At 38.9% G+C, this 202006-nt stretch overlaps 5 protein-coding genes across 6 annotated transcripts; 1 reads left to right on the forward strand and 4 right to left on the reverse strand.

Annotated features, from left to right (window-relative positions):
* Positions 1–6695: 6695 nt before the first annotated feature.
* Positions 6696–18657, reverse strand: rgmb (repulsive guidance molecule BMP co-receptor b). Its single transcript, XM_053481717.1, has 3 exons — positions 18219–18657; positions 12204–12745; positions 6696–9208 (listed from the first exon to the last, which is right to left on the reverse strand). The coding sequence occupies exons 1-3, from the start codon at positions 18316–18318 to the stop codon at positions 8555–8557; spliced, it is 1296 nt and encodes a 431-aa protein (XP_053337692.1). The 5' UTR covers positions 18319–18657; the 3' UTR covers positions 6696–8554.
* A 49701-nt stretch (positions 18658–68358) lies between these two features.
* Positions 68359–134407, reverse strand: LOC128509516 (uncharacterized). The gene is made up of 12 exons (XM_053481284.1): positions 134318–134407; positions 123700–123810; positions 122745–122794; positions 122520–122619; positions 121093–121181; positions 118507–118621; positions 102965–103087; positions 95928–96158; positions 83228–83386; positions 82207–82354; positions 78698–78832; positions 68359–69324 (listed from the first exon to the last, which is right to left on the reverse strand). The coding sequence occupies exons 2-12, from the start codon at positions 123808–123810 to the stop codon at positions 68849–68851; spliced, it is 1737 nt and encodes a 578-aa protein (XP_053337259.1). The 5' UTR covers positions 134318–134407; the 3' UTR covers positions 68359–68848.
* An 11560-nt stretch (positions 134408–145967) lies between these two features.
* Positions 145968–149111, forward strand: LOC128509573 (pantothenate kinase 3-like). The gene is made up of 7 exons (XM_053481349.1): positions 145968–146229; positions 146830–147182; positions 147283–147536; positions 147882–148058; positions 148147–148270; positions 148496–148621; positions 148715–149111. Exons 1-7 carry the CDS (start codon positions 146013–146015, stop codon positions 148763–148765), a joined length of 1302 nt encoding a protein of 433 aa, XP_053337324.1. The 5' UTR covers positions 145968–146012; the 3' UTR covers positions 148766–149111.
* Positions 149112–153287: 4176 nt separating this feature from the next.
* On the reverse strand, positions 153288–160904 carry si:ch211-117c19.1 (myogenesis-regulating glycosidase). The gene is made up of 3 exons (XM_053481597.1): positions 160806–160904; positions 156359–156761; positions 153288–156178 (listed from the first exon to the last, which is right to left on the reverse strand). Exons 2-3 carry the CDS (start codon positions 156628–156630, stop codon positions 154387–154389), a joined length of 2064 nt encoding a protein of 687 aa, XP_053337572.1. The 5' UTR covers positions 156631–156761; positions 160806–160904; the 3' UTR covers positions 153288–154386.
* A 1704-nt stretch (positions 160905–162608) lies between these two features.
* On the reverse strand, positions 162609–193045 carry mamdc2a (MAM domain containing 2a). Of its 2 annotated transcripts, XM_053481237.1 has the most exons (14): positions 192908–193045; positions 192173–192292; positions 186343–186593; positions 184993–185077; positions 184755–184892; positions 181844–182100; positions 179427–179520; positions 178786–178932; positions 175969–176234; positions 174434–174530; positions 167107–167262; positions 166606–166865; positions 165089–165173; positions 162609–163430 (listed from the first exon to the last, which is right to left on the reverse strand). In XM_053481237.1, exons 1-14 carry the CDS (start codon positions 192945–192947, stop codon positions 163369–163371), a joined length of 2058 nt encoding a protein of 685 aa, XP_053337212.1. In that variant the 5' UTR covers positions 192948–193045; the 3' UTR covers positions 162609–163368. The 2 variants fall into 2 exon arrangements, with proteins under 2 accessions (XP_053337212.1, XP_053337213.1); XM_053481238.1 differs by lacking the exons at positions 162609–163430; positions 165089–165173 and having other exon boundaries at positions 166673–166865; positions 167111–167262.
* Between the last annotated feature and the right edge of the window lie 8961 nt (positions 193046–202006).

Genomic DNA, 202006 nt, shown 5'->3' on the forward strand with positions numbered 1-202006 from the left:
AACGACCCATCACTATTAGTGCAGACCAGGAACATCCCACAAGAGCTGCAGTTTTGGAGTTGCTCTGACCCAGTCCTTTAGCCATCACAATTTGGCCGTTGTCAAAGTCACGCAGTTCCTTACACTTGCCCTTATTTTATGCTTCCAACACATTACCTTCAGGAAAAAAGGTTCACTTGCTCCCTAATATATCCCACCCACTTCCAGCCTCCATTGTAATGAGATATTGTTAATGTAGCTACTGTGAGAAGGGACAAATTGTGATGGTCAGAGCAACTCCAAAACTGCAGCTCTTTAGGATGTTCCTATTCTTAGTGATCCAAGGAAGAGGCAGCCAAATACACACATTTAGCCCGCATTTAAAGATAAAGTGACATAATAATAATAATAATAATAATAATAATAATAAATGTGTGAATGTTTGCATGTGTGTGTGTGCATGTCTGTGTGTGTCGTAGAACATGATGTGGTCACTCACTGCCCCTCACTAGGATGCATGTGTCTACTGCGCTGCTAGTGTGCACTCTCTCTGTGCTCCCCAGTAGGTAGGGCAGTTTGTCAGGATCTGAGAAGCAGTTAAAGTTGGGGATAAATTTATTGAATTTGGTGAAGAACTCATACTTTCATACTCACACATTGTCTCAAAAACACACTATTATGTTGGGAGAGAGCCACTACTGTGTGAGGGTTGAGGTGTGGCCTAAAACAGTTCTCTTGGATATACTGTAACTGTTGCCAAGCAGGGGTGGCACCAAAGTGTTGATTGACTTTTCAGCAAGGGTGCTCTGAAATTTAAGATGATAGGCATTAAACAACAGTTACTTTTTTCTTCTTCATTTATTTACAGATTTTTTTTTTAATTGATAGTCTGTTGAACTGTTGAACAACAGTTATTTTCAACTGAGCAATCCAGAAGACTTTCCATGAGTGGTGAAAATAGACATGTGATGTATGAGTGTTTTTGTGCATGTGTGTGTGTGTGTGTGTGTGTGTGTGTGTGTGTGTGATAGAGATATGAAAGTGTGAGTATAAACATTTGTGATGTCTGAGGGTGTAGAATAGGGAACCTTTATGTTAAGACTTCCCAAAAGCTGGCAGATGCCGGAAAGAAAGCATAACACTATGATGTTTCTCAATGTGATATGACTCAATGTGATGTCACTTAATATAATATCATGTCACACAGAAAGTTATTAACCAATTTTTTAGCAAAAGTTTAAGGCATCGTCACAACTGACTTGTTTGAGATATCAAAAATTCCTCCCCCCTCAATTTTTAATCCTCAATGATCATTGAGATTACATGGGCCAGGTTTGTTGGTGACTGTTTAAATTCCCTAGGAAGAGTGCAAGGCAATATGAAAGTTGTTCAGCTCAATGCCATGTGCCACGACCGGGCCCTGACTCTTGGTGTGCCACGTCTCAGGTGTCCTAATGGCAGCATATTCCAACCTATCTGACGATTTTCATGTCTTTTTGATCATGTTAAGACCCTGGATGCTAAAAATTATCCTTAGAAGAACAAGAGGGCCCTCACACACTATGACAACATAGGGCTGATTTCATAGTGCTTGGGCCCTAATATGAAATCCTTAGAAGAACAATTACATGTGACTGACAGGAAATAGTGTAGTTATAATTTCAGTGCAACACAACTGTTAATAGAATTGCTATGTAGTGAACACAGATAAGCAGAGAAAGAGCCAAAAATCAAACAGTGAAATCGTCGTAATGAATATAAAATTTCTTGGAACACCGCTCGTCTAATTAGATTAGTGTACCAGAACTAACTGCTGTACCATTAAATCATATTGCACAAGCAGGAGTGCGGTTATACAGTAGAACTGCAAATGCAATATTTATCTACTACAATACAATATGATTTAAGTTTAATAAGTAATTATATAATATTTAATGATACTACTGGATCTGTTATAATAAGTACAGTAACAGTCTAATGTAGCAGCCCCTGATTATTTTTCTCTCTGATACTAATTTTCGCCTCTAATACTTTTTGTTACATCAAAAAGTGTAACTTAAAATAGACTGTCCTATAGTCATGTAAATTGGTAAAAGGTGAGCCTTTTTGCTCCTATAAAAATAAAATCAGTATGGTAAATAAATGTTAAAAGTGAAATATAGTAATTACTGTGTGGAAATTGGTTGCTTCTAAAGTATTTCAACATTTTCAACATTTGGCTGTTCTAATTTAATATCTCTTTAAGATGTTTATCCCATAACAGAAACTTTGCATAAAGTAGCCTGTAGTCATGATTATACAATTTCTTTATATACAAACATTATGATTTAACTGTCTATTCTATTTTTACAACGAGCGCATTTTAAGACCTTTACAGAGGTCAGAGGTTATTATTATCAACCAATCACAGTCCTTAAATTATTGCATCATCCCTAACAACGGGGTCAACCACACCTCCGTACTAAGACGAAGGTTTTTGTACTTTCCTTACTCAGAGTTGCTTTAAAAGTTTTCTAAATCAGTTTTAGTCTAAGAGAGCACTAAGAGAATTCTAAGAAGCTTTGTGAATACGGGCCCTGGTGTGTAAAAAGGTTAAAATTAAAATTTTAACCAACAAGTAAATAGACTAGCAGGCTAGCAAAAGTTATGGAGACTAGTGATTTCCCCAAACCTTTCATACACTATATGAACAAAAATATTTGGCCAAACCTGTAATGACATTGTGTCCAAATGCATATACTTTAATATGGAGTTGGTTCTCCTTTTGCAGATATAACAGCTTCCACACTTCTTGAAGTTCTGTCCACAAAATTTAGGAGTGTTCCTGTGTGCAGAACCATGGCAGCATGTCCATACATTTTGTAGAGAATTTATGAGGTCAAGCACTGATGTTGGACGAGATGGCAAATCTCCATACCAGTTCATCCCAAAGATGCTCAATGGGGTTGAGGTCAGGGCTCTGTGCTGGGGCCAGTCAAGTTCTTCCACAACCAACTGATCAAACCATGTCTTTATAGTCCTTGCTTTGCGTACTGGGGCAGAGTTATGTTGGAATAGAAAAGGGTCTTTCCAAAACTGTTGCCACAAACTTGGAAGCATACCATTGTCCAAGATGTCTCGGTATGCTGAAGCATTAAGATTGCCCTTAAGTGGAAATAAGTGGCCTGATTGAAACTAATTGATTCAATAATTAACAGGTTTGCCAAAATACTTTTTGTCCATATAGTCTGCTTAAAATAGTCTACTTAAATCATCATCGTTCATGAATAAACATGAATAAACATGTGAACCCTCAACTCTAACCATATTTGGTCACATACGTAGCTAACAATCCAAAGAGAGATGGTAGGAAGTAAAACAACAAGAAAACCAAACTGGACAGAAGGGCAGTGTTTACTTTTAGCTTTATGTTCAATGTTTGGAGAATATTTTTTTCTTTCCTGCCATTTTGTCCTCTTCTATAGAAACTCTTTAACCTCTTAAAAGTCCTCCTCTCTTAACAATTTTTACCTTAGGAGCTGTTTTTAGGGCTAAGATGTTTCGTAAAACATTTTTACTTTACTAAGATTTAATCCTAAATTTAAGGGGAAACTCTAAGAACATGTCATAAGTCTAAAAATGTTCTTAGAATTTTGTCACTAGGACCAACCTTTAGGCCCAGTTGTCTATCTTTGATTTTATAATGAATCAAAATGTACTCCAGAAACAGGCCACACACTGAATATATATTTAAATATATTTGTAGTAATTTCTGAGTGGTCATGTTTAGTAAATGCATAAGTATGTTAACATAAAAGAACTATTGTTTCTTGCCAATAATCATGTGACCTGTCAGTCAAATTTGCTTGTGGATGCATTCACCTTAGACTGCTTCTTTGTTTAGACGGGTGCTTCCAAAAACTACTTTGACCCAAAATGCAAAGGTTTTAATCAATCTAGACACAAATAGTGCAATGAAATACTAGTAACAGGTGCTCAAGTGAAATGTAGATGAATTAGACAAAATAAACAAACCTTTTTCTCTTCTGCAATATATAATATTATTCTGTCTCAGCCAACACTTAAACATTCTTTGAAAGCAAACGTTAGGCTACATATGATGAGTAACAGTTCAGGCATGAAGAAGCAGATGTAGAAAATTCGTTAGTTTCTTTGTCAAAACTTGTCATTGTTATTGGTTGACCACAAACCCAAAACAGGTGTGATCCACAGACCTGCAGAAAGACAGTGAATCAGTCCCATTTATACACACATCTATACACATGTAAGTGTTCTGGCATGTTGGAAAATGTTTTTTAGCTTGTGGTTTTTACTGTTAGATCAATAAATAATAGGCAGTTATGAGGTGGGGTTTTGTATATACGGACTCAACCCATTTATTATTTTTTCCTTTGATTGTGTGTGTATACGGTATGGTCGTATGGTTGTGTGTATGGCTGTAGTTAATGCAGTTGCAGTTATAATTCCAAACAGGATTTGGGAGGAATATAACCTGAAGTAAAGAAGACCACAGGTACCTCCAATTCTTTAGCCAAAGTATGCTCAGAGAGGAAAATGCGGGGAAAAAATAACCCTGGTGGGTGTGGTCATGTGACTGAAAGTTAATAACCCTCTGTGAGCTCAGAGAAATACTGAATCAGTTAGCATCATGCTCTGCAGCTTACTTATCTTGCTCCTTACAAGTAAGTAAAAGACATTTATGTGCAACCTGATATTATTATATTATCTATTATTTTAGTCGTGGGTTGTCTAAAGTCTAAAACCATATAAATGAATGAGTGTTTATTGTTTTTATGATATCTATGTCACAGCGGATAACATGGTGGATGTAGGGGCTGCCCCCTTTTCCACATCCCCCTTTTTCCACATCCCGCTGGACCACGGAGGGTTGACCATCCTGGTCTGTGTGGTCAACGACGTCCTAAACAGGGATGGAGGGATGGTCTGGCTCTCCAAAGGAACCAGAAGATCAAATCCTGCCCTATATAACGTAATCGGGAAAGAAGATGCTCAGAGCATAGAGTCTGTTCGATCGCTTGTTTCTATGGAATGGGACACATACACTTGCTTTATCAGTCACAGAAGCATGATTCCCTTTAAGGCCAGACACTACTATGGAATGCAAAGGAGAAAAATAGGTAAATTTTGAACAACACTTTACTGTATATTTTTTAATTGTGTTGACTATATGAGGGTATGTTGCATTTATCTGGGTCACTCATTCATTTGGAGAATTGACATTTGGAAAACTAACTTAAAGCGCTGCTAAAGTACAGTACTATATTTTAAGCAATTACTTTATGGATTACTTGTTTTGTATTCCCTTTTAGATTTTGATAATGACAACATGGAGCATACATGTTCGGACTATGAAAGTCCTTCTATTGGTTAGTCATATATTTGCACTCGTACTGTATGTTTTGTATTTTCATATGAGCCAGTATTAAATGTTTTTCTTTCATTCCATAAGCTATCCAGACACACACTGTCCTTCTAATCATCCAGTTTTTAAGGATTATCCTTGTAAAGATCACAATCTTTAATGTCTTGATGACAGCACAAGCTGTAATTAAATGGTACGTATCCTAATATGATCTACAACTCCACTGTGATTGAGATGTAATTGCTTTATTCTTACATTCTTATTCTTCTTTGTGTCATTTTTTTTTTTGTCCTATTCAGAATGTCATGCAGCGAACTCCTTAAAAAAGATTGTTGGACACACATACTCTATTCTACTTGGATGCAGCTCAATTCGGGCAAAATACAGCCATGAATGTGTAGGAGCTGAATGTATTTTTTAAATGTAGGGCTTTTCCTCAGGCTCTGCGATTAGATAATGAAAGCGAGCTGTCTGATGCAAACGCAGGTGCTACATTTTGAAGTGTGAGAACAAGGTGTTATCTGATCATGAATGAACCTCAAGCTATAAAGAACAGGTGAAGTGCACTAAACAGCATTGAATGGCAGTCTGTACGGTTACCTCTTGCTCAAGGAAATGTCAATTTCATATTCTGACTAATGTTTTAAGAGCATGTTTCATTTTGTACGGTTAATAAGGGCTCTCTGGGATCACTTGTAATATAACGAGTGCGCTGTTAGACATGACTGTATGATTAATAATGCAGGATTTAATAATAAATATGAGTTTTGGAAAACCAATGATCCATCAATTATCTATCAATCAATTTTAATAGGTAGAAGATGTAAAAATGGTTTTATTTAGATTAACCTTATGACGTCATGGAGACTGAGACTGATGTGGATGATGCCAGCAGTGAGTGAGAATTGGCTATATATTGTACTGTATAGGAAATGTCATATTTTTCTTAAAATTATAATCTTTATCTATAATCTTATTTTTTTCTCAAAGTAGTTAAAAAATATAAAGGTAATGAGGCATTTTGGTTTAAGTGGAATGAAAACTTTTATTATTGATCATTTTTTAATGTAATTTTTTAATTTGGGGAACGTAAATCTGTTTTAAAAGTAAAAAAATCCTCTTTTCTTTTAAAAAGGTTTAAACTTTACTGAATGTGCTATGTTTAAAAGAGAAATATTCAGACCTGCACTTTTGTTAACGACACAGTATAATAGAAAAGATTAAAATATGACCATGTGAATTGTATCTCCTGGTCAATACGCAAAAAACAAAGTATTTCTTTGTTAGATGTGTCATTACCAAGATTTAATAATCACTCAAAGTCTACAATGTATTTTTTTTCTTTTAATGTTTTTAAATAAAACACATTTTTCCTCCTCGCTTTCAGTCGCCGCATCCAGAACATTACTAAAACACTGATGTAACAACGGTGGTCCACTAGGTGGCAGTACAATCACGTCTGAAATGTTTTTTTTTTGTCTCCAAACAGCAAGAATATGAACCTTCTCTAACAATACACTATATTTTATAAATAATTTAAGTATAAACATCGAGCAGTCACTCTCCACAAAAAAAAACACAACAATTTCACTCAAACTCAAAAAAAAAAAAAAATCACAAGATCAAACGCAACAAAGCAACACAGGATGAAGGCTTATCTTTGCAGGTAATTGCACTCAGATGCTTTGCTCTGGTCTTTTCTATTACACGGCGAAACAAAGCCTATTTAGGATTCAACAATCGCTCAACAATCATCAAGGATTTGGCCAATCACAGAAAATCCCAGTGTTCCAAATAAAATCTAGTCACAGTATGTTAGCAGCTCTTCAGCACTGGCAGTAGTTGCAAACAAATGAACGTACAAATGTGAGTCTACAGTAGCAAGTCTTTTTAGGATAGGACTGTTGATTTACGTTTGGGCAGTCAGCGTAAAAAAAAAAAGAAGATCTGTTGCTGGCTTAATCGATTAAATGGAAATGCTAAGCACGGGCAGCTTTATTATAGAAAGATGTTAAGCATTGTTAAGAAGAGACCAAAAAGCATTTTCTGGGGAGAAAAAAAAAAAAAAGGAAGGGGTACTGTAATGTCACGGGGTTCACATGCTCATCAGGAAATGCCAAACGTGTCCGTGATCACGGCAAAATGAATTCTCTCTTTGGCTGGAGGACGTTATTCTGAACGACACAACAGATATGCTGTGATTGATGGTCTACCTCCGTTTGGCAATAATGAGACTTATTAATAATGGCCATCGTGAGCTAAGAGTGGGCTGAAACACAGTTTCTTCGGTGTGTCTAATTCCTAACCGTCGCTGGGCCGAGAGGAAAATGTTCATCGAATCAGACTTAATTTATGAAACGTCCATCTAAAAAAAAAAAAAAAAGTTTGGCCATCTGCGCTTAATCGTACCGGATACGAAGACATTCTGACTGTTACTGATGAAATGCAGGACTGAATTAAATGCAAATAAAATTTGGTCTGCAGGATGGATCCCAGACCACCGAACAGTTCCTCCTCCTCCTCATAAGATCCCTGTTTCACTTCAACCCATGTCTGCTGTGTTGGTTCGAATTCTTCATATTTTACTCAACACTTACACAAAAGTCCAACAACAATATCGAGCTCTAGACTACAAACGAGGAATGATTCCTAGACAGATACTGCTGTTATCCTTACAACTGTGAGGATTCATTGGAAATCTAGCCACGTTATACAAGTCGCTACTGTACTAATAACTGCACTTTTAAAATAACCGACTGTCACTTGTTCTGCGGAGAACCACGGTGAGGCGTGTTCTATCTACATACAGACAAAAGTCAAGGGTTTGGGGAAAAAAAACAAAAACACACACACACCTGCGGATATGAAAAAGACTAGCTATCCCAGACTATTGAGCTCTGCGGTTCTGTGGAACACTGTTCTGTAGTCGCAAGAAAATTCAAAAATAAAGTGCTTCCATTCAGACTTCTTCTCGCAAGTATGAAACCGAAAAGAAAAAGTCACCAAACATTTCACACATCGAAAAATTCACTGAGCACCCCAGCTCTCCTGAAAATGGCATGTACACAAATTTACAGTCGTACAAATGAACGTCTCCTCCGTCTACACAATATATACAGGTGATGCTCTGATTGTTTACAAAGTCTCCTTTGAATTTTATTAGGAAAGTCGAGTCGGTCACGGCCATGCTGTTTACAAAAGTGCAGCGGCGAATAAGCAAAGGAGAAGTGCGTTCAGGGCTGCTGTGAGTCTTAACCCCGCCGCGGAACGAGGGAAAATGTGCCAACGCCCCCTCTCGGGGTGCAGCGCTTCCACGTCCTTCAGGGCGCTATGGGCGGCGGCGGTGAAGTTGGCGTCGCCGGTGGTGAGCAGGTCAAAGACACAGGAGTGGAAATAGATGTCCTGGACCTGCAGCTGCTCGCTGCACTTCCTGGAGGCGCTCTCCAGGCTGAAGGCCTGCTGAGGTGACGAGAGAGAAGGGAGAGCGGGAGCGCCGCCGTGCTGCAGGTTGAGCGCAGGCAGCTCGATGCGCTCGGAGGCGGGGCAGCCGTTCACACACAGCTGCAGGTCCTGAGTGTCATCGTAGGACATGGCGAGCTCGTGGGGCATGCGCACTGCCAGCGTAAGGTAGCGGCCCAGCTGGCGCACCACCACCGTTACGCCGATGTAGGCGGCGTGCAGCTCCACGTGGCGCCCTGCCAGCTTCTCCAGCACCACGAGGCTGCGTGTCTCGCTAGTGCCGCCTAGAACGGTGCCGTCCACGAACGCCGCCGGGAGGTCATCCGTCACCGCCTGGTACACCTTCTGCTCTGTGCACTCCTGATACGGTTTGAAGATAACAGTGATCTGGGAAGAGAGAGGAGGACATGGTCAGCTGTGCTGTTTTCAGAATTTAGAACACAATGCTCATACATTTCCGACCAAAAGGAAATCTGCGACTTCTGACGTCGAAAATGCCACCTATATGTGCCATGCATGTGGAATTACCGACTGAAAATTCATTCTGCATGCAAAAACAGATCCAAACAAGTCCTTCTTTGACCAAGAAAGAAGGCTTTAAGTGTATTAATGATGCATTTCTTGTCCTAAAAGTAAATATGATTACATTATTCTGCTGAGCAGTGTCTTTTTCTTTTCTTTTCTTTTCTTTTTTTTACAGGCAAATAAGACACATTCAACTGACACATGGGCTGTTGCTTGGAAGGATGTTGAGGAAGAAGAGGACGATGATGAGGAGGATGAAAAGGAGGAGGAGGGTGGTTAAAGGAATTTCATTATGAGAATTTACTTCTTTAATATTTATTCTTATAGTTTGCCCCTAGGTTTGAGTATCTGCTTTCACGGCACTTGGTCAATCCTTGGATTTAACCTTACAACCATCTGGTACCTAAGATCTTCAACTGAGGTCAATATGCAACATTTATTAATTCATTTTATTCATAGTCCATACCGCTTTTAGTGTATACAGGGTCGCGGGGGGCTTGGAGCCTATGGGCCCGAGGTGGGGTACACCCTGGACGGGGTGCCAATCTATCGTAGGGCACACACACACAAAACAGGCAATTCGGAAACGCCAGTTAACCAAATCTGCTTGTCTTTGGACTGTGGGAGGAAACCAGAGTACACAGAGGAAACCCACCAAACACATGCAAACTCCACACACTCGATCCAGGGCAGGAATCGAACCCTCGACCCTGGAAGTGCAAGGCCACAGAGCTAACCACTACGCCACTGTGACGCCAGCGACATTTATTATCACCTTAAAATTAGAATAATACTGAGAATATGCATTGATATGTAAAGAAACCAAAGAAGATTATAAACCATAAACATAAAACGATATATCCTAAATTAGTCAGTGATTGATATTGGTTATATTTGCCTGTTATTATGCACTTGCCCTGCGAAACATGCTAACATATAGTCCAGATTTAAAGTCACGGTGTTCTATAAGACAGAAAAAAGAGGGACGGCTGCTGACTGACACGATGTGTGGCTTTACATTAGTGCGAGATGAATACCAGCTTTGTTCCCATGACATGGATGAAAAATGACCACTAGCTAGCCATTAGGTGAGGCAGCTGAAAGGGCCTCAGTCGAGCAGTGTGTGCTAATAATTACAGCCGAGCGTTAATAACGGGCCCCACCTCCAAAGTCACGAGGTCACGGCGCTAGGAGACGCTAGTTAGACCCCTCGCGCGGCCCAGCGTTACACCCCTCACTCGACCTCGGATGAGCGAAGGGAACAGACAACTTGTGTACAACGCGTATCTCTAAACTCTCCTAGCTTGCTAGTTTGACAAATATTTACCAATACTGAAAGATAGAATGATGTGTTATCATGCAGCAGCCAACATACTGTCTTGGTGTGTGTGTGTGTGTGTGTGTGTGTGTGTGTGTGTGTGTGTGTGAGGTCTTACAGCCATACAACTTGGGGAAAAAATGGAGACAGAGCCTTCTTTCAAAGCCACCTTATTAGGGGTCACGCCTGAGCCCAGGCTATATCCAGTCATTAACGACATTAGCGTTTCACAGACGTGTTAGTCACAAGACCTGAGCACTGTGCTTTGTTCAGCTAACACCTGTGGACACTCAGTCAAAGCTGTCATGCCTCGGAGACTTCTCAGCCATCTACGGCTTGAACTGATTTATTTTGTTTTCTTAGTCTGCTCCTCATAATATGCTACGTTAGATTGGTTTGGTGAGAAAATGCCAGGATGAACAGGATACGGACTAGGAATAGCTTGACATCTTCAAACTGCATGATATATTACCTAATCAAATATTTAGCTTAATGCACTATACCAATACTATAATGAGAACAGGCATATTGAAGCAATACAACTCAACTACTAATTGCACATTAAAAGCACTGTATACTGTCCCTACAAACCACACTTACAGTATACTCTACTGCATGTACACATACAGGTGCAACCTGTAGGTAAACTAATAAAACTGCAGCCTATTTGGGCGAAATTTGTTAGGTGTTCTTCCTCCTTATATACAATGGGAACATCTGTATACAGAACATCTGTATCTTCCGAAGTATATAACATATAGTATGTCTACTGTAGAAAAAATCCTTTTCAGGCCATTTTTTAATTGACTAGGTTACATTTAAAGTTGCAGAAGACTCCCAAAGCAGGCTAGTCCCTGTGATCGCTTACATTACAGCAGCTATAAAATAAATAATTGTTTTCTCAATTATCCTTTTTTCTTTTCTCTTTTAAATGAAAAAACAGAGCTCTGTCTTTTAATGAAAAACCTGCAAACCGTTACATCGAATAAAGCACCGATGCTGGAGAATCACGTCATAAATGTTAAATAAATGTCTCCTTCCTTCATTATTCATGTATATTCATGTATGTGTTTTTATAGCATTCATCGTAATGATTAACAATGATGGTGTTTTGTTTGGTTGTATATCAGCATGTGTTATTATCATCTTGACTGTACTGTATATAAAGCATCTGTTACCATGGAAACAAAATGTAAAATAAAATGTAAAACTGTTGGTGGAACTAGTAAACAAAATTGATCAAAACTGTCTGTCCAATCATATACAAGACATCAGCAGCACTGCAGGATGAATTGCTATAAACAGCATTAAACATTAATATCTACACTTTAGCTGTTATTTGGTGAAGGTCAGCAAACTTTAGGGCACAAGGAGAGCCGCAACCCTGGAGGTGCATGGTGACAGTGCTCACAACTAAGCCGCCTTATCACCAGCAAACTAAACAAAAAACTCTTAATTTATTCTGAGTTATATTTAATTAGTAAAGAAAAGTGTTCGTTCTTGTACAGTTCCATAACGCATAACAGCATGGCAGCTCACCTTGTTTGTTGCTGTGGCACTTGACCCCTGCACCACTGGCACATTCGTTACCTGCACAGACAGGTAATTATTATCGATAAGAGGCCACGCCCCCTCCACCTTACACGTCTGAAACTGGTCCTTAAAAGTCCGAAGGTGCGGGTCTCCAAACAGACCACAGAACAGGAAGTTGGGTCGCGCGTGCTCCGGCGAGCCGGGAACCCCTGTGCCAGTGGCGGTCGGTGCAGCCTGGTGATGATGGAAGCGGCTGTGGTAGTTGCAGGGCTCGATAGAAACGGCCGGGTGCGTGGAGGACGTGGGTCCGTCTTTGGAGCAGTTCCGCTGGCTCATGAGGTCACTGATGCCCAGCATGGCCGAGTGAAAAACCAGGTTTCCTCTGCAGCTTTTGGCGGTGCGGAGCGTGCAGCCCGAGTAGGCCCGCAGCGCCTTGCAGAACTCAGTGTCGAAGCCATCCAGAGACGGGTTCAGATGAGAAGTGAGCGAGACGAAGTCTGTGGTGCACTTCTGGATACGGCACTGCGGAGTATGGACCTGACTTTCACCTGGAAGAGGACGAGAAAGTGAAATGACAAAACGCTCCTCTGACAATATGATGTTTGACAATTCTCCAGGACGTGCTGCTATAGGAAACATTTTATTTAATTATTTTGCAAGCATTTTCGCTTCGTAAATGTCTAACAGTTACATTTATTTAATACAATTTTACATCCAACTTAAATAAAAAAAGGGAGCAAGTTTTGATGTTTAAGTGACTGATAAAAACTGTGCACAATATGATTGGAAACTGAATCTAAGAAGGCAAAAGCACCAGTAATGAGTTTAGGCTTTAAAAAAAAAAAAAAAAACCTTTCCAACTGATATGATGTATTTCATCAGTGAATTTCAAAATGACTTCATATTATAATTATAAAACAAATTTCTTTTTTCATGTCAGTCTACCGAGAGTCGTCCCATTTCATTTGCACAAAAGAAAGACGAGGTATTCAAATACGCTTCCACAAAGTTGCAAATTTGTCTCTAATATGTAGTTCTGTATAATAACAGACAATTATGTTGTTATTATAGCGACTGATTTTTGCTTACAAATTGCTCATCTTCACACTATGAAACATGATTGCAGTCTAATGATTGTTAAGGAGTAGTATGTGTTACTCTGTGCACATGTGCAAATATTTCCCAGATCTGTCTTAAGGGTGTGCCGAGTGTTTCTTCAAGGTCAGATTCCGAGACTTGTTTTACACTGCAGCGTGAAGGCAGAGAGAGAGAGCGAGAGAAAGAGGGAGAGGGAGAGAGACAGCCGACTAAACAAGCTTGTAAAATCTCTCCTTATCGCCAGAAGAGGCCTTTTATTGCACCAATAAGATCAAATAAAACGGCACCTCAAAGGCTAAAACAGAGGAGGCCTTTCTACGAGGAAAGCAATACGTACCACCTAGCACCCTGGCCTAGAAATACAACAGAGCCATAAGGAGCTTGTTTGACACTTATTGGCTAATATTCAAACTCACTTCAGATCTAACCTTGATGTTTTCATTAATATGTCATATGAAAACATATACAAAAGTTTTTATTAACATGCTTCACAATGTAATGTACTTCCTCGACTTTTTGGACACTTCAAAGTGCACGTGTCCAGCACATACATATGCCACAATGTCTTTGTTTAAAAACACTAAAAGACTCGGTTCGGTTATTGATTATGCAATTTTCACACGCAAAGCACTTCACTCCATTATCCGGCGATGACATAGCACAAAATAAAACGCCTAAGAGAGCGAGAAAAGAACATTCATACACCATTAGCTTGCGACTTGCTTTAAAGTGTGCTCCAAGTGCATTACCTCAGAGAGTGAGAGAATGTAAGAAAGAAAGAATAAGAGAGAGAGAGAGAGAGAGAGAGAAAGTGAGAGTGGTTTAGAGAGGCCTTTCATAATCTGATATCGGCTGCAGCCTCTCCATTAACACGCCTGTAATGACTCAATCTCGCACACTAAGCGGCCTCCCACTGTAGCCTGCAAAAGCAGCCCATTCAAATCCGCCTGATTTGATTATCAGATGATGGCGTAGTGCAGCCAGCGGCCCGAAGATCAGCCCAGCGTCCTCCACTGCAGCCGGCATGACAAAGCATGGGCAGATTGGGTTTCACTGACAAGCTGTAAAACAATATGGAGGACCAGCTGAAGCCATGTTGTGGCGGTACAAAAGCGAAGGCTTTAAAAACCCCGGAAGAAAGTCTGGGTTATTAACTGTCCATAGGACAATATGTTTTTATTTTTATTGCATCCTGTCTGGTTAAATCTAGAAACTGGGAACAGAAGCAGGTCTCAGTGATACTGAAGAACATCTCGCCTACAAACATCTCGCCTACAAACAGAAAGGCTTTTCACAGAGGCCCCACATGACCCCGTCACCCGGCAAGCTCGTGTGCCTCCAGCATTTCACCCAGCTGCTCAGATGGGGCAATGGCAAGATGTTGCCCTCCGACACTCATCTAAGATGTCTGAGCTCAGAGTGGGAGAACATGCCTGTTTAAATGTAGTTTGTTCGCCACATTTGCTGTTCCTGCACTAGCTGGCAATTTATATACAACCAAGCAGTTGAGGGTCAAGGGTCATACTCAAGAGCCCAACGCTGGCAGCATGGTGCTGCTGCAATTTGAGCTCTCAATCTTCCAAAGTTTAGTAGCTCAAAGTCTTAGTCACAACTACAGTATGCGATGTCTATCATAAGGACGCTTTGAAAACAACATGGTTGACCAAATCTTTACAGACACGTGCAAAAAGGTTGAGCTGAGGCTTACGGTCACGGTTGATCCTAATCCAATTCTCGACAGTCACAGACACGGTCTGTTTTTTTTTTTTTTGGTTTTTTTGTGACTAGGTAGCTGAAACACAATTAGCGTGTCACCTGACACTGCCACTTCAAAAACGTTGTCATGAGGGGAGCCATGCAATTGGATCCACAGTCATACCAATAACAACAATGACACTGGGACACTTGATAAGAAAAGAAATGGTGGGGGGGGGGAGTAAAAAAAAAAAAAAAAGTAGGCCAGTACTTTTCGTTCCCTAAAGCTGTTTGTAATTTTAGAGTGAGTGAGAAATGGAATGTCTCTGGGGTCCCCCAGGTGGGGGCAGCAGATCATAAAGTATTACTAGCAGTGTGGCGTGTACAAATCAAACGCTAACAGTTTGTGTTAGAATGTCTCGGTGAACTGCCAAATAGTGATGCCGAGCCCAACCGTCAATAAGTCCTTGAAATCAAACGACTTATAACCTGAAATGATTCCAAAAAACAAAATGCATATATACTGTACATGCCATACACCTTGTCATAATTCTCACATCATGCATCTGAATTTATGGTTTCTTTTTTTTTTTTTCCTAAAGAACCGTGTAATCTCACAGTTTCAGTGCCTCAGCTGTGAAAAGAACAAAGTCCTTGGTGTTCTTTTCTGGTTCAGGCGAGATCATAAAACCAAGCTCGTAATAAACCACAGACGGAGAGCGAGCAAAGAGAGAGTAACGGAGAGAAAAAAACAAGGTGTTTGTTTCACAGGCTGAGTTAATTTGCAGGGCTGAAGTGTGTCGTTTCGGAGCACAGAGCACACCCTTGTTGCAATTAAAGCCACTGGAAATATTTTCTCAGGGTGGCCAGGCGCTTTGCGAGGCGCTTCTCAGCTGCAGAGGGGCCCTCGCCGGTGTGTGAAGCGAGTGAAATTTCAAGATGTGGAATTTGGCCAGGGCAGAGAGGTCAACTGCACCCCCACGTAACCACCCCACCCTCTCTCACCAACCCACTACCACCAATCCCGTTCTCCTTCTCCTAAAGGAGTGAACTTCAACAACTGCTTACACTGGGGGGGCTTTACAACCCAGCATGGCCCAATGACATCTCCAGCGCCGAAGCTGTCCTGAAATATTTCACATTAACCTTTAGTGTTGAAAAATAGGTTTGGACTTTTCCACACATGTTTAATAGGAGCATGTCTGGGCCAGGTGATAACAAAAGATTAATTTTCCATCATCTTGTCTAGCCATGTGCTTTTAGAGATGAGAAAAGAGCAAACGGAAAGAGACAGCACAACTTTCTGCTCAGTCAAATGTAATCATCCCTCCCTGCATATTTGGAAGTCCACCAAACTCAAGCCGTGATACATGGCTGAAAAGAGAAATAAAGCATATTTTGTCAGCCCACTTAAGAGATGGCTTAAATTCCAGCTGGTTAAAGCACTCTTGACAACTAATACACACAGTGTCATATGGTAACACTGGGAATTTGTGACAAATAATATCCACTTAAAAAGAGCTTTCTGGATAAGTTGTAGCTCTTAAATATGTTCAAGATATTTAAAAAAATGCAAATAAAAGGTGCTATTCACCAAGAGGCTAGAGCTGCATGGTCACAATAAAATATTATAGTATTGTATAATATTTATACTAATTAACTATAATTAACTTATAGTTAAATATTGTACTGTGACTATATGAGTATGGAGTGTGGTGTTGTGAACCCTGATTTGGCACGGTTAAATATTAATCTGGGTTATTTTATTAAGAACTGGTTAAGTAATACATGTGAATGCCACAATTTATCAAAACCCTGCATAAACTGTCTAGAACAGCTGAGTCTCATCAGGATCTTCACATCACACAATAAAACATTAGGGAACAGTTTTGGCTAATGCCACGATAATGATTAACAAATGATTCGACATATTGCAGCCCTTTACAGGAACCAGGTGAAATGAACTATAAAGATCTGAGTGCACAGTCGACATTGTGCAGGAATACTGTATTAAATCTGCTTTTAACTCCGAATGGCTGACAGACAAGACCAAAAGGAAACCAGGACACCAAATGGGTTCACACTCTCCTCTGCGCAAACAACCCAAGCTCTCGCAAACCATACGCACTTCAAATGAGAATAAGACATCCACATGGGTTCTTTTAAACAAACACGACTAATATGCATGGAGACCATAGGTATTTGACATGGATCAAATGCTCCGTGAAAGAGCTTTCTGAGAAAGACAATAACCCTGCAATCACTGTTAAATGAGGAAAAACAGATCTTCATACAGAGATGTAGGCAGGGTAAGAGATGAGTTAGACAAAAACAGATCTTTGTTTGATTATCATCTTTTGTTTACAGATCAAGAACTGAAATAAGCATGATTTCCTGATTACTAACGATAACGTTAAAATCAGCACAAAATCACTAAACAGGATCTTCTTCCTTACGAAATTTCAATTTCTTTATACATTTTTATAGAAGCTATATTTCTATAGTTCGTCCAGAGCAAAAAGCATTTAGACAGGATTTACTGTATATGCTGTACAAAAGTAAAAGCGCCCACAATCAGTTAGAGGTGTAGCATTGATAAGCTGTAGGCCGGCGCTTATAAATATATTGAACCTGACACTTTTAGAGGCTCAGAAACATCACAAACCCATCAACAATAAAACAATTACAAGGCGAAGAAACACTCAGAGTTTTACAGGTTTGGTCTAAATCAATATGAACCGGCATCAGTTATTAGAGGTACAAATTAGACCAAGAACAAGACTATTTCTCTCAGTGCAAATGATTGTGTTTGGGGCTAAGGGAAAGTAAAAATCTGCTTCAACAAGCACAAAATATTATTTAACATTATTAGGATCACCACGCAACATAATAGACAAGACAATACAGAAGCAGAAGTACAGCGCGTGCTGTACTATAGTACAATAGTGTAAAATAGTGCACTGCAGTGTCAGTGTGTCCTAAAACTTGCAGTATATAAGGAGAAATTAAAATGATTAGGCAATTGCATGAGAGAAAGAGACGACTCCGTGTTTGTATATGTATGTTTACAAAGAAACTGCTACAATGTAGCACAATGTAGAGGATGTTTTGCAAACAATGTTGCATTTTGATACTTTCAAAAAAAAAAAAACTGCTGTTTTATCTATGCAGACTCCAGGAACTAGTGATTTATAAGAGTGTTAGTGAAAAAAACCAAGAAGTAATCACCAGTGTGGAGCAGGAGTGAGAGGGTGATGAGAAGGAGCAGGCAGGCGGTGAGAAGGCGCTCAGCCCCGCGGTAGTAAGATCCCGTTTGCCCCATGCCCATCCATCCAGCGCGCGCGCGACGGGGAGCGACCCGGAGAGCCCCGCTTTCCTCCGCGTCCTCCTCGAACTTCACTCCCTAATGCGCGCTCGCGCTCAGTCCCGGTCGCGCACCATCCGCGCTCCCGACAAACACCTCGAGACGCGATCTGAGCGAGTACAGTCCCGATCAGATGTGCACACACACACACACACACAGATTCAACACATGGATTTAGAGTTATTCTACAAAACGAACAGTCCGATAGAGAGGGAGATCAATCCGTGCTCGACCACACCATAGAGACACACACACACACACACATACACACACACGCACTTCGAGATCGTCCTCCGTACGGAAATCTATCCTTCCCCCCTCCGCCCTCCAGACTTTTTTTTTTCTTTCCCCGAGTGATCGATAGTGAATCAGCCTACCGCTGGGTTTAGCGGAAAGCCCGCCCCCGAAAAGCTCCCTGTAGTGTGAAAAGCTTTACCGACTCAAAGAATCGATTCTCAAGAACAAACCCGGTCAAGAGATTCGAACCGATGTTATTCGCTTGATTCGGAGTTTCAGACAGCAGCACTGCGCTCTACTCTAAAACATGCATTATGCTCTATACAGGTTTTTAAAAAAAATTATACCTCCTCTCTCTGTATACAGGATTGTGAAGGGCTGGGGCCTATCCTAGGAGACTTAGGACATGAGGAGGTGTACACCCTGGACACTCAGCCTCTTTAAACTGGGAGGAAAACCAGTGTACCTGGAGGAAACCTAACAAGCACAGAGAGAACATGCAAACGCTATGCACCCAGACCCCGAGACGGGAATCTAACTCGGACCCTGGGGGTGCAAGGCGACAGTGCTAACCACTAAGCCACAGTCCTGCCTTCATTATCTATAATTTCAGTAGATTAATAATGTCGGATTGTTGGCTCAGCGGTAGGTTTCTCACCTGTCATGCGGTAGGCCCGGGTTCGATTGCCACCAATGCCCTAACCCCTTGTTTGGTTTGAGTGGGTTTGCGTCAGAAAGGGCAACCCCTTGCCAAAATACTAACAATCATGTCAGATTGTAAATGTGTTCGTACAATTTGTCAAAAAAGAAAATGTTATCAAGCAACATTGCACTTCCATGGTTTAAGGTTTGAATCTCATCTCCAGTGTGTGTGTGTGTGTGTGTGTGTGTGTGGAATTTGCATGTTCTCCTCATGCTTGGTGGATTTCCTAAGGATACTCCAGTTTCCCACAATAGTCCAAACACAAGCATTGTCTGTGTGGGTGTGTCTCCTCTGATGGGTTGTGACCTCATCTAGGGGGTCTTGTGCCTTCAGTTTCATGGTATAGGCTCCAGGCCCCCTGCCCCAGGCCTACAAGGAATAAGTGGTATGGGAAATGAAGTTTTGTGCATAATCAGCTGTGGTCTAGTAATGGTCTTATCAGTTTTAGAATATTGTACAAAACTATCCTTTCAGTTATGGAGCAAAGTTGAAGACAAGTCAGGTTTATATCATGTTTATTTATTTATTATTCAGTTCCTGGTGGATCCTGAGTACTGTGGTGAGGTGGGAATACACCCTGAATGGAACCTACTGCAGGGCAACATTCACACCTTGAAAGTGTTCAATCAACATCCTGGCATTAAACTGGAAATGGAGTGGAAGGAATACCATAGACCATTCAGACACAGGAAGAACACAGAAACTACACACAGACATGTGTGTCGAGATAGGAATCAAACCTATGACTCTGGAGTTGTAAGGAGTCAACATTTCACACACCGTCTAGATAAATGTTATCCAATTGTTGGGAATCTAGCTTAATTGCCAAGGGAACTGTTAAACTGAACACTGACATTTAGGGCCGGTTAATGTCCAGACTCATTTAAAGATGAATGAGAAGTCCCCAGAAACCATAGTTAATGTCTAACACTGGACAGAATTGTGTATTTGGCAAGGTGGTACATGCTTTTGGTTTTATATGCAGACGCCCCATGTGGTTGTGAATCGATTCATCCGTCTTAAAAGAGTCGTTTAAAGAATCGAGTCGTGGTGAATTGAGGAAATCCCGGAGAGATGTGCACAAAGGGGGCTGAGTTTCCCTTTATGCATTTTTGGAGAAAGGATTTGCATGTTAAATAAATCCCTTCAGCCACAAGAAGGATCATAATGTTAATTACAGTCAGGGTTTATTTTATCATGACAAATGGCATGAACAATGTCGAGCATAAAATAATATTTATAATAAAATTACATTCCCATTAATAAAATTAAAGTTTAACAAAAATGTAAGATTTATTGTGGTATAATGCTGTAAAATGTATATTTTGTTTAGTAAAATATCTGCTGATGTTGATCACAGCTGCAAGATATCATCATCATTATTATCATCATCATAGTCATCATCGTTATCAACAACAACAGCAGCAGAATCTGCAGCAACTACAACAACAATGAACATGCGCACGCACACACACACAAACACACACACACACAAATCAGGGTTATGGTAGCATCGTGCAGAAGAATAGATTTAAAATCCAAACAGAAAGACAAAAGACTGAAAATATAACTTTCAGAGCATTTAGTAAACTAAAAATGTAAAGGTTTTTTTTTTTTTAGATGTTGACTTTGCTTTTTTTCCTCCTATAACCCTCTTACTAACTGAAGAGCCATGACTTGTTTTGTGCTACTTAAACTGAATTGACACTTTTCCCACACAGAATAACAGGCAAAGGAAAGCGCAGAGCTTCGAGTTGTTTATTCCTCTAATCCGCTCTGCCCCAATGGCTTTAAGGGACCTGGCCGGAATCAACCGTGGTGCAGAGAATCCTCTCATAAGACCCAAAATACAGTCTTGGGTCAAATAAACATTGGCTCTTACTCTAGTCGGACATGGCTTGCAAAGTGGATTATACTTTTATGCATAATACCTCTCCATAACCACTTTTTTTAACCACAGTGTGAAACTTTGAGAACTAGTGGGTTATGGTGGATTTTTTTATAGCTTCTGTGGACAATAAAATATGAGATGTGGGTATTATAGTAAACTGGTTGGTTTTAAACCTTTTGGGTTTGAAGCAAGACAAAAATAACACTGTGTGCATTCTGTGATAATTGCTTATTGATCGGTCATATTGAGCATGCTGAGTCTTCTATCACTGGCTTTGTCCTGCTTTGAATAAAGGTCAGTCTTTTGACCTTTCACGACCTGGGAAACCACAGGGTAATTTCAGGAATACACACATTTATTACCAAATTATTAGTCTGTAGCAAAGTAAGATTGTATCCCAATGCTGCACACTTTTGTATTCAGTTATTAAGTTTAAAATATATGATCAGGTGTTTAGTAAATATAAAGAAATTAATAGGAAAGGAGATTATGGAGTTAAAGTCTCTAAATGTCTAGGGACTAATAGTGGTACATTTGGAGCAGATTTCATTATTACCATTTGGGTAAGTAAATCAAATCCATTCGACCATCCGGCACGTTACTAATCTGCGAGACAAAATAAATATGGTGATTGTGTTTATACATTAGGGTGCGATTTGTATATTGTATCTCCAATCAGTACAGCATCCAATCTCATGCATTTTCTATTTTTGTCTGCAGGGTTCATGTAATATCACTTACAGTGCATTGCCTCTGCAGCTGGCTGGTTTCCTCTGTACTAGACATCCACTCTTACCCAAATTGTGGTTTGACTGCAACAGCTTCAGAGAAAGCGCAAGATCTGAAGTGCACATTTAAAAAAAATCCTGTGCCACATGCCTACTTTATTTTGTACTCCAGACGTTGAGAAATCATAACCTTAGGAAACCCATGGACACTACAGTGTCATCATAGGTGTGTTGTCTCTATATTAAAAACACATAATAATTACAATTGTGCAATGTTTTGATAAGGCAAATAATAGTACGTATAAAGTGTGATAGCATGAACCTGTGTTGCTGCAAATGGATCAGATGTCTTAATAAATTATGTTATTTTTAACATGAAAAATACAGCAATGAAATAAAGAGCCAAATCAATCACCCAACCTAAACTTTATACAAGAAGGTAATGTCTGAACTGAACCTGGACCCTGGCGGTGCAAGGCAGCAGTACTAACCACTACGCCACCATGCTGTCATACTGTAATTGTTCCTACTATGATAATTACTAATCACCAGTAGACTACACAGTATAAACCAGAGACAATACCTGAGCAGCCCAGCAGAAACAGGACTGCAAAATGTAGGTGAGGTCCTGCTTTCTGCTTTTTCTTGTGATTTAGACTTTAACTAGCAGGATTTATTTAGGGATAAATCATAACAATAGATTGTTGTTGGTCTTTCAGCTGCCCTAGGCAAGGGGTCGCCACAGCGGAATATCCAGTCCACACTACAACTTGGCACAGGTTTTATGCCAGATGCCCTTCCTGATGCAACCCTCCCATTTTATCCAGGCTTGGGACCGGCACTGCATCCAGTGGCTGGGATTTGGGCACCGGCTGGGACTCGAACCCGGGCCTTTCGCATGGCAGGCGAAACATTAATCATGAATAATAGGATGAATGTAGTTTTTAGACTTTCTTAGGTTATGATGTAAACTTGTCTTTAAATTATTGGTTTAGGTCTGACCAAGAGTTAGTAATAAATACTTATTATTAATGCAATACATGAATAAATGAAACCAGCTAGGTGTGCTGGGTCTCAAAAGGAAACTGCTGACTTTTGGTATTTAAAAATGATTAATGCATCAACATGCTTAAATTAAGGACAGAATGTCCACTTAAATAAAATGAGTACATGACTAGTCATAATTTTGAAAACGCCATGGTTTTTCCAGACTTTTCTTTCCTTCTACATTATAAAACAATGCTGAAGGCGTCCAAAATATACAAAAATCTCCTTTGAACAGTTGATACTGAGATGTGCTCTGATTATGCTCTATAAAGACTTCAGCGCTCTGATCTGAGGTGTTGTTGATTGGTGATGTTTGATGCTGGTGACTCTAAATGAACTTCTCATTTAGAGTCATTCCTGGGATGGTCTTTATCAGAGCCAGTTTCATCATGGTGCTTCTTGGGTTTCGCAAATGAACTTGACAATACTGTTCTTGCAAGAACTATTTCAGAACAGCTGAGCTTCATGTCTTAAAATAACAACTGACTGTGCTGTTATTAATATTATTAATTACCTAATGTAATTACCCTTATGTATTAATTATACATTTGAAACATACAGTTTCATTTCATAGTTTTGAAAAAAAAAAATCCAGTATTGTTCTAGAATGTAAAAAATAAATAAAAACTTGTGTATAAAATAAATAAGGGTAAATTATGGTTTAATTAATAAACCTTTTAAATAGAACTAAGTAGGTTCGCAAATTAATTTTTTTTTATTGACTGTAGTAAAATATAGAGTTTTGACTCAAACTTGCCACCTGTTTTGTGACTCTGACAACATGTCCAGCATAGTGTGTTTGTGATGAATAAATAAAATAAATTGTATTAATTAAGTTTTTTCCTTTTAAATCAGCAGGCTTATAAGTAACTTTATACAGTAAAGTATACATAAAACTTTGCTGTTTAGCGGGGACCTGTGACTGATCCCACTTGGTAATGAAACGTCAGCGGCGCAAAAAGGCAAGAACTGGAAAGGATTAATAAATAATAAAATAAAGAGCTTAAAAATGATTGTTAATGTTAATCTGAGCTATAAACAGTTTTAAAACTGAGAAATCAAGAGGTTTAACAAATGCATTAATGCAAAGAGGGAATGTGTCATGGATGAGTATGCCACTTTCAGTGCTAGCTCTTACATATTTAAAATAAATGTCTATTATCTTTTATTACATTGTAATTAAATGAAATAACTATAATTGCATTTATAACTGCAACATGCAATTAAAAAAACTAAGTCAAATGATTTTTTTTGACAAGAGAATAATGACCAACAAAGGAATCACACCCTGGAACTGAATTTAACAGTCTAGTGGTGAACAAGAGAGGGTTTTTTTTTTAAGAGGCTAATGTGTTTAGTGTTTAGTGTTCTAGTCGAGCCATTTGCAGCATGACTGACTGGTACTGTGTGAGCATCACGCAACATCTGACACAGGCCAAGGAGGCATCGGATAACGGCAGATTAGGCCACAAAAACACGGAAAGAGCCTGGGACTGCATTGTGGCAGTGTGAATGTGGCAGAGACCACCCGAGGTCGTGTTACCATAAGTTATCAACTCCCATGTAGATACATGTCTTCTAAACATTGTCGTGACTGTTATCAATCGAGCCTGGGTTATCTTCGACTGCTCGCACTCCGAGCGACCGACACAGTAGCTCTTTTCATCCCGACGGGGCCGCACAAAGCCGCTGTGTAGCTTTACTTCTCCCCTAAGCACCTTCCAGGGAAAACAAGCGAGCTCTTATTCCATACCATCCATTTTAATTAAAAAGAAAGGCGGACATCAGATGATGCTCCGCCGTATCAAATGCGGTGAGGCCAAAGGAGGGGCGAGAGTTGTGTTCGCTGTCCTCTGACCTTGTTTCTCCATTCCCAGCCATCTGTTTTGGCCCATCGTCAAAAGCTTCTTTGGTGGCAGGCTGGCATGGTCTCACCCCTTCTCTCCACTTCCTCCATGCTTAAGGGGCATTCAATCTTGTGTCTGATACATACTGCTCCATGACACCTTAAGACAAGGCTGCCTTTGTGCTCCTCATGCAGGGTTTCCCTGGAAGGGAATGCAAACCTGGTTACGCATGCAGGCAAGCACACACACACACACACACACACACACACACACAAATATACTGTATATGAGTATATGTATGCAGAACCACACCCGGGGGCACACTCATAATTAACACACAGACATGCACAATTGGTACAGATTATGTTAAGACACACATATGCATGTGCGTGCGCGCGGGCACACACACACAGACACACACACACACACACACACACACAAACTAGCCTTTAAGGTCCTATGTCTATTTTTTAACTTCTTCTCTTTCTCTCTCACACACACACACACACACACACACACACACACACACACACACACACACACACACACACATAATAATAATAATAATAATAATAATAAAAATAATAATAATAATAATATTAATTATTATTATTATTATAACTAAGCAGTTTTCCCTATAGGGACAAGCCAGATGTTTAATTCTTGTGAGAACATTTGTCTCCCCCCATCTACACACACAAAATAAGTTTAAAACGAGCACAATGACATTCTCCTTATATGTATCATTGCTTTTTTATTACAAGAAACAGATTTTTTTTTGTCTCCAGATGTTGTTTGTCCTCATGATCTTGGTGTGTGAACAGGATCCTGTCTTCATAGAGCGATAAATACCCATCATCATCAACCCCCCCCCCCCCCAGCCCCTCCACACACATGCACGCACGCACGCACACACACACACACACACACACACACACACACACACACACACACACACACACACACACACACACACATTTCCTCTCTGTCTTTTAATAATACTGCTGACAAAAATCCAATGAAGCACATGGAGATCATAAGATCTCTGGCTGGTCCATTTTATCTGTCTGGCTCACACACCAGTAGCCAAAATCCCACCAGAGTGTCTTTAACATGTGCTCAATAGCTGCTCTACAGATAAGCTGCTGGATACACAGCATCAGTCAAAAGGTCAGACACAAGTTTGGATTTATTTTCTAAATTCTAGAACAATACTGGATTTTTTGAAAACTATGAAATAACACATAAGTTAATGAAGTAACAACAACAGTCAGTTTGTTATTTCAACACATGAAGGTCAGCTGTTCTGTAACCGTTCTTGCAAGAACAGGATCGTCAAGTGCATCTGCAAAACCCATCAAGCACCATGATGAAACCGGTTCTCATGAAGACCATTCCAGGAAAGCAAGACCAAAACATACTTATTTAGAGTTTCCAGCCTTAAAAATCCCCAATTAATAAATAGCACCTTGGATTAGAGCCATTATTAATGTTTTACAGAGCATAACCAGCAGACACATCTCAATATCAACTGTTCATAGGAGATTATTGTTTTGCAATGTAGAAAAAAACATGAATTTATATATAAAAATAAAGAATTAGAAAAATATATCTATATACCAAAGCTCAGATCATTTCTCAGCATTGGATGGCTTTAACAAAGACAAGCAAATACAGTACAAGTAATATGCAGTACATCTTGTGCTGGGTCTTATGATCTGCGTCATATTTTATGTTGAGCATGTGATGTTTCCAGTGGGAATCTTACAGACTTTTAAAGTAGATCACTGTTGAAGGGTTTGCATATGCTGACTATTAAAATGCCTACTATGCTTACTATATATATATATATATATATATACTGTATATGCATTAGTAATGTATGTAATAAAATGGTGATAGCAATAATAATAATAATTATAGCGATATTATTTATAACCCTCTTTGGCAACCATCCTAGTACAAACTATGTGCTTTTCAGCTCTCAGCAAGTCTGTAAGCTGTCTACATGCATAACTAGATCAGGTAGGTGATGTGCCCACGACCTCCACCACCTGCTTTTGCTGAAGCGTGCAAGAACCCATGTGATTATCCTGTAAGAGGTCCTGCTAGTTCACATTGACACTGGGTCAGCCACCTGGCTTCATCTCTCTCGTTCTCCCTCTCTACTAAGAAATTAAACATCAGCCCTTTTATGAACCCAAATGATAGAAACATCAGTGTTATCAACATTCCTGGATATAGATTCCGTAACCCGGCAGTTCAATAAACCTGGAGCTGAACACGAAATAAAATTTCAGCTCTTCTGAGTGCATGACCTCATTTTAAATGCTCAAGATCCGGTCACTATTAAATGTGCATTGATTGTGAAATGTTAGAAATGATACTTTATTGAAAGAACTAAGAGCTAATCTAATTTAATTAAAAAATAATCATTTAAATTAGGAACTGGGAGCACAGCACAGATTAATATTCTACAGTTAATACTATCACTGGATATGTGTTTTTTTTTTCTATTTGTAGGTTTAATGGATTTACGCTCCATATCTGCCTGTCATTTAAAAAGCACTCATTTAGCGTCTCATTATGATCTGAATGCAAGGCGTGTGATTTTTCCACTGGGGATCTAATAGACTTAAGACGTAAATCATTGTGAGACAGGATTTATGTGATTTGTATTGTAGTTCCTCCTATACCGAAATCGAAAATCATCCTCAGAGTAGCCCATATGAACATGGGCTTTTAATTCTTGTTTTTATGTTTCATACACATTAAGGGAAATCCTGGTATTCTACCAGACACTTCAGCATGGTCTCTCAAGAGAATGCAGCTTTCATATCGATGAGCTCTGAGCTTCATGTTTAATGCATAACCATAGCACTAAGAGGCAAGCCCCCAGTCCTTTAAGCCCCACACAGAGGTTCATGCTCATCCTTGTGTAGTAATTATAAAATTTAATGGCTCTTTTGGAGGGGTGCAGCGGATTGCTTTCTCTTGAAGTGCAGGAGCCAAATGTGTGCGTGCCGTTTCATTATCCGAAGGTGTCTCCTGGGTGGCAGAGGTGGCAGAGAGACCACAAGAAGCCCCTCCCTGATGATCATACTGAGGGATGATGTTCATAATTCCTATCTGACTGAAGAGAGAAAGGCTTTATGTTATTCAGAAGCATTACTGTTGTGTTGGTATACAACATGTTGAAGGCAAGTTAATTTCATGCAGAAGTTACCAAAAAAACATAAAAAAAATCAAAAACATTTCGAATGCTAGAGTTACACCAAAGATTTAAACATTTGCATTTCGATTTTACAGAGAATTTAGATAATGATAACTAATAAACTGTTATAATAAAAATTATAACATAATGCAGGTTTATATGGACTATTGGTTGCAAAACAATTAGTTTCTACTAGTCAGCAGTAATTTGAAAAAGGGTCTTAGTAGTTAGCGCACTGTCGCCTTGCACCACCAGGGTCTGGGATCGATTCCCAGCCAGGTTCAAATCCCATCCTTTATGTGCATGGAGTTTGCATGTTCTCCCCGTGCTTGGTGGGTTTCCTCCCACAGATTAGGGTAATTAGTGTTCCCAAATCTCCCATAGTGAGTGTGTGGATGTGTGTGTGTGTGCCATGCAAAGGATTGGCACCCTCTCCAGGGTGTATCCCGTCTCGAGTCTTCTGGGATAGGCTCCAGGAGGATAAAGCGGCACAGACAAACAGTGAGTCACATTTAGAGTAAAAACTGATTCATGAAATTGTTACTGTAGACAATTTTATAGTAATACATAATAACAAATAATGTGGCAAACCATTAACCATGGATATAATTACATTAAGAACAAAGAGAAATAGATTCATGCAATAAATGTGCAAACAAATAAATATGTGTTTAATATTATACTATTTAAGGATGTGTTAATTCTTAAAATGTATTCATGTGAAGACATCACATGTCAGCTGAACTCTGAATTGAGACATCACACAGCATGGAAGCTCATGCCTGTCAACAGACAAGTCTTTCACAAGGGAAGATGCTGAATGCAGATGCGCGTAGAAGACGTTTATGCCATGTTTGACTCCTGCCTCGGTGCAGCTTCAAAATGAGTCAGGAACAGTTTCTGTGAGCTGTCAAGACCAGCAGGATTTAAACTAGCTGAGTGGGATTGAATAGCATTGTGCAGCCTGGATCACTGAGTGTACAATTTCACATGTTTCTGGTCTCACCAAAGTTCACTGTGCTACAGTACAGCGTAAGCGTTTAATATTTGTATTCAGCTTTAAAAAAGATGAAAAATTTTTTTCACAACACCTTGTACCCTTCATCCAGAATGATATAAAAGTGATAACATTCCGCCCATACATCTAACCGAGAAGTTTACCTGTACTTTCTGCGATTCTACATAGTCTGTGATGAACATTTAAAAAACATTAAATAAATATAGTTTTTTAACGTTCACATTTCTGGACATAATGTACTGTTTATAAGTCTTGAGCCAGCCCTCATTTCTTCATATAAAAATACATTAAATGATGTTAAAACATATATATATATATATATATATATATATATATATATATATAAAATTTTTTTTTTTTTTTTTACCTTGACAGCCTTTCAAGTGTCTAAAGATTTCATTTAAAAATTGATTGTTTATGTAACAACCTCTGCAGCAATCTCATTTCCCCTCTCGTCTGTTCCAACCACTCAGCATTCAGCACTAGTATACTAATCACCGGCCTGATCATCTGCACCTGTTTCTCACTGGGTCAAACCTTACGTTAGATGTTTTTTATTCTTGAATAAATTACAGGACATGGTGTAAAAACATTTCTCTAAAAATGTTCAGGTAGAGGGATTGGACTGAAAATGAACGCCAAAAACAAGATCTGAGGAGACTTAGGGCACGAGGCGAGGTACACCTTGGACAGGGTGCCAGGGGTAGCTCAGTGGTTAAGGTATTGCACTACAGTTCGAAAGTACTCAGGTTCAAACCCCACAACCACCAAGTTGCCACTGTTGGGCCCTTGAGCAAGGCCCTTAACCCTCAACTGCTCAGATGTGTAATGAGATAAAAAAAAAAGTAAGTTGCTCTGGATAAAATCGTCTGCTAAATGTAAATGTGCCAATCCATTGCAGGGCAGACACACACACACACTCACACACTCTTTCACACACTACGGACAATTTGGGAACGCCAGATCTTTGGACTGTGGGAGGAAACCGGAGTACCCGGAGAAAACCCACCAAGGACAGGGAGAACATACAAACTCCATGCACACAGAGATGGGAATCGACCCTGGCCGAAAATCAAACCCGGACTCTTATCATTTTAGTATAATACTAAATATAAACATAACAAAATAACTACATAGACAAATGATAAAAATCAACACTCTCAATATTGTACAGTATTAAGATATTAGATGCCAGTGCCAAATATTAACTTTACACACTCCACCTACTACCAGTTCTTAGTCATACTAGCAGTAATATGAAAAAAATCCAATTACTTGTTAACTTTTGTAGACTCAGGATTTCCATTTATCAGATTACCAAGGTGCTAGTATATAAAAGTGCTGATCAGACTATTAAGAAAAAAAATCAACTTTTTTGCAGTAGGATTTTATTTTGCACTGAAGTTTATACCGTACGTGATCATGAAGCAGCATGCACGGTATTCGCTTGTCATTAATGCACATGACGCTTTTCTCAGCCTCATCAATCCTCCTCAGCCTCTGGCACGGATTCAGTTTTCATACAGTGAATTCATCACGTCCATTACTCACGCTCCTTCCAGCGGATATAATGCAATAGCTCGCAGCCCTCCCAGGCAGACACTCAGGACTTGTTGTTAACATCATTCAATAGCTCGGCGTGAGTCAAACTCTGTGCATTTTGAAATGTTCTCAGTTTTCTGGCTATTAGCTTGAGCATTCTTGCACAATCCTACCTGAATCGGTTGTGTAAATTCAAATGCATGTGATGTTAAATGTTGATGTGTTTTATTAAAGATAGTATGTGGATGGTGTATTTTTACTGAAAACAAAAGATACAAGCATGACAAGGATTGAGTTAAGGTTAAGCTTATAACTCTGCATTATAAGAAAAATAATATTCACTTTAAACCTGTGAGTGGATTTTTTTAGACATAGTAATGATAAAATATAACTTATAACACATTTCTCTTAAACCTGAACATAGTCTCTTGAAACAAGTTTATTATCTTCAATCATGAACAGCAAGTATCCTCAGTATCTGCAAAAGGCAGGAAATCAGGGATTTGTACTTTTTTATTCTCTCTCTCTCTCTCTCTCTCTCTCTCTCTCTCTCTCTCTCTCTCTCTCTCTCACTCTTTCTCCTTTCCTCTCCTTTTTTTTTTTTCAAAGTTCTGCGCACATCTGTGTTCCCATGTGTGCCGGGGCAGATGTCAAAATTCCTTAGACCTTATGGGAACGGCGCAGAGCCTGATGAAAATAACCGGTTTGCATGAGCTTCAGTTACAAAAGTGAGCTTTTTAAAAAAAATAATAATAATTTTTACTTCCTATTGTTCGGTTTGAATGTGCTGTGTAAGATCCATTGCCATTCATACGCATGTGAATACATAAGCATGTGTCTATAAAATAAGACCGCCATGCTGCTGTGACTTGAGGAAAGCTAACAGCTGAAACAGTGTGGGATTGAGACAGTGTGAGGGTGTGGGTGCCAAGGGGACTAGTGGTGAGACAAGTGTTCCTACCATCTGGCCTGCTGAGGGATGAGAGCCAGAGATGGACACTCACTTCCTCAACATTCGCCACATTGTCAGCACCTTCCATGAAGCACAGCCGCTGTGAACAAATGACTCTTCCAGTCTTGCTACAGCTGTCCCCCGGAGAGACCTCCAAACTCCAAACGCCATGCTGAGACCAGTTGTGCATGGCATTTGCACTTTCTCATGGAATTTCACACTGTGCCGAAGGCTGTATTTCGGCCTCAGTACTTCCAGAGTTCTCCTAATGACCCCTATTTAATTTTTTTTTTAATGATTGTTTAATGACATGATGATGGTAGAGATCACTATCAACTGCTATCAGATGCATGTGTTACAGTGCAGGTCACACTTCCTCATGTAAATCTTTAATCTTAAGTCAACTGGAGTAAAAAAAAAGAGAATTATTTAATGCAGTGTATGTTTAAATGTCCCATGAATATGAACATAATGAATGTTGTTTGCTTGGGGAAAGGATCATCAATGAAATAATTTACTGCCAGATATCTGCCTAATATTTTGATATAAAATTAATCTATCTTGCATTCCTACTGTAGGCAAGTTGGGGTTTTTTTGTCGTTGAAATGACGGAGAAGGTTTGTTCACCTTATTTTAGCTTCATTGATTTTTTTTTTTTCCGTTTCATTATTTTACTCCATAGTGAAAACAAACTAGGTTGTTTGGCTGCTTGCTGGTTTGTAATGCTATGTTTAATGCAGCACCATGATGTGACTGATTCCCGGTGGGAGGCACGTCTGTCATTCTATCCTCAGGGATTTCCTCCCAGGAAATTTGTAAGCAAATCAGCATAATAAGTGCATGATGAATGTTTTTCCTTTATATGTCCAGCACGCATGAGTGCACATGCATTAACAAAAAAAAGTAAGTCAGACTATTTAATTGTGAAAGATCTTACTTAAGATGTAAAAAAAAAAAAAAAATTTTTTATTTTTAGCAACTATTAAGACTACAGTGTGAGCTAACAGATGAAGTCTGAGTAGCTGAATTAGTTGATTCAGCTCCACAGGCATTTGATAATATAATTAAGGCACACACACACACACACACACACACACACACACACACACACACACACACATATATATATATATATATATATATATATATATATATATATATATATATATATAAATTATTTTTTGCAAAAGTATCTATACCTAAATTTTTTAATGTTATTTTTATGTTATGTTTTTTTAATGTTATGTTATAATTTTATGTGATAAGAAAAAAAAGGCCCATTTGCAGTTCCAACAATCCATGTGAAATTGCATGGACATCTTTTAGCTTTCTTTCTACAATGGCATTCCTCTTGCCTTTCCTCGATAAAGGCCAGATTTGTGGAGTGCACAGAGTCTCTCACAACTTTACAGGTCAGGAATAAGGGCTTGATAATTATAGGTCTTGTGCTTCCTGATTCACTAATGTTTTCTAACAAAACTCTGAGAGCTCCACATAACAGCTGTATTTATACTGAGATTGCATTACACACAGGTGGACTCTATTTACTAATTAGGTGACTTTTGAAGGCAATTGGTTCCACTGGATTTTTTAGTTAGGGGTATCAGAGTAAAGGAGACTGAATGCAAATACACGTCCCACTTTTCAGATTTTTATTTGTAAAAACAAAAAAAAATTAAAAACTATTTATTGTTACCTCACAATTATGTGCCACTTTGATATACAATAAAATACATTTGCTATTGTGGTTGTAACATGACAAAATGTGGAAAAGTTCAAGGGGTGCGATTACTTTTGCAAGGCACTGTATGCAAGATATAAAAATTAGTAAAAACAACCAGTGTTTTTATTGTCAGTTAGTGATTAATATTCAATATCAGCTTAATCCATCAAGTTATATTGCTCTGTTCTGCTTTGCCCATAGCCCTGAATAGCAAGACTACTATTAAATTCTTATTGATAGTTACATACTCAAGAGACCTCTTGGCTATGTCTACTCTTGAAATCTATATCGTTATATAATACATAACAATGGTTACTAAAGTCTGACTACATTGCTATGATTTTCAATTACAACCATTTATTCCATTATTATTATAATTTTCCAAAATATAGGGAGATGTTTCATTCCATTCAGGAAAGTATAATTTCTTTTATGGTTATTCCTTTTCTTTTTTCTTCTTCTTTTTTTTAAACCTTTTAAACTGAATCTACCATCTTAAACACACAACACTCTGAACGTTTCAGCTTGGTCTAAAGCCTATTTGTTGTGAACATGTGCTTATCGTTGCTTGTTGGCTTCAGGGTGAATCGAAAGGCCTTCAGAGGCTACATCGTAGCGTAGCACCTCATGACTGCCAAGTATCATATAAAAGTGTATGTTAAAATCTGTATAAAACTGCACTTATTATTATTGCTTTTGAAAAAAAAAAACATTATAGCATGGACATCCATTCATCTTTATATATTACTTTGGCAAAGAGTCTAGAAAAGACAAATAAAACAGCAGTCATGTTAAGAAAAGCAGATGATCCAGGCTGGCAAAGAGAGAGAGAAGTTGGAAAGTTGGCGAGCATCTCTGAAATGAAAGATTGCTTGATTTATAGTTCTGTACTTTTGAGCTTAGCGCTGTAATATGTGCCTTGGCATTGTGCCGTTCCTCAGGCTTTCACTGGAGCTTCTTTTGTTGTTTCAGTTCTAGGCGGAGGTTTTCCAGCAGAGCTTCAGTAGACCCCATGCTTTCAAGGGTAACACCTGAACCCAAACAACCAATTCATCTCTTTCACGGACCTATTCAAGCTTCATGACAGAGCAATCATAACAGACTACAGCATTGGTTTCAAACACACAATCCTGATGTCCACCGTCAGTTCCTGACTTTCGAAACAGGCCGTCTGATCAGATACTGTCATGACGGTGTCAAAACAAATAGCAGAGCAATGAACACAATGTGAATGCGCTGCTGGAATTTGGACAGCCACACCCTCAGGGATCTGTAGTGAAAGTCAAACCCAGTATGCACTTTAGATCGTTTTTTTTAATGACCTTGAACACCTATATAAACCAGGTTACATTTGATTAAGACAGCAGCTCCTTTTGCGGGGGAATTTGCACTTTAGTGGTGCAGGTGCCAAAGTACAATAAAACTAAATCAGTACCAATAGAACTAATGGGAGCTGTTCAAATGATTTCACACTTATGATTCCATTTTTTTATTAAATAGTCATGTATGAGGGGTTATCAAAAAGTTTTGAGATTTTGCATGGCACAGATTCGGTCGCTTTTGAAAAAATTCCTTTATCATATGCCGCAAAACCAGGCAGTAGAATTCGTTATAGACGGCCTGGTGCTTGAGGATGAATTCTCAATTCACAGTGCCGCGAATGTTGAAAAAAAAATGGAGATGATGTGCTCTTCCACTGTGAAAAGGTCCATCACCGGTAATTATCCTCGACATAAAGAACGGGTCGTCTACAGGACAACACACTGACGGAGTTCTTGGCAGCAACACAACGCATGTTCAAATCATACGTGAGGATTTCCTGGACTGTTCTGTATGACACACCAACAATGTCATAGCTGTCAACACCTGCACCTGTTTCTCACTGGTTCATAACTTAAGTTAGATATTTTTTTACGCTTTAATGGTTCATAGGTCACTATGTGGAACTATCCACACTATCTGAAACATTGTCAGGTACAGGCACTGGACTGAAAATAAAAGACAAAAAAATGACAAAAAAACGGAGCTAAAAACTCCTTCAGGAACCCTGACAGCTACATTAATAATACAAAAATGTATGGTTCATGGGAAGCAAAATAGGAAATGGCTTAAAACTCTTGCACAGTACTGTACACTCATTTAACAAGAAACACATACACACAACAAAATGTTTTTTCTTTTCAAAATATGGCCACCCATTTTACCAATTACAAAAAATTAACCATCCAATAAAAAATTAAAGACAGAATGTGAGCACAGTAAGCCAGGAAGATTGATTTTTCAACTTCATAATAATCTCCATGATAAAAACTATGAGTTCTTTTGTTGATATCTGGCACATATTAACAATATTTACCCCACAGCAGCCTTTAGCACCTTGCCAGATAAATGATCGCCCATTTACAGCTCCACTCCCTGATGAAATGCAAATTAGAGAAGGCTTCATCCGTCCATCTTGTCCTCCAAATGGCACGATGTCGGATGCCTGATTGAACTGTAATTACAGCTATTTGGCTTAAGAGCCATGCCTGGCTTTGGGACAAGTAATTAAAATGAAGGTAGGAGTGCAGAGTCTTTGCCAGGCCCATCTGTGGACACATGTTCCTATCACAATACGTCAAGCTGGACGCCAAACTATTGGTTTTATCAATGCATGTTTGGTGTAATTCTGAAAAGCAAATGCAATTCAGTAAAGGTAAAAGCAAACACAGCTGTGAACAGAAATGGGTTTAAATTCCAAAATTCAGGAATCCCCATGAAAGGTAGATTTTATTGTTTGTGAGATGTCCAGAGTCTTAATATCCCAGCTATAGACAAGACAAAGGCATATGATGATAACCAGGAGGTTGGCAGAAGAATCATCACCTCAGCAAGGGCTGCAGGCTTTTGTGTGGAACTGATGAAGCTGAGCAGAAGCCCCGGAGCCACTTTCAGCACTCCATTAATCAGGGCTTAAACAGCTGTGGCCTGCCTAGCTTCTTCCACAGCCTAATTGGTGAAGATCATGCTTTTACTGCTGACCTCACACCAGTTTGTTGCCATGCTTCTCATCTTCTGGTGAGCAATTTCCTTATTGGTTGGTAAATGGAAGAACATAATTATGCATGATGACAGACTCTCGTTTACAAACGTCTGTAATAATTTTGTGGACTTTTCAGACTAAAGTTGAGGCAGAAAACCACATTGCAGTCAAAAGCTCGTTTCATACTAATTGAGTATTTCATATCAAGTGCGACTCAAGCACAGTGTCAAGCACACGGTAGTTTCACATTAACTAGGATTACAGGATTTTCTGGTTTCCTTGTTGAGAGAGTAACGGCAGGGCTGTGTTCTAAACCTCTCACGGATCATTAATTACTTCTTTTAGGGCTTTGGTTTATTTGTCAGGCGTTATTGCTCCGTGTGGATGGATAGCTCCTGTGCCGTCAGTTTCGTAAAAGCCCATTCTTGAAGTGTTGGAGCTACCCAAATATTTATTCTGCCTGGACCAAGCTGAACATCCCAGTGTGTCTTACTTCCTTTGCCAAACACTCAGAAGGCCCCTTATGTTTAAAAAGGTTAGCTCCTCTCATTCTGTTTATAATAGTGCAGCCGAGAACCAACCATGTCTAAGAAAAAAAACATCAAGACTGTTTGAATCAGGCATGAATCAAAATCTTGATTAACTGTTACAAGTTTCAGTTTGAGATGTCTGAATGGGTGTATGGACTTGATTTTAAGGTATAATTAGTGAAGAATATAGTAATAGTAATGATAATAATATTAATATAAAAATATTGAGGTCTTAGTGTGTTGTTGTTGACAAAAGTCTCCAGTACGATTTTATTGTAACAATAATAGAAGCGTGTTTATAACAGTGTAGTGCGGAGTCAGTTTCCGAGAAATCGCTTCGCACGTTTTGTTCCAGCATGTTTCCACAACACACTTCAAAGCATTTTTGCCACTGCTTCTCAGCACTGTGACTTCGCGAATGTATCTCCAGCGCTGATCGTCATCACAGGGGCTGCACAGCCATTTCACGCATCATCGAGCGAGCAAACAAACAGAGGTGCGACCAGGCCCGCTTAACGTAACAACCAAACAGCAGTTCAACACATCCATGAAGAGACGAACATGGAATGTTTTTGCTGTTGATCCCTCCCCCAAGCAGTGAAGAGGGAAAGCCAAGCTGAGATTCCTCGGTGTCAGACGTGTGTATTAGATTGCGTCCTGAGGCAGTGCACCTGGGTGCTGCTGTTGACACAACCCGGCATCCTCGCTGACAATATTTATGGTCACTTCAGGGTGACCACAGATGTGTCAATGTCTTCTGCGTTCATCTGTGATGTTTAGATCATCCGATTATGGAGTTGTCAGGACTTTCTATTGTTTGCCTATAACAATCCAATTCTTCTAAGAGACACAGACAAAAATGTGTACAGCCTTATTACACTGTAATAAAAAAATACTATAGGGAATTTTATATACTATACCCTAGCACTACTAAGTAAGCTAATTTTAGGTTAACTATCATGTGGTGTAAACGAATAGTTAAGTTCATTAACAAATATCTCTCGGCCTATAGATGAGATATAGTTCTCTATAGTATAGATATAGATACAGTTCTATAGAAAAAGGCCAAAAATGGTGGCTTAGAGAACTGCATTGTCGCCTTGCACCTCCAGGGTCCTGGTTAAATTCCAACCTTTGTTCTTCTCGTGCTTGGTGGGTTTCCTCCAGGTACTTTGGTTTCCTCCAATACTACAAAGACATGCTTAGGCTGATTGGCATTGTCACATTGCCCACATTGTGTAAGGGTGTGTGTATGTGTGTGCCCTGCAATCAAGTGGCACCTTGTCAAGGGTTGACTTTGTGCCCTAAGTCGCCTGTGATAGGCTCCAGGCCCCCCATGACCCTGCATACAGGATAAATCGATATAGACGATGAATAAGTGAATGAGAAAAAGGTCAAGGTGCATTACAGCCACTTTTACACTTTAATATTACAGCAAGCTCAGCGTGGCCCTTCTTATCACACAGCACAAAATAAGCGTGAGCAAAATCTGTTTAAGAAAAAAACAATTTATGATATTTTGTTCCTCATGTCAGATTCTACAATAAAGATCATCGACAATCTACCTGCAATTAAAGTAAATGATGCTCTGCTTATGCCATCAGTCAGTGTGATTCAGACTTGTGTTGAAAACTGAGTCGCATAAACAGAAAAATAGCCCCCAGTAAAAAAGTGGTAATGTACCATCTAGAGAAAACATTTAAAAAGGCAAAGAAGGGAATTTGTAGTCATTATCCTTTGTGAAACAATTCAACGAACCTTTAAATCCAACATTTTATCTCCATTAATTTCTCACCATATTTGGAGCTAGCCCTCAAGCTGGTATCAACTTGGAACCGAAAAAAATTATATTGGGTATTTTTTTCTGTGAGTAAAATCTGGCCAAGAAAAAAAAATTTATATGATTATAAACTCATCTTCAAATGATGTGGCAGTAAAGTAGTCATTTACCCTTATCATTCAAGATCGCAAGTTCAATTCCTGGGTGATGCTGCAGCCGCCCGTAGCTGGAAGTTTATAGAGGAGATTGGCCATGCTCTCTCAGGGGGCGGGGGAGGGGTGGTGTTGTTGTGCTCTCACATCACTCATAGCAACGCTAGTCAATCATGGGCGTCTGAGAGCTCACACAAGTGAAAGGGGCAGATAGATCTTCAGTGTTACGTGAGAAGCGGTCGGCTGGCATCACGCATCTTGGAGGAAGCACGTTATAGAGTTCACCCTCTCTGGTCAGTAGATGTCGCCTTGATTGGGGATTGTCTTGATACAGACAGGTGTAAATCAGCTATCACTATATAAATCCACAAAAAAAGGATGCAAACAGTACATATTGTTATCTGGTCCTAATTGCTTATGCTTTCTTCAGTAATTACAGCTGTGACAGGGTTCTTCTCTAGGGTTAAACCATTCCCTAAAACCACAGTTAAAGATGCTTTACTTCATAGAAAAATAAGAATCCTCCTCTTGTATCTAATCACAGCAATAACTTCACAGCTCACCAAATTTAGATTAGAAATTGTGTAAACATACTGTATCATAAAAATGTCAGTATTGATCTGGGCCTCTGCTACAAAGTCAATACTGTAAATTACAATTGTGTGATTAACACTTGACTTAAAGAAAGTCATTTGATAGCAAGAATTGTTTTCGTAACCACTGACCTTTTTTTATTATTATTTACTTTTTCTAGGTTATGTAGTGGAGAACGTGAACAGTTTTTTTTTTTCATTTTCTGAATGCAGTTGTGTCTTCTTGATTGGAGTTCATATAGGAAGGTCAGTGGATGCTGCCTTGGGGTCCTGGGACTCCTTTAGGTGCTATATATCAACCCTGAGCAATAAAAGCCACTGGCTGTATTTCTCTGAACAAAGGCAGGTGTCTCTTTGTCTCTGGTAATGATATGGTTCATGTGTGGTCAAGGTGAGTCTCAAAATCAATAAAAAAGGGGGAGAAATAGAAGAACACTGTATGTACTACACATATTGTATACAGTATATCCCTTAAAGAGGTATAGTATGTTTGACTGTTTTACCTAAGATGAGATTCAATGATGCATAACATTTTTTTTTCTCAAAAGTGTAAACGTGAGTGTATTTCTGCTATAAAAATGATTGCAGTCCAAATTGTTGGGACTATTTTCATAGCATTTAAAAAAAATCATTTTAAATGATCATCCATGGGGTGTGCAGTTATATGACATTACCACATATCACACCAAACACCTTACAGCTTGTTAAAGAATGACATCATACTTTTCAAAAATTGCTGATTAGTTCCATTTAGTGTTGTAGAATGTTCTTGAGACAAGTTATTTCCTGTTATCACTTACATTATCTCATCAGCTTGTCTAATTTCTCTCTCTCGAAGATAAAAGCCAGTTTGTCTTGTTACTGAGAAACTGCAAGGCACAAAGTCCTCTGACCTAAAGGCTTTTACATGTTGAAAAACTTTAAAGGAACAGCTGACCAGAAATCAGAATCTACTGTAGAATTCACTAGGGCTGTAAAATTATAGCTGATGATTAAGGCTCTTTTTCATAGCACTATTTTGCTTCTATGTAAAAAGATCATATCATCAAACAGTCAAAACTTAGTAAGATTCAACCGAGACAATTTTGTCCAAGTCATACAGTTATACTCTAGGTTCACTACAGTTCTTCAGTGTAATATAATGCAGGCAATAAAGATAATTATGCAAAGTGCATAAAAGGCTCAACCTCCTGTGTCCAGGTTTTAAATTGGGACTACATTTTTCAGACTGAGCATACTGTTTAAGACAGCTCTTTTGTTCTCGTCAATATGTCTGGCAAAGCAATTTCCCCTTTGCTTTTATGCAGGGATGTTAGGATGACCCCGAGACGACGTTCCTGGTCTTCTCATAAGCACCAGAAGCAGTGAGGGGATCTGGTGAGCTGATCTGCTTCCTCAGGCCTTTGTCCTCGATTTCACCCAGACGAAATGGCTTGGAAATTAGATTCATGTCACAGACGTTGCATTCTAAAGAAGCCTGTCTGCGACAAGCCATCCCAGAGTGCACTGCTTCATTATTCACTAGCCAATGAGCTCTCCAGGATCATATCACTGTGTGTTTGTGTGTGTGTGTGTTTATGTGTGTGTGTGTTTGTGTGTCCATGCACTGCAGGAAACAGATTATTCACAGTTTTAACTTTTCATTTATGCACCGACTCAGGAGTGGTGCTTGATACAGGGTGCTCTAATTTCTGTCGCTCTCTTTAGTACAATGAGCTGTCATAAGACATTCCTAGATATATTTTTATTCCTATGTCATAGCAAAGTCAGGAACTTTTTTTAAAAATTCAAGTCTCTCTCATCTTATTAAAATTTTCTCCTAGAAAGCCAACATATCGAGAGCCAAAAGCTCTCAACCAAACAGATTTGCAAATGGATTAGCATAAAGTCAAAGCTTTAAAGAATCAAGCTTCACTTTAATTAAGCTCCATTTAAACTTGGCTTATTCCACTCAAGTTTTTTTTTTCTTGGTAAGGAAGATTTGTTCTGCTGTTGGACGAGAGTGACTAATAAGTGGAATACATCTGCATGCATTTCTCCCCGAGTTTAAACACAGGATTTGCATTAATAGAGAGGACGATTCCATCTGATTTCTCTCAGCTTTGATTCTGAGCTTTCTTTCACTTTTAGACCCTATTGGTAACATCCTACTGAAGCACAACCACCTAAATTAGACGTGTTAGGGGCCAACACCTGGGTAGCACCTGCCTATTGAACTAATTGGTCTTCGGAGTATAACATGAGCCTCTCTTACCGCTCTTGGGGATAAAGGAACCAATAAAAAGCCTTTCCTCTTGGCAATGTGCAGATATCAAAGACGGCACTTTATATCTCCCTTTCTACACATTCGGCAGCAATTACACTAAAATGGGACCTCTGGCTAGCAGAGTGTAAGTTTAGATGGCATCAGCCTTGATGTTGGCCTTTCACTGGTAATTATTTTTATGTATTACATCTAAACCAGGACAGTCTCTATGACATGTGTAATATTGTCTGGTCAAAAAGAATTCACGATGTACTAAAAACACATAATGCACATTTCAAAACCATAATATGATTTTTCGTACAACTGAAATGGACCTATAATTGAACCCAACTGAAAAATTTGCACAATGTGTGAACAAGCTGTCCTGATCTCACTGAGTCGATTTACATGCTGGGAAGACATTTGCATGCCTATTAAACAAACGGCTCAGTAAATCGCCGTAATCCTTTCTCACACCCATGCCAAATGGCACCATAAGGGTTGTTCAAGCAAAATATTTGCAGAAGCCGCTTGGGTAGAGAGTCAAATCGGCACATTTTGGGCTGTTTCTCCAAGTTGTTTCTCTTGGGGGAGGCGAGGAGTTTGGAAAGGGTGAAGGTGGTGTTCATCCATCTGTGGCCCTACATAAACCAGTCCAAGTTTCCAGAAAGCAGCTCATCGCCTGTTCCATATACAGCACACCAGCAGGTATGAGCTGTTATATAAAATATCACCATATTTGTAGCAGATTGTCAAAAGGTCAATGGCCATCAGGTAAAATGATTATTACTTTACAACTCATATTTCATTCTTTAAACAAAGCTAGATTTATTCAGGCTTTTGACTTTAACAGCGCTGTTCGTGCTGTGAGGTGGTGTATAACGCTACATATGTTCAGAATGGTTGGATGCATGAGCTGCGGGAAATGACTGTCCACATGTTGTTGGTTTTGGATGTTCAGCCTGATGTGTTGTCATGTCTGAATCCCTGTGTGCTTTATTAGTACAGACTAAGCAAATACTCAACCATAAATTTACTACAATATGTATATACACTTTTTAAACTCACAACTGAAGGGGAGAACAATTTACATTTACTACAAGCCTATCACTATGTAATGTAAATAATTAACCTTTTGGCTTTTGGTGGTTTACATTTAACATTTGGGCTGCACTTGTAAATTTTAATTAACTGTTTTGTTTTCATTTGTTTGTTGTGTTTTATTTGTTTTTATATTCGGTAACATAGATGAAAGTATAGGTAAAACGCATAGGTAAAACTCTGAAATTTGTAAAAGTCAAAATTCAGATGGTACAAAAACAACATTAACTGTATTCCATATTATATTATATCATCCTTTTTATATTATACTGTAGTGATCCATATTGTCAGTCAGGACAATGGTGTCTGGTAATAACCTGGCTTAGACAAACACAGGGTACACCCGTCAGGTTAAGTGTGTTTTGAGAGTCCTCTAATTTGTAATCAGGTAAGTATGAATATATCAGTGCCTGTTATTGCTGCGAGTTGTAGTCAATAGAGACCATGTTTATAGACAATGCTGTATTTTGGGAAAGAATCTGCTCCCCATAGATGCTACCTCAAAAAGATCAGTTCCTTCTATCTTTCCACCTAATAATCGGATCTGGTAAGTTTGGGTAGCAAGTATACAGTAAAACTCCAGACACAGCAGTGGGCCAGGCCTGTCATGGGCTGATACTCAGCATTTTTTCTCTGGTCCATACCAATGAGATAGTGAAGCTTCCTCTCTCTATAGCAGGATCATTTTATTATGTTGTTGGGTTGCCCTTCTATCTGCAGTGGTGTTATAGAGGCAAACGGTAACTGTTTTGAGATAGGAAATGTAGTGTGATAGATAAAGGCAGCTGTAACTTGAAACTTGGTCCAACCTACAGTATAGGTTACCTTATTAATGTGTTGGAGAATGTTGAATTGGCCCATGTAGTCATAAGCAAATTTCCTGCAACCCCATTAGGGTCCCCCGTAAGAAAGCCAGACCCATTTGCTCAGCTCATAAACTGAGTTTTCTCCAAAATGTTAAAAGGTAAACCTCTTGTTTCATTGGGAGTATGCCTAAGATATTCATGTGTTTGCTCCCAGAACAGTTTGGTTCTCTTGAACCAGCTGTTGATGGCAGTTGAGTCTATGGGGATGGCATTCCATGGAAACAGTGGTGGTTGGCACCCCAGAATGCAAACCTGGGGGCAGGGTTGCTGTGATGTAGGTTCTTACCGGCAGAAGGGGTTCTCTGTAATTTGGCTTGGACATAGGCTGAACAGGAAAAGTAAAGATTGCTATCCACCTATATTGGACCATGAGTATTTCCTCTGGACAAGTTGCAAGGTTTGGTGATTGTCTGGATGGCCTGTGGCTGGAGAAGTATGAGTCTTCTCCAGCCACAGGTATTATGCTTGAATGTTGATTAAGCCGTGGTGAGGTGGCACAAACCTTATATACAGTGAGGTCAATAAGTATTTAATCACCCTGTATTTTTGCAAGTTCTCTTACTTAGAAATCATGGAGGGGTCTACAATTTTTAGCATAGGTGCATTTCTACTGTGAGAGACAGAATCTAAAAAGAAAAATCCCAGAAATCACATTGTATGATTTTTTTTAAACAATTTATTTGTGGATTACTGTGTCCAATAAGTATTTGATCACTTGCTTATCAGCCAGATTTCTGACCCTCAAAGACCTGTTATTTTGCTTTTAAATAGTCCAGCTACATTCTGCTCATGATTCTAAATTAGTAGCACCTGTTTGAGGTTGTTAGCGGTCAAAAAGACACCTGTGGACCCCACAATCAGCCTAAGTCTAAGTAGATACATGGGGTATCAATGATGCTGAGATGCAGAGACACTGGAGGAGCTGGCCAATGACGTTAAGAGAGCTGGGACCATCGTTTCCAAGGCTACTATCAGTAATACACTAAGACGTCATGGTTTAAAATCTTGCATCGCACTGAAGGTTCCCCTGCTTAAGTCAGCCCATGTCCAGGCCTGTCTGAAGTTTGCCAGGGACCGTGTGCCACTGGTGTGCAGTTAATCAGGATGTTGGGGACCGGTGGCAAAATCGAAGAGTATTTCATGATTAACTGGTTCCAACCATAGTAATATACTGTATGCAGGGCCTCCCTTTTTCTTTTCTACAAAGAAGAACCCTTTAGTGGCTGAAGATATGGTGAGGCAGATCTAATCCTATTGTAGAGCTTTAGCAATATACCCCTCCATGGGTTGGTTCTCTTTTTGTGACAGATGTACATTCTGTTAGCAGCTAGATGTCATATGGTCTGTAAAAGAGGCTGGCATGGTCTTGGTATGTTGAACAACACTTGGAAAGAATTGTACTCTGGGGTCTTGAGGCTCTCGAAAGCCAAGGACATTGGGGGTTAGAATTTTTCATGCACAGAAACCCCATGGTTCCAGAATGGAGTCCCCCTACCTCAACGGTAACACGCTCTGTGCGGTGAGTGACAAAGATACCACTGATTGTCCAGGGCTTGAACTTGCAGTGGGTGTTGTAGCAGTTGCAGCACCAGCTGAACTCTTCAGTGGTGTGTTCAATGAGTCAATCAAATAAAAATCCTTGAGCCCATAAATCCTTTAAAATTATAGTTTGTAACCTCATGATCTATACTCACAATGTTAAATTAAAGGGTAAAAGCAGCTTTTATTTCTTTGGCTGTTGCACTGTACAGTGAGATGACATGATGGGGGCTAATGAAGTAAAGGGACCAATATTTGCAGTATTGATGCAAGTGCTCACTTTTGTACAGTATGTCTTTATCTGCTGCATCCTTGATTGTTTGGAAAACTAAACTTTTGGAACTAGGGTGGGGCAGGTATGAACTAGTTATATATGGACTGGACCAGATTTGTCAGTTCTTGCTGTAAGATGTTACCCCACTCTTCCACCAAGGCTCCTGCAAGTTCCTGGCCATTTATGGGGGGAATGGCCCTAGCCATCACCCTTCGATCCAACAGGTTCCAGACCTGCTCAATGGGATTGAGACCCGGTCTCTTTGCTGGCCATGGCAGAACACTGACATTGCTGTCATGCAAAAACTCACGCACAGAACGAGCAGTATAGCTGGTGGCATTGTCCTGCTGGAGGATGTGGTAAGGACCTGCCTTACAACAGGCCTACAAGCCCTCAGTCCAGCCTCTTGGACAGTCTGAGCACTGATTGCGGACAGTCTGAGCACTGATGGAGGGATTGTGTGTTCCTGGTGTGACTCGGGCAGTTGTTGTGGCCATCCTGTTCCTGTCACGCAGGCGTGATATTCGGATGTACCGATCCTGTGCAGGTGTTGTTACACGTGGTCTTCCACTGCGAGGATGATCAGCTGTCCTTCCTGTCTCCCTGTAGCGCTGTCTTAGGCGTCTCACAGTGCGGACATGGCAATTTATTGCCCTAGCCACATCAGCAGTCCTCATGCCTCCCTGCAGCATGCCTAATGCACGTTCACGCAGATAAGCAGGGACCCTGGGCATCTTTCTTTGGGTGTTTTTCACAGTCGGTAGACCAGTCTCTTTAGTGTCCTGCGTTTTTAGAACTGTGACCTTAAATGCCTACTTTCTGTAAAGTTAAGGTCTTAACGACCATTCCACAGGTGCATGTTAATTAATTGATTATGGTTAATTGAACATGCATAGAAAACATTGTTTAAACCCTTTACAATGAAGATCTGTAAAGTTATTTGGATTTTTACATTTCGACGTTTCTTTTTGTATATATATATATATACACACACATACCAAACCATCAACCTCACATGTTTATTAACTCATCGAAGGAGACTTGGCCATCTCAACATGCCAGTTCTCTTAACAAAGCCATGCTCAGTCTCAAAGACACAGCTTTAAGTGCCTGCTGGTTGCCAGGGTGCAGCAGCTCAACATATACTTTGCCACACACTTGTCCCCTTGATTGAGGGGAAGTCCATTTTTTTAAATTGGAGGGACAATTTGCATTTATTTACCACCATAACGTGTTTGCTTTTTATACAAAAAGTGGCTATTTTTAAGCATCTTAAAGAAATTTTACCAGCGCAAAAGATTATTAAAAAATTAATACTGTAGTCCCTCTGTTTGTTTTCATACACACCTATTAGCGGACATGGGAGGACACCTCCCTGTTTCCTTCAGCCCTAGGGGTGTAGAACTGACATTGAGGTTTTAACAAGCATCCATGATAATGGCATGTGAGCATTACAGGTCGGTCAAATGATTTACTTTTAAAAAGTGTATTAATAATTCACATAAAATCTAACAGGATTGTGCTTTCAGAATTACATTATTAGTCAGTTCCATAATGTTACATATATAAAAAACTTTTCTCCTTCCTATGATCTTCAGGAAATTTGGATGAAGAATTTCTATCAAACAAGTGACTTATTTATGTTAAATTCTTCCAAGTAAATCCTGCTCCAACATATTTTTCATTGTAACAGGAATATGGTAGGGTGAATGTGCACAGTTACTGTATACTAAAACAGATTTCGAGCAAAAAAGCAAATTATTAAAATGACTTAAAAGCCCAAACTTCTGTTTTTAATAAAGTCATGCAAATGTGTGATTAATAAAGACAGTAGACAAAAAAGTGTATATTTTACTTACACTACTGGGTTAATAATAATTATTATAAATATATTTAGGTGGCACAGTTGCGTCGTGGTAAACAATGTGGGCTTGCACCAAAAGGTTTGATTGTTTGATTCCCGCCTTTAGTCTGTGTGTGTGGAGTTTGCGTACAGACTCTGGGGACTCCACTTTCCTTCCAAAGACATGCAAAGTAGGCTAACTGGCATTTCCTACTTGCCTGTTGTGTGTGAGTGTTTATTTGTGCTTCTGCCCCGTGATGGCTTGGCACCCTGTCCAGGGTGTACTCAAGTCCCCTGGGTTAGGCCCCAGACCTCCCATAACCCTAAACAGAGTCAAGTGTATAGAAAATGATTGAGTGAATACATTTAATATTAGTATATCATGACATACAGTAGTCTATAGTGTCATGTTCAGCCTCAGTTTATAACATGTCATGTTATTGTTATAACGATTTATTGGCAGAAAATTAGAAACATAGAAATGATATTTACTTAAACCAACTTGATACTAAAATGGTGGCAAAACTTTTGAACTTGATCAAGACTGATGCAAATGCATTTATCTGTTGGAGTGGTACGACTGCTTGGAACCATTTAGGACGGTAGTGTCCATTAAGTAGTAATGGTAAATTTTAGATGTGCACTTTGAGCTCTCTTCCATAAAGAGAAGAGACATAAACACATCTTATGTTAAATTTTTCCAAGTAAATCCTGCTCCAACATATTTTTCATTATAACAGGATTAAACGAATGTTGTTAGACTATACATTTTTATAACCTTTAATAGATCCATCAAAATATATATTTTTTACATTTTTAAAATAATGTACATTTTCACATTGTTTTGTTGTGCTGTAGAGGTCCTGTTATGTTATGTTTTGGGTGATTTATGTGAAGTGTGCACTTCTGCTTATAAAATAAGGATGAGGCCCTTCATCTTTACTTTACATACTCATTTGTAAATAGACTATCAGTGGGATGCAAATGGCAGAATATTCTATTAGATGCAATGCAAATTACCCTTGATTCGTCTACTTCTCACCAATAAAGAATCAGTGTAGGAAAAAAATAAATGAATCACTTTAATTTCAGGCATGTTAATTAAACGGCGTGAGCTGTTTTGTAAAGAGACTCATCTGTAAAGAACCCACCCCCCTTCAGTCCATTTCGTTTGTCTCAGGGCTTTTGATAGACCACGGCCCCAGATTACAATAGCTCATTTATTACCCATGGATGGGGCTTTTTAGGCCAGTGATAGCTTTGATGAGCTCACTGCCGCGGTTACGGGGACTTGGTCTGCATACTAACTTGGAATCCAGCTGATGCGCTCCCACATTAATCCTCACCAAGATGAACACGGAATGATCAGCAAACATAATCGTTCCATTTCGCTTGTGTGTAGACCCAATGCATAAGCAATCAGCCTTTTCAGCATCTTCACTGTGTAAAGAGTGTTGGCTCCAGTGGCCTTCGCCAGACTGTCTGCAAGCATACAGAATGTACCGATGAGTCTGAGAGTGCCACGTGGAGTCACTTTGTTGTTTACCTTTCCCAAATATGTTTGGATGAAAATTATCTCTCTGTTGAACAAACCGTTTAGCGTCAGCCCATCATTTTACGGATGAATTCTTTCCCATTTTAGAGGAGGGGGCCAGAGGGAATGACAAAAGCAATCATGTAATATCAAGCCTTATGTCCATTAAACAAGCTGTTTCTCCTCCTGTAGACTTTTCTACATGTAAAACGCTTCTACATGTAAAACGCTTGCTCTTGTTTCATATTTAAATGAAGCTCGCACTAGAGCCCACTTTACACTACACCAGCTGTCCACTTCAGTGTCTCTCAGAGGGTTCATTGACCTTAGACCTCTACCAACAGCACTGGAGAACATCTTCATCCCCGTAAATGGGGAGCACAAAGAAAAGCCTGTGCAGATTAATTTGGGAATTCCAGATTTTTTTTTTCACACTACTCAAGAATCACCTCAACATGCAAATATAGCAGCACCATTCACACTAGCGTGGCAAGTCACCGATTTGAAATTGCATGTAATTACCATCAGAGAGAGCTTTCTATACAGTAATTACAGCTGTGGATGAAATAATGTTTGTTGATACTGAAAGGTTAATAAAGATTGGTCTTTCACATCTGATAATTTCACATTTACAGCAAACTACCAGAAAATAGGTAAATATTGCTTGATTTAGTGATGGAAAAGTGCATACATATATTGAACAAGGAATATTAAGTTACCTAATAATGTGTCTGTGTGTGCTTTTTTAGGTAACCAGTAAAAAAAAAAAAAAATACAGTCAAGCATGGAAAAATGTTTAAATACAGTGCCACATCAAAACTCTTTGATCTTTGGGATATTTGAAACAAGCAGGAACATGTGTTTTACTGTGACAGATGGCAAAATGCCTGAAGATACAATTTACAAATTGGTTGTTTATGTAACAACCTCAGCAGCATCCTCATTTCCCCTCTCATCTGTTCCAACCATTAAGTATTCAGCGTCACCAGTATACTAATCACTGGCTTGATTATCTACCATCATCTGCCCTTTTTTCTCACTGGTTTGCACTTTAAGTTAGATGGATTTTATGCTTAAATAATTCCTAGGTCACTGTGTGGCTAAACAAAAACATCTCTCTAAAAGTGATCAGGTAGAGAGACTGTATTGAAAATAAAAGCCAAAAAAAAAAAGAGAGCTGGGCCCCTGAGTGATGGTGGGAGCAGGCTCATGAGAAGTAGCCTTAATGTAGCATTAATGTGGGAGCCACCTAGTGACGCGTGGAAATTGGTTACAACTAAATTAGGAAAGGTGGCAAGGTGGTTTAGTGGTCATCACTATCGTCTTGCACCTCCAGGGTCTGGGTTCAAATCCCAGCCAGGCTCAATTCCCGTCTCTGTGTGCATGGAGTTTGCATGTTCTCCCCGTGCTTGGTGGGTTTCCTCTGGGTACTCCGGTTTCCTCCCACAGTCCAAAGATATGTAGGTTAGGCCAATTGGCATTCCCAAATTGCCCGTAGTGTGTGAATGTGTATGTGTGTGCCCTGCAATGGATTGGAACCCTGTCCAAGGTGTACCCTGCCTCATGCCCTAAGTATCCTGGGATAGGCTCCAGGCCCCCGCGACACTGAATACAGGATAAAGCGGTATAGAAGATGAGTAGATAGGTTATTTAAATTATTATATTAAAACATGCTGACATTCAAATATCACATACACACGTCTATGATGTATATAATCATATTGAAAGAAGGAGCATATTGCTATTTTTTTTTTGTGTCCAAGCATCAATTCAGCATGGCACTTAGTTACAGTACATTCACTCCCTTGCAAAATATTAAAGTGGAGGATTATAAATTTGTCATATAGTACTGTAAGTTGCTTTATGCACACTGTAACACACCATCCCTGTTCCTCCTTTACTTGGCTTGGTTTTCAAAAGACTACAAGTGAATTAACTTCTGACTAGGTCCACTGGCCTAATATGGTTAACAAAACAAACCAGCATTCTCAAATCCCTGTGTGTGCCTGACTGGAGCTTCTGGAATATTAGTGATGACAACTTAATCCAGGCCTGACAGGAGATAAAGTCCATGAAGTCACTGCTGGAAAGATAGCCACAATAGGTAGGACAAAAGCTCCCAACCTGCACACCAACAACAGGGCAGAACGGCATTTTTTTGCTTATCTGAATAAACTGTTCGGAATGTCCCATGTTCAGTCAGATATGCTGATTCGTCAGTTAGACAATCAGTAACAGATGTGTGATTTGGCTAACACATCTGGCCTGAAAAGAGACTCACATGTGCCAATCTTTATTTTCTGTTGATCATGCACAGTGTGGATTATTTGAAGGCTTTTATTGGGCGATTCCAGCAATATGGATTTGGCATTTGGACTTTTATTGATAAATGAAAATCCACAGACCATAGACAAGTATGACTCACTTACTCACTCATCGTCTATAGCGCCTTATCCTGTATACAGAGCCACGGGGCGGACACAAGGCGGGGTACACCATGGACGGTGTGCCAATACATAGCAGGGCACACACAAACACTCACATGATTATTCACACACAACACGCAATTTGGGAACACCAATTAGCCTAATTTGCATGTCTTTGGACTGTGGGAGGAAACTGGAGGACCCGGAGGAAATAACAGTAGGCAACGGTGCTACCACCAAGCCACCCAGCTGCCAGCTTTGTATCTATAAATAGTAAATTAATTTGAATAATTTTTTATGTAATCTCTTTAGCTAAAACTAAAAAGTCAATTCGTATAATTACTTACAGCCTTAAAGCATTTGGCATTTTATTAGTGTTAGGGATGTGAAATTAAACTTTTATCAGAGAGTATAAACTCTGTGAATATAAAAGACAATTACAATAAACACAAAAAATGCATATTTGAAAAGCTTTGTCATTTTAAGAGTAAATTATTTAGTTTCTTATTAAATGTATTATTATTAAACATTTGAAATAGTAATTATGAGGAAGAAAAAGCCTCTTTGTGCCTTTAGACTTGCAGCATTAGACTTTACTGTGGTTTGGTAGGAACCCTATGAATTAGCCTACGACAGTATTTTGTTCTATGGTGAAGTTGATCTTTACATGGATTTGCCTAATTCCAAAGGAACTACCTGAAATAAAGTCCATCATTATGTATCAGATCATAAACTACTGCTTGAGGTAGCCATAACTTAACAAAATTGTACTACAATCTAAATAAATGACATTAAATTAAACTGCTAAAGTAATACAGCAATGTTTTTTTCCAGCATGCTCACCACTTTTCAATTACAGCGTTAATGTGATTACCACGAAGATTAATTTCATTTTCATGTACTGAGACTCAATATATATGTATATCAAAAACCCATATACAAAAACCACAAGTATGACACTCTTTTAAATCCTGGAACAATACAGTATGAGGTCATTCCATTTCTTCACATTTTCCACAATATTCTTTCAGCATCAGGCAGAAACTGACATGCTTCCATGTTTAACTTTAAACTACAGTACATTGCTAGCTCCTAACCACAAATTCCTGCCACTGGAAAAAGCAGTCACGTCTCAAAAAGCTCAAATTACAAATAAGTTTGAGTAAAGGATTCAGACGACTAGTGTGGTTTGTATGTATGGAATAAAACATCTGGGTGTGTACTGTTGAAAAATCATTAATGATGTGGAGGTGTGATGTGGCCTGACGTGAAGCATCTGCAGTTCTACTGATGCCACCCCAAAGTTGAATATTTTCCATGTATTCCACTTTATTATTCCACTTATTCCATAGCAGTATGCCAAGGATTACATTTTGTATTTATTAATGAACAGCACACATTTGTATCCAGTTATAGCCACGGTGACTTAGAATCGGCTCTGATGTACTGATCAGCAGGCTGGTGTTCCATCTGTGACCATCTTTGTTTCATGGGTGTTGTATCATGGCCTGAACTCTGACCCTAACTTCCTGACAAGCTGGAATATGTGAAGAGACAAATTTCACTGTGTTGCAAAGGAAATGCGACAAATAAAAGCTTCCCCTCATTTAGGGTTGTGGAATGTCTGCAAAACAAGTTTGCCATCTAGAAAATGTTGTTGCATCACCAGCCTCTCTTTGTTTTCTTACATGCTTTCATGCACATGTTGTGTTTGTGAGAAACCACATTTCTGTCACAGCTTTTTTGTGGCAGAAAACCAAAAGCAACTAAATGAACTTTTAAGAAAATTCAATGAATACATGCATAAAGATTTGGTTTTATGAAAAATATGGTATGGTATAAAATGAAATATTTGTTTCACGTGATGCGATTGTTGCTATAGAAACAATAATGTATTTGCATGTCTGCATCAATATACACTAATCATCCACAACACCTAAAACAACCGCCAGATTGATTATAAATTATATAACAGAAAAACTGATGACAGGATCATGGACACACAGGGCTCATTTAAGGCCAGTTTGTCTGGTCCGATTCCAAAGAAAAGCCAATGCCGCACAAATAGCTAAACAAAGTTAATGTTGTCCTTAATAGAAATGTATCAGAACAACCAGTGCATCATAGCCAGCTGTGCATGTCAATCCGATCGAGTATTCATGGAGTACTCTGGACAAATAAGTCAGAACCATGGAGCCTCCACCCCATAACCCATAGCACCCAAAGGATCTGCCGCTGACGTCCAGGTGCCAGACTCCACAGCACACCTCCAGATTTCTTAATATGGAAAATTGTTCAAGTACTCCTTCAATTATCAGCCATTTTTTAGCTTCTTGTCAGAGATCATGCAGATCATTTCTCTTAAAGACCTTTAAAATTACACTATTAAAACCGATCTGAATGGTGTGAGAATTAATAGAGCCATAAGTCAGGGGGGGAATAAGGGAAATCTGCATGCCATGTGAGATATATGTCTTCCAGCAAGTTAGTGTGCCACAGAGGGGTCATTTAAGCAGTTTAAAAATGATTCTAGGAAGCTAATCAGGAGCTCGCCTGTGCTACATGACTGGTGACTTTCCAATTAAATTAAAGAAGACGAGTCTATGTCTTTCAATTAAGCTGAAGGCTGTCCTGGAGCAGATTTTCCCAGTATTACCGTGACCTCGCTGTCTCAATCTGACCTGGACAGGCAGCAGGCGACCAATCATACCAGCAAACATTCCTAATGCTAACTCCAGCGACTCCAATGCTCTAGATGATATCTAAAATAGCTCTATGAAACATGATGAGGCCGCAGTGTGTCAGAGGATTCCTCATCCACGCATTATAAATCCTGACAAGCCCAGAGCAGCATATCTGCAGATATAATACTCCCATAATGACACTCTCACCTTGACTCATTCCTTACTCATGACAGGATAATAGAAGGCTCCGTATGAAGCTGAAAACGCGGCACATCGCAGTGAAAAAATGGTGTCATAGGAAAAAGCTAATGATACCCTAAATACAGTTTTTTCTATTTCTAAGTGTCAACAAAGGATAGAGAAACACATCATTTAAATATAACATTTAGATCTAACAATTGAAATTGAAATATGATTTTATTGAGCGTAAATGCCTTGGGGGAAAAAAGGATTGTTTTGTCAGTAACAGAATTCAAACTCCAAGCCAAAAATAACAGCTCGGTAGAGGTAAGCACACACAGAAGTACCACACCAATACACACATCTGAACCAGCATCTACAGACCTCACCCACATGATACAACACTAATACTGAGCACACAGAGCAGCACTGGAGCATGTTTGATGGATGTGAGCTTTACTTGAAAAGCTTCACCAAGCGAAACACACATATTGTTCAGGCCTATTTGACCTTGACAACCACCCATGTTTTTTTTTTTTTTTTCTCTGCCCATCATGTGAGCTATAGATCAATACAACTCCACTGAAATAAAAATCATCTCGACTCAAGAAATCTTTTTGAAATGTCCAGGTATGTCAAATGTATTATATCAGGACGAAAGCAAAGCAAATCTATTCAAGGGATTTATCGAAGCAAAAATTGGTTGCCATGCTGCACTGCTTGCTTTGTTCTCGGCTTCAGGTCTACACACCGGTCGAGATGTGTCGAGAAAAAAGAAAGAGAAAAAAAAAAAAAAAAACATTACGGATTGGTGTGATTGTCAATTGAGATATGACAAAAGCATAACGCGGTGAAGAGCAGACTCAAGGCTTTTTTTAAATCCCTTTTTTGGTTCGCTGTGCAACAACAAAGAGGACGGCACTTCCTAGGATACGAGGCAGCGCTGAACCTTTGTATGAGATGTCACCGTACAAAAGAAGCTGTCTGTACTGAACGCATTTCAGATGAGGCTGGATGAACAGCGCTCACAATAATGCAATGTTTTTTTTTTGGGCGGGTGAAAAAAAAAAAAGTCAGCAAAAAAAATGATAAAAGTCTATCATTTATAAAAGGTCACCAGAACAAGGTCAGGACAGGCAATAAACGTAGGTGACAGATGCCCTAAAAGAGAAAAGGTGCCATCATTAATTTGAACCCGAGTCCTCAGCGCACTTTTAATTGTGTCTCTGCACTGACAGGTTGACAGATCCAGTGTGAGCCAGATGCCTGTGTCTGGCACTATGACAGGAAGTAGGGGGATGCGCAACATCTAAAAGAGAGAGAGAGAGAGAGAGAGAGAGAGAGAGAGAACAGCATGCCAATCACCATCTATCAAGTGGCTTTAGTTCAAAATTTTCAAAATTCAATCTTTTGCTTATTAAGGCATGCTCCACTTCCCCCACTGTCTAATTTACACTTTGCTGCATGAGGAGACAGGTGACAGGGTATATCTCTGGTATGCAGCACCGGTAGCAATGCACGTGTGGGTAAGCTTGTGTATCGCACACTCAGAGGTTTACAGTTGAAATCCTAGCACGGCTGAACCCTTCAGGTAGGAATTGCTGACACGAATGACTCCTTTCATTAGTAAGCTGCAGGCAGAAGCAAACAAAATTGTCAGACTTGAATAAATTTGAAAATAATTGCTTAGAAGAATAAAATACGAAGATCAGCTGGTTATCTGTGTGTTTTATTTTTTGTTTTTCACAAAAGAGATGGGAATCCACCGTTACATCAGCATTTTTCAAACCTAATCCTTATACAAATAAAATACATGTTATAGCTTCCCAGCAGACCATTTTAGTAGTCTTGGCGTTACAACAACATTAAGTGCCAACATTGGTGGGCCACTGGTATGTCTCTGTGTGTGTATGTCAGAATGACGTCAACATACTGACGTTGTTTAAGTGTCGTTGGAGCAACGCCAGTCACCCACATCGGATAACCGCTGGCATTTGGTTGTGTAAGTAAGTCAGAACAACAACATAATAGCAATGCCATTTCAGAACGTTGGATGAGCGTTGGTATTTGGTTGTGTGTGTAAGTCTGAACAATGTCTGCATACCAATGTGACTGAAGTGACACTGTAGCATTGACGCTTTGTAACCATTCGGCAACATTAAAACAACACTTCTGCTTTTGAAATCAAATTAAAGACAAAACAATGTAGAACTATTGGACGATAAAGATTTTTTATTTAGACATTTTTACCAACAGTGATGCCCAGCTGTCTATTATCGAGTAGGTTCCCTCATGTGTTCTGACAGCTTTCTATTGAAACCAGCATGACCTTTTCCTTAATTTGAACTACAGTAGCTTTTCTATTGGATCAAAATACACGAGCCATCCTTTACTCCCCATGTGCATCAGTGAGCCTTGGACACCCTTGACCCTGTTGCCCGGTTTTCTTTTAATGGATCACTTTCGGTATCTCTTGACCACTGCAGACCAGGACCATGCCACAAGTGCTGCAGGTTTGAGGTTGCTCTGATTTAGTTGTGGTGGCCGGGACTCACTAATGCAGTGAGGAGTGGAGGCAGGCCCGTGTAGTCCAATCCAATGAAAGTGCTAGTGTAGATCAAATTGATAAAAAGGTTAATGTTTTTCCTGTTATGTTGCATCCCTGTTATGATGGCCTGTTAAAGTGGGAACCTGCTTATTATTGGGCAGTGATCAATGTATTTTGACTTGTGCCCAGCCCAAACTAAAACATGCTGGTTAGTTTTAGTTTAGTTCTAAAACATTCATGAAAAGTAAAGTGCCAAACTAAACTATGATCAAATATATGCTTATTGTTTGTTTAAAAAATAATTCCAAAAATCACCTTCTAGTGATGACACAGTGATGGCAACCACAGATCAATCACATGCCGACTTCTGGCAGTTAACCCACTGCTTGAAGAACAGAAGATATTGTACCCTGTCGCCAACGTAAGCAACCTACTCAGTTCATTATTACTGCCAAAGCTTGTTTCAATGAACCTGCTGAAACTTGTATCATTAGTTCGTTGTATTCATGGTTTGTTTTAACCAACACCCTTCTCACGAGTTGGTCTATGGAAGAAGATATATGTAAATGAGCTCATAACATTTACGTAAAATATATATTTATAATAAAGAAAAAACATCAATCATCTATTTAAGTGGGCGGGAGAAATTAAAACATGGCTCTAGATTCACTGAGATTGTTCCACATTCATGATTGATCTATAAATCCACAGTACCCTTGCCAGCAACATTTTCTTTCATTTTTATTAAATTATGTACATGACTTATCCCTAATAAGAGATAGCTTGCCTAAATTACGCCCACATGGAAAAAGAATCCACAACAATCCTCCATGTGTGGTCGGGAGGATGGCACAAGTATAAAAATTGATTTGTACATTATGGTATGATGAGGAGGTTTTCTTTAAAATGGTTCAGTTGGTACTGGAGCTGTATAACATGGCATTTGGTTGGCTTTAAAATAACGCCTAATGTGAATGTGTTCACTGTAAAGTAATCACTGGGAATAGAAAATGCAACATTAGTGAAATTCGGGATGTGCAAACCACTTGTATCCCTGTGTTCACAGAAATCCTAGACACAACTGAACCCTTCAGGTAAGAATTGCTGACACAAATTACTTCTTGCATTAGCAAGCTGCAGGAGGAAGCAAACTAAATTGTCAGACTTGAATAAATTTGGAATAATTGCTCAGAAGAATGAGATGTAATGATCAGTAGTTTGTCTGTGGGACTTTAAATTTTCCAGGGCTATAATCTTGAGAGGTGGAAATCCACAGTTTCATCAGCATTATTTAAATGTAAATAACAGAGTTGCTTGTAGCGGTAAATGGGGTCATTGTCGGTCAGGTTGCCCCACTGACTGACCCTTAAATTTGATCTGAAATGGGGACTGGAGGCACTCGATAGACCCTATATTTGGTGTGAGGCCAAAGTGTTAACCGCTATACCGCTTTCTTGTTTTTTTCCAAACAATAAAAATCAATTCTTTAAAAATGTGAAACATGGGTAATGTTGTTCTTGAATATGTGATCATTTTGTACAATACAGATATACAGACGGATATTTGTCAGGAGAAATCTTCTCTAAGCTAAGTTAGCTAACACTAACTTTCAGTGACGGTTTTAGCTAGCAAGCTTTCGTGAAACTCGGTTTCTTCTGAGGTTAATCGTTTCTTGTGGGTTTATTTTTGATAAGCTAACTTATTTAGCATAAGTCTTCTCAGGCAATTCTCAGGAAACACCCAGCGACACATTCAGGAGTTATCAGTCAGGTGTTAATGAAATAAAAACTTACCTGAGTTTGTTTATGTTCAGGAAAAATGTCAGATTTTCATAATAAGTTGACTAATAAATTATATTATATAGACTTTTGTAATCTGATAACAGGTAGAAGATGGGTTTATAATAAATAGATTTGGTTTAATGGTGATAACATGATGGTTTATATTAGGTTAATCATTTTACATAGAAACTTGTTAGTTGGTATGTATAGACAAGGATCAAGTTATGTGATGTATTTCTTATACTTTTCTTATCGGTTGGAAGGAGAACTAACTTCTGTTTACTGGGGAAATGTTAAAAACACTTGATGTTACTTGATAGTTGACTACAAACATTATATATGCTGTGAATAAAGATTCCACAAGTAACTTTGCCTATGTGCATAAACACACAAGTAAACTTTTTTTCAGCTGCTCCTGGTGATCCATAGGTTTTTTGCTGGATGCCCTTCCTGACACAACCCTCCCATTTTATCCAGTCTTGGGACTGCATGCAGTGGCCAGGTTTTAATGGGATGTGACAACCTAGCAACAGCAGGTCTCAAACCCGGATGCTCAGATCCCCAAAGCAACAAACTTGAGCTTTAGTCAAGTGAGCCACCACACCTTAATAAGCTCATGAGTAAACAGGTGAATGTAAATACATACATACAGTAAGAAGGTAAGTTACTTTGTAACTGGGCATGTAGGTATCGTGCAAGAGTCTTGGGGCTTTTGCACAGTACTGTTTGGCTTATTCCTTAAAATGAAATGAAATGAAATGATGTAGATTAAACAAAGAGATACAATGAGACAACACATCAATGTAAGGTTAAATGCAAGAACAGTTTTAACTGTGACACGCTACAAAGTGCCTAAAGTTACCATTTAAAAATCGGTTGTTATGTAACAACCTCAGCAGCAGCCTCATTTCCCCTCTCATCTGTTCCAACCACTCAGCCTTCAGCGTCACCAGTATACTAATCACCAGCCTGATCATCTCTCATCATCTGCCCCTGTTTCTCACTGTTGGATGTTTTTATGCTTAACTAATTCATAGGTTACTGTGTGGCTTAATAAACAAAAATATCTCTCTGAAACTGCTCAGGTAGAGGGACTGGACTGAAAACGATAGCCAAAACATTGCCAGAAACGAGAGCCAAAAAAGTCCTTCAGGAAGCCGGGAGAATTACAGTATTCTGTAAAATTGCATTAGAAAGTCTGGCAAGCAAAGTACAAAGAAATAAGGGGGGCATATACACTGATCAGACATGACATCATGTCCACTGACTCAAGTAAAGTGAATAACATTGATTATCTTGTTTCAATGGCACCTGTAAGTTGTGGGATATACAGCCAGCACATGAGCATTTTCTTCCAAAAGTTGATGTGTTGAAAGCAGAAAAAAGGGCAACCAAAAGGAGTTAAGCAACTTTGGCAAAGGCCAAATTGTTATGTCAAGAAAATAGGTAAATTATGACATAAGGAAGTGCATACATGGTAGAGGTAAGTGAAGTAGGTAAATAAACAAATATAAAATTGGTGTAACTTTATGTGGCACAGTTACAACACCATGAGTCACGGCTATCTGGAAAAACTGGTCTTAAAAATAATAAGAAGGAAAAGTAAGAATTTGAAGAGTTTGAGCCTACAGATATTTCCATCAAACCAATCCAAGGAAATCCCCTGAAGGATGTGTTCAACTGGTGTGTTGCAGAAACACACACACATACTGTACACTTTCTCACATTTACACACAAGCTCACATTTTTACACACACACGCACACACACACACGCACACACTCACACACACACACACACACACCATTCTCACAGGCCTACACTTGTATGCACACACACACACACACACACACACACTCCCTCTCTCTCTCTCTCACACACACACACACACAGCTGCACAGCTGCAGGGTTCATATGTTGCCAGATTAAGTGATTTTCCTCGCTGGGTCTGCATTAGACAGGCCTTGTCCATTAGCCCGAGCCGGTGTGGAGCAGCAGGTTACGAGCTGAGACAAAGCAGCAGGAACATGGCGCTTTGCTTTTCAGCTCACTCTTGTTTGATTAGGATTTGTATGTGGTTTGGAAGCAGATCAAATTCTTCCCAGAGCTGAAACATTTTCCTCCTCTGCTTTCAATGTCACATTGGCCTGTATTACTCACAACTCAGACTGCAGAGATTAGCTCATGCCAGTCTGAGGAACAACAACAGGCTTTATGCGTCGAGCGCATACACATAATTACTCAGATGTGCTTTTTGGATGTGTATGCAACATAAATGTAATAGAAAATGACATCCTGAGAACGCGAGAGCGGGTCAGCTGAGGTAGCTCATCCATGTTTTGAGTCAGTATCTCCTGGAAAAACACTTTTAGCTTATTAAAGTGCTTGTATTTTAGTTATTTATTCGATTTCTTTTCGATTGAGCAACACCACCTAAAACCAAACACCTGCGTATTGTCTTCATTCCGGTAACTAACTTGCTCACAATCCAATCTGAGTGCCAGTTTCTATGGAAATCCGTCTTGTATAGTGAACTAAAGCGCTACACACTTTTAAGACCAGGGGGAATTAAAAACGCCTTGCACGTAAAATGTTCCCGAAAGGTTCCCCAGACAGGGCTAAGAATAGCCCAGACGCTTTCCAATCCAAACAAACTGCTACACATTTCTGCCTCGCTCAGGGGACGCCTCGGGTTTAAACACCTGCAAGGTGTCGAAAGCTCAGTATATTATTTGGGGAAGAAAGGAGAAAAAAAAATCACCTCATAATGTAAGATATAAGGCCTTTCCCCTGCTCCCTTAATGCGCATATTATACCCACTAAATTACTAAACGTCTCTCAAGCTAATTTACGGTGTCCTGAGGAAAGGTATATATGAGGTGAAAGCCTGAGGCTGGAGAAAAGATTTACACAGAAATGTCACTCCTGACAGGATTGTGACGTCTAATGATTTTCTCTGATTGTTGTGTTCGCTCGATGTTGACGTGATGGTATAATGCAGCGATCGCTCAAATGATAGCCATCAGACTGACGGCTTTCTTGATAATGTCAGAATCCCCACGAGCTCGAAACTCTGCCGTTGTATCTATGTAATTAGAAATTGTTATCTGAAAATGTTATCTGAACACGAGCGTCTATTCTCGATAAATACTTCCTGTCAGTGAGCTCGTGTTCCCGTATCTATATTCATCCGTTCATCTGTCAGCTGCGGTTCAATAACAGTCTGGACTCTCTGTGCAGGCCTGAACGGCCGCTGGTGCTCAAATCAGATATGTTCAAAACCACACACACAAACACACACACACACACACACACACACACTGACACGAGTCAGACTGCAGCAGGTGCTGAGTTCAGAGAATCTAATTTTATCCAGCTCTAATCACAGCTAATAAAACTGAACTATGGTTAAAGCAAAGCAGCTGCATCACATTTGGGTTGTATTTATTTGCCTCTATTTGTTGTATGTGTTTGTGAGCAGAACTCAATTTTAAGGGAAAAGGTTTGTGTAAGCTGCTTTTATACTGTACACTTCAGCAGTGATGGACTGTACAGTGCTGGACATTTTTGACCCTTTTCTCCAGGGTTCGAGTCCCACTTCGGGTCTGTGTGCTTGGAGTTTGCATGTTCCACCCCATGTTTGGTGAGTTTCCTCCATGGACTCCAGTGTCCTCCCACAGTCCAAAAACATGCAGAGTAGGTTGATTAGCATTTCCTAATGGCCCGTACTGTGTGTTTCTGTCTTGCGATGGCTTGGCAGCCTGTCCAGGATGTACTCTGCCTTGTGCCCCAAGTCCCCTGGGCTTCAATGAGCCTGAACAGAATAAAGTGTATTTAGAGAGTGTGTGTGTGTGCTCTCTAATGGACAGGCATATTGTCTAGGCTACGCCCCATATCATGCCAGGATAAGGGGCATAGAGGATGAGTGAGTGAGTGAGTGAGTTTCTTTATTGTCTTGTCTATCATAAACAATATAAATAAATGCAGTCATTTACACTTCTATAGTGTGATATTGGCTGATATATGGTCACTAGGGATGGGAAACATGACAATATCAATGATATTGTGAGAAATTATATCTCAAACTTTTCTAAGATATTGCAATACCTTATTTTTAATGTGAAAAACCCCCCAATAACAATTACATCAGTAGCAGCTGATCTGATTTGTATTGAATCTTTAAAAAGTGACATAAAAATTAGATTTTTTCTTCTTTTCAATCAAAGTATCAAGAAATTCCATCATTTATCTTTAAAGAGTATTTTAAATAAAGTAAAGGAGTTATTTAACATCATACTTAAGGCAAATGATGTTAAACATGTCCATGCATCAGTGTTTTATATATATATATATATACAGTATTTTTGTCAGTTCACACCATCCACACACACATATACGCACTCACACACTCATTTGCAAGGTACGGACAATTTTTTTTTTAAATGCCATTTAGCCTAATCTACATGTTTTTGAACTGTGAGAGGAAACCAAAGCACCAGGAGGAAACCCAACAAGAATAGGGAGAACATGCAAACTCCATCCTTACTGACTGGAATCAAACCCATATACGATATAACATGATATGATATTTTTTGGTTCTATCAGTTCAGTTCTATAAATTGCATGTGATGTGTCCAGGTACATATTCATCTTAGCATGTGACATTATTATTTAACAGACATCTTATCTGATGGACATCAAGTTTAAGACGTCTCTTCTGTTAAGAGTCTATAGTGCTGGTCAAACACTTTAATGCGATGTGCTGCTACAAAACACAACACGATCACTTCAATTTGTCTCAACTGTACTAATTGTACTAATGGTTAAGTAATAAATGGGTAGTCATTTTTAGACATTCATGATGGGTCTCCAGTGTGTGTATAAGGAAAAACAATTAATAAAAAAAAGCCAATTAAATTGTACCCCTATTGGGACCTCATATAAGGAGATCCCCCTCCCCCTGCTTGTTACTCAGCTCTGTTGTTCTATGTTGGGACATGGCTCAGCACATTTGGATCTCTGAAGTGTGTTAATTTGTTAAAGAAATAGCAGAACATGGGACCTTTAAAGGTAACTGGGTTTCAGGGTTCCGATCATATTAGCTTCTTATTTGGACTTGTGTAAGCAAGACATTTTACGCAATTAGACCTTCCTAAATTTTACTCAAAAAACTTCAGGACTGTACTTTTTAGTTACGTTTTTTCTTAACATTAGTAAATTTATATAAAAATTAATTTCCCAAATCCATCACCATTGACATCAACACTGCAATTATCATATGTGCAGAATACTCCGTTTTCTCAAGAACTATTATCTTAAGGCAAGACATTTCTGCTCACTGTTCACTTGACATAAAGCTGAATAATTAATCCTGCACATTTCCTAACCCTTGAGCACACATTTGTAAATGGGCTGTGAATAGACCGCCGGTTCTCTCTAATTACACTCCTCCGTTATTAAAATAGCACGATAAAAATCTTACAGAGTTTGTAATGTATATAATCATTACACCCATTTTAGCTCTATAATTGGCTGTTCCTAAAGCGTGGCATACAGGAGAGTAGAGCCCTGGAGTTGAGCTTGTTTATGAAATGAAAATAAAAACTCTCTGCATAACTTTCTTCAGCTCTCTTCCTCTGCCACTTTCTGAATCTCTTGATTTATAATGCATAAGCTTCCATTTTTTGGGCCTGTTTTAGTCCCTCCGGATAGGGTTCAGAAACAATAGAACCAGCTTTGTGTTTGTATTTATGCAGCGGATGTGGCATGCACACACGCACACGCGCACACACACACTGCATTAACCTCTCCTTGTTGCTCTCTCTCTCTCTCGACTTGCTTCATTAGAGTGCAAATCCACTCCCATCACCCTGGAGATGCCACAGGGCCAGGTCGATCTGCAGGCCCGTGCACTTATCTCTGGCATTCTTATAAACCCCTGGCATGCTTCACATCCTCTGTCCAATCTACTCTGGATTTCTGAGCATGAACGCAGTCTTAGAGGGATGCTACACTTGAAGGCACCGATAAAGATAATTCCCTAAGCACCACGCTGGCAGAAACAATGAGTGATGTAATTGGGTTTTAGGCACAGTGTATATTTCTGACTGGTGTCTTTGATATGAAACTAAATGGAATTTTTAAAAGGGTTATTAGATACATTTATGTTCATGCATATGCAGGATATTTCTTGTATATTGAGCATTCCAGCTTGGTCAGACAACAGCATAAATGTATGAACTTAAGTGTGGAATAGCATGCTAGAAGAGAACAGGAAAAAGGAATACTCCAGTATATTTCATTTTAGCCAGTACAACTAGAGCATGTAAATAATTACCAAGTGCTAGAACAAAAACAAAAAAATATATAGCAGGCTGACATTAAATGCCATATACAAACCAATATAAACCATATGCTGCTGAAAGAGGCCACTACCTTTAAGGAATACTGTTGCCATGAAGGGGTGGACTTGTAATGTCTGGGTAGGTGGCACGTGTCAAAATAACATTCATACGAATGCCAAGGTTTCTCTGCAGAGCGTCACACCAGTTCGCATGTTGGAGTCAGGAGCGCTGAGGAATGATCGGAGAGAGACGGAGGTGTGGGGGAGGTTCAGCCTTATATGTATCCTTTATTCCTACAGACCTAGTCAAGTGTGTTCTTGCCCCTGGTTGGTATGAAAACATGTTGATGGAATTTAGTGCCGTTTTGAGATTGTGGTGGTTAAAAATCTGTGTGGCATCATGGAACAGCCTTAACACATTTTCAGCAACCATGGTGAGGGTTGTTTTTATGTACAGTATATATATATATATATATATATTCTGCAATAAATGATGGCCAACGTTAGTGGAGTCTGCACACCAGTCTTCGTTCATTTTACACATAACCCTCCAGCTCTGTTCATATTGGATCATTGTGTTCTGTCTACTGGATAGCAGTATAGCTCAACTATCTGTCACAATAAGTCTGGAAATGTAGTAGGTCTCTGTTGAATGCAGCAATTCCACATCTTCTAGTGAACCAACAGTCTGACTCTAAGCAGCTCCATTTTATCCACTGAGCGGATATTAGCCAGGACTGTTAAGGTTGCCATTATTCTAGTGGAAGAGACTTTTATCCAAGACTTAGCCATGCTACACTTGCCATAAACCACCGTATCACCATTATCTTATTAGGAACACCTGTACAATTGAACATTCATGCAATGATATAACAAGTCAATATCGTGGCAAGGAAAATTACAACCAGTAAGCAGACAATGTAGAAAAAAAACTTTTATTAGTCCTTTAACTGCAAAATCTTGCAAATGTTAGAGGGATTCATACTTCCCGTTTTTTTTTCAATGCACTTAAAAGCACATCCACACACACACAAGTCCAGCCATCATCCTTGGGTTCTAACCAATAATAGACAGAACCGAAATCTTATATAATAATGATGGCAGGACTCCTTAACCTAAAACACGATTGCCAAACAAAGCTGGCTATCAGTTTTGCAATGATCTTAAAAAAAATGTTTATATTATTATTATCTACAAATCACTTATACATGAATGTAGATTAGACTGATACTGAGATTTAATAATTACCAAGCATTGTGCTAAACTGGGCTAAAAACACAATGATTTAAGTGCCTGCTTTGTGTTGTAAATGTCTAACAATTCATGTGACCAAATTTTTATAACTACAGGCACATGATCGACTGATGAAAAGAGATCAAAATGTCTGTTTATGTTAATCGCACATTCATTATAAATGCAACACTTAGAGATTAGGCTGCAAAAATCTGAAATACTTTAATAGGAATTACTGTATGTAAAAAAAATACCCATTAAACATATCCAACCAAAGTGAAGTTCATCAATGCGTAGAACCCTAAGCATCTCTTAGAACTCATTTGAAATCCATTATTAAGTTCTAAAAGCTCCAAATCACTGGCCGCATTTACTGTATGTGGCTGAATTAGTCACATTAAACATTTTTGTTTTTAATCCTGCAACTGTGTAATTAAAGAAATGCACTGAGGCTGATGATGCTCTTGGGCTTTTCTATAGATGGCCGATTGGAGATTTTTATTAAATGAATTTCTGTTGTGACAAATGTGTGTGCACTGCAACAAGGCATAAGGGAGGGATAAAAAAAAAAGGATGGAGAACAAATGCAGAATAATCAAGTTAGAGCTCAGAGAGGAAATAGCTCATCCTGAGCCAATTTATGGAGGATGGAAGGACAGTTAGACAGTTGAGAAGAGAGCGAGAGAGAGCAGTGAATACAGATAGATAGAAAGAGATTGAATGAGTGAGTGTGAGAAAGAGAGAGAGAGAGAGAGAGAGGGAAAGAGCGATGCGCGTGGTAAGAGTGTAAAAGTAAAAGTAGGCCTTGAAGTGTTTGTGTGCGAGAGCGGGAGCCTGATGCATAATGCATGACAGTGAAATTTAGGAAAGAAAGACTTAAGTGAAAGCACTTTTCCCATCTAAAAGCTACAGGGCTAAGAAAGAAGAATGACTCCATTCGTATTTGCCTCATCTTATCTCATCTTCTCGCTCTGTCTTTCTGCCTTTTGTTTTCACATCGAAGCCGTCAGAGAGGAAGACAGATGCATGGAGGTGACTAATGCGTCCCATGACTACCTTTGTCTGGAGAAGAGAAGCAGCAAAAGAAAAGAGGAGGAGAGAAAAAGGGGACAACGACGCCGCTGTCTAATGGCAGAGATGTCATACTGTATCGCACAATAAGCACGAGATGGAGGACTATGGGGAGGAGGGGCGTCTTTTATGACCTGCTGTGGGTGGAGGGCCCTAATCTGGAAGAAATATGCTAATGGTGTCAGTAACAAACATTCAAGCATCATGAATATTCAATTAATCCTGTGGCCTAAAGGCAACAAGCAACAAAACTGCGCAATAAACAAATCGAACAGCTCGGAGAATGCACGGTTGTACAAACAGAATGTGTAAAAGGCTCACTGCGCTGGAATCAGCAAGGGCAAATAGAAATAAGTTATTTTTTCATTTTAAAGACGATTTGAATCTTGAAAATCATAGTGCGGTTTTTATTTGTGAAGTGACGCAGTTCTGAGTGAAACCGGTGATTATGGCAGGAAAACATTGTGTGGCTGGAATTTGGCTTCATCCACTGGGAATGTAGTGTAGAGCTGTGAGTTTAAGGTAGACCAAGGATTCAATTCAATTTGATTTTCGATTCACTTCAATCAACTTTTACTGTCTGATTTGTCTAAAACAGCTATATTTTTTACAGTGTGCAAAACTACAGTACTAAAACAAGTTTTTTGTAAATATTATGTCTCATACATACTAATTCTCGTGCTCATATTCTGCACATATCAGTTCAGTAAGTGGCTGTATTTTCTAATTGCCCATAAACATTAAAGCAGTAGTGGTAATCTAGCAAAAACGTGGAAAATGTAAGGGTTTGCAATTTTCTGCAGTGACTAAAATAGTTTGTCCATTTTGGAGAATTTAACATTTAAAAGCTGACGCATCGATTCAATTAACTAAATCAATTGACAAAAGTTAAGTTAAATCGCATAATCGATTAAATCTCACAGCTTTAAATTTCCACAATAAGCAACTTTACACTCAGTGGCGCTTATTAGGCTGGATACAAACAAACATGTTTGTGAATTATTCATAAGGAGCGTTTCCATAAAGAATTTCTTAAAGAAGATTCTTGAAAAATCTTTTGTTTCCTTAAAAAAAGAAAGCTCCTCACTTATTGTACGAGCAGAATGATTAACCATGATGTACTGCACATATAAGCTTCAGATAGTATCTCTGCCCTTAAGTTCCATATTTTTACGTGGATTGTGTTGTAGGCTGGCGATGTGAGCGTAGCATAAATCAGAATGATCTTATTACTCAAAAATCAGAATGATCTTATTACTCATTATGTTTTTAATCTTGATGTAGACTAAAAATATATTTTCAAAATACTTAACGACGACAGAAGTCATTGCATTTTGATTGAAAAGACAAAACTTTATTCATTTAATAATTTTGTGATTTGAGACATGAGCTAATAACGAAGTTTTGGGGGATTGGTTTCCTGTTGCCTGTAGAGCATGTTACAAAAATGTTCATTTAAATAAACACAGAAGAAACTACTGATCCAAACACAGAACTAGGGTTTAGAATAAGAGCAGCACTTGTATACCTTTAAATAAAACCCTGGCCTTGATGGATTTTTTGAAAAAAGGGAATGAAAACAGAGTGTTATTGTGTGATCCTGTAAAGCTCCCCCGGCTTGTAGTACTCTCACCTCGACTGAGACCCTGAAAGCTGAAAGAAATAGATGTGGACTTTGCTTGACATCTACAGAACAAGGCTCTTTAAGTTCTTTCATTTCCACTAGGTCTGTTCAGCCGGAGAGGCTTTTCTAACGGGCTTTAAAAAACCCGTCCCTCCCTAAACCCCCAACTCCTTTATTCAAGAGATCGAAGGACAGGCAAGTAGTTTCTCTTTTTCTCAGCATGTCTATGTCTGCCACTCAGGTCTATCTACTGTCTTCCTACTCTTGCTTCTGAAAGAACTCCTCCTCTTCAGCACATCCTCCTCTCGGCCTGGCTTCTGGTTGACCCCCCTCTCTTGAGACAAGCTCTTTCTGGAGACATGGACTGACGGATCTCTTAGGATCGCTCGGTTTCTTTGCTCGGACGGCATGGCAGATGACGGTTTCGGAGGATTTTTGGGTTTTCCCGCACCTCCAGAGAGAGCATCAGAACTCTCACACTGAGCGTTCTCAGGACATGCAGACTGGAGCTGGGCCTTTTCTGTGCTCACTTCCTTCCTCTGGGCTCGCAGAACGTGCAGGGTCTGAACTGCCTGCTGCTGCTCATGCTGGAGGGAGTGCAGCTGACTTGCTGCTTTCTCTCTCTTTTCAGTGCACTCTTTCAGGAGCTTTTCCACAGTGTGCAGGAAATCATGGCCGTACTGCTCCAGAGCTTCATCTCCTATACACACAGAAACATAGGAGTATGAGACACAACATTGTGTTTGCTTCTTAAAAAAAAAAACCTATAAGCATCCATATTAGCGGTGTAATGTGATGGCACTATCGCTACGTCTTTGTACTGCTACAAATCTCAGTAAATGTAAGTGTATTTCTAGCAGGATTTAAACCAGAAGTGGGCATGTTCCAAATGAGATTTTTTTTTATTAAATACGAATCCCACTATTAAGCTCCTAGAAACCTAAAAACACTGGAAAAGACCCAAAGGTAAAAGTGAATTCTGTCTCTGATCGTTCCTCAACTTCAGCTAAATCACTTGAGTTCATATTTATTCTCATACACAGAGAACTCAATTCAAGATTTCAGCGAATCCCAACCTTATTACCACCTCATCAACATCATCACTGTTCCGAAATATTATTCCTGTACTAATTAAATTTTTACTGTAACCAAAAAAAAGTTATACAGTACAGCTTTATTACTGTAACTTTACTCTCAAACTAAACACTCGCTCACGCCAAACAAACCTGCTATGCAGCACCGTAATAAATGAGCCTCGCTGGACCTTTAGCTCTCTGCATGCATGAAAGCCTTAATCTAGAGTTTACATTGAATTTACATTACACTCTTCCTCACACAGAGTCAGGGCATGAGGCTAAAAAGGTGGGAGGGTAAAATGAAGGGGAAGATAAATGAAGAGTTTGTTCAGATGGGAAGAGGAATGCGTCAGGAGGGTTGTAAATCTCAGTCAGGCTTCGGAAAAGTCACCTGACTAACAGAGGAAATATTTTCACTAAGGGCTGCAGCTGCTGCATGGAAAACCCCTTAACTCGCTCACGTTCATGCCACACTGGGTCTCGTATGGAATACGACTTACAGGTGTGAGGTGAGATAATGGTATGTGTTTCTTGGGAAATGAATGCAGTGGCATCTCACATGTTCGTTCAGAATATGCAAAGTCCCAAAAGAGTACAATAATCCCAAGCACAAAAACTTCCAGAAGAGTTAAGGTCATATCAGCTATTTCTTTATGGACTTTTTAGGGACAGTCATGTGGAACCACAATCAAAGCCGTCCTCATTCATCACTTTCATATGCCTTATGTGTTTATATGTGTGAACTACTCATCACCTCTTCTGGGAGACAAAGACAGGACTATTGGTTTAAACAGCCAGTGCATGGAGTTCACTTTTCAAACATCTTGTTCTTTTCTGGTATCTCGACTGTACGTTTCAATATGAGGGTACAATATTATTTAACTAAGCAAATACTAGCAAGCTACGCCACACCAGAATGACTGATTTTAGCCATCTCTGTTGGCTTTTACACTATTACTGTGTTTTTGTTACTACCCATTATTCAGCATGCATTAATGTGAACTAGTAGCCAACTCCAAGGGGCGGTTCAAGTCAAACCAAGACTTGTGGTGAAATTTTGTCATTGAAAGTATAAAACCAATTTACAGAAGACTTTAAGTAGTTCAATGATGATGGTTCCAGACAAGGTTGCTCGGAGTCCACAGCAATTGCTCCCATGAACATTTAGCCAGTGGAAAGCCTGATCCTTGAAATCAACAGATAGCTTGACACCAACTTGCAGAAGAAACGCATCTGTCTGTGAGAACTGTACTCACAGACATACACCAACACCACTTGCACATTACAAGAAACTGGTTGGGAGTACAGTCCTGACCCCGCTCCCACATGTTTGGGCCATTAAAGGAGTTCCTGGGAGGCCAGTGTTTCAGAAATGAACCAGGCAGTTCCATCATGACGTATTGAAACATTAGAATAACTGCATTAGTGTAGCAGGGGATTACACAGAGAGATAAAGGTAGTTTTTACTTATATAACTCTGTTTTGGTTTGACTTGAACGCCCCTCGTAGTTAGTAAACCCGAACTTGTAGTTCTCAGATATTTGAATATCCACAGTATATAATGTAAATAAATCCTGGACTAAAGCATTAGATTTAATTTACATCGTTACCATTCTTTCCCTTAGAAAAGGTTAAGTATTAAATAAATTAATTTTCACTGCACTTCATCTTTCCAGCATTAATTCAAGCCTTCGTTTAACCAAGGTTCTTTGCAGGAGAATGGAATAAAATCATTTCCACCATGAGAGAAATACAGACTCATACTGATGGTGTTAAAGGACGGAAACACTATGAACTTGACAGGTCTCTTAAGCCCTGTATGAATTCTATGAAGTCTATATCTATATCAGCTCACTGGGTATTAAGTGCCCTAACACCTCACCTTTACAGTATAGAGCTACCGTCTGAGATAAGCAGGTTCAGGGCCCAGGTGCTTGGACTGGCTGACACACACACACAGATATGGTGATAACAAGTGAAAGACAAAGGAAAAGCACTAGCTGATAACTGAGCCACTGCCGTCAACCATGGCACAATGTATTCTATAGAAATGTTACACAGCCTGATAACAGACACTTGTAACAGGGAAATGAAAAGCTCGAGACCAAGCACTATCTTGTTTGGAAGTAAATTGTGTTTTGCCAAGGTGCTTTCATATCTCTGAAACAGTCGAGGCAGATAAATGAAAGTTTGAACAGTCCTCAAACCTGACATTTCAAAGGTCAGAAAAGACACCTTATCTTTCTTTGCTTTCATTTCCTAGTGATTCATATCCACGATTTTTTTTCCTGTTGTGATCATCATATTGGGAACAGTGTTTTAAGCTTCAGTGCACAACGCGACTGTAACTAAAGGTGAAAGATGGCAAACATTACTCATTCCGCTGCAGAAGACAATAAACAGCACTTCAACAAAGCCAATGAAATGGAATTTGTTAGGAATACCTCTACCCCTGTTTATTCATGCTGTTGTTCAATCAGCTAATCATGTGACAACGCAGATACACTTCAACAGCTTTAGTCAGTGTTCTTGTCAAGCATCATGTAATCTCGGTAATCTTTTAGCATGGCATGCTTGTTGGTAACAGAAAGGTTTGTGTATTTCATAAAAACACATGCATCTGTTAGTAGTTGCTAAAATTGACATTTGAAAATAGAGTCAAATGTGTACTAAATGCACAGTATTAGGTACCAAGTCAGTAGGACTGCAGAAGCATCATGAGTCTCAGCTGAACCTCAGAATGCATTTTTGGACAGAACGAGAGTTTTGGAATTTGTCCCCAATTACTTACATTGTACTCACGTCCTAGGTGACAAACTTCACGTTGATGCGCAGAGCAGGAAAGCTCATACCAACCAAAACCTATGGTAGAATACTAGAAAAATTAGTTCTGTGCTCCATTAACACAGTGCTGAAGAGAGGAGTTGAAGCTAAAGGAATCAATGGATGAACTGGTTAGAGCTGACATGAAATCTACAGTACCTCTAACTGTAACCATGGTAAGCAGAAAAGCATTCTAGAATCTTAGTGGTGCTATGGATTTGAGTTTTTTCGGCCCGCTCAAATATAACACCTTATAGCAGCAGTAGCATTTTAGCAACATCTTGTTTTTGATTATGGGTCAAATTTTAAAAGAGGCAGAAAAATATAACTTTGCAATTCCTTTTATTACATGTAGAAGTTCAAGAGCACTGGAACTAAAGAACTGTTGCGCATAAAGCATACTTGTGAAAGAGAGAGAGTTTGACTGAATAAAATTACTATCAATTGGCGCACACATGAGGGAGAATGAGAGAGTGAAAATATCATTTGTCTGGGACCGGGTTGCCAGATTACACAAACACCAACAAAATCCCCCTATGCAGTGCTGAAAACTTTAGAGACATTAAAGCAGCTGATAAGCATGTATGATAAATCTAGTTTAAAAAAAAAATTGAGTGTGGTTCATTAGAAGAAAGAAACACTCATACAGACGGGTAAAGAAATATTAGCTATTCAATGAGCTTTTAAAACTGAGCTAGCACAGCTACAAGGCAGCATGACAGGGAGGAGCTGCTGCACTACTGCTTGTTAAAGATCTATCATACATAGTATTAGCAGAGAAAATTATTGGTATGAATAAAAATGAGTCTTTGTAATAAAGCACAGAACACAGTAACAGGAGCTTACATATAGTGACACTGTGCTAAACGAAACTCCACCAGGTTGTATCACACTTTATTTCCAATCCATAAAAGTGACCAATGTAAAAGCCAGCATATTTCCATTTCAATTATTTCCCCAGGCAAAAGCTTCAAGTTCTTTCTGGTGCAATTGATGTGCTCCTCCATAAGACCATAAATATAAATATCTCTGAGAGGCAACATTATACGGATGATCGAATGCAATGATGCACCCCTTCTGCAGAGCCACGTCAGGCCATGAAAAGCCGGCATTCCACCAGCTCATTGTGTAAATATTTGCCGTCGGTGTCTCCAGTCAGAGCAGTACTGCAAAGAGCGAGTGCTTGGCACCAGGGGTGAGAAAGAGAGCAATAGATAGATTTACAGAGAGAGAGAGAGGGGGTAAGAGAGAGGTGTAAGGGAGAAGCAGCACAGGAAAAGCTCGGGGCGGTTAGCGGCTGCCTCGCTGAAGACCACACACACACACACACACACACACACACACACATACACACACGAGAGAGAGCCCTGAGGAACTAGAGCCACCTAAGGAAAACCTGGAACGGTGCAGAGAGAGAAGCAGAGGTGTTTGAGTTGGAAAGCTGATGAAGGACGCTCATTCGTGTGTTTGGGAAGGAAGAAAGCGAGGCTGAGCAATGGCTTGTGTTTCAGATGGCTTTTGCATGGCTACAGTGGAAATATAACACTAGTAATAATAATCTTTATTTTTGTAGCACCTTTCATAGAAAGAAACAGGAGAGGAATAAAAGAAAATATTAATCACAAAGCTGTAAAAGTGATCTGGTTCAAAAATAAAAAACAATGAAGTATTAATATAAATTTTCCCTAAAACAAAAACTTAAAAAAAATATATAGACTGTTGTGTTAAAAGCTAAGGCACATAAATGGCAAAAAAAAAAAATTATTTTAAATTTTTTCAATTATTTTAGCAATTTTTTTAAACAATGTCTAATGTTTTTTTTACATGTCTGAAACGGCTTAATTTATTAAAAGTATATGAGAACATAAATATCGCAAAATCTTCAACAAATTATTACTTTTTTCGCCTTTTGAGTTTATGGGCCACTGGTGCATTACCGCCACCTACAGAACTGGAGTTTGGAGAAGAAAAAAAAAAAAAGTTGATCATTTCTACCAGACATGACATTTAAACAATCAACAACACAAGTTATAGAGTGTTTTAGTGCTTATGAAAATACAAAGTAGTTTTAAGTACTTCAAAACCTATAAAAATATACCAGCTTGAGACAAATCTGACTTTAGTGCTATTGAATCAAATCAAATTAAAAATTGCAATGCACAAAACTCAAATGGACAGTCTACCTATAATTCACAGCTCCAACATTTGCACATACAGCATGGCTTAAAAGTCTGAACTCACAGGCATTCTTCCTTATATGGAATTAGATTTTTTTTTTTACTTTAGAACTAAGAAGTGTGAACTTTAGAGAGCGCAGCCTACAGTGTGGGACACTGGTGACAGGTGCAGCCACAACCAGCGTCACACAGCCCTCGGTGTCACATTTATTATCCAAGAGTATGCAGTAATGGTATGTGTGTGTCTGTGTGTGTGTGTGGTTATTAAGGGTTGATGTCAACACTCAAGTCTGCTGAGTGGAGTCTAATCAGGCCTGTGCTGCCACGGGCTCCTACACGGGGGAGGTCTGGGCTGCAGTCCATGTCTGTCACACGCCCATAACCACACACCAACACCAAGCACGGATAAGTGACTCACACACTCGCAGAACCACACACCAGGGCCAACTGCGGTGTGCCCACACACCCACACAGCTCGTTAACCTTATAAGTACCGTCCACTAGTGGAGTCATTAATGCAGCTAATTAATGATATGCTACACCTAAAGTTAATCCTTACCATAACTGTAGTGACCAAAATGAAACCTTTTAATTCAGTATAAATATTATACCCATGATGAAAATTCATGTACTTGTGGGGACATTTGAGTCTCCATCAAAATCTACAAACATGTCAACACACACAAACAACAGCAAACAATAAAAGCCTACTTGACCTGACATACACATAGAGGATCAAAACTTTCCTTTCTATTTCTCTCTCTCTCTCACACACACACACACACACACACATACCTTTATCATACCATACCAAGCTCATACTTATCACTGCACACTTTTACATAATCACACACTAACATAAGGTACCTGTTTATGTTCACACCACGTCACTCTCTTTCACACACTCATGCTAGTTTTTGTCGAGTCATTCCATTACACCAGCGTTGCTGCCTTACTTTCTCCTTCACTGTCTCACTTTGTCCAAGAGTCCTGTACTCACTCACCCATTCTCTCACTCACTGACTCATTCACTCACTGACTCATTCACTCCCACAATCCATCTCTCACTTGCTCGCTCTTTCACTCTCACTCACTACCTCACTCTTCCTCCCAGGTGTATACTCATTCACTCTATCCCACAAGCCCCCCCCCCACTCCCTCACTCATTGTCACACTTACTCACTCACTCACTAACTCACTCATTGCCTCAGCCTCTTACTCACTGCATCACTCACTCACTCACTCACTAACTTTTTCACTAACTCAATCTCACTCTCTCACTCATTCATTCTCACTGCCTCACTCACCCTCACTGGCTCTCACTCATTGCCTCGTTCTCTCTCACTTTTACCTACTTCCTTACTCGCAGAAGAATACTGCAGTATGCACTCACTGACTGCCTCACTCTCACCCACTATCTTACTCTATCACTCTTACTCATTGCCTCACTCACTGCATCAATCGCTCACTGCCTCACTCTCACTCACTTTCTTTCACCCTCTCACTTACTGACCGCCTCACTCTCACTCACTGTATCAATTGCTCACTGCCTCACTCTCACTCATTGCCTCAATCATTGCCTCACTGTGTTACTTCCTCACTCATTGCCTCAATCATTGTCTCACTGTCTTACTTCCTCACTCATTGCCTCATGTACTCACCGCCTCATTTACTGACCATCTCACTCTCTTACTGTCTTACTTCCTCACTCATTGCCTCACTGACTCACCGCCTCACTCATTGCCTCACTCCCTGACCACCTCACTCTCTCACTGTCGTACTTCCTTACTCATTGCCTCACTGACTCACCGCCTCACTCATTGCCTCACTCACTGACCACCTCACTCTCTCACTGTCTTACTTCCTCACTCATTGCCTCAATCATTGCCTTACTAACTCACTGCCTCATTCACTGACCACCTCACTCTCTCACTGTCTTACTTCCTTACTTATTGCCGCAATCATTGCCTCACTAACTCACCGCCTCACTCATTGCCTCAGTCACTGACCACCTTACTCTCTCACTGTTTTACTTCCTCACTCATTGCCTCACTGACTCACCGCCTCACTCACTGACCACCTCACTCTCTTACTGTCTTACTTTCTCACTCACTAGATCTCTCTCACACACTTATTCACTCTCTCTCTCTCTCTCTCTCTCTCACTTTTACTCACTGTCTCGCTCTCCCACTCTCTTACTCCCACATTCCCATATTCACACGAGGATAGTACATTTTGCGCTCTAGTGTAACACTGTAATCTGGGCCACATACCAATCTGGGGCCCTCAGATGCAGCACACAGTAATCACCAGAAATCATTCAGAGAATAGCAGAAGCGGTGCATTTCTATCTTACCGAGTTCTCTACTTTCATAATTTTACTGATGATTCAAAGCTTAATCAGAGACAGTGGATAATGATGATGAGGAATATGTATCATAATCAACTGTTCAGATAATGTGAGTTGTCTCAGTATGTCTGTAAAACTGATAAGATTTAAAGAAGGCAGCGTGTGATACCTGACAAAGTTGAACAGAGATACCAGGGTTACTTGTAATAATGCATGGATACCATTTGCAAATATGAAAGTTTTTTAATTATATATTTGGCAAAAGCAAAATTATTTGTTTTCTTTGGTGTAAAGTATGCTACGATTGCAGTCAGAGATGTATTTTTGTCTCAGTTATTTTCTTTTCCCTCATTTTCCATGCTAAATATTTTCCATGGTAGACATTAAGTAAAGGAGTCATTAAACTCATTTCTTTTTCCTCTAGCGTTATGTGGGGGGGAGAAAAAAAAAAGGCCTAAATATTTTACATTTCTATTCAGTAAGATTTATTTTCTCCTACATTACCTACCTTTAAAAATAATAAACTTCAAAATTAAACGCTGATATTCCAACACTGGATTAAAGAATCCATCGTGCAAACAGAAACTGAATCAACTAAATTAGTGAAAGTGTTGGCGGGTTTTTCGGGTAGAAGATGAGGGGAAGAAAGCGACAGCTTTCAGTATTGTGCCGAAATGTCGCTGCCTGCCGGAATCTTTTTCCTTTCTGCGTGAAAGCATGTACGATTCCTTCAACAGCTGCCGTCTGTGTTTTGTGACGGAAAAATACATGGTTTTGTCTCAGGGCAGGAAGATTCTGGCAGGGAGGCGTAGCAGGACAGACATGATCGAGAAGAAGCAGACGGCACGGTATTAAACATTCGGGTTACACACTTTTAAATAAATACACAGACTCAAAGGCACACCTCGGCTGTAGGCTTTTCTTCCATCTGCTCGTTTTTGCAGGGAAACAGGTTTAGGTAAAGCAATTCTGTTGGTGTATTCTTGTCCTGCTTAGTAGGTAGGACATTAAAATGTACAAAAGTTGTGCATGAGGAATCAAATATTTATTATTTTTGTCTTAAACTCATTTTAGGTCGCCTGTAGACGCTGGGGAAAAAGTAAACAAGTCAAATCTGAAAAGCTTATTAGGAGGATCGTAGCCTGCTATCTGATCAAGGGAATGTGACTTTAGTTAATTAAAGCTCCCTTATAAAAGTTTGCATGTCTCAATTTCTGCGTAAAAAAAAGTTCTATTCATTAAAACTTCTTGCTCATTTAATAATAGTGGTTTTGTACCTGTTACATCATACAGCCTGAACATTACACAATGTCAAAGTCTTTCATTATTAACAATCTTAATTTTTTTTTTCTTAAAGCTGAAGAAAAACCTTGACAAGACAATGTGGGAAAAATTATTATTGTTTAATCATTTCTAAGTATTTTTATGCAAACTATTGCCCTCAAAGTAATAATGCTCAGCTTACTTAATTTTTGGCAGAAGCTTCAAGATTGGGTTAACTGTGGGAAATTTCTAGGATGTTACCAATAACTCAAAAGCTTAACAGCAGTAGGATCACGAGCTGATTCAGGCTTAGAACGTTTTACAGCGAAAAAAACACAGTGAAGAGAGAGAGAGAGACAGAGGCTGAGACAGGCATTGATCCACCTTCACTCTTTGAAGGGCCGAAGGCATCCACTGCCTCTCGTATCTGTGCCAAGTTGCTCTTAAAAGCTGACAGGAAGCGGTGAAGTGCAGCTTCTGACGTTGTGCTCCTCAGATCCTCATAACATGAAAGGACATCTGGGGTGGGAAAAAATGAAAAGAAGAATTGAGTAATGAAGGGAGAAAGAGGCTGCTGTATCAAAATGGCTCAGCTGTTCATCGCTAATTTGTCTCAAAACACAGGCAAGTTTGTACTTTATGTTTGCACTTGGAGGTAAAGAGTGTTAGGCGAAATAAAAACAAAATTCTCGGACGCCAGTGCAAAAATTTTCAACAGAAACGTCCTGCTTTACTAGATCTTTTATCCCCTGGAATAGGAACGGACAGTGTCAATAGAGAAACATTATGCTTTTTGGACTCTTTTCTGGCAACTAGCTTTAAAATCCTGAATGCTACAATCTGATTGACTCTACAAAATCCTGTTTTTACATCTCCGTGTACTGCATATGCACTAATAATAATTATGATACAATAATTATATATACAATAATAATAATACAATATTATAACGTACCTGGACAATTTGTGCAATATCTACAAATGCTCTTGGGTCATACCATTTTCAAGTGCAATCTCTGACTTACCCATACTGTATAACTTGTGCAATACCTTTTTCTTTTTTCCTCACATGTGCAATATCTGTATATAGAATTACATATAGTGTGCAACTTAAGGATTTACATTTTTTTGGGAGGGGGGTTTGTCTAATTTATAATTTTTTTCCTTTTCTCCTGGAAAATGACCGTAAGCAACTGTAACCAAGTATAAGCAATTTCCCTCTGGGATTAATAAAGTTCTTTGAATCTTGAATCTTGATGTGTCAGTTGTGTTTTGCATGCCTTAATCGTGCATGTTTATCAATGTGCTATGTAAAAAAAAAGTCAGTGTTTGGTCTCTCTTGGCCACGTTTAGTGATTCTCTAGTGAATGTTAGATGTCTGTCTTTTAAGACTGGAGTTAATATGCTCTTCTGCTTTCACCGATATGTAAGATGTTAAAATCTATAGACCCTCCACCCATTGTACTAACGATGTTCCAGAGCTCTGGTATGCACAAATCACAGCAACAGCAAATCTGTGGTGACCTCACAAGTCTCGTACAGCTGTGTTTCCCCAAGCCAAGCCCCAGGAAATCCACACAGTCCACATGTTTTGCTCGGTGTTGGTTCCTGAATGGCCTCACTAAAGGGATCTGATATAACGGATGGCAAAATGCTGACAGTCCAACTGCTTGGACATTAACTTTGTTTTTTTTAAAAAGGCCGTAATTAGGTAAGAAGCTATACAAAAACATTAGATTATAGACTGTGATTTGTTTATGAACGTGAAAAGGAAAAGAAGGTTTGGGCTAAATGTTTGCAGAATGGCAAAATAAAATTTACCTTATTTGTTTAATAAAAATGGCATTTTTTCCTTACATCTCTCTCTCTCTCTCTCTCTCTCTCTCTCTCTCTATATATATATATATATATATATATATATATATATATATATATATATATATATATATATATATATATGCATTGAGCACTGTTAGCAACAATAATAGAAGAGACACACAAACACCCTGATATTCAGTTCGATTGCTTTTACCAGGTGTGATGCAATCTGTAACACAGCAGAACAGTTGACCATCTGGAGGACTGAATTGGTGAAAATGCTCTGCATTATGCAGCAGCAAAGCAGGAGGGCGAGCATTAGGCTTTTAATGAGGAGGTATGCATGCCAGTGAAATGGAATGGAGTAGGACTAGGCTTTATATGCTTTATTCCAAAAAAACAAAAAAAAACAAATGCATTTTCTGCATCAGTTTCAGCTTACTTACCACACATATGTGTACTGTATCTCCATACATACACACACAAACATATGCACACGCACGTACATACACACGTTCATACATACATACATACATACATACATACATACATACATACATACATACATATATGTACAATCATGCACATACACTTTGGTATGCATGTCTGCCACTCCCCGCCAGCACTTTGTTTTCATCACCTCCTGAATGGTTTCGTTAAGTAGCTCTTCTCATGTACTGCTGCAAACACTCACACATGCCAAAAGACAAACTCATGCAAAACACTCCACAAGCACCACTATGCCATGGAAAACAGAGACACTACTGTATACTTTCAAATATAGTATATGGGTGTATTATTTATTTATTTTATTTATGTGTCAAAAAAAAACATCTTTTCCTATTACCACAGCCAGGAAGATCAATAATACCAAACAGCAGTGTCCTGATTATGTGGTTTTATTCCAAGCAGAAATAGCTGATGTCTGGAATTGCATATAGTCACTATTCCTCTTTTCAGAAAATCAGGTCAAGATCACGATGATGCACAATGCAATATTCTTCATCTGACCATTTCCTTGCTGCACAATGCTGCTTTTGTTAATTTTCATGCCGCATCCATATAGATAAGCAGTGCTATTGCCTCAAATGGTGCATTTGATGAGCAAAATGCCCAATAATATTGCACCAACTGTTAAGTATTTGATGCCAGAGTATGCCTTTTAAACCTGCGTGCTGTGTAAAAACAACAAATTGTTGAAGAATGTGCTAGTTCTCAATGTGCTAGTCACCCTGTTCCATCCTTCAGAAACCTGTGAGCTAACCCATGTCTTGTCGTGTTGATTAGAATCTAAAAGCAGCTTACTCTGAAGTTTTCCAACATTCAACAGATAACAAACTACAAGATTTTTTTCGACTGGTTAAAAATGTGATACACTAACTGTATTTTTTACCCATCAAAAAGACAAATTATTATTTACTATGATAATATAATAATATGCTATAAAAGTCATCAAAAGCTACAATAATGCATCTGTAAACAGTCGCTCGCATTAACTTAATTAATTATATTAATGAAAAGGAAATATGGAGAGCATAAACTCTTCTGTTCTGAAGACTCTTCAGTCCTGACTGCTACAAAGCGCTGACACTGGAGACTCCTTCCATGGAAATTAAATTAACACATACTACAAAAAGCATATATCACTAATGACATGGTTTCCTTTGTTAAATAGAAAATTTTTAAAATATGTTTATTATTTGCTTGAGCAAATGTGGATTCATGTGGATCATCTGCCATACAAGTCCCTGTGAATAAGCTGTTACTTTAAAAATAATAATAATGTATTAGGTAGAACATGTGATAATGAACGCCTATAAGTCGAAAAGGTAAATTTCGATTAAAGATCGTAAAGCAGATTGTGAGGGCGCAGGAGCTGTGTTTATACAGCGACATGGCTAAACTTCTTCGTATTTCATGGAGGTCTGACTTGTTACATTAATGAATTTGCTATCTGAAGCTTCAAACAGAAAACCCAGTGAGATGACCCAGTGAGTTATTTCCATTGCAAACTAAAAAAACAGGACTTCCTTTGGATCACGTGGACCTGTTCGAACTGTTATGGAACTATTTACCTTGCAGTGGGACACACAAGCTCTGAGAGATGTTCTCCTGGAAGGCTTGATAAGCCTGGCGGATTCCCTGGACGAGCTCCTCTATGGTCCGGACCTGCAGGCTGTACAAGCTTCTATGGAAGTCCAATTCAGCCTCAAGAGCTTCCACCTACATCAGAACAGTTGACAAAAATACACATCTTCAACAACAAGCCAAAAGGCCAGATGGTGTTTTGAGGAAGACGGCTTTTACTGGAAAAGCAGATGCTATTTTGAAGTTCAGGATTCTAGCAAGGGACGTCTTGAGGGACATTCAAAAGGTAGAGACCTTAACCTATCATGACCTCACCATGAACAACGGCAATCAAAACCTCACATGAACAGACTATCTAACAGTACTGTACATGCAGATGAAGTAAAATGGCCTTCATATAGGCGTGTATTCCCTTACTCTTTCTCACTTTCTCTCTCATTCTCTCTAAAGTCCAGGTCTTTAAAAATGCATAATGGGCTTTGGAGTCAGAAGGCGCCTGGGCAATGCTGCTCCTGACTGTACAGAGGCGTCACAACAAGTGTTGCATTAATCATTGTGTTTCTCCTGGTCAGGCAGAGTGTATCATGAATGATTCATGCGTTAGCCCCTCTGTGCTACAATATGAAGGTACAATCAAGACTCTTTTTCTGAAATAGCAGTGCTGATGACCCCTGAGGTTGAAGCGGGAGGCTTAGACAGGAATGCCCCGGTCAGATTATTTTAGTATGGAATATTGATTGGCATTGACACTCTGTTAGCATACAGAACAGCAAAGGTTACCACAAAGAAAAAGGCATGAGCCTGGACTTGGTGTGAGAACAGGATACAGAAGATGTGAAAAAAAGAAGAAAGATGGAAAATTAACAAGGATAATTGACACAAAAGCATGACCACAGCCACCCTGCTGGCTGCACAGGACAGTGAAAGCGCCAGACAAACAAAGACGAGCCAATACAGCTGTGAGTCAGTCTCCCTCCTTCTCTCTTTTCTTTCTCTCAGCACACCCACCTGCTGTTGGGCCATCAGTACAGAGTAATTGGCGGCTCGGCTTAGGGCCTGGGCGGCGCGTCTCGCTCGCTGAAGGGGTGCTCCTCGGGGAAATGCTGGCAACACTGCCAGGATGTTCTCCACCTCCAGCTCCTGAATTACCTGCTGCTCTGGGCTTGCCTGCAAACACACAGTCACAGTGTGCTATAGATTGTAAGCCAGGACATTTCTTGCTAAAGGGGCTGATTGAGCAGCTATGCTGTTGGGAGATTATAAAACAATGCAGTAAAACATAATTGCACTCCAAAGTCTGCACCCTGGTTGACTGGTTTCCATCACAAAATGGGACCCATGAAGGCGGAGGATTCTTTGTTGGTTGGGAAGTTGTAACATCGTTTTCCAAGCAACAATAGCACAAATGGAGGTTGGAATTAGCTTTTAATCTCCATTTTGTTTTGTTTAAATTGTCATAAAACAAGTAATCACGCAGAACTCTAAAGCTGGTTTCCCATTGTGTTTGATGGGAATGTTAACGTGCATTGTTTTTGTCGAAGCAGGTCAGGGTGAAAAGCTCACAACTAACGCAACATGACTGTGATTTGTGGTGCCAGATTTACACCCAGACTTCTAATCCTACGTTTTTTTGTCTACTGGTGATCCATCAGGGTACATTTAATGCACTCTAACAATAAACTCGATACACTCCAACACACACAAGATATTAGCAGGACTTTTAATATAATTCTGTAATCAAGTTCTTTTCAAATTTGTAATTTTCTTCTAAGCATAAAACCACTAAACTGTGCCTGCTGACAGCATTCTGTCTACTTTACCTCCTGATCACAAAGCATCAGGAAACACTATATCTTTGGGCAAGTCAAGTGAATCTGCTTAGTCCTTGGAAAAACGAGACAGTGGGCCGTTTCAGGTCCTCATCTGACACATTTACTTTGATGAATTATTCAATAATGAAGAGAGTTGTGCCGCGAGAGATCTTATCAGCTCTTGCTCATGGACACCACTGAATGCATCAAAACAGAGAGCCAACAGGAGCCTCCGAAGCATATTATGGTATTTTATTCTTGGATGTGATTCATGCATGTGTTGTTTTTATATAACATAACCTGACACTGCTGTTGCAGAAAACCACACCCTGATCATAAAACACTGGATTAACTTGAATTCAAATGCCATTAACACAAACTTTGAATACGGTGGTGTGTTCATGCATGGGCAAATCAATTCCTTTCGCTTTTGCTATTAAAACAACTACTTGGCACAGTGAATACACATAGTTGAATTGTACAGTTGCTCTGCTTCTCATGGAAAGGTCGTCACTCTGACTTTAAATCAGGTTCTATGAGGGTTAGCCATGTGAGGAATTTGTCAGTGAAATGCCTCAGCAGTTTGATCATTTGTCTGGATGAATGTAGCAGAGGTGAGGGTTAAAAGCCTGTTCCTTCACTGTTTACAGTAACAGAGCGCTACAGGGCCTCAGGCTGTTTAGCGGGGTATGAATAAACACTAACCATTGCTATGACAAGGCTTAGCCGTACATTTACATTGCACACGGCGTGAACGTCTCCCTGGGATCCTTTCACCGTTACCTTGCCACCTGATGGCAGTGCCAGTCAACAACACTGCATGCAAATGAACCAACAGGTATCAATCAGTTTACGGCTTACTTTTATCCCCCATGTTCAATGTACAAATATAATTTCAAAAATGTTAAATAATTTAATGCGGGCGTGCCCTTTAAAAGGCAAATTTATGACATTGGATAGAATTTAAGCAAATTCTCTCTGAGATAAATTAGGTTCCTTGAATCTTGAATTGTAATTAATTTACAGAATAAAGGTGGGCTGACAAACTATTAGAAAAATATTTTGCAGCCTTAGAAATGTCAATACAAACATTTTAATTAAAATAATACTGACAAAAATAATACTTCTTATATAAAATAGTCCATGGTCTTTTTTTTTTTAAAACTTAATTATGTTAGCTGACCAGCTACAAAGGATAAGAAGGAGAATTCATTTAATTAATAATTTTTCTGTTTATTCTTGTAAATCTAGCTAATACAAATTATTTTAAAGATACATTTTATTATTCAATAGATATTTTTATCCATGTGCTGTATTTTCCGCTTGGTATTTTGCTACTATTAAGGGTGTATTTCTCGATCGATAGATAGATAGATGGATGGATGCCCTTTGTACTCAGGGGTCAATAGGCAACAATGCTGTTTTTGCACCCGGAGTGGAATAGTCCATGTGGTTATTTACACCCATGTGTATGTAAATAAGCCTAACCCTAACCCATTTTGCACAAGTTTGAATTCTACAAACAGCAAGAAAGTATATCATTGTTGGTTAGATATTGTAACCTTTTGTGTTTAATTTACCCTACCTGTTATGTTTGTATCCCCATTTGGAATTAGGGCACATGGCTACAGCATTCTATCCTGCTTTTGCACCTGTCTAGATTCTATGAGGCACACAGAATCGATTTACGTCATGACCTGAATTTTAGCAGGAGTGTGGTTATTTTTAACAGAGTACAAATATAAGAGGGTTAAATGGAGGGTGTTTTTGTAAAAAGACAATAGAAATTGATAAAAGGAGGAATATCCATTAACACTAATGGAAATAGTGCCCATGCATACAAAATAAATGATACAAGATTCAAGATTCAAAGAACATAAATATATGCACAGTACAGTGCACTATATTTATGGCACTAGTTAAAAGATGTACATTAAATGCACAAATAATGTTCTCTTGATGGTACCATGCCAGTTACTGGAAATAAAATAAATTAATAAATAAATTAATTTAAAAATCCTTCTTCACAATGCATTCTGCATTTAGCAATGGAAAATAGGACAATTAGTTTTTATTTTGGCAGGTCCTTTTTTTTTTTTTTGCTGTGCCTAAGCTGTACTTTATGGGAGAATCATTAACTTTCTTTGAAATGATCCTAAGAGACTGACTTCTAAGATAAGTTAACCATCACACGTGGCAAATGTTTAAAAATAAAAATAAAAAAACCCAGACTATCATGAATAATAGATTTAAGCACCACAGCATCCCTTTGGATTTAATAATGTACTGTCTAGAATAGCACGCTATAAACTGCAGACTATTAACTCCGTCGTTCATGTACCTCCGGCTCCTGAATCATGCGGAAGCCACTGCTGAATACTCAGGTTTGCATCTCTAAGTCTATTAATGTGATAAGCTGCAGCATCAGCTTTCATGAACAAAAAAAATCATTGATATGACAATAACAGGACCTGTCACAGGTATCCCAGTGCTCATGTCGGGTCTCGTGGCTAAGTGAACTGCTGGAGGAGCCTGGAGAAATGAGATTCCAACAGCCTTTCAGAATTCATTCCTTGTTTTTGCTATTTATGCATTCATTACCATAATTTAATCACTCTACCCATAATAATAGCTTCTTTTTCCTTCCCTTAGAGATAGCCGTGTAGGTGGATGGACTGTACACCAGCTTGTTTACACCTGCACAGCAGGTCCATTTACCCATGAGCCAATTAGAACCTAATTAGATGCTGGGTGCACCAGTAGAGCTCGCTTAGTTCTGATCCGATGAGCTACTTTGATCTCCTTTGACAGATAAGGTGTCGGCTCCATGGTCTAACAGTCCACTTGGAGAAACTTCAGTTCATTAAAACAAGGGATTTTTCGAGCAGGGGGTGGGGATATTTATGGCTAAAGAAGCTCAAGTGTTTGGGATTTATAATGATCGTCTCATGTGAGTTCAGGGTTTTTTTGGCTCAGCCAGTGAGGTTGGCAGCAAGAGGATACAGCTGCTGCAGGATTACACATCCAAATCAATCAGCCTATTGTTCTGCTCAACACTAGCTGATTTCATCTCACTAAAACACCAAGTGACGTAATTACACTATTTTTAAACAATTTCCAGCATTTTGTAACTTCAAAACTGCCCTTTATTATACATTAGTTGCTGACGTGCCCAAGCACCAGACAGAGAGTAATCATTTCTATAAAAGAGTTTATATTCAGTTGTGATTTTATCATTACATTCAAAGAGAAGCATTTATTTCAATGCAGTTTGCCCTCCAGTGGTTAATAGTTAGATTAGATAGCCAACATCATGAACAGTCTTATAGTAAAATTCAGGTTTGGTAAAGTATACAGCGAATATTTAAATGATCTATTTTAACAGCAACCTATAATTTGCATTCTTACAGTAGCTAAACTGCCTTATATTGCATACTCTATCAAAACAGGTTTACTTTCAGATTTTTTTTCTCCATGTCAGTTGGGTAACCATGGCAACTATGAGTATCTATAAACTCATGTATGCAGAAAAGAGTAGAAAGCACTTTCCTATAGTAAGTTCATCAGTTACTCTAAGCTGTAATGGAGCCTGTGCAATAGCTTGAAAGTATGTTGTGGATTTTTAGAACAAGTACACACCACTCGGCTGTAACATTCAAATCACCTACTGTAGGTTTTCGGTTCCTCCTGTGTCACTAGGGACGTGACTATGCAGGGCCTCTGGGACCCAGACACTCCTGCACTCCCAGACGTGATAGTGGATCCTTTGGGTGCTGTGGGTTGTGGGATGGGGCCTCTATAGATTGGATTTGTTTGTCCGGTGCATCCCGAGGTGCTCAATCAGAGTGAGATAAAGGGAGTTTGGAGGGTGGGTCAGTGGCCTTGGACCCTCAGGCTTGCACAGGCCTTTTTTCAGCGATTTGGACTGCACTGGCTTTTCTGTGGAACCAGACAGGACTAGCTTGCCTTTGTTCCCCGCAGGCATGGATGAGAGTTGGGTAACCATGACCATGTCACCAGTTCACTGGTATATAATTGGTAATTAATATTGTTAAGTTCTCCTATCAGTGGTCATAATGTTATGTCTGATCAGTGTACATTACATTGGTGTCAAATAGGAAATCTGGCTATAAGTTGGAATTGGCTGTTTACCCAAATCAGAAGAAAATCAAAATAATCAAAACGTGAAAATCAGAGGTGTTATTTTGATTAATTGCAAGTCACATCGCATTTAAAGACATGATTAAGTTTGCACACATTTTACACACCCATAATTGTGTATAAATCAGGACCATACTGCCCTTGTGACAGGAAGATGGTGAAAACTGAAATTAGCGTGGCATTGCAATTGAAAAAACAAGACAGTTTCAACAGAAAAATGAAAAGTGTGTGTGTGTATATACCTCCTGTCAGAATGCACATCAAACTCTATTCTACCTTCCCCCCACCTTAAAGCTCCCAACGAGCTCGAAGAACACCTGCTGGGAGTCAATCACAATTCTCCCCCAACTCTCATCTTCCTTCTCAGCTCCATTTTCTTTCCGTCACAGCTCAGTGGTAACTACACGAACAATAACGACAGAGCAGGGCAGAAGTTCACTTGAAACACTTTGTTGACTTGGAACAAAAATGCCGATGACACACATTTCTTGGTTTATTCTAATTCTCATCATGGCTTCCCACAGTTTTAACAGAGATAGGGATGGCTCATTTAAAATGCTTGCAGTGGGAGCAGGTGTTTTGGCTTCAGGCTAGCTTAACATCAGCGCTGCACCTCAAAACCTTTACTAGCTAAACCAAAATAATATTTAAAAAATACCTACCACTTACTTCTAAAAGCAATGTAACATGATAGGCTTATTTAAACAAAAATATTTATTAGGTGCGGTTAATGAACTGTGCAGCTAATTTAACACTATCACTGTTCTAATACAAAAATATACATACAGCCTGAAATGTGTGTGTGTGTGGGGGGGGGGGTCTAGGGTAAATGTCTATTTCCTGTTTCCTCACACCTACAGCGTATTCCTCTATGCTTTCCCTTGAAGTATTAAAGAATTTAAAGAGCATGGTGTGAATAAGACATCAAAGCTACACATACAGGGTCTTTCAAATTAAAATTGAGGTTAGAGAACCAAGTTTGTGAATCCATTGAAGATCAAACTGACGTGCTCACGCAAGGTTAAGGTCATGAAGAAAAAAAGACAAAAGAGCTTCAATTAGCACCTGGAAACTCAGTGTAAACAGAGCTGTCAGTAACGCCCGAAACCTAGCAACCATTGTTACTCAAGGCTAAAGCTGCAACAATGGTTGCTAAAAAAATCTAGTATATCTATAGTTTTATTTAGCATGAACTGGATAGACATCTAAAAGTTTCTAAAACAGATGAATTAGGATATTTATTGATATTTATTAATTACCTGGATGAATATCTTGAAGTATTGAAGTACATATTTACGCTTTCCAAGTTAACCTGACTAAATGCACATACTAGAAAAAGATCAGTATTCTCAACCGTCTGGTACGCTTTCCTTAGAGGACACTTAATCAGCACAGTTGCACCACAAAACACATTAACAACAGAAAATAATACAAGCAAAACAAACACAAAAAACTAATTAAAAATCAATTTAAAAATCAATAACTCAAAAAAAAAAAAATAAAAATCAGCTAAATAGAACACTTAACAGCAAAGCAAATCAGGCAGAGGCTAAACAAATCAGGCAAATCGAAAGAGGAAAGCAACCGGGGCAACAGCAAATCAGAAAACAAAACTAAAAAACCAAAAACACAAGAGCAAAGCAAATCAGGCAACAGCAAATCAGAAAACACAAGAGCAAAGCAAATCAGGCAACAGCAAATCAGAAAACACAAGAGCAAAGCAAATCAGGCAACAGCAAATCAGAAAACACAAGAGCAAAGCAAATCAGAAAACACAAGAGCAAAGCAAATCAGGCAACAGCAAATCAGAAAACACAACAGCAGAAGCAAATCAGGTAGCAACAGTCAGGTAGCAATCAGGTAGCGGCCAGGGGTAGCTCAGTGGTTAAGGCATTGGACTACGGTTCGGAAGATCCCAGGTTCAAACCCCACAACCACCAAGTTGCCACTGTTGGGCTCTTGAGCAAGGCCCCTAACCCTCAACTGCTCAGATGTATAATGAGATAAAATTGTAAGTCGCTCTGGATAAGAGCGTCTGCTAAATGTTAATGTGTGTCAGTTAGAAACCACAACAGCAAATCAAATCAGGCAACAGCAAATCAGAAAACACAAGAGCAAAGCAAATCAAGCAACAGCAAATCAGAAAACACAACAGCAAAGCAAATCAGGTAGCAACAGTTAGAAACCACAACCACAAATCAAATCAGGCAACAGCAAATCAGAACGAGTGAAAATAAAATCACAGCCACAAATCAAAAACTCAACTTTAACTGAAAGTAAAAAGAATCCTTATTAAACAACCTCACAACCATTGCTGTTTGAATGTGCCATGTAATTATCACAAAGAAACAACATGCACTTTTTCAGTCAGACTAGCGAGATTTATTCATAAGTTACTTATACTGTAATAGTGAGGAGCAAACTCCTTTTGCTTAGTAACTCAGCTTTCTTCATGCAGGTTCTCAGCATCCACCTACGAGAGGGTGATGTTCAATAACTTCCTTTTGTCAATTTTACTATTAGGTTTTTAAATTTGCTGTCAAGTTTTGCTGTTGTTAACGTAAGTAGTATCTCAAATAATAATCTGTACAATTCCAGACCCCCTCAGACAACAGTCATTCCCAATCCGTTTTTTTTTTGTGTGTGTGCGTGTGTGTGTATATGTAAGACGTCCTACAAATCCCGCCCTCGATAACCCGCCCCCCTCTGTTATTCCTGCTCTTATACCCCTATCTCACCTGTGCGGTTTGACTATGCGAGGACCGACGTGCGGAAAGATGGAAACCTAATCACAGCGCAAAACCACATAGATGAGATAGGGGTATTAGTAGTTAACAGATTATGGGCCAAACTTCGCTGAGTGATAATGGTAGAATAATTATAAAGGTCTTGACTAAAACAACATGCATGAGGAATCGCAAAGGAGTTTTCATTTTCTGCAATGAAACAGTACTCAAACTAGTTACTTTTATCAGAAAGTAACGCTGTAACGTAACCGATTACTTTTTATTGGTAATGTAATTAGTTACTTTAAAAAGTAACGTCTCCTAACACTGTAAATGACTAACAACATTCTGCGTACGCGCAGGTGTATTTATCAGAGGGAAATATCCGAGAATGATTATCAAACACGTCTGACACTTGAACAAAAGCACCCACACAGTCCTTATCACATATCACCAGCGTCATGCTAAAGGAGCTTTGTAGCAAAGTCCTACCCACTGTTTCCTGACACCATACGATAAACCTAGCCCCTTATACCAACATTCCGTGCTTTTAGCATTCGGAAGGAAAATTTTAACAATAGCACTAGTCTTTACTTTGAAAGTGGTTGAGGAATGGTGACTAGCCACGAGTAGGTGTGAAATCAGAAATCAACTGCTGAAGTCAATCACTGTAGAGCATTGACTAAAAAATTGCATGAGGGGGAAACAAGTAATGTTGAAACAGCTGAAGAGTTAAAAGGGAAGTAGTTGAAATTTTGCGATAATTAGTGCGCCTAGAGAATACGGCGTGTCTGTGGTGTAAATCACTGCTAATAGGAGAGACACAGATCAATCAGAGGCCTCTGAGAGAGAGAGAGAGAGGAAAAAGCCACCAGCAGTGTTGAGGCACCAGCTGTTCTGCCTTTAGATCTATTTTAATGGCAGGTACTTCAGTTATTCCTATGGATCTCTTCTCTCCTGGATACAAAGCTCATCGTTTTCTTCCTGAGAGCTCAGTGGAACCTACAACAAAGACATTTCCACCCCTTGCTGTGCCATCTGTAAGGCTGGGGTTTCCGTTTTTATCCCTCCGGGTCCTGCTGTGGAAATAGGCTACCCCATGAAATCACTTCCCTGAAAAAGAACCATTTATCTTCTAGGTTTTTTGCTAGTTCTTGGTTAGCACATGATATCCTCTCTATTTGTTCTCCCTTAATGGCTAAAATTCCACAATTAAAAGCCAACAGATGTAATCATGGTAATCAGGCACCCTCCGATGCCAGCTAAATTCCCCGTACATTTTTATGTAAATCTGTTCGCCTGCAATTACATGATTACTGAGGTTGTGGTTTGCGTTAGTGCCATGAAATCCATCAGTGCATGTAAAGGTTTACTACCAATTACATACAACAACGAGAGGGCACACCTTCTAAATGATCAGTATTGGGTGTAACGCGTTACAAAGTAGAGTAATCTAAAGTGTTATGTACGGTGGCCCTGAAGTGCAAAACAAATTAACAAAACTGAAAACAAAATAACAAAACCCAAAACAAAAAAACAAATTCAAAACCAAATTAACAAAACGGAAAACAAAAAAACTAATATCTGACTGGCCGAGATGTGCAATACAAATTAACAAAATGGAAAACAAATTAAAAACCAAATAACAAAACCCAAAACTATTTTTTTGGGAGGGAGGGGGGAGTTTTGTTGTTTTGTTTTTGGTTTTGTTATTTTGTTTTCGGATTTGTTAATTTGGTTTTAAATTTGTTAATTTGTTTTCTGTTTTGTTAATTTGTATTGCACTTCTCGGCCAGTCAGATATTCGTTTTTTTTGTTTTCCGTTTTGTTAATTTGGTTTTTAATTTGTTATTTTGTTAATTTTGTCATTTTTGTTAATTTGTTTTGCACTTCACGGCCACCATAGTTATGTCTGCCATCTAAGTACTTAGTTATTTTGTTAATTTTTTTCAAATGTAATCTATTATTCTGACAATTTATGCAATCCATGAGCCAGAATTCAGTCATTCCCAATCCATTATTGTGTGTGTGTGTGTGTGTGTGTGTGTGTGTGTGAGAGAGAGTGTGTGAGAAAGTCATCCTACAAGCCCCGCCCCCGATAACCCACCCCCCTCTGTTATTCCTGCTGTTATACCCCTATTGGTAGCGGTTTGACTATGCGAAGGCCGACACGCAGAAAGATGGAAACCTAATCAAAGCGCCAAAACTGGCGGTGAATCATGAGGAACCGTACTTATGACCACTGCGCGAAACCGAGTAGGTGAGATAGGGGTATTAGTAGCTAACAGATTATGGGCCAAACTTCGCTGAGTGATGACGGTAGAATAATTATAAAGGTCTTGACTAAAACATCATGCATGAGGAATCACAAAGGTGTTTTTATTTTCTGCATTGGAAAAGTACTCTAATTAGTTACTCTTATCAGAGTGTAATGCTGTAATGTAACTGATTACTTTTTAATAACAGTAATTTTGTAATGCAATTAGTTATTTAAAAAGGAACGTCCCCCAACAGTGTAATTGACTAACAACATCCTGCGTACGCGCAGGCGAAATTGAAATAAATCACACCGCCTTGTACTAATATAGCACAGATGGGTCCCTGACTGCACTCAGTTGAGGTTCCACTGTACAAACCGGCCACATTTATCTTGTGTGTTTCATGAGGGCGCTCCAAGTTTAGAGCTGGGTTGTTTGTCACAGGGCTTGGGGGAGTGATGGATATCCTCCACTGATGATGAAGATCTTGATACATGCATCTCCGTTCAGGCAGAAACAGGTTAACCCTCTGTGAAGATGGCCTCAAAAACACCCTCACCCACTTTTATTTTCAGTTCCTCCTGAACATGACTGAAGGCACAAATGGGTTTCTGACAGCCTGGAACTTGTTGTGACCTTAGTATTAAAATATCTACAGGGAAAACTTGTTTTTTTCAAAACAGGCAGTTCAGCATGTAAACCTTTCATTATAAGCCAAAAAGTGACTTACACAAATATATTAAAATCCCAAATCATTTGGATTTGGATTATAGGATCAGGTTGAATTTTGGATGATTTTGCAAAACACTATAAATCCACCTCCAACAGTTTTGACCAACCAAAAAAAATCAGCCTGCAGTTGTGTTTATAGTTATATAAATATAAAATTTAAAGTGATGAGATTTGTTGAACACACAACCTGCTCAATTACAAAGTCTGTAAAAGATCTGGAACAACTCATAATAATACAAATAATACGAAAAAACAATATATGAAAAGTATATAAAAACTGAAAAAAAAACCTCAGTTTATAACTCCTTATTATAGTACAGAGAGGTATGGACGGCACAATGGGACGAAAGGAACATTGCTTTTGTATGTGGGTCTTGATACTGGCGTCCAATAAGTACAGTAGTCACGGAAGCACTTTCAGCAAGAAAACACATCTAATTCTGAACAAGGAGGGTTAGGGTTAGACTTAGATGGTTATTAGCTTACATTAATTTAAGTATTTATTTTAAACCGGTATCAACAGTTATTTGATACCGGTTTAAGCCTCCGATCCCATCAGACATTCCAATTAATGACATAAGATGTATGCATTAAGGACGTAACGCAATGCCATTATTCGTGTTAGTGCTCTCGATATACTCTGAGCGATATTCTCTTTTATCGATACTGTTATATAATGTTTAAATCCAAAGTGGGAATGGCCTAAACTTCATTTTTTTATTAACATAATTATGCTAACCAAAAAAAAAAAGGAAATTAAACTGTTGTTATGACAGATACTATAATAAGGATAAAGGTGTGAGTTGTAAGTGAATCATGTTCAGGTAAGCAAAATATCATCTTTCTTTGTTCAGTAAGCAATCCTTTGCATTTTCATAAAAAAAAAAAAAATACAAACCTCCCATGCATTTCAACCAAAAAAACAGTACTCCTCCTATCTGTATCTGTTTAAAACACATTATCTGCTCATTGAGAATAATGTGTCCATATTCAGTTGCCTCTGTTATTTGTAGCTTCCAAGGACAAATCCAATCAGAAAGGGATTTTCAGTATTTGTGCTACTGATTTCAAGCCATTAGTATAAACCTACATGAAGCGCTTTTTTTTCACATAACTAAATTATGAATTCGACTCCACATCTAAATCTGAATTGCGATATTCACATGAAAAATCTTCGATTCTCTCAAGCTGCGTCTGCTCTTGGCTACTGCTGAGGCAAGTCAGAATTCTAAACAGCGTCAGGTTTCATTATGCTCAGTCACGAGTGGATAGCATGTCATTTGAATGGGGAATGAATAATGCACGTTTTTTTAAAGCCCCTGGGTGTGGAGAAGGGTTGGAGATGGGCAAGACAGGGGTTAATGTGGGTCTGGCTGCTTCATCTTTAGAGCCAAAGATGAGCTTGTCCATGGGGAGTAAGTGGAGGAACAATAGCCTGAATGTTTCCTCCTTTTCTCTCTAAATCACCCCGAGTATAGTCAATATGAGGAGAGCCAGACACGTGAAGTGACAGGCTCAGAGACGCAGCATGACCCAGATCAGGTAGGAAGATGACGCAAATCAGTGGCAATGACAGGAAGTACTGTAAGCTCAGTTATTATTTGAGAGCTACTGATGTTTCCTGTATTACATTATTTTCAGTATTTTAAATGCTTGTGTATAATTTAGCTTGAATGAATTATTAAATAGCACACACTTCTTAGGATGGTACATGACCTTAATGATTTGTTAGCTACTAATGAAAGGGCTAAATTACGATCGACGCTTCAACATCAGCAGCTACATTTCACTGTTTTGCATTCTTCTCTTTGTTTTTCCACTGTGCACATTCCTGTGCCGAGCTCCTGAATCCCTCATGCAGGCTAATTGTCAAGTGCAAATGTATCAGTTTCCAAAACAAGGACAACCTTCATGTCACCCCGGATACCTAAAACATGCTGAAGCTTTGAGCTAACAATGGGACAACAAATGATGGATATCAGGAAAGCCGAAGAGGGCTGCAGGGAGGCGATCCTCTTACCCAGGGTGCCGAGGGCACGATGAGAGACAGGGTCAGGAGGTCGAGGCAACAGCGGTCCAGGATTGCGCAGCAGCGGTGCGACTGGTTCAGCATCCGAGCGTAGATGGCCGTAGGAGTCCTGTGTACGACGGAATTGTCAGGTTCTTTGTGAGGAGCCAGGAGGAGGTTGAGGGTCTGTCTCATCCCGTGCAGGTGTTTGAACAGCTGGCTGAGCTTGGACTCCAGGGCGCTCTGCAGGAAAAAGGCGAGGGAGAAAGCAATGTCAACAGTCGTCAAAAAAAGGAGAGAGAGAGCTGGACACAGGTGACTGGCTGCAGGGGGCCTTGCACCTGTCTGAGACAGAGCAGTCCTGCTGGTCCAGGCTTGTTGGACACCAGTCAAAGCCGTCAGCAGAATGAGGGGCCTCTGTTTGTGGAATGCCACAAAGTAGCTCAAGGTGATAGGAATAATAACAAGACCAAAGAACGGCCAAGGCATAGCTTTTACATGAGCTGTGGGAATGAAGATCAAACACCAATTACAAAAAGGGATACGGGCAATACCTCATTAACAAAACAAAACAAAAAAAAGTTTCTCAAGGGTTATGTTATCTTCTAAAGACAACCCATTCTGAAAGAGAAATACTAGCCTGTTAAAGCATCGTCTTTAAGGCTTCTAAATGTAACCAATTTGTTATCAAATAACAACAAATAATAAAATATTAATTGTGCCACAGGAACACCAAATGGGTTAATCTGTAATGATCGATTTGTCTTTTACAGTTTTGTGTTACATTACGAACAATAACGGGTGCTTGTAATATTATATTGATGCAAGGTTTAAATTTAATACTGATAAATAGCTTGACATCATATCATGAAGTCTTATGGATATGTAAGCATACACACACTCATACACATTGTTTCCTCCAAATACAATAATCCCCCCCACCCCAAAAAAAAGTACCTTACCATTCCCGCAAAAAAAAAACATCATTCCTGCCAACACGCAAAAAAAAGGAAAAGAATATTTTTTAGATCACAAACAAGAAAGCAATGTCCAAACATATTAAATGCTTGGCATTCCTGAGGCATAAATCGGTCATTTTTCCAGTTGTCCTACTGATGCAAACCATTTTGGTTTCCATTCGTTCTGTAGTCTCTTCCCTGTGTGCTTTTGGCAGACTTAATAAACAAAACAACAACAAAAAGCCTGTCAGGACAAAGTGTCTCCAGGCATCAGATGCTCTTCATTAGAGTGGACTTATGACCAATTTGTCGCCTGGGCAGGAGCAGCCTTGATTTAGTGGACACACATGGTGCTTCGGTATGGCCAGAATAAATTTAAGTGTGAAATTATTCCAGATGAGATATGTGACTGTTATACTCACCATGTCTAACTGTCCCCTAAATGCCAGCAGCTTTATGCATGACACTGAGAACTAGCACTGAAGCCGGGTAAACCAGATAAACAAACTTATTTTTGTTGTTGTTTCCTTTTTTTTTCTTTTTTTAACTTTTAGAGGATTTACAATAGGATATAAGGAAGTTAAATATGATGCTGTAATCCTGTACCTAAATCCGGCATCATCCAACATCCAAAACACAAGACATAAATGTAATTCAACTTCTCACCCCGTCTCATGTTCCAGATGTAGACTCGCATATAAACTCTGTGCTACTGAACTCGTCCAACATTCCAGCCACATGACGAAATGTTACACTGTCGCTGAGTGTAACGCCGCCAATTGCTTACATATTTCCGAGTCTTATACCACGTTATTGCATATTCCAGACTTGCTAATTATAAAATGCTAATTCAAACAGGAATGTGCAGTCGCGTTTCCTGTGTGCACGCATAATTTAAGTTCTTACCGAAATTCAATCAAAACAAATTTATTGCATTTTCGACAACAGCAACATACGTGGGCTGCCAAAATGAAAATGCATCTGGTTTGCATAAACTCTTTGTGCTTATAACGCCCCAAAAATTGACTAGGATAGCTTCAGCTCAAAACAAGAATCAGCTTTGACTGAAATGTCCTCGAGTCTACCACCAGAAGGGTAAATCAACTACATAATTTCTTTAACTCTCCTAAAGTTGAAAAGGCAAAATCAAAAAGAATTCAAAAGCCATTGCATTAATGGCTAAGTTAAAAATGTGCGATCACAAACGTAAATGTACTTATTTTTTGTATTTAAACATAGTACATTAGATACCAGATTACCGACTGAAAATTTGCAATATTGCAAAGACACTATATTGGCAAACGTATTCGCTCGTCTGACTTCACATGCATATAAACTTGAGTAACATCTAATTCTTAAACCACAGAGTTTAATATGATGTTGGGCCCATCCCCTTTGCAGCTATAACTGCTTAAAATTTTTTGGGATGCTTTCCACAAGGTTTGTATAAAGTGTGTTTATGAAAATTTTTGACCATTTTTAAAGAAGCGTATTTGTGAGGTCAAAGACACTGATGTTTGGATAAGAAGGCCTGGCTCGCAGTCTCCACTCCAATTCATCCCGAAGGTGTTCTATCGGGTTGAGGTCAGGACTCACGTGCAGGCCAGTCAAGTTCTTCCACATCAAACTCGCTCATCCATCTCTTTATGGACCTTTATTTGTGCACTGGTGTTATAACATAAAATTTTCCAAAATGTCTTGGTGTGCTGAAGCATTAAGAGTTCCTTTTACTGGAACTACGGGGCAGAGCCCAACTCCCTAAAAACATCACCACATCATAACCCCGCCTCCACCAAACTTTACACTTGGCACAAAGCAGTCAGACAAGTAACATTCTCCTGGCAACTGCCAAACCCATCAGATTGCCAGACAGAGAAGTGTGGTTTGTCATTCATAGAACACATCTCCACTGCTCTAGAGTCCAGTGGCGGCGTGCTTTACGTCACTGCATCCGATGCTTTGCAGTGCACTTGTGAGTTTTGGATACAGCTGCGCCGAGCATGCATTCCATTCCATGAAGCTCTCTACACACTGTTCTTTTTTTATTTATTTATTTTTCCAATTTTCTCCCCTAATTTAGTCGTAGCCAATTCCTCCCCGTCGCTAGGGGGCTCCCACATTAAGGCTACTACTACCACTCAGCCGGGAGGGCCGAAGACCATCACGTGTTTCCCTGAACCGTGTGATGTCAGCCGACCGCATCTTTTCGAACTGCTTGCTCACGCACCATTAGGGGCGGAGTAACACACTCGGAGGAGGGCGCTAGCCGCTCCTTCCGCGTGCGCGAGCTCACAGACGCCCCTGATTGGCTGTAGAGCCGTGATTAATGTGGGAGCGCAAGTACCTCTCATCCCCTTCCCCCTGAGAGAGCTCGGCCAATCAGTTCTCTCTAGACCTCCGACTGTGAGAGGAAAACAGCATCACCCGGGGTTTGAACCTGCAATCTCCGGATGATAGGGCGAGCGCTTTACCACTGCGCCACTCGGAGGCCTCTACACACTGTTCTTAAGCTAATCTGAAGGCAACATGAAGTTTGGAGGTCCGTAACTATTGACTCTGCAAAAATTTGGCGACCTCTGTGTACTATGAATCTCAGCACCACTTTACGTGGCCTACCACCTTGTTGCTGAGTTGCTGTCGTCCCCAATGGCTTCCACTTGGTTTTAATACCACTAACAGCTGACTGTGGAAAATTTATTATTATCCTGGACTTATTGCACGAGTGCCATCCTATTATGGTGCCATGCTGGAATTCATAGAGCTCCTGAGAGCAACTCATTCTTTTACAAATGTTTGTAGAAGTGATCTGCACGCTTAGGTACTTGATTTTATACACCTTCTAACCATTGGAACAACTGAATTCAATGGTTTGGATAGGTGAGTGTTATAGTAATACTTTTGCCAATACAGTGTATATATTTAGCAATTTTGTAAAAATACACAAATACGCACACAATATCTTTTCCATATCAGAAATAAAACTTAAAAGCTAATAAATCTTCCACTACTGAACATCTGTAATTCACAGTCTTGCACGCACACACACACAAGAGAGGGATGCAAGCGCCGGAAGCTCCTCCCACCACGTACTGTAGATTTGTGCACTTGTGTGTCTGTCTACATGTGAATGAGAAAACACAAGCCTGTCCAGCCCCATGTGTTTCCCATCTGTCCTGCCATGCCTAATCATCCCTGTCTACGTTCAACTGTCTGCTTCTCTCTGTGCAAACAGGATCATGGAGACCACTGGACAGCTCGCTGTCACAACTACAACTCGTTGTCACAACGTGTAATATGCGCCTCGTAAATTTATTTATTTATTTCTTCAAGATGTGCACTTTAAAATAATTTTTTTTAATATATATTTCGCAGTCTGCATTTAAATGAACGTTGGCTGCGAAATAAATCGTTTTTAAATGTAGCCAAGACAATGGAATCCATTACGTTTGCAAATCGCTTGATTAATAATAAATCATCATTAAGTGTTTTAATCAAGTAAAGGATGTGTCCTACAAAGACGGCGAGGGAAGAAAATGAAATACATCACGCATTAAACGGCTTTAGCACCAGATGTGTACTTTCTATTACTCCAACACTAACTGAATTCATTAAACTGATAACGAAATCGCACCGTCTTTTTCTAATGGCTTTAACGCAGCACCATATGAGGCCTCATTATATACAAATGTCATTAGGGTTGTGAAGGTGCTGCTAAACCCCCCTACGGTCCCCTTTTACCATCCAGTCTGATTCCGATTAAACTCATCAAATGTTAAATAGATTATTACCATATTTTAAGCCTGATATCACAAAAACACTCAACAGTGATAACAGCGAGATTAAAAGGAAATACTTTGAATACTGTGATTTCTGCTCGTTTCCTTCGTGCCGATTAAAAATAAATCAAATTGAGTGTTGTTTATTAAAAAAAATGTAAAAAATTCTTTGTGTAAACTTTGTCACACTCAAACACAACGCTGCAGTTAAAGACCTGCTCTGTATTCTTTGAGGAATTCTACAGTCACGCGTTCGAACGCAAGCTGTGCTGCTGCTCTCCGGGGACGGTGGTCAAAGAAAAATCCACTTTAAATTCAAATTGGTTCATGACATTCCCCTTTTGTTATTTTGCCCACCGTGGGGAAAAGGAGGATGTGGAAATGGGAAAAGAACCGAGTGAAATTTAGGGTGAAATCTCTACAAAGCTGAGGACAGAGTACGGACAATCTATTTGACAAACAATTACTTTTGGACGGGGGGGGTGTTATGGGATTGGCATCCAGACGTCCTGAAAAATAGTCTCTACACGGTTCCTATTGCTAAAGCTATGAATGACACGCAATTTTCCTCCAGCTGATAACAAATGTAGATCTCACGCTCACGAGCGTTATATCATGCTTGGATTCCAATTATTTGTAATTTGGGTTTGACTTCACATCCAGGAAGATTTATGGGTAATTTTTTCTTTTTAAAGAAGGCAAATCAGAGATAGGTGGTTTGCTTCAAGGTTGACATTTAACCGAATTAAGTGCTGCTTCATCCATTTTCTTGCCTTTTTAATGTTTATAATGGTGATGCTTTTCTCAAGTGTAAAAATGTAACCTCACTAATAATTTTGGAAAAGCCAAATGATAGATAATACTGCAGTACAACATATAGTACGACTCAAGCGGGGGTGCAAATACTTTTGACTCAGCAGTTTACCATAGGCCTGGGGGGCTGTGATGATACTGATATAGTATAATATCACTGCTTTAATAACTCATTATTATGTATCTCTTTTTACCCCTCTATCATTTCTGTAGATATTACATAAAGATTAAATATAATTTAAAGCAGCATTACTTCCAAATTTTTTTCTGCATAAATGAATTAAATCGAGACGTAGCAGTAGAAAAATCACTAATCCAGGCACTTTATTCTCATCCACAGTCCAAAAATCAATGAAAGACAAAAAAAAAAAAAAAAACACGACAATTTCTTTGCAAAATAAAATCCAGTTGAATATGTACATGCACTGTATTTTTCATTGTCATGAATCAAAAGCACCACAATACTATGGCATTTTCTATACACGTGAAGCGAACACATGACCTGGATGTTGGTAGGACCTCATTTTCCTGTATGTATTAATTATACTTAAGCTAGATAATCAGAATTAGAAATACAAAAGAATTTAAAAACACTATTTCAACCGCTTTTCACCCACGTTAATTAGGCACGTGGGGAAACAATACCCGGACCCGGGCAAGCACTTTGAAGCCTTCACTGGCCCAGTGGGCTAGCTAATAAATTCATAATGTGTCCAGTCCTAAATTAAAATAACAACCTGTAACAATTGAATCACATTATAATTAGCTTTTAAAACAGCATACGTTTTCCAAATTACATAGTGGTGCAGTTTTATAAGAAAAATACAGGGTAAGTAGAATATTTATCATATAATAATAAGAATAATAATAATGCTAATTTCTCTGTAATGTTGATTCTTAAAATGAAAACATTGACCATTGTAATGCGAAAAAAGTAAAAAAAATAAATGCTGTCTATGACTTTTTTTGCTTTCTTTATAGCAATAAACCACACAGTATGCCGCTTAAGTTTAAGATGAACATCCTGAATTCAGATGGGATAATACAGGGTGTCTTAAAAAGCTTTTGCTTCCAAAAAGGCAGACATTCTCGTATTTTTACGTGATCTTGGGGACTGCCTGTGGTTTTAAATTCCATAATGAACTATTAACTAATAAGTTGATGTTGGGTAGGTGTTCCATCAAGGTTGTCTTGGGGCTGTAACTATGCCTGCAGTGTTATGGTAGTATTGAGGAACAACGTGCAAGTTTAAAATTTCAGACAGAAAAGAGTTTGTTGTAATCAACACTAAACTATGGCCAACATTAATAATGACTGACTTTAATCCCTGTTAAGCAAATACTGTGTAATAATTTAAAAGAAATATATTTAACACATTGGCCTTTCATTTTAAGTGATCAAAGCTTATGAAAACTACTGGACACTAAATTGATTTGCAATGTGAGACAGACCACCATGAAACTTATTATTCAACAGTGGACTTGGACTTGGATGGACTCACCACTCCCTGCAGGTTTAGGTTATCTGTCTTGCCGTAGCAGAGATCCAGCAAGGTGATGGGCTGCTTGCTCATATTCGACCCACTCAGCATCCACGGCATGGCGAGATCCTTTGGGAACGTCACCTAGAAAAGCAGAGAGAGCAGATATGCTTCTGTGAGTCACCTTCAGTTAGTGTCCTGCATCTGCTCTTTAGGGTCCATCGACATCAAAGGCTCGGGATTATTGGGACAGTGCCTAAAGATTAAAGCTGCTTTACCTTCGATATAGAGGTGAACTTCAAAAGGGAACAAAACTCTTTTTGAATACAGCTGCAGTGCTGGAGCAGAAATATCAAAGCACCATCAGAGGCTATTGCCGATTGAGCGGAATATGAAAAATAGACTTCTGCATTCCAACATCGATGCCAAAAGTAGCATTAATGAAATTGGATGGGATTCGTTCTATACAGAATATGCTACGATTGCTACTACAGTCTGATAACTGATTGAAAAACTACAATGATACAGAAAAAAGAAAGTTATGTACACTGTACTTTATATAGCTATACAGAAATCCAATTATGTATGATGTACAGTACAAACAGTGTGTAAGAGAAAGTAAGACAGGGGAAAAATGAATGTACTTAAAAGCCTGACAAATGACTTTGGGGATTCTTTTTGCTCTGCATCATTCCACCAACCTACATCACTTCTGGTAAATCCTTAAAAAAAATACACATGTTAAAGAGTCATGAGTTATGATCCATCGCAAAGCCAAAATAATCCACAGCAAAGTTTTGGATCAAAATCTCAGAGTACAAAATCTTATCTACAAGTCACCATCAGCATGAGAGCATAGGATTACACAAAATTAATGGAAAGAAATGGAGAGAAAGAATATCCTTATTTCCCCAAGCTCAGGCTGAAACATGTTTCTGTTTACGCAAGCTGGTTTTCTGTACATGTTCATATCGCTGATGTAAGCCCGATGTAGAAAATGTAGCTAATCTCAGGTCTATTGTTAGAGGATCTTTATCATATAATCTCATCTGATATTAACTGAGTAGAAACCTTATCTTCACAATACACAAGAAAAAGAAAAAACGCAAAAATCTTCCCCTGACTTACACTATGTACTGTATTTAATAATGACAAGGCATTACACACATGGTAATAACCATTATTCTTTTTTTTTATACTTATTTCTGCTAATGTCATTTTCATATATTCCGTCTCCCTCTCATGATGAGACGACCTGCAGAGCCTGAACTGGCCCAGGACTGTAAACATTATATAAGTGATTTCCTGTCATCACGGCTTATTCTGATTTTACGACACCTCGCTTCAGGCTGTTGAGGCAAAGGAATGCAAAGAAATATTCTCTAACTGGTGCTCACATAACGAGCAGACAATTAGTCAGGGCAGAGGAGTGTATATTGATGATGCCCGGGGCTAGGTACATACTTCGTAGCATAGCAAAGTTAAATAAATCTGACAGCAAGAGAAAACTAAGCACAGACAGGAAGAGCAGCCTGGAAGCACAGACAGCAGCTGCGCCATTGATCTGTGAGGTGCTGGCATGAAATATGGACACCTGTGGAACTCAGCAACATACTGTATATAGGTTTGTTTACTTTAAGGACTGTGAGAACATTCACATTTACACGTACTCATTTGCCGGCACATTTTATCTGCTAATGGAACTGACAGTAATACAAATTGTAGGTTTAGCAAGAACAGATACAGCCTTAGTCAGGCATGAGCTGAAATACATATTTACACAATACTATCGATGCTTCCGAGGTCTGGACTTCGGGAGCAGGTACTTACAGTACAACAGAGGTGCTTTATGGCTAGAATTTTTCCACTGCACCAATGACAAGTTCTCTGCAGCTTGTGCATGGGAATATTTCTAGCCGACATGATTTGTTATCATATTAGCAATAGCAAGAAAAGCTATGTAGTTGGACCCAGAGTCACCTCTCACCAACACAGGAAATAAATACACCTACAGATTAAGCTTGATCGGACTGGGATCTGGGGAGATTGAAAGGCAGATCAGCAGGCTAGGTTTCTTCGCTTGCATGGCGGGCTGTGGTGCACCGGGTTTTCTGGTAACTTTGGAAACAGTAGTGATGGGTCGTTCAGAAACGATCCGTCCTTTTTAAACGAGTCTTTAGCGTGACTCAGAAGAACAAGTAGAGTCTTAGAGAGTGATTCGTTCATTTTCTACTGGACACATGTAACCTTTGAGTTATCTAGTCTGAATCTTTGTTCTTTTGTCGCGTGACTCCCATAGACGCTATGTAGTGCAGTACACAGGAAACATAATTGAGCGATTCTTCTCAATTACTCTTTTAGCCCGAGTCATTTGTTTTTTGTCACGTGACTCCCATACGCTATGTAGTGCAATAGATTCAAAAGAACGAACGAGTTGGACTAGAAGACTAACGAGAAGAACCACTCAATTCTGTTTCCTGTGTAATCGGCACTGCACTGCCACTATGGGAGTCACGTGACAAAAAAACAAACGATTTAATGATATGAGAGGTGAGCTGCACATTCTGTCTATCATAATGTCCTTTGCATTGTAATATTTTCATTACTGGAACTATAGACAAAATTTGTGTATGTGGATGTTTTTTATTTCTGATCAAATGAACTAAATAACTCAAAAAAAGGTTCGTTCAATTTGATGAACAAGATTCAAAGAACCGAGTCACTAAAATGATCCAAACTTCCTATTACTAGGAGGCATGGGGGAGGCAGGGGGAGGCATGGGGTAGGCATGGGGAGGCAGGGGGAGGCAGGGGTAGCTCAGGGTCAGTGGTTAAGTCGTTAGACTACTGCTTAAATGGTCCCAGGTTCAAACTTCCCCACCGAGTTGGGTCTTTGAGCAAAGCACTTATCCCTTAACTGCTCAGATTTACAATGGGATGAAACTGCAAGTTGATTTGAATAAAGGCGTTTGCCAAATGCCGCAGATGTTATGCGCAGTTGTGGCCGCCACTGATTTATTTCAGTGATTTTTGCCGCATTGGCTTTTCAATAGGATCAGCCTGGGCATGGGTGACCCCCAGGTTTCCATGTTCCTGTCACCAGTTTTGTGGTTTTAATGTTATGGCTGCTTGTGTGTATGTATGTATGTATGTATGTATGTATGTATGTATGTATGTGTGTGAGGTACAAATTAAACCATGCAATAATTTAGGGCTCATTATCTATCTATTATCAGACCAGACCTGGACCCAACAAAATATTCCAAAGGGTGAGGATCAAGTGAGAAATACTGAAGCTGAACCAATAAACAAGTCATAAACTGGCTGCAATTCAATGTCTCCAGTTTTCTAAACATGAACCATTACAGCTGTTGTTTTCACAGATACCCTTAAACTTTATTCACCCCGCTAATCTCATTAATTTATTTATAATTTTTGAGCGTTATGTATGACATATCAACTTCAACACAGATAGTTCTACAGAAGAAAAATGTAATTTAAAAAGTTTTACTAATTGAAGGAATCTATATCAATTAAAGGTGGCTTCAAAATGTTATGATATAAATTATACACTGCCGATTCCTAACTGAGTAGCTTCTCATTTTTTAAACATTCGTGTCAGAAGGCGTATCCCATCAACGTAGAAATGATGTTACAGTGTTTCAGAAGGGCTTTAGGTTTTTAGGCAGTATAAAGATGCAGCTTTGGAGCAATGGAAAAAGGCCATGTGGTCAGAGTCCAGACTACCAGTATTCCAAAGTGATGGGTAAGAAGGGAAGCGCTCATGCATAGTTCCCACTGTACAAGCCTCTGGAGGCAGTTTTATGATCTGTGGTTGCTTCAGTTGGTCAGGTCTAGGCACAGCAATGTTATGTGGCAAGAAAAGAAGGTCAAGTGAAATGACCAGGTTATCACATCACATGGAACAGACATATCCCAGGAAGACAATGCCAAGATTCATCAGGCTACAGTAAATTGAGAAAGAATGGTTCTGCAAGCATTTCACATAAACTTACCTCCTCAGAGACCAGACCTGGCTTTGGGATATGCTAGAGAAGACTTTACAGTGTGAGAGATCTCTGGCAAAAATTACTGGCAATCGTCGGAAATTAATTATGTGATGTTGCATAGTTGTCGAAAGGAGGTCCAACAAAATATTAGTGTGTGACTTTTTTTTTTTCCTGAGATTTTTTCTTTTTTTTTTTTGGCTCCTACATGGAAAATTGCTTTCTAGCTGTGTTTGCAGTTTGTCATTTACTTTAAGTGCAAACAAGGCAAGTGTAAATTCCCAGAGGAAGCCAATCAGTGTCTGTATGCTAAGCTCACAACAAGGTTGGACTGGGTAGTAAACAACATTTCCCCAACTCCTCATAGCTTATCGCTCAGGAGCAGAGCTCTGCATAGCGGGAATACTTTAGGGCAAACTGTACACACTCTGTTCCTGTCAGTAAATAAGCAGCCCACAGACTTCAGCCCTTCTGTGAAGATCATTTCTCCAGGCTGCAATTACCTTTCGCAATCAATGGCACAGTGTTCGATCACAATCACGGCTCTGTGAAGACTCCACAGAATAAAGAATAAATAAATCTATGTACATGTTTATTTAAAGGATTTATTTATAGGCGTGGGGGACGTGTTACTCATTTAAGTTCCCGTGAAGCCGTTTTCTGGTACTTAATTTCCAAGTCACTACTAAAAAATAGCTTTAAAAAAATCTCTTTTGTCATAAAAAAATATAAATAAAAACAGGATCTCTGATGTGCAAATGAAAAAAAAAAAAAACATTCACATGATTTCCTGCTATTCCAGCTGACTGCTAGTAAACCAGCTGGCTTTTGTCTCAGATTTTCTCACAATTGAGAATAAGAATGATTTGTGATATTAATAATTTAACACAAGCCAAAAAAACAGCATAATAACCAGTACTGTGTTTATTCCAAACACTGACTTAATTACCGTTACTACCATAGTGCCTGGATTAAGCAACTGAAAGCTTTTGAGGACTTTGTCCTGCACTTATAATTAGCATGTTGGAGAATAATAAAGCTTAGGTCACGAAATCACAAACTGAGCTCATATTACATCCCCTGGAATAAATAAAAATAAGAAGCTCTGTTGGAAAACTTTTGCTATAATGTCAAAGTAAAAAACATTAAAAAGGGAAAAAAAAACCTTTAAAAGCATTTTAAGTGTAGGCAAGTGTAGGTAAAAGTTAGGTGTGTCCTTTACATTGTACATGATCATGGCTTTTCAGGAAGATTTGCCTAAATATATGCATAATTTTAACCAATGGGCTGCAGACGATTTGGTATCAGGTCACACAGAATGAATAAAAAATATACATACATATTTATATATTATTTTCTTTCCATTTTATTGATGATCGAGGTGTGCATTCACTTTGGTCTGTACCTCTTTCCCAACACTTTTCTATGTCTCAATTTTGATGCTGGATAAAATTATACTAACGTTACAGGCTAACTCTGAAACTGCTAACAAAAAGAAGGCCGAATTTAAAAGAAAATCCCAATCCTACATTACTGTACCTATTACATGTTTATTGCAACAGGTGATTCACATGCTCCAAGACTGCTTGATGTAACAGATGCAGCCTAAAAAGCACTGAAAACCGTGCTCCAATTTCCATTAAACTATCTTTGTGAAGCTGGGTTGTTTGAACATATGGGTGTCAATGTCTCCCATCACTCTTGAATAGGACTGTCTCAGTGCAGTAAAACATGTATTATGCTTTGTTATGAGCGCACAATGGCTGGTCCATGGAAAATTGTCACATAAAACTGGTCTGTGCAAAAAAAAGGTTGGAAACCACTGATCTAGATGATATAGAAAAAACGTCAGGTACAATTTTCTCTGTCTAAATACTGATATATCTTCTATTCATACTTATGATAACCCTGAATTCAGCTTAATGTATGTAATTAAACATGCTTCTCCAAAGCGTAACTGTGTCCAGCTGGTTTTTGCTTGTTCATCATTCCAGCCTCCCATCAAACGCCACTGACGACAGGTCCAGCAGCCATGCCTTAATGCGGAGACAAAGCAAACATAATGAAGTTCGTCTCTATCTCGCGTACACTAAGCAGCCAGGTGGGCTCAGCCTCATAGCATGGGCAGTGGAGCATAATTTAACCGAAGACTTGTCGTTTCTCTGTTCTCATGTGCTCATGCCAAACCCACCATCTGCTGCATTCCTCTGAAACAGGTACACAACTCAGGACAGCACCCTTTTTCTGGCCCCTCATGCCATTCCAGACTCCGTCAATCAGCCTCCAGAGGGACAGCAGCTCCACTATCACCTCTGAGACAGCTGGCATGACCGGGATGCTGAATTAGCATAATGCTGTCAGAAAGTGGTCAGAGGGTTCAAAGAAACATGTTAGAACAAAGAGCTGGAACACACAAAGGATGAAGCACACAACTGTGCAGTCTGTTAGCAGAGGTATTTAGCAGGTTTACTGGAAATGTTGATTGTACAAGGGTCAGGTTATTGTTAATATGAGGGCAGGAAGACTGCGTAAAACCTCACGACTGTCAAATTCGCGCATTCTAATGCGTTTCCACATTTCTATAGTAACATATATTATAGTATAGTAACTATAACTAATTCACAGGGATCTTCCACTTAATTAAAACACTAATAATAAACCAATCAAAAACGTGCGATTTGGGATTAGCAAAACCAAAGCATCTGTAATGAGATGTTTATTTAACATTCATGAAGGCAGATTGCAGTGTCAGCACATTTTATGCAGCACAGGGACTGTTTATAGCTGATACAGAGCAATAAGGCAAGAAGACACAAAACAACAAACAGAATGCTTGAAATATCTAGAAACCTATTCATCCATTCATCCAACCATCCATCTAAACAGACAGAATAAAAGGCCAACAAATGACATACTGACAAACAGAGAAAGAATTAGATTGCTGGAGGTTGGTGGATAATAAAAATAAAAAAATGGACATAAAATTAATTCCGATCATTTATTCCATTATTTAAAAAAAACATTGAAAGTGTCAAATCTAATAGACAAAAAAACAAAAGAAAGAAAATGATTCCATTTATGCTCAGACAACTGGCCAGAATGATCATTATCACGACTTTGACATACATTTTGCCCAATTAGGCAACCAATACAAAGCAGCTCTGTTAAAAATAAAGACATAAATAAAATGAAAATAGCACAGATGCAAGTGAAGGCTGCCCACCCTGCTGCTCCGAGGGAGGGAAGGAGGTGCAGGAAGATGAGTGACCTCTCAAGCTACGGAGCAAATTGGGTTTGATATACGCCCCTGACATTCCCTAAACTAATAACCGGGCCTGGACTGCCCAGTAATTACAGTGATCCATGCTTCAGCCACGGCCCCCGAACAGCAGCTCTAACTCGGATGTGCTCGCCTCAATCACAATCTCTCTCTCTCTCTCTCTCTCTCAGAAGGGTTTCTGCAGATGCTCAGTGCCAGCAAGCCTTCCAGATTGCCTGCACCCACTGAGGTCACAAGAAAGCCCTTCAATAACATAACACACAAAAGTCTTTCTGTGGCCGTGTAGGTGTGCACATCCATCGGGCATGCTATCAGCGAGCATCAGCTCTTCATTAGGTTTTGTGCCCTTCTTTAGATAGCAACAGAGTTCTCCTAGGATTTGTTCTGGAATTAAAGCAACAGATGATTCTGCAAATTAAGATCGACAAAGGCAGTGCTTGACAATAGACCACTGAATAAACGATCACCGGCTCAATAGGCTATGTTCAGAATTTGTTGCTTCCTCCAGAGTCCAAGCAGCACCAGTGAGCTTATCTGAGCCAGTAAAGCATCAATCCTGGGATCGCATATTGTGCAATATGACCTCTGATATCATCCAGCAGCCATCAATAAGGATCATCATACCGAGGCTTTTACACTCCCCTCCTAGATATAATTCATATCATCCTTCTTAACGCACATCGGCAGCCGCTTTGCGTAGGCAGGGTGCGAGTCTAACAAGCTGGAACGCTAATATGATGATATCCAGATGCAGAGCAGATGAAAATCCCTCGCACCAAATATGGCCTTAGACACGGCTGTATAAAACACATCCTCCCTTCGTCTTCAAGGCCAGGCCGATAAACTGCTCTTGTTAAGGAGCTTACTTAAGATGACATCTCTCTCATCTGATAAATGGCAACAAAAAAAAGTAAAAAATGACTTGTTTTAATTTTTGGCACAAATCAAAGCAAATGAGGGGGGAAAGAAGAAACAAGCTCCATAATGCACAATGGTTTATTTTTAAACTGAAAAAATGGTTTTTATTTTAAGTCTTTTTTTTTCCTCACTAAAAAGAAATTCATTCTGTTCTCATCACATTCTGGGCATATAGAAATGCTCTTACTTTAACTATCACACAAAGCTGTAATTTTTAAGTTTGATTTTTTTAACCATGCAACTTTCCCCAATGTCTAAGTGATCTCCATTCATGCTTTTTTTTTCTGATCACAATTTTTCCACAAAGTTGATAGCACAGCACTATACTTTTAGATTTTCCAAAATTTGACCCTTTTGAAATGGTGAAATGGTAGATTTTTACCCATCAGCCAGTTCTCCTTTTTTACACAGCAGCTACCATATGGTAAGGTTGAAGCATGACCTGTGCTTCTTCTTAGACACATAAAACCAGCCAAAATGCTGGTCATTAGAAAAGTGCTATCCACCATCTTCCATATGCATGAGCTCACCGTGATTGTCTAGTATCACTGTGATTAACAGGCAAGGTAGAGTTTGCTATTCCTTCCACCTGAAGATCACAGGTAAATTTGCTCCCTTGTATTCCAGCCATGGTTGGGAAAAGGCTTTTCTGTTGCATTAAAAAGGCTCTATAGAAGCAATAAGACAGATACTGGATGGCCTCAGCAATTTTATTTTAGGGAAAACATGGAATATAAAAAGACGAATCTCTGACACTAGTTAGCATTTGGGATCTAATTTCGATGTAAATGCTTTTCATCACTTGGGTTTGGAATCACTCTATAAATAGCTGCTGTGGGTGGTCTTCTTTCCAAGAATCCAGAGTAGGGTTCATCTCTTCCAAATGGACTCAAGTATGTGTTTTTCTTTGGTTGCTACTTGGTTTTTTTTCTTTTCTTTTCTTGTTTTCAGGACGAGACCTTGTTTTTCAACATGCCCCCACTTTTTGCCCTTAGGACTCCCCAAGGGCAAGTTCTTATTTTAAAATCTTTCACACCGAGCTCTGACAAGAACATGTTTAAAAAAAGTATTGAAATAGAAGACATGGTTCACAAATTCATAGGTCACATAAAGTTAGTGTGAAACACAGCTTTTACACGTTCAGAAATGGCTTTTCCTCCAGGAGAATTTCGTTTAGGTTTGTTCTGACTGCTGCTTTACTTTAAGAAACATGATACTGCTTTCTTTAAACCATAGTTGTTGGAGCAAGCAAGTAAACATGTTGAGCAGAAAATCCTAAATATACTGATGAAGGGAGATAGCCCTTTGGCCTAGCTGAAGTTTTTAGAAATCAATTTGAAGTATAGACCCATGATGGGTGAATAAACCAATCGAAGATCGAATAATAATCAGTTTATTTGTGCAGTACAATGCTTCTTGCATTCGTTGTGTTTCCTGAAAATCAATTAATTCATTCAGTAGGATAACTCATTTACTGTAAGCATCTATTACCGAATATATTAACGTTACAAACATGACAAAGCTGTCAAAGCAGAAGCATTTTGTCATTGCAGGCCAACCACAGTAGTATTTACCACTGCATGCATACTTCCTGTGATATATGACATATATACATAGTTTATGTTGAGATTTGTCTTTGTTGGGGGTTTACTTGTATCATTTTTCCTAAAATTTAATTACGCCCACATCCTGGAGTGGCCGTTTTTCTAGGAAAATTGTATAACAAGTCACGGTTAGATACATCATTCAGCATTTTACACAGACCTGTTGTGATCATGCGCAGTTATTAACATCATACGCATGCACATTTCTCAGGCTATATAAGATTTTCTGCTTCACAGTAGTTGCCCCAGTGCGCAAAAAAAACAAAAAAAAAAAACAGACACAATATGGTGCGTTTTAGTAATTTTTGACAATTAAATCCGTTTAAATGCAAAAGGAAATCACAATAAATCGATGATCATACAATCACAAATATCCAGCTTAAATATAATTACAAGGTTTATAGATTATTGGTTAGGAGCATTCTGGGTTCATGAATTAGAATATAAAAAAAAACTGCAAAAAATGAATAAATATAAAAAATATACACTTGGCTTCAAGCACTGTTCATTGATTTATAAGCTTCAAAAACTTCTTTTACCATTTAAAAATTTGAATTTGAATTTGAATAAACTCCTAATTTTTGTATTTAAAATAGCGTGTTATAGGAACCGTTATGTTATATGACCATGTAATTTATTGGAGCTTTAAATTATTTAAATTGTCACTGTATTGTCCCGAAACCATATGAACGAAACCATTTATTCTGCGAAATCTTTAAAAACATGAATTTACAAGAATCTACAGCTAATATACTATTTAGAATCTACATGTTGTTGAACATATGTAATACACAGTACAATGCACTACACTCTCTACACTCTAAACTATTCTTTTGTGCTAGGTATATAGCAGTATGTTTGACAGGCTTGCAATTAGGAACGTACTGCAATTCTGTCTAAACAAACCTGCAATCATGCACGCACATTCACACACACACACACACACACACACACACAAAATAGCCATCGTGCAACTAAAAACACAAACAGCAGTTTGTTTGAATCAATGGCTTTAGCATCTTGATGAGATTACAAATTCAATTAAAGAAAATTACCAAATTGGAGACAATTTCCCTGCTGGAAATGGAAGTGTTTTTCATGAGCTGATTTTCCTCTCACACCCATAATCACTGCCTGAGACAGAGCGAGGAGATTCAACTGCAAGTGTTTTACCATCAAATAAGTGGCAAAATTGCCTCACCACTTTTATGCTGCACATAAGCGTTTCCAATTTTAAAAAAAAATAAAAAAGGTGAAAGGAAGCTTCATGAATTATAATCTGTGGAAAGAGGACATTAGGATTCAGGGATGTAGTCGCCTGCACTGGCTCTAGTGCTTCTCTAATTCTACTTGTAACAATGTTTATGGTGCCGTGTTCAACATGCAGCAGCTGTAACCTGTAATTACTTCAATTACGCAGGAGATTGTGAAAGCACTGCTTAACAGCCATTCAACCTGTTCAGCCTTAATAGGGCAACAAATGACTCCGAAACAACATCGAGCGAGCGGGAGGTGAGAGGAGAAAAAAATTAATCTGTTGAGGCCTTCACAGCATGCCTGAATAAATCACTAGCAGACAACTTTTAAAACACTCCACAGATTTTTGGAGTCTTTGCTTATTAATCTTTGATTATATTCCTTGAGTTGACTTTTCCAATTTTAGGTTTGCATGTACTAAGTGTTGGTTTATTTTTTAACGGCTTCACAGATAACGTTGGTCGACTTCCTGCCGATATTAGAAAGAGCGATGCAGCAAAGCTTTATTACTTTAATACAGTATATACAGCTCCCTTTACCTCCTCACCTGCATAGTGCTGTGAGGAAAAGTATTTGCCCCATTTCTGATTAATTATTTTTTTTTGCATATTTGTCACACTCAAAACATTTTAACAAGTAAACACAAAATGTGTCTAGGTAATGATCTCATTTATTAGTGGAAAGAAGCTGTCCAAATCTACCTGGTCCAAGTATTATACCCTTGCTTAATCATGAATAATAAAAAAAAAAAGCTGAGTTTAATTTCACTTGCTACACCCAGGCCTAATTACTGCCAGACCACATGGATCAAGAAATCACTTTAGTAGAACCTGTCTGACAAAGTAAAGTACTTTCACGTTCGTGTTAAAGCAACTCGATCTACAGAAATTCAAAAACAGATGAGAAGTAAAGTAATTAACATACATCTGTCTGGAAAGGGTTACCAAGCTATTTTCTTCTCCAGTTTTTGGGACTTCAGCAACCCAGCGAACCAAATATTTTGTCACGGCACTGTATCCTCTGCCCAAACAGTTAAACACAACCACACCTGCCATCTTGTGGATAGAACATATCTGGTAGCTTTTAAGGTGGAGACTTGCATCAGGAACATCTTAGGACATTGCTTTAAAATTCTCGTAAAGCAATTACGAGGGGCGTTCAAATCAAACCAGGGCTTTTTTATTGTACAGAACAACAAAAACAGTTGAGAGTAATAACTTCTTAAAAAACATTTGTTTATCTATATAGAAGGTACAGTGGTGTAGTGGTTAGCACTGTCGCCTTGCACCTCCAGGGTCCGGGTTCGATTCCCGACCAGGGTTCATTCCCGTCTCTGTGTGCAGGTTCTTGCTGTGTTCTGGTTTCCTCACACAGTCCAAAGACATGCAGAATAGGCTAGTTGGCGTTCCTAAATTGCCCGTAGTGTGTGATTGAGTGTGTAAGTGTGTGTGCCCTTGTGATGGATTGGCACCCTGTCCACCCTGCCTCGTGCCTTAAGTTTCCTGGGATAGGCTTCAGGCCCCCACGACCCTGAATACAGGGTAAAGCAGTATAAACGATGAGCAAGTGAGTTTTTCTCTATATAATGCTCTGCTACACGAAATCATTTACAGTATCCCAGTGTTTCACTAGTGCATAGATAAGATCAAGATTAAAAAGTTTTCTCAGTACATCGGAGCCATGATCAGACTGCCTGCTTCACATCTGAAACACTGGCTTCCCAGGAACTGCTTTAATGGCCCAAACATGTGGAAATGGCTTGGAGTAAAGTCAGGACTGTACAGGGGACGTGGCAATAACTCCCAGCCAAGTTCTTGTAATGTGCAAGTGTTGATAATCATAATGATTAATGAGTGAGTGCGCAGTTCCCACAGACAGATGCATCTCTTCCCAAAGTTGGCAACAAGTTATCCGCCGATTTTAAAAGGATCAGGCGTTCCGCTTGCTAATTGTTGACAGGAAGGACTAGAATGGGCTGCATTTAACCTGCTTGCACTATTCGCATGTTTTAAAAGGTCTCATCATTGAACAGTCCCGGTTTGACTTGAACGCCCCCTGTACGTATGTGAACACCAAAAGGTGCTTCTGCTCTCCATCTGAAAACGATCACACCTTATGTTAAAAACTTCATTCCTTTTCCTTACCTGTTAAATTAACAAAGCCGTAAACAATGCTGATTAGTCGAAATCAGCTCAATATGAGCAATATGGCACCTCAAAACACAAACACATCTACACCATGTGCGCTTGTCAAAAGAAATGCATAAACAGAGTGCTTAGCAAACATGCTTTTGCTATAGCTAACCATTTCCATGTGAAAAATCAAGCACCTGAAGAGGATATTTTAAAAGCTCTCGGCTCACTTTTATTTGCAGCCGCTCTCTATATAGCGTCTCTATGGTCCCACCGGGCGGAGAATGGAAAGCAAGACAATAAAAGAAATGTGAGAGCGAGGACAAGAAGAACATCTCTGACGTGCTTCTCTGACACATACGCACACAAAAAAAAGGAAAAAGAAGAAGAAGCCTCTTGGGCCGGCGCCATTCTTTCATCCTGACAGGTATACAGAATATCCTCCCCTGAAGCACATAAATGACACAGCATGTAATAACACCATGCCTATTATTTAACAGGACTTTCTATCATTGTGGCATGTTATTATCTGGGGAAAGAGGAAGGGAGAGAAAGAAAGATAGACATTGTATTTTGGTGTAGGTTGAACAAAAGAAAGTGACGGGAAAGACGCTGGAGAGACCAGATAGCATGATGATGAAGAAGTTCTAGATCAATCAGGAGGACAAATCTCCCTCTTAAAGCTACACACCAGTCCAAGAAGTAGGAGATCCATCTACAGTATGGTGGCAGTGGGGTTCGGTGTAGTCTTGGAAGTAGGACAGTGTTGAACAGTAATATTGTTTGCTTTTTAAAACATTATTTTTATTTAGAGGATATTCTTTGGTATTAATGAAGTAAGAATCTCATTAATAGGTATGCTGAGTGAGCTCCTAATGAAGAGATTTAATTAAGATTAATTTACCACCACTGCCATAATGATTATTTATAAAAATAAAAAAAAAACATTTCTGTAAATGTCAACCGGTTTTACACCTTTATTTAAAAATTTCATCACCATTCCCAGTTTGACTTGAACGCCAGTCATACTAAAGATCAAATATCAATATTAAAAAGATACATATACATAGAAGTCAAGTCAGCATGGATTTTTCCTGTAAGAGACAAATTTTATTTAAACATTTTTATTATAAACTATAATAAAATAAAAGGTTTGTTGGGACGTTGGCATAAAATGACAGGGACACATAATGTATTAACAGCTCATCCTTCAATAGCTTAGCCATCCAATTAAATGGAAAATGTATATAAAGGACGAAAAAGATATACATTTTCATGCATGACACAAGACATTGTCGTTCGCTTGTTTTTAAACTTGTGAGATGTGTGGTCAAGCTGTCTTCCAACCCGAGACCACATGAAAACCATCATCTGGAGTTTCTTTCATGACTGTAAGTACTGTGATGTTGCTTCCTGTTTCAGCTTTTACAATGGTGCAGAAAGACATGTTGTGTCTGCAGATAAAACAGGACGACTTCTCTCCAGATCCAGTGAGGAGGAATTTAAAAACAAGCAGCTTTGACAGAAAAGCTTCACCCGAACCACTAATCAGTGTCAAACACTTGCAGCGATTTCGCATACAGCAGATTATGCAATCAATCCACAGTCCGGGAGGAATTCATTTATGTGAAAACAAACCTGCAATGATATTGTCCTTCCCTGAACACGCACTCGGAATCAGAGTGCAGATGGGGCAAGTGTGAGGACACCCTCGAACAGATGCTCGGCATCTGCAGCTCCTAAAAGCTTTTACCGCTTTGAGAGGCGATTTGACGTTTATTTTGAGCTCATTGATTGGAGGGTTGAAAAACCTTATCACCTTAGCAACCACTGCAAAACTTCACAACCAAGCCTAGTGTAATAGTAAGGAATAATTGTAGACAGGATTGAGGTGCAGGATCTAATAGAACAAATGTGATGCAGGATAACTTGCCTTACAGCTATTGTTCAAACATATGCTTTAAATAATACACATATGATTGTTAATAATAAATACACAATGGGGTAACGTAATAACTGTTTATGGCTGCTATCCCTAAAGTGATCACTTGTTTTCCGAAACACAAAACTGGAATTTATTTTTTTATCATTTATAAACATTACGGTGACGTGGTGGTCGCCTTGCGCCACCACGGTCTGGGTTCGGTACCCGCCTTCGATCTGTGTGCATGGAGTTTGCATGCTCTCCCCGTGCTTGGTGGTTTTCCTCCGGGTACTCCGGTTTCCTCCCACAGTCCAAAGATATGCAGATTAGGCTAATTCCACAAAACACTGCATGAAGTGTGTAAATGAGTGTGCCCTGCGACGGATTTGCACCCCGGTCCACACCCCAATTTGTTTGATTCCCAACATGCATACAACGATACCTGATTATTTCTGTGCAGCTTCTGTCTCACATCCTCACACCTTTCTACCAACTGTGCGAGCTCTGTCCGAGCGATCACCACATCAGCAGCAGGATCCTCAGAGAACAGCAGCGATCTGAGCACAAACAAATGTTTGATTAGTTCTTTAATTGCCAGTAATAAAGATATATTACAGCTGGTAAATGAAAGATAATATCATTAACCCTGGAGTGTCTTCACGATGACGGCCTCCGTTCTGCAGGGACAGCGGGAAATTTCATCTAGCCGACTCATAAAGAACGATCAAACGCCTCAACGTAGCGTGTCAGACATGTCAAAATGATTTGACAGCCAAGATGGTGTTATCCTTGTGCGCTTTTTATAGAGGCCAACCCATTTCTCGGCTTGTTTCTGCTTATCATCAAGCTGTCAGCGGGGAGAGGAGATGCGACTGTGCTTTTGCGGGGTGTAACAAAATTAAATTATGTCCGAGAAAAGTGCCATAATCCCAGACTTTATTGGATCAGAGGCCCCAATAACAGGCACTTAGAGGCGGCAAGCTGAGCTGATTAACTTCTGCCCCCCGCTGTACAGATCCAGGGACCCTACCTGGCTGATCTGATGATGGTTTGCCTGGGTGGGTAAAACTGATCTCAGATCAGTAAGCCAGAAGACACAGAGCCTGATCAGTCCTGTGTGACATCATGCCTTTGGCTACTGCTTCTGCTTGAGCAATGAGGTAGATCAGATGCACATATGACTGGGCAGGTGTCGACATTATGGCAAATGCATTGTGAAAAGCCAAAAATTAACACATTAGAAAGTGTCGCCTGACTGATCCCAAAAGTGCTTGTTTCATTAAGATACTGTAATACAAATCATTCATCAAGGACGAGATATGCATTACATGTTGGGTTTCAATGCAGACAAATCCGGTCTGTCCGTTTTGAGAAAAAACAAGTTTTTAGCAAGATTACTCTTCTTCCAATTTCAGTTTCACTTTAGGACAGAGCCTTTTCATACTGTAGTAGTGCATGACCACTGATGCAATCGCAGTAACAAACTGAAAAAATCCTTTCTCTTAGCTTTGACATTCTCCAAAAATCCATTAAATGCATTAAGTTCAATCACTGCAGCTTCTATCTTGCACATCTGGTAGTGTAAAAGAATTAATGCAACTTTTTTGTTGGGGAAAATAAGTGGGATTTTGCTATGACAGTTAGTTGATCAGTGTCATGTTGTTAAAAACTTTTAAGGGTGATAGTTTTGGTTTTCTTCCAGATCTTGGAAAAGTGACCAGAACTCCCAACAACTTCTTGTTTAGAATGGCTCCAATGGACATTGGTGAATTGTCATTTGGACATTTGGTGAACATTCGCTTTTTCAGATCTACTCTATAGACATTGCCATTGTACTGTGTTGTTGGTCAGTCCATCAGGTGTTGTCAATCAGTGCTCAGACATTTAAGCATTCTAACCTATTGGGCGTTTGTATTATTTTGACCGTGTGCTCACATGAGCCCTGAACTGTAAATCATGTGCCAGCTGTAGTATAGTAATGCATTAAAAACATGTAAATATAGTAACATACGACATCAAAATGGGAGCTATCCCTGTGACTTTGATAGTGACATGGATGACATGTAGTATCTGCTGATCTCCTGGCATTTTCACACATGACCATCTCCAGATATAGGAAAGAAAATATTACAAAAATTCTGTTGGCATTTCTGATGAGAGATATCAGGATAGAACAGCTAGACTTGTTCACGTTGGCTATGGTTACTCAAATAACCATTTCTTACAATTATGGTGAGTGGATCAGAAAACATATAAAACAAGAATCTGAGGGCTACAATGGGCATGAGCTACCAAAGCTAGACAGTTTTGATGATTAAAAAAAGACCACTGTTTTTTTAATTATTAACTAATCGCACCCTGATTGACTATTCTAGGTTATACGAGTAAAAAGCACTTGTTTTTGTAAATGCATTCAAATGATGTTTTGAATTATTTGTAATAATAACCATTATTAATAATAATAATAACAACCATATTTAATATTGCATTCGCTGCTTTTCTATACGTGAGAGAGCAAAATCGCTTCTATTACTGTTTGACTCGTGATAGCACTCTTGCAGCGACAGACATGTATCTGAGTGACGTCATGCCGCGTGCTCGTGGTCACGCACTAGCAGTGTGCATGCTGCAATATAATCCTATGCTCTAACCATCACTGAGTCTTTTGCTCTGTCGCTTTACATTCACCATAGATCATGTGCTATACTTTTTCTCAAGTTCCATACCAGCATTATGTTACAGATATAACTGATACCATAAGATGAATTATAGCTGATATACCCGATCAATCTTCAGACCCTCTACTACCGCAGCTAGGACTTGTTTCACCCATTTGTAAGTAAAATACTTAAACATTCCCATGTTATCATGCTGTAGTCAGTCTATCTTTCTATTCGGACTGAAACGTTGCTTGACATTTCTAAATCAAACACCTCCGCTTCTATGGTAACCTGACCAAAGGAGGAATGAATGCTATTTGCAGTCAGGTCACTCGCTGTATTGTAGCCTCACCACTCAGTAAGCATACCTTAATCTCTGTGTTAGAGGATCAAGGGCTTTCTCCACATCCTGACTGCGGCAGGCCTGCGAGCTCAAGCCCTCAGACAGCAAAATCACCTGCAAAAGCAATCAAAACGAAGGCAGAATGCATAAAAAAAGACACAGGCGAGAAGGAAAATGATGACAGTAGGTCTGTCCTGATTCGCATCTATATATTGCTCATTTGGAAAGCGCTTAGGAACCTATTAAAAACAGCTGAAAAGCAATATTATAAAGTATTTGGAGAACGGAAAGACAACAGAAAATTCTTACAATGTGTAACACTCAAATGAATTTCCATATTATGCAGTATTTTGTTCTCATTGAATGTTAGCTGGAGACTGCGACACCAAAGGAGCTAAAACTACACATGGCAAAATTCGGTCGGTTTTCTTAAGGTAGTATATAAGGTAGAACAGACTGTATGTGCTCACTATATAGGGTGCAAAGTGACTGCTGAATGCATAATATGTTAAACTGTTAAAAATATAGTCTGGATGAATACTATGCACATACCCATATATCATCACGCACATATTGTACATCAACCACATCAAGGGTTCTTTAGTGAAAAAGTCTAGCAAAATCCCAAACAGTCAGCTGCTTTTGAACATTTTATCTCATTTTAAATAGCAAAATACATTCAGAGATTTCGACTCGAGACAAATGCAGGTTTTAGGAAGGCTGAAGTGCTCAGAAGAGTAATGAGCTGTGTTTATCCTTGTTGCTGTAGTGGGACCATAAAAGGCACATTTATTGTACCTTCCCAGAAACCCCGAAAAAATAGATAGTAAAAAAGCATGTGGTGTAACTTTAATTATACAGTACATCAGATCCAAGTCCCGTATCTTACTATATATTTATATATATATACTATATATATATATATATATATATATATATATATATATATATATATATATATCTTACTATATATTTAACAGGCTGACATAAGTCTAAGACGTAAAGTATAGGAGTGGCTGTAAATGCTCCAGCTAAAATATTACTTAGATAATGCAATTCTTCAGACATCAAAACCCCTCGATTTCATTCCTTTCTCAAACACACTGATTCAGTGTCTATGCAAATGAGCTACTGCCAAGCCACACCCTCAAGTTCCCCTACCTGAGATCCGAGCAGGTCCGAGTCATGTTGAGCAAAAAGTAGAGGGACGGGATCTTCTTATATGAGGTCACATTAGAGGGAAAAATCTAAATGGCTTGTTTAGGCAAGAAATGTTTCTCATGTTTTTTTTTTTTTAACAATGAAGACTAAAATGACTAAAAATGTATTTAACATAATAGTGAGTCTCATGTGAATTTTGTTTATGGCTCGTTTATTTTTTATTGTCTATGAAAAATGTGATAGTACAAAAGCAGAGTGTATATTGCTGTCAAAAATAGACTTCTTCTATACCTGCCTTTCCAGCTGCATGACCTGAGCCTTGAGCAGGTTGACTCTCCTCTCGTCAAACTTCTCCTCCTTGGCCTCTTCTAAGAGCTGCCTATACTGACACCTGAACACAGAGGCAGATGGAGGTGCCATGCGGCAAGGATCTGAACGACGGTTCTCAGAGGAGTCCTTAATAACATAAAGTGACAGGTTTCGAAAGAAGGCAAATACAAAAGTTCCATCTGTTACCTCAGGTCTTCATACTGTGATTTCAGCTTGGTGTTTTCCCTTTTTAGTTTCTGCAACAATACGTGAGTGCACATACGTATGAATGAGAGCAAGGCAAGAAAGCAAAGACTGTCAGAAGTACTAAACATTAAAAGTACACATTTTAAGTTATAATATCAATAAAAACAAATACAATTTGGTTATCTTACTCTATTTAGGACAGCCAAATGATAAATCAATTTGTTTGGGGAAAAAAAACCCACAGGGCTCTTAAATCCTCAATGCTGATTTGTTAGGAGGTTGAACAAAAGCTCTGATAATATTTAGCTCAAATCTTTATATATGAGTGCACTTGTTCTTATTTATAACAATTTGTATGAACACACTTGACAGGGATTTGTACAGTATAGTAGATGCACCATGTAACAGATTTTTAAAAATGTGTGTTATTGCTGACATGGCATTTTTTTTGTACTTTTTTCTTAGAAAGAGTCTCTAACTTGAACTTTTCCAACACAGAAAAGTCTCCGATATGGTTTCTTGCAAAGTAATGAGCTGCATCCCTTTTTTTTTGTCCCTTTAACTTCAAGAAAGACACGGAGAGAGAAAAAGCCAGTAAGCAGAACTACAACCTCTCAGTTGTCCCAGAACATGATATGGCCCTCATTAATAAAAAAAAAATAATAATAATAAATCACATCAGCTTTAGGAACATGCTGATATTGAAAAAACAATCAGTGTGCAATCACTTTCCAATATCAATAAATGTTGTTACACTCTTACAGGCCATTTGAGCATCTGGTTGCTCTGGTAACACTGCCAATAAAGGCTGCTCGTGACTTGCACGCACATTAGGTCCAGGTATTATGTCATTTGACTGATCTGCAACCGGAATGAATTTATTCCGAGTGTGGAAATCTTTCCATAGTCGCAGGAACGACACATCTGCTTTTGTGTTTTTCATGAGTCACTGTACCTCTACAGTAAGTGCGTTAGACTCGGTGTGTGCGTCGAGGAAACATTTCTCCAGATCACTACTGATTGATGAGCTACTGTCCAGTGAGCCCTTCCCCCTGCTGAGCGCCATCTGGAAATAAGAAACGAGAACAAGGTTAACGATTAAGATAGAGGATCAATCCTGCAACAAGTCTTTTTTTTTTTTTTTTTTTGCTGTATTACTTATTGTTAATTAACCTTTGAGATCTGATGTGATCTGTTTTTAATACCAGGCAAATAATTATTCAAATTATATATATAAAAAAAAAAAAACATTTAACCCAGGCAACCTTTTACGTAAGAATGCAAGTGCATGTCTTTAACCAAGGGCCATCCAGAAGAGCACACAGCTGCATTAGCGGTGAACTGTCAATGAGAAAGAGAGGTGGGGGGGAGAGGGGGGGGGGGTAGATGATGAGAGACAGGAGTGAGAGAGAGCAACTGAGAGAGCGACAGAGAAGAGGGAGGGAAAGGGTGAGAAAAGAGAAAGGAAGCATACAGAGGGGGAAACCAGGCAGAAAAAAGGGTGTGAGAGAAACCAAGCGAGGGAGGCAAGGAGGAGAAAGAGAGAAAGACAGATAGAAGAAAAAAGAAATAGGGTGGGGGAAGAGGAAGAAGAGCAAGAAATACAAAGGGAGGAGTAAGAAGGTTGAAAAAAAAAGTCATAAAGAAAGAAAAGAGGAAGAGAGAAAGAGAGAGACAGACAGCTGGAGATATTAGTGGTGATTTATGGACCGAACATCCTGTGATGACCTCAACCCCTTTGATTTCCCCTGCCCCCATTTGCCCCATCCGCCCCCATCCACCCCCGTCCTCACTACCACTTTCCAAAGGATTAGGACACTATCAAACTCCTTTATGGCTGATGCTCTTTTAAAGATACTTGCCAGGAAGAAAAAAAAAAAAACACACACACACACAAAAGCTCTGCCTAGTTTCTTTCTTTGGTTCTCTGCATTACAAAAGAGAAAGAAGAAAAGGAAAAAACGAGAGAGAGTGAGCAGAAGTGTGACAAATGTGTGTGGCTGTGCACATCTGGCTCGGCCAGTATGTGAGGTGTGGGAACGGGTGGGTGGGCCGCGTGCTCTAATCCATGCGTTGCCGTCAGAGAGAAGCGTGAGCTGCTGGAAAGCATTACAGGTCAACACATGCGTTACTGCCTCTAGGGCTCTGTACCTGACTGCTGGAAATGTAGCGTCTCATCGCACTACAGCCCATTTACACAAAACAAAGACACAACAAACACACAATGACACACTGATTAAGGATTCATCAGTGACGTCGAAGTGGTATGCACTTCCTCCTGGAGGTGGGGCGACTTTCAAACGCCTTTCTTTCTTGAGGCAGACATTGTAGAAGAGACAGAGGCGGGAATTACCGTGCTTCAAATGTGTGTGTTCTACACGCACCTCATTTAAATACACCCTGATTGGGTTGAACTTTATTCTAACCTGTTTCCATGAAAGTGATTACAAGATTAATCATAAGGTCACGAACAATCGAAAATTACATGGACAGAAAAAATATCTTGAATATAGCCAGAGTATGTACTGTAGCATTTTGTATTATAAGACCATAATATACAAAATGGAAAATTATCTAAATTATTTCTAGATCTGTTTTTACCCACTTAAGTTCTGAACTTTAAACAAAACTATTGTGAAATAGAATAACACTTACTCTATCTTATAGCTGAAATTAATAAATGCACTTGAAGTTCAGATGAATAATGATTCATTACTAATAAGAATTATATATCAAATTTTATATATATACATATATATATACATATATATATATATATATATATATATATATATATATATATATATATATATATATATACCGTATTAATATATATAACTTCATTTTTTATTTCATTTCGATGAGTACAGCTTACAGGTCATGAAAATCAAATATCTAATATCTTTATTTTAGAAAATTTTTTGAATGTTTCACTTTAATTTTGAGTAAATCACTATTCATACAATATAAGTAGACTTTGTGTGTTGGTCTACTTCAGTACATGGAAAAGACTGCCGAGTTGACATTTGTCTTGAAGATGATCATTGGCACCCTTCACAAGGAGGGTAAGCCACAGACAGTGCTGTATTAAAGCATATTCATGGAAAGTTGACTGGAAGGGGAAAGATGTGGTAGGAAAAGATGCATAAGCAACAGGGATGACCACAGCCTTAAGAAAATTGTCAAGCAAAGCTAATATAGAAACCTTAGGAAGAGCTTTACAGAGAGAGGAGTGAGGCTAGAGTCATCAAGAGCCACCACACACAGACATCTTCAGGAAATTGGCTACAAATGTGGCACAGAATCTACTGTTACTGTTACTCAGTTGTCTAAAATTCTTTTTACAGATAAAAGTAATTTATGCATTTCATTTGGAAATAAAGGTCCCAGAGCTTGGAGGAAGAATGGAGAAGCACAGCATCCGAATTGCTTGAAATCCACTGTCAAGTTTCCATGCTCAGTGATGATCTGAGGAGCCATGTCATCTTCTGGTTTTAGTCCAATGTTTTATTAAAGCAGCCAGCCACCAAGAGTTTCTATGTTGTAAAACATGCTTCCAACTGCTGAAAAGCTTTATGGAGATGCCAATTTTATTTTCCGGCAGGACTTAGGACGTGCCCACAGTGCCAAAACTATTACTAACTAATTTGTTGGCCATAATATTATTGTGCTTGATTGGCCAGCCAACTCGGTTGACTTGAATCTATGAGCTGTCAAGAAGAAGAAGAGAAATACCTGACACAACAATACTTGACAAGCTGAAAGCTGCTATCAAAGCAAGCTGGTCTTCGATAACACCTCAGCCGTGCCACAGGCTGACTGTCTACACACCATGCCGCATTGATGAAGTAATTTGCGCTAATGGGTCAGGGGTAGCTCAGTGGTTAAGTGGAATTTCTGTACTGTAAAGGCTTTTTTGATTGATCTTTGGAAATACTCTTATCATAATTAAAACAAAAAGATGTTCAATTTTTAATTTTACATGTAATAAATCAAGAATATATGAGATAGTTTTGACTTTTTTTAAATAAAATTATGAAAGAAAACTAACATTTTCATGATCTTCTAATTTACAGTTTTTGTTCATTGTTGTGCAACATAAATTAGTTCAAATACTTGGTTTGATAGAAAGGACTGATTCATGGAATATATAACACATTTTTATTTGATTTAAACCAAAGGTTTAAAATCTAACATCTCGATATCGAATAGAACTAAATCCTACACCATTCGACTTTTTTCTCTATTGTTATCTGTAGTTAGTACTTGAATCAGAATCAGCCCAGAACAATCATTGCACTAAAGCATGTAACATCATCAGTCCTGATAGATTAAGAAATCTTGTGTTTAGCATATGCACTAGTATTAGAAAATATTAATTGGAGCATTTGCAGTAATTTTTAGACTACTTTTAAATCGATTTTGCCTATGGATCCATGACTACAGAAATAAAAACTAAGGAAAAAATAATCTAGCTTAAAAGCCTGTAGGGTTTTCCATCCATAATATTCAAAATTAAAAATGTTCCAAATAGACATGTGTAACCAGCCAAAAACCTGAATTTACCCACCCGCTTTCACCTAACTGACTAGAAATACATTCCAACATAGGGTTAGAAACATAAACTATGAAAAAGCAACAGTGCTAATTATGTGATACCATAATCTTAACTATTTAAAGATACTCCATTTTAAAAGTAGCACCTAATCATAAAGTTAGGGCTTGGTAAATCCCCCCCCCAAAAAAAAATAAATAAAAAATCACAAAAAATAAACATGCATCCAACTAAACTTGATTAAATAACATCCAAAAGATGAGCAGTACTGTATGTGAAAATGTGCTATGTATTTACACATGTACATTAACCTATTAGGAACATAATATTTGTAGAGATGATCGCTATTTACTAAACCGTTGTATTGTTTACTGCTAACATTAGATACGACTATAGTGCACTTTAAGCGGCGTGTTGCCAGTGGGTAGAGACACAGCTTTACTGAGGGCAGACGGATTAGCATTAATAGCAGTGGGAAAACAAATCAATAAGGTATTTTCCTCTTCTCTTGCAGTAGAGTGTCTAATCAGGCCTTAATAACAGCATGAATCTTTTCTTCAGTGTCTATATGATGTGTATCTTATAATCTTATTTAGTGCTGCACAACTAATCACACGAAAATCAAAACAGCAATATGGACCTCTGCAATTATTTGATTGCAAAAGGTTGCAATTTATTACAGGTAATTATTAATTAATATATAGAGTACTTTTTATACATCATGTTTCAGTGATAAATACATAGAGTATTTGCAAGCATTCTTTTATTAAAATCACCATACCGTTATTTGCTGTTAAGTACTTTGAATGCAAAGTGGTACATTTAATAGTTTAAAATTGCAGTTTATATCGCAATCACAACATGTGTAAAAATTTGATTCTTTGTGTGGCCCTAATCTTATTTAAAACAACATTAAAATACTCAAAGAGACAGCACAGCACGCCTTCTTAAGGTCGCCATCATGTCTATTCACATGCTGAAAATCTACTGGCACTAATTCATGAATTCTGTCCACATTTTTTAAGACCAAGAACAAATACTTGATTTAGTAACCTACATGCTGAAGTATTAAGCAATCAGGTGCATCATGGATCATTTTTATTGGCTCTGTTTACAATGGTTGCTGCCATGTGCTGCTAGCATTGAACTCCCTGTGCTGGGTTTTATGTTTGGCATGGCGCAATCTTTAATAAAGCAAGCCAAGAATAGTGACCTGAGCTCACAGAACAGCATCAGTGAGTGAGTGAACAGTTTATCAATGAGCACAAGGTGCTGGGAATTCACAAGCAAAGTGTAGACTATAGGCCGGTGGTCTTCAATCTTATCCACAATGGCTTTCATTCCAGCACAAATAAAAGGGCACTTGATTGTTGATTGGAGACCAAGATGAACTGATTAAACAAGTGGAGTCAGGTGGGTTCTACTTGGTTGAGATGAAAACCTCCAGCCCTCTGTGAATAAGACCCCTGATGTAGGAGAATGCATCTGTCTCAGTGTTCAGTACTCGAACTATTGAAGTGCTGTGACAATTACCCTGCACCATACACAGCACCCTGTGCTAATGTTTTTTTTTTTTTTTGTAATGGCCACACTCAGTGATCGTGCTCTGCTCTTTCAGTGCTGTATTGGTACTGATGCATTCGTCCCTACGAGTGTCTGTCCTATTTAGCATGAAATAACAACATATTATGTATAGAATCCACACAGAATGTAAACACACTGATTACAGCACATGGCTTTTTCACACTACATTAACTAGACCATGCCGTGCTCTATAATCGTGAAGAAAGTGCAGAACAAATATTAGCTCCTTCATCTACTGTGCACAAATCATCCTCTCTTCTCTGGCACTGTACAACCCACTCATTTCTTTTAGAAGACTGATCTGGATCTCTACGGCTGTATGAACTTTGGGCAACGATAATGGGATGTGCTCTTTCCAAGACACCAAAAAACAACCTATTTTTTGCCAGCACATTAATAATATTTTTATTAACTGATTAAAGTAATTAAACTGTATTTGATTCCACACCTGTAAAACCCACATTAGATGATCCTTTAAATATTTTTAAAAGACCTTTCTTTTTAAAAACCATCAGTGGTGTGGTGTTTCAAATAAATAACCATTGACAATTGACAAACATTTCCCGCCACAAATGTTAATTATTTTCCCATATCATATCCACCATGTGCTTTTTATTATTACATTTTGCATGAATACTTGACACATTGTACTAATAACCAATCATTCGGAATTTCTGAAAGACAAATTAGTTCCTGCTATCACTTACAGTACATTTCAGCAGCTACTGTAGATAAAGGGCTATTCTCAAGCTTTCTCTACGAAAGGAAAGCACTCACGCCTTAGACAGAACTTTCCTGTGGTAAGGTTACAGCTTTACCTCCTACTTAGTCAAAGCACTGACTAAGGAGTTTCCTTAGACAACTGAAAAAATAAACATATGGTGCAGAGCCCAGAAAGAATATCAATTATTAGGCATGGATTCTTTTCCCCCTGTAATCCATATATATATATATATATATATATATATATATATATATATATATATATATATAAATATGGAATGTCAAAAATGAAACGCTGCAAGTTGTAACTATAGATACAGTAGGATAAAGGATTAGAATGAGCACTTTAAAATTTAACCGTGATTCCTCTCACAACCTGCATTACTATTAGAGCTGCTGTGGAAAAACATTAATCACCCGATAAGATTTAAGAAATCATTGGATGGAGTAAGAAATAGTAAAGAAGTGCTACGCATGTTTAAGGAATTTACAATTACATGCATGTAGGATGGCATGGCGGCGTAGTGGTTAGCACTACCAAAGTCCAGGTTTGATACCTGCCTTGGGTCTGTGTGCATGGAGTTTGCATGTTCCTTCCCTGCTTGGTGGGTTTCTTCCAGGTACTCTGGTTTCCTCCCACAGTCCAAAGACATGCAAATTAGGCTAACTGGCATTTCCAAATTGCCCATAGTCAGAGGTGTCAAGTAACAAAGAACAAATGCAATCTGTGATTACGTTTCCATCTTTCCGCGTGAAAAATTAAACGTTTCATTTTTTTGGCGGTCCTCGCGGAAGCTTGCAGACCTTGCAGAACTTTGCGGAATGTCGGCGGGAAATCGCGGCAGCTCACGGTGCCTAACACCCCATCTCACTGTAAGTCAAACCGCATAGGTGAGGTAGGGGTATAAGGTTCGAGCGAAATGTCACAACTAAGCACCAGCGCTACCCTCACACAGATTCCTGTAGCTAAGCTTGGATGTACATTTACATTCCAATAAAGGTTACCGATGACATGCCTCTGAAGTTTTTTGCACCATTAAAATACTTATAGGCAACTAGTTCTCATATCTTCTTCTCCATAAAACATGTTAATGCTCAGTAGTATATGGTTCCTTAATGTATTTGCATTGTACTAAAATGCATTCTTTTTAAATTGCCATATACAGTACAGTATCCCAAAATCACTATGGCCATTAAAAAATACAACAAAAAAAACAACACATTTTTCTTTTTCTTTTTTTTTTTATGAGGTGTTAGTGCAGTATATAGGCTCGTGGCACAGCATAAGCTTTTATCCTTAATGCGTTTTCCCCCCTCACGTTACTTTTACTTTTATACTTTAAGTAGTTTTGAAACCAGTACTTTTACACTTTTACTTGAGTAAAAAGCTTAAGTTGATACTTCAACATCTAAAGAAGTCATTTTAAACCCTAGTATCTATACTTCTACTCAAGTAATGAATATTACTTGAGTAGAAGCACTTTTGACACCACTGCCCACAGTGTGTGAATGACAATTGGGCACTGAGCTGGCAGCCCAACCTCTTAAGTTAACTGCCTCAGAAAAGATAGATTTATCTCCAGGGTGGAAGGATCCATCACCTGATGCGCCGGATGGCACGTGGACTGACTAATACCATTACCTGTAGCCTATGGTCACCTGTGACTGCCTGTATTATTTTTACATAATATTTATTTTGTTTGATTGGTTAGTTAGTTTATTGTCTGATTTAGTGACTTAATCTAGTAATTAATTTATTTCTCTCTAACACAATAAAACCAAGAGGATATACTGTACACATTTGTATAAAACACAGGTTATATTATGGACTTCACATAAAAAACCTACAAAAATGTGATGCTGGGTACAAAAATATGAAGACAGGAAAATTTATAAATTAATCTATGTAATGTCACAACATTCATGCTTCTATCTAGCACAGTTTTAAAAAAAATATGATTGTACCTAAACTCTATTCTCTACCTGCAATTTTGCACCTTTACTGAACTAGACACCTATAAGATTTTTATAACCCAGGGTATGCCCAGTGTTTTTTTTAATCATTAAAAAAAAAAGAAAGAAATGTGTGGACGCACTGGATCAGCAGTCATACTGCACATTAAACATTATCGAACTAAAGATCTGGATCTTTCACAGATCTTTCCACAAACTTATACTAACAATGAGCATTGCTTCTGCATTTGAATCAAAACAGGTTATCTGGTGACCAGTATTAGGGAACAGTGCCATAGACGGAGATCAGCATTCATGTCCAAATTTAAAATATGCGAACCCAGCTGCTGGGGAAGTCGACTGGTTTTAAACCTACACATCTCTGACATTTTGTAAGCCTCAGCTGTCGCTTTAATAGGATTCCAGAACAATTTGAACATCACTGGAGGTCTGGTTTCCTCTGGCACAGTTTTGAAGGCAGCGCTATAATCCCTGACCATGCAGATTTCAGGAAGTGTATAGCGTTTACCAAATCCTTTAATCAACCATTCCCGATGTCCAGCTCTTATCTAACCGAAGCAGCTGGGCTGGCGTGCTGTATCTCCCAGCGCTATGTTTTAGAAGAATGCAGAAAGGATCATGTTAGAGAGATGAAGCACTGATCAATAGCTGCTCCACATATGGCATCCATGGTGGTGTGTCCTCTGCTTTCTGCTTACTTTTTTTCTCCTTTCTTTCATTTGTATTTGGCTGCAAATCTTATTGAACATTCACCGAGCAATCGGCAAACGATTTGTAAAGCGGCTCAGGTGGCCTTATATTTCCAAGAGGTATCGTTTGACTTTGTGTGGAACCCTGCATGCAAACATTTGGTAACTTGTACACGATTAGGGCCCTGTTCTCGCAGAGCATGACTTTCACATCAGACACAGAAAGAGCAAGAGAGGAAAACATGAGACAGAGAGAGAGAAGGAGGAAAATAGAGATGCGATCAATAAACGGATACATTAGAAGATGCCATGGGACTGGCTGGGCATGCGCATATGGGACAGCTCACATTAGCCACCGCAGGCCAAAGCCAGACAGGCAAATTTTCCTTCCCCCCTCTCTTTATCCACCATACAGCCGAGCACTGAAGCATAATACAATTGAAGAGATACCATCTTTATCTCCAGCCTAGCAAACCTGACAGAGCAATAGGCTGTTTGTTTCTTCCAAACCCAGCAAACATGAAGTGCTGTACTTAGCTTAAGCCAGGCACATCAGCAGAGGCTCTCTTCCATCCAGAGAGAGAGAGAAAGAGAGAGAGAGAGGAGCCCCTGCCTCGGACCGGATCTGCCCCCTGCAGCCTTATGAAAAGTGAACATGGGTAGCATTAATCCCAGCAGGAAGTCCGGCAGACATGACACGTCCAGTGCCAAAGCAGTGCGCTTAATTAGTGAGCAGGTTCCATCTAGGCAGCCAAGGCCACGACCTCCTCCTGGGGGAATAATGAGCCAGGCAATGTTTGGGACCTCGGGTGCGGTAGCCCAGCGCTGATTGCGGCCTCAGACGTGCTAAACTGACAGATTGGGGTGACCGGACAGTGAACCGTACACTTGGCAAGGCTGAGCTGCCACCCGAGCCATGGGCTGGGCGAATCCCTTGTTTTGTGTCGCCTTTTTGTTCGAGGCGCGTTTTGCGAGGACTGATGGGGGAAGGGATCATCAGCACATGTTAACTTTATTCCTTAGGGCAAAACTGAAAATCTAAACCAAAGGCCAAGGAATTAGTAAACTTGGAAAAGGGATGGTCACTTTTTTTTTCTTTTTTTTTTAGATGCAACGCTAAGTGAAGCAGTCTAAATAACATTGAGGAACATGTGGTGGGGAGCAAAACTAAATGGACTGTGAGATTGCCTTAGCTCTAGAGATTGCCCGGACATTGGGAGCGGGCGGGGTTGGTAGGAATCCATGGTTTGCAGCAGGATAAGTGGCAAGGGAAGAGAGTGAGAAAGCAACAGGGAACAATTTCATTTGCAGCCCCGTTTGAGTCCACAGCTCATAAAAACAAATCAGATTTGAAAAAAGATGCACGCCTTGAGAATTTTGCAATTTGCTTAGGACAGTGCTGAGTTTATTTGAAATGCTAAATCAACAAAAATCACTTTCAACTGATAAAATGTCTGATAAAGAACTTTTCTGAGAGTATGGAGAAAGTAGGTCAACCATCGATCTTTTAATAAAAATAGAAAGTTTAAATAAATAATATTTGGTAGCTAGATTTGTTAGCAAATGTTAAAATTATGCATGGTAAAGCTCTCTTCAAGGTACAGTATTTCTGCTGTCTACTGTACTATATGTTTAGGTTTATGTCAAATTACAGTACAAAATATGGACAAATCTAACATTAGTAGATTTACACAAACAAACACGGTGTACAAACGAAATCCATAAATTATGGAGTGTTTTAAAAACTCAGATAATAAGTATAATCTGGTTTCAGCAAAATATATAATATAATATAATAAAATATAATAATTGTACTATATTATATTGTACTGTACTCATACTGTATTACATATGTTAATCACCATGCCTAGTAAATACGTGTTTCTTGCTCTTTTACTTTATTGTACAAAGCAGATTCAAATCAAACCGGTATTTGTGATGAAATTTCTCCTGAATGAAGGCAGAAAACCGACTGACATTTGCATCTGTCTGTGAGAACTTCACAAACTATCACTCACCAACACTACAGTACTTGCAGATTACAGTACCTCAGCTGAGAGTTATTGCAGTGTCCCTGTCCTGACCTCGCTCCAAAAGATTTCCATTAAAGGGACTTCCTGGGAGGCCAGCGTTTCAGACGTGAAGCAGGAACTTGTCCAAGCATAAGTGAAACACTGGGATAAGTGCATCAGTGTAGCAGAGGATTATATGGAGAAAGAAAGGCAATTTTTACTTTTATGACTGTTCTGCTATTGTAAAAATGTTAGAACAACATTTTTTGTTCTTTGTTTCTTAAGAGTAAAAAAATATCAAGTTACTTTCTTTGTATACCTACATACTTGGCTATTAAGAACTGATTCTGATACTTCAGAGAACATTAAAGTTTCTATTAGGTTTTGATTTTGTTCTGTCCTTATGTCACACTCGGTCACTACTTCCAAAGAAACAAAGGAGGTTCAGCTAAAAAAAATAAAGGGGGAGATATATAGAGAGAGAGACAGAGAGAGAGGCTGCCAGTGGGACTGAGAGTTTGCAGTTAGCTCACAGGAAGGCTGCAGAGTCACATGATCATGTAAGGTTGCTGTTATGAGTCAGTGATGCCACCTGCTGGTAACTGGTTCCAATCTGGGGAGTCTTTTCTCTCTTTTTTCTCACAGAGCCAGATTTGAGCGGGTTTGTTATCACAGCTCAAGGAGAATTATTCAGAGTTTCCACACACTTCAGTCAAGAGTGACAGCAAAGTACTTAACCCTAGGATGCACAAGTGGGTCAAAAATGACCCGGAGAGGTCATTTTCTTGCAATATCTTCGTAATGAAAAGTTGTTATCTTTTCATATTCCAGGTATTCCTCAAATAACATGTTTTTGATATCATTCCATTAAAATGTTTAAGTTACCTCTTATACTTTTTAAGAAATTATAATATTTGTATTACTACCCCAAGTTTCCATAAGTGGGTCAAAAATGACCCACATGCATTTCCCATACAATTTTATGGGAACCTCAAGTCAAGTCAAGTCAAAGTTTATTGTCACAACCATAGTTATACATGCACAACATGTAGTGAAATGTATTGCATACAGTACAACCATCAGCCTCATCTAACAATCTGACAATAACAATTATTACATGACCTGTTCCTATAGTCAACTGCAGTCAGCGATTCATTCCAAGTGATTGTGTCACTGTTGATGAACAGCTTGTGCCATTCAGGGGCAGGAGTAAGTTTTTGCAGTACATGCCAAGCAAGCCCACCAAGTACGGCCTAAAGATCTTCTGGGTTTGTGATGCACACATCCCATATGCGGTAGATGGGATGGTTTACATAGGGAGACAACCAGGGGAAGAAGTTCAGAAAAATCTGGGGGAGAACATTGTCCGGCAGTTGTGCAGTAGATTTAGAAACACAGGTCGCAACATCACCACAGATAATTTTTTCACCAGTGTGCCTCTTGCGCAGCATCTCCTGGAAATGGATCTCACTATTGTGGGGACTCTACGGCAGAACAAGCCAGATATCCCTCCTCTGATGAAGGGCTCCAAATCCAGGGAGGTTCACAGCACAGAGTTTGGATTCAATGGCAGCATTACTATGGCCAGCTACGTCAGAAAGAGAGGAATGGCTGTTGTCCTCCTGAGCACGATGCACCACAATAAAATGGTGGACGAAAACACCAGAAAGAAAAAACAGAAGTGATCACATTTTATAACAAGACCAAAGGAGGTGCTGACACCATGGACCAGATGGTTGGCACCTACACCTGCAAGCGACAAACACAGAGGTGGCTCATGGTGCTGTGGTACAACATCTTTGACATCGCCACCCTAAATGCCTATACCTTTTTCACGACTCAGCACCCTGAATTCAACAAAGGTATCACCAATGCACGACGACTCTTCCTCAAAGAGCTCTCAAAGGAGCTTGTCACACCACACATGAGGAGTCGACTGGAAGGCTGCCCACAACTGCAAACCCCGATCATTGAAGCAATGGGAAGGTGTGGAGTGACAAAACCCACAACCCAGCCAAAGGACAGAAGCAGACAGGGCCAACTAAAGAGAAAGATGTGTCAGATCTGCCCAAGTAACAAAGATCGCAAAGTCAGCAATAGGTGTGGGAAGTGCAATGTGCCTGTGTGCAATGATCACAGCCAGAAACAGGTAGTCTGTCACAACTGCATGCAATGAGGAGACAAGAAGGCAAAACAGGGACTATCACATCAAACGCTTTAGCAAACATGGAGACTTACCTGCAAGAGAATAGAAAAGAGTGAGGAACTGTCAATGACCAGACATTTACACACATACACATAATGAATGTTGACATTGTTCTATTGCTGTTCTGTATAATATTCATTTTTTAATTATCAAAATGTTCAAAATCTGTAATAAAGTGAAAAATAATATAATTTCAAACATGAAATCATTTTTGTGTGGTCTAAAATGTAATACAGACTATGTTGCAATTCATTATTCACAACCAAAATGACAAAAATAGCATAAAACACATTGACTTTTATAGGTGGGTCAAAAATGACCCATTTATGGAAGAGTGTAGGGTCATGTCACTCGTGCATCATAGGGTTAAGTACAGAGTACTTACGGGAGGGTGATATGTCAAAAATATCATCAGATCTTTCTACCAGACGCAAAATGCATGACTATAAGCTGGTTTTTGCTTATAGTGTTGCTGTGTAAAATTATAAACCACTGATTTCAGTGATATTTTTTGTTATTTTGTCCAAAAACAATGTAAACTAATACTGTAGCAGTACAGTATGTGAAGTTTCTCAGGAATGAAAAAAAGTATAAATGAAGTCTCAGGTTTTTTTTATTAAATCATGTGATGTTGGTTGCGTTTGACATTCAAGCTTCAATGGTTCCACAAAATAGTTCTCTATGATTTTACATTCTAGAACTTTCTCCCCTCACTAACTGTGTCATAGCATTTGGCTTTCCATTAGAGATGCACTGATCACAGTTATGTACAAAACTAGAGCTATAATTCGACATGACACTCTCAAAGTGCATAGTTGTTGTTATCGAGGTGTAAACCGCAGCACCTTCATTCGTTTATTAAAGTTCTAAAACCGCTTGTCCTGTACAGGGTCATGAGGGGCCTGGGAGCCTATCCCAGGAAACTATGGGGACCCTGGACTGGCTGTCAAGCCATCGGAGGGCACAAACACACACACACAATACGGACAATTTGGGAAACAAATAAGCCTAATCTGCATGTCTTTGGACAATGTGAAGAAACTTGAGTGCACAGAGGAAACCCATCAAGCACAGGGAGAAGATGCAAACTGCATGCACACAGACCCGAGACCCTGGAGGTGAAACTAACTTTAATTATTAATTTCTTGTAGTTAAGTTTAATTTCAAAACAAGTAATTATATATATATATATATATATATATATATATATATATATATATATATAGATAGAGAGAGAGAGAGAGAGAGAGAGAGAGAGTACTGTGCAAAAGTCATAGGTACCATATTATATGCTGTACCAATTTTGTTATATATGTTTATCATGTGTGCATAATTATGTACAAAATTATTCAGTATTTCCATATATAACTTTAAAAAAAATATAAATAAATAGAATATACAGAATATAAAGAATATACATATATATGGCTGTAAAGAAAAACAATATGGTACAGGACAGTATTTGGTACAAGACCAGTTTTCAAATGGAAACAAAAAAAAACAATATACGCCTTTGGGATTTGCATAAAAGTAGAGCGAGTGTGACAAAGCTACCAGAAGAACTCATTCTCCAGCAAGCTCAGTAAAACCAGCTGTTTTCTTATAAAACTGCACAAATCTGTGTATAAAACTCCTGATTTTAAGCAATGAGTTTTCACTCCAAATATTGACTGCTTATTTTATTGCTCGTTATTGCCCTTTATAAGATTTTCATTTATGCAGAAAAGTTTTCAAAAGCATCTTTTGCTTATGCCATATTTTTGTATGTGCACAGTACATATATATATATATATATATATATATATATATATAGTACTGTGCCTAAGACTTTTGCACAGTACTATATATATATACACACACATACACACACATACACTCACCCAAAAGATTATTAGGAACACCTGTTCAAATTCTCATTAATGCATTTATCTAATCAACCAATCACATGGCAGTTCCTTCATTGCATTTAGCGGTGTGGTCCTGGTCAAGACAATCTCCTGAACTCCAAACTGAATGTCAGAATGGGGAAGAAAGGTGATTTAAGCAATTTGGAGCGTGGCATGGTTGTTGGTGCCAGACGGGCGTCTGAGGATTTCACAATCTGTTCAGTTACTGCGATTTTCACGCACAACCATTTCTAAGGTTTACAAAGAATGGTGTAAAAAGGGAAAAACATCCAGTATGCAGCAGTCCTGTGGGCAAAAATGCCTTGTTGATGCTAGAAGTCCTAGGGCCGACTGATTCAAGCTGATAAAAGAGCAACTTTGACTGAAATAACCACTCGTTACAACCGAGGTATGCTGCAAAGCATTTGTGAAGCCACAACACACAACCTTGAGGGGGATGGGCTACAACAGCAGAAGACCCCACCGGGTACCACTCATCTCCACTACAAATAGGAAAAAGAGGCTACCATTTGCACGAGCTCACCAAAATTGGACAGTTGAAGACTGGAAAAATGTTGCCTGGTCTGATGAGTCTCGATTTCTGTTGAGACATTCAAATGGTAGAGTCAGAATTTGGCGCAAACAGAATGAGAACATGGATCCATCATGCCTTGTTACCACTGTGCAGGCTGGTGGTGGTGGTGTAATGGTGTGGGGGATGTTTTCTTGGCACACTTAAGGCCCCTTAGTGCCAATTGGGCATCGTTTACATGCCACGGGCTACCTGAGCATTGTTTCTGACCATGTCCATCCCTTTATGACCACCATGTACCCATCCTCTGATGGCTACTTCCAGCAGGATAATGCACCATGTCACAAAGTCGAATCATTTTAAATTGGTTTCTTAAACATGACAATGAGTTCACTGTACTAAAATGGCCCCCACAGTCACCAGATCTCAACCCAATAGAGCATCTTTGGGATGTGGTGGAACGGGAGCGTCGTGCCCTGGATGTGCATCCCACAAATCTCCATTAACTGCAAGATGCTATCCTATCAATATGGGCCAACATTTCTAAAGAATGCTTTCAGCACCTTGTTGAATCAATGCCACGTAGAATTAAGGCAGTTCTGAAGTCGAAAGGGGGTCAAACACCGTATTAGTATGGTGTTCCTAATAATCCTTTAGGTGAGTGTATATATGAGCAGAATACTATTACATACATTTAACTTATTTGCCTAATAGTGGGTTTATGGTCATAAAACAAATATGTTCTGATGAGGTGCAAAATGATCTCAAAGTATGGGAATCTTTTAAGGTTATCTCATTATATTCATAAAGAAATATGATAGATATTAACTGCTATCAACAAGTGAGAGGCTGTTAAACATCAGCAGAAACAAGCCACAGCAAAGACTGCCAAGGTTTTGTTTTATTTTATTTTATTTCTAATAGCGTTAGCACCCGTTGTTGAAAAGAGTTAAAAGATAAAAGATAAAAATAAGATAACGGGCTTTATAATGTAATCAGTGATATTGTTATTCCATGTTGAAGCCAATGTACATGTCTGACTGTCTTTCTATACAGCAGAACTCTCTGCCTATCTTACTAATACAAAAACTATTTTGTAAGGTTAAGTGTAATATACCTAGTTTACGATAAATGGTACTTCCTTCGTCATAAGCCAAATACAGTAATTGGAGAGTGAATCCCAGATGACAAATTGAAAAGTAAAATAGAAAAAGATTACGTTTTGTTTTCAAACGAGTCCAGAGCAGTAAAATTCACTTACTTTATACCACTTCAGCGCTGTTACACCTTAACATTTAGATTTTATGGCAGAACATTGGGCTCTTCATTCGGGTATTTTACGTGCCCTTACGTGCTGTGGATATGTTTGCTCTAACTAACTAACCATGTTTGATCTCATATTGGCGTTCAACATTAAAGCTTGTAATTAGCGTACTAAGTACTGGAGAAACAGATGCGTCTTGAGACAAACTGGTTCTAAAATTCCCCCAAGAATAATAAACACATATTGATCTGTCTATTCATCCTTAAAGTTACAGTTTTCATAGTCTACTTGCCTTTTTTTGGGAGTAAGCCATGCTGTGTAGCGCGTTCGTTTGTGTTTCATGAGGATTTGGATGCTTTGTAGATAAACTATTGCGTTGACCGGCTCTGTTGAGTGACACGTATTGTCACACCTACCTCAAAGGAAAAAGCGTTATGTTCTTTTAAAAAAGCGCTAGATGCTGTGATGTAATCTGGCACAGCTGCATAACTTCCCTTCTACTCAAAGTTTTGATTTCATTTATGTTGCTGATTTAACTTAAGGCAAATAGCCAAGTACTGCCAAAGTTTCATTAAATTCTGTCCAGCCAGTTTTGCATGATGCTGTGACAAACCCGGCTGGACAGACATACAGACATACAGACAGATAGAAAATCCTCTGAGACTGGTTTCGGGTCCTCCAATGTATGAAATGTAAAGATATCATCGGAAGACTAAGTTCTGACCAATGTTCAGACGAAACCTTTCTGTTATTTATAGAGATAGACTAGAGAGTACCCACATCTCCGCCCACGTGCTACCATTACTGAGTGTGCAGTCAACTCACAGCTGCTCCTCTATGATGGTTTAGGAGATATATTATTACCTCACAGTATGACAAAAAAGGTGATAATGATGATCTTTACGTGTTATATTCAGTGACACAGCCCCGCTACACTGGGGTTTCAGTAGCTATGAGCTCGGTCTGTCGTAACCCTTTTCGCCAATAATGGCGCCACCTACTGTAACAGTGGGAGAGGAAACGCCTGTGACACTGCTGCCTACCTGTACTAACACCACCTGTCTATACAAACAAACAAACAAACAAACAAACATAGAATGACGTTAATGATAATGCTTTCTACTGTTATGTCACAGTTAAATGATGATGATGATGATGATGATGACACTGCCTACATTCAGTGAGGAACGTGTCTGGGCCTGTTATTTAGTTACTTATGTGGGTCCTCAAGCACCTTCCTAAATCTTGTGATGCGTTATTATTCAATTATGTGTTGAGCTAAAGCGCCCCCTGCTGTCGTCTGAAGTCTGCGCACGCGAGAGTACGCGCGCGCCCACACACACACACACTTCCCCTAAACGGACACAAACCCATTTTTTACTCGATGTTCCTGACAGACTAGGCAGCGCTAGGGATTTGCCCCAGTTAGGATGTTAAACTTACAGATAATTACCTTTTTATTTTTAAATCTAGTAATTTAATACATTTTTATAAAATAACTGAACCAGTGCAAACTATTAGCCACAGCGTTTAACAGATAAACAGTGACTGATGCGCGTTTCCGGGAAGCGTACTGGGAGTGTGTGTGTAGTATTAATAGTTTAATGATCATCAGATGGGTTTAGAGAACTTACCTTACAGGTGTGTGTGTGTTGCCGCTGATGCTTCTCGTTGCTAGCCAAAACTACCCCACAGCTACTACTGCAGCTTTCAAAATAAAAGCCATTTTCTCTACATCATGTGGCGTGCTGTCCTGGGAAAATAATCAACCTGGGGTGATATGATGGCCGAAGTTGATTATTTAGCAAGAATATGACCATTTGAAGTTGTGTGTATATATATATATATATATATATATATATATATATCATCAGATGGTTGGTCTACATGATGCCAAAATTTATCTTCATATTAAATAAAACACAAAATGTCAAAATGTGTTTTTAGTTATATTTAAGCCTGTATACCACCCATAAGTAATCTATTTCTGGTGAACACTTACACTATTCTAGACAGGGCATTAGTGCCTCAGTGGTAGGCTTCTCAATTACATTTACATTTAGGCATTTGGCAGCTCCTCTTATCCAGAGCTACTTACAAACGTGCTTTAAAGTTCCCCTCATTGGATAGAGCCTTAAACTACTTAGTACTATCAGCCAAACACTGTTGGAAAGGTTTTCTGTCTTACCCACACATATCTAAGAAATAGGTAGATCTTTAATCTTCGCTTAAAGATTGCCCATGACTCGACTGTACGAAGGTCTAAAGGAAGTTTATTCTACCACACAGGTGCCAGAACAAAAAACAGTCCAGAAGCATGTATTCCTCAATCCCTAAAATAAGCTGGGACCAGTCAGAAGGCCCAGGTTCAATTCCCACCCAATGCCCAAACCTCAGCCAGTGGATGCAGTGTCGGTTCCAAGCCCGGATAAAATGGTCAGGAAGGGGATTCAGTGTTTTTGTGCAGCTCAATTGGGGTGACTGTGGGACTCCTCGATGAGAGCAGCTAAAAGTCTAACAACTTTTGCAGTAATAGGCTTCTTTTTCGCTCACTCTTTCTCTCTCTCTCTTTCTCTCTCTCTCTCTCTCTCTCTCTCTTAAGTCAGTGAGACAGAAATGCCGTTTGGCATGTTTGGCCTGTTAATGAGAAACAAGCATCACAGATTCTTACAAAGGGTCAGTTACCACAGGCTTAACACTCAGACGCAACTGACAGTCCAGCTGCCAGTGTTAGGCCCTCGATCAATGCATATCCCGCCGACCTTGTGTTCTGATTCTGGCTTCCTAACAAGCTGTAAAAAGAAATTTACTGTAATGTCTATGTGACAAAGTAATTTGTTTTGCTTGTTTAGTAATATTTATTGTATAAGCAAATGTTGCCTGTTATCTAAAAACTTAACAAAACTTCGTTAGTCTAAGCAAATGTGTGAGATTTTTCTTTGCGGGGCAGTATGATATTCCTCATTTTACTTCCAAACAGCCAGACTTTTTTGTCTTTTATATGTAGTCTTGAAAACATAGTTCTCCAAGCTTTCTAAAGGTTTTTTTTTTTTTTTAGTCCAGTTCATCATTGCCTATGACGAAAATGTGAATCCATGGTGGTCGTTGATTGTGTGTTTGCACCGGCAGTTCCGTCACAGGCAAGGAGAAAATGCTGGCCATGGTTGGAGAAACCACCTTGCATGCTGTAAAGTGGTATTATTTTTGGTATAATGGTTCAGTCATTCTTCCCAGTAATTACATTGGAGCACACCCTGTCACAGAGAATGATAGGTGGGAAATCCTTAATGGCCCCTGTGGTAAGAAAGTACAATAATAAAATATGATAGGGTGAATCTGCTGGACTTTCTCATTGCACTGGTCAGGCCAAAGAAGTGGTACCACTGGCTGATGTTTCACTTTATCAACATGACCATCATGATTGCTTGACATTTTATGCTTGATATATTATTAGGGACCCCAAAGCTCCCCAAAACTATTGTGAAAGATTTTTTTCCTTTTAAAATAAAAAATAATGCCATAGAGGGTTAATAAGTTTCATTAATCGTATGCCTATTTCACAAACAATAGCTCCATTCAAGCCAGGCAACTGCTTGGGGCCTCTGGCCAGTAGAGGGCACCAGAGGGCTGTAAAACCTATTTATTATTTATAATATAACAGTGATGAATGCTGGTTACAAAGACCTTGTGCAAATGTTTGCCTAGGGCCCCAACAGACTCTAGAATCATCTGTCTTCTTGTTTAACAACTTAAAATAGATAATGAATGAGTTTTCTATGACAGTAACCCAGAAACCATCAAGTAGCTTAGTTACATCCCAATAAAAAGCTTCTGAGGCGAGTCACACAATTTGTATCTGAGAAAATCCACATTGATATTTGCTTTAAGGAAATAAAGTTAAAGTTACATTAAATTACAACCTCATCAAAAACAACACAAAAATATGGTTTATAATTAAGTAATAAATAACACATGATGTAAAGGATTAACATTCGACAGACTGTGTGGTTATAAGAAAATATACTACATACAAATATTAGTGTAAAACACAGAGGTGAGAAAGCTTGGAAGTAAACAATAAAGCTTGAAATATAAGCACAGGCTTTGTGTCCTGGCTCTTTTTTTAATCACTGCCAGCTGTTTAAACACCTCTGTTTGGATTGTGTTACACTCTGTTTTTAGGTCAACTTCTACAAAAGTGTCGGCCATGTAAATAATTTGAAAATCTACACCCGCTGCTGTTCTTAAGAGGAAAATATAATGTAAAAATATTGTTATATACAGCACCGCTCAAAAGTTTTAACACACCTTCTATTTCAATGTTTTAATCTCTTTATGCTTTGTAAAGCCTTTATAACGCTTACAATAAAGGTGCATTAATGAACTCAGTTAATAATATAGGGGGGGCATGGTAGTTTAGTGGTTAGCACTGTTGCCTTGCACCTCCAGGGTCCGAGTTCAATTCCTGGCCAGGTTCAATTCTCGTCTCTGTGTGCATGGAGTTTGCATGTTCTTACCGTGCTCGGTGGGTTTCCTTTGGGTACTTCGGTTTTCTCCCAAAGACATGCAAGTTGCCCATGATGTGTAAATGTGTGTGTGTGCCATGCGATGTGTACCCTGCCTCGTGCCCCAAGTCTCCTAGGCTCCAGGCCCCCTGCGATGATGTGAGTGTTAACAATTTAGGGTGCATTAATAAGGTAAAAAGAAATTGTCAAATTTAAGGTGTATTAAAGAGGTAGAAAACGCTATCAAATAATATGAATGTGAAAATACTGCATCTATGTATGATTGTATATAGAGGTGGAAATGAAACTTTACATAAGGTGCACTAGCAAGTATATAACCAGCTAATCATAAAAAAGCAGATGCAATGAATGAAGGATGTAACCATAGTGCTTTGAAGACAGAAAACAATATCAACTGTTCAAAGAGATTATTGCATATCTTGGATGCCTTCAGCATTGTTTTATAATGTAGAAAGAAATTAAAATTAGAAAAGACCATGGGGAACACTCTAATACATCCCACTGGGTTGTATTAGTACATTTTAGTTCATTTGAGTAAAATAGACATAATACCTGAATGAAAAAGCTACATGTACCATTTCAGTGTACATACACAAGCACTTGAACCATCTGTTGGTCTTTAAAACTATAGACTAGTGGTGGCTGGTGGAAATGTTTGTAGGTGGATCTGTTCAACAATAGAGTATAGTATGCTTAAATAAAATTTTAAAAATACTAATAACAATATTTAAAGCTCAGAACTGCAGCAGAATCAGTTGTGTTTATTTTAGCTCATTATTCACGAGTCTGAAAATACAATTGTAAGCAAGGGACATCGCTTTGTCTCATGCAGTTACACGCAGGGCCAACAGTGTTTGATTACTTTTCCTTGAACAGTAAAAATGTTTTAAAAATATATATATTTAATACATGTCTAAAATTACAGTAGTTACAACTTTATTGTCATTGCATAGTACAGGTACTGCAGGATAGCATCAACCAGAAGTGCAAATACTGGCCTTGTGCTTATAAGCTTATAAGGTGGCGAAGGATAATTACTAGATTATATAGTGTTTTTAATTTTTACACACACACACACACACACACACACTTATATATATATATATATATATATATATATATATGAACAACGACAGCTAATAGGGATGGGTTGTTGTTTTTTTTTTACTCTTTTTAACCATTTCGTGCTGCGTTTGAACCAGAATTCAAATAAAAACACGTTGCTGTTAAAACGTCACAGTCGCTACATTGTGTCTAATAAAGAGAATTATATTTCTTGTTGAAACTCAATTAATAATATATATCTGTCTATCTGTCATGGAGCTGAATGACAGCCACGGTGACAGAAAGGTCAAAGATGAGGACACAGCGGAGACACCGCCGCTTCGGTCCGGGGTCGAAGTGCCTGGTAGCTTTGTGGCTACAGCGGGGCTGGAGTGCGATCCTGGCGGCGGACGCGCTCACACAGAGCGGCCAGTGTCGAACTCGAGCTCGGGGAGACAGAGGATCGACTCGCTAAAGAAAAACAGGCCGCGTACGTGTTCCCGTTCACGCGCTATGCGCTGCTGGATTAGTATATAATGGCGACAGGTTGAGGAAAGTAGTCAAATTAATTCGCGTCAACCTTATAATATATACGGTTTATATACGTACAATGTACCATGGTTGCCAACTCTTGCGAGAAAAATAAGCAACCACAGCTTCATAAACAAGCCCGATAGTACCATAGTATGGTATGGCCAGAAGGTTAACCATAACACTTTAACAACATTAATATACACACACTTCTAATTCCATCGTGTTTCCTAAAATTTCTTTCTTTTTACATTGTAAAACATTTTATTAAGTAACCATATTTTAAAACAAGCCCATTATTATTATTATAAGCGGAACTATGCAATTAACGCTGTAACTGTTATAAAGAGTCAAGTTAATGTATAACACCTAATGAATGCAAATGTGTTACTGTTAATAAGGTTTGTCTACATAGTTATGTCTTTTTTGTCGTTTGTCTATTACTATGTGGATATTTTGGCTTATTCTATTATACCTTTATTCCAGAGTTCAAACATTGAAAATATCTTGTCCATCATACACGGTACTGATATATTTGTCTGTTGTTTTTGTAATAAAGCTTTCCCATGGTTTGGAATGGATATAGGTGGTTCTTTGGTGAAGCTGGTTTACTTTCAGCCCAAAGACATCACAGCAGAAGAGGAGCAAAAAGAGGTAGAAAGTCTAAAAAGTATTCGTCGTTACCTCACCTCACACACCGCCTATGGCAAAACTGGCATCCGAGACGTGCACCTGGAACTCCCAGACCTGACTCTGTGGGGACGCAGGGGCAGCCTGCACTTCATTCGCTTTCCCACGCAAGATCTACCAGCTTTCCTGCAGATGGCTCGAGACAAGCATTTCTCCAGCCTGCACACCTTTCTCTGTGCCACTGGCGGGGGCGCATACAAGTTTGAGGCTGACTTCCGCACAGTGTGTACCTGCTTGATTTCATTTAATTTATACAGGCACTTACATACTTTATGAAGTATGCTTCATTAACTAGGCACCTGTAATTGTTTTTCTCCTTAAGATGGCAGACCTCCGGCTTCTGAAGCTGGATGAGTTGGACTGTCTGATTAAGGGTGTCCTTTTCATTGACTCAGTGGTACCAAGCAGGTCTCCAGAGTGTTACTACTATGAGACCCCCAAAGACACTGAGCTGTGCAAACAGAAACCCTACAATCTGGAGAACCCCTACCCTCTGCTTCTGGTCAACATCGGCTCTGGGGTCAGCATACTGGCCGTCTACTCCAATGAAGACTACAAACGTGTCAGTGGTTCCAGGTCAGTCAGGGCTTAAAAAAAGTACAGTTTATTAAATGTCTAATATGACCTTGTTATTATTTAATTATGGTGGCACAGGTCTTAGTGTTGTGAATGTTTATGAATTACGCTTCATAGACCTACTTTAGACCTACTATGGCCGTAAAATAAGAATAAAGACAATGGTACTGTAATCACCATTGGCTTTCACGGCCCCTAGTTGGACTTAGTAGATTTCAAAATGGATGGATGGATGTTTTTTTGATTACTAAATATGTTTAGTCATGTAATGTTGACAACAGGTAATGTAAACAGGTAGATAGTGAAGTAAAATAAGTTTGTTAATTTCTTTCTTTCTTTTTATAGTTTGGGTGGTGGCACTTTCCTTGGACTGTGTTGCTTGCTCACTGGCTGCTCCACCTTTGAAGAGGCACTGGAGCTGGCTTCAAGAGGAGAAAGCTCTCATGTGGATAAACTGGTCAGAGATATTTACGGAGGTGACTATGAAAGATTTGGCTTGCCAGGATGGGCTGTTGCTTCTAGGTGTGTATGAAACACATCTCATCACAAGTCCAACGCCATAACTATACGTCAAGGAATTTGACAGTTCTCTAAACTTACATTTTTTAAGTTTCGGGAGCATGATGTGCAAAGAGAAGCGAGATGCCGTCTCAAAAGAGGACTTGGCTAGAACCACGCTTGTCACCATCACGAACAACATAGGCTCAATCACACGCATGTGCGCCCTAAATGAGGTATGACTTAAACACTGCCTTATTCTACACTAATACAGTTTTCTTTTTGTGTTTTTAGTCCAATTTGTGCTTGCCCTTCTCTCTAAGCCTCTTTTCTGTACTGCTTTGTGGAATCTGGATCGTTGTACAGTACAGGCCCATGAGTGACCGGGGTCCAAGCAGCACTCCTTCAGTATTTATTGAATTCATTCAAGAAGGTGTGTTTTATAACTGTGTCTTACTTAGAAAATTGAGAGAGTGGTATTTGCTGGGAACTTCTTGCGAGCGAACACGTTATCCAGGAAGTTGCTGGCGTATGCGTTGAACTACTGGAGTAAAGGCCAGCTTAAAGCGCTGTTCCTCAGACATGAGGTTTGTATGTCTGTTGTAGAACAAAACATACAGAAACACTAAAAAAAAATGGTTCTAAGGCTATGATCTTTTTTGTGTATGTTATTTCCAAAGGGCTACTTCAGCGCAGTTGGTGCACTGTTGGAACTGTTGAACTCGTCTTGATCAGTGCTATGACCTCAAGACTACAACCAAAAGTCTCAGTAACTCTGGATGTTTATCACAGATGCTTTTATGATTATCCCATGAGAAGAAGTAATGCTTTGTATTAGTAACAGAGCTGAACGCCTACTTTGGTGCCTCATTATGCACTCGGACACTAAGTGTCAGTCTCTCAGGCTTCCCCTTGCCCTTGTCTCACAGGGACGGGGCTTCTTAGCCCTGCGTGAAGAAAACTGCCTGCGTGACTTCTAAACTTAGGACCTCAATACATATACCTCTAGCACACAGGCAAATAAATGAAGCTCTGCTGCTTATTCTGAGTTAAGTTCACAGTCATTCACTGTAATGTCATGAACCGTGTTTTATATGGCCAGTGAACAGGATGTGAAAAAACAGCTTGTTAGTTGTATTCATTTTTTTATTCGTTATTTTATTTTTATTTTTATCACTTAATAAAGTAAGAGTGAGAAAGAAGAACTTCCGTGTTTGGGAACATTTTGTATTATTGCCTCCCAATAAGGTAATTACTTTAATAAATTGTTAGGATGTAGTCAGAGGGTTGTACTGCCCTTCTTTAATTTTCAAAGTGGATTTGTAAACAACATATACGCACACAGCTGATAACTGTCAATTATGATTGCAACAAAACTTGCAGCTACATCTCTATATAAATTGTATTGCTTGTGAGAGTAGAGTCTATTTTTCAGTGGTAAGCACTGTCGCCTTCCACCACCAGGGTCCGGGTTTGATTACTGGCCAGGTTCGATCCCCATCTCTATGTGCATGGAGTTTGCATGTTCTCCCTCCGGGTATTTCGGTTTCCTCCCACAGTAAAAGACATGCAGGTTAGGCTAATTGGTGTTCCCAAATTGCCTCTAGTGTGTATATGTGTGCCCTGTGATGAATTGGCCCCTTTGTCCAGGGTGTACCTCATGCCCTAGGTCTCCTGGTATAGGCTCCAGTCCTCCCGCAACCCTGAATACATAGCGGTATATATGATGAGTGTAAGTAAAAATATGTCCACTAGATGTCCCTACAGTGAAATGAAGCTTCATGAAATTAATCTTTTAATAAAACTATTATAGAAACTTTATTCCTAATCATATGTTCAATTAGATTGATGGTCCTGATTTTTTTTACTGCTCTGTAATTATAACCCTGATAAAATTCCAGTCAAACTATCTGCATTTTATAAACAGTGTTAATTTTCCTGGTCATTGATTTGGAATGAAAAATATTACTGGCACCACAAAATATATAATGTGTAAAAAAAAAAAGTCTATTATGATGATTGGAAGAAAAGTAAAAATAGAAGAAAAGTTTTTGCAGATATTTTAATGCCATTCCTTCAGATTTTTATTATTATGATCATGAAGGCATTCATAAATGTAGACTCGGGGGATGTACCATCTTATAAGTTAATAGACACATCAGCTGCTAAGATCTGCTTTTCCAATTCGATCCCTCTTCTTGAACCACGTTGAAATGCTCCCGAGTGCCATAGTTCATTCATGTAGACATGATTGACTGGAAAAAAGTATTGTCTCTACCTCACAAATATTTTGAAATTAATTAGGTAAAAGACGTAAGCATCTGGTTTCCGCTATAAAACATGTTTCTGGTAAACGGAGTTCATATTGTAATCTGTAGACTACAGTATCATTTCAGTATCAGTCCTCCTGATGTTCCTCCTCCGATGAGGCTAAGAAAAAAAAGCATTTAAAAAAATATTTAATTAAAGATCACACTGACCAACAATTTTCCCCAATTAAACTCTAACACAACAGTCAGTTGTTATTTTAAGACACTATTGACAGCTGTTCTAGAACAGTATTGTCATGTGCAAAACCTATCAAGCACCATTATGAAACTGACTCTCACGAAGACCATGCCAGTAAAGCAAAAACCAAAACCTACCTCTGCTGCAGAGGGAAACTTCATCTAGGGTTACCAGCCTCAAAATTTACCAATTTACAAACAGGACTTCAGATTAGAGCCGTTATGAGTGCTTCACAGAGCATAAATAGCAGATACATCTCAATATCAACTGTTCAAAGGTGATTATTGCATATTTGTTTTACTATGTAGACAGAAATAAAGATCAGTTAAGACATATACTGTATTAGTTAATCACCATAGCTCGCTGTGAATGCTTGAGACGATATGGCCTGTTACGGTGACGGTTTCCCTGATGTTCCATGGCTATGACTATCGCTGAATAAATAGACACAAGTCAAATATTAATACATTTAGATAATGACCAAGGCCACAACGTTACCTAGGTGATATTATACTAACGAAATTATTACTGTTAATGATTTGTTGAAGTGTCAAGATTTAAAGCATTTGCAGATTTCGGAGGAAAACCCCACCAAGCATGGGGAGAGCATGTGAATTCCACACACAGACCAGAGGCGAGAATCGAACCCCTAACCCTAGGGTGCTTACCATCAAGCCACTGTGCTACCATAAAATATAGAATATAACATTATTATTATTATTATTATTATTATTATTCATCCATTGGGCAGTATTCCCTTTAACGTTGATGGCTATTCACCTTCCATCAATTTTTGTCATCTTTTTATCCATTTAGCCTGAAATCCTGTTTAAATTAATTAAAAATAAATAATGTATGCTGGATGAGGTTTGCTTTAACTAAATCCTGATTTCTGATGCTTTTTGGGATTATTTTGCAATCCTTAGCCTGATTTGCAAATAACCATGAGCAAGGCTGAGGCAAAACCGTAGTTGTATGTAGTGAATATAATGTACTGGCAAGAATTATGGAAAAAATGAACAGCGGGAGAAAAACGTGCAAACAATACAGACAACTACAGAAAAACTCTTCAGAGTTGTATAATAGTGAATAATTTTACATTACACATGTTATTTCTATATAAAGCTCAGTAGGTGGCAGTAAAGCACCATAAAACAGGGTCTGCCATTAAACCAATGTACCATACTGTGTGTGATGTTCTTAACACTGGACAGTCATTGCGTGTATTGAAATATCTTTGTCATTTTATGAAATGCATAAAAAAAATATTAATATACAGCTAACCATCAAGCTTGCTTCCAAGTCCAAGTCCTAGATGATGAGTTTGGAAGTTTTGCATGAAGAAGATTCAACTTTTTTAGGTAAGACAAGAAGTAAGAAAAAAAGCATTGTTTGCCTAAAGGTGTATTTTGACATTTTTTCTATTCCTCGATTGTTTTTTTTCTGGTCTTGCAGTTGAGGGATCCAACAGAGAATGTCAAAAAAATACAATAAAAAAGAAGCATGACAGCCTGTTCAGAAATAGGCCTGTGCTTGAGAACATTCACACTGCATGCCAAGCTGATTACAACCCAAGAACAGAGTTGGCAGCTGATCAGATGGGAGCTGGGAAAGCAAAAACAGCTATTTTGCAATATATAAAGGTTAAAGCCAACAAAATCAAGCAATTTGTTTTAGATAATCCAAGCATGTGTACATAATTAGGTTCACTGATCTTAAAAGGCATGGATATTATATGTAGTTATGCTATTAATGGCTTAAATGGTTAGAATCGTGTCCATTATAGGGTATGTGCTCAGTAATATATTAGAATACAGCATGTTTTTGTGTTGTTCAAACATAATGTGGTTAATTGTATGTCACTGTGTTTTATATATAATTATTACGTATTTGTATTTCATTCTTCTAGTTTATTTGAGTCAAGCAGTGATGCTGAGGATTGTAAGGCACCATAGTAGCTTTAAGCATCTGGGTTTGTGCTATAAAACATTCTACTGGAGAGCAGGTTTATATTGTAATCTGTAATTTTAGTATCAATATATGAAATAAATGTACGACCGTAATTTTATGTAAGTATCCAAAACTGCTTAGCCATTTTCCGACACAAGGTTACACTTTGACATCCTGTCGGAGTGCGCTGACAGCCGATGAGGTACATTTTGTCAATTTAATAAAGTATTTATTAAGATATTTTGGGACACCTTTGAGACATTAAGAGGAAGGACGCAGTAACTTAAATAACCACTCTTTAATCCCAAGATGAACAGGAAATCGGTCCAGAACATGCGTCAAACAGGCTACTTATAAAGTAATCCACAGTGAATGAATCATGATAAGCAGGTTGTTGCTCTTATGCTATTCCCATTTTATTATTGCATAGCTTTCTGAAGCAAGTAAAAGCACCGGAATTTCTCTTGTTCCTACATAGAATGATTGGGCAGTTTTCTATAAGAGATTATCCACTTTAGAGGGTGAGAAAGCAATGAGGTAAATACTTATCTAACAACTATTCACACATTTTCCTGCAAACACTGCAGTTTTATAACAGATTCCCTCTTTTTTATTTAAATAATGACCTTCATGCTTGGAGGAATGCTCAGTGCTTGTGCCATCCTGCCTTACGTTGCTTTTATTACATCCTTCATTGCAATGGCAACTTATGAAAATCTCACCCACTGTAAGCCTGAAAAAGCTACACCACTGTGCCACCTCATGATTAAAAAAAGAAGAAAAAGAAGCTTAAAGCACAATCTTAGAGTGCATGTTTATTTGCAACAATTCAACAATAAAAATACTTGACAACTTTACATTTGAAATCTGACAATGAAGCCTTTTACATCTGATAGTTTGATTATTCCCCACATGTTAGACAGTGTAGAAAGAAATTCACAGTATCAGTGGAATACAGATAGACAAACAAAGTCTAATAATTTTTTTCTTTTCTTATTGCAGACTCCCAAGAAACATAGAAATAAATAATTGTTTTTGTCATTAAGTTTATATCAAATTGTGAAAACAACTTTAGGCAAAAAAAGTACACATCAAACAACATAAAATGCTGCACCCAAAATTAGTACCTAGCACTGAAAACAAATACTTGTTTACATATTAACTGTGATTACGTATATACACTGCCTGGCCCAAAAAACATCTGAGCCATTTAAACCCTATCCTGCAAATTAATATCACATTGTGAACTGACCTTTATTAAAGATTTTTTTCTAACCATATTTCTGACACAAAGATTCAGCACCATCATTACAGCTTTTAATATATGTTGGACAGCTCTTTACCCAATTCCAGTAATTTTAAATATCCTTTAATTGTTTTCGGTTATGTGATGCAAGCCAATAGTGGTGACCCTTTTTTAGCCAGACAGTGTACATTGTGTGTAGTTATAGCAGTTTAAGAATATTCACCTTCCATAAGGCACTGTCAGTAGTTTTTGAGAAGTGTCAAATACTGAAGAGAACAGACCAAAACATGTCTCATAGGATCTAGTTAATACATTTTAAGCATTCCAAGACTATTGAAAAAATCATAAAATAACAAAACTTAAAGCACTGATTTCTGGTAAAGGCAGACCAGAAATATCAACTTCTACCACCTTCCCAGGTTCAATTTCTAAACATTTCTCTTTATAATGAAAGAGGTACATGATATACCATTTTACAATTATAAAACATTTAAATATACTGTAATATTACATATGCTGGTTACAGCAACATACTGGTCACAAAACACATTAATATGAGAAAAACAATTGTGCTTTAATGCTTGATCAATGGACTTGCATTAGCTTTTTGGAACTGCTGTGTGCAAATACTTCCCTTTTACATGTGCATCAACCAGACCACACAAAGTAGGCAATCTCATCCAAGTCCACAGGGTAGTCAGTAAGATGTAGGGGGCCTTTGTCAAAATGTTCCCCCTTGTAGCTTCTCCATTTGCCAGCTGGAAGATATATATCTCTCTCCTGCTTGCCTGGCTCAAGAACTGGTGCTACCATAAGATCGTCCCCTATGAGAAATTGTGAATCAATCTTGTAGGCAGCCTCATCATCTTTGGCAATCCACCACAGAGGGCGGATGATTGGATCTCCTGTGTCTAAGACTTCCCCGGCAAGTTCAAGCACTCGAGGAGCCACCAGGGTCTCATGAAGCTTTGTAAATTTTCTAGCAATTGCCACAACGTCATCGTCATATAGCCAAGGTGGGATTGAGAATTCCATAGCTGGCATGAATGCTAATAATTCAAGCCAGCGAATGTAGAGCTCCCGGTCAGGGAGTCCTTGATTTCCGTCAGTGCGGTTTGGGTAAGCATTTCCACCAATCATGTCCGGGAGCACAAACTGGTAACCCAGTATGCTAACAGTTAACACAGTAGGGATGATAGACTTGAGCCCCAGGTCGTAGCCCCAGACAGAGTCACGGTCAATGATCCGAAAGAAGCAGGAGATGTTCTGGGATTGGTACCCAGCACGCAGTTCAGCACGGTCGTTAAAGGGGATTGCCATCTCACTGTAGCGGCGTGTGAATATGCTGGGATCAAGCAGGGGCGTGAAGGTTTTGAATTGCGGTGGCAGGTAGCTGGTCTCCCCAGCATCAAACTTAAAGGAAGCTATCGCGTATTTGTTCTTTAAGGCACGGAGATTTGAGGCGTACCATTCACGGGTTTCTGGATTGGTGAAATCCAAAATGCCACCAATCCCATTCCACCATCTAATCAAGGCAGGTAACTCGCCAGTAGGTTCTCGCACAAAGAGCCCTCTTTCCACTCCAACTCCAAAATTAGAGGAGTTGTAGTTTACAAAGGGATGGGTCCAGAGGGTGACTTTAAAACCGTCATTTCTAAGTTTCTGAAACATACTGGTTGCATTAGGGAACTTTACCGGATCCAACTCGAACTCTCCATAGCTTCTTGTATATCGATCATCCAGCTCCAGATGGCTGCAGTTAAAGCCATGCTTTTGAATCCCTGATGTATAAGCCAGTAGCTTCTCCTGGTTCACATCAGTCTTATGCAAAGCCCAAGTGGACCAAATTGGCCACCTGAAAACAGCCTCTGAGGGAACTTTATTGGGTTTGTTAAAATAACGGCGGACCATGTATTTATGTATGGAAGTAATATCATCCCCAACACAAACACGATAGCTCAGCTCAGGTTGGACTGGCTGTGCAGGGTCTGGCTTATATGGACTGTTGTGATACCGCGCCTGGAATCGAAGCATCTTGCTGTTCTCATCCCAGCCAAAATGAAAAGGGACAGAGTCATTGATTTTGATAGCAGTTGCATTGGAGGAGAGCCAGTAGCGTTCCAGGATGCCCCCAAAGTCTTGCTGATTCAAACTGACATCAGCAGTAATGAAAGGTTTGGGCTCTTGGGTTCCTGCAAAAACAATTGGCCAGTGCTGGGACCAGGACTCTGCTCCACCATACCAGTGAGAGCCGTTATAGGCCATGGCATGCTCTACAGCACGGTACGTGTCAAGCTCCTCCCAGCGCACACGATAACACATCACTGTGTCCTTGGGCCTCACAGTTTCAATGAAAAAGTTAAGCTTTCCTCCACTGGATCGGCTGCAACTGAGAATTCTGTCTTTCTTTGAGCAAGAGTCCAGATCAAGGTGACCTGACCTGAGATAAGCAAGAAAAAAAGAACATGTTTTAAACAGAGACTGCATGCAACACATATTTATATTTATACACACACAAACACACACTTGTTCTATTATATTTCCTGTGTACTGATTATTAGCTTTAGCATTATGACCACTGTGCAGTACTCATGCTTTAGTAAGAGAGAACCAAATGTACCTAAATGCCATTCGGAAGATGACCGCTCCAGCTTGGTTGTGAATGACAAAGCCATCTTTTTTAAGGTCTAGCAGTTCAGTTTTCAGCAGATCTGCCTTGCGGAGAGACACGGAATAATAGCACCAAGCTGTTACAGCTGCGATGACCAGCAATGCCCCAACCAGGCTTGACACCATCAATCGACGTCCACGCCGTTCCACTCTTTTGTTAGGTGGAGTGTATTCACGCATGCCACCAAGGCCAATTTCTGTCGCTGGTACAGTTTGGTACATCTTTGCAACCTCCAGGAGACACTCTGAACATTCAGGAAAAAGCTTTTCTTCATCTGTCTCAGTGGACGTGCAGGAAGGGACTGTTCACACCTTTCCACTTCATCTTCAGCAATCAGTGTATTTCTGCAAAACTATATTAAACAGAGCAGAAAAGTAATATTTACTTATAAATAACAATAAGCAATAATAAGTCAGACAGAGGGACATAATTAAAACAGTCAATCATATTGTGTATTGATGGACTTCTTATAACGTATTATAATTTCTAAAGAAACAACATAAAGACGTTTGTACAATCACCTTCTCGCTTCTCAGTAACATGACAAACTCCATTTTATATCTTACTAGGAAAAAAAAAACTAAATAAAGGCTAGTAAATGAATGGCTGTTTATAACTGCAACTGATAACAGGAACTAACTTGAGCACTTAAGCACTTTTCGCTCTGGATAAGAGCATCTGCCAAATTCCTAAATGTAAACGCAATTTGTCTTATAAACATTCACACCAATGAATGAGTAAAAATCATGATGTGTCCTCATTAATAAAGAAAAACATATTGTTGGCAAACTGCTGGTACAAGAGGAACGATACTGCTGTTACAGAAAGAACAATCACATCCGGGAAAACAAGTAACTCTGCCAACAATGTGTCCTTTTGTGTTTTATTCCTTACATAATGTTTTCACTGTATATTATTTAACAACAACAAAAAACACTTGCATAACATAAAGTGAAATCCTTTAAAACCAAATATTTAGAATGACACTCCAGATCAGGTCTAAAGTGTTTCTTGGCAAATGCTATCAGAATGGACCTTGCAGCAAGAATTGAGCTATGGAATTTTCAACACAGTCCCATGATGGAGCCTCATTGATTTTATAGACCTGTGCCATTGAACACACTCATGCAGATTAAACTGTAGCTCAGTAACTGCATCAGCAAAAAGCACTGAGATAGAACTTTAAACCGCTCTGAGTGTAAGGGGTCATCACTGAATCCATAAATAAAGTATATGTATATTTGTGCACTCTAAGCAGTAATAGTAGGAATTTACAAAACCCATAGCACCACTTTCAGTCTACTCATCAAAGAAAAGATTTGGGTCAGCAAGTTCTTCAATCACAAGTTTCCTTAGTTTTTTGAAACTGCTTATTTCAGACATAGATAAACAGTGTTTACATATGGGCTAATGGCATGCCCTGTCTGACCTAAACAAAGGAAATTTGAGACTCAAACATTACAAATAACAAGTGACTTGTTTTAATTTCTGGAAATTTTAACACATCACAAAATGATGTGCACTAATAATCAAGATGATTTTGAGGTACAGGTTAAGTTAATCTTAAAGTTACCATATTATACTCATTGTAACAACTGAACATAGGTCTTAGAAGGTATGCCTGATTATCCCAGTTTAACTCCCATTTCAAACACACTGTTCCAGTGTCTGTAGCTATAAAAGTATTAGCTGCTGCACACAGTGTTGGGGGACGTTACTTTTTTAAAGTGACTAATTACATTATAAAATTACTGTTTTTAAAAAGTAATCAGTTACATTACATCGTTACTTTCTGATAAAAGTAACTAGTTGGAGTACTTTTCCATTGCAGAAAATGCATGTTGTTTTAGTCAAGACCTTTATAATTATTTTACCATCATCACTCAAAATCTGTTAGCTACTAATACCCCTATCTCACCTACGTGGTTTTGCGTGGTTTTAAAGTACGGTTTATCATGATTCACCGCTGTGATTAGGTTTTCATCTTTCCGCGCATCAGCCCTCGCATAGTCAAACTGCTCATGTGAGATACAAACACACACACACACACACACACACACACACACACACACACACACACACACACACACTAACGGATTGAGAATGGTTGCTGTCTGGCTCACGGATTACATAAATTGTCTGAATAACTGATTACATTTTTGAAAATATAACTAAATAACTCAGTACTTAAATGATGGACCTAACGCATTTGATTACTCATTACATCAAAAAAGTAATACAAGTACTCTAACGCGTTACTTTGTACCACGTTACACCCAAAACTGCTTCCACTCCACCATGCCTCTTTGCAGAAGTGCATTTTTCTAGCCAATCAGAACTGTTTATTTTCCCCCTACCAATTTTAATTGGTTCAAACTGTAAGTGTCCTTGTAAATCAACACTGTTATGGCATCTTTACATAAATCAACAATGTCTTCACTTTCTTAGAGGATGGGAGCAAACAGAAACATGTGTTCCTTCATGTAGATAAAAACATAGCACTTGAAGTGACTTGCCTTAAGTGACGTGCTTTTTATGGACAGAAATAAGTCTCTATCATTGAACAGTTAATAACCTTGACGAACACACAAGTTAAATAAAACAGAATTTCTGTTGCATAACTCTTCTTTAGACCTCACACTAATTATAAAATGAATCTATGGTTGTGCTATCTGATATCATTTAAACAAGGATGAGTTCAGTTTTGTATTTGGTTCCTCTCAAAACTGCACTGAGTTCTTTTCTATTCATGACACCGATATTTTGCATACATGTAAAGAGGTGGCTCCTATGTAATAATAAATGCTTTAGGACAAAATGCTAAGACACTATGACCATGATAACCACAGTGAAAACAAAAGACGTATTTCTCCATCGTCAAAAACTTGAGGTGACAGCTCTGTAAAACCTCACTTTCAAATTCGCAAAGATAAGTTGTTGCTTTTTTTAAGCAATCCTGGGTTGTTTTGTTCCTTTAGGCCAATTTAAAATAATTATTAACAGATCTTTCTACATCTGCTTGTGTTTTTTTTTTCCTATGTAAAAAAAAACTCAAACAAAATTGGGAAACAAACATACAAAAAAAAAAATCTTATGTATGGTTTCCAACAAATGCTAGCATTATCTTTCATATTCAGCATACAGGCTAAAAAAATGGCATCAGTTTGCATGTTCTCCCCAAAAGCATTAGGCTAACTGGCGTTCCCAAATTGAATGAGTTATTAGTTTAATCGTAAATAAAAATTAATTTATATTAAATATTGTTTAATTCCCAATTACATTTTAAACACTTGACAATTATATGTCATGTTAGGAACCAAATGAGACTTGTGTGACTGCACATGACCTTTCAAAGTTCAGTTTTAGATCACATAGTTTCTGATGTTTATCCTTATGGTTATTAAACACAGGAATGGTACCAATAAATGAACTGATGATGAAATGAATCATGAATTTACTACCCTTATGATAAGAAAACAATGTATATATTATTTACTGTCCAAATACAGAGTTTATATACATTTAATATGTATGGGCAAAAGTATTTGTCCAAACCTGTTAAGTACTGAATTCTATGCTAACAGTTTGGGGAAGACCCTGTTCTATTTCACCAGTGCACAAAGCAAGCACTATAAACACATGGTTTGATAAGTTTGGTGTAGAAGAACTTGACTGGCCCCAGCACAGAGCCCTGACCTCAACCCCATCGAGCACCTCTGGGATGAACTGCGAGCCAGGCCTTCTTGTCCAACATCAGTGCTTGACCTCATAAATGCTCTACAGAATGAACGGGCATGAATTCCCTCAAAAACACTCCAAAATCTTGTGGATGGCCTTCCAAGAAGAGTGGAAGCTGTTATTACTGCAAAAGGGGACCAACTCCATATTGAAGTGTATATGTATATACATAGATACAATTTCATTGCTTGTTTGGTAGAATACTTTTGTCCATATAAGTAGCTAACTGAATAAGACTGACCAATTTGTTTGTCACATATTTAGTGAATATCTCAGAATAAACCACTAAGTGCTGAAGCTGTGAAAACTTCCTGTTTTTTGGAGTATGATCTTTTCCCTTTGTTAATAATTAACACAAACACACCAACCACGACCAGGCACACAAACACACCAACCACTGTAACTGTAATCCCTGCTGTTTATCTCTAAAAACATTGTTTGCTCATAAACTTACATAAATGTAAAGTTTGTTTACACACATAAAGTAGGTTAAGTAAGTCACCCCCCGTGTAAATGTCATACAGCACAATAACCCAGCCGACATGGATTCTGTTGGGAGTGGATTTAAGAAATATCCAAGTACCGTTACTGACAGAAAAAGAGTAATTAAGAGATATAAGTAACGATAAACAAATATAAACACATATATCGTACTTACTCTACCAGAAGTCGTGTAAAAACTGCAGTCGCGCGCGCGCACGCGCTCGGGAAGTCTGTCTCACAACTCTCACTAAGTTTCAGAAACATCACGTGACGCTGTTTCCGCGTGCATTATGGGAACGGTAGTGTCCAAAACAAACAAAATGGCGGCGCACCTTGTTATTCTCACCTAGGAGGTGTTAGATAGTGTGTGTTGATTAGTAGTAGTGATGGCTAGATGAAGCCACATTTAGGTCTCAAAGCTTCCCAGCCAGTAGTTTGACCAGAAGGATTAATTTCACAAAGCTTTATTTAGAAGCTCATTGTACTGCCATCTAGTGGGCATTTATAGACATGAAGCTTTAAGTTATAATTCAAGCCACATTGACAGTTATAAGTTGATATATATGCAATAAATGAAATATTGCTTGCATACTTTAAAAATCCATGATGCAAAGGAAATGTTTTTGCACATAACTACCATCTCTAAATAATAATAATAATAATAATAATAATAAAACATCTGCTTAAATTTTACCAGACAGAACATTACTGTACGTAGATTCTAGATTGCAACTAGATCAGGTTTTGATCTTCTATGGGGAAGTTGTACCACCAGGATATTTAAACCATGTCTACAACTTAGAGTTGTGGGAATAAGATATTCAAATCATGTCTTAAACTTAGGGAGGTAGTTTAAATTAAGGTTTGGAAATTAAATACTTCTACAGACAGGAATAAGCCAAGAGTCATATAGAAGTTGTATCAAGAAGGTATGTGGAAACTTAGGAAGGTGTCTGAGTGAGTCATGATTAACACACAACTAAGGCTTAGTTCATTAGTTCATTACTTAAGTTGTTTCTTTAATTATGATTTATTCATGTTTTTGTCTAATTTCATTAATTTCTGATTTAAGCCACATAAATTTGACTTGCATTTGATTGTTATGACATAATCTCCCACTGGATGGCACCATCATGCCATTTACAGTATGGTGTCTGTCCATGTGTATAAAAAGTTCATATATTCACAAATTCACTCATCATCTATACCGTTTTATCCCGTATACTGGGTCACGGGGGCCCTGGAGTCTTAGGGCACAATGCTGGGTACATGGGATGGGATACATGGGTACATGGGATGCCAATCCATCGCAGGGCACACACACAAACACATTTGGGAATGCAAATTAGCCTTGACCTGTGGGAGGAAACCGGAGTACCCAGAGGAAACCCATGAAGCATACCATGGGGAGACCATGCTACTTTATGCACACAGACCCAGGGCGAAAATCGAACCCGGACACTGGAGGTGCAGGGCAACAGTGCTAACCACTACAACACCGTGCCACTTATTTTCAGATAGTTGAATTTAAAGGTATGTTAAAAAAAGAAACTAAATGTTTACTCTCACTCATCTTCTATACCGCTTTCCTGCATTCAGGGTCGCGGGGACCTGAAGCCTATCCTGGGAGGCTTAGGGCATGAGGCAGGGTACACCCTGGACAGGGTGCCAATCCATCACAAGGCACACACATACACACACTACGGGCAATTTGGGAACGCCAATTAGCCTAACCTGCATATCTTTGGACTGTGGGAGGAAACATGCAAAATCCATGCACACAGAGAGAGAAGTCGAGCCTGGCCAGGAATCGAACCCAGACCCTGGAGGTGCAAGGCAACAGTGCTAACCACTACACCATCGTGACACTTTTTTTTCATATAGCTGGATTTAAACATATGTTTTAAAAAAAAACCTAAATGTTTAATGTATTTTTAAGTTTTCTAAAGGGCTTCTGTATCAAACAGTGTTTATTAATTGGAAATGATACCACAAAAAACATACAACTTATTAACTTATCAAAAGAAAACTAAATGATAACATTTTTGAACTGACTCGTTAATCAAAATAAAACCGCCTGACACAATACAACATGACATCAGTGACCATACAAACAATACAATACATTACAATACAGTTTTGTTCGGTATAAATACACAGTGTCAACATGAAGTTAGTATTACTGTTCAGTATTATAAAAAAAATTATAAAGGCAAAAATGCTGGGTGATGTCAAATAAGAAAAGGATCAAAGGTGTGGTCTGCGATGCATGAAAGTGCTTCTAGGTCTAATAATTACCGCCTTTCAAAGTTACCTTTGAGAAACTGATTAAACTAGTGTCAAGGAATAGACATCAGATTTCTGTTCATATGTTTTATTCTCTTGCCCTATGGAGCTGTTTAGCCTTTAAAATGCAGCTCACCAAGCAGTTTTAACAGTGAGAATAAGGCTTCTGTCAAAATTTCCATTTCTGTTGCAGTTATTCTTGCAGGCAAGCAAAGGGCTGGAAAATTACAAACTGCTCATTTAAAATACAAAACGCATTTCTAATTTAAGAACTGCTAAGCTAGATTTATAAAATACCAAAGTTTCCAAGCTGTTCTTGCGACATGTAAAAATTTCGTCGATATTGTGTCCATGAAGGCTTTCCACTGAGAAAACCAATGAAACGGGTCTCTCAGTTTGGTCATGCAAAGCAACAAGATGCAACAACAGAATACAGTATTCCAGCGCCTTGCTCAGTATTCAATCTCATTGAAGTCCTCAGAAAAGCCTGAGTAGGAAAAACTGTCTCCAAGATCTACAGGACAAGAGAAAGAGCAATCAGTTTTGAAAGTAATACATAATGTTAGAATCTGCCAGAGACAAGTTTAATAAGGTTTTATGAACAGGATGTAGACTTCCTGCTCTTCTGCTCTTGCAAAAACACCTAGCACATGTGTTGCTATGTCAGTTAGACATTCATAGGATGTTGCAGCATGTCCCACCCACTTAAAAAACTTTTAATACAAAATAAGAGAAAGCAACAGCAAGTGTTACTAGAGGAAATGTGACACCGGGACACAGGCCCATACTTGCAATCTGTCCTGTAGACATGTCCATTCTACCTAATGGAGTATTTCTGAATGCTACCTAGGCAAACATCACTTGATGCTATTAAGAGCTGGTGAAGGCCAGGTCTATTTTGTCAACGTTGTCACAGGCTTATATTTCGTTTCTATTTTGGTAATGTGATGTAACGTTTTGAGAGATGTCTTGGCAGTGTGGGACGTTAAATATCTGATTTGATACCTGTCAAGTCATAATAAATATGGTCCTAAAGAGTTATTATACCATCATGATGTGACCTTCATGCCCCAGTTAGCTGGAGGGGTAATGGTCCTGAGCAAACATTTGGACGTTTGATGGCCGTTGAAATTACGTCCCTCCGACACGTCCCATCATGGTTGAAAAATAGTTCCAAAATGAAATTTGAACAGGCGTGTTTGACGTTATCTGATTCACAACAGCTGTCATAAACGGTCCTCGATCATCCAAATGTTTGTTTGGAGGGTATATATTGAACAGTTCGCTAAAAGTCAAAGTAACAGCTATATAAGCAACTGTAGATGAGTGTACAAACACATCTGAATGCAATGCTCTGTTTCACATATTTTTACCAATTAATGCCTTAATTCTTTACAAGTTAAAGCCGTCTTACTGGAAGATTGTGGAAATGTGGCATCATTTATAAGCCACATGTACACAATGATTTGTGCATGATGGTTGGATGACTTGTACAGAGGAATTTTCTTAGTATTTTGACCATTTCAGTATTATTATCAATATTTGTGTATGCTCTTTATTACATTTATTGCTCTTATATGCATATAAAATTGAACAAATAAAATTGAATATGCAAGAATAGAGAAACCATATATATAATCTTAAAGTATAACAACAACAGTAAACTCATTAATATTAATAATACATTTAATGTTTAACCTGGCTATAAAAAAATTAATATAAATTTTATTAAAAAAAAAAAACTATAAAAATGATTGAAATGACCCAGATTTCACTTGATTACTTATTTTAGTTGACCAGGAGACACCAATGAAATATGCAGTAAAATCCCAACTACTGTAAGTCTGAAGGAAATAATGAAACACCTTACTGTACATCTATCCATATTCCTCATGGTGGAGGAGATTACATTTCCAAATACAGCACTGAACAAGGCAGTAATATTAAAGTTTCACACAACTGTAAGCTTTATAAATGCATTGTACAGTATGTAGCTGTGACATTGGATTTACCCATTTAGACTTACTTAGAAATAATCCGAATTTCTTCCTTTTCTTTATTACAAATTTGTGACTAGAGTCATCTCCGTGTGCTTAATCTAATTTGGCTTTCCCTATTTGGTCTAGATCCAATTTGGCTTGACTTGAATGGACTAGTTATAATAATACGCACCTTCACATGTACCCGTCTGGAAAACAATGTCATCAATGGCAATGTCACTTCTTAATGAAGGGCCTCTGATGGCTTCAAATATAATCTGCCAGAAAAGAGAAAAAGAAAACGTTGGAGATAGCTCAAACGGTAAATTATAACTTGAATGGTTGTCTTCCTTAGTTTTTGCCTTAGCAACGTCTTACCAATGAAACTTATGTATTGTAGTCCTTCATATGTAAGTAGTGTTACACAGTCTGTCTGATTACCGCAGTGTCATGCACAGCAACAGTAGCAACAGAACATTACTGTACGTAGATTCTAGATTGCAACTAGATCAGGTTTTGATCTTCTATGGGGGCTCCACATAAGCTTACTATTTCCTTGTGAATTTGCCAGGCACAAAACTGTAGCAAAAAAAGCACCTACTGGTCCAATATGTACAGATATTCTGTCTGATATATATCTGTCAAATTTAAGAATTGGCTCAAGACTGCCTGCCATTTTGTTCATTCTTAGTGGTTGATGTAAATGGTTGACTTAGTCTATTATACTAACAAGCCACCCCGTATAAACACACATTTTAAGAAAATAAATACATACACTTTAGCTAAAGATTTGTTTCCCATATGTCCAAAAAGCCTTTTTGTCAGACATCTGTCTTTACAATTTCTTTGTGGTTTGCACTTGTGGTTTTTCACTTTTCAGATCTATTTAATATCAACTCCAGAGTGACAATCTATGGGGAAATATGGTGGTGGGTGATTTATGGGTTGCGGCTTGTGTTTTGTAGCTGGTGCTCTAGGGGCACTTGTGAACATGCATGACATCATGAAATCAGACCAAATACCATAAAATCTTTCCAAAAAACAGGTTGCTTTTGTCCGGAAGCAAAGAATTGACCAAAAGAACAAAAAAATATCCTAAAACACAACTATTTTTACACAAAAATGATTAAAAAACTTTTTGTAATTATGATCTGTGATGGAGATTGGGTGTGATAGAGATGCCACTTCATTTGTCTTAGACTTACTGTATATCTAACAAGAAGAAGTGCAGTACTAGTTTCTTCACCCTAAACTGTTAAATAATAATAAATTATGAAATATTTCGGGAATAAAAATGGGATTATTTATGTTTAGGCCTAAACTATTACTCTTTATGCATGTAGATATGCATTTTACATTCATCATTACTGTTCGTTTTTTAATAAAGTTTGTTAGCAATACTCTTGTGATAAAACGTTGTCAGAACACTAATTTCATGTTCAAACAAAATTAAAGTCCACAAAGTCATTATTTTGATCTACTAAGCTAATTAAGCTGTGATCAGTGGAGCATCGGGAAGTCTCATTCTCAGTGTTCAACACACCGTGAGTGAGTGCAAAACAACCTTTTTTCTCAATATCCTAACTACTTTGATGTCTCATGTGATCACTGGACCGATAACCTCTGGATCAATGGATAACATTTGCAGGTGTGTGTGTGTGTGTGTGTGTGTGTGTGTGTGTGTGTGTGTGTGTGTGTGTCTGCTCTCACATTGTGCTTGGTAGAGCAGTCATAATCCACTTTAGCCTTCATCCAGGAGATACTCTGCTCTCCTTTTCGGCTCCAGAGAAGTGTCTCTTTTACTTCGCCCTTCTGTCTCAGCAGGACGTTGAGGACGCCCGTTCCAGTACCATACATGTGGTAGTAGAAGGTGACACACTGTGTCCTAAATGAACCCCGTAGCTCCGGCGTCACCAACCGTGCCGAGTTCCCAGGCAACATGTTGGAAGCCTCTATATACATGTAGTACCCTTAGAGAAACAGTAATGTCAGTTATATGATCTGATGAGCCAAACAACCGAAGCCATCTTACAAACTGATCCTCAGGACAGTGCAAATGTCCAGTGAAATAAATACAAATTTCAACAATGTTTGCTGCCTTTAAATAGACTTGTCGAGGCTTTATGAGACTGATACACATAATCAGACCATAAGAGATTAAAACAAGTAAACATACTGTATAACAAGCATAATTTAGGTATATTGACTCACCTACCCCTAAGGTATGGTCCGCCTTGGGCCCTGTGTAAGATGTAGGTGTTGGGCCCCTGTTTCGTAACCACTGCGCTTTCTTACTCCTTTTTTCCTGAGTATATCCACAGTCTCCTGTCTCAAAGTAGCAGTGTCCTGCTGGTGGTTTCAAAGGACCTAAAAAAATAGCACATGAAATGCACAATAAAAAAAATTCCTTTGGCAGTATTGATACCCATAAACACAATTATATTTAAGGTAATTATTAACACTTCTATATTTGAGCCCTGTGCAAGAGTGATACAAATGCTAGGAGGAGAAGTTTTTTATGCTTAACTTATTTATGTTCTGTTTTTATTCTATGGTGTGAAATTCCAAATTGGTTCAGGCCAGTTTTGTTTCTAGATACGCCAATCAGTAATAACACTAAAACAACTAAGATCTAAGCGATTTGGAAAAGGTCGAACTTGCTAGCACCTGGGGCAGACAATGTCCCAAACAGCAGGTCTTGTGGAGTATAAACAGCTATAACATTTTTTATAAATGGCTTTTTCTGGTTCCCCTTGTGCCGCCAGGGTGGCTCTATCCCCTCGAAGGATGTCTCCATGGGACCTCTGGGGGTGTGCTGTGGTGTTTGGAAGATCCTTTGGGTGTTGTGAGATGCAGAATGGAGCCCCCATGCATCTTGTTTGTTCAGTGCATCCCATGGGTGTTCAATCGGATTGGGATCTGGGGAATTTGGAAGCCGGATCAACAAGCTTTGCTTGATAAGCCCCATGCGTGGCTGGCTGTGATGTGCTGTGAGTCCTGAAACCTTTCTGTAGTGGCCAGCGTTGACTTTTTTTTAGCAGTTTATGTTGCAATGGCCTTTCTGTTGGATCAGGCTGGGTGGGCTGGCCTTTGGTCCCCGCGGGCGTAGATAGCCCATAATCATCCTGTTGCCATATTGTATACATTGGTAGTCAATGTTATTCAATTCATCTGACAGTGATGTTAATATTATGACGGTGTATACTCGCTGCCCTCTTTAATAGGAATAGGGCTTCAGTTCATGATCACATCAAATCTTAGAATAAAGAGAATTTAACTTTGGCTTGATGGTTTGGGCTGCTGATGTCATTTTTTTCTTTTCTTTAATGTTTTTACACACGACTGTCTCTAGGATTGACATCGAATGGTAAGAAAAACAGAAAGCATTCTGTAAGCAGAAGGTCTGCAGGCTGAAACATCTTGCTAACATGAGAGATCGAAGAATTACCAAACTAGTGTGAGCTTGCAGGAAGTCTATAGTAACTCAGATTTTATCTCCACTACTCCATCTGGCCATAAACTATGTGAGTGATCATCGGTTTCTACAATATTCAATGTAGCCCATCTGGTCTCAACAACCATGCCAGGATTTAATTCACAGAGAGTAACAATTAGTAAAACCAAAGAAGCAACTTTTATAAGCAGAAACAGTATTATAGTAAATGGCTGAGGGTGAAGTCACAGTAAAATAAATTTTGTGTGTAAAATATTGCTAGTTATTTACATTTAGCAGACACCCTTATCCAGAGTGATTTACATTTTTATCTCATTATACAACTGAGCAGTTGAGGGCCTTACTCAAGAACCCAACAGGGACAACTTGAGATTTAAACCTGGGACCTTCTGAACCGTAGACCAATGCCTTAACCACTGATCTACCCCTGACCCAAAGTCAAATGTTTTGGACCACATTGAGGTTTGATTTTTTTATATTTGGTTATGGCCGACTTACTACTAATAATAATAAATTAAGAAAATAATTTATACACATTTTAATAAAATATCAACATCTTTGTAAGGATTTATTCATTTACCACTCTCAGATTCTACTGGGACTCTAAATTAGTACTTTAATAAAAACTTCTCTGTTGAAGCAGTTATTGTCAGACTTCAAGTTACTACAAGCCTAGATTTATATACAGTTGTGGTCAGTTTAAATACACTCATCATGAACATGAATGTCAGTAATATTAGACTTAGACTTTGAACTGAACTTTTTCTGGGAAAGAAATGTGGGGTTTTGATATCAGCACATGGTCGAAATTATACATTCGCTTCCCAAAATATACATACCCCCCACTAAAATATCTTTTAATTTGCCAAGCCCAAGGCCTCTCATTTTCCTATTAGTGATCATGAGTGACTTTAGCTCGTACTGTAGCTTCTCTGTGCCAACATAAAAAATGTGTGTATGACAGAACTTGACCAACAAATATTGGGATAAGTTAAAAGTTATTACAAGGTAGTTACAAAGTTATCTGTAGGTGTAGCCACTTTGTCAAGGTCTGGAAAAAGACGCAAACCATTACTAAGAGTAACCATGTTCGCTTGGCCAGGAACGACTTAGGAACCACCAAGAGGCATGAATGCCAGACAGAAGCCTCTGACCCAAAAGCTCAAATGCAGTTTGCAGCTGAGGACGAGGAGAAAGAGAATACCACCAGAGAAAAAACCTCTTACATATAGATCTTCTGGTGTACTCTATTAGACAAAAGGTTGGGACACACCTTCTAATTTCATTGACTTTACTGATTTTTATTTCCAGAATATTAGATCATTTTATCCTTCGAACAGTTGCTATTAAGATGTGTCTGCTACTTATGCTCAGTAAAAGCTTCATGACGTCTCTAATCTGAGGTGCTGTTTATTAATTGGTGATTTTTGAGACTGGTAACTCTAAATGAACTTCTCTGGTCTTGCTTTCTTGGGATGGTCTTTATAAAGCCAATTTCATCATGGTGCTTGATGGGTTTTTTAAATGCACTTGACAATACTGTTCTTGCAAGGACTGTTCCAGAATAGCTGACCTTCAGGTCATAAAATAACAACTGGCTGTTGTTGTTGTTGTTGTTGTTGTTACTTAATTACCTGATGCCGTATGTCTTATTTGATAGTTTTGAAAAATCCAGTATTGTCCTAAAATGTGGAAAATGCCCAAACTTGTTTTTAAACTTTTGACTGGTACTGTAGAGTATTTCAACTTATGTCTTTAATACTAGCAAGAAAAAAATGTTTTTGCTAGCACATATCAAAAAAGCCACAGACAGATATGGTTTAATCCAGTGTAATTTTGGTAATAGATTGCCACTATACTATTTTAAAACTTCTATATTAACATGTCACAAACAAATGAGATACACGATTTCATTTTAGTTGTGGTATCAACTAACAACACCCCTAATCAAACAAAAAGACTGGATTTGTCACAAAAATACTGTCACAAACCCCTGTTATTCTTTTTTTGTTGTTATTCCCATGCTGAAATAACATCAAAAGTATGACAGCGTGGGAATAACAACAAAAAAAGAATCACAGGGGTTCGTGACAGTACCTCTACCCCCTTTACGAACGCCTCTGGGCGTTTGGACGGAGCGCCTCAGGAATCAGCAGATTGGAAATGAGACGTTTGATTTGAGATACGTGAAAACTTGGGTTGATGCGACGCATGATGGAAAGCAAGGATAATCTTACAGAGGAGGGATTAATGATCTTGACTATGGTGAAAAGTCCAATGAACCTGGCTTTATGGGAAATCGTCTTTATGGGAACATGACTTTCTGGCCAATGCGATATGTTGGAGCTGCGGAGCGACGTTGATCTGCTTTCTTTTTATAATTTTCGGTTGACCGGAGGGGTTGTCTTCTGGCTTGTAGCCAGGTTCTTCGCAACGACGAACAAAGAGCTGGGCAGATAGAACTGTGACCTTTACGTCCTGAGAGGGAAACAAGGGTGGCTGATAGCCCAAGCAGCACTGAATCGGGGACAGGCCCGTTGAAGAGGTTGGGAGGGAGTTGTGGGCATATTCGACCTAAGGGAGAAATTTGCTCCAAGAGGTTGGATTCTAAAACATCATGCATCGAAGTGCCGCCTCCAACTAATAATTCATTCTCTCCATTTGGCAGTTCGCCTGTGGATGATAACCTGAGGATAGACTCGGAGTGGCACCAATGAGTCTGCAGAAAGCTTTCCAAAATTTTTCTGTAAATTGTGGGCTTCGATCTGAGACAATGTCAGTAAGGAGACCATGGAGAAGAAAATAAGTAACTCAGCTGTCTTTTTGGGGAAAGGGAGTCTAGGGAATGTACAAAATCATCTTTGGAAAAGCGGTCAACGAAACTTAGAATGCAAGTGTCACTATTGAAGTTGGATAGTCCAGTGAAAAAGTTGATGGAAATGTGTGACCAAGGACGGTGAGGGAGTGGGAGTGGTCTAAGGAGGCCTTCTGGAGGCCTATTGCTGCTTTTGTTTCTGGCGCAGGAGTCACTTGCTGCCACATACAGTACATGATGATGTACTTTCTTAATTTGGGCCACCAGAAAAGCTGCTGAATAATGAACTGGGTACGTTTGCCCATGGGGTGGCAGACAAGCTTAGAGCTGTGTCCCCATTCAGGAACCTGTGTGCGCCATGGTTGAGGGGATGAAGAGACGACCTTGGGGGATGTTACTTGGAGCAGGATCCTGGGTGTGAGCTTGTCTTACCTGTCTTTCTATGTCTAGCAACATGGCCGCCACTAAAAACAAGGGGTGTTTGGTTCCCTCTTAGTGTCTCCACTCCTCTAAGGCTAGTTTCACAGCTAGCAACTCTCCAATGGGTCACTTCAGGATTCCACACACTTCAAGACATCAACAGGTGAACGAACTCTGCTCTTCACTATCACAGACCCTTGTTTATGTGAATCCACTTCTGTTTTGTTTGTTTTTTCATTGCATAACAGCACTCAGCCGTGACCGCTTACATCAAGGTTCACTGTTGGATCTTACTAAATTAAAACATCAGAGCTTTAACTTAGAGTTGCACCTCTAGCCTTCACGACTATTACAGTCCCGTGTTTTACTATACAGGTGTATCACAGGCGAACTGACACCAAGCACTGCTCCTTTCTTCTGCACTTTCATGATTAAAATTTTCAAGACTATCATTCTTGTGTGGTTTGTCTGCTTTTGGGTCCTATCGGCCTGCCCGACCTCCTCTGCCCTCGTGACAAATACATCCTAACCTTCTTTGTATTATTCAGGCTTTTGGTTCTTAAGTTGAAGTGGGTTGTTTTTTGAGTTGTGCATTGGTTTTAAATTTCCACTTCTTAATTTCTACTGGTGAGAAATAAATTGTCTATTTCTGTCCATCCAAACAGCCACTGCCCATTTAATGTCTATGTTCACAAAAACAGATGTTTTATGTAACTATGGAGAGTATGAGATGATAAACAGAACTTCAGTGTTGCTGGTTGCATGGTTCAAACCACGTTCAGTTTAGCATAGCAATGAAAGACTGAAATGAGCTACATTTTTACATTTGAAGGGAAGTATATAACACACCACATATCTATCCACCCATATATCCATCCATCCATCGATAAACCATGAACATTTGGAAAGTGACAGTCACAGTTTCCATAATTTTACATCTGTACACCACTACTTCAAACAATGTACTGTACTTGCACAACCTAACATAATTATAAATATTAAAGTTATCTTAATAATGCAATTGTCGGTCTTTCCCATAGGAATTTTTTTTTACCAAGGGCTTTACTATAGTTCACAATGGTAAATAGTTGCAGAGTGCCAAGGTGGGCCGAGTGGGTACTATCATAGTACTATGGTATGTACAGTACCACCGTCTTTTGTTAAATACCATGTTAGGCACTGTGGCACTTCAGTGGGTACCGTGGTATGACTATGGTGCGTACGACAACACTGTGGTACTTACTCAGTACCACAGTGGCTATCAAAGTTCAGTAGGTATCTAATATGGTACTGTAGGTTTGTACATACTGAACCATGTTAGATACAGTATGTAGGTACATACTATTTGGTATTGTCCAGACAGGACCATATAACCATATGTTACTATTTTATTATGTGTAGTATTTAGAGTTTCAACATATACTATAGTATTTAATTAATAGGATATGACTAGATTGGTACCACACTGTAAAAATATTACCATTACGGCACATGCACATGTACAGTATAACATTCTGTATGTTTGACAGTTTCCTGGTACTTGTTTCATAGTACCATACTATAGTATATAGTACAACCATGTATGTTCTGCTGTACCAAAGTATGTACCATGGAGGTACTGTACCATGTACAGTACCATGGTGTGTAACATGTACTATATCAGCAAATAATACTACAATGGTACTGGGTACTGTCAAAAATACCATGGTACTAACACTGTGGTAAAATTGCTTATAGGTTATGCCTTCAGAAAAGCATGCTCAAATTGTTTACGTTGACTACTCGGTCATTTAAAAACATTACATTTCTTTGCTATGATAAGCTCTTCTGTATCGTTATCCACCTATACTGTAAAGCGATATCAATTTTGCAAACCTTGCCTGAATATGATCAGAACATACAGCTCTATACATCTCAGAATTCATCTTGCTACTTCTAACATCAGTCCTATCATCAGTAAACACTAGTCCCCCAGTTCTACTGGCAGCTATTCATACCCTTGCCATAATTATACGGCCTCAATCATGTTTGACAGATGATGTGATATGCTTTGGATCAGGGAGCTCTCAAGTTATTCTTGGTTTAAGCTGTCCCAAGAATCTTGTTCCAGAACTAGACAGGCGTTGTAAAATGTTTTCTAGCAAAGTCTCATATGGCCTTTGTGTTCTCAAGTGTTAATATGGCTTTCCATCTTGAGATATTTAAATTCATACAGGCATCTTTTGATTGTTTTCACTTGGATAATGAAACAACAACCTCCTCCAGAGAGTTTTTGACTTGACTAGATGTCGTGAAGGGATTTTTCTACTTCAGGGGGAAAAGTCTGTGATTATACATTTTAGTTGTTTTTGTGGTCTTCTAGATTTTTTTTGTATCATTGCAGCGTCTAATGCATTCACTTAAAAATGGACCAAACTGCTGATTTGACCACTTTTCTTTCCACAGCATAATAGTAATAATGGTTGTTGTTGCTCACGTCAAGGGGTCGCCAGAGCAAACCATCCGATCTACACAAACCTTGGCACAGGTTTTATGTCAGATGCCCTTCCTAAAGCAACCCTCTCATGTTTGGCAGTGCATCCAGTAGCTGGGGTTTGGGCATTGGGTGGGAATTCGACCCATTCCGCGTGGCAGGAAAGAAATCCAATATAATTTACCACTGAGCCACCAATGGGCACATACTACTAATAGTGGTACGGAGGCAAAATCGTGTTTCTCTTCAAATACTTGTGGACACAATTGTATGAAATTTTGAATTCTACCAAACTTTATTGACAAGAACAGATCTTACTAAACTTAACTTACCACTGCAGAATTAAAAACCTGTAAACTTTATAAATGAGTCTTACCTGGTGTGATGCTACAGTCTCCAAGAGTGACCTTGATGTCATCCAGAGCTATAAGCCCACAGTCCCAGAAGCTTCTGCAGATACTGACGAACACAATCTAGAAGAAAAAATAAGACAAGTGCATTGACTAGGCTTTCTATTAAAGGAAATTATAACCAAAATGATAAAAATGATACATATCTCATACAGTATGCATTTAAATTTTCAGGGGGGTATACTGTCATTAAAATAATATGATATGTCATATAAACAACTTTGAAAGCTATACTATACAGGAATATTCCACCTTAGAACACAAGTTGATATTAAGATATTTATGATTATTCAGTTGTCTGTTGCACTGATGTCACATGGAGACAATGATAGCGATTAATAAGACTACTTAATAACAATAATATTTCCTTAGTAACAGCAAACATATTTTAACTTCAAATGTATGAGTACTGTAAACAAGGTTGGAGCCACCCCTCAAAACCATGTAGATGAAATTAAAGAAGTGAGAACAAACATTTTATTGTGACAGGCTACAAATTGCCTAACATTACAATTCAACCATTTCTCCTCTCTTCTGTTCCAACCACTCAGCATTCAGCATCATCAGTATACTTACTAATCATCTGTCATCATCTGCACTTGTTTCTCATCGGTTCATGCCTTACGTAAAATGTTTTTATGCTTGAATGATTCACAGGTCACGTAGAGTGGCTTAATAAACAAAAAACATTCCTCTGAAATTGGTCAGATACAGGGACTGGACGGAAGATAAGAGCCAAAAACTTGCCGTAAATGATCGCCAAAAAGTTCTTTTAGGAGCTTGGAGAACTTTTCCTCTAGACTACATTAGAAAATAAGAAAGTCTGGCTTTTTGGAAGCACAATATGAAGAAATGAGGAGTGGCTCATGATTTTTGCACAGTGCTGTAAGTGATAACAGTCTAAAGGTTTAAAACACTGCAGCATCACTCTCGCTAGGCACCGATAAATTCTTACAGCCATCACTACAAGCATGTAGTCAAATTGCATTGTGGGTAATGATCTAATCTTTTTGCGTAAATGAAAATCAAACATTCATTTCAAATATTAATATGCAAGAATTCAGGGTGCATTTTGCCTTTAAGGCAATTTGGTCCTATTGAAAACTAGGAGACATTGATTCAACTCTTCTGATGTCATCTTCTATTATTATTCAAAAAATAACATCTTAAATCCTCTGGCTTATTATTGGAATTTCTGAAAGCTTGATTACAATTGGCCTAAAATCCTTCATTTAATCTGGTGTTGACGCTGCAGTATGACTTCATCTTGAATAGCAGATTTTCAGTGTTTACTCTGCAAAATATCTTCTCACAACTTTTAAGGGCTTCATTTATCATCATACATTCAGACATCAACACACAAAAAATGTGAACTTCCCTTTACTTTCACAACCAGTGCATAAATGCAGTAATCATAAGGGGAGGATTTAGCTTTGACAGATTTTCAGTCATTAAAAGCAATATGTCATATTTATGTATTAATGAAAGTCATTTTATTTACCTTAGTTGGCATTGGCCTCTGATACGTAACGTCCACCTCCGTCCACACATCTCTGGAACTTTCAGGCACTGACCAGATCTTAGCCTGAGCTACATTATGCTCATCGTAGACATACAGGGCCAGGGTGTTGTCAGTCTTCCATAAGCCGTGCAGGGCGTAATAGAACCTGAGACAATATTTGTGGTTCCCTGGCAGAAAGGGCCCATGCAGGCGGCTCACATAACCCGAACGGGATCTGAAACGGGTGTTGGCCAGGAGGAACCACCCTGGAGCAGAAAGGTACAGTATTGAGAAACCTTAATAACATACAAACAAGTAACTCTGGAAATGAGCTCAATTTGATTGGAAATTTCAGGAAACGCTCTATGGCTTTATGTATTATTGAGCATATACATTCGGGCAAAAAAGTATTTAGTTATCCACCAATTGTGCAAGTTCTCTCCCTTAAAAAAATGAGAGAAGCCTGTAATTTTTATCATAGCTATACCTCAACTATGAGAGACAGTAAAAAAAAAATCCAGAAAATCGCATTGTAGGATTTTGAAAGAATTTATTTTCAAATTATGGTGGAAAACAAGCAAGATTTCTGGCTCTCACAGACCTGTAACTTCTTTAATAGGCTCCTCTGTTCTCCACTCATTACCTGTATTAATGGCATCTGTTATCAGTATAATAAGACACCTGACCACAACCTTAAACAGTCATACTCCAAACTCTACGATGGCCAAGACCAAAGAGCTGTCAAAGGACACCAGAAACAAAATTCTACCTGCTCCAGGCTGGGAAGACTGAATATGCAATAGGTAAGCAGCTTGGTGTGAAGAAATCAACTGTTCGAGCAATTATTAGAAAATAGAAGACATACTGTACAAGACCACTGATAATCTCCCTTGATCTGGGGCTCCATGCAAGATCTCACCCCGTGGGATTAAAAAAAGATCACAAGAAATGTGAGCAAAAATCCCAGAATCATATGGAGGGACCTAGTGAAGGACCTGCAGAGAGCTGGGACCAAAGTAACAACGGCTACCATCAGTAACACACTGCGCTGCCAGGGGCTCAAATCCTGCAGTGCCAGACGTGTCCCTCAGTTTAAGCCAGTACATGTCCAGGCCCATCTGAAGTTTGCTAGAGAGCATTTGGATGATCCAAAAGAAGATTGGGAGAATGCAATATGGTCAGATGAAACCAAAATAAAACTTCGTGTTTGGGGGAAAAAGAGTTGCATCCAAAGAACACCATGCCTACTGGGAAGCATGGGGGTGGAAACATCATGCTTTGGGGCTGTTTTTCTGCAAAGGGTAACGAAGGAGTGGCCTCGTAAGAAGCATTTTAAGGTCCTAGAGTGGCCTAGCCCATCTCCAGATCTCAACCCCAGAAAATCTTTGGAGGGAGTTGAAAGTCTATGGTGTCCAGCGACAGCCCAAAAACATCACTGCTCTAGAGGAGATCTGCATGGAGGAATGAGCCATAATACCAGCAACAGTGTGTGAAAACCTTGTGAAGACCTACAGAAAAGGTTTGACCTCTGTCATTGCCAACAAAGGGTATATAACAAAGTATTGAGATGAAATTTTGTTATTGACCAAATACTTATTTTCCACCATAATTTGCAAATAAATTCTTTAAAAATCCTATATCTAAATATGTCTCTCAAAGTTAAGGTATACCTATGATGAGGCAAGGTGGGAGAAATTGCACAATTAAAGGTTGACTAAATACTTTTTTGCCCCACTGTATAAATAATGAGGTCAATATTTGAAAAGTTGGGTTATGTCCATAAAACAAATATGAACATAAGTTGACTTTTTTTTTTCATAGTTAAAAACTTTTAGAACATTTAAACTAAATGATTATTTTTTGAAGCTTTACAAATGTAATAAATAATCCAACAACAAAGAGGATTTACAGTATTTCAAAAAAAGGTTCCAAACAGAACCGCTTTTTATAGCTGACTCAAAAGTTTCCTTACAGCCTGAGGCATGAGCAGTAAATATGGTATCAATTTTTACAGTTTTCTAGGACTGTGATGCGATAATATTAAGTCATTGTGGAAAAACAGCTGGCTTCGAAGCATATTGTAAATATTTTTTGTACTTCTAAAAAGTGCACTTGTTAGTTGCCAATAGCAACGCCAGTGTATGTTCACGATCTCAGACTAATAAAGCCAACCAGTGGTGTCACACTGGGAAATTAATGCTGCGTAGCAAGTATGTTAGCTCTCTTGATAAATACATAGTTTAAATGAATGTTGAATAAATAATTGAGCTGCTACATTTCCATAGACCTTGTTCCAAATACGGTTCTGGTTTTACTCACGCATCTTGTCATTTTAGACTGGATAGTGCAGAGAAAAATTGTGAATATCTCCCTTGAGTCAAGAAATGTGACATATTTTCACATTCTTTATCAGTAACACTGATTAGCAATTATATACCAGTAAACTAGTGACAGGATCACGGGCACCCATCCAGTCTAATCCCACAGAGAAGCCAATGCAGCACAAATCCTCAAAAAACTGGCACTGATAGAAATGCACCCGAATCACCCAGTGCACCACAGCACCATGTGCAAGTGGCCCAGCAGGCAAAGAGCCCAAGGCCACCTCCCAAACCTCTGGACAAACAAGCCTGATCCCTGGAACGGCAACCCAAAGATCTGCTGCCAACATCCTGGTGCCAGACACCACAGCACATCCCCAGAAGGTCTGTGAAGCTATGACCAGAGGGGCCAGTGCCACCCCGGTTGCTCAAGGGGAACCCAGGCCCTAGATGGTCGTAGTGTTAATGTTTTAAAAAAAAAAGGTTTTTTACATACCCTCGCCATTACTGTGGTCCCCGATCCTGTAGACATTTGGTCTGACAGATACTCTGTTCCACACAGCTCCTCCAAACTGTTCCTGATAATAGTGACACAGGTCCTCCTCAAAATCACAGTTAGCCACGGAGGGGTCAAAGATGGGCTCTGAGGGACGAAGGTTGCACATAGAAACTACATTAGTCATCAGACAAGAAGAACCTGTTTTGGGCTTTAATTCCCTCGAGAAATGCTGAGGATAAGGGTACTTTTCTTTTCTCGCTCCTTATGTTGGAATATATCCTGCATGTGAGGGTGAAAGAACACTCATGGCACACGTACAAATCGAACAAACATGTCCACAAGGAGCAGACTGGTCTCGGCAAGCACCAATTATTACTGTTTATTAACTCTTTTAATACTGGAAACACTCTCTTAAACACATCATTTGGAATTTTGTCCTTCTTTTCAAGTCCTACTGTCAATGTTTTCGTGTTTGAAGGTATTTTTAGGTGATTGGCAGTGGCAATATATTTTATGTTTTTTTTTTTTTCCAGTGACCATAAAACATAAAAGCAGTGTTCAGACTAAAGCAGTGTGGATGTTTGAAACAGGGTGAATATTAGTACTGTATTATTAATCATAAACATGCCTATACTGACGTGTTAGGTTGTGGCAGAACTCAGGAGAAAAGGCGATGTCATCCACAGCTACGTAGCCGCCGCTAGGACTGTTGAATGCTACCTCGTACACCACCTTGATTCACACGGACAACAAACATGCTATTTACAAAACTTAAACAGAAAAAGAAAAAAAAAACAATCACAGACTCATGACTGAACCAGAAAATAGAATAACAATTGTAATAATATATAATATTTATAATAATTTATAACTGGAATAAATAACCAGAGCATTAGCCTCTTAAACCTATAAGCACTGAAGCATTTCAGTATAAAAACAATAAGCTGTGGAGAGCTATAGACACCAAACACCATCTGCCTGAGACGATATCCGGACCCCACACAAACACTCTCTCTTTATTTACATTGACCTGAAGTGCTGGCTGCACAAACTCAAACACAGCAGTCAAGACTAGACTTTTGCAAGCTGTTTACCAGCGCGGAGATGACGAGAAACAATCACCACTTTCTCCTTCAACACTTTTACAATCCAAATGCACAACATTTGGTGCTACAATACAGTTACATTACAAATTATACTGTAGTGTGTGTTATGAAATATTAAAATATATTACCATGTGATCCTGGTACCTGGGAGATAATACTGTATAATTTGTTTTACACTGTAATTAAATATGAATATGTTGCTCAGGTTTAATATATGCATATGGATTCTAAACAGATATGCATACAAATATAAATAAGATGCACAATGTTTTTTTTTTGTTGTTTATGGTTTCAGAAAGCTTAACAAGAAGGATCACATTTGGTTTAAGACTAGATGAAATAAGTCATGTGATCTTTTAGGCATTCAGGGTTTTTTGGGGAGTTTAAAACAAGGCAAGTAGATTATCCTATTAATGTGACATCATATAAGAAAATCCCCTCCCCCAGTTTGTTGCTCAGCTCTGCCCTCTTCTGTTCTCTGGTGGAACATGACTCATAAACACAGAAACGGCACATACGAAAGAGGAGTGAAAAAGTGGGAGTTGGTGGTGTGACAAAATGTATTATCTGAGGGGAATTTCTGCTTGAGCATAAACAGACACACTTTGGTGGACGTCTGGTGGACTTGTTAACTTGTTAAAGAAAAAAAAATTGATGTTTAAATACACCCAAGGAGACAAAGACCGTATGTAGCTTGTGGGATGAAGAAAGTCAATTACTTCTGTTTCAAAGTCCCTAATTCTCTTGTGCTCCTTTAAAGCAAAGTATAATTCATAGCACTGGGAGTATTATCAATCTGACCACTATGTGCTACATGTAGTATGTTTTTTTTTTCTCTCACTGTGGGAGGAAAAAAGGAAGAGAGAAAAAAATAGAGCGGGGAGGGGGGTTTATCATGAGATAAACCATACTGATGACAGGAATGAAAGAAAATACTGTATACACTGTATAATTTACTGTTGGAATATGGTGTTACATGCAAAACTACTGTATTTCAGCAGGGAATACAGGGAAAGAACAGGGGAATACTTATCCCCTGTTCTGTGGATAAGTATTTTAGGTACCATGTTTATATTGTGTCTTTACAAGCGTCCGACTTTTTAAAATAATCCCGTTCTGAGGATAAGTGAGCTTCACAGCTACCCTCCTGGCTGCCTGCCTGTTTGACAATCAACAGAAGACATAACTGGACTTTCCTTAAACACAACCAGGGTTTTTTCATTCCTAATTCCTAAATCTCGACAGAATCTGTTGTCCTAATGTGATGAAATTTACACCAAAAACTGAATGTAACAGCTGTTTGTGAATTTGCTACAGTACACAACAGTCAGAAAGAATGCTGACCTGCTGTAAGTGTGAGCCACTGGATGCTGTATATTTTCCCTGACACTATGTTTCCATGTGCTTCAGGCTCACAGGCTCACAGGCTGATTGATGGGTAAGCTCTGCTGCTGTTCTACATTCCAGTGCCTGCTGTGGCCAGATTTCATTATGAAAACTAAGGTAAAAGAAGCAAAGGAAGAACACCAGAAAAACCCACAGACATCAAGCTGATCTGCTTAAGTTCATCATTTTGGCAGTTTAAAGGCTTCACCGTTCCATGTCTGGACTTCTTTAATTGTCTAAGATATGTAGTTACACAAGATAGACTAATCAAGTCTAAGTACAACTCTGATTAATAATTGCAAAGAAACCAGATTAAATTTGTTTTTGGAGCATTCTGTTGCCTTCAATGGATTTTTTAATTGCATTGAAAACATTGAAGCTGACCCAACTAATTGACCCCGTCCTCTTTGCTGAAATTCGAAAAGTTGCATTTTAGTAAAAATATCCAAGCTGAGCAACTGTAAAGCAGGAACAAGGAAAAGAAATCATGTACAATAGGAAACACAATACAACTGCATCAACAGTGCCATGCACTTTGAAGACCTGACATTTCTTGCACTGACCTCTGATGGATGGTGAACCTTAATGTCCACCTGCACTAATTTCCAGGTGGTCGTGGCATACACATCTGGCCTCCAAATCTCCTCGTAGTGGCCCAGCAGGTCTCTGGTGAACACGGAGAAGAGGTTTCCCCTGGATTGGTTCCTCTGGTAGTAGAAGGACAAGCAGCCAGACATGGGAACAGTGATCATTGGTGACATGAGTTGTGCCACCTCTTGAAACTCCTTGGTGTAAAGTGAGCTGACATACAAGAAGCGACCTGGACCAGAATTTAAAAAAACATATTATGCTATGAAAGGCTATTTTATCTTCTGTACTACTGTAAATTGCTGTGACTACCATGTTATTTTAAACAAACGCTTTTATACCCAAAAGTATGTTAACACCTGACCATCACACCCATATGTGGGTGTTAAAGGACACAATTGTCTAGAATGTCTTTTGTGTTCGTTCATTGTAGGATTAACAATAAACAGATGGTTTGCTGATGTTGAAACCCTGACCCCAACCCCAGTAAACACCTTTGGGATGAACTTGAACATTGACTTGAACACTGACCCAGTGTCGGACCTCACTAATGACGTGTGACTGAATTTCCACAGCCTTGTTCCAAAAACTAGTGGAAGGCCGTCCTTAAAACCTGGAGTCTTTCAGCAGGAAAGGGGGTGAGTCAGTAGAATGAATAGATGCTCAACAATCACATACAGGTATGATGATCAGGTGTCAACATATTTTGGCATTATGGTGTAAATTGTTTGTTTTTTTGATTTATCCGCATATTTATGGGTGACATAGAAAGTGATAATTTGGATGAAATCTTTTGACCTAATTGCACCACAGCTAATGCTTTATTATAAAGTCAAACCGCAGATTAAGGAGGTTGTAGGAATTATAACTCTTTCCAGTAAGTCAGGGCACACCCTTTTGGTTTTTAATTCGCTTGCCAGTTATTTATTTATTTATTTATTTATTTGATGTTTGTGATTTAAACTCAAACCATTAAGTCCATAAAAAACTGTGTTCAAATACATTTAGTATCCCAGGCAGTTATTATTCTGACTAATAATGTTATTGTAATGGCTGACTCAACTTTCACAGTAACTACAGTTTACCAATCACTGTTGTTGTTGTTAGTCTTTTGGCTGCTCCCATGGAGGGGTCGCCACAGCGGAACACCCGGTCCTCATACAACTTGGCACAGGTTTAACACCGGATGTCCTTCATGATGCAACCGTCCAATTACATCCAGGCTTGGGACCAGCACTGCATCCAGTGCCTATGGTTAGGGGATTGGGTGGGAACTGAACCCAGGCCTTTCACATGGCAGGCGAGAAAAGTACCACTAAGCCATCTAGGTATTTTTTTCATAACTTCTTTTCCCTATTGCATTTTGATCACAATTACACTGAACATGATTAACAACACTTATCACTGAATTATCATCAAAATTCCATCTTTAGAAATGTTTACTTATACGATACAGCTTAAAAATTCAATAGATTTCTGAATGACACATGAGAATGACAAGTGTTTATATTGTCACTACTTAAGTTTAGACAAATTGAGGGTAAACCATTACTTTAGTATTCAAAGATTATGTTTAAATATATGATGCTTATAAGCCTTAAAAATAGATTAAACACTTGTGTCGTATGTCCACATAGGTTTCCTCCAGTTTTACATTTCCGAGTCCCAAAGACATACAGTACTGTTAAATCTATTGACTGGGATAAATTGCCATAAATTGTGTACTCTTACTCCGATACATTCAGCTACCCTCGACTCGTTACGTTTCTAACCATGTTTGTCAGAGAACGGCAGCTGGCGGAGCTACCACATGACTGTGTTTCACCAATCAGACGTAGCAACATTAATCACATGACTCCATTTGACCAATCAGCTGAAATAACAATAACCACATGTAGTCACATGACTACACACAAACTGGCTGCATAGCAGCAAAAAATCTTCATCCGATAGATGAACTCAAAGTATACAAAGCGTGTTTTGCTTACACAATAGCTTCATAATGCGAGTCTGTCATAATGAGTCTTTATGACAAAACAGACAGACGTTGTAGCATATAAAAACTTGACTTCTAACCCGAGGAAACATGTCACGGTTAGTTTAGCTGTTTCATTTAATGTTGCAATGTTAGCATATATAATTAGCAAATAAGCTAGAGGCTGAAAAATATGTTTCCTACATTTGTTCTTCTGGAGGGAAACATACAGAAAATATTACACTGGAAATAGTTTACACTGTTCAAACATACTGTACAAATGTTATCTACGGTAGGGATTTGTTTTAAATGCTTTATGTTGTGAAGAAAAGGGAGATTAGGAAATTTGTGTTTTCTTGTTCCTTAATTTGCTATTTTGTAAAGATATTTATTTTTATTTATTTATATAATTTTATGTATTTTTTTAATTTATTTTATTATTTGGAAATATCAGCATTACACAGTTTCTAAAAATAAATAAATAAATAAATAAATCAGACATAAATCTGATGAAACAGTAGGCTATTTGAGTAGACGTTTCACCAAATACTTTTTTTACTCTTACTTGAGTAATATTTTGGATGACTATTTTTTACTTCTACTTGAGTAATATTATTTTGAACTACAGCTACTCTTACTTGAGTAAAATTTTTTTTTGGGCTACTCTGTGTGCCAGAGATTAGTTCCAGATCTGCCATGACCCTGACCAGGATAGAGCAGTTACTGAAGATGACTGTATCAATAAAGTATGGGATAACTTGGCAAGCTGATTTATAACAAAACTTGGGATTCGACAAATTGTAGGAGATGATGCTGAAGAAACCACATTACTTTTGGAAAGCCTGAGTCAGATGTCTAGTTCCCAGAACTAGAGCAATTATGATTTCCACATTTTCTTTGTAAACCCATACCTCTTTCATTGTTTATGGTGTTGTCATATGGGTACTTGGCTAGCGGGTCTCGAGCGAGGCTTCCTCCCATTAACCAGTTCACATTGGGGTTCCACTGGTTTCTGTAGCCACATAAATGATCTTCTTCAAAGTTACACTCTACAACAGAATGATACAAGTTTATGGCAATACGGATAAACACTGCTTGTCAAGGATGCAAAAATAAAAAAGGATTTAAAAATAAACAGAAAAGTTTTACCTATACAGTAACCGGGTATGATATGAATTTCAAAGATAGCAATACTGTTTCCACTCCCTTTTTGAGGCCTGGCATCCATTAAAAGCTGCACAAAGGTATAAAAATAGAAGATGTAAGGTAAGGTAACGCTGCATGAAGCCTAAAATCTATATCATACTGTACATACATATACATAAAAACACTGTACATCTAAATTTATAAATTATAATCTTTATATTGTATCTATGTTTATATGAGAGCTATAATGAAATTAATGGCAAAGTGAGAATAACTTTTAACAAAACTCTTCCTCTACTGTATACAAAGGTACCTTTCAACATACTCTCCATCACAAGGGATGCATTTGTGCAATCTTTAAACCCTAGAATCATCTTTGAAAATCTTTTTTGTCGCAGTTGATGGTCTCACATTGTGCTGGAGAGATGGCACCATTATCTCTAAGTGGTGCAGTGGTATAGTGCTTGCCCTATCATCCAGAGATCGCAAGTTCGATTCCTGGATGATGCTGTAGCCTGAAAGGAATTGATTGGCCGAGCTCCCTCTCAGAGGGGATGAATGGGAGGCACTTTCACATTGGCTCTAGGCCCATTGCGGACGTCTGTGAGCTCACTCAATCGGAGGGGGGCAGATAGTGCTGTCCTATGAGTGTGTTAAGCCGCCCACAATGGTGCGTGAGTGAGCAGTTCGAATCCTCTTTGAAATCACTTTTGAATCATCCGTGCATCATCTTTGAAAATCCCACTCTCTCCCACAGTGCTAGAGAGATGTGACTGTTGGTTGGCTTCACATGGTTCAGAGGAACCACGTGATAGTCTTTAGCCCTCCCTGACTGGTGGTAGTAGCCTTGATGAGGGAGTGCCCTAATGGTGGGGGATTGGACACGACTAAATTAGGGAAAAATTTAGAAAAATTCCAAGGAAAAAAAAAACTATAAAAATATGGGAAACCAGCATTGAAGACAAGCCACACAGTGAGAGAAAATCTATTGTGAGAGTTCGAGAGTTTCAAGAGTTGGTTTCAATGATGTCACAAATGCACCTCTTGTGAACTAAGTTGAGTAGAACCTTTGTATAGAGATGATATACAGTATGAAGCAATTTAGTTTGTAGACATTATTTAAATTAATCATTTAATAAAATCTGTTTATCATATGGGATATACTTGTATATCTGAAATACTTCACCTAACCCAGTGATGAACTAAAATACCTTTTTTTTTTTTTTTTCAAAAAGCTAACACTTGATCAGGACTAATTTAGTAACATCATTTTACCAAACATTTTCACTGAGAGTAAAATCACTGTTTTTACATTTCCAGCAAGGCGCGTGACCGCTCTGTATTGGCTGCTACCTGGTAGGCTCTGGAAAATTTGCGGAGGTCCACACTGGCTATTAACCAGCTGTCCGAGGGTTTGTCCACCGTCCACAGCAAGTGGTCGAAGTTCTCACCGTCGGGGCGTAAGTGGACCTGAAGTGAGCCTGTCCCAGCAATTTGGTAGACAAGACGTAAGCAGCTCCATTCAAACACTTCAAGCTCAGGGCTAACCAAAATGGCCTTGTCAGCCGCGCCCATAAGTGAGGAGTCTGCAGCTATGAAGCGTCCTGTGAGAAGAGTGTAGGCATGTTATTAAATGTAATCATGTGTATGTGAATACTTGTATGAGTCAAAAATTATTCGCACTCTGTCTGTAGAACTTTTTGACATATTTTTCGACATGATCTCTTTGCATTTGAATACACTTTGTCCATCTGTCAACAATATTTTGTATTCCCCAGAATGTTTTAGGATGAGCTGCGAACGACTTATCTTCTTTAAACTTCTCTATCTGTTCATACACACCTGCGACTAAACACTCACTCATCGTCTATAACGCTTAATCCTATATACAGGGTCACAGGGGCCTGAAGCCTATCAAAGGAGACTTGGAGCACGAGGCGGGGTACCCTGGACATGGTGCCAATCCATCGCAGGGCGCACACACAGACTCAATCACACACTTCGGGCAATTCGGAAACATCTTAAGACATGTAGCTTAACCTGCATGTCTTTGGACTGTGGACTGTCTGAGTGCCCATAGGAAACCCACCAAGCATGGGGAGAATATCCAAACTCCATGCACACAGAAGCAATAATCAAACCTGGCTGGGAATCAAACCCACACCCTGGAGGTGCAAGGAGACATCGCTAGCCACTAAGCCAACGTGCCACTACATTGCCAACAGAATGTGAATGTGAACAGCTGATCATTACACTCAATTAAACTGCCATATTCTGCGATAAGAGCATTATTGATGCCAGGCACTGACGCTGGAATGTAGCTGACATTCCAGTTTATCCCAAAGGCACTCTGTGGAATTGAGATCAGTGCTCTAAGCTTGTCACTAAAGTTCGTCCACAGCAACAATGTCCTCATGGACTTCATTTAGTAGCTAGTGAAATTGTTAATCCATATATAGTATACAAAGACAACTCTGTGCTTTCAGCTTTGTGACAAAAGTTTCAGGAAGTCTTATATACGAATGTGATGGTAAGGTGTCCGCATACTTCTGGCTGTACAATGTCTGAGAGTTAGGAATTAAAGTCTCCTGGGAGTATAAAAGACTAAACAGGTTTTCTAATTCTTGTGTGGTATTTGTAATACTGCTTTCACAAAACTGACATCTCATTTCATAACAACTGCATTAAAAGTTTTAATTATTGTAAATGAGGTGATGTGGACGATAAATGTGTGGTCCAGACTGCACCACTTAAATATCCAGTCTGCATGTCAGAAACCAGGTGTGAGCTATATAAGCTCTTTTTCCCACACTTTGGCTTATGTAATAATTCAAAACAAAGGACGATTAATTGAGGCTGCTCATCTAAGCAGCAGCCCAGGGGCAGAATGAGGTTTAGAGCACATATAACTGCTATAACAAGTTCCCTTTAAAATAAATGGTTTGATTTAAAGGTAAAACATGTGGAAAATGAAGTAACCATTGATGAGATGTGGTCATGCGTTTTGTCTGCCAGTCACGTTTGTAATCATGACCGTTACTTCCAGATGTCTGCCTTGTCAAAACTCGCTCCAGATGTCATCAAAACGTTTTTTTTTTTTTTTTTGCATTTACTGTTTTAAATGCAGGTGCTACTTCTGTGTCTCAGCTTGACTCTTAGGATGTTTCTTGTTTAGCTTATGTGCAAATGCCATAAAACCTTCAAACGGTATTCAAATCTCCTCCTGGCCTGAATGTTTCATCAATTAACTCATACACACCAGTGGTTTCCAAACTAGGAAATGTGGACTATATCATATGGAGTCAATCTGATTTACACATGTTGTTGTAAAGAGAAAACACAACTCCTGTTATGTTTTATTCATCTATTTGATGAATTAATATGAGAAATATCACTCTGCATGAATAAGCGTGTGTGTGCCTTGCGATAGATTGGCACCCCGTCCAGGGTGTACCCTGCGTCTTGCTCCAGCCCCCCCGCCGACTCTGTATACAGAATAAAGCAGTATAGATGATAAGTGAGAACTATGAAGATGAAATTTATGTCCTTTTGTGCTTGTTTGCTGAGAAATTCTTCTATTGTAACAGGGTTTTTTTTAAGAAACTAAACTGAGTTTCTAAGATATAATTGCTTGTCACAAAAGTAGTATTTTCAAGGGTGTGTCTTATGTAACTTCAGTTAGAGAAATATAACTGTCCACCAACATTTTTAAAGTCTGCAATTATACCTTAAGGTACATCGCTACACAAATGAGAGCACTTTTGCCGGTTGTGTACTTCGAACCAAACTGTTCTTGCATGGAAATGTGTTTAAGGCAACACTTTCATTGTGGAAAAGGAGATGCTTAGTTTGCCTTTGTCTGTGCCCAGAGCAGCATCTTTGTACAAAGTAAAAATAAACACATGGTGAGACTCAGAGGAACAAATAAATAAAAAAAAAAAAAACAACTAGCAGTTGTAATGAGTCCTGACTGAACCATTAAAAAACATCGGTTTCCTGCCTGAGTGTAAGCAATTTCATGGTCCAAAAGTTCCCAAGTCATCAAATAAGGAGCTCCTGACCACCAGACACCCAGTCTAGACACCAAGTAGGAGATGATGTCATTTGTAGACAGAGTTCAATGAAATGCACATGGGGTAGTGGTAAGGAGTTTTCCAGTGTTAATGAGATAATCTGGTTCAGTGTTTTCCTGATCCAGAGTTACTGGATTTCGCTGATCACAGTACATGCTGACACTCCTGTTCTAACACTATAACGAAATTACTCATGCAGGTTCGAACGCAATGATCACTGACTCAGTGTAACTCTTGCTTAATGTCCTAACAAAACAGAAACTTAGGATCAAAGTAGCCTCCCTGGCAATGAGCTCTCTTTTGAAAAAAAAAAAAAAAAAAGATGTATACAAAAGTCTGAAGGACATGCTTACAAATGATTTCTGCAGCTGTCTGAAAGTGCCTCAAGAAACCAAGGTAGGTTAGTATGATCACTTTCAAGTTTTTTTTTTCCAGTAAAAAAGGAACTTATAATTTTTCCCAAACTGGCATCCTCATGGACCTTAAGTCCTCCATATGTATCATCAGTAACAGTAAAACTGAAGTCATTGTTGAAGTTGAAGGTCTTATTTGTCCACTAGGAAAAGCACCTTGGATTTGTAGAGAAAAAAACCTGTTTCAAACCGCAGGCGTTTGCTTTCAACTGACCTCAAAATAAATGCTGGGTATTTCCATCACACATTTGGTCATGGAGTTGCCCAGGAAACTAAACAGTCACAATTATGTCTGGGTTTATGCTACTATTTAGCTACACAGAGAGAGAAATGAGACACATCCGCACCATATCCAAAACCAAAAGGAGTAACATTTTGGGGTTTTGAGGTGGTTACGACCACCTGGTGTAAACAAAAAAGGATTGTTATGAGGTGATTCTGATGGACTCAGGTCCATGCACCACTCCTTCACTAGTAAAGTCTCTGTCTCTGTTACACAATGGTCCAGGCTACACATCTTAATAACAGCTGCTGTTTACAAAAGCACAAGCTTTTTGGCACAAAAGAAATAATCTGAAAATCAGTTTTTTTTTTTAAATACACACTTGCCTAATGAATTAAAGAACAAGCTGCTGGTTTTGGACACACTACATGACAAACCACAGATGAGCTTCAATTACAAAACCACTTTTTCAAATGATGTCACCCAGCTTACGTAGAGGACCAGCTCCAAATAGATCAGTGAGAAATTAAAGAATAAAGAATTTCTTCAGATATTAGATAACCTAACATGTTGGAACCAAGATGGTTCTTGAATGGCTCCCAACGTTCCCAATTTACTTAATTGTGCAAGTTATGATAGCCACGCTGTGATCTAGAAGAATTTGTTCATGTTATTTATGACCCTATTTACTTCTGTGATATATTTATTGGGTTGTTTGTCAAAAGAAAATTGTCTCCAAATTTTCTATTACTTAATTAAAATCATACAGGCAAAAAGATACCGTTTTGTAGATTGTTAACTGGGTTTGACCTCTTCCAGTTTGTTACGAATGTGACTAGCTATGTTATGTTAAAATAATTTAAAAAATTCAGATGCAAAAAAAAAAAAAAGTCAGATGCATAAAACGTAAAGTCTTTTCATAGACTTGGCATGAAATAAGGGCCAATTACAGACTCAAATTTGGTAGACATAAGAAGAGACCTGGTCACCGAACTAGCTTGTAGGGACAGAAATATCTACCTAGATGTCCTCACTGGCCTGGCTATCCGTCAAGAAAGGCTGCTCATTAAGACATGAATTAAGCCCTGATTTAGTCCGCAGACCATACACACTGCCCACACCAGACTAATCCTCCAACATTTAACACCAACTCAAGTCTCAATGAATTTCTGGTAATCTGGCAAGTGTCTTGGTAATGATGTCCTCAGCTATAGGTTACCCAAGATTATAATCACCTACATAAATGAGACACAAATTTATTTCCTGGAACGTCATGTTAATAAGGCAGAAAAGAGTCTTTTATGAGTTAATGTGAATCTTTTTGTTCAAACTGACGACATACTGTTCCACACTTTGGACTCATTGTCCTTTAGAGGTGGTAATAAGAGTGACAAGTCTAATCCATGATATATTCCTGGATTATAATGCCAGCAAAGAAATTATGTGACTAGGGCTAATTCCAAAGATAAGGCAGACACTTAGACTCATTAGAAGCTTTAGTGATACTGCTACACCTGTCACATCACTACCTAAAGGAGGATTATAAAGCATAAATCAAGCTACCCTTAAGCTTAATCCTTTAACAAGGGACCTGAAAACATGGGCCCTAGTATGCCCTTTATAACAGGGACTAAAGAAGGACAAAATTAAATCTCTACTTTTGTCCTCCAAAGCCTTTTTCTTAAATAAATTTACATTTACAGAAAGAAAGTATGGCATCAGTCATAGACTATTACATTAAACAGCCAAAACACCAACACCACCAACAGGTGAACTGAATGACATTGATTATCCATTATAAACCAGTAAATTGGTAACATGATCAAAGACTTGCACATTTGATCCAATCTCACAGAAAAGCCAATGTACAGTAGCACGAAAACATCAAGGCTGGCTATGATCAAAGTGTATCAGATCACCCAGTGCATCACAGCATGCCATGTATGGGGCATAGCAGGCAAAGGGTTCAAGGTTGTTGCCTGCTAATTCCGTCAGATCTCAAGCAGACAGAGCATCCATGGGATGCACTGGAAAACCCATAGAGACTCCACACCACAACCCACAGCACCCATCCTGGAGCCAAACACAACAGCACCCGCCCAGAGGTCTTGTAGTATCCTGCCCCAACAACATAACACCAGGACAAGTCCTTTTTGCAGGTTTGATATATTTTTTGATCTTGTATTACCCAAGGTTAAAAAATGTTTAAAGAAGTTGTGTTAAAACATATTAACACATCAAGTGTCAGGCCCACATTCTAAACACAGCATACTGCATGAGCCTAATTTTATCTCTACTAATACTTGGGACATTGACAGAAAGATGACTCAGATCCTCCAAGCTCAGCCTACTCTTGTCCAGTGTCCTCCAGATAAGAGTGAGATCCAGTGAGCATAACTTCTGAAATGAACGTGTAAATACATGTAAACAAACTTTCAAAACACTCAAATAATCTGAATTTCTCTGTTCATTACCTTCCATGTTCACAGTCCAGGGACCATGGACCGGATCTGATGTGTAGCCACATGTGTCACTCTCGAAGCTGCAGGATCCTGGCAACAAATGCTGGCGTGCCCTTGCAAGCATCACCACCACTGCATGAACACACACACACACACACACACACACACTTTGGTTTTACTATCCTAATGAGAACCATGCATTGACACAATTGTTACACTAATTCACCAGACTGATGCTACACTTACATCTACATCACAGTGAAAAAAATGACCTTATGAGTTATTAGAGTTTTGATTTATTTTGTTTTGTTTCACTAATTAATAAAAAACAAACCAAAAGGCTTTTTTTCCCCTAGTGTGGACCAGTTGACCAATCCCCACCAGGTCAGAACTGTCAGATATTCCTAGCCTTGTACTGACATGTCAAACCCCTTCCCTCCCCGTCCCCTACACACATGCGCGCGCACTCCGCGCACGCACGCACGCACGCACGCGCGTGCCGCTTATCTTGAAAAGCACAGCCGTTATAATACAAAGGCGCGCGCTGCACTGGACAATCCATATGTTGTATTTTAGGTGCATTGTCTCCGTTTAATTTGCAAAGGATTCTGTTGTCATGCAAAATACAGGAAACCAACTAAGATCAATGACAGAAACAGATCGCATCTCTAACATAGCCAAAGTTCACTTTTCCTATATATAAGTATCATTCTAATGCAAACTAAATGTGTTTTTCTCATGCCTTACCCAGAAGAGTTGAAAGATGAAGAACTTGCATGGCATACATCCACTTACTCCGAGTGACTATCAGATAAGATCGGAGAGATCAGACAGTGAAAGAAATGTTGCGCTGGGATGTTCAGTGCTCACTGGAGCCTTCCTTGTCTCCTGTAGAGTGTGTGTGTGTGTGTGACTGCTTCAGCTGGAGTGTGCATGGTGTGCATGGAGGAGCGCGCGCGGTGGGCATGCTGTCTGCAGCTGGAAAGAGGAGGGCCATGTGTCAGTGATTCGCACGGCACAGTGATGGACACGGGTGAGCTCAGGATCATGTCTCAGTACATGTGTCTACGTGGGCATTGGCCTGGCTAGATAATCATTTTAAGATTTTAGGGAAATGAAAGGCTTTTTTGAAATGCTACGCTCGGGCAATGACGTCATCCATCCATCCACCCGCCCCCTACACGAGTCCAAGTTATAGTCAGCTTTTTGTCTCAACTGATCAGCCATAATATTATGACCACCTGCCTTCCCCCTTTTGCCACCATAACAGTGATGCACTATGTGTTCTGACACCTTTCTATCACCACCAGCATTAATCTTCTTATCAGTTTGATGGACACTTGCTCTTCTATTTAATCGGACTTTCAGCTTTCACTCATGTGCATCACTGAACCTTGGCCACCCATGACCCTGTTGCCAGTTCACCAGTTTTTTTTCCCCCTTAGATCACTTTTGGTATATGCCCTGACCACTGCAGACCAGGAACATCCCATAAGAGCTGCAGTTTTTTAGGACATACCAAAAGTGATTCAAGGAAGAAAAACCTGGTGACAGGCTCTTGGGTGGTGGTCAAGGCTTATTGATGCACCACGGTAGTGAAGGCTGGCCTATGTAGTCTAAATTGAAGCACTAGTATAGATCAAATTGAGGGAAAGGTTAATGCTGGTTGTGATAGAAAGGTGTCAGAACACACAGTGCATCACTGTTATGGTGGCAAAAGGAGGGGACCTACTCAATGTTATGGCTGATCTAATGAACAATGATATGTCATTTAGTTTCAAAGTTTATATAGTTTACACCAGATATCCTGAGTTTTTTCTGCATCATACAGTACAATGTATAGTTCTTGTAAGTATATTCATAGAGTTTATAGTTCTTACAGTCTAAGAGCACAGTTAGATCCACCTGCACTTTTTCTTGGGTGACTTGTGCCTTTATTGTGAAACCAATTAATAGATGCAAACAGATAAATAGACACAAAGTCTAGAGACATTATATACTTATTTACAGTATAAGTTTAAGGGCATGCTGGGCTTTTGCATAAAAGCATCTAGTAGTATTTGCATTCACATCAGTACTTTGTTGATTTACAAAGTATATCTGAAACATGAAGTCCTTTATTGCTTTATTCGAACAGTTCATTTGCTTTTTTGCTAAAAGGTGAGCTGTGTGCACAAAAGATAATATTGTGTACAGAAAATAAAAATGATATCTTTTTGGACTTTAAGGGCTCTGCACAAACTAGGATGATTAATATTATAACTCTTTCATGTGAGGGAGGTGACATAGCAGGGCTACCTATTGCATGCCGATAGCTGAGACAAAAATCACCATATCAATCATCTTTGAGGTAGGAGTAAAAGGCTTTAAACAGAAGCAGGACTTTTTTTTTTTTGCTATTCCAAATTGAATGTATTGTTTCTCTACTTTTTTTTTTTTTCGCAATTTTAATGATTTCATTCCAGCTACATCTGCAGAACAGGCAATAGCCTTAAGGTTAAAGAGTAACTAGATTCCATTAATTTTTTTATTAAAATGAAGAAATAAAATATTTTCAATATTTGGCCAAAATTATGCTGACCATCCCATCCACATGTGCTTACTGAACATCCCATTCCAGTCGTCTTGGATCCATTTCCAGTACATTTTCAAGTCTAGCTGAAAATGTAGATTTGTGGATTTGTGTGCTTCTTCAACCACAAGATCTCTGTGTAGCGCACCTCAGTTATTCTACTCCAATGTCTGTATAGACCTCTCATTGTCCAAAGGAACATTACAATCCTGGAAGAAGTTTGAACTATGTCCATTAGTTCCAAACAATCAAATGGTCTTGCTGCAGTGTCATGTTGTTAATTTAACAGTGGACAACGCAGCCTGCACGAAAAGTTCATTTGAACCTGTCACTGCTGAGAGGAACACGGAAAAGCAGGGTGTCCTTGGGCCTCATTTTGGGTCATTTTAGCTGATCATCTCTGAGAGTAAATGGGAGCATGTGTGGCTGAGTTTATTTGACAATTTCTTGACATGGCTTCTCCATATGATGATTGGTAGAACTCTCAAAGGGGTGGACCATCTTGCGGGTGGAATAGTAAATGCCTGATCTCCAACTTAAACATAACAACAGCAGTAAGACAAACAGAGGGTTCAGTAGTAGTAGTTCAGCAGACCTGCAGTAGTTAGTCTACAACCAAATCCATGACAGTTTTATATAACTTACACTTTATGGCTTGTAATTGTTATTACTTTTAATCAATTGACGAAACTTATGATTATTTGTGTTTGTCCCAGAATCTTATTTTTATACAGTAGGTCCATCTGTTTAGTTGTCACTACCTTCTTCGGTGACATTTAGCTAGATAGATAGAAAGCAGCTGTGCTAATTTTAGTGCGGCGACAAACACTACTCATTTTGTCAACCTAATTTTCTTTTACAAAAGCCACCTGTGCTTCCTCTATTTCACAGACCATAAGATACCACTGTTCTCAACGTCTGCTGCTGTTCTATTATGATTTTATTACCATAGCCCCTCAAGGGTCTAGTTTAGGCTCGATATTATTCTTGTTACAATGTATACTGTATAATTTCATGATAATATTGCTTTGAACTTTCATGCTTATAATGTTCAGTTATGCTTATCAGTGTTGCCAGATTCAGCTGCACAGACATGTTAACTACTATAAATTCTGCTTAAAATTCATGTAATCAATCCAGAGACCTATTTAAACTAACTTTTGTACAGGTCTTGGGCCTTTTATTAGTTGGGAACCTAGTGTATATATATAATACACATAGTGTATTATTTCTAGAAAATGTATATTTCATTAATTCATTCATTAAGTGATTTTTTGACAGTAAGCACTGGAAGATGTACATACTAGTCCTAGATGCTAGAAAGAACTCCAGGAAACCAACCATAATGAACACGCCTTACATTTCCACTAAATATTTAGGTCAAAGCAATGAAATATGCAATCAGTTACTGAAATATTACTGCAGATTATCATGTCAAAGTCGATCTTTGTGAAAGGATCACTCTTCTCTCTTTTGTACTCCATGTTCTCTGTTTCTCTCTGTCACAGCATGAGATCCAAGAGGGATGAAGTATTAGCTGCTACCTTTGTTGTTCCTTCAAAAGCCAGTAACAGTTTGGATGAGGTCATGGAACAAATCATACTGTAGTATTCGGCTTTTACAGGCACTGTATGCTGAAACTGGTATTAAGCTGGCAAAGAATATAATCACAGCACAGTCATGCCCTAAGTGGCCTCATGAAGTGATCCAGTGGCAGTAAAAGCAACATTATGTCATCTTGTTTCAGTGTAGATATGATTTAGTGTGACGTGAATGTAAACTAGCATGCTTAACTCCAATGGATGCACATAAAAAAATAAAAACACATGCGTTCCATCGCTGCCCATGTTTGCTCTTAGGCAGAAAGGCGAGGCATTATCATTAATGCACTGTCCTCAGTGTGCTTGGCCATTTTTGCAGAATGTAAACCTATCTACAAGCCCACTTGAGGCAGAATTTAAACAAACTGTGTAGCTGTGTGAAGCTTATGGCTCCAGGATCGCCTCAGCTCCCCTATAGACGTCAGCAGACTTACTCAATAACGGCTCCTTTTTGGTAGCTTATGATTCGTTATAATCCACTGTTCAAGCTTTTCCATAAATAACATTCTATAACTGATGTAAATGAACTTACTTTCTGTACAGGGTCACAGGAGGTCTGGAGCCTATCCCAGGCATGAGGTGGGGTACACCATGGACGGGATTTCAATTCATCACACCTGTCACCTGCACCAACTGTGCATTCATCTAAGATCTCTTCAGTTCTCTGATAGGCTTTATTAGAACACAATATGCCTCTCTATGTGAGCAGTGCAGGTTTTGCTTTTCAACTTTAAAAATGGTAACTGAGACTGGATGTAAGGTATGGTTGAATTTTCCAGAGTCACCTGCACTGTTTAGAGCTGCCAGCCTTCTCGCCAGTACTGGAAAGCTGAGTCTACTGGAAAACCAAAGTGAAGTGAAAAAAAAAATCTGAACTCAAATGTATTTTGTCTGTGCTTCATAAGACACAGTAGCTCTGTGTGAACATGAGACAGATATGCTTTACTCTAAAAAAAGTAAACGGTATCCCAGACATATGAGTCGCCATAGCTATATAAACACCTGTTCATATATTGTTTGAAAATCTTCCCATACAACTTGATCCTTTGTGAGTGGTAAACTGTTTTACAAAAATACTGAAGATTTATGAAACTATGAAATAATGGAATTAGGTAATTGTCTAACAACAACAACAACAGTCGTTTTTTTATTTTAAGACACAGAGACAGCCTTTCTGGAATAGTTCTTGCAAGGTGTTCATGGTCAAGTGCATTTGCAAAACCCATCAAGCACCATGATGAAACTGGCTCTCATGAAGACCATCCCAGAAAATCAAGACCAAAACTTAGCTCAACTGCAGAGGAGAAGTTCATTTAGAGTCTGCAGTCTAAAAAATCACCAATTAAACAAACATCACCTCAGATTAGATTAGAGCCGTTATGAAGACAGAGCTCAACATCAACTGTTCAAAAGAGATTATTGCATACTTTGGACGCCTTCAGCATTACCTTACAATGTAAAAAGAAATCAAAATCAGAAACAACCATGGAGTTAGAAAACGATCCCAAACTTTTTTGGGATAAAAAAGTTTTACCATAGCTAAATTACTGTTGCATGTTAAACACAATCACATTGCGTTGTAGTGACACTATGAGGGACGTTCAATGCAAACCGGGACTTGTGAATAAATTTCTAATAAATTAATGTCAAGCTTGAATGTCAAAACACCTCCTGTCCTGTTAGAAAAGACACCAAGTTTGACTCTTATGTTATAATTTATGCCTTGAATTTATCGGAAGTGAATTAATTTCAGAGATTACAAACAACAATAATAAATAGCATGCATTTTGTCATAAAATAGTAATTCTCTGGTATATGAAAAGTGTGTGTGGCTAATGGTATGCAGATGTAAATATTGCTACAGGTCAAGGGTATGATGTACAGTATCGTCTCAGCACTCATGTAAGTTTTCTACTTTTGAACTCAGGTCTAATGAATCTATGAATTATGCAGCTGTTACCATATTAATGGAGAATATATTCTCAATGATTTTATCTGTAAATAAAACACTTGAAGAAAAGGTCAAAACATGAACCCCCTTTTAGTGAATTGCCTGGCAGTTTTATAGTTAATAGTCCAGAACAAACCTCCTACTGTATATAACAGGTTGAAGGATCTATTTGGTATGATTACAGTATGTAGCAATCCTAGAAACACAGGGCACACACTTGTAACTGAGAATGTTATAAATAGTGCTTTGCAAGGATTGTTATAAATGTTTTACACGGTTTAACGCCTTTCCTGGTCATTTTTTGTAAACATAGTAGCTGCATCCTGAATATTCTGCTTTTCTTACAAATTCCCTGTTTCTCGCTCTCTCTCTCTTACACACATACACTCACACACTTTCTGTCTCCTCTCTTTGCATCTTTGCCATGCAGAGGCTATGTTTGGATAGTGCTTTGTAAATTTTCCCTTGGTCAGGAAGCCCTCTCTCTCTCTTCAGTTCAGCGCTGAAGTTAGCCAGTGTTTAGTTTAGAGCCCCCAAAATGAATATGGAGGGATTAGTGGAAGGTAAATCCTGTGCTATTTAGACCAAGCTGCAGGTCACATCAAAAAGGATAAGAATAGAGCTCACCTCTATAAACTCGAGGTTCAGTTTTTTTATTGATCTGACAGGTATATATGCTCTAATGCATAAGGCACTCATCCGAATGCATCATTTATTTTAGCAGAACAGCTTATTTGCAAAGATGGTTTATGCAGCTGTGCTACATAACAATCAGAACGTTTTCCATCAAAGGAAAGTCATTAAGAAGACAGCTATCTTGTTTCTAATTTGCATAAGAGATGCATCTGTCTGGGGGAAATGTACACACAATCATTTTGAAATGTTCAGAAATACTGCTTGCACATTACAAAAACTCAGTTAGGTGTTACTGACACATTCTCTGTACATTCCCGACCTTGATGCAAGCCATTTCCACATTGGACCATTAAAGGAGTTCCTGGGAAGAGGGCGTTTCAGATATGAAGCAGATTGTCTGATCACGTCTAGTTCTGGTGAACTTTCTATCTTGACAGTATCCAAGCACTAGTAAAACACTGGGATAGCAGGGAATTATGTAAATTATCATAACTGTGTTCTGTAATTCTGTACAATTAAAAGTCCCGGTTTGACTTGAACTCCTTGGTTGTAAAAACAAATTATATTGTAATGGATGATAGTAAAATTATTATGAATTTACTGTTTAATGAAGCAAATAGATTGCACTGTGGTACAATGTGACTAATTAAAACAATTCTGCAATGAAGAGTGGACCAAAATTCCTCTACAGCAATTTAACATTTGACTGCATTTGCCACCAAGGGTGGCACAACTAGTTATTAGGTTTACGGGATAAATACTTTTTTTACATAGGGCCAGGTAGGTTTGGGTAGCTTTTTTCCTGTTAATAAATGAAATCATAATTTAAAAACTGCACTTTGTATTTACTTGGGTTGGTGTAATATTAAAATTTGTTCTGAATCATTTAAGTATAACAAACATGCAATAAAAAACTGGAGCAAATACTTTTTCACGGCACTGTATATAGCAAATTTTTACCTTTACCTTGTATTTACTGGCAACACATCACTCAAGCAGTAAGTAATTGATAGAAACACCCTGTAACATATGTAAAGGGTTCAGTGATTCAGTGAGCAGGACATTTAATAAAACTGTTTTATTTTTCATAGTATTTTGCACAGTACATATACTGTATATTACCTTTAAAGCCAGAGTCAGTTCAGGATACAGACTGCGAGAGTATTAAAACATATGCGGCATTTCATAGTGACACAGAAACCTGTCTGCTATGCATCCAGAGCACATGAAAACAGGACATAAGTCTAAGACAGCAGGCTTTCAAGCTGGTTTTCTACAGCTGGCTCTTATTATCTTATCTCATCGCTGCTATCAAGTTACCATGACACAAAGTGTATTTAGAAACAAAATGTGATTATTTAAAATAGTTCTTTAAAATATGAGCTAAAGAAGCTTACCAGATCAGTGGAAAAGTTATCTTTCTAGTATTTCGGTCTAATCTATTGTATCTCTGGGCTTTGTGCCTATACAGATTCACTCACTGATTTGTTATGCAAACTTAAATAGGACTGGAACAGTAAATCTCATATTATACCTTGTGTAAATATTATAGTAGCTAAAATACATAAATACACCCTTCTTTCTAAAAATGTCTGACATTTAATCAATCATTTATGCGAAGGAGTATTCAGTTGAGGACTTAAGTTCTAAAAGAAAAATGAAAGTTATGGCAATATTTAGTCAAAGTCAGGTTATGTAGATACTTAAGGGTGAACCATTCAGATTATTCGGATCACCTGTGTGTAAATATCTTTTGAATGTTTTTTAGCTCATTCCTTCAGAAACTCTGTCTCCAGGATCCATGGTGGCATGTAGAGAGCATAGTGTCTATAAAATGACACTTACTCACTCACTCACTCACTCAGGGTCACAGGAGGCCTGGAAACGATCCTAGGGAGCTCGGTGCATGAGGCAGGGTTCACAGAGCACACAAGCAAACACACACTTACTCCAGGTAATTTGGAAAAGGCAATTAGCCGACTCTGCATGACTATGGACTGTGGGAGGAAACTGGAGTTCACGGAGGAAACCCACCAAGTACGGGGAGAACATGCAAACCACACAGACCACAGCGCTGAGCACCGCGCCACAGGGCCACCCAAATATTCTGAAAGTCAGTTTTACAGGTTTTCTAATCTACTTTTAGAAAATCTATTATGGTTATAGTCAAATCCTTTTTACGTTTACCTTTTCCAACCTCTAAGGTCAGAATACCATTTAACTCCACCACATGTACACAATTAGATTTTCTGAATTGTGCCTTGAATGATGTCTGAAGATCAGTGTGAACAAATTTAGAATATATTCATTGGTTGTGGGGTTAGATTCCTTTACAGCTTCAGGGTCCTGGGTTTAATTTTGAGCTTGGGTTAGTGTCTGTAGGAGCTTTACAAATAGATGACCTGGCCATACTTAACTGGCTCTAGATACTGTATGTATAAACGTGTGTGCATGGTGCCCTTTATTGGAATGGCATCCTGTACAGGGTGAAAATTCCAGCCTTGCGCAGTTGCAGAGACGGGCTCCAGGTCCAGCCCGAACTCATTTACTCATTCATCTATAACACTTTATCCTGTATTCAGGGTCGTGGGAGGCCTGGAGCCTATCCCAGGAGACTTAGGGCACAAGGCGGGGTACACCTTGGACAGGGTGCCAATCCATCGCAGGGCACACACTCACACCAGGCAATTTGGGAATGTCAATTAACCCAATCTGCATATCTTTGGACTAGAGTGGAAGCCGGAGTAATCCTGGAGGAAACCCACCAAACATGGAGAAAACATGCAAACTCCATGCACACAGAGATGGGAATCAACCCTGGCCAGGAATTGAACACGGACCCTGGTGGTGCAAGGCGACAGTGCTAACCACTACACCACCGTGCCACCCTCCAGCCCGAACTAACTAGGATAATGTAGTTACTTATACTGAACAATTCCATGTGATAATGTTAGGATTTAAAACTACCATTTAAAGACTTTAAAACTGCAGGCCAAAAAAAATACACCTGGCAAGTGAAAAATATCTTGACTATAATCAAATTATTCTGCAACTTCTTAAAATATGATTAAACCCAATCAGATATA

Source organism: Clarias gariepinus, chromosome 21 (assembly GCF_024256425.1).
Source record: "Clarias gariepinus isolate MV-2021 ecotype Netherlands chromosome 21, CGAR_prim_01v2, whole genome shotgun sequence".
NCBI lineage: Eukaryota > Metazoa > Chordata > Actinopteri > Siluriformes > Clariidae > Clarias > Clarias gariepinus.

Bases quoted from the DNA above. Each gene is read 5' to 3' on its own strand.
- rgmb (XM_053481717.1), bottom strand. From the start codon at position 18,318: ATGGGCATGGGGCAAACGGGATCTTACTACCGCGGGGCTGAGCGCCTT. The intron at 12,746-18,218 runs GTGATTACTTCT...GTCCTCTTCCAG, and splicing joins CTCACTCCTGCTCCACACTG to GTGAAAGTCAGGTCCATACT. The intron at 9,209-12,203 runs GTGAGCTGCCAT...CTCTCTTCCCAG, and splicing joins GTGCCACAGCAACAAACAAG to ATCACTGTTATCTTCAAACC.
- LOC128509516 (XM_053481284.1), bottom strand. From the start codon at position 123,810: ATGGCGCTCAGCAGGGGGAAGGGCTCACTGGACAGTAGCTCATCAATC. The intron at 121,182-122,519 runs GTATAGAAGAAG...TTGCTTTTGCAG, and splicing joins TCATGCAGCTGGAAAGGCAG to GTGATTTTGCTGTCTGAGGG. The intron at 69,325-78,697 runs GTGGATCAATGC...CTGTGTGTATAG, and splicing joins CGGCCCTTCAAAGAGTGAAG to GAGATGAAGCTCTGGAGCAG.
- LOC128509573 (XM_053481349.1), top strand. From the start codon at position 146,013: ATGGAGCTGAATGACAGCCACGGTGACAGAAAGGTCAAAGATGAGGAC. The intron at 147,183-147,282 runs GTGTGTACCTGC...TTTCTCCTTAAG, and splicing joins TTGAGGCTGACTTCCGCACA to ATGGCAGACCTCCGGCTTCT. The intron at 148,059-148,146 runs GTGTGTATGAAA...ACATTTTTTAAG, and splicing joins GGATGGGCTGTTGCTTCTAG to TTTCGGGAGCATGATGTGCA.
- si:ch211-117c19.1 (XM_053481597.1), bottom strand. From the start codon at position 156,630: ATGTACCAAACTGTACCAGCGACAGAAATTGGCCTTGGTGGCATGCGT. The intron at 156,179-156,358 runs GTACATTTGGTT...TGCTTATCTCAG, and splicing joins ATCTTCCGAATGGCATTTAG to GTCAGGTCACCTTGATCTGG.
- mamdc2a (XM_053481237.1), bottom strand. From the start codon at position 192,947: ATGTATGCCATGCAAGTTCTTCATCTTTCAACTCTTCTGG. The intron at 186,594-192,172 runs GTAATGAACAGA...CTCTTCTCACAG, and splicing joins CTGGACTGTGAACATGGAAG to GACGCTTCATAGCTGCAGAC. The intron at 179,521-181,843 runs GTCAGTGCAAGA...GTGTGAATCAAG, and splicing joins AGGTTCACCATCCATCAGAG to GTGGTGTACGAGGTAGCATT.